This window comes from Zosterops lateralis (assembly GCF_965231275.1).
Source record: "Zosterops lateralis genome assembly, chromosome: 5".
NCBI classification, from domain to species: Eukaryota; Metazoa; Chordata; class Aves; order Passeriformes; family Zosteropidae; genus Zosterops; species Zosterops lateralis.
In genome coordinates, this window is record NC_139766.1 from 54,416,558 (window position 1) to 54,703,523 (window position 286,966).

The 286,966-nt window shown below is 42.7% G+C and overlaps 8 protein-coding genes and 1 pseudogene across 26 annotated transcripts; 5 read left to right on the top strand and 4 right to left on the bottom strand.

The window, feature by feature from the left end:
- The first annotated feature begins 21,178 nt into the window (after positions 1-21,178).
- FAM13A (family with sequence similarity 13 member A) lies at positions 21,179-138,159 on the top strand. Of its 9 annotated transcripts, none has more exons than XM_083861360.1 (23): positions 21,179-21,232; positions 23,821-24,010; positions 26,641-26,850; positions 35,137-35,317; positions 44,036-44,195; positions 66,246-66,418; positions 90,229-90,270; positions 99,873-99,917; positions 101,454-101,633; positions 104,492-104,678; positions 107,524-107,600; positions 108,334-108,376; positions 113,325-113,475; positions 121,166-121,379; positions 121,745-121,883; positions 122,979-123,060; positions 123,191-123,411; positions 124,779-124,862; positions 128,622-128,717; positions 130,290-130,373; positions 134,300-134,496; positions 135,163-135,264; positions 136,146-138,159. In XM_083861360.1, exons 1-23 carry the CDS (start codon positions 21,206-21,208, stop codon positions 136,270-136,272), a joined length of 3,012 nt encoding a protein of 1,003 aa, XP_083717486.1. In that variant the 5' UTR covers positions 21,179-21,205; the 3' UTR covers positions 136,273-138,159. The 9 variants fall into 9 exon arrangements, with proteins under 9 accessions (XP_083717486.1, XP_083717488.1, XP_083717485.1 ...); XM_083861359.1 differs by lacking the exon at positions 21,179-21,232 and adding an exon at positions 21,306-21,811; XM_083861361.1 differs by lacking the exon at positions 21,179-21,232 and adding an exon at positions 22,929-22,977.
- Positions 138,160-145,168: 7,009 nt separating this feature from the next.
- On the bottom strand, positions 145,169-151,037 carry LOC310909361 (pre-mRNA-processing factor 6-like; annotated as a pseudogene). Its single transcript has 2 exons — positions 151,000-151,037; positions 145,169-147,641 (listed from the first exon to the last, which is right to left on the bottom strand). The product of its transcript is annotated as a pre-mRNA-processing factor 6-like (transcript).
- Positions 150,833-196,446, bottom strand: HERC3 (HECT and RLD domain containing E3 ubiquitin protein ligase 3). Of its 6 annotated transcripts, XM_083861830.1 has the most exons (26): positions 196,395-196,422; positions 193,297-193,340; positions 191,537-191,794; positions 177,594-177,753; positions 176,514-176,590; positions 175,682-175,903; positions 173,610-173,701; positions 172,613-172,743; positions 170,962-171,122; positions 170,391-170,467; positions 169,498-169,622; positions 168,913-168,972; positions 167,143-167,254; positions 166,425-166,614; positions 165,142-165,305; positions 164,547-164,660; positions 163,262-163,285; positions 163,085-163,174; positions 161,138-161,308; positions 160,383-160,526; positions 158,926-159,092; positions 157,763-157,829; positions 156,540-156,622; positions 154,274-154,457; positions 153,457-153,559; positions 150,833-152,993 (listed from the first exon to the last, which is right to left on the bottom strand). In XM_083861830.1, the coding sequence occupies exons 3-26, from the start codon at positions 191,760-191,762 to the stop codon at positions 152,785-152,787; spliced, it is 3,153 nt and encodes a 1,050-aa protein (XP_083717956.1). In that variant the 5' UTR covers positions 191,763-191,794; positions 193,297-193,340; positions 196,395-196,422; the 3' UTR covers positions 150,833-152,784. The 6 variants fall into 6 exon arrangements, 4 of the variants coding, with proteins under 4 accessions (XP_083717956.1, XP_083717955.1, XP_083717957.1 ...); XM_083861829.1 differs by lacking the exon at positions 193,297-193,340 and having other exon boundaries at positions 196,395-196,446; XM_083861831.1 differs by lacking the exons at positions 150,833-152,993; positions 153,457-153,559; positions 154,274-154,457; ... (4 more) ...; positions 161,138-161,308; positions 193,297-193,340 and adding an exon at positions 164,029-164,177 and having other exon boundaries at positions 163,084-163,174; positions 196,395-196,446.
- A 2,443-nt stretch (positions 196,447-198,889) lies between these two features.
- LOC310909832 (putative E3 ubiquitin-protein ligase HERC3) lies at positions 198,890-218,571 on the bottom strand. Of its 4 annotated transcripts, none has more exons than XM_083862068.1 (23): positions 218,504-218,571; positions 217,474-217,606; positions 216,719-216,795; positions 215,982-216,203; positions 215,111-215,202; positions 214,390-214,520; positions 213,465-213,613; positions 213,075-213,151; positions 212,675-212,763; positions 211,570-211,629; positions 210,916-211,018; positions 210,600-210,783; positions 210,162-210,334; positions 208,963-209,058; positions 207,680-207,781; positions 207,485-207,604; positions 204,006-204,149; positions 203,748-203,920; positions 202,640-202,694; positions 202,377-202,456; positions 201,170-201,353; positions 200,761-200,860; positions 198,890-200,090 (listed from the first exon to the last, which is right to left on the bottom strand). In XM_083862068.1, exons 1-23 carry the CDS (start codon positions 218,547-218,549, stop codon positions 199,876-199,878), a joined length of 2,805 nt encoding a protein of 934 aa, XP_083718194.1. In that variant the 5' UTR covers positions 218,550-218,571; the 3' UTR covers positions 198,890-199,875. The 4 variants fall into 4 exon arrangements, with proteins under 4 accessions (XP_083718194.1, XP_083718195.1, XP_083718193.1 ...); XM_083862069.1 differs by lacking the exon at positions 198,890-200,090 and adding an exon at positions 200,312-200,574 and having other exon boundaries at positions 210,600-210,684; XM_083862067.1 differs by lacking the exon at positions 198,890-200,090 and adding an exon at positions 200,312-200,574 and having other exon boundaries at positions 207,485-207,580.
- PYURF (PIGY upstream open reading frame) lies at positions 204,828-205,481 on the top strand. 2 transcript variants are annotated; one of them, XM_083862072.1, is made up of 3 exons: positions 204,828-205,056; positions 205,171-205,304; positions 205,349-205,481. In XM_083862072.1, exons 1-3 carry the CDS (start codon positions 204,830-204,832, stop codon positions 205,354-205,356), a joined length of 369 nt encoding a protein of 122 aa, XP_083718198.1. In that variant the 5' UTR covers positions 204,828-204,829; the 3' UTR covers positions 205,357-205,481. The 2 variants fall into 2 exon arrangements, with proteins under 2 accessions (XP_083718198.1, XP_083718197.1); XM_083862071.1 differs by lacking the exon at positions 205,349-205,481 and having other exon boundaries at positions 205,171-205,330.
- Positions 205,388-205,949, top strand: PIGY (phosphatidylinositol glycan anchor biosynthesis class Y; the record flags this gene model as incomplete). Its single annotated transcript, XM_083862073.1, has 1 exon — positions 205,388-205,949. One exon carries the CDS (start codon positions 205,388-205,390, stop codon positions 205,616-205,618), a length of 231 nt encoding a protein of 76 aa, XP_083718199.1. The 3' UTR covers positions 205,619-205,949.
- Positions 218,572-221,750: 3,179 nt separating the features above from the next.
- IGFBP7 (insulin like growth factor binding protein 7) lies at positions 221,751-238,343 on the top strand (the record flags this gene model as incomplete). Its single annotated transcript, XM_083861089.1, has 5 exons — positions 221,751-222,354; positions 234,735-234,844; positions 236,091-236,207; positions 236,567-236,693; positions 238,108-238,343. 5 exons carry the CDS (start codon positions 221,751-221,753, stop codon positions 238,125-238,127), a joined length of 978 nt encoding a protein of 325 aa, XP_083717215.1. The 3' UTR covers positions 238,128-238,343.
- Positions 238,344-238,429: 86 nt separating this feature from the next.
- On the bottom strand, positions 238,430-255,102 carry POLR2B (RNA polymerase II subunit B). Its single transcript, XM_083861268.1, has 25 exons — positions 255,004-255,102; positions 254,727-254,799; positions 253,732-253,882; positions 252,120-252,232; positions 251,628-251,847; positions 250,547-250,705; positions 249,334-249,498; positions 248,633-248,829; positions 247,796-247,915; positions 247,257-247,443; positions 246,414-246,557; positions 246,029-246,168; positions 245,792-245,903; positions 245,176-245,330; positions 244,729-244,927; positions 244,444-244,612; positions 243,899-243,995; positions 242,752-242,846; positions 242,224-242,474; positions 242,048-242,137; positions 241,672-241,779; positions 241,082-241,195; positions 240,836-240,996; positions 239,430-239,625; positions 238,430-238,538 (listed from the first exon to the last, which is right to left on the bottom strand). The coding sequence occupies exons 1-25, from the start codon at positions 255,020-255,022 to the stop codon at positions 238,449-238,451; spliced, it is 3,525 nt and encodes a 1,174-aa protein (XP_083717394.1). The 5' UTR covers positions 255,023-255,102; the 3' UTR covers positions 238,430-238,448.
- A 114-nt stretch (positions 255,103-255,216) lies between these two features.
- Positions 255,217-263,218, top strand: NOA1 (nitric oxide associated 1; the record flags this gene model as incomplete). The annotated part of the gene is made up of 7 exons (XM_083861368.1): positions 255,217-256,144; positions 257,182-257,346; positions 258,044-258,240; positions 259,435-259,566; positions 261,057-261,173; positions 262,014-262,131; positions 262,715-263,218. 7 exons carry the CDS (start codon positions 255,217-255,219, stop codon positions 262,918-262,920), a joined length of 1,863 nt encoding a protein of 620 aa, XP_083717494.1. The 3' UTR covers positions 262,921-263,218.
- Positions 263,219-286,966: the final 23,748 nt, after the last annotated feature.

A 286,966-nucleotide genomic window follows, 5' to 3' on the forward strand; every position in this document is an offset into this window, starting at 1 on the left:
AGTAGCATCCTACAGAGACAGTCTTCAGGTGTCTGTCTTGCTGTGTTTGCAGGCTGAGCTGGTGAGCAGCAACACATCATCTGGGTAACACCTTCCTCCAGCAGCAGGCCAGCCTCAACAGCATTTGGGTCCCAGAGCAAAAAGCCATCCATGTGTCCCTGTGGTCCCTGAGGATCCCTCAGACAGCTCCACACCCAGCATGAAGCTCAGAGTGGTGCAACAGCCCTGGCTGACCAACAAGGGGTTATGCTGGTGACTGGGCATGTTGTGATGCTCTTGTCTTTAGATGTGTCAAGCACACATCACCTCTTTCTGCTGGGACAGTGTTGACTCAAGGAGGCTATCGGCTGTTCACTCCATCCATCTTCACTGCAATCTCCTAGACAGCAGCTGGCAGGCTCCCAGCAGATTTTCTCTCTTACTGTTAATTTCTTAGAACATATTTATAAACTATTAGGTATATAGATGCTACTTTGAGTGCATCGTTTCTGCCAAAGTGCATGTGTGTCTCCAGCTAAAAACCGTATGGCTAAGCCTACTGGGAACTAGGAACAATACTCATGGATTAGTTATGTGCCCCCTGTGCCTTCCCCAGCAGACACACCTGAATTAATCTTTTTCATCATTTAATTTCAAAGAATCCTTCAGATTACACTGGTGTCCTTCCTGTTTGGATAAAGCTTCTACAGAGCAGTGAAGGAAGCTGTGTTAAGGGGATATAAATAGACAGCTTTCTGAATGAGAATGTCCGTCATCTTTAAAGAAACAGCAGTGAGAAACAGTCCAGGTATATGTGTGGCAGATGTCCTGTCATAGATAGCACAGGAGCCACCAATCAGCACTGACTGTCCACTATTGTACCTGAAGTGCCTTCAAAACCAGACAAAACGTTTTACTGTGATAGAGGAACTCAGAGCAAAATTAAAAGTCTCTTATGATTTTAACTCAGTAGAGTTAAATAGTATAAATAGAGATTAGACCTTCTCTCATTATCACCAAATCAGACTCTTTACTCTTTCCTGATGGCTTAGGTTGTTTTACCATCAACATGATTTTCCTAAATCTTTCCACAAGTTTGTAGGTCTGGTCCAAGAAGGATTTTAAGACACATTTAGCTCTAATGCTAAGGTATGCAGGACTTAGAAGTCCTATTACTTCTATTTGAACTAGACCATATGTGTTAGCCACAGAATCTCTTACACAAACCAAGTAGACAGAAGTTGGTGGGTTTCTTAGTGGGAGAATGCAAATGCTACCAAACCAGTCAGTCCAGGAAAATGTTGAACAGCTAGCATGGGTAGCATTCTTTCTAGCCATGGGTAAATGAGTTACACAAACAAGATATCAAGAACCACTAACATTTTCTACAGGTGCAACCTAATGGTGCTTCAATATTCCCTCCAATCTTGGAAAAAAGAGCTATGCTCTTCCAGCAGCATTTTGAGGCAATATTTTAACTTCATTAAATACTGTCACTTTTTACATGCACATTCCAAGTGCTTTTATGCTGAGCTTCTTCCTACCTACTGTGACACAGAGACATTGGCTGCAGTGGGCTGAGAGTGTAAACACCTTAATTGCTGATTTTTAAACATTTGGCATTTAAAATTGTGAAGTGATTGATGCAAAAGTTCTCCAAGGTTATAGAGGTTCTGCTCACTCCCCACTTGTTCTCTTTTTGTTCACATGACATCAATATCTGAGAGCAGCTGTGGGAAGTCAGTGTCATCCACACCTGGTATTTTGGCCCTTGGTCTGGCTGTTGAAAGGGCAAATATTACTGTGATTTAATGTTTTATACATATGCTCTTGCAGGCAAAAGTGGTAATAAATCAGCATTGATAAAAAGAGATTAACTTCATGGTTCAGTGGAAAGTGTGTCCAATGGGTATATAAAGTAATAATCAGAGCTATTCCTCTTTCATTTTCCATCAAGTTTCTTTATCTCAGTACTACCTATCTGAAGTACTTGAAACATCACCAGAAATGCCATCATCTTCATGACAACACATATAAACTATTTTCCTCTGTTTTCTGATTTTTACGCCTCTAGGATATTTTGCAACTAGCTAAGTGATTCAGAAACTTCAAATTAGGATGAGGCAAAATACTGTATGTAACAGCAAAGTCACTTGAACACTTCAAATACTGTCAAATCATTATTTGTATTTGGTGAATGGGTGACATGTGGGCTCTGTAACGCTTCTCTAAATTCTCCTTCATTCACTGTAGGAAACTTCAGTCCTACTCTTCTTTCTATAGAAATGACCAGCTGAAAATTAGGTAAAAACTTTCAAAGACAAATCAACAAGGGGAAAAAAAAAAAAAAGCCACTGATGATATTTTTGTACTGATCAGAAGTTTTGTTGGTTTCCTATAGTGAACCTCAGTAGTGTTTTCATTTAGTATGTGGCAGGTTGCTCCTTTCAGACTGTTAACTCCTGACATGCAGAGTTAGAAAACAGGTTTTATGTTGCTGGACTGACTCCACAAACATCTACTACATCAAACTCAGTCTCTTTCTAACCCTGCTCAGCTGTGATTCAGCTTCTGCTCTGCATTGTCAGCAGAATCAGGCTACAATGCATTTGGTTAATGAGCATGTTTGTATGCCAGTTGCAAGAGTGGGGCTCAGCCTGGCCCTTCCTTTTCTTCTGGTTTGTTTCTATCACTGGGAACACAGAAAGGAAAAAAAAAAAAAAAAAAAAAAAAAAACCACAACACTAAACCTGGCAGAAATTTTTCCAAATTTTCACCTCCCTTTTGAACTAAGTGGAAAATGAGGACAGTGTTCACAACAATAAATACTTTCTAAAGTGAAAGGTAGCTTAAAACAGCAACTCAGATCTTGGCCTGTAAGCTCTAAGGCCTGAGAAAATGGAATTTACTGACTTGATCTCAACACTGCTTGAGGTTCCAAACAAGAAACCAGTGTTGCTGGTACCAGATGAAGTCTCCTCCTTGTAAAATGGTCATCTCCATAGGGTAGGAGTGAGGGCTGCTGTTTGCAGCATCTGGTTTCTGCAGTTATAGTACAGCAAAATCATGAGCAACTCTGCAACAAGTAGTGGTGGATGACTCCTGTGTCAGCTCCTTATGGGGAAATGAAACTGTTTATCTGGTTCCCTAGCGACTGGCTTCTCTTTACAGGTTACCAACACTTCTTGTTTACCCTTGGCCTGTAGAAGCTCCTGGGTTTGATTCTTGGAGAAGTAAATATTGATTGAGGTAATTTGTTGCTAATGCAGGGCTTGCCCAGATACTAGTTTGATGCTTCTGCTGCTGCAAACTTTAGCACTGACAGTAATAGCATATGTGTCACTTATTATAGTATAGATCACAGAGTCATTTAGGTTGAAAAAGACCCTTAAAATCATAGAATTCAACTGTAAACCTAGTATTTCCAAGTCCACCACTAAACCAGGAAGATTAACAGAATTAACATCTGTCTGAACTGAACTGGCCTGACTGGAATATGGCTGAAATGAGTTTGATGGTAGTCATTAAAGTCTGTCAAATACTAATACTCGGTTCTTTTCCACAGCAACCTTCCTTTTTTTCTTTCCTGCAATTTTGGGTTACTTGATCCTTTAAACACTTCCCCTGGATGGTGAGGGAGGTCAGCAAATCACCTCAGTCTGCAGAAGACTGACAAAGAGTCAGACCTGGATAACTCAGTCTTTGATTCACCAACAGAGTCAATATTTCTAAGACTGTCTCAGGCTTCCCAACATCTTGGTGGTAATATGACTTGGCCTGCACTAGAGGAACCAAAAGTGTTCCAGGAGTTTCAGTGGCATATGCTGCAAGTTTAAATAGCATTTGCGGCTTTTGTGACAAAAGAAGAAACTACAGAGCTACTAACCAAGAGCAGGCCTTACTTAGTGCAGTTGGCAACAGAAAGAACTTTTGCAGGAGAGCAGGTGTTTTTAAGTGTTCCTGTAACCTTGCAGGCAGAAGTTAAAAAGAGAAAGCGGATGTAACTCTATTTTGCTAGATTGTATCTTTTATTTAGACATTTTAGACTTGAAGCAATACTGTCCATTTAGATTCTAATGTAAGCACAGTAGCATTGGAAAAGACAGAGTAAAGACTAAAAGGTTAGCTCTGCAAAAACCACCACTTGTAGGATAATTGGCTGTTAGTGCCTTCAGATTGAGTATGTTGTAATGACCATTATTTCATGGTTGAGCTGAATAAGGCAGCTACACTGCTATACTGTAAAAGTTTTCTTTTACTCACCAGGAAAAGTAAGATGAAAAATCTAAATGTAAACCTGAATTTAGCATGGGATCTGAGGCAGCTGCTGGACTATCTGTTGACAACAACCCCCAAGCTCAGGGCAGGGTCAGTTAGAGCAGGCTTCTCAAGGCCATGTCCAGTTGGGTTGTGAGTACCAGCAATGATGGAGAAGTCACAACCTCTCTGAGGAATCTGTGCCAGTGTTTGACTACTCTCACAGGAAGGAAAAAAAAAAAAAAAAGTCTCATTTTATGGTTGAATGTGATTTTATGTACTTTCATTTGTGCCCATCAAGTCTTGTCCAGTCACTGGATAGCACTGAGAAGAGTTGGGCTCCATCTTCTCAATCCCTTCTCCCCATATCAGATATTTTTACAAACTGATAAGCTCATCCCTCAGCTGTCTCTTTTTGAGGTTGTACAGTCCTAGCTCACAGTTTCTCCTTATATGACAGACGGTCCATTCCCTTCATCATCTTCTGGCCTCTCCCCTGGTTTCACTCCAGTAAATCCATATGTTCCTTGTATGGGGAGCCCAGGGCTGGACCCAGCACTCCATATGTGTCTCACCAGTGCTAGAGGAAGGATCACACCCTGCCAGCAATGCTTCTCATAATTTCCTTTCCTTGAAGAATTTGGTGGGCTTCCTTGTTGCAAGGGCACATTAATAACTTAGGATCAGCTTGGTGTCCACCAGGATCCCCATGTCCTTTGCATTATGGCTGCTTTAGAAACACTTGGCCCCCACCAGGTACTGATGTGTAGGGCTGTTTCTCCCCAGATGCACTGGGGAGGAGTCTGCACTGTTCCTTGTTGAACTGCATGAGGTTTTGTTCAGCCCGTTTCTCCTGCCTGTTTAGGTCCCCCTGGATGGCAGCACAACCCTCCTGAGTATCAGCCACTCCTCTCAGTTTTGTGCCATCAGCAAACTTGGTGAGGATAGACTCCACCCTGTCATCAAAACTATTAATGAAAATGTTTAACAGTACTGACTTCAGCACCTTCTCCTTGGGTGCACCACAAGTAAATGGCCTCCAGCTGGGCTTCCTGCCACAACTGGATTTTGTGATCATGACTCTGAGCCTGGCAGTTCAGGCCAATTTCAATCAACTGCCTAACTTGTACCCCTTCAGCTTGTCTCTGAGAGTGTTGTGGGAAACAGTACTGAAAGCCTACTAGAGTCCTTGGAACAAATAAACAACATGGTCTGCTCTCCCCTCACGAGTCATCTCTTCATAATTAGGTTGGTTAGGCAGGTTTGTCCCGTCAGAAATCCTTGCTGACTACTCCATTATCTTGTCCTTCGTGTATTTAGAAATTTCTTCATCACTTTCCCAGGGGTCAAAGTGAGGGATTTAGTTTGAACTTCCCCAGATCCCCTTTCTTGCCCTTCTTGAAGATAGAAATGACATCATCTTTCTTCCCATCCTCAGGAACCTCCCCCAAGGAATGCAACCTTCTAAATATCACAAGAGTGGCCCCACTGTCATACTATCTGCTAGCACGTTCAGCACTTGTGGGTGCATCCCATCAGAGACCATGGAATTAATCAATGTCCTATTTGTTTAAATATCCCCAAACCTGATCCTATTTCACCACAGCTAAATCTTCCTTGCTCCAATTTTCCAGGTCTCAGGGTCTTGGATTATTTAAGTAAGGGTGGACTAACCTGTAAAGAGTGAGACAAAACACACTCTATTCCTCAGGGTTGTGCATTCTTTGTCACCAGGTCCTCTCTCCCTTCCTAAAATGTGTTGCCAAGTAATATTCCTCTTGTAGGTTTATTTTTTTAAGAAAACATGTAATCTCATTAATGTCACTTGAGCAATTTTTATTGTTATCCAGCTGTTGTGCAGCAGTACAGCAAAACACGTGAATTATCCCTTTGCTGAATAGCATTGCTCATATGCCCAAGGTTAAGCAAGTATTAAAAAGCTTTGGGAAATGGACTTTAATTTCCATCAATGTGGAAAGCTTCAAACACAGTCTGCTGCTATTCAAGTCTTCTCTGAGATATCTACAAATTAAAAAATCGTACATGTTCAAAAGATCAATGTAAAGAATTGCTGCTGACAAAGGAAAATTATAGAAAATACTGGAGATTTTAAGGTGGACCAGGAGCTGGACCAGACTGATGTTCTCATGCTTAGCATGTGTTTTGCAGAGCTGGATGTGTGTTTGGATGCATTTGTATACAGCCTGAAACATTGATTTTAAAACAGAGAAGATGTAAGATACGCAGAAAAACTTAAACTTGTCTTGGCTCTGAGCACCTCTTTTTCACAGATAAGGAGCTGTCTTTCCTATGAGCCCTGACACTTTCAGCTAAAGACATTTGACTCTTGGTCTTTTAAGGCCTCAGATGTTTTTTTCACAAAGCCTGGTAACACAAAGCATACTGCTGAGTGTCTTGCTGAGTCAGCCAGTTTATCCTTGGGAACACTTTGCTGTGTTTCTTGGCCCATTCCTTTGTTAGCATCTGATAGGATGCGTGGATTTTGACTGTTATGAAAACTTTGTACAAGGTGCAAAAAGAGTTTCGTTTGTTCCTAGAAATATGACTGATCTAGAGTCAGAAATCAGTGATGTGAGCTTTGTGATACTGCTGATGTAATTTAATTTCTCAGGGTGGAGCAGTTGCGTTTGTAAATTGTTTCCGGTAAAAGCTGTATCTTTGCACCATCTCTTCCCCCCTGGGAACCACGGCTTTGGCCTAAGCTGCTACTTTGAGACTAATAACAGCCAATTATTGTAATGGAACCAAGATCACAAGTCCCTATACTGAGAAGCAGCAGAGCAGCTATCATGTGCCAACAGGGTAATCAGTGCTGGCTTTTGAGAACAGCTCTTCCCAAGAGATAATGGAGATGACAACCTGACCTCAAGTTGTTAAGGGCTCTCTTGTAAAACTGAGATTAGTTTGATTTATATTAGCCCTGCCAGATTCCAGCCTCGCTTGTTTGCATCTTTCTCCCTGAAATTATCTTTCAGGCCTCAGTGGGACTTGGAGTAGCAAGGCTCTTTGCCACTTACCATCAGTCTGCTATCTTCTGTCTTCTCTCTGGAGCAGGGCCTGTGGGCTCACACTAGAGTGGCTGCACTGAGGTTGAACATGAGCTGACATGAAAATGCAGGTTTTAAATTCTTGAGATGATGAATATAAGGAAAACACAAGCATTTAGCACTGTTCTTTTAGAGATACTTTTACTTGATTAACATATGCATTAATAGTGCTATCAATAGCACCATCTACTGCTTTCGGGATAGCAGCACACAAGATCTGCATTATAATAGCAGAGGTAAGTAGTAAAATGAGAAAAGAGCAAGCACCTAAAGAGGTTTTTCACCTCATCTCCTGGCAGCAGTGATGCTAGAGAGGCACTGCAGCCCCCTGTGGTCTCTAGGCAGGCAATTTGCTGGGAGACTGCATGGCCAATCTCTCATCAGTGCTCTGTAGATCTGTCTCAAAGCTGTTGGGCCCTTTTTTCAGATTTGTGTCACCAAAGCATCCCATCTGATTTGGTAACAAATACCAGGAATATTCTTCCTTCTGGTGCTTTGCTGAGTCCTCTCCACCTAACTTTGTTAGACCTTAAGCCAATCTGGGGGCCAGTGTCACTTTTTCATGCTCCCTGCCAACACTGTGTCTGCCTCTCTGCAAAACCTTCACAACATTCCTTTTCTCCCATCCCCAAGGTACAAGCAGTGGATGCTCCTGGATACTAAGGCAGATAAGGAGACATAGATCTCTTTGAGCATTTGATCTCTTCATCAGCTAACCCAAACTATAATCATGAGCTGATACAAGCCCTTGTGCATTTTATTAACAATGCAATTTGCATGTTTAAATAGGAGACTAACAGTGCACAGTCTGAATAGCTGCCTGAACTTCGGGGCATGACAAGATCCCTGTCCTTTGCACAGGTCAAATTAAATGCAGTCTGCATATTATGCAATCTTTAATTTCTTTTCCCTCCCAGGATACCATGAGACTTTGGACCTCTTGGCTCTGCAGAGTCATAATCCCTTTTCTAGTCTACAAAAAGGGAGTTTTATCCCAAAGAGAGTGTTTTGCAGATCCCTGGAAGTTCCAGCCCCACCCCTGATTTTGGAAATGAACCACCTTATTATGCACTATAGCTTTACCCTCTTGCTAAAAAGAACAAACTTTTCTTGTTCTTCTGTTTGTTTGTTGTTGGTTTTGATTTTGTTTTTCTTTTTTTCCCCTGCTGTTCCAGGACAGGATGTCTCACTTAGAAATCTAATTTTTTTTTTTTTTACAAGGAATTCAATTTCTCACGCTGCTGCTAGTTGCTCTCCAGCATTCACAGAGCCACTGCTCTGCCCCAGGGAACTGAAAGATTAAAAAAAAATCATAGGCAAGAAAACAGAATAATTTTAAGTGGCCAGTATCAACATGGGAATGAGTACCAGGAAAAAAGCAGTTGTTTCCAGTACTGCATAGCCAAGGACACCTGGGGTATGGTCATGGATTTTAAGGGTGAGATACTGGTGTGAGCCTACAGGCATGTCAACCCTGCAGGAGGGCATGAAAATTACTTCTTTCCCTTCCTCAGCCAACAATCATAGGAACCTAATGTCTCTCAGGCTCCCTAGACTCTGGCAGAAACAAATGACTGGATTCAGCAGTGATTATGGTTAGGGCAAGGGTGAGGGTAGGGTGAACAGAGGGGTTGTTCCCTTTTGCTTCTCTCACTGAATATTCTACAAGAAATATGCCAGCCTGATTGTGCAGCACAAAGCTCAGGGTGAGACACTCAGCAGCAAAGATGAAAACACTCCTCATGTGGTAAATCGTCAAGGGGTTCTCCAAAGAAAAATACTGTGTAATTGTGTCATCAGGACTGTATAATGAATCATGCATCTGTATTTGGGGTCAAGTTAAAGCCATACAGACAGCCCTCGTTAAAGCTCCTCCTCAGCTCTGAGTGATGCAGATTAAACAGAATTTGGGGGTGTTGTATAAATTTATTCCACAAGAATGTCAGTAAATCAAAGCAGCTTGAAGATTTGCTAGGCATAAAAGTAGAAAAGAAAAGGCAAATCCAAGCAAAATCATCAAGCAGTTGAAGAATGTATCAGTTCTGTCTGGATTTCAAGATTAGACAGCCTAATATCTACTATGAAACAGGAGAAGAAAATTCTGGTGCTTACAAGACACTCGGGACTATGTCTGACTCTGAATTATGAAGCTGACTGAAAAACTGAGGTGTTTTTATTGGCTTAACTGTAGCAACAGTCTAATGCGGCAGCAGTGATGGTGTGAACAAACACCTTAGTTCTTGGGAAGGTCAGGGATCCTACTTGTACTCATCAATTAACTGGTTAACTTATGATTCAACATGTCTAAACCACTGACAAGTGCTTATGAAGTATTTCAGCACTGCTGAAGCACTTGGATGTTCACTGTAGGCAACAGGAGGAAATGTCATTGAGTACTCCTGGGCTTGGCAAGACCTCACTTTCCCTACTTCCCCATGGTGCACCTCCCTTTCCTCCCCACCAGCATGCACAGCTTATTTTTCAGCTCAGTACCTTTCTCCAGTCTCTCTGCTGTTGTCTTCTGAGGTCCTTAAACACAAATGCATTTAACTGGAATTATCCTGGGACCTGTTACCCTTCGCATCATTAATTTGGCTGCCCATGAATCAGGGTGGCTTGATAAAGAGGATTTCCTTCCTGTGGCCCTGAGCTGGCAGAGTCCTGGTGCTGCTCTCCTCAGGAGAGGGTTTGCTTTCAGTTTCTGATGGGTGCCTATTTCTGTCCATTGCCAACCCCTGTAAAAAGCAATTGACAGCAAAGATCAGCTTAGTTGCTCCAAGGCAAACTCCAAGTCTCTACTTTGTATTCCTGACAGGTGAAAATGTCTTCATATTGGCAGTGACCTGTAAATTTTCTCTGAGACCCCGTGCTGATAATGGGGAATGACCTTTTTTTTGCACACCACTTTGAACAGTAGGAAAGAAAGAAGTTGTTTGTAGGGAGAGAATAGAGTATGGATTGGTCAAACCCATGAAGCTGGATAGATCAGATGTGCCACAGTGTGCTGTGTTTGGTAATTAAAGCAATTATTAGCGAGTACTCACAGCAGGACAGAGCCATGAAAATCAAATTGTTGCTGCTTTGTTCACTTCTGAATCCTGACCCTACTCTAAGGGTATTCATGAAGACAGATCCCAAGAGTATGAATGTGCAGTGAAGTCCTGGCACAGGAGTGAGTAGGGCACACCAGCGCTGTGATCCTGGGCTGTTAGGAACCTCTGCATGCTGTGTTGGCTTTTTACTGTAGAGTTAGCATTCCCAGTGCCAGAACTGCAGTTTTATATGCATCTATAGAGTACTTGAATTCATACTTCTGGGAGCAAAAATTGCAAAAGACGTTTACAGAGGCCTTGACAGAAGGGCACTGCAGGATCTGTCTGTGCCTTCACTGGGAAATGGGGATTGTGCTCCATTCCTGTCATGGTCAATACAACTGCCCAAGCAAACTGGGCTTTATAATTGTTTCATTTACCCCAAACTATGTGGATTTTGTTGACCTTTTCTGGTGCCTGTATGACCCTTAATATCCCTATGTGCTGTGAAATGTAAACAAAATTATCTGTTAATGGAGACTATCCTGTTTCCACTCAGGACAAGCCCAGCAAGTGGCAGTGATTCCCACTGCTTTATGTCCCCTTTTATAGGCAAGGGTGCTGTGACTCCAAATCATTAGGCACTGTGTGGGAGCGATACAGTAAAAATGACCTTACAGCCTCTGAGCCAGCAAAAACACTAAATCAGTTGGTCAGCTGGTAGTTACAGCCAGAAAAAGAAGGCTGTGGGAAAAAACCCAAAACCATAAAACAAAACCCAAACAAACAAAAAACCTAAAACGCAACAAAACCCACAAGAGTAAATCGGAGAAATCAATCATGTCTGAGTGAGATTTGTGCATATTCTTTTTTTGTTTGGCCAGGCTGTGACAAGCAAGGACACACTGGGGGAGAGCTGCTGTCTGCACTGCTTTCCACAGAAACTCCCAGGCATGGAGAATCCTTCCTTTCTGCAGCAGCAAGAATACTGTGTATGTGTCTATGCATGAGGGCATGATTCTTTTATTTTTTTGGCTAGCTGACATTGCAAAGCAGCTGGGGTACAAACCAAAATTATGCACTGTACTCAGAACTCCTGAGCTCTGGGCAGTGTGAGATTATGAAATCAATGTGGGTGAGCACCCTGTGCACATCTTGTTGATAATCAAGCTATTAAAAAGCTTTGTGAAGGAGTTGAATTCTCTGCTAACGCAAGCTTGTTGAACAGCATTTCCCAAAAGACTTGTAGGTGGCAAAAATGTGGAAGAGTTGACAAAGGATTCGTCTTCTCCAGGAAGAAAATTTGTTATTCCACATGCATAAGATATAGAGTTCTGTGACTCACAGGATGAGAGAACAGGCAGGTAGGCCAGAAGGGTTCAGCTGCAGTGGATAATACTTGAATTCTTCTTAAATAGAACAATTTTGTAATGGAATCATTGAAACAAAGCCCAAGATTTTAAATCCTACTTTTTCTCTTCTTGGAATATAATTATTTTTTCAAATAATTGCATGATTTTCAGTATTTTCTCCCAAATTTGCCTTAAACCAGGACACCTGGATTCCTGAGATGCCTCCTGTTTCATTTGACACAACATTTGGCTAGTTTATTTAAAGCAATACTTCATTGTTATTTATTATTTTACTCTTTCATTCAGCTTAGTTTCCTTCAGAGCTTGTGCATTGCAAAGGCATGTTTGAGTTTTCCGTGGTCAGGTTCATTGTATAGTTTACATCTTTGCAGCATTCCCTGCTCCAACCCAGCTGCTGTCTGAGTGTATCAGGGTCACTCCCTGTCCTCTCCTGTCACAGCCGGCCCATGGAAAGGGGAGATGGGAGAAGCTGGATGGACTCTCTACTTCCCTTGCCTGGTCATTCTTTCTTTATCTATATTCCCAAGAGTGTTTAACACTGAAAAAACAAGGAGAGGAGGTCTTTGCCCAAGGGGTTTAAATCCAAGCAGATGTTAGTGCAGGGGCTACTTGAAATTTTCCAGATGAATGATTTCTCAGTGGGAAACATCTTCTTGACTAAATGAGCATGTTTGTGGAGTGTGTCTGCTTCCCATGAGTAAGTCTTCTTTTGCTGGAAAAGGGAAAGTCCCAAACTCAAAAAAAATTTTGATTTGGAAACTCAGTTCCTGTAAAACAGTGTGACCCAAATTTGCCATATCATGTGTCTTCCCTATCAGGCCTCCCCTTGAACCACAGACAGGAAAAAATCTACTGAGTCTCCAGAACTGCTTCCTACTGCATCAACATTCCCATCATATAATCCCCCTTCAGCCTAATTAGGTTTCTGGCCTTTATTCCTCCATACAAAAGGCTACTCCAGAACTTGGCTAAGTTTTTAATAGTTTTTTATTTCCACCCTAAAGTTATTCAAAAGCCACATAGGCCAGTTTGACTTTTTGCTAATGTTGTTCCATAAATTATAACTCTCTCTTCTCTCTGGAGTTTATGATACTGTAGCATAAACAATCATATTTGTTTCCAGTCTTCATTTTCCAATATCAAACTGAACTTTCTCCTCTCTGTTTGATCCTACTGGTTCTTTTCTGCATTTGTCTTCATTCAGATTAATCTTTCATAAAGCAGGACTGAACACAGTGAATTTATGGCCATACCTCAAACAGCACAACTGATATTTCTTTGATTCAGCTGGAAACACACCACATCATAGATCCTAGGATTTTCAACAGGGTTTACTATCATGCAGAAGCCATGCTGGAGTTTGAGCTAAAGAAAAGGTTAGGAGAAGGGATCATCTGGCTGGAATGTCCATGAGCTGTGGTGGGGCAATTTCAGACTTGAAATAATAGATTTTCAGACAAAATGGTGTGTGCTAACATGTTACTGGAAAATAAAAATTCTTATGATGAACTCTTTTTTTTTTTTTTTTCCTCTTGAGACTCTGCTGAGCTCTAGATCTCTCCTTAGCACTAGCTTTCCAGGCAGTGAAGTAGTCCTGTAAAACCTGGAAAAAATAAGATTCACAAAATGTGGAGTGACTGAATTTTTCTTGGCTCCAGGATGCACAGTTTCCAACCAGAACACATAATCACTGGTTTTGTTACAGGTTGCTTTCTGAAGGCCATTTGAGCTGGCTTCAACTGGAATGCTGACTTTTGCAGTAAATCAACTTGTAAAATGCCATCCACTGTCAAAGTGATTATTTTACACACTTGGTAAAGACCTGATAAATTAAAAATATAATTAAAACCAACTTGTAGCACAGTAACAGCTGACACAAGAACTTCCTTCTTATCCTCTGCAAGCAGCTGGGTGGCCACAACATGGCCTCAGAGCTTTACTGTGCAGGATGGCTTTTGCCCTCCTTGTGGAGAATGACAAATGCTTAATGGAGCAGAAATTCTTAAAGCAGGGTCAGATTTGCAAGTGTTTAATGTTTCTGCCATGGAGCCTAAGTGCAAATTCCCTCTTGAGTGGTTTGTCTCCAATGCCCAAATCCTGTCATGTAGTCTTCTCTGCTCATACAAATTAATGGGCAGGATCCTTTCCCAGCATCAAATATAGCTCCATCCAGTCTGGTACTCAGAGATTTTTTTTTTTTTTTTTTTTTTTTTTTTTTTTTAATTTACACAGTCTTGTATTGTCAAGGCAACCAAACACCAAATGTAGAGAAGTTTTATTTAGTTCCAGACTATTTCTCTCCTATTGATCATACTTCATTTTACCCTGCAATAAGGGACATGATTTCAGTTACCTCTCTGTTTTGGCTCTTCAGAGGCAACTTCTACTCATATTGCACCTTTTGCAATGTTCAAAGCAAATAAAAACAAAGTTTTCTGACAAAAGAATTAATGCTTATAGCCATGGTCCACTGTGAGTAGGATTTCACAACATTTTGAGTTGGGAGATGTGCAAGTACTTCTTCCTCCCAGTTACACTTAAAGGGGGTGAATGACTGACTGTAATTTGACAGCTGGTACTTCATCTTTGAGGCCACCAAGTTAACTTGTAACAATCATGGCAAAGGTTTATGTTTTGTGGATATATTTCCCTCATTGCAAAGATTGCTATTACATCTGTAGTGCAGAGAGGCACTGAGAAACAGAGAGTTACTGAAGAGCAAAATGACTGCTCTGAGCAGCTGGCCCCACTGCCTTGAGTTGCTTCTGCTGCCAGCCATGCCCTGGGCAGGCAGCAGTGGGCTCACAGCTGCCAGCTCTTCCTGAAACAGGCTGCAAGATGAAGCTCTTAACATAAAAAACTAAATTCTAGGAAAATAAAAGAAAACCTGGGCTGCCATGTGTAGCTGGTCACTGAAAGATGAAGCTTCTCTGATGTGTAATACTGAAGAGATTTCCTTTACCAAAATATGATAGCAAAAAAAAAAAAAAAACAAACAAACAAAAAAAAACAACCCACCACGTATTGTCCTCCTGTTTTTATTACTCTTACCTCATTTATCTCCCTGGGGAATGCTGGAAATTTTTCCCTGCTTTCTGACAGTTGCCTGGAGTGACTGGAACTCTACAAATAGCAGATCCCAAACACAGGGGGTGTGTTGCAACATTTTCACAAGGTCAAGCTCAGATTCAAGAGCTCAGATTCTCTTTTCAGTTGACTTAAGCCTAAATCTTCGCTTCTGGCTAAGGCTGCCTTATTGCCATCTGTTAGCTGAGCTTGCACAACATTGCCCCATACATAGCCAGATTCTAGTGGGGTCTCAATCCCTCAATCTCATCTAAATTAGGGTTCCTGAACTACACTAGGCACAGAGGTGTAGACAGACACAGAGGCTGGATTATGTTGGTTTTCTAGGCCAGGAAACAGAGACTGAAATTTTTGAGGTTTTTTGAACAGCGTAGCTATCCCATTAATACTCCAAGATGGGTGTCTGAACAGCAGCACAGGCTGCCACAGCTGTCTTGTGCCATGGAGATCCTACATATCTTTGAGCATGCTCCAGTCCTGCCAGTTGCTGCCTGGATCTTCCTGGTTTTAAAAATGTGTGCAGGTTTCACCATGCATAATTTTATGATAGTGTTGCTCACTGTGGGATAGAGTAGAAATGGTGTTCTCTCTTCTTTTAAAACTATTGTTCTTTAACAGTTTAATTGCTAAGGTTGACTCACAATGTGAGGTAGGGGCTGTGATGGGGAGAGAAAGAGAAAAAAAACATTCCTTATCTGCTTTTAGAGCTCGTCATTATTCTCACAGAGTTTCTAGTGAAGCCTTATTATTCTGCTGTAGGCTTGTTACAATTCCCAACACTCTGACCTTTCCATGCCTTGTTGGGTTGTTGTTGTTGCTGTTTTTTTGGATAGTGTTTTTTTGTTTGGTTGTTTTGTTTTGTTTTTGTTTGTTTTTGGTTGTTTGTTTTGTTTTGTTTTTCCCTTGGCTTTCACTTACAGACCTGACCCAAAATTTACCAGCAATCCATGAAATTAGTGGAATTAATTTCGGGTTTCCACTGCTAAAATGGGATTGAGAAGGGGATGCTGTTCCTAAAGTATGGCAAGCACATTTCTGGCTGGCACAGTGCTGGGATGGACACATTTTCTACACCAAGTGAAAGTCTTCGGAGTGCAGTTGTGCTGAGATTTTAGCAGCAAGTATTTTGGTGTGTGGGGCGGTGTTAGTTTGGGACGGGGGTTTTGAGACGTTTGTTAGCTGGTTTTGTTTGTTTTTTCTGTTGTTGTTTTGATTTTTGTAGCAAGCCAGGATTTTCTTTGAGTCTCTTCTATTGATGAGGCAGGGCTATTGATGAGGCGTGAGATTAGAAACGGCGTGGCAGCAATTACCGAGCCGAGGACATTCCCTGTGCATTCCCGGCTGTTTGGTTGGCTGTGAAACCGCGGGTCACCCTCGGCCACGGTGTGATTTTCCTTTTGTTCCTTGCGCCCATCCCATTCCGCCACAAGATGGGGATGCAAGCCCGAGTTTAGGCCATGTATAGTTAAGCAGTGTAGAACACGCTTCTTTCCTCGCAGGAATGAATCTCCATCATCCTTGCCCTCTCAGGGGCCTCCTTTTATTGCTATTATTTAGAGCCGACAAATTCGCAAGATATATTAATTCTTAAATAATTTTATATTACTTAAGGTGCTGGGATCTGGAAAAGCTTTTTCCTATCTTTGCTGAAATTAAAACACCTCTGTTATGCAGTTGGGCATAAACATTTTGAACTCCTTGCAAATCCGTGTCAAATTTTAAATCATTGCAGCAACAGTAAGAGGCAAACCTCTCCCTAAAAATACCGGTGTGTCACTAAGTAGAGATTAGTGAGCTAATGATTAGTCAGATAATAGCTGGCTATTGATTTAGTCAGTTAAATCGATTCTATAAGCTGCTTTATTTTATGTTTTCAACTTCAAGAGTCATCAAATATCTACAAATGTTCTGTCCCAAGTGGCCAAGAAGAGAAATCCAGGCTAAAATGTGGCCAGGGAAGGCCCTGAAGGTCTGACATTTAGCTGGCAGTGGTGGCAGCTTGGCTGAAATAATTAACAGGCTTCATTTCATAACATAACAATGGGCAGTCCCTGAAAGGTTTTGGTAGAAAATATTATGTCAGATACGTATCTCTTTTCTGTATGTTGGTGTAATGAAGCCTCCTGTTCCTTCCAAGCTAAAGACAAGTGTTCAATGTACTCAGTCCTTCATTTAGCCAGCATTTACTCAGTCTTGCACACATAAAGGAAGGATAAAAGGGACCTGAGCCCACAAAATCCCATTTTTCATCATCCATGCTATGAAGTGATACATCCTTTCATCACCAACTTGAGACCACTGATATCTTTCTGAATAGCTCTAATCACTCCCCCCCCACCCCCAATACTATTTCAAGATGTAGGTACTGTACATTTTTATTGTTGACCTACAATAAAAAATGACTTATTTATAAATCATCTTTTCCTATTTATCACCACTGATTCCTTTTGCAGCACTGTTTGTGATGACCCATTATTCAGACTATATGACATTCAGAGAAGTCACTTGTAATGAGTGCCTCCAACAAATACTGCCTTTTCTAAAGAAAATTTTGAATAAATAAAGTGGGATGTCATAATAATGACATAAGATAATACTGAGCAGCAGGACAATGTTATGGCTTGATGAAATTGCACATTGTGTTTAAAGAACAACAATTTGTTTCCTTACTTTAGAATTATAACTGCCAAATCAGATTTCTCCTTCTACATCCTCCCCTGCCTAGAAGGGCAAAGGTGATATGAAGACACTAAAAATTCGACCTGCTATTTCTGTAGGGTTTCTACTGGAAGAGAGTCACACAATAAACCCCTGTCCCATCTTTCACTAAGAGAGCTCTCAAAAATGCTGAGTTTAATTTTCTGTCCTCCAAGTGCTGCCTAGTGGATTTTCGTGTTTTTTTTTTTTTTTTTTTTCATTTGGACAACACAATGAAGGGAAAATGAGATAGTTACTAATCTCTTTCATTTTCTGGTTTTCATCCAAAGTGCAAGATAACCATGTATTTGTTCACAAAAGCAACCCTACCACCCCCCCCCCCCTTACTGTTACTAGTTTTAGATATTTAAAATGTTTAATTTGTTTACAAGAACAACATCCTGGGGAAAATCATCCTTATTTTGACTCCAAAACCTTTGCACAGATGTCTTGATTGAAGTGAACTACATGCTTTTTATTGCATGCCCTTTTTCTTTTTTTCTCTAAGAAAAGGTGTCTTGTTATTGATTTTTGGATGACAAGTACTTATTTGCTCAGTGACAGACAAATCTCTCAGCCAGATGATAGAATGTCCTGGGTTGGAAGAGACATCAAGGATCACATAGTTTCAACACACCTACCATGGGCAGTGACACTTTCCACTGCCCAGATTGCTCAGAGCTCCATTCAACCTGGCCTCAAACACTTGCAGGAATAGAGCATCCACAAGTTCTCTGAGCAACCTGTTTCAGCATCTCAACACCCTCATGGTAAAGAGTTTTTCCTAATATCTAATAAGAACGTACTCTCTTTCACGTAAAAACGTACTCTCTTTGGTCTGGCAATTTCCAGCTGCTTTTGGATAATTGTTTTGCTTCTTGCTCTCACCTGTAGCTGCCAGGTCTTACTAGATTATGCCCCGTGTTTAGTTGGGCTGACCTTCCCATGAGTGCCCTGGAAGATCACAGCAAGTGTCCTGCAGCTGGCTACTTGGGCTAGCCAGGAGGGAACAGAGTAATGCTCAAGGATTCTAGAGCTGCCTTGTAATCATTTAATTCACAGCAGCCTGTTTTTATGTTGGCTCTTATGAAATGGGTGTTGAATTCTGCTGTCACTGTGGAAATGATGAATAATAATCAGGTTAAAGCAGTATATTGCATCATTCACAGAAGAGGTGCAAGGCAGCTGCTTTGAACTTCTAACACTACCCTAGCTGTTCTTCCCCTCTAGGAATGTTGTTTCAACATCTGAGGTTAAATGCCTTATTTGTAAACAAGTGGAAGGGAAGAATTTTTTTTTTTCTTTTTGATCCACTGCATGATTAGCCTGTTCTTTGCAACGCTTTTACATTAGCATTTAGCAGTTTTGTGGAAGTAGAGAGATGATGATGGAGGAGTGTATCTCAGCTAGTGAACTTATTCTGTTGGCTGCCCTGAAAAGACAGGAATGTTAAAAAGCCATCAGCTACTCTTACACAAATATAACAACATAGTTGAGAACTACAGGAAACAACTGTGTGACCCAAGGTAGGTGGGCATGATTATGACAAAAGCCAGTTATACAAAACTTGTGGGTCCCACTGACTTTTCACCAGTCTTTCACAATGCATTTGCTCTGATTAGAGCTCTCATGGCTCTAGACATATTCTGTGATAAGCTGCATAAATATTCTTGCAGTTGCTCTGTCCATGCAGTGTTATATTTTGTTTTCATTGTTGGTTTTGGGGAATTTTCTGCTTCTCTGCGATAGGCACGACTGCTGCTGATTTTTTGTTTTCTAAGGATTTTCTGAATTTTTTGCAGAAAAATAGTGAAGGTTTCCTGAGTAAAGTGCAACCTAGATTCAAATACCACAGCATCTTGGCTGATTTCTGTGGCACCAGAAGTACGTACTGCTGTTCCCCATTCATCACACCCTTTTTTTTGAACAGTCATCCTGAAGGTGGTGCCTCAGTGCAGGGAGGAGAAGAACTTCAGCATATATAGAAACGTGTCTCTGTGTGAAGGGTGGAAGGTACAGGAAGGAATCCATTTACTTCCAGGCTGAGGTTAAGGAAAGTTGAGGTAAACCTTTCTCTGCCCTGCACTGGGGTTCTTGACCCTGTGTAAAGTCAGGAGGGGACAAAGACAATTGTGGAAGTTTTAGTCTGGGTTTGATTCTTCTGACACACAGGAAACAAGTATGCTGGCCTTCAACTCTCCTGAGACTTCAAGCAGTACTGAAGTGTCTTTATCAACACAGAGAAAAGTTACCAGCCTGTCACAGCCTCAAGTGCTCCAGTGGCTTGGCAGAAAGTGGGACTTTCTAGGCTCTCATAAATAATTGATACAGCTCAATTTCTGGTCTTGCTTTTTATAGGATGAGTATGTACCTGCTACCTGTCAATATGTATTTATGAAAGCTTTAATGCTATAGCTGCTGTTCACTGCTGTGGGTTCATGTCTGTACTCTTCACCTCCCATTGCAGTCTCCAAGGAGTTGCAGATTCTCATCATTCCCTCTCTGGATTACAGTTTGAAGCACGTCACTGGTTTTCCCGCTGAAGCTGCAATTAGGATTTAGAAGAAAAGGGCTGTGTGTGATTCATGCGGAAAGAAAGTTAGAGGCTTACAGTAAAGCTGAGGATAGAGGAAGGAGGATGTTATATCAATTCACTTTGAGAGTCCTAAAGGGAAATTAAGATGTCAATGCTAAGTCAGTCTAACTTTCATAAACTTACCTATTGGGAAAGTTGTAATTTCGGGTTAGAGCGGCTTAGAGAAGAAAACAGAAACTGAACATGGAAGAGATCGCTCTTCTTCCTCTCCTTTTCTCTATTTGGCTAGATTTCCTTTTGTCCCAGTGCCAGAGTCAAGTATTCCTGAGAGGCACTTTCCAAAGACCTTCCCTCCTACCCTGACGCTCAGTCCTGCTGAGTGGTGCTTACATCTGAGCGGATGTAGAGAGAAACATGTGTGTGTTGTGCTTTTTCTATAACAAAAAAAGTCAAATGCCTAAACTCTCTAGCTCTGGTTTGAAGCGTAATTTGAATTTCTGGGACAAGCACTGCTCCTGGGCGGCAGTGACCGGGAGAAGGGCGCTGAGGGAAGCACATTCCTGCCTGCCCCTGCCATGCTGTGACACAGGCTGGCAGTCTCTACCTGTGCGGGGTGTCCTCCCCTCTGCTTTTCGCTTTAACCTTTCTGTATTTCACCAACATATCCCTCGATGGAAAACTGTAACTGGGGGCAACGCTTCCCAGACTCAGGCCAAGTGTTGCAGGGCACCGTGCTCTGCGGGGGCACAGGGGGGTTTGTTGGCCCGGCTGCCGCTCTCCAGGCCGCGCTGCGGGCCCCGTTCGCCCTTCGGCGGTTCCCCCGCACCCGCTAACGTTACTGGGCTCTTCAGCGGCCGTGCCCGAGCCCGGGCTGGCACAGGGGCTGAGCGGCTCCGCTCCCCGCCCGGCACCGAGCGGCAGGTCCCGGCCGGGGCCTCGGCGATGCCCGGGGGCCGCCCGGTGCGGCCGCGCAGCCCGAGCTCCGCCCGCCACGACCCGGGGAAGCTCCGGGAGGCAGACCCACCCCCGGCGAGCCCTCCCGGCCGCCCCGGGCTGGGGCGGGAGCCCGGCTCCGCTCCCCCCGCGGGCCGCGGGGCGGGCCGGGGCGGCGGGCGGCACCTCGGGGCCGGGGCTGCGGCCGAACGGGGCCCGGCGGGAGCGGCCGGGGCGGGCGGCATGGGGGCCGGGGCGCTGGCCGTACGCGTGAGTAGGGGACGGGACGGGACGGGAGCGGGGCGGCGCTGCCTGCCGAGCACGGCCCGGAGCGGGGGCGGCCGGATGGCGGCCGGGTCAGCCTCCTCAGCCTCCTCAGCCTCCTCCTTCTCCTCCTCCCGCCGCCCTCCCCGGGGTCCCTCACGGGGTCGGGGCAGGGGAGGCCGGGCCGGGCCCGCCGCCGGCTCCTCGTCCCGGGCGCTCTCCATCTGTGCTCTCTCTCCTTCTCTCTTCTTCCTTCTCTTTTTTTGTCTTTCTCCTTCTCCCCGCTCGGCAGCTGCCGCTCAAGGCGATTCCAGGGGGTTTCTTCTAGTCGTCCCCCCTCCTCCTTTTTTTTTTTTTTTTTTTTTTTTTTTAAACCCAGAGAGCAACAGCCCTGCCGCGTTTAAAGTTCTTGGATGAGCTGTAAAAGTGCGTCCTGGTGGAGTATAAATAGATTTTTTTTTTATTTTTTTTTCCGAGTGTCTGGGCGGCACTTTTTGGCGGCACCGTGCAGGGATGATTAAGTTGCTTTTCCCAGTGTTGGAAGTCAGCAGCAGTGGCATTAATACTTGGACACGTTTTCCCTGGGTAAAGTCAGATCTTCCAGCTATAAGGCAACATAACACTGAACTCTTTGTTTCAGAGCTGTTTTTTGAGGGGATGGCTTTATTTTGGTTTTGGTTAGATGTGTATTTTGGAAAACCACATAATTTTTTTGTTCCTAGTTAGAGCAGTCTCTTCAGATCCTGAAACAAGCTCAAAAATTTCCTCATGTTTCTGTGGACATGGCAAATGTCTCTCGGTTCTCCTGCAGATTTAGACAGTGAGTTTCCCCAAGTAAATCCAACTCAGTGACTCAGGTTTTCGAATGTTGAAACAGGCTGGAAACCTGTAACTGAGCACGATTGTGAGACTAATTGAAGGCCTTAATTGGAAAAGCTCCCTGAGCATCACAGCTGCTCAGAAACTGCTCAGAGGATTTTTGCTGTCTTATGATTTTAACCTAGTCTACATGATTTTTCCCTTGTCATGTCTCTGCCTGGAATAAACATTGTTTATTTTTCATTTAATCCTGAACGGGAACATGTCTTTTTAAAAGAGATGTGGTATTTTAATGTTAGTTAAATTTTAGTTCAAACACTGGTGCATCTACTGTTCATTGTAAATATTTATTTACAAAAAGATTGTCACAATAATGCAATGTTGCCATTCTCTTTCACAAATAATAAAACATACTTGTGATGTTTATATAAGCAGCATTTTTGTAAATATCACACAAGTGTTGTGTAGGACCTGGGACTGTAGAGCACACATATGTTTCAAATAACTGTTTAATGGGAAAAGCACAGTCAAGTGAATGAACTGCCAGATCATTTTATATCTGAAAGGACAGTCATGCTTAATAGCAACATAGCAGATGTTCATGTTGCTTGCAGACGATAGTAAAAATATTGTGTCTCAAGTGAAGAGATTTTAAAGGCTTGTTTAAAATAAAATAAAATAAAATAAAATATGTATGCCATGATAAAATCTGTCTTAACACAGTGAAATGTCAAGACTTAGGCAAGAGTCTGAGCACTTTTTTGTATTACTATACAGTATTCTCCATATGTACAGTTTCTACTACCAGTTTGTTAATGAGGCACAGTAGGAATAGGTTTATTTTTAAGCACCGTGCCAGTGGTGGGGTTATTAAACAGGCTGAACTCCATGGTAGTAGTGGCTCGCAGTTCTGCAGTGTGATGGCAACTGTGGTGAGTGATGCTGCTGCTCTGCCTTGAGCTGTCTTCCCAAATGTGCAATCCTGTAGGCTGATTAAGATTTCTGCATATTATCAGTCCTATAAATCAATCAGGTATTGTTTTATTGCCCTGGGTTTTATTAACTAATCCTCCCATGATTTCTCTGTCACTGCAACTCAAAACTTATGAGAATATTGTGCCTCCAGAAGAGCCTATGGGATTAAGGGTTTATTGTGCAAGGGGTTTTTCCACCCCCCTTGTTATATGTGATTAGATTACATAGTCCCTTTCTAACTTTAAAACCTCAGTAATTAAATTTCAGACTTAGCAGATACTAACCATAACAGAAAATCTTTCATAAGAATCTTTCACCTGACAGTGGCCAAAATGAAGCCATAAGAAACAGTATTTGGAAAAAGAGTGCAGTGAACTTTCTCCAGAGTACTGCCCTGACAGGCATCCTGGAGACAAGCTGAGCAACTGGTAGTGTATTGGGATTGCTTGTGTTTGTCCAGTTGCTTTTGTAACCCATGAGATTTTCATGAGTTAACAACAGCAGTCTCCCGCTTACTTACTCCCAGTTACTTGTTATTCTTGTAACAAGCTTGTCTGCAAAAGTTTTTCTCCCTTTCCTACAGACTACCTACATTCTTGTTCCTCTTCTAGTGTTTTCTTTGTTCATTTTTACTTTCCTACTTTACAGAGGTGTTTTCCTTTGCAGTAAAACTAAGTGGGGCCAAATGCTTATGCTGGAGCATAAAAGCCAATTTTGATGGATGTGCTTGTTTTGTGACCACACAACCTTCTGCAGCAAATGTGACTAATGCACGGTTTCTTTCCCTCTTACCCTTTAAGCAAAGCAAGTCGGCTGTCAGATTGAAGGAGGACATGAAAAAGATAGGTGTGCTTTCACCGAACAAGCAGAGAGACGCGACTGGTCCGAAGGTGTTTGGTGTGAGTCTTCTGGAGCTCCAGCAGCAGGGACTGAGCAAAGATGGCATCCCCATAGTTGTGTGGAATATAGTGGAGTACCTCACCAAGCATGGTAAGCTTAGTGAAGTCACTTCTTGTAGCACTCTTTATGTAAGACTCTTCAAAGGGAAGAATGTGGGGTTTTTTTGGCATGAACCACAGGCGAAGAATGTTACTGTATGTGGTTTGATTCTTGGGTTTTTTTCTGCCTTGATGCTGAACTTACTTTTTAGTATGTTTATAAGGTGAACTACAGTGTTAGGTAGGAGCACACTCATAAACAAGCTGTTCAGTTCATAAATGGAATATATTCCATGTGTAAAGGTTTGTGTCGTATTCCAGTTGCAAAACATTTGTCTTTAACACTTTTTTTATATAGAGATAGTCGCAGGCACACACACACACACATACACACACATCCCATCAGAGAACATTACTGGAAGGGAATACAAATTTTTATAAGTTTTCAGATATATTCCAGTTACTATTAATCCTCTCAAGGATGTAAGTTCAATTCTTAGCTTTTCTTTGCATTCATTTAATGGGACTTTATTTCCCATTGTTGAAATACATTTCCTTGCAGAAACACCAGTGCACAGATGTCTTGTATGGCATTTGGTCAACAGCATAGAAGGTTTGTGGTGGTAATTTCATCTTCTAAGGAGCTGCATCTGGTTTACCCTAAGGTTTTCTCTCAGCTACTCAGTAATGATAATCCAATTGTAGAGGCTTAGATTCTATGACTGTGTCTTGATAGATCCTCAGAACCTCATAGATGCAAACATGGCTTGAAAATTAGCTTGGATTAACGTACAGTGCAAATTTTAAACATGCTCCTACCTTTACACAGCAGCATCTTGCTTGATCTACCTCAACCTGCCTGAAAAGTGGCCTGCTAAGACACTGGAGAAGAAAGAATGGAGAAAGTTTTCCATCATTTAGGGTTTAATCAAAACCAGAAACTAACAGACACTCTTAACTGTGGGCTGTGTTCTGTGTTCCGTAAAAAGATTGGAATCCCACACGACTGTGTCTCAAATGTGGACTCAACAAGCCAAGTTTTCTACTGTGCAGCAAGATTAGTTGGGCTTCTGAATGCCACGTTGATTATCTGGCCCTGATAAAGGCCATTCTTTTTCTCAAAAATGCAAGCAAGATCTCAAAGATGCCCTCTTATATTGAAAGTTGTTGAAATGGGTGTCCTGTATCCGTGTAAGGTTTGTTTTGTGAATTAATGGTGAAGTTAACTGTGGAGGCATTTTTAACCAAGGCCCAGACACCCAAGCTGAGCTGACTGTTGGGGATCTTCATCTTTAAACTAAGTTTGCATTAAGCTGCCTATTTCCAAATTTATAGATGAAGCCAAAGTTCCTTGTTTGGTGTTTAGTAGTTTCTAATTACTGTTTTTGGGATGTTCTAGCCTCTCTTTATTTCCATAAATGAGTGAGAGAGAGAAGGAAGTTTGATCTGTGTGTGGGCTGTGGCATTTGCTCACCGAGTGCTGCAAAAACAAAAATCTTTATTGAGATGAGGTGTTTTCTGCCCTCGAGATGGCAGCACAGCATGTCACAATGCATTTTGTTGTGAATGCAGGAATAGAAACTCTGCCAACAGTATCTCATAGTAGTCAAGTAAAATGTTTGGGTGCTTGTCTATTTTTTCCCCTTAGTAGAACAATTTGTCTTTTGGTGCAATAAAAGAGATTATTTTTCTCTACAAACTCTGCTGCCCCAGAATTGCTTTCCTGGACTGGAAGCATTCTGTCAGATTGCAGTTCCTTGATGTCTAGTCTGAACTGATGAAAACAATACATATTTCGATCCTCTTAGTGTTATGCTTCTGCAGAAGAACAAGCAGGTCTATAGACACAGTATTAGAAAGGCATATTCTTTGTGAAAATGTTCTAGAGAAAAAAATAATTTATAGAGGTCAGTTTTAGGGTCTTCAGAGAAGGTTTTAATTCTCAACAAATGCCTATGCTGTTCAATTTGGTATGGTCAGTCTGGCTTCCTCTGTTGAAGCCTCCCTTTTTTGTACATCTCCTTCACCTGGTGTGGGGTGTCTGGCCTGTCGTGATTGATACCATTTCTTTTTCATTGTGAAATACTTTGGGCTTTGTGCTGTCCAAGATACATTATTTGCTCGTTGCGATTTCCTACTATCATAAAGTTGCAGAACTCACTGTAAAGTTACTGCTGTACTCAGCACATATTCAGATGTTTTTGCCTCACGATGGTCATGGGTAAGGACTTGTTACCCTGGAAGCTGAATCTGGAAGTAATCACATGGGTGAGTATGGCAGTCCTGCTCAAGGTAATAGGCTACTTCCAGAAATGAAACAGCAGAAGTGTTTTGTGGAGTCCTTTGTAGGGTTCTTTTCTGTTGAAATATACCAATGGAAAATGTCTTATCTCAGTTGGTTTCTCATTGTGTGAGACAGCTCAGTGGCACTGAAGTATTGTGGATTCTCAAAATAGTATCCCAGGCCTCAAGATCTTGTCATTAGTATTTGTTATTTATCATAATCTAACTACCTGACTAGAGGGAGTTTCTGTGGAAAAGGGGGGTTTTTTATATATTGTAGTGTATTAATTGCCCTTGTTTGTATTACTACATGTGTGTTATTAAAACTAGAATATCTGTTTTGTCACGTCACTGGGATATAGTGGTTCAGCTCAATCTTGAATCAATATATAATTACAGGTATGACACAGGAGGGCCTCTTCAGGGTGAACGGCAGCATGAAAATGGTGGAGCAGCTGCGTCTGCAGTATGAGCGTGGGGAAGAAGTGGAACTTGTTAGAGATGGTGATGTGTACTCAGCAGCTAGTCTGCTGAAACTGTTTCTGAGAGAGTTGCCAGATGGAATTATCACGTCTGCCTTACATCCCAGGTTCATTCAGCTTTACCAGGGTAAGTGAGAGGTAGAGTCTTCATTCTTCAATGCACTTTCTTTCTGGGTAACTGGTTTCTTAGTTTACTTTGTTTCTCATTGCCTTTGGCTTCAGCTCTTACCTGCTCCCAGATGTGCAGTTCTGTTGCAAGCGGCAGAAAAATGTTTCTCATGTGTTTGGTGAAGTCTGGACTGCTTATGATTTTCTAATCCAGTTATATCTGCTGAATAAAAAGTGAAATGATCAGCTAGTTTCTTTGGGGCTTGTAGAAAATAATTGGACAGATTAATAGATAGATTTATTATTCTGTTTGGTAGGGTGGTTTCTGACAGTTTCATTGTAATGGACTCTTGATAAATGAGAACTTCATCTGCTTGTCAGATTGGGCCAAAAGCATGCACTGCCAAAGTTTCTGCTTCACACTAAGTAATGTGATTGTCATAAAAACAAGCCAAACAAACAAACAGTTTGCAAGTAATAGCAGACTTTATGTTTTATTCCCTGTCATAGCACACAAGCTGGAAGTTTGGGGTTTTTTTTCTTTTATTTACGCCCCCTCATCCACTTTCAAGTGGTGGTTCAGCCATAGGAAGGAATACCACTTCTGCTGTGGAAAGTTGAGAAATCATTTTCAAGAGAGTTAAGCAAGTTTCAGTCTAATTCATCTGTATCTGACAATCTCTGGTGCTGGTAGGTGGAATGAGTGGTGGTTGGCCCTGTTCCTTGACCATATGGGTCACTGACAGTTCATCTCTCTTGCTGCAGGCAGTCAACACTTCTTCTTTATGTTTTCTTAAGAAGTTGCAAGGTGAGTGGGTAAAGTTGCTGGAGAATGCAGAGGAGGTTCTCACATTCTTGTCTTGAGGTCTCCCTTCCACTTTTCTTGCCTTCAGTGGGAGAGGAGGTTTAGCCATTTCCAAGAGGAGTGAAAATAGTGCCATGCGTTTCCTTTAGTTTTTTTCGGCTGGAGAGAGTGTTGATGGTGCACTGGAGAAGACCTTTGTGCTTTATCTTGAGTGCAGACATTTCAGCTATAGATTGTATGTGGACTGTGTAAAATACCTTCCCTATTTACTAAAGTTGTCTAGGGCACAAGGATAGCGTTCAGGAAGTGTTGTGTAGGAAGGTGCTGTGGTTTTAGAAAGTCACCTTTTTCTGGTCATTGCTGTGCTTTCTTTGGGGACTTTTGAATTTCACCAGGTCTGACTCATGAGCTGTATTTAATTATGTTCTTTCTCAGAAATCACAGCTTAAGTGTAAATTAGTAATAAATAAATAAGTCACACCTTTGCTGTTCCGTATCTTCTCCCACAAAGGTCATATTGGTGTATTGTACCAGCAACTACTGATGTCCTTTGTGAAAAGTGCTGTTTGTGGAAAGGTTAATTTGTTCTGTCTCCCACAGGAAAGAAAAAATCTCCCCAGTACTTTCTAGGGAAATGAGATGGATATTGTTACTTAGCAGATTTACTCACCAAACTTTCTTGTTTCCAAATAAAGTTACGGATGTAACCTATGAACCCAGTTCAGCAAAAATCCATCCAACTGTGACGTGACTTCATAGCTGAGTTTGCCTCTATTTCACAATAAGATCAAGCTTAGTGCCATTATAATTTTGATTAGGGAAAAAATAGTCTTATTTGAAAAATGCAAATTGGCTGTTGTGGCAAGTGGAAGGCTTTTGTAAAGGTTGAAGAAAACTTCGAGGGTTTTTTACCCCCTAGAAAATACAGCATAAATGAGTAGTTATGAAAGGCACTGATGATTTTCATCGTGTTCAGATTAGCTTAAGTGGTAGGTGGGCATTTGCTTGCAGTTAAATGATCAACCAACTGTGCAGGATTGCAGGAGTTATCTGTTCACTTATCAAAGTATGTGCAAGGGTATTGGTTGCAAAATGGTACCAGGAGAGTGCGTGCCTGGGTGTTCGTTTTGTAAACTGTGAAGAGAGTAGGTCAAACTGTTTCTGAGTCAACAGGTTATTAAAAAATAACTCTGGATCTGGAGCCACTTTGTGACATGTCTACAGTGAAGGCAAATACAAGCTCTGTCACAATCTCTGTATTCCCTCCTCTTGAAGCTTTGCATGGGAAATGTTTTTTTAGGATTATGTTAGATTTCTTTTGGTGTATTTTTAGGGGTTGTTATCAGCATTTTTTAAGCCAGCTGAGATCTTGGCCTGAGAAGAACATAGTTACTTTACTTACTATAAAAATGGTTAGAGAGTGATTCTTCTAGTTAAGAATAGCTGGACTGAAAATTACAAATTTTACCTGTAGCTGTAACCTTTTTCAATTCCAGCTATCAAATTTGTTACCAAATCAAAGAGAAATAATCTGCTCTGTTATGAAAGAGAGAAGCTGTCCTGTTGGTGTTGAAGAAGTCCACACAGCTTCTTGGCATTGCTGGTTTGGCATTGCTGTCTGCAGCCTGTGCAGTGTTGTGTGAAACAGAGCTCTACATGCTGCCCTGAAATCCTAAAGTACTTTTGTTTATATAAATATTTAGCGTAATGCCAAGACTATGCAGTTCCATAAAACATCATGTAGTGTATTGTGGTGTGTCCTGGCATTCTCTCTGTGCCCTTGGAGAAGGACAGTGGCAGTGGGAGATGGGAAGGGCCTCCCTCTGTAAATGATGTTGATCAGAAATGTGTGTTGCAAGTGCAGGCCAGGGACACACTGATAGTGACCTTGGTGTTGGCCGGTCGTCTCACAGTGCCTGACAAATAAAGGCTGCTCCTTATGGGAAATTCTGGGGTAAAAAATGTCCATCACAATCTCTTTTGTGGCTGAGGCTTCACTGCAGAGCAGAGCTGTGCCCACTGGTACGAAATAGGCTGTACTTTGAGAAACCTCAGCCAGAAATTAGCAGCTCTCATACAGCAACCCCTGCCTGAGCTTGTTTCTCCCCTCTGGCTTTTCATTCCTTATCTTCTGTATTGTGATCACTGACTCTTAAGACATCTGTGTGTACTAGGAACTGCACGCTCTTACCCCTTTCACAGGTCACTTGCTTTCATTAAGACAAAGTCCTACTGTACTGTAAATATCTTTTTTGTTGTTGTTTCATTCCTTCCTCTAGCGGAGATGCAGTGAAATACAGACTGTCTTCCTTTCTTACTCAGTCTAATTGAGTTTAATGCTATTTTGTCGCTCTGGCTTCTTGACATTGCTCATCCTATAGAATTTATATTTTTTCAGTGGACAGCAGCAAGATGTGAGCTCTGTTTCACATACCTCCTTCTGCTTACAGCCTGTGATGGCTGGCATGGTTTTGTCTGGTGCCTGTGAACAGCCTTGCCTTTTTCAGGGAGAGGGATAGTAGGCAGTGGAAGGGAAGGAGCAGCTCCCTTCCTGATCAACATGTCGGTTTACAGAACACTTACTAGCCAGCAGCTGTTTGAGTTACATGAACAAGCAGAACCAAAAATACAGCTTATGTTGGGGGATTTTAGAGGTCAGATTTCAATCTGAGCAATGACTGTGAAAATGAATAGATGAGAGCTGACCTTTTAAATGTTGTAACTGCAGCAGTGCACCAAATCTGATTCATTAGATATCTGTGATTCTCCAGGCTCCTGTAACATGATGTTAACCTTTTCCTTTGGGTTTTATTGTCATTTTAGTGTTATCAGAGCTATTTCCAAGCTAGAGAAATAACTTCTGTTTTCCATATGATGATGACGACGTTCGTTATGCAGTAAAAACTCTTGGCATTGGATTTTTTATGCAGATGACACTCACCAGAGTTGCAAAAGAAGTGTGCTCTTCCTCCAGTATGTTGGAATGAAGGATAAATACAGCACTGCAAAGTGCCATAATGATAGAGTGAGGTGTCTTAAGCTGGATTGTGATGACAGCCCTCTTATGAGGAGGGCTTACAACATTTCTGCTCCTGATGGCAACAAGGCATAATTTTTTTTCCCTCTGGGGCAGGATCATGTTCTGAAGGATGGTGTCTGAAGCAGTTTGTTTCTTGGAAGGGAGAGACTGGAGTCCCACTTCCCACAGATTGTGAAGGTGGAATGGAAGGCTTTAATTCCTCTCACAGCCCAGTGGATGCCGTGGCACTGCGGTGCACAACCTGCTGCCTCTGTGCCAAAGATCAGCTTCCCCGGGCACATTGAGAGCTGCTGACAGATGCAAGCTTTTCTGTCTGCCCTCCAGCCCGGTAGCATGCAAGGCAGCTGGAAGCTGTGCAGTGGTAGCATGACACTGAGCAGTAGCCTTTCTTCCTCAGATAATTGGGCTAAGGCACTGTGGTAATGTGGCTTCAGTGCTCCCAGACTGGAGTTGTTTGGGGTCAGACCATTTGAGACTTGAGCAAAACAATTACGCACACCTGTTTGCAGGAATTCTGAATCTTTCGTGAAGTTCAGGCAGCATGAAGGAGTAACATGAACAAAGATGAATTGGGGAATTGGATTGTGTCTCTAGTGTGTCAGAGACACTCAATATGTTCAGAAATAGCATGAACTATTGGAAAATATGTCCCTCTTGTTGTGAGCTGTGGGCGTACGCTGAAATTAAATGAGACTGAAAACACCCTCACAAATGTGTCTGTACCTCCTACACTGTTGAATCTCCTGTTTCTAGTTAATTAACATTTTTGGAGAGACTGCCTGTCCTTTTCACTTGTATCCTTGACTCGTTTCTCACTGATGAGTCCCTAGTTCAGCTTTAACTTGCCAGCTGCCCTTCCTGGCTTCCTTGGTCCTCCGTTTTGTGTCTTCTGGCTGCTGAGCCTAGACATGGCCTGAAGCTTCTGGTTTTATTCCTTTCCTCAGCCCAATCCCCTCTATTTCATTCTTGGTTTCAAGCCATTCCTGACTGCGCATCTAGCTAGGCGTCACTTTCAGGCCTTGGCTGAGATGCTGTCTATTGCACATGGCTTTTGTAAGGCTCCCAAAATAAAAAAAGTTGAATGTCTTTGTCTGCCTTAAGAGCACCTTCCTCAGCCTTCACTCTTTACTTTCCTCCCTTCCCCTAGGCAAAATTTTCAAAAGAACTGGATATGCTGTGCTTGAAAATCATGAATAGCATATACCACTCTGGTGCTCTGATGTTTTTCTGATAGTCACTACCAGCTCGGTAAACCTTAATGACTGACTTTGAAACAAACTGAAAAGAAGGAGAAATGCTCCAAAGAATGGGTTGTTGTTATGACTCAAGTCTGTTTTTGCTTTCTAGTAAGTTGAAAAGCTGTTACATTTGAAGAAAGCAGTCATAGGATAGCAGTAGTAGACTTGTCCTGAAAACTGTACAAAGTGCAGGGAATACTGTGTATGCATGTCACTGTCAATATCCACCACAAATTATAAAAGGAATGTTTTGTAAATAAAGCCGAAATCAATGAAGTGTCATCAACAGAAGAATCAACAAACTGCTTTTGGTTTTTGGATTCTTTTGGAAGAAAAACTTGAGTTCCTTGTGCCTGAAAGACAAGGTCTTCAGGACTGGAGAAGGAGGAGAACGAGCAAAGCCCGATTTTCTTTCTTAGATTATACAAGGAGAAAGAATTTGATGGCTCAGTAGATGGGGTAACCTCATGTTACTCAGTGTCTCTACGTCCTTCAGTTAGGGTAATTTCTCATGATCCTGTGATGTGGTATCTGTCCCTGTTCTTGAAAGTACAGAAATGAACAAAGGTTTGGCTGTGCTCAGCAATAATATTTTTGATGTTGATTCACACCCCATAAAACATCACGGTTAATGAACAGGGACATCCTACCCAGAAAATACTAAGGCCCAATAGCTTTGTTTATTGTGTTTGAAATGTTTTGTGGTGGTTATAAGCATCTTTCTAGTTTGGAAGAGATGCAAATTCCTCCAGTAAATGAAAAAGTACCCATCAGTCTAAAGTCCCAGTGGGAGACTCAGAGAGGCAATTAGCCATCAAGGGCATTCCCTAATTAGATGACAGGGTGATGCTGATAGAAGAGGTACATTTTTTCTCAGAGATGGCTTTGGCTTTCCTTATCGTAACTGCAAGCAATTTGTAGTAGAAAACGCTGTGCTAGTTGCTTTGTTATCTGAAGAAAAGTGTGTTAGGAGGTGAATTTTAATGTTTTGGCTACATGGAAATTAGTTGTGTTTTGTTTTCTTTTGAGTGTCATAAAAAGATAATTAGTAATCAAGTCAGAGACTGTACAGTCCACTTTGATCAGTGCAAATACAAATGGACTGAAATTCCTTATTGTTATTCCATTTAATACAGCCGTCAGAAGCCTCCTGAAATTTTGCTGCAATAATGGATCAGATTTCTTGCTGTTGCCAAGCTGATTGCTAGTAGCAAATCCATGATTGTTTTTTCCTCTCTGTATCTGTAAAAAAGGTTGTGATAAGCAAGCAAATAAGATTTTTTTGTCTCATCTGCTTCATGCATATTTGATATTTGACTTTTCTGAAGGAGCTAATTTATTATCTGTAGAAGAAAAGGATATAATTAATCAGTTGGTTAAAATGTTTGGTCCTGTAATTTGACTGACATTTTAAACTTTGGTCTGCTGTGATGAAAGAATTAATACTAAGTCTGTGGCACCAAAACAGACACAAAAAAGTGAATTCAGCATGCATATAAAAAGGCTTTCTTGCCATGTACAGTATTAGGCATGTCAGGTAGAATAGGAATCATAAGCCTGGAAGAAAATGAAGTCCGTCAAGTTTCAGCTGTATGAAGTGGCAAGTAAGTAGACAAAAAACTTCATTTGTTTGCCAAACTATTTGCAGGATAAATCCTGTTTATTAACCACAAAAAAAAAAAAAAAATCTGATTGTAAAACAGAAGTAATATTGCAACCCAGTGGCTGAGTTCTCAGGAGTCACTTTCATATATTTTTATACAGACTGCTAATTTTCACAGCTAACCACTTTTCAAAGTACTCTACTCCTGAAACACTGTTCAGCCCAGCCCTGGAATATTTCTGGGAAGTGAAAGGTAAAAACAAAGACAAGACTTCTGAAGCGCTTATACATACATTAAGTGGTGTTCAAAGATTTTTGTTTTCCCTTCCTTTTTTTTTCTCTCTTAAAAAATGTGGAGCAAATGTAAAATGTTTTTTTCTTGCAACAAAAGCTGTGGGATGTTTTCTTGCCAGTCTTCTCTGTGTGCTGGTAGCCGGGCATACAGCAGAGCAGCACCAGCAAGCCACAAGGCTGATAAATAAAGTACTAGAAATGCACAGATGGCCTCATGCTAATGGACACTGCTTATAATTAGATCAGTGCGGAAAACCTTCAGGCCATGAGGTCTTCTCTCTGGAAAGGATGTTGCAGGGTCCTTGGGGTTTTCATGCATATGTGAAAGTTTCAGTAACATTTCACTTTTGTGGAGAGTAGAAATTAATATTTGCAAGGACTAATGCATCCTGTTTTGGTATAAACAGAAAGCAATACTGACTTCTTTTCAGGACTTTGCTTTTATTGATATGTGAACCCAAGATTTTTGTGGGTACAAATCACTTTTTGGAAGGTATTTTTGTGATGGAGGAGAGGAGCAAAAAATTTTGCATCTGAATTCAATTCCAGCAGCAGGACATGATTAAGCAGAAGCTGTGTGTAAGGCCAAGCTTGCGTTCACCACCTGTGAAGCATCTGTGAAGTTCATGCAATTTTTACTTGAATATTTGGATGTGACTCAGTTCAATATGGAAAACTTTTATCCATACCTAAATTCTAGAAGATTGTGCAGTATAACAAAGATACTCTCTAACATGAGAGTATTTTGACTTGTTTTGAAGTGTGGCAGTGCCCGGAACAGTCTGTTCCCTATAAGGAAGACTCCCTCCTGAATGTAGCATAGTTGTCACCCACACAAGGTATTGTGGTGCTGTTGTAACACTGTGCATTTCAGAAGACTCTTTGTTTTGCCACTCTTGCTTTCTTATTTTTGAAGGTTTTCATGGGAAGGGAAAATAATAGTAAGAGAAGGGTTTGGGAAGTAGGGATGACAGAAGGAGCATGGAATCTGAGGATCTGGTAGAGAGGGAGTTAAAGCAGATTTAGCTGTGCCAGGTGGGGATAAACATGCTCTAAAGCTCTTAGCTGACTGTTAGTAACTGCCCAATCTGCTCAGGAAAAAGGCTACATCATAAAGGTAAGAATGAAATGGTGCCCTTGCTGGCCAGAGTGAGCCTCATGAGAAACATCTGCGTTCCCTGAGGAAGACTGGGGAGTTGTGTGTCTCTGAGCAGAAGCAGGAGTGAATTTTAGCTCCCACTGCTTGCTCACCCATGTAATTAAGTTGGCAGCAATGAAGAAAACTATATACATACGGGTTTTTTTCTTCTCTTTTTTTTTTCTAGACTCTAGAAATGACATGCAGAAGGAAAGTTACTTGAAAGAACTCCTTAAAGAGCTGCCTGATGCTCATTACTGCCTGCTGAAGTACCTATGCCAGTTCCTGATAAAGGTTGCTGAACATCACGTAGAGAACAGGATGAATCTTTGCAATCTTGCCACTGTATTTGGACCAAACTGCTTTCAGTAAGTCGGGCTTTTTGCTTTTCCCTGTTTGTTGGCAGGTGGCCAGAAGTGTAGATGTCGGAAGTCTACTTTGTCAGGGTGATCAGATGGAGGCAGTGACTGGGGCTCTGTGTTAAACTTCAGTGCTGAAGCTATTTTTGAGCCAATTGGAAGTGGAGTTGCTAGTGCACTCCACTAGTGGAGTGGACATCTAGCCTGCTTTCTTTTTAAGGAGCATATTTTTTTCCATTAAATAGCAAGAGAATGTACAGGAACGAGACACTTAAACTAAAGCTTGTCCTAGTAACTACACAGCTGCCTTATCTTAAGATGTTGCTAGTGGATGATGAAGGTGAATTTCAGGATTAAAGCATTTGCTGTGTTAGTACAAAAAGACAAAGTATATTTTAAAAATAATTGTTTTCCTCTCCCAGACAAAAAACGCTCAAAAGACAGTAGTATGCATGGGAATGCATGAATAAGAGAATTACTGGAAGCACAATACTGCAAATTTCTGACAAGGAAAAACAAAACTATTTTTTAAGCTTGCATCCGTATGAGTAGTTTGGGAATTCCTGTCTAAATGTATTAGCAGAGTTCAGAACAAACAAAGTAATTAGAAGAATTTGAATTCAATGGCTAAGTCTCTATGACTCAAGCTCCCAAGTGGCTATTAGAATAATTTTTAGTTTACTCATCACTTTTTTCAGGAGAGTTTAAAAATTAGCTGTGTGTATTTTTTGGTGTAGAATGCAGAGAATTTGGGTTCAGAATTGCGATTGGTGTTCCTAATATTATACCAGAGTGTATGTGTTAAAAGCTCTATAGTTGTTGCCACAACTGATCTCTGCTCCTAAGACAGCATGGAAAAGATAAGAGTTTTTGTAAGATTTGCAGAGATGGAAACACCTGATTCCATGGCAGAACATTGAGGAAGGCAGAGTTCATTGGAGGTGGAAAACCAAAGGTTTATGAGTCTGTATGTGAGTGTAACCAGCTCAGCAAATGTGATACATTGAAATAAATGCTCATGTGGCAAAAGAGGCGTTGAAAGCAAGGCTTGACATTTACCAAATGGCTATTGTATTTTTTAAAGACCTAAATAGGTTAGAATTAGGGATGTAGATTTTTATTTGAACTAAGTTTCACCATCTGGTAATTCAGCTATATGTTTCATCAGATCTTGATCTTTTCAAGGCAGTTCAGTCTTGTGGTCCAGACACAAAGATTGTGAATAACAGTTCAATTAATACCCTTTTCTCCTGTGTTAATGGATGCAGTCTTATATTGTTGGAACTGTGACCATCTGTGCCAACAAAGATTTGAGAGGGGGAGGAAAGAACTTGCAGCACTGTTTTTAGGTATTGGGCTTAACCAGTTGGTTGGCCAAGCATCCAGAAGGAGATCCTCAGAACACATTTCAGAGCTACAAAGTAAGGCTGCCTGAAGCCTGCTTGGCAAGGGCTGTCTCTCTACTGGCTGCAGGCAGCCTGTGGAGAAGCTGCAGAAATTAGATATTGGCAGGAGGCTGAAGCGAATGCTCCTCTCGCTTTGCATTGTTTGTTCAGAGCAGTGCATGGGGGGTTTCTCCACAACAAGGAAAGAAGGCTCAGCATCCAACTTGTCAGCAATTACACTGCCAAAGCAGGGAGAACTGAGATTTTTCTGTCAGAAATTCACACTCATGTCTAAAATTAATGTCAGAGTCTGTGTAGTTAATGCACAGTGTCAGAGAAGATAAAGCCCATCTGCTGATAGTGAAGGACTTCTTTTGGCAAGGTATTTTTAGTGACAATTTAGCTGCTTAAGCATAGTATCTCCTACTCCATAACTGAAGTTGTTTAACAGTTGAATAAATCATGCTGCTTGGCCACTTTCCACATATTTAGGCTTCATTTTAATGCTCTTAATCTCATTCTGTTTTTCTACATCATATCCTCTGTAATGTATCCATCTCCTAAACCTTCAACTCTTACTGTTTTTATCTTATCCAGTACTTCCCCTGCTTCCTTACTTGCCATTTGATAAACTGCATTGGTGCTTTTCTAAGAAAGATTATCTTGTGTTTTCTGTATTTTTAATGAATAGAAGGGAAAAAATGTCTATTTGCATTCCTTGTAATGAAGTGTGATGTAAGATATAAGAACATGTAAAGGGCAAGGTCAAACAGCTCAAAAAAAGATTTGAGATTTGATTCACTGTTTTCTCCCAATTTGGATTGTTCAGATTTATCGTGATGGATGGCAAAGGTCAAGTATATTGAGAAATACAGCCCTGGAGGAACAATGAGCATGAAGGAACAAGAATAGTTGTCTTTTCTGTCACTGGGCTAATCTGTGTAGAATATTAACATTTGCAGTGTGGTTACTCTTGGAGGAAGTTATTGTCCATTGCCCTGAATTTCAGCTCCTGGAGGGACATACCCTTAGGTAAGGCCTGCTGTGTGGGCTCTGCTTGGCTCTAACGGCTTGTGCTGAAAAGATGAGGACCAGGTGGGTTTTTTCTCCTCCTCTCTGTTCTCCAGGAGCTGGGTATCAGAGGAGCTGCTGCCCTGATCCTGTCCTTTGGTTAGCATGGTAAGACATGAGGTCTAACAGCGTAGTCAGAGGATCCATTTGCACCCAATTTTTTGCAGCTCTCTCTGAAACAATGATCTCTGTGTGTGGCCTCCAATTTGGTTATGTTTCATTCCAACAGAGATTAAGTGTGTTATGAGGTATTGCTCCATCCCCCCAAAAGTGGCAGGCAAATGCAGGTGTCCAGTTAAAATGCTGGAGTTAGATACAGTTGTTTATGTATGATGACTACATAACAGAAATTACACTAAGGGTAACACGGAAAGTATATTATCTTTGGATATGGAGAAAATGCTAGATTGTAGAGTAGCTGTTTGTATTTCGGAGATGCTGAACTTGAAAGAATTAAAATCTGATCTGAAGTTATGCACGAATGTCTTACCTTGGTTTCTAGCAGCCTTGGAGCTTGCACTGGTTCGGTATATGAAACTGAAGTGAAAGCAGAGGGGCTGAATTAATACACCTCAGTGAGTAATGTTGGCCTTTGAAACATTATGTGGATGGGCTTTGTTTTCAGCAGTGCAGCCCCAATCCTGCATCAGTCTTCAAAACAAATGTGCATCCAGGATCAGGGGTAAACTGAACACTGAATATTGTTGTTTAAACATTAATTAAATACTGCATTTTCCAGCACTGTAAAGGAATTTTTCATAAATATTCAGTATGCTGAAGCCTATAATGACAGTTTAAAACATCAAGCATAATATAGCAAGGCTATAAATGTTCTCATCCATAATCATATTAAATACTCATGAATATTTGAGTTCAGCAATACAGCTCAAATACAATCACAAGGAGTGTTTTTGAAGAGCCTCGGCTTTGAAATATTTGGAGATGAGAGCAATATACTTTGTAAGGGAATGCTAGGCTATGAACTGCCCTTTGTCCCCCTTTATGTAGGTTTCACACTCTAAGATAGCTACTGTCACTGTAATTTTGTGATGAAAAATGGAGCTTTTGCTGAAGCAAAAGATTTTGCATATAAATGAAGCCAGTTGGTAAAGCCTTTGTGGCAGCATCAATCTAACTGCCTCGTGTTACCTGTGTTGCCTGCATTTTACATTTTATTATTAATTATTATCATTCATTATCTGCTATTGTTTTATTATTTATTAGTGTTTTTATTTTTATTAATTATTTATTATTTTGCAAGCAATGCTGATAGAGCTGAATTACTGAGTTGACTTAGGCTAATAAATCTGATACTAGAGAAAATAATCTCTAGGAACAGATTTTAACAGGCAGGCAGGTACATGCCCCAGAGTTGACTCTCCAGGATTCTCCAGTATCACAGGAGCTAAAACACTTCTGCAAAATCTCAGTAGTTGTATCTGTCATTGCATTTCACCCAGACTGGTGATACGTAAGCCTGCAAGTGATGCAGAGCACCTGAATGAGTGACACAGACTGAGATGAACATCTGTCTCAAGTGAGTGTTGCTGAATCTTTAGCTACTTACTAGACTGTGATCTTGCAGCAGTCTGCAGACATGAATATGTGCCCATTTTCAGCTGCCCCAGTTTGTGGACTGGTGTGTTAGGACAAATCTTTCACCAGCTGAAGTGGACAAGTTATGGCCGTGAGGTCGCATCTGTTACAGACACAGGAAAGCCCACCTTGAGGCACAAGACTGCCTCAAGTTGTAACCTCTGTAAATTACTGCACTCGACTCTCAAAATCTCCAGCTGTGCTTGTTGAGCGACTCATGGGCATCTGAGGTACTAATGAAAATGTTTTGCCAGGGCTGGAGAAACCAAAAATCAATGCAGTGTTTCCTGTCCTTTGAGTCCCTTCATTTCTGGCAGGATTCCCTGGGAGAATGGTAAGGTGACTTTGTGGTTCTTCTCTACAAAAGATACTGTACAAGCAGCAAAAGTAGTTTTTAGAGGATGTAGCCCTCTGATTGTAAATTAGGATTACAGTGCTGTCATTCCATGCAAGCTGCTTCTGCAAAGCCACTTGGGGAAATGGAACATGCATCCTTCATCTCAGACAGGGTGGAGTCAAACACTCTTGGGAATTCGTAATGAGTTGACCCTTTCACATGGAAATCTCTGGTTCTCAGTTGTGACAGGGAACTGTCAGCAGTTGCTGCCAGGGGAAATCAGTTCAGTGATCTCAGCTCAGCTCATTATTGACAGATGACTACTTCCCAGATCCTCCTGGCTGCTTGAAGCAAGTTTCCCAGGTGTGGTGGATGATGACAAAGCCTTGTAGTGATGCCTGTCCTGTGCCACATGCAGTCGAGTTTGTGTGTGTCACTGCCCTGCTCTCAGCAGAATCTGGAGGTTCACTATCTGGAAAGCCCACTCTGCATTCAGCCTGTTACAGCTTGTTTACAGAGAGCCTGAGGTAAATTCATTTAACTAAATGCCTGAGATGTAAGGAATTCTTTCACAGTGAGTTAATCTGACCTCAGGTCACTTTACTTCTGAGTAAAAGCTGTGACACAGAGCCTTGCTGTGGTTTAACCCTTTGAGACGAGCTTTCCTGAGCATCCCTGTGGAAGGAGACATGGACTCAGTCTGGAAAAGCCAAAGAACATGTGGGTGTGGTGTTTGCATGGACAGGAGCTGCATGGAGCTGCACTGGGTGAGCCAGCCATGCTTGTAGGACATTGTGCACAAGTGTGAAATAATGCTGGGTATCAGATTTTGAAATGAAGATCTGACAGCCTGATCCGATTACCAAGTAATGTTTTAACTTTGAGAGCTACTGCTTTTTCTGCTTTAAAATGACTTCACCGATAATTTCAATTTTTAATATCCTGCAAAACATGTGGTACTGGTGCACTTTTGCCCTTGACCCTTCTTAACTGCGTCAGATATTGTTAGTGCTGGTGCCGCATTTAGACGAGGCACATTTTTTGCAAATAGTTAATGTGGACATGCTCTGCTTTGCACACAGATCATTCAGAGCATCTCTGGGAAGGGCAGGTGTCCAAGGAATCTAAGGGAGGGGACACTAGAGAATTTGCTCCCGCTCTGCCTATGCTGTGTATCCGTTGATGACTTTGCAAGCCACTGTGATAACTTCAGTGGGAGTTTTCCAGCTAAGATAGATCTGTACTTATCGACACTTTTTCTTCTAGAAATAACCATAGAAATTGCAGGTTTATGCCACCCTTCTGGTGTTTGTGGTAGAGAAACTGATACTTCTGCTGCTGCTACTGAAGTAATTTGTACATATGTGGCTGTAAGGGGATGAAGTCCTTCTGTTGAGGATTTTGTTACTGGAGTAAATTATGTGTCTAACTCTCAAAGCAACGCAGTTGTAATACCTAATTAACATGAAAATAGACATAAGGGAACCAAGACTATGAACAGTTTTATACTGTGATGTTTTAACAAGACCTTTACAAATGATCATGAAAAATTTCCAAGGAGTAGGGTGTGCATCAGCAAAGTGGAAGTGTGAGAGAATATTTTCTCACAGATCTGGGTGTTTCTAGTCAGTTGAAGTGACATTTGTAGATGTCGTGACTTTTCAGAATGAGAAGAGCTGAAGTAAAATGCTTTTTTTTTTTTTACACACATTTTCAGAAAAGTCTGGTCAAATTGGTAGATCATGCAGTGTGGCAGCAGATGGGGTTTACTTTGTATAAGTAGGCAGGGTAGTGTGTGCTCATAATATAAACTTATCTTCAGCTCAGCATATATTTGTTGAAAGGAAAATGTCACCATGGAGAGCTCAAAGAGTATAATAGTCCTTATTGTGACTGAGGTCTAATAATAGCAATTATAGGAGAAATATATTAGAAACTTTGTTAGAAATGCCTGTTTAAGTGGCAGAGAGGTGGCAATGAATAAAATATGTTAAATTTCCATTAAAATAAATCAATTCATTGTGCTTTGCTTGGTTACACTCAGAGAGAGGTGTTAAAAAAGACTGAAACCATGAGCTTTAGCCTTGTGTTTGGCATATGCATCTCACCCTACTCATACAGAATTGTTCAGAATAGGATGTTGGATTTTTCACATGTTTGATTTAATAAAATTTAACTGGCAAGGTATTGTGGGGAAGGGAGGGCAAGAAAGCCATGGAATTGAGCAGAAATAAATACTGTTTTTGTGCTTTGTGGAAACTTTATAGACTGGACTGTTTTCAGCCAGGTAGAGTTTTTTGGTATTAGCTGTTGCCAGTAGGCAACCATTGGCTGTAGTTCTAAGCTGATGTGGTTTAAGTGAAAATTCTGCTATCTGGAGTCTTTATTTTGACTTGCACATGCTCTATTACATTTTCAGTCCTTGTCCTGGGGATGAGATTCGTAGGGGTGCCATTATTTAAGCTGTACTCTGTTTTGGAGAAACAAATCAGGAAGGTAATAGTCAGGATTTGCCTGAACTAGCCAGCAAGCAGGCTTTGCAGCACACCAACACTGGAGCACGTCATTGAGCATGGCAAGAGGGGTTTCTTTCAGTCAAGGTAATTGCATGGACCTACTGCATACATACACTTCCTTCAGGCCAGTTACTACGTTTTGGTGAATATGTGACATTCTTCAAAGTGAATTGGCCTGAGTGTACATGCACATCCATCAATAGAAGTGGTCCCATTTGTTCCTTATTTAGTCTAAGGCCAGCTTCCATGCTAATGAAATCAATCAGCTGAGACTGACACATTTTTACAGCTGCCAATATTCTACAGCATAAAATAATTCAATCCTTTAAAATTCAGGTTCTGCTACTGTAGCGTGTACTAAATGTTGAAATTATAGCAATAAAGACTCTTTTCTGGAGTTTACAAATATGTATTCTGCTGCAGTGGGTTACTCTCCCTGTTGACAGAATGTCAGCTCTCCCTGTTACATCCCTCTAGATGTATTGCAGAGAATAAAGCACTGAGAAGGATCAGTAGTCCCTACAAAAAGGCACTTTTTAATGACAAATTTCTGGGCGCATCAGCTTTCAGAGCCTTCTTGTAGAAATGCAGATCTGGCCCCAGTAAACTACAGTTACAGTTTTAGGGTATGTAGTTATTTGTAAATTTTTATTTACTCTTTGCAGTAAGCAATGATTTACTTTCAAGTTACATCCCTGTAAAATAGCTCAAGGGGAATTTGTTTTGCTTTTGGGGGTTTGGGTTGTGTTTTCTTCTCACATTACCACTTGTCTTCAGCCAAAAGGTAATTGAAATTTTGTTTTGATTTTGACTTCAGTAGGAAACACTGAATGATTGCAGGAGATTCTTCAGAGATTGAACTTTTGCATTAAAATGGAATTTAAGTCAGTTTGGGGCCTATAAAATTGTCTAGTATAAAGTGTGCAGAAAGCTTATATTCCAGCAGATAATCACTAGATGCTTCAATGAATTATGAGCTCTGTTGCTAGTGACATGCATTTTTTGCTGCATGAGAGACTTGTGTGAAATACATAATGAGACGTGCAGATACATACAGTATCTTCCCTTTTCTGTGTGCCTTTAGGGTCTGTGGTAAGCTGCAAAGGGGCCTGTTTCAAGAGAGAAAGAAGCTGCTTCTTCAGCCGCCAAGTATTTGGTTATTCTCCCAGAAAATGGAGCTTAGGAACCACTTTTTGTATTAATCTTTTAGGCTCTTCTGCAAAACGCAGCATCCATCTCCATATTTTAGAAAGCCCTTTAAGTTATGACCCTACTTTCAAAAGAAATGGCAACTGAAAAGTTAGATTAAAAAATATAGTGTGCAGCATTGGGTTGTCTGAAGGCAAAGACCTTGTTTAACTTTCAGTGTTTTGCTTAGCGTGTGGGATTTCTTAATTTTTTCACTTATCCTTCTTGTGTACTTTGAGGTTATCACAAACCAGGTTTTGGAGGAATCTGACTCTTGAATTAACAATTCAGAGCATCTAAATGCCTGAGCTGTCTGTGCTGTTCGTTGTGAAACCCAACTTGGAGCAGAGTTGGTGGCACCTCATTTGGTGGCTGTCTCAATTCTATCCCTAGCTGGATTCTGTGGACAGGGTAGTTTGGCCAACAGGTCTGGCATTTAATATTGATAAGAAAAGCTGCAAAAAAACTGTGTTAGTTGTCACCAGCATTGGCACAATCCTCCTTTCCAAGACAAGGTTTCCTGTGCCCGCTGTGCAGCCTGTATCTAGAAATGAAATATTACAGAGACCCTCTGCAGGACCTTTTGTATGTTGAGCCCTTGTAACACTCTCCTTTGCCATCTCTCCAATTCTAGTGTGCCCTCTGGATTTGAAGGGATAAAGGAACAGGAGATCTGCAACAAGATAATGACAAAAATGCTGGAAAATTACAATACCTTATTTGAATTAGAAGGCTTGAAGAAAGATGAAGAAGAAACTAGATGTGAAGATCTAGCAAGAATAATTTTGGTAAAAGTGAGTATCTCTGATATTTCATTTTCTCACAGCAAATCAATAATTCAGGCTTATTTCAGGCTTCAATTCAGAAATCTTTTAGATAAGTGGAAGGCAGACACTTGTAATGTTCTGTATTATTGATTGGTATGCAGTTTACACATTGGTTCTGCTGATAGACTAATTTTGATTACTAGTCTTGAAGTTCATTCTATTAAACATCTATTCTTTGTTGGCTACACATTTACTTATGCAGGAAATATATTCTCTAAAATTTAAATGTTTTTGAACGAGGGAGAATAATTTTAAGAAGTGTTCAGGGTTTCTGACATGGTTGTCATTTATGGTGTACTTTAGTGCTGATGAACTTTGGTACTCTAGGACAGTGTGAGGTTATTAGCCTTAGCCTTTGTGTACAGTCTGCCTGTCTCAAACATGTACCTGAGTTTAAAAGTCAGGTATTCTGACTCAGTCATTTCTGAATGCACTTGAAGAGAACCATTAAATAAGTTATTCTTTGAAGAAAGCACATTGGAGCTCTTAAAGAAAGTTATATAGTTAGAGTATTACGCCTTTGGTGGGAAAAGGGCTTGTGTGTAACATCAAAGGATTCTAAAATTCGAAAACTAACAAGTAGGGTGGCCAAAAGTGCCTTGTTCTGGCTTGTCTTGTCTCTACCACAGGAAGCAACCTCAAGTCTGTGCGGGAAATGGTCATGAGGGTGGTTTGCAGTTGCCTCATTTCTTATTGTGTGCTAACTGTGCAGATAATTACTCTCTTACAGGGTGTGAATTCTTGAGTTGGGAGGGTTGAACTTCATGCCTATCCTTGGTAGCATTTTACCCACTGATAAAATCACTTTAGCCTTCACTGTCTGGAATAGAAGTTGTCAGAAAATAAGTTATAAAAATACGATGTCTTTGACCTTGACAGAACAGGAAGTTGAGTGTGAGCCCAGGTTCTGCCGTTCAGGTGAAATCAGCTGATAACGTTTCTGCCTTTGTGGTGTATCACAGGAGGGTCTGCTGAATCGCTATGAGTTGGGCTCAGCTGCCTTGAGAAGAGTTACTCGTTTTCTTACAATTGTGAATCAGTGAGGAAGTATTTATCTGTATTTAGTTATCTTTTAGCTGTTACTAGCACTCAGCTGAAATGCTTCTGTGGAAGGAGGTAGAATCACTGATAGCCTTCCAGCGTCACAGTAACTTCTGGGTAGTGGAAATGATCTGGCCAATGACAGTGATGTTTAGCCACTGATGGTCACTTCAACAACAGAACTAGGGAAAGAACATATTTCTAAAAAAAAGGGCCCACGAGAAAAGTTTCAGATGTACTTCCTTCTCCTTCAAGCCTCAGCCAGTTCCAAAAGTCAAGATAGTCTTTCAGTTCTAAGGATTTAGTAGTAATTGGGATAGCAGGAAGGTGGAGAGCTGGGAAATTTCCCACAGCTGTTGAGAGATACAAGCTATCAAATTACATGGTGACAAGCAGAATTACTCCAACAAAATAACTAAAAGATATAATTACTCAAGTGAGATGGGATGTGTTGCCTGTTGCATTGCTTCAGGAGACAGATGAGTGCCTGAGAGAACCATGCCTAAATACAAAGGCTCACACTGTGCTTGCATCTTTGTTGATATTTTCCAAATTCTGCTGGCAGCCAGCTGCAAAAATTTGATCTTGTTCATTGTCCGTCTAATTTGGGTGGGAAGTTTTAGTTTAATCAAGGCTCATACTCAAACACAAGAAGTACAATCATCTTAACTTCATGTAGCAAAGGTACTAAGGGGTTTTTTTAAATTTGTCAGGTACAAATTTTCCAAGTAATCTTGTTGTAAGCAGTGAAGAATGTAGGATGCTCAGGACAATGCTTTCATAAATTGAGGCCCCGTTGATTTTAAGAGTGTTGCATTCAAGCATCAACCGTGGTGGGATGGAGGAGTGGAAAGTGAACAAACTGTGGACTTGCCTTTTACCAAACTCATCTGCATTTATTTAAGTGACTTTTTTGGCTTCTGTTTTGGGAACAGCAAGAGGGCAAGGAGAGATTTAGATGACCTCACTCACTTCTTTGTTGGATATTCTGTCATCCTTTCCCCACATCCCTCACTGTATTGCCAGCACTTCACCCTGGGTCACTGTTTAGTCACTGAATCACAAGTGTAGTCACTGCTGCCTTTCCCATGATTGCCTTCACTCTGACTCCTTCCTCACTTTTCCATGTTTACATTTTTCTCTGAATTCCCACTGCCCTGTCCCACTATTCTTGTCAAATGAAAACAAGAATATGTGGATCATTAGATAAAGTGATGGAAGCATCAAGCTTCTCTTGGAGCAGTATATTGGAAAGGAAAAACAGCTCCAGTGGAGCAAGTTGCATCTTGTTTACTGTGTTGTTCATAGCTAGGGGAAATCCACAATGCTACAGGCTTCCAGACGGAGCAGGAGTGTTTGAATCAGGCATAGACTGTGGGAGCTTAAAAAAAAATACATTTTAAGGAGGCTGATAATTAACTAGCGTTGGAGATGGGAAAAAGAGACATGATTCTGTAGGGCTGTTGATAGTTGAACTACCATTCTTGTTGTGTATGTGCACTGAGGAGGCACAGTAACACCTTTATCCCAGTTATATTTCTTCTTTCAAAGGTTCTTTCAAAGTCATTGGGAAAGACAAGTTGTGCCAGGTAAAATGGATTTCTTAGCTTGCTTTCTCAGTGGATCATAATTCAGAAAGTAAGGCAGCTGGAAATCTCCACAAGTTGTATTCCAGTCCTGCTTTGTTCTCAGGGCTGTAAAGCCTCCTCTTGCTCATTGCTCAGGCATGTTGTAAATTATAATTAGAAATTATGGGAAGTGTTTTTTTTGAAACGTCTGCATTTTTTAAAAAGTACAATTATAACAAAAAAGAAAATTTGTCTTAGAATAGGTTCTACTTCAGTGGGAAATTGAACTGTCTGGTTCATGACACCTTGCCTGGAAGGATTTTGTTCCACCTATTAGAATGATACCCAGATTATCATCCAGTTTGGTGGCCAGCAGGTGGAAGTATAACATGTGATTTCTTCAGAAATATATCTGTATTTGAAAATGCCTTATAATAAAAGGATTATTTTTGAAATTTTGAAATAAACTGGAGTTTGTTGGAGTTTACAGGTCTCATTTGCAGCCAGCTATTACTGCAATCCTTAATCTAAACTTTGCTTTGATTTCCTTAATCAGTAAGAGTCTCGGTCTGTTGATCAATAGACTCGGCTATTAGACAGAAATGGGTGGAGTGGGTTGAATGTTCTGATTAGGTGTTTGCTCCATGGTCACGTTGTCAGGATCATAAATTCCTGGTTTTTATTAGACAGTGTTGGGTGTAAACAGTTCTCTGATAGTACATCTGCACTATTGTGCATTTTCACATTATAAGCCTCAGGGTTTCCTAAAACAACATTGCTTATGTTTTGCTTTGGAACAGAACTCCTAGTGTGAATCCATATGATCCTGATAAATTTTTGTGTTACTAAACTGAGTAAAAACTCATGTAATGAATGATTACTCAGTCTTGAGTTGCAGCACTGCCAATTTCGTAATCTTCTGGAAAAAATACGTTTACAAAGCCTATGGTAACAACGGAAATAATCATTCTGAACAAGGACCTTTAGTATACAAAGGTCTTGAATTGCTGTTTGAACTGCAGCTGCATGTAGTCCCATATTGTAGTGTTAGTCAGTGGTGTATCGCTACAGCTGGAATGTATTGGGACCTTGGAATAACAGTCATTAGGCTTCTCTAATGATCAAAGATAGGCAGTGAAGGTTTTTATTTAGTTCAAGTGGCAAGGGAAATGTGGCCAGGTAAACTATTATGAGACTCGATCTTGGGAGATTTCTAGTATTACTCCTTCCACTGGCTTGAGGTGAAAGGTCACCTTTAATAGCATGGTTTATAGCTCAGTATTGTCTTCAGATAAAACATATAATCTACTACCTAGTCATGTAGGGTTACAAGATCTCTTTTTTTCCTGTTGTATTTTCACCGTTTCCCTCCAATGCCTTCTTGTTGGATCACTTCTAGTTTCAAGAACCAGTCAGCTCAGAGCACACAAATATTTGCACTGGCACACAAGCACTGACATTATGAGGATGTAATGCTGTTCCTGGTTTGATCACATGTTTGGGACAGGAATGCCAAAGGCTTTTCCCATTCCTCCTCTGCTGGGTGGTAGAATATATTCCCTGTTCACTTGATGCAGAAAAAAAAGCAAGTACATTTGGAAAATTATTATAACATTAAAATAATGTTAACATAATACAACATTTAAATTTAATTGAAAGTCAATCTTCCAAAGTCAAGTAAATACCTGTGCAATTTTATCATTGTGAGTATATTGTAGGTGCATTCTGGTGACCTCTGAACAGGCAGGTTTAAATCCCTGAAGAGCTGCAGAAATTGGTCTCCTGCTGATTTTTGCAAAAACAAATAGTTTCAAAGGGACTCTTATTTTAGATGCAGTTACCTTCCTGCATCTTTATCCTGTTTGTTTCCAGTCCTCTATCCAGAACTGCCACTTCAGTGGGAGGATGAGTTCGCAGAGTAGTTTATTGCACTTTAAATGGCAGCACAAGTGTATGCACAGTGCAGGCCTGCTTTGAGATTTCTGACATGCAGCCCCCTTGCCCTGCTGCAGGTGTGGCTGCACCTCTTGGTGCTTGTTGTCTGTAAAACATGCAAACATGCAGTGCCCATCCCAGCCAGGCAAGACCCCTAAGTGCCTTTTTTTTTTTTTTTTTGTCAAGGAGTGTGCTCCAGCTAATTTAGCCTTAAGTGGAATGCTTGCTCCTTCATATTGAGCACTGAGCAGATCATTCATCCTGAAGTAAGATTTGAGCCTTTTATCCCTGAGAAGAGGTAGGAAAGGTAAGATTGTCACAAAGTTCTCCATCTTGGCTTGACTGGTCCCTCTGCAGCTAGGTTTAAAGCTCCACTTTCACTGAAACCCACAATGTTTCAGCTGATTTCCCTCCATGGACAAAGCTGGATCTTCACCTAAAAATGCTTCTTTCCCTTCCTCAGCTATAGCATGACAAGATCTGGGAGAAATTTCCGAGAACCCACCAACTCCACAAGTAATGGGCTTCCTCTAAATAAGTCCCTTTCCCTGTCACCTCGGGGATCCACACTCAGCAGACACAGGAACAGCCCCTCATTTACGTCAGGAAAAAAGGCATCCGTTTCTAATCCATGTTATGCTGCCCTGGCTAAGCCTGCAGGGTCGAGATAGTTTCCTTTATTCTTCTTACATGTCTGGGACCATTTTAGCATCATGTTAATGGTCAGCTTTCAGTACTGGATTAATTCTTTCCCATCAGGAGACAGCAGGAGCAGATTGTTGGAAATCCTTTCCTAAGATCTGAACAAACATTGCCAATTTGTGTAGTGTCCCCTTATTTGGAAAAGTCATGCCAGTTTGCTCCTGTATGGACTAAGGAGCGCCCAAGAGTAGGAGTGGGTTCACATAGGAGATGTACAGATGGGTGGAAAGTGCATGGGGAGAAGGAGCACCTGTGGAAATCTGTCTCTGTTTTGTTGTTTAATGTTTCTCCAGCTAGAATTCACTTTGCAGTTGTCCACCAGTGAGCAGATGGGCATGTTTATAGTAAGGGTGTATAATGATTCAGCCAGAATGACATTTTAAGATGTGAGCTGATGGGAAATGAGCAATATGAGATTTGTAGGGGAAAGTTTATAAGCCTGCAAACCCTTCACCTATAGGAAATTCAGTCTGGAGTGAGGAGGATGGTTATGTTTAGGCTGTGATTCAGAAAGGCAAATTAAAAAAAAAAAACAACCTGAACAATTCCTTGTGTAATTCTGAAATGGCTTTCCAGTGCTTCTAGCTCTGCTGGCTTTGACAACCCTGTGTATGTATTATTAAACCAGAATGTTTCTGCTCTTGAAATTCACTGAAGCATTTACAGGATTAAATAAATCTGTCACTTGTGGTGTTACTAAATGCAGTCCTGAATATTTACACAAATACGCTAATTCTAAACTCTGTAATAAATTATTATCTGATACTTCTTTCATTAGAATTTCATCATCCATATTTTAATTTTAACACATTATGAGAAGAAATTTGCCAAGATTCAGGACATATAAAGGGAAGACATGTGCATAACAAATGTATCTTTCTCTCCTGCTGTCTGTACTTGTAGTGTACTGTAAATTGTTTGAATACAGCTGACAAATTTTGTAATTGAGGTGCTTAGGAATTTTGCTTTTGCTCTCACAGTTTTTTCTTGAAACAAATACTCATTGGTACTATCATTGTCCCATGGTAGTTCTACGTAGCTAAAATGTAGGGAAAATAAGATCCATATGTGTGTCCTGGTCTGTACTTGCACTTGTTTTATTTGAAATGTTTTTTGTTCATTGTCTGTTACTGATTTGGGTTTGTTGTTGTTTTATGTTTGTTTTGTTGTGTGGGTTTTGGTGATTTGGTTTTTTTTGAGTGGTATGACATTGTGATTTAGTACTTAGGAGCAGTCCATCTCAGGCAGTACATCATTATCTTTCAAAAGGCATCAAAGTCAGCACCAAGAAACAGGGTACCATAAAATAAGCATGTGAGCTTCTGCAGTAGCCAGCTGTTGCTGAGCATCCTTCCTTACCCATGGGGGAAAAAAGAGATTACTAAGAAAGTGAAAAAATTTCAGCTAAGACAAATCTCTCATTTCCTCCTGTTTAGATTTGTCAGTGTTTTTTCTGCTTCTCCTTAATTAGTCATTCAGTTAATCAGGTTACACAAAATGATCAGCATTATCCTGTATCTCTGTATAAATCAGCAGTCAGTGTTGTCATTGTGACAAGGACACAGTGCTGGCTGTCAGAACTAATCCAAAATAAAGAAGTGTAAGAGACTTTTCTGTCTATGGCATTTAATTCTTGCTGGCCTCTGCCATTAGCTTCATCTGGAAAACTCTGAAGGTGGGAGCTTCAGGAGGAGTCAGCACAAAAAAAAAAAAAATTAATTCCTTTTCCCATATTAAGAGCAGTGAATGCTCATTGACTTCAGTATAAATTCAATGAGTTTTTTTAAACCCTTCCTGTGAGTACTGTGGAGGAACAGTTTGTCCAGAAGGTGATTGGTACATCCTGCTCTGCCTGGAGCACTTTCAGTGCCCCAAAGCTCATTGTCATAAACTGGGCTCAGGGCAGTCTGAGAGCAACAGGAGCATGTGATGCATGGGACACAGGGGGCCAGATGCTCCTAAAGTCTGGTGTACGCTCATGAAAATCTGATGTATCCAGCAGATCCCAGCAGCATTTGACCTTAACTGCCAGCAGTGAGCATCTCAGTTTCAGTATTAAGAAAGGAGTTTGTTCTTTGTGCACTGAGAACCTTACACGAGTAACTGGAACAATATAGAGACACTTAAGACTCCTTAATTTACTGCAGATCAGGTATTTCTTTTGAAAGTAACATTGCATGAACTCCATGTGTGAAAAACTTTTTTCCTTGTGATTATTTTGAATTTTAGATCTGAAAATACAATTTTGCTTTTTCAAGACTGAGTTAAGCAACTGTAATGTGAGATGCAGAGAGCCTGGATTTTCCCCATATCTAGGTCATAGCTCTCTTTTAGATCATTCTTTTTCCATATATGAATAATATTACAGTAAATAAGTAAATCAGATTCCAGTTTTCAAAACTGAAAGGCAGAATAAAATGTTCCCCTGAACTGATCTGAGCTCTGTTGTTGCTGAACACATCTGCACACATACACACAGAGTTAGGTAAACCCAGCAAGAGAGAAGTCTTCTTTTGCTACTTTGTAAATGTTTAATTTGGGTTTTTTTCATCTTAAGTTCTGCTACGGGCTTCTTATGGGGTGTGGTCATTGACACCTTAATCCCCTGCCAGTTTATATATGATGGTGTGCTGATTTAGGCTGGGGCAGAGTTAATTTTCTTCATAGTAGCTGGCATAGGGCTGTATTTTGGATTTGTGCTGGAAACAGTGTTGATAACACAGGGATGTTTTGGTTGCAGATTGTGGGGATGGGGATGGAGGATGAATATTTTCCCTCAATGAAGTCTTTGTAACCTTTTGTAAATTCTGGACTTACGTTTTATCGTGGCACTACCAGTTTTAAGTTTTTGTAGCATGTAGTCCTTCTGCATGGCTGGAGACACATTTTACTCTTCCTCCTGGAAATTACCATGATATTCCACAGATGGAGTTGGTAGCATTGAGGTGCATCATGGGATTGTTACTATGTTTGTCATTTCCTTTCACATATTGCAGTCCTCTCTAAAAATAATGGGTTTCCACATCTCTCTCTTGCTTACGTATCACAACTCATGACCTTTGTACGTGTTTTATGGCAGCAAGTGCAGTAGGTTAAGGTTGTCCTGATGTGAAACAGTAGCTTTTAGCTGTTTATTAAGAGGTACGGTCTCAGGTAAAAGGTCATATATAGAAAGAGTCTTGGGAGAACAAAAGGAAATGAAAGTTGAACTGAAAAGGGTATTAGTTTTATATTGAAAACCAGTGATGTGTTTCTTTTGCAAACACTGATATTCTCCTTTTTATCACTTTTATCTGAAACAACTTGGCTGAACCGTGGTTATTAAAGTATAGTGTAAATGATGGCAAGGCAGAACAGCAGACAGGAAGAAACTGACCCAGTTTAGCATTCATATGCTAATAGCAGCCAAGGCAAAAAACTCATTTATAAATACTAGATGTTTCAATGTTTGTTACCAGTTTTGTTTAGTATGATTTACTTACATTGTTCCACCTTCTAACAATGATGTTTTCATCACTTTCTGGATACAAAATAGAAAGGATGCCTAATATATTGTGAAGATCTTTTTTTTCAGTTACTGTTCACTTTAAATAATTTTCTGTATTTTTCCTGAAGGTATCTGTGCCACTGAATGACAACTCTGTGAACTGATAACTGAATAAAAATCAGTTATTCCATCCAGTTAACATTCATGAAAGTACCTCTGACCATGTGAGTTAGAAAATGCCTTTGAAGATCTCCATACCATTGGCCGCACAATTTTAGTCTTAGAAATACAGATTATTTGATACTTTGGGTGTCTTTTGGAGCCTTAATCGGCCATTTGCAGCTTTTTTGCATGATCACTGAGGGGAAGACATTCCATATTTTCTTCATTTTGTGAGTAAGAAGTGCAGTGCTGCAACTACTTTGGCACCCTTGACAGCACTGCTGCATGTCACACCTGCCCTGCTGTGCCCCAGGGAACTTAGTACAGGGAGTGGTGTATTTGCCACTCCAACATCAAATAAAGGGAGATCCAGGAACTCTTAAATCTACTGTTCCGTTTGCACTGCTCCATGCACAGCAGTGTTGTAGCCCTGGAAAGATTCACAGGTGTGACCCTGGTGACACCTACCTGAGGCAAAGGCTGCACTGCAGCGTTACGTGGAGGGAGCAGAATATTCTCTCCTCTATGCTGTACAGCTGCTGACCCAGTAAAGAATCAGCTGTTGCAGTCTGTCCTCATGCAATCAGCTAATGCATCATTCCTGTAGTCATTTGCAGCATGAAATTCACTGAAAAATCCTCTTAATGTCTGCTCATCATACATAAGAATGGCTGTGCTGGCTCACACTGGAGATCCATCTAACCCAGTGTGCTGCTTCCAGCACTACCCATAAGCAGATGTCAAAGGAGGAGAAGTATAGGGCAGCAAGGTGTTTTCTCCATTTTTTCTACCAGTTCATTACTATTCTCGGAAGTTTTCCTGCTCTTGATAGGGTTTTTGTATTTAGTGATGTCCAGAGTAATTGTCTTATGTCTCTCTTACATGTGTGTAAGCTTTTTGCTTCCAACATCTCATCTGTAGAAGTGTGCCACAAATGCTGCCTCTCAGGTGAAGAACTGACTCCTTTTGTTTGTTACACATGTGGCTTTCACTAGTGTCATTTGAAGGACACATGTTTTGTTTGGGGTTTCTTTTGGTTTTTTGTTTGTTTGTTTGTTTGTTTGGGTTTTCTTGTTGTTGTTTTTTTCCCTAACTGGAGGACATAATGAACCATCCAACAGAACATCTCCACCACCCATGACCTCTACAAGTTACCATGGTGGTTGTGAGTTTTCTTCCTGATGAAGAATTACCGCTAGTATTTGTAACCCTAATCACTGTGCTGACAACAATTATTTTTTCTGTCAAAGCCTCTGCACAGAGTCAGTGAACAATCCCATATAATAGCTTTTCTCTTTTGGGGCACAAGGCCAAACACTTTAAAGTAAATTGGATGACATTTTGTTGAAGTCAGAATGGCACATTCTTTATTGCAGAAGGGACTCCGACTCCTTGTTTCTGTAAAAAAAATACCTAATTTGTGCTTTAATTAAGAAAAAGTTTCACACTGATAAAAGTTCAAGTTTATTTTACTTAGAGTGATCTTCTATGTATTAACAGCTAAAAATAGATCTGGTGCTTTCTGGAACCATTTAAAACTTGAACTGAGAAACCCACAGGCCAGTTTCCTCTGATTATGCAGTGTCTGAGACCAGAAACAGATTAATTACTGAATCAAGCAGAAAAGAGAGGATGAGCACAGCATTAATAATGAGATTGTTCTAGAGATAACTGGGAGTATTATGTATTATCAACAAACAAGTTTTTTGTTGTCATTAAAATACAGCACAATGTATAACCATTGTTTTAGTACCTATTTTTTTCCTAATTCCTTCCTTAAGCAGTCATAATCAGTTGCATTTAAAGTCTTATGTTAGTGTGGTAGCATGCTACAGATACAAAAGACTTTAAATAGACTGCACAGGTCAGTATCTCTGTGAGTACAGTTGACTGAGGCTGAAACAACAATTTTTATGCCCATTCGACATTTTGTTGAGAAGGATTAAAGTGAAGGTAGTATTCTGTTCTGTTCTGAACTTGACATCCAAGATAGGTAACAGTGTAAGATGCAAGTATGCTGTATGAATCCCTCTTACTTATTAATGGCAATGGATAAAGGAACCAGTACAGTTTATTTTTATAGTGTAAGGTTAGGAGGACCTGCAGGTCTCTAAGTGTACCACATTTGCAGATGTAGGAAATTACTAAAAGCTTTACTTTGTGCTGATAGACGTCTGACTGTACAGTTTGCCAATAAACATTGTCTGTCATAGTTATGACATGGAATATTCTCTGGCTTTCCCTGTGATCTCGTCAATTCTTGCACAAAAATCATTACAGAAACTTAGTTCACAACCTGGATTTGACAGTGTCCTGTATAGATGCTGATTATTTACTTTGGTCCAAGTACTCTTGATAGAAATTTTATCTTATTAACTGTGGTGGGACTTGATGCCATCATGAGCAGATACTCTAGTTTGAGTGGGTTTTGAGGAGTATGAGATGGAGAGATGATTGCTGGCAGCTGTTGACAGTAAGCAGGGCTTGGGTAACTTTCCAGGTGTAAACAGTTAATGCTGATTGTTGAGTACACACAGTTGAACAAAACAAAGTTTGTTTTGTATCCAGTCTGCTGCACCGCATGTTTTTTCTTCACTTGAGAATGGAAAGTATGCAATTGATAATACTCCATACTTCTTAGAGCATTCTCTGGAGATTTGTAATGTTCTAGAAAAGTGATGCTCAGGTAGTACGTCTCCATGCTAGTCACTTTGTGGCTCCAAGTTCATTTATCCCAGTTGTACAGCAGCCATGTCATGGATTTTAAGGGAAATCAGGCTCTAAAGCACAACGGATTCCATCCCACTGTTTCATGAATTTCACAAGCAGTGCTAAAAATGAATAAATAGAAATCTCAAAGAGTTCTCAGGCTTCAGTAATTCAAAGATGCATTGAGATGCATATAGGTAGTTATGTAATCGTTATTTTTTTAATGCAAGTACAAAGGTTGGTGTAATTGCTTACTTCTTTAACAGAAATGCAGACAGACAAGCGTTAAGTCCTTGCAAGTGTGACCTGACTAAATGTTGTTGATTTTACTACTGTGTGGAATGCAAGTGCCTGACTTTAAATACTTGCATTTTAAAATTGCAATTTAGATTTATTGAATGCCAGTACCAAAGAGTGTTCTGAGAGAGTCAGGTTTCTGAACATGTACAGTTATTTAATCTATGCTGGTAGAGTTAGGAATCAGTTTAATTGTGGTCAAACATATCTTAATTGACTTGACTTTTTGATCTGTAGGTTCACAGGGTATTCAGCAAAACAAAATATATGCCAAAATATGCTTAGTTACCAAAGTATGACATGTTACTGGAAATGAAAATGTTCTTTCCACTCTCTAGATTTTAGAGGGTAAAATCAAACATACTGCCAGCCCTTCACAAGCTAATATGCAAGAACAAAACACTTGACAGCAGTGGGTTCTCAGCTTAAACTCTGTTTAAGATTCTGGGTTTTTTTGTTTGTAAATTTTCCAAGTAGCCTAGGAACTTGGGCAGCCTGAAAATATGACTGTTAGGCCTGCCTGATATTCCTAGGTTTTGACTTTCAACTTGCGTATTTCATGTTAATGGTGGTGAGCTTTTCCCCTTGTCCTAATTAACATAAAGATGTTCTGTACTGTTAGAAAAAAAAAAGCCAGTTTGTAGGAGGAGTGATATAATCTCATAGTAATGTTTGCCTTGTGAAAAACAGCATGAATTTCAGGACAGTAGGAAAGGGGCAGTACATTTGCAAATGTAAATGTTGGAACAAACTGTAAATAAGATCTTTTCTTAGAGAATCAGAAGAATATATTTGTGTGCATTCTGCCCAGTGCAATTAAAACTTCTTGCCAGAGCCTGCATTTAGCAGACTTTTGGAGGTTAATGTTTAATAAGCTACTAGCTAGTGCTTTTTGCTGTGTTCCCAGTATATGGATCTCCAGCTCCCTTGGAAGTACTATTTTGTGCAAATTAAACGCATTTCTATACTGAAACACATGAATCTACGTGTGCTGTTACGGAATCCACGATGGAGCAGTTAGTAGTGCGCTATCAGAGGTTTTTCTGCTTTTACTTCATGCACTTCTGTTTTCATTTTTCATCTCTGTTCAACATAATAAAAGCAATTATTGTACTGCATGATTCCTGAAATCTGACTATTGCATACTCACTTTTTAGTATTCAGTCAGTGGCAAGGCTGGTCCTACATTAACTGCAGGAACGTTGGTTTGTAACTTTTACTCTCAAATGACAGAAGAATCTGATCTAACACATGTGATTCACCTGAGTAATTTATCTGTGATGACTTGTACTTGTAACTGGAGGTGTAGTTGTAATGAAGATACAATGCCAGAAAGATACAAAACATCTATGAGATCACCTTGAAGGTTCTGTTAGAGTACAGAATGTATTTTTAACTCCTTTTCTAGTTCAGAGGTGAATGATCTGAGAACAGGATCATTCCTGTCCGTTTGTTGATGGATTGTTATGTGGTCTAGTGGAATTTCTAGTGGAGTCTCAGCTTATCTCTATTACCCAGTGTTGATTCAGAGGGCCATAAAAATGAGCTTGAGCATGTTTAGTGCCAGTTTATTGGTATTAGAGTGCTGCTCCACCTCTGTGCAAAATTCCTAAGACCTGAACCTGCTTTTATTACAGAGTTTGTAAATAGTATTCCTTATTGCTAAGAAGGAAAAAGGATTGAAGAGTAAAAGCTGGAGTTAGCCTTTACAGTCATCTTTTCAGTTGTTTAGGTTCTCTGGTTAATGAGTTGGCCATATGGTAATGCAGGGTGGGAGAAATACAGAGATAAAACTAATCTGTTTTTCCTTGAAGGATCTGCCTGCACTTTATGGGATGTAGCACAGTTCAGACCAGTGCCAACAGTGTCTTTTAGGCAGAAAATTATTTCATTACTGTGTAATTCATTGTCATGCTGGGGACAGGAGAAGCACCATACATGGAGAAAGACAGGTTTCTTAACAGCTTGTTTTAAACTTTCCAACCTACTTGCATGGACTTCAGTGGAACAGCTCTGAATTTTGGCACAGCTTCACATTTTTCTAATGAAGAAATCCTTTGGCAAACACTTACTTGTTTACACCTCAAACAGTTGGCCAGCAAGAAGGATGAAGGAATGTAATGGGCACTGTACTGACTTACCTTTGTTCTCTGGCTTTTGATGGACTCATTAACATTTGCCCTTTAACAGCACAGCAGGGAGTTACAGAGCATTTGCTTTAGGATTCCTTCACTGGAGGTGACATTTATTTTAGGAATATACTGAAATACCAAATAATCCCCATTGTAACTACAGTAATTTACCATAATTTTTCTTGCTCTCACTATTGTTCTGAATGAGCAGGTGAATACAGACATGAGCAGAAAGTCTGCCCTGTGGGAAGCTGAGAGCAGGAATTGTCACCATAGTCAGCTTTCTAAATTCATTCCTGCATTTCTCCTGTGATTCTGATCATCTGGCCATATTTGTGCTTCTTACTATCAAAGCATCATCTATTCAAGCTAAGAGAGTCCAAAGTTGATAAAAGGCAGAAGTTACTCTAAGAGGAGCAGTGTCCCTGCAGTGTAGTCAGAACTCTAGGATTTGGATGCGAATGACTTCCAGTATCCTTGTGGGATACATTCAGGGTTGTGACCAAGGCTGGATATTTATGTTTTTCAAGAGGCCAGAAGGTTTGTTGCTGCACAGAAATGATAGGACCACGGCCTGTCATATCTCTTCAGTGTGAAGTCATGCATGCTTGTTTTGCTTTTAAGGGCTTTTTTCTATTTCATCTGCCAGCAAGTCCTCAACTCGCCTTTTGCTGAGATTCCTGGGACAAAAGGAATGTCCATGCCACTATTTCCTCTCCACCTGGATAAAGCTTTCTTCACTTCAGTTCAGAACATTCCCTATGCTGCGTTTCCTTTGGCAAACAGATGCCAGGCAGCAATTGGCAATCGCTGGGAGGTGGTTGTGTCTTCTGGCTTGAGGCCCTTACATCTTGTTGCTTTTTGGCCTACATCCCATGCAGGCTGCACACTTGCAGCATTTTGACAGAGCTGCCTGGAGAGCTGCACAGGGCAGGAGACTGAAGGATTCCCTTAGGCAAATGTTCCTGACCTCCTGCAGAAAAAGGGCGTTAAGGTGTTGCTGGTTCACTTCAACAACCTCCTGTTGTGTGTGTGCTATGGAGAGTCACAGGTTAAGACTATCTTACTACTGGGTTGATTTCTTAATTTTGAATGTTTTTAGGACAAGATAGCTTTGGGTTCAGATTACATCTTTCTGGAGTGTACCGTTTTAATGTTTAGCCTTCGTGGAAAATTTAGAGTTTGTTCACTGAATCTGCTTTCGTTTATAAGAGACGTGATTTTGACTTCGAGAGTTTGCTGAAAAAAAATTACAAGATTCACAACCAGTGACAAGTAAACTACCTCTGGAGCTAGAAATGCCATATCTACATAGCTGTGCTTGAATTTCATAGGCTTCTGAGAACATTTGCAAGCTCCTTACCTCTGGAATCAAGAAGTGTTAGCAAAGTGTGTGTTTACTTCCAAGCATTTAAGCAGTTCTGCTGTTCACTGTGGATTTGGTCAAATATGGAGGCTGTGGTGTTGTTTCCTGTAATCTCTCAGGTTTGGTGCCGTGAACACTGCTCTGAGGAGCCTGTTCCAGTGCCCAGCCACTGTATGGGTGATGAACCTTTTCCTGATATCCAACCTAAACCTCCCCTGAAGCAACTTCAGGCCATTCCCTTGAGTCCTGTCACTGCTACCACAGAGAAGAGACCAGTGCCTGCTCTTCCTCTTCCCCTCGTGAGGAGTTGTAGATTTCAGTGAGGTCTTCGCTCAGTCTCCTCTTATCCAGGCTGAACAGACCAAGTGACCTCATTCCCTCCTCATATGGCTTCCCCTTAAGACCCTTCACCATCTTCATTGCCCTCTTCGGACACTGGTAGTTTAATGCCTTTCTTAAATTGTGGCACTCAGAGCTGCCCCCAGCACTTGAGGTGAGGCCACCCCAGTGCAGATTAGAGCAGAAAAATCCCCTCCCTTGTCCAGCTGGTGATACTGTCCCTGATGTCCCCCAGGACATAGGTGGCCCTCCTGGCTGCCAGGGCACTGCTGACCCATGTTCAATTTGCCATGGACCAGAACCCCCAGGTCTCTTTCCACAGTGCTGCCTTCCAGCATCTCATTCCCCAGTCTGTGCTACATCCAGGGTTGTCCCATCTCAGGTGCAGAATCTGGCACTTTCCCTGGTTGAACTTTGTGTGGTTGGTGATTTCCCAGTCCTCTGATTTGTTGAGGTCTCTCTGCACGGCCTCTGCAGAGGAATTCAACAGCTCCTCCCAATTTAGTGTCTTCTGCAAACTTACTTAGTAAGTTAAGGGATAAAGTCCTGCATACAAGTCATTCATGAAGACGTTGAAGAGCACAGAGCTGAAGAATGGGCCCTGTGAAACCCCACTGGTGAGAGGTCACCAGTCTGATGTCACGCCAGTCACTATAACCCTTGATGCCCAACCCATGAGCCAGTTACTCACCCATCCCATGATGTGTTTATCCAGCTGTGTGCTCGACATTTTGTCCAGGATACTGTGAGAGACAGTTTTGAAAGCTTTACTGAAATCCAAAGGATTCCCTTGACCAACTAGATGGGTTACCTTGTCACAAAAGGAAATAAAGCAGGACTGGGATGTGGTTTAAAGGAAGATAATACTCAGCTCTTTGATTCCAAAGAGTCTTGTTCTCATTAAGACATCTGAATTTGCATAAAACAACAGAATTTTGTTGAAGTTTAAAGCTTCATACACTTCAGAGTTGCATCAAATTTATAACTTCAGTATCTAAGAAGAGCAGAGTGCAAAGGAGGTGTTTTAGTCATCCAATGCCTAAAAATACGAGTAAGAGAAATCCAAATTTGGCAGTGACAGCTGCATGTATTGTAAAGATGACCACATTTATCGTGACTTTATAGTTTCAGTATGGCAGTTAATCAAGAAAGGATTTCAGGCTTGGTTTTGAGTGTGGAAGAGAGTTGGTAACTGAATTATTTTTCAAGTATGTGCTGACTCTGCTAAACTTGGAACAATTACAAAGCTATTGATCTTTGTCTCCCAGTGTCAGTAATTTGGGATGATGGGGCATCTCTAATTTGAGAACAACTTCACAACTGTAATATGTCTGTGTGGGTTTTTTATTATAGGTGGTAGGTGAAGTGATGAATCAAGGTGGGTTTTAGTGACATTTTTACATTCCATTACTTTCTGAATATATGTTTTGGGGAAGTATTTGGGCACAAGCCCGTTTTAAGTAAGACAGCAGCCCTACTAAAGACAGCTGTACTGTGGGACAACACTTGTCACTAGTCTCAACTGGGACATTGAGCCCTTGACCACTCCTCTCTGGGTGCAGCCATCCAGCCAATCCTCACCCACTGAAAAGTGCATCCATCAAATATTTGTCTCTGCAATTTAGAGAGAAGGATGTGGTGGGAGCTGTGTCAAAGGCCTTGTAAAGTGCAGTAGATAACATCTGCGGTTCCTCCCTTGCCTTTAGCTCTACTGTTATGGGAAAAAAAATGGCAGAATAATTCAGGTTTGTTCGAATTATGTTGTTCCACAGCCTCTCTGACTTCTTTGTCCCTACTGGTGTAGTCCACATAGCATTCAAACCATGACTTTGGCACTTGCTTCCTCACACACAGAAATTCTGTGCCATGGCCAGTGACATAATCACACCCTCAGTAGGAGCATAGGAATAGAAAGTGAGAGAATAATGTAAAAAGTGTGAGATGAATGTAACTGGAAGGTCTCACTGTGGGTTTACCCCTGCCTTTGAAAGCCCTTTGGGCCTGAAAAATATCTGGTACTCACAGCTACAGGAGATTTATCCTGTCCAGATTCGTCCCAGAAGTCCTTTACTGCAATAAAATGGTGGTGGAGCTGGTGTTGTGTGAGAACTGGCTGCAGTATGAAGTTTTGGAGAACAAATACAGCATAAATACTTGGTCTGTTCACTGAATGACTTGAAGGGATTTGTTGCCTCAGCAGGAATTTCCACCAGATTCTCTAGGGCAATTCAGGATGACCTAAACCCTCTGGCAAAATCTGTGTCTCCAAACAAGGCCGGGTGTAATTGTCACTGTCATTACCATTAACTTTGGCAAAGAGCTGTAAGCTCTGTGTATGACTGGAGTGAGTGGAATGTATTTGTTCAAGAGGTTTCAGTGGCCAAATATCAAGTGTGGGTGACTTTGGCAGGTGGCTCGTTCCCTGGTCATTTGACTGGGTCGAATCAGGTTGATGAGCTGTCAGGCATGAGTTACAGCTGGTTAATGTTCTCCCTTTCTCAGTCCTTCATGAAGCAGAGGTAATGTTGATGAGTGGATAGATAGACCTTAAAACTTTTTGTGGATAGCTAGCCAAATTGAGACTAGAGTGAAAAAAGAAACCAGCATTCCAGATTTCCATGCATTGCTTGCCCCTGCCTGTGTTTTTCCAAAGAAATGTACCTTTTTTCTATTCCATGGGATATTTATATTGATATAGACAACTTGTAAGTTGAAAAAGCACTGGAGTGACAAAGTGTGAAGCCTTTCAAGAAGTAATATGGACCCCTTTGCTTTGGTGGGCAACTGTAAGAATTGCATTTGTGTACTAAACAAATTTTTGAGGGAAGTTCCTCTTCTCTGGAAGAGTACTGTGTTCATACACCTTTAAAGAAAAGAATGTACTATGTATGTTTTAAATACCTGGTGGGTTTTTTGAGGATACTTTATAGAAATATCTTTATTATCCTTTCAATGATGACATTTAAATATAAACTCACAGCTAGTTTTTTCTAAAAGATCTGCATTTAGTTTTCATAATTACTTAAATGAGTATGAATTGTCCAGTTATTTGGAAATGTTCATACATAGCTTGAGATATTGGAAGTTTTTAATTTTTCTACTTGAGAACATGAGTGAGGTACTCAGAAAAACAGGATGACATGTGCTAAGGATCTGTCTTTAAACCATGTTGATTCATATGCACCGAGCTCTCCAGACTCACCTGGAACAGCTCCTGTTCTTCAAGAACAGAGAAAGATTAGTCACCATACCACGTCAGATCTTTAAAATATGTCGTATTCATTTTAGATATTTGAACCCAGAAGCTTCTGACACCTCACAGGGAGATGAAACATCCCTATGATGCAGCCAGTCAGTTATGAGGAATCTTGATGATGGTATTGTGTAGGATGATGTCAGCTTGTCTGGTCAGCTTGTGCCTCCAGGTGAAAGGTTTTCTTGCACTTTCTTCAACACCCATCATGATGCATGTTTATAGTGGTCATAAAACTGACTAGTTTCTATTACAACTGCAGACACGCTTCCTTGCATCTGAACTTTGAAACAAAAAAACTTGACAGGCAAATGCAGGATGTATGGTGTAATAGTTTTCTGTTCTTTGGTGTTTTTCCTTTTCTTTGGATAATTCTTTTCTTGTCCCTTTGATTGTCAATAGCACCTGATGTTATTTTGCTTGTATTTGGCTGAGAATGAAGGTGTAGTTTAAATTATAGAGCTGCAGACTTCAGCAGAGTCCATGCTTTCAGTGGCCACAGACTGTAGCTATGCTGTAACAGCCCACAACATACCTGCTTCAGGCTGAGTGTGATCTTCGTCAAATGAAATTTGAGGTTAAGCTTCACCAGAGAAAAAACTTTCAGGAAACAAAAATCAAATTATTTTTTCTTCAGCTAAAGCCTACTCTCTAGGCTTGTCCTTGCATTTATTGATGTTGTCTTTCAAAGTGAAGCTTTGTATGCATTTATAAAGGTTTATAGATGTGTGTTTGTTTAGTAGTTAGATTTTGCTGGGGACAAAATGCTTCTTTGACAGACACCACACCACATCAGGCATCTCAGTATGCAGCAGAACGTATTATTCTTGAGCTGGGCTTATTTAGCCTGGAGAAAAAGAGGTTGAGGGGTGACATTATTGCTCTCTACATGTACTTGAAAGGAGGTTGTAGCCAGTTGGGCTCTGGTCTCTTCTTCAGTGCCTCCAGACCCCAGACCCTGCTGCCTCCTGTTGTGATTCTCTCCTGTAACATTGCCATTGTGTAGCTCTATGTCTCCCCTCTTCCCCATAGACCTTTGAAATCACAGCACTGCTGCTGTTTTGTACCTGCTGGGAGGCACTGGCTGGTGTCCATGTGCTGTGTGCCAGTTCCCATGGTGCCAACAGCCAGAGACAGCTGCAGGTGATGGGCTAACAGAGTGCTACTGGAACCAGCAGTGGTCCAAAGGTCAGATTCTGACTCCAGGTAAAGTGCCCATTGACGTCAGCAAAGTCAGGATCTTACTCAGAGCAAGCAGTCCAGAGGCTGAAACTGGGAAGCTGTCTCAATAACTCTCTCTGATTTCCCTTTGCACTGATACATATTTTATTTGTCATTTTATTCTCTACAAAGCTCAGTAAGAAGCAGCCTTCTGTCCCATGAAACTTTCAACATGAACAAAGCATTTGAGAGCAACTGTGGGTGGAACAAAATACTAGAAACAGAAGTAAAATAAATTTTACCAAAACACGTTAGGGTAAGCCAGGTGTGAAAAGGAGTTCAGAAATTCTGATTTACTGTCCAGCAGATTTATAACAAGTACAGCAGGCAGCAGAACTGAGAAACCAATGGATAATTAAAGTTTTTAGGAGGCACCAGCATTATTTCTTCAGAGAAAAAATTGTTACAGAAGAGCCTGTGAAGATGTGCATAGGTACAGTCAGTATAGTGTGCTTGAATTTTCAAAAGGTTTTAATGGAATTGTCAATGGTCTCTAAAGAAGCAAAGATATCTTGTGATCAGAAGGAAAGGATTTATGGATTAATAACTAGAAAGAAGTAAAAAGATATGATCAGTTTATTGGTGGAGAAAGGTTTTCTGAGAACCCCCTTAAGGATCTTTGTTGGAATCTGTGCTACTTAACTGCTTTCATAATGACCTAGAAAATACTCAATGCACTGCTAATAGAAAAAGTATTTAAGATAGGAAAAACTAAAAGCTGGCTACAAGGACTTTCAGAAGGCTTCTAATTTATTCTTTGTTAGGTGAAAAACTGATTAGTTGAGTTTCCTTCACTATGTGCTAACTATGTCCACAAACCCCTATAGATTAAATAAATATGTACACTGATGAGCTCCAAATTAAGCAATCATGAAAACAAATAAAAAATTGGATTTTCATGAGAAGCCACCACTAAATCTGCCTTCATATATAATGCCACATGCAGTTCTGACTACATTTTAGAAAGGACTTCATAGTAGGTGAAAAAGTGTAGAGAAAAGCAGCAAAAAAGATCAAACACATGAGTATGACTTCTGTAAAATGAGAGACTATATGAGCTTGTATTTTTCTGTCTGATTAGAGACCACTATTGCAGTAGTATAAAGATTGGTATGGGGAAGATGGTTAAGGAATAGTTACTGGCAAGTTCTCATAGTTCAAAACTAAGGGAAAAGATTATGTCACCTAACCTAAAATAGAAGTACTTTTTAATCAATTTTAATCAATGTGTAACAGTGTTGTGAAACTCACAGCCCCCGGGCCTTGCAAAGGCTAAAATCAGAAGTGAGCACAAGAGAAAACTGAACTTAATCACAAAGGTTAGGTTCAATGTTTGCTGTTAAAATGAGGGGCAGACCTCTGAACTTGCTTTTCTCCCCTAAGCATTCTTAGGGTACATGTTGATATCAATTGTCATTAAAAAGGATGGGAAGGGTATTGAGAAGAGCTATAATAATTGCTGTTAGTGTCTGTGTCTCTGGTAGTGTCAAGAAGCAAATTCAGTGCAAACTTTTTTAGTCTGCCTGCTGTGGTACAGAAAATAAGTATTTATTTCACTTACCTTTCTTTTCTTAATTTTTTTCTTGGCCCTGCTCTTTCAATAGACACACCTTTATTTTTCTTTAAATAGTCTTTATCAAGCTGAGTGTTTGGTTTATGTGTATTTTGTAATACTGTTTTGCAGCTTGTCACCTTTGCTGTTTGTACACCGGTACAGAATGTCTTTCAGTTACAGATTATCTGAAAGGGCTGTTCTGGCTTTTCTTCCTTTCACATTTCGATTTTCTCTCTCCTCACTTCTACAGATGACCAAACCCCCAGTGGAACAATCCAGCCAAATGGACCTATTTCCCCAACCAGGCCACTCAGATGGAATACCTCAAGTCAACCTCCAATTAACGGACAGTGGTTCACGTGGGAAGGAGGTGGACTTAGCAGATGAAATCTCCTTCTTTAACAATGACGTGTTTTTCTCCAGGTTAGTGTTCTTTTTTTGTCTTTGTGTTTGTGTCTTTGTTTGTTTTGTACCTGCACCTCTGTCTCTGGGCATTTTGAACATTTAAACAGGATACTGGGGTGTGAGATAAATTAGTGTGTCTTTTCCTGTTGAATCCAAAGCCAGCTGTGTGCTTTGGTTCAAGCATACAAAGGTAGCCTGCTTGGTGAAGGAGTCCAGGTGGACAGGTCTAATCTACAGTCAGGTAATAGAAATTACACCAAGCACAAGATGCAACCAAAATGTGTCTCTTTTGAATAATCAGATGTATTTGATCTGCCCAGCTTAAGTCTTAATAGATGGCTGACTTCATTCTCACTCTTAAATCCAAAAAGGAAGGGGCTTTTGAAGGGTTTTCTCTTTCTGGCAAGAATGGTGCTACTGATAGTACTACTCCGTTCACACAAGAGTGGAAGAGTATGTGTGGAGTATCTGTACAAATATCTTTCTGAATTTATCTATGAGAGTCTATCAGTTTAAAGCAACTATAAAAATATTTATCTAAAAGAGTATTTTGAGTTTTGATGACCGGCAGATTGTCTGTTAGGTGAACAGGTAATGGGTGTTTTGCTCTCTTGTGAAGTCCTTCCCTGCACATCAGGCTGAACCAGGATCTTTTCATTATTCTCGAGATATTGAACTGAGTCTGCTGTTCTCTCTCCGTTGTGTCTAGTGCAGCACATGAAGGATTTAGATTACTGTGGGAAATTGCAGTGTGCTACCAAAATATAGAATTGGCCTGATGTGAGAAATAGTGCTATTCTCATGTCATGAAACAGAACACTGCAGTGTCCCAGCATACCAACCAGGAACACAAAGCAGAGGCAGTTCTGCCAGACACGTAACAGTGAGTGACTTCACTGTGTAAGCAGGAGATGTGTGCTATTCTCAGCACCAGTGCAGACAGACAGCACTCAGTTTACAGGACAAGTTAGCAAATTATGCACTAACACCAGATTTTGATTAATAGTAATGGTGATGAAGCAGAGATGTTGAATTTGGTTTCTAGCCCTTGGCAGGCACACATGCTCTTTAACTCTTAGCTATGTTAGCTGTGTGTTTCACTCTCCCCAAGCTTCCCAAAAAAATCCTGCAGCCAGAACACATCAAGTTTGTTTACATGGCTTCATCAGTCCAGCTGCTTTTGACTGAGATGAGTTAGAAATCAATGATCAGAGCAGGTCATCTGGCAAATTGGAGAAGGCAATACAATTCTAGCAGCTAGACAGGGCCAGACAGGTGGGGCTGTGGCAGAAGTTCCAACCTCTCGTGTTGATATGCTGGAGCCTGGCAGAGAGTGTGCCTGTACTCTGCTATGTGTTCCAAGGTGTAAAGGGAAATGAAGTGCCCAAGGGTTGAAATAAAGAACTGCCAGGTGTCATGTCTGGGAGGGTGTGTGTGACTGATGTACTTCATGAGGTACCCCAACAAACTGCCTTTCTTTTAGGAGAACAGTCCCCAAACAATGTAATTATTTGCTGTAGGGAATCCTGCTTGCCTGTCAATATGTAATTGCATACTGTTGAAGTATGGGACACTTGGGCCAGTGCTGGCACAGGACATTAAGCACCAAATGAAATGTGTTTTTAACTAGGCAGAAGCCTGATTTCCATGCTCAGGCCTTGGATTGAAAGATGTCTGCATCTCTGATTTTATCTGGGAAATTAATTAACTGCAGAAATAAATTCTCTTGTAATCCCATTTTGTTCAAGAATGCCTTAGTTTTCTATCCTGTCACATTTCTGTACATATTTACCTAATTGTGTTGAATATCTATGCTGCTGTTTGCTTTTGGTGCTTTTTTGTCGGTGATCTACTGCTGCTGCTGGAGGAGGAGTGGGTAGTATTTGTTATTTTCTTCCCAGCTTCAGGCTGGCAGGTTGTTGGCAGGATGGGATGGAGAGAAGGCCCTGGAGTAGTGAAAGAGCAGAGAGAGGTATCTAGCAGACCTAATATGCTTGGGGGACAGCTGTCTGTGCAACGGGCACAAACCTTGATTCCCTGGCATCGGTGTAGTGCTCTGATGTATCAGGAGTGGTTTTAAACATGCTTTTGGCATCCTTGTGCCACTCCCATGTAATTTAAGCCCACAGTGAAGTATTACCTGGTGTTATTTCAGCGCAAGGCTATTATTAGGAGTTTTCACCCTTTTCAGCAGAAGGACTCTGGCATCTGACCTAGATTTACAATGTGCAAACACACTGCTATTCTTGTTGGGATGGGGGGGGGTTTGTCACAAGGTACCAACAGTTCCAAAATAAATGTTATCATTAATTATATGTAATTACCAGATAAGTTTTCAGTGGAACTACTGTATCTGCTCAGCTATGATACAATCTTTGTTAGAAGAGAATAAAGGTTGTTCTTGGCAGTGATAATCATTTGCTGTTTCATGAAAACGCCTGTGGTTTGTTCCCCTTCCACGCTCAGATACCATGATATGGGTGGATTAGAAGAGGATGAAGGTCTGTGTAGAACAGTAGATGCAGAATTCCACCTTTAGCAGCTTCACAAGCATAACAGTGAAGAAGTAACCACACACACTAAGCCCCTAAGGCTCATTCTAGCAAAGGTTACAATCTTCTATAAATTTTCATTTACACTAGAGCCTTCGGGGAGAAACTAAGAGACTTCTGGTTGATTAGTGATTTTTAATACTGTTTAAAATGCCTCTTAATATGTGTCTTCATACAATTGTTCTTAAAATGAAGATCCACATATTAAGTAGCAACTACAGTTGTGACGATGTCTTCTGTAATGACTTACAATTTTTAAAAATACTGAAAGTCATGTTATGCCTCCTTACAGGTATGATAATCCTCATTGCAGGAATTTTTTGAAGGTGCTGCTGTCATCTGAAATATGCCATGTATCAGCTGCAGTCAAAACATTGCAGAGCCTAAAATCTGTATCACCTTCTGTTTGCAAGAGTTATCTTAACAAAATGTTATAAGTTGTGTTCTTTTCTGAACAAAATAGGTGGATTAACCCTATGTACCTACGGTCCCCACTAGCACATAATATATGTGTCGTTTTGAAAATTGCCTCATTCTTATAGCTGTATGCCAAGGGCAAACTGCTAATTATGCAGTAGCAGAAAAGCTACTGTAATGCAGCTCTTGAGGAAATCCAAAAACAGTGGAGAGAGAAAGGAAGAAAGCAGGGAAGGGGCAGGAGAGACTGGTCCTGTGAAAAAGGATTGAAGTCTTCAGGCAGTATGCAGCCTGTTTGTTACTTCTGTGACTCTCATCTCATTTTTGCAAGAGTTCCTGTGCAGAACTTAAAGTTAGCCAAACCTCCAGAGCCTGGGAACGACACATATCCTTTGTCTTTACCTGGATGAGAGCCACAAGACACACACTGCAGACTCAGGAGCTGGGGGAGGCAACAACTTTTGGACTGGAGAGTGCACTGGAGGGAATGGGCCACCCTGGGGCCTGACCAGACCTTCAGGAGTGGGCTTGCAGCTCTGTGAAGCTGAGAGTCCCTGTTTGGATCCTTCTTTCTTTCTCTGTCTAGAAGGAAAAAGTCTGCTCAAAGCTCTGGCTCACAAATGACTGCAGTAGGCATTGGCATGATTTTGAATATGTTTAGAGGTACTAAAACTTCAAATAACTGCTTCAAATAATAGATTCAAATGGCTTTTATGTCAGGGTTAGATATATTAAGATTTATGTAGATACAAAGGTAGAAGGGCCTCTTGCAAGCAATTCTCTCAAAGTTTAGCTTTTCGTGCTAAACTTTGTATGCAAGCAAAGAGAAGAGAGAGCCTCCAGGAAGGTGGAGAAATATCTTCCTGCAGTCAAAATGTGAAGCAGGGGATTGAGGATGGTGAGCATAAATGTCCATCCTGATACTGTCTCAGAGGTGCATTCTATCTGCAGACTGTAGTTGACACTATGCTGGATCTTTTGTCCAGGAAAGGGTGCTGAAATACGCTTTGCTGTTGTACATGTCTATTCTAGCATTTACTAGAGCTGCATCTCTTTGCACTCCTGAGACTATTTTGAAGAGGGATCCCTCAGTGGGAGAGCATCCTGCGGTTTGTGGTGCTGTTAGGCTCTGTGCCTGGAAATATCAAAGGAGTGCACCTGAGTACCTGTCCTTGCCTCGTAGTGGTTGTGTGTTGGGGAGTGGGTGCCGTGTATGTCAGGCATACTTCATGAAAAATGTGAGCAGCTCCTCAGAGCCACAGCTTAGAGCAACCACAGCAGTTGTTCAGTAAGCCAGCCTTCTGTATTTTGTAGCCACATCTTTGTGTGCCAGAGATCACAAATTCCTGTTTGTGACTGTCATCACAGCTGCAATGAGATTTGCCAGCACAGATACGCTGTGCTAGCTTTCTAACACGTGCATGCTCTCAAAGAGAAGGTTTGTTTACATCAACCTTTTGTTCACAAAAGTCCTTATATCTGACCTGTGTCCTGAAAATAAAGGGACCACGTGCCTATTAATATGGTAGCATCCCTAAAATAAAGGGTTGGTTAATGTACCCTGCCGTGCCTTCTTCATAAGGACACTGTGTGTTTTCACTGCTAGTTCTTGAGGTATGAAAACATACATATATTTGTACACTGAGAAGTTTGTGCTTACTATAAACACTTTCCCTATTTGTTGGCTTTCCTTTTAGCAGCTGTGGTTTAAAACCAAGGCAAGCCAAAACTTATTGTTCTCTGGCATGTGATAAGAATTGGCCTGTTCTTGCCAGAACAAATCAAACAGGGGGGCTAGTGTTGTTTGCTTAGCCGACTATTTTTGTTTAGGTTTGGGTTTTTTTTGTTTTTGAAATCTGTCATGCCAGTACATTCAGTCCTCATCAAAAGTAATAATTTGCCTTACCACTGAGGAGCCTTGCTGCCAGGTTTACATAAGGGATTGCAGCCAAGCAGCAGGCAGGGCTGCCCTCCAACAGCCATGGATTCTTCAAGAAAACGATTCAGGAAAGGGGTAAAGGTCTGGAACGTTGGTAGGGAGGTGGTAAACACAGTTGCCTTCCGCATCATTCAGTATGCAGCAGCCTCTGGCAGGCCCTGTTCTGAGCCCTCAAAGAGAGCATTTTATGTAAAGTGTTGTTGCTGTTTGCCACTTTCTCTCTTTAGGTTGTGTTGAGTTAGTTTTTCCAAGCTGACTCATTTAACTTTGCAAGTACATTTGTCTCCACCCTCCTATGCAATCAATTCCCTTCTTTCTTGCATTGTGGGATGCTGGCAGCAAGAATTGCCTTACATAATGAGTTGTTAAGAAAAGCATTTAGTTTTCTAAAAACACAGCCACAAAGACATGTGATTTCTGTATCTCTCCAAGACAGGTGACTGTGAATGGCAAATCAGGGTGTGGTCTGATCTTTTCCTGGGTTCTTCTCCCCCTCTAGCCCAGATGTAATAACAGTTACAGGCACATGTAATTATGTAGATTTTTTCCATGCAAGTCACCTGGGTGGATATCAGTGTATTTTTCCAAGCATTTGACCTTTCTCTTCCACCCTGCACAGGTTACTCCTTTAAATTAGGCTTTGTCCATCACACTATGCTAACTTTCCTTTATAATTCTAGCCATTTCATCTTTGTCTCTCTTCATAAGATTTACATGGTGACAAATTATGGCTTGTGGGATGGAGAATGTTTTGAATCTGATGCCCTGACCTGTGCCACAGAAGTGGAGGTTCATCTTGTAAGCAAGAAGAATCATATATGAAACAAAAATCTGGTGACTGTTCAAGGTAGAAGGCACCTATGCACTTCTATTGTCATAATGTGCATGTGGAAACAAAAGTTATTCTTTTGGTCCACGACCCAAGTATATTAACTTTTCCTGTTTTCTGGGACAGCATCCAACACCCTTAGAAATCAGAGTGAGACTAGAGTAAATTCAGAGTATTTGAATAACAAAGCTGGAAAAAAAATTACTCCCTTTCTGTACCTCAGGCATTGCTCTCTCAGCTAGGATTCTTTATTTTGTTATCTCCTTTTGCAGTGAGGAGGAAGTCCCTACATCTCATGAGGCTGATGGCTTTCTGATACCAGCTGGGTCACATAATAGATTTGCTGAGGAAATAAAGGACAAACATCTGTATGATTTTTAAGTAATATTTAAACAAATGGATACATGACCTCTTATTGGAGAACGCACAGTGAATAATAAGGAGTTTAAGCTAACCTTGGAAATCTTTGTACTTTTAATATTCATGTGTATATAAACAAAGACACCCATTACTAGCCCGTGTTTCAAACAAGTAGGGAAGAAGCAAAGCCTCTGCACTGTGACTTGGCTTATTTTTACTTGAATAAGTAAGTAGTTCCCTCTCCCGTAACTTCTTTAGGCTGTCTGCTGAAGTGCCCGGGGAGGTTCAGCACAGAGTTCTTTGTTTTCGTTAGCTTTGCAGAGCCAGCAGTTTTCTAATCACCTGAGGCTGTGAGGTATTCCTTCCCCTGTGGCTTTCCAGAGGGGACCTGGGCATGTGTCCTGCAGGCAGTCCCCACAGGAAGATCATCAGGCAGAGGTCACCGGATTCTCAGTCAGATTTGTTTGCTGCTGCAATTTCCCAGTTCAGCTGGGGGAGCCGTGCATTGGGACGTTGTGTTCAGCACGTTGCAGGTGGGCTGCTGGGTTCAGCTGGGACTTCCTATGACACACATGTATATTTTTATTCAAAGTGGTCAGCTGGCTGTCTAACCAGAAGAGGCTGAGCGTGGCACAGCAGAGTTGTCACTCTCTGCTCCTGTCACTTTGCTTGCATTGGTTTGGCTCTGAGCTGTTTCAGTGTTGTAAAATCCTTCTCTTTCATGGTCAGTGGCCATGAGAGATTTCCTCTCATTTTTTCTATTGTGAGGAGTGTGATCCCAAGCTGACAGCTTATCTACAAATTACACTTCTGACATTGGCTCAGTGCCTTCCTCCTGGCTGGAGAGGGTTGCAGTTAGGAAATATGAAGATAGTTCTGTTACTGTATCAAAGCTTTTCTTTTCATTATGCACCTGCTGAAATAGTGTGTGCTAGGGATGCCTGCAAAGAGAGGCCACTAGGTAATTGCAAAGAAAACCTCCTTGGTTGTTAATGACTTAGAGTTGTTAAGGCTTTGACAGGACTTCTGGAAACAAAAGATTCCACCACCAGTTCTTCAGGTCCTTCAGTCTCAAGCTCTGTGCATTCAGAAAGTTTGAGTCACATAGGGAGGGATTAATATCTAATAAAATGACAGTTTTATTGTTCTGCGTTATGGTTAGAAACTGTCTAGCCACTATAAAATGTTTGGAGCACTACTAACACTACACCATATTTTATGAAATTTATAAATGTTTCCTTTAGAAAAACTCACCCTGAAACTTCAGAAAGTGTCAAAGTGAAAAAAAAATAAATTCAAGTGACCACTGTTCTAACAGAGCTGTTGAGCATCAAACAAAAAAAGTTTCCTCTAAAATTGTGTTAACTTTTGCTGAGTGTATGCTCCTTGAGTAGAAAAGTACGGTTTTTTCCCCAAGACTCTGAAAGGTGGTTGGGAAGTTGAAAACTTACAGATCTTACCCATGTTGGTCTGAATGTTCTTGATAATGAACTTGTATGCCAAACTTGTTTTCCTGCAGTATCCACTTGTGCCGCTCCTGACAGGAATGTCCTGCAGTGGGACAGAACTGTGTTTGCACAGCCTGGACATGTCCAGAGCAGCTGGGCTCAAAGCTGATGCTGCAAATGAGGGGCACAGCCGTGAGCTGTGCTGATTAAGCCCAGTATCTCTGTATCTGGCTGTGCATAAACAACCATTTGTTGTTTCTTGCTGTACACACAGCTGGGCACAGGAAGAAGCCCCAAGGCTGACCTGAGAGGGCTGTGTTCCGCTTAAATGCATTCAGATTTTAATGGATCTGGTAAGAGTTGCCTTTTAGCAGGATTGCCCCTTACTTCTGTGGCAGATGCATCTTGCAGCTCTAGGCAGAGAGCTGGAGTTATTCTCACCCAGCTCACTCTTGTTTTAGTACCTCCCAGTCAGAGTCGATCTTTCCTGCCGAGTCATCTTTTTCCCACCAGCTCTCCGGGGAGCCAGGCCGGCCACTGGGGCACTGGTGCAAAGGGAGAACTCCTTTCAGTCACTTCATCAGCTAGAGAAGAGGAGCTATTCCTGGAGGGCTTTTTCTGGAGGGTGGCTCTGCCAGACTGCCTCCCTTGCCAACACAGACAGCAGTTTATCTTTCAGTGGAGTAAAAAGCCACACGCAGCAAACGTGAATGGTGTGGCCTGTTCCTCTGCTTTCCTCAGCCCCTTCCCGTATCTTTGTTTTTCATGTGAACTGTAAGCATGTCACTTGAAGGTGCTTTAGGAAGCAGGGAACATGAAGGGTGCAGAGGTATGGACTTCAAAGGATAGTAATTTTGTAATGATTGGAAGGATGTTTTTGGAAGATGGGAAAGTAAAAACAGTGACATTTTTGGTAGGTAATGCAAATCACGGAGAGAGCACCAGAGACTAATTTAATTTTTTTAAAAAAAACCTTTTTGCTAACAAATGAATGCTTGTTCTTCATTGTTTTCAGTGACATTTTCATTGGTCTGAAACAGCTGGATTTTTAAAAAGCTTTTGTGCAGACAGTTTTATAGAAATAACAATTTAGTGTTTTAAAGAAATAACAATTTAGAGGAGTGGGAGAAATTTCATTGGACACTAAAATTTAGGAATTTCATTAGATTAGAGCTCTGCAGAAAGCCTGCTTTGAAAATAACTTGTTCCAGACTGGACTCCTGCTTATTTGCTTACTCTCCCATGCTCTGGCACTTGAACTAACTGGTGCAAATGAAGAACCTAGTGACCTTGTCACTCAGCATGCTTTACCCTGTTCCCACAGCAGATTAGCAGACACAACCATTCATTACTTGTTGCTTTCCCAGGAAACTCTTTAGGAACCTTCTCCCAATCTTCGCATTTCTCCAGGATGGAGGCCAAGAAACAGTTTCTGGGCTATCCCATGGGGTGAGAGTTCTTTGGAACAAGTTAAAGCAGCAGACAAGCGGGTGTGGCAGTGCTTGCAAAGGACACTGCTGTTTAATGAAGGGAAGCCACAGCAGCAAAACCAGGTCTCCGGGGAGCATGTGGTGTCCCTTGCAATGGCAAATGAACTTCGGTGCTTATCTGTTGGATGAGATCAGGAGTGCTGAGAACCTGAAGTTCTGAGAAGCTTTCAGTTTGGTCCATACTTTTTCCTTGTCTCTGCAAGTTTAAAGAACAGTTCTGGAGTATGTTTTCTCCTTAATGGATTTTAACTAGTTTGAAAGGTAATTTGGCCTATAAGTTGCAGGAAGGAACAGAAAAGCCACTGTTCAAAAACCAGTATATTCTCCACAGATATGCCAACAGGGTTGTATTTCTAATGCAAAAAAATAAAAGAGGTAAAATGAAGTCAGCTGAGAGCAACCTGCTTCTTTTTTGGACAAGAAGAAAATCAGTTATGAAAATAAGTAAAAAAATTCTGCAAATTCCATCTAGACAATTTACATAAGGCTTGGTGTTCCTAAACAGAGGCAACTGTAATTTGTAAGAACATTAAAAATTCACTGTAATTATTGATTAATTACATCACTAGTTAATTTTTCTCACCACTTTAAAATGTCTTAATTTCTAGGCATAATTTGCCTATCTTTGACTTCCAGCCATTGAGTCTTGGTTAGTTTGTGAGTACTAGGTCAAGTATTAATGTTCTCTTCATGCATTGAGGATTTTCTTTGAAAAGCACTAAATGTGTGGGTTTAGATTTTGTGTGCCCTTCATGGGTTGTCTCTTAGGACTCTTCAGTTTTTCATGACTTGCTTTGGAATGGGAATTCCTGAACTGATCAAAGTATTTTGTAGCAACCAATCCAGTAGGAAATACGGACATAACATACACCTTTTCAATGTACTACCCATGTTGATGTCTCTGAGGATAATGTTAATTTTTTCAGCCTCACAGTCACTCTGGACTTGTAACCACGATGTTGTGCCCCAATTTTGCACATAGTTCCTAGATTTTGCTCTTATGTGGTCAAAAGTTTTAGTGCTGAGTTGCACACAACATACAAAAATAACCACCAGTATAATTTTACATTTACTTACAAATCATTGAAACATCATTAAGTGAAACAGGGCTGAGTACCATCTTTGCAAAGTCACCCTTACTACTTTTAGACCTTTCTGAGGATTCCCCTTTCACTAAATTATGTTTTTAACATAGTAGTTGATAGTTCTTCCTGTTTGTCCCCTTTTGGAGGGGGTCTTTTAAATTTTCTGTCTGCTTTGTTTGGACTTGAAGGGCCACAGTTTCCAAGTAGAGTTTGTATTTACTTGTGACTTGCTTATTTCATACTTGCACACAAGTTTCTGGCCTGTGGGAGATTTTCCAGGCTATTTGTCATGTATAATGGCAGATGCTCATATGCCTAGATACTTTAAGGAGGAAAATGTGTGTATTAATATGTGTACATAAAAAATGGAATTCTTTATTTTCTATTGGTAGTATTTTGAAAAGTACATTCTGTAATTTTCAGTCTGGCAATATCTTTCTTTTGCATTTCATGTTTCTGCCAGAGGGAAAATATTGCATAATTTAATAAACGTTGTGGGAATAAATTGATGGTATTGAGTAGCATTCTAAAAGCCCTCAGATTTGGTCAGACCAGGCAAGATTGCCTTTTTAAATATTTTTTTAAAAAATTTTTGAATACTATCTGATTTGTGTATGACTCTCCAGTGAAGCAAAGGATAACTGCCTTTCCGGAGGCAGACACAACCACATCCTCATAAAATCCATTATTTAGATCACATATCTTGTATCCTCTGGTGCTGCTCACAGATCCTCTTCTCTTGTTGCTTTATGTGCTGAGAAAATTACTTGGTGTGCAGCTAAGTATGAAAAGGAAAGAAAGAGGAGAAAGCACTTCTGTAATGATGATTGACAGGAGACTTCCTTTCCAAATGTGCAGTTGTTCTTTAAACTTTGATGGAGAAAAGTGATTATTCATATTTAGTTCCAGCCAGTGGTTTTTTCCCTTTGTTGAAACTCAGTAAGAAATTTACAAATCAAATAGTTTGAACACAGGTGTTGCCTTGGTGTAGGTGCTGAAGTGTGGCGGTATGTGTTGGTATTTCAAGGGACTTTATAATTTTTATTGTTATTTGCTGTCTAATTTCCTGAAGTGTTTACAATACACTAGGAGCATACAGTCAATAGAGAGGATGCTGTGCCTGTCCTGAGAGAGAGTTTTTCCTCATCAGTTTCTACAGTTGGTGGTACCATAAAGGGCCTTTGTGGTATATTGTTGCTACCAACAGATGAGTTTGGCCTTTCTGAGTAATAGAAATGCAAAAGCTATATAAAACTTGCAGAAGTAGTTTTGTCTTCTTTGTTTAACATGGGAGAACAAATTCAACAAGTGCAAGCAAATCCAAAACAAAATGTCATATAATCCCAGGTTTTATGTGTGATAGCCTAGTTTGAGTTATGAAGTTAAAAAAAGGCAAAAGAGGGCAAGGGGAGGGTAGGAATTCCTGCCTCTGACAAATAGCAAGTTGGTTTTAGCGTCAACATCTGTGTGAAGGAAGTGGAATTGTTTGGAGATAAGACTGCAGCTTTCTGGCAGCTTTTGTCTGCCTGCTTTGTGCCACAAATAAATCACTTGTAGTCACTACCCATGAACAGGGGAGGTGAAGAATTAAGATTTGTGCTCTTGTTTAGCAGCTGAGAAATTTTAAAGGCCCCATTTAGACAGTGTGAACTGAACTGAGGTGACATGCATCCTGTACTACTGCTCTTACCAATGGTTAGCCACAGTCCTTGAAAGAAGTTTTAAAAATTTCACTCTGACATTTTTCCATGTTAAAATCTTTAGTTGCAGTGTCTGCAGCTGCTCCTGAAATAGTTAAAACTTTGGGGAACCAGCAGTGCTAGCAACCAGCTAGCATATTTTCAACTTCGGTCACCTTTCTTTCAACAGTTGCTGAAGCTGTGTGCCAGTGGGTGCAGGGAAACATAAGCTCCTGTGCCTCTTCTTAGTGTGACGGTTTTGGCAATGTTAAAAGAGACATATGAGGATGCAAAGGAGAAAACTGATACCCGTTGAGGGGACTGCAAAAGAAGAGAACAGAAACAAAAGGTGGATCTGAAGGTGTTGAGGGCACGGGGAGCCCTGTAACTTTACTGTTGGCATCTGGTTCATTTTAGCATGATGCCACAAGCTAACCTTCTTCACTGATGCTAATCCATAAATTAATCTTTCTGGTTATTACAGCATCTCTTTTTGTTAGTGAATTCTTTGTCAAGGAGCTTAGTACTTTTAAGCTTATTTATACAAGCAAGTCCCATGGAAGTTATGACAGAACAGCTAGTGTATAAATTCATAGTACAGCAGCTATTTGAGTTATTCCACTTCTGTTTATTCAGCAAGCTGCTCTGGAGAACCCTGACTTCTTGCCCATGTAGATGGGTCCTTAGTTAAATGTGGAAAATTAATTTTTTTTAATAGCATCCCAATGGTAACACTCAGTTTATGGAAGTGTAATCAACTATGAATAATGGTGTGTGTATAAAAAAAGACTGGCCAGGAAAAGTCAATTTGATTTATTGTCAAACTGTGAAACAGTACAAGGTGATTTTGTTTTATACTGAATAGTTTTATGTATCAGACTAAAATCTTTCATAGTTTTAGTTGCTTATGAGCACATATGGTGCATTTAATTTAACAGGGAGTCATCAAGATACTCATTTAATTGCCATGGATAAGAGCAGCCCAGATCCATGGTGGCAGAGTGCTTTATCAGCATTGCTGACTTTCCTAAAAAGGGGCCCTGTGCTGTGCCTGGCGTAACTGTCGCAGCAGAACAGGCTTGTGCTGAGGCAATGGGCAGAAGCATTACTAATGCACTTCTTCCAGTCAGCCAGCTGACAGGAGCAGATATTAAACAGCTCAGGGTACTGAAGCAAAGCCACGTCTCAACTGAGCCCCGTGTCTACTCCATGCCATTGCTTTCTGAGGCTGCAGCTACCCACTGCTCTTGATTTCGACAGAAAATGCCCATGCCTCCTGCTGGCAAAGGTTAGGATCTGTTGGGGATCCCTCTGAAATGTCTGATACCCTCTGCGAACCTGGGAGTGTTGGCTGCTTCTCCAGAAAGCTGATGGGCTCATGTTTAGTTTGCAAGATCTACATCTCTATGAAGTGTTAAGCATATAGGTACTAAGCTCCTGCACAGCTTTCTCCCAAGCCAGCACTAATCCTCACCAGGGTTGAACGGGGTGGTACTTCCAATATTGACTTGAGTTTTTGCAGATTGACATGTGCCATTATGTTTGTATCACCTAAAGTGTTGAAAAGACACTCCTAGGCCCCTTTATCAGATTAGTATTGTCCCCTTTCCCATCGCACTAAGCATGCAGTGGGATAACATTGTTCATAAGCAGGGCAGCAACTGAAGTGTTTCTGTCCCGTGTTCGGGGAAATGGAAAGCATTTCCTCAGCCTTCTGGGCAAAGGAGCTGCAAAGGTGAAAAGTAAAACTCTGCGTTGGCTCCTTCAGTAGCCATTAAACGTTTTGGTGCAAGGCCTTAGTGATTTTGTCCTGTTCATTTTCCAAGGCTGCTATGTCCTGGTAAGTGACACACTCCTTGTGTTCGGCTCTTTTGCTACCGCTCTTCCCAGCCCCAAACTTCTACCCAACACTACGGTGTGATTTGCTGCTTCAGAGCAATAGTTGGTCAGCAGCCACAGATATAGAGGCAGGAGTGCTGGAGAGTAGCCCACTGGGAACATGAGTTCGGCTCTGCAGTTGTCTCTTCAGTTCAATTATGAAGGGAAGAAGAGCTCTCCTTGCAGTGGGTCAGAAGCGAGTGGCCAACCTACGGCACAAACCTTTCAAACCGCGGTAGTGTCTACTACAACACGAAGGGATCAAGTTCAAAAGTTGTGCCAGCCCTACTAGACACCGATCCATGGTTAAGGTGTGTGAGGGCAGAGCCAGAGCAGCCCCGCGAGGGTGTGGTGGAGCTTTGGGGGTCTGCCCAGCTTTGTGAGCACCGCGCCCGCCCTTCCCGGAGCGGAGCCGGCGCCGCTGCGGCCGTGGGGAGGCGGCTCAGGAAAGACTGCACTGCACCCTGGGCGGGTTTAGGAACAAGGGCGGTGGGTTATAGTTACTGAAAGGGATACAGAAGACCTTGTGGGGTCTTGCTGTTGAAAGGAGCCATTAGCCCTCGGCTTGTGGCATCTTTTGCAGGCCCAGAAGCAGCCGGCCGTCAGAAGCCGCTTTTGGTAACCCTGTGCCGGGCGGGCCCGGTGGGACGAGCAGGGACGGGCCCGTGGCAGGTGTCGCAGCTGGGGGGCCGGGCCGAGGCTGTCGGTGCTTGGGCGGGCCGTCGGCAGCCGCCAACCCGGGCCCGGCGGCCCCTCGCCCCTCCCCGGGGCCGGGCGCTCCCCGGCGAGGCGCTGGCGGCGCTGCGGGCACGGCCAGAGGCGCGGCGGACGGCCGGGCGGGCGGGCAGCGGCTCCATGGCCAGCATGGCGTGCGAGGTGATGCCCCTGCAGAGGTACGTGCCCACCGGGGCAAGCCCGGGACCCAGCGCGGGGCTTTTGCCGGGCTGTCCGGCACGGGGGAGCCGGGATCGGGCCCCGCCTGGGAGCGGGGATGCCCGCTCGGGAGCGGGATCCCGGCGCCGGGGCGCTGCAACAAGTGGGGCTGTTAGCGGGTCTCCGGGGGCGGGGGATCTCTGGCGTCCTCGGGCGGAGAGGGAGATTCGATGCAGCGCCCCGAAATCCGCACAGCGCTCTCTGTGCGGGGCGGGAGCGGCTCGCAGGTGTAGAGGGACCCCGGGCAGCGCTGGGGCTCCGCCGGCTCCGGGCACAGCCCAGCCCTCCGGGGCTGCCCGCGGCGGGGCCGTACTGCGGTGCGGGAGCTCGGCCGGGCTGCCCTGCGCACAGCCCACACTCCCAGCCTGCCGCAGCACGGGCCAGAGGTTTAGTTTTCGGAGGAAAAAGGCTGGGTGTTTCCAGGATGCCGACGCACACCTCTCTTCAGCACCGGCTGTGAGAAAGTACCTGTGCTGGCATGTGCTCGCGCCGCGCTATGGCAGGGACAGATGCAGTGAAGCTTCTGAAATGGCAAGGCACACACAGACCCACTGCGGGGAGGAGTGTACGCAGCCCTTTCACTGGCTCATCACATTCTTATTTTTATTTTTACTACTCATTCAGTTCTCAAAATTCAGCAGCCCATGTCTTCCCTAGTAGTATTTGAATGGCCTGAATATCAATCTTTCTGTAATCTATGAAACCATAAATAAAAAATTTACCGTGCCATTTCAGCACTGTGGTGGTGCTGTTTCAGCAGAAGCTGCAGAGTTGCTGCTTACTTGAACACAATAAAATAGTAGCTGAAATTGCTGCCCAAACTGTTACTGTCTTGATAAAGTGCAGGGTCCTCTGCAGGTAGATGTGGAGAAAATTTGACACTATTGCAGTCGTGGGGTTCCATGCTGATGACTGCAGAGAAACAGAAATATGGTTTGAATGTCTTAAAGAAGTAGTCACGGTGCATCATTTCTATTTGAAGGACCAGTCTCACATAATATTTTTAACCTTTCTGTTCCCAAGGATCTGACTGTCCTAGCAGTGGTCGGAACAAGTGGTTGTTATTATGCTCTTGACTCTTCACCCCAGGGGAAGATAGCTTTCACAGGCTGGCTCTAATTAGACTCTTTGTTGTTGCAAGGACTGAGTCTCGATCAGTTAGAGATGCAGTCAGCACTTCAAAAATAAGGCATTTTCTTCAAACTCTGTTAAGCTGTAAGCATGGTACAGAATTATTTTAAGTTTTTCAGTTAAAATAATTAATGAAATTTCCATTTCCTTGATCTATTTTTAGTCTGTATATACTGTACTTTTTAGCACATTGTTTTTTTTGGCACAGATCGCCAGATCCCTTTACAGTGGCATTCTCCAGGTTGCACCTTTATTTCCCTGTTCTTCCCTCCCTGAGGGCAGAGTTTTGCTGGCTTTGAGCATTTTTTGTCAGCTTCAGGAAAGCTGATACCTCTAGTATTGGTTTGTACCAGCACGGATAGCACGATGTTTCTGGTTGCTGTGGGGTGGATAGACTGATGTTGCTGTTCCAGCTGAGGCATGGACAAATTGCAGTGCATAAGTTCCTGTCATGGGTTTAATCAGAGTAGTGGCACCCTTCGGGTTCTGTGATTTAGGACACTTGCCAAGCTGAAAGAATCTCTCTTTCCCTCTCAAGAAAGGGAATTAGCTGCCTGCAGTGATCACACTTGGTTCCTTTCCTGAGTGAATGAACTTGCTCCTGCCCATCTCCTGCAGGTGCCCTGCTCCATGCTCTCCTTGGGGCCACAAAGCTGGCCATGCTGTGCCTGCCATGGAAACTCTTCTGTGCTGAAGCAATACAAATGTGTAGCTGGTGTGTAAAACGTGGGAGAGGGAGAAGGGCTCTGTGTCTACCAAGATATGTGTAAGCTGTGAATCTGTCTTCCAAAAAATATGAAGTGCTTACATAGAGCCATATGGATTATATGGTATCATCCTATATATAGATATCTGTGGAATGGCATGTGGTGGGGTATGGTGTCCTGCTATGAAGGAGTGACAATGGGGATGTCAGGGTTATGTTTCGTTGCATGGGAAGAGGTGGAAGGCCAAATGTGTTGAATCCTCACTGCAATAGGTACTATATTGCCCAAGCACTGTAGAAGGCACTGGTGAATGTCACATGGATTGCATTACTGATTTTCCAGCACCTTATCCACCAGTAGTTGTCTCTTCTATTGCTGTTAAGCTACCCTCTTTTCAGAATAGCATTAGCTTGCTTTGGTATCCCAGCTTCCTAGTTAGAGTGTTACTAATGCTGTTAATGCATGCTTTAATTCATGTATTCTAGCTCAGTCTATTGTGGATTTAACAACAGCTGTGCAAAGCTGAAGCCTGTGGCTGCCTTTGCCAGTCATATCTACCAGTGTCTGTAGGAGATAAGAGAGGCAGGTACACACTTGGGCCTTGTTTGTGATCGGTGGCCTCTGTTGCTTAACAAGTCAAGGTAATGTAAGAGTGAAGCCATCACAGATATTTTTAGCAAGTGCATCTGAAATCAGTAGGGAATGTGACTGATTGACTGATCTGTTTCTAACCTGTACAACAGCAGTTGTCTGCATGGGCAGTCTCACTTGCAGTTACCAAGATTGTTTGATTTACCTTGCTGGTTGGCTAGTTGGTTTGCTTGAGATCTTTCACAAATACCCAGCAGTTTAGTTTAGCCCAAGAACACTGCTGTATTCCACCTTTTTTTTTTTTTTTTTTTTTTTTTTTTTTTTTTTTTTTTTAATTTTTTTTTTTGGAAGGGGGTGGCTGCTGTTTTCTCTTTAGCACATTTGTGAACATTTTTGTGTGTAAAGTTGTACTGTAAGTAAGTCTGATCCTTTGGACTTTGCTATTGCTTTCTATCCAATGTACTGGGAGTGCTTGACAAGCCCTAATGAAGTATATTCTGGAATATAGATGTGAATTATGCTCACTGAGGGTGGAGAGAACTTGAATATAGGGGGGGGGTTTGTTGTTTGCTTTGGATTTGGGGGAGTTTTTTTCTGGTGGAAGAATGAAGAAAAATTCAAACCTGGAATCTTATCTTATCTTCCTCAAGTCATAGCTTGTTCAAAAATGCTGTGTGAATTTTTCATCTTCCAAGCTCATATTTGACCCACAGCTGGGTACCCTGTCTTGTCACAGCTGTGATATGGTGGGTGTAGGAGCCTGTGGAAGCTCTTCCTCAGTACCACTGGAGATGGAAGGCTCTGACTAAAAGAGGAAATTGGTGTGGAAATTTTCTTTGGTGTTTGTCTCTGGGTGTCCACCTGATTAAGCAAGAAAATAGTAATATTTGCCTAAAAACTGGCCTCTTTGATACCTTTATTTGAAGTGTGCAAGCTTTTAACAAACAATCCTGAAACTGAAATCACTGGTTACCTAGTAACAGTTCTTCTCCATTATAATGCAACAGGTATGTGTGTGTTATGCAACTTCACTGTTTAATTCTGAGAAGAGGTGAGACTTTGGCTGGTGCGTTCATTCCACCTCTTTCTTAGCCATTTTCTGCTTTTATCCTAGTGAGGACTATTGCCAAACCATGAGTAAAAAAAAAGACACTGCCCCATCTTTCGTAATAAGACCCAACTAGATTAAGAAGTAAAACAACAGAAGTGAGCTGTTTAACATTGACGTCATTTTACAAAAGATAAACATATTTGCAATCTAGGAGGATACTAAGCAGAAAATAATTACACAAAATTATGCTGTCAAGGGCTCCGGGATATTCAGGTATGTTAATATAAATGGAAAATCTGCCTCTTGCTCACAGTGGCACTTAATCAGCAAGAAGTTCTGCTCACTTCAGCTTGCCGTGGGATAGCCTATACTTCCTTGATCTCTGATATTGCTTTGAAGTAGCAGGAGGTGTGCAAAAAGCCTTCAGTATACTTTTTCCCCTGTTCAGGTAATATGCTTCAATCTCAGTGCCCCCTCACACAGCCTGCACAGTTATGCCTATGGATAGATTTCTGTGCCACGTAATTTAGTTAAGAGATCTTTAGGAAAACCACTTTGAAGCAAGCTTTGAGGGAGATGGTGGGATCCTTTGGAGTTTAATATTTAAACCAATTCAGCTGCACCCAAGTAATTGGAGATACTTTGATAGTATGATATTTTTGCAGAATACGTGGTGTCAGAGTAAAGAAGCTGGGTTGTCAGCCTTGGATTTTGACATGTGGCTCATTTGCTGACTAGCTTACTAAAGTTTCAGTGGTATGCATGGCTAGGTATAAGCACAACTATTGTGAAGACTGGAGATAAATATCTAAAACAGCATGTTATGGTTTTGACTTATTAAAGTTACTCTTCAGGGAAAATGGAAATGCTGGCATGGAAATAACTCTCAGAGGAAAATAGCTGTTAAGTAAGTGTTTGTTTTTCAAGCAGTGCATATATGACATTCCCTCCTCCTCTTCTAAGGATATAGAGCAAGGGTGGCATTGCTCAAGGATTGAGGGTAGGTCCTGACTCTAATGATGACCGTTGTATCACTGCAGTGTTACAATGTTAGATTAAATTTATCGTTAATCTTGCATCAAGGCTGGTATTATTCTTTCTTCTTTGGCATAATGAACCTCAATATTTATTTGAAGGAAGTTTATTTTGAAGGATTTATTTGAAGGCAAAAGCTTGTGTTGCCTGCTATTTCTCATTTGCAAAAACATTACCTTTTACCCACTGCTGTGAAGCACAAGCTATGAGTAAATAGCTCTACTGAGAAAATAAGCATGCAATAAATTTTCATGAGCTGTTTCCATCTTGCATTTTTTGCAACATTGAAATAACTTCTATGGGGAAATGACTTGGATGGATGAAGAAGTGCTGAAAAATTTGTGAATAAGATGAGACCTTCAGCAAAGAGCAAAAATCAATGTTTCCTTGAAGCTATTTTTAGTGTTGCTGATGTTGAATGTCATAATAAGTAAATAAGTAATATTGTTAAAATCCTCAGTAGCTGCAAAAATTTTATGTCTTTTAATCCAAGGAAACATAAGTATTCTAAATGATGAGAAGAAAACAAAAGGGAGATAAGTTTGAAGCTTTAAGAAGTCACCCAAACTTAGCCTTCCTTCTCCTCCCTCCAAAACCTGCATTAACTTTTGATAGCATTACTAATTTGATGTCACTGAATTTTTCATTGCCTTTTTGTTTGATTGTAATAAAAATAGCTATTGTTTTGCATTTAAAAAGTATTTTCACTAAAAAACAACTATATTTCTTTTGAAGCCAAGAATTTCTGTGGTAGAATAGAAGGTGAGCCATTCCCATATCCAACATTTGAGGTTAGAACAAACAGAGCCTCTGGCAAGGCATTAGGAAAACATGACCTTGGCTCAGCAGCAGGACCCTGCCAGTGTCTAGGCCGTTCATCTCTGGTGCAGAATGTTGACCCATGAGTCAAAGTACATTTTCATAATTGTAAAAAAAAAGGAAAAATCCAACAAAACAAAACAAAAAAAAACCAAACAAACAAAAAACAAACAAACAAACAAACAAAAAAACACCCAAAGCCAAAATCCAGAGTATTTTTTTTAAATTTCATCAACTAAATGTCCCATTTAAGTTTCGAAAAGAGATGTGGACTAGGAAAGCAGCAGTAGCTTTGTAGTGGAGGTTCCAGTGTAAGGAGCTAAGACAGAAGAACTGCTGCTGATTAAGTGCAAATAAAACAAGGAGGAAGGACCCTGAGCCACTCTCTAACTTGCAGTGGGAGCTCAGGCCAGTGAGGAGAGGGCTGAGACAGGGGTGTTCCTTATGCATGTAAATAAATGGGGAACTTTACATCTAAATTGGTACTCTACAACAGGCTCAGCAGCTCCCTTATTCTGCCTGAAGAGTGAGATGGTTTAAAGGTTGGACTTAATCTGAGAGGTCTAATTCACCCTGAAGATTCTATGGTTCTAAGAGATGTCAGAAGAAAAAAAAAGAACCAGGTTTGCCTGTTTAAGAATGTGAGGAGTGAAGGTAACATTGCCTGTAACATTTCCGTTGCAAAAGAGGGAGGCAAAAAAGGGTAACACTCCTTCTGTAGTGGAAATTCATCATTTAGCAGTTAGACTTCACCTAGGCTTTCCTATTTACTTCTTCAGGGGCAGAAAGGATGTGCCTGAAAATCCCAAGATGTGCTAAACTAACTGGTGGGCTAAACTGGTGTTCCTTCCAGACTGACAGACTTTTTATTAGCTGAATGGTGGTCACAAACATATATAATATTACTTCTTTACCTGTGAAATAGACAGAACAAGTTTGGTTTGCTGTGGATTTTTATGTTTGTTTTGGCTTTTTTTGTTTGTTTGTTTGTTTGTTTGTTTGTTTGGCTGGTATTTGTTTTGGTTTTTAGCAAGAAGGAAGTTGTCAGATTATCTCTCTTCTTCATGGAAGCGATTAATTTCTGTTTAATCCCTGGATTTAGGGGAGCTATTTATATGCTTGAGAAAAAAGAGACTGCTGTATTTGCACTCACCTGCTTGGCCAAGTAATCAGTGATAGTTGAATAAATAACTGGAGTTTTTTAAAGTTATTTCATGCCTTCTGGACATAAAGCATACATACATCTGGACAAAACTTTGAGTATAAAAAAAATCCCAACCAAACAAAAAACCCCCCAAATTTAATTTGCTGCCAAGCCTGTTTGTCCTAATGGATAAGTTATTTCCTGGGCAAGGTAGAAATTTAGAAGATCTTTATGATTTTCTCAAAACTCTGGATTTCATATGAGTTAGCTTGGAGGTCTTCATCCCAGATTCAGCTACTGGTCATTTGCTGCACATGCGAGACTATGAACCACTATTGAGTAAGAGAGGTTTTTCATAGCTACAATTATTACCAACCATGTGAAGTCTTGAAACTTGATGATCTAAATAAAACTGATTCCTAGTTTCTGACTTCTGTAAGAGCTTCTTTCTCTGCTGTTCTCAGCTAATCTGCTTAAAATACTCGTTTCCCCTCAGTTCCTTTGTATGGGTGGATAAATTTTTGCACAGTTAGAAAACTTGCTTGAACTTAAGAGTCATCCAGTTGCACTTGCTCTGGAAGAAAGGGAAGGAAATGTGAGAGGACTCAGAGTCCCAGCTGAATACTGCTTTTCCATCTGCTCTGTCAAAACAAATATTGGGAGCATAAATGCAAAAGATTATTTGGACTTTTTCAGTATGATTATGCTGCTTTGATTTAGAAGGTAATTACAAACCTTGAAATTAGGAGAGGTGTTTATGATGGAGAAGAAAGCGTGTTTGGTGTGGCTTTAGCAACTGCCAGTTGTACATAAAGCATCATTTGGTGTTAGCAGTAGAAATTACATTAATGCACAGAAATCTTGATGGCACTGTGAACTTTCATTTATGTGAGAAAAGATTCTTCGTGTTTTCTGTCCACTGCTTGGACTTGTTTGCACTGAGATTACAAGTACAGCTATTAATGCAGTGGACTGAACATAGCAAAAAGCTTCACCAGCAGCTTTGTGAGTTTAAAGTACTTTCTTTACATTTTAAAAGATATTCTGTAAGTGCCAAATAAAGCGATAGCATGCATGCAGGCTGGGTGACTGCATTGCCATCAGGGGAGGGAGCCTTACCTGGCAGAGGTTCCTACCCATGTCTTTGTTGCAGATTTTCTTCAGGGAAGGCAGTAATGGGTGTTTCTGTGTTTCCACCAACTTTTTCTAGGCAGGCTCAAAGCTATAGCAGTTTCTCACACAGACTCTTCAGGTGCTGTTAGCCTCAGTTCACAGGCAGGCACTCTCCACCCACTGTGCACTGCTCTGTATCCTGCCTGGCTCTGGGAACAGCAGCAGCTCTGGGCACTGCAGCTTGTTCAGGCTACAAAGATGGGCTTGTTGAAGTGGCAGCAAGGTTTCCAGTAGCAGCTGTGCTCCCAGTCTTCTTGGAGAGCTGCTGAAAGCTCTCCAGTCCCTGTTTCCTTACAGAGGTGATGAAGTTTTGTCAGACCACACCAATTTCAGTGGCACTTTCTGTTCCTTCCAGTCTGTGGGTTTGGTGTTACCCACAAATCAGTATTTTGGGTTTCCCACATCACCTGCTTTAAGGTCTTTTCTGTAATGTCTATTTGTGAATCTTTCCATATTCTAGTTGGGGGGTTGAATCCCTGTGATTATTTTTCTGGAACTCTGGCTTGCTTATCTGTCAGTCTGCCTTTTTAAATCCCTTATATCTTGCCTCCTCCCTTATGCTCTGCTCCCCTCAGTGAATTTGGTGTTCATATTTGTGGATCTGTTGTAACATTGGCTGGGTTGGAAATAAGCTGTGGTTAAATCTGCCTCTGGCTCTGTACAGTGAGAGGGTGGGGTGCTTACCTGGCTGCAGGCCAGTTTCAGCTCATCGTGCTGGAGGAGCTTCATGCTGGCTCCAATGGAAGCTGCAGAAACTACTTGATTTCCTAGTTGCAAATCCTACAGAGATGTTTCTTTCCTCTTTATCAAGTGCTCAGAGCAGCTTTTACAAGCCAATGAATAAAATCTTTAAAAATTCAAGAGATAATGTGTGATTCTGTGTCCCAGCTCGTTACCCTTGTGCCAGCACAGACACAATGAGCTGGATCAGGGCTGGTAAGTCACTTGCCAAGTAGTTATGTTTGGGCCAGGCCAGTTGACAACTAAAATACAACTAAACATTTTGTCAGGGGACCTCTGTGCCAGCCAGTGGCAGTCCCTGGTCTCAAGCTGACAGAAATTTCATTTAAATAAACTTTCCACAGAAGTGGTAAAACTGGGGAATAGGTAGCCTCATGCATACACCCATGGCCGTGGCTGTTTCTTTGGTTACTCAAGATGTCATTTGGTTTTTTTCCCAACCTTGGCTTTAGTAGTCAGATTGTTTAATTCTGGAGCAGCAGGCAGCAAAGGACTCTCTTGGTTTTCCTAGCAAAATGCTTTATTGTTGCTATGGGAATAGCCCTAGCACTGTTGCAGAGTCAGAATGACTCCTGGCTGTCTAGCAGGAGATCTGTTATGCCACATTTGTGGACATTGAGAAATTAGCTGGATTGCCAGGATTTAAAGAAAGTAACTTAAAGCTTTCTTCCATGCAGCAACCAGAGGACAAAATAGACCTAAGTGTTACCTCTGTAATGGGTGCAATTTCACTTTTGTTCTCTCTGCTTCTAAAGAGTGAGTATCTTAAGCTGCAAATACAAGACATGAGCTGCATACTAACTTACAAAATGTATTTTGTTTCTAGCTCCCAAGAAGATGAGCGGCCTATGTCACCCTTCTATGTGAGGTATGTACTCAGTTGTTTTCATTTATTTTTCTGTGTGGGATTGACTCATTATTGGAATTAAATGTGGGGAAGGGTTCAGAAGTGCTGAACAGACTGTAATCAAAATGAGCATTAATTTTACATTTGTAATTATTGCTCAGTTAGTGGGATAAGTCATTGTAGATACCATCTCTTTTGCATTTCTTTTGTATTTCAAGAGAAGGCCCAGGGTTTAAGGTCTTTTTTACAAGATGGACATGGTTTTCCTCTTTTCTTTGGTTTGTTACGTAGCTTAGATGCCTGAGTAGCTTATCTGCAAGCACAGGAAAGATTTTGGTACAGGATTTGAGGAACTGGCAGCATGTGCTGCTCAGAAGGAAACCAGGAACCAGATGGTGAGTCAGCAGCCCATCCAGCTCCCTGCTGCAGCCTAGAAAAGCAGGAGAGTGCCTGGGTACCCAGCAAGCCTCACTGAAGGGAATGGTGCTCATGCTGCATTTCAACAAATTGTTTCTTGTTTTGCCAACTGGAGGGCAAAGTCACTGCTTGTAAAAGGGGTCTAATTCTGTTGACATCTGTGAAAGTTTGCTCTGCTTGCTTCGGTAGCAGGCTCAGTTCCAGTGCTTTCATTTATACTTAGTGGAAGAACAGAAGCCAGAGCAATTAACAATGAAGGGCTGCAGAGGAGGAAGGGCCAGATATTATAATTGGGTTCTTTGATCTCTGCAGAGTTTAAACAAATAAAAAGAAATCCCAGTGGTGCTTTTTGTGAGAACAGTGATAATTGGAATTCTTACCGTGATGTCTGAAATTTGTTAATCTCTGACGTATATTCCTCTTTATCTTTGTAGCTTGGGTATTTTCTTAAAGAATTTTTCTAACATGAAGCGTAGAAAGAGTGTGGTTAATGCATACTGTGCAGAAATGTGTGTCAGGGAAATGTTCATGGACTAGCCTCCTTGCATGATCCTGTCTGCCTTCCTGTTGATGCACCATCGTTCTCTGTAATCTATTTGTGCAGATGTTGCCAAGCTGTGCCTCAAAAGCTCCAAATTGTCAAAGGAGATTCTGCCTTTACCTTCAGGAGATGATTTTGTAGCTGCATACATACATTCCCATCTCAAATTTTCCCTAGTTTAAATCTTCATCCTGTCTTTCCATTGAAAATTGTCCAAACCTTTGTTTTTCTTTCTGGCTAAATGTGACCTTCAAATTATTTTAGGGTTTCATTACATTTCCATCTGTCTTACTGCTCAAAACTGTCCTTCCAAACCCTTTCCTGGATTATAAAAAAATGATCCATGAAGGAGATTGTCTTTGGCTGACCTTGTCAAGATCACCAAGGAGAGATGGGGAGCAGGGAGTGGACCTGAGAAAACTGATATCAAAGCAGGACATTTCTGAGAGGAAGGGAGCAAATTTTAACATCTTAAGTAGAGATATAGGCTTATGAGAGGGGAGAACAAAGAATGAGCATCTCCACAGAGAAGAAGGGATGGGTTTCCATGGGGATCTGCCTTGCAAATAGTCAGGTATAAACACATAGCTGGGAAGTGAAGAAATTACTGGTGGGAGTACAGAGGGAGCACACCTTGACATACAGGCTTCCTGCCAAGCCCGTGTCTTTTGTAACATTGCTGGGATACAGTTACTTGTAAATAAAGGGAACAGCTTGTAAGTCTTGCTTCTGTTTGTAACACATTAGAAATGTGTCCTGAGGTCTGTTGCCGAGTGCAATTAGTTTGGCAGGAGAGCTGGCGCTGTCTGGGCAATTCCTGGTGCTTCAACAACTGAGAACTTGAGTGGGTGGCCAGCTTTTTCTGTATAACTTTGAATGTTCTAATTGTTGCCCCAGAGGCTGTGCATGACATATGTAGGAATTGCATTTCACACCATGGGCAAGGAAGGGGAGGGAGACTGCTTTAGCTGTCTGATGGTCAAATCTATTTCTATTGCTACCAGCCACACTTACATAGTTTGAAATACTGCTCAAGTAATCCTTCAAGTGAATCATGAATGTTTGGGTACAGAGCGGTCACTGCTGTGTTTATGCAGTAGTTCCATATAGATAATTATACAACAAGTTAAGTAAGTGGGAACAAGAGCTCTTTAGCTTCCAAACACTGCATAATACTTGGCTCTTGCCAGACGGAAGGAACATTGTGTCCCTCTGTCGTGATTTAACCCCAGCCAGCAACCAGCTGCTTCACTCACTCCCCTACCAGCAGGATTTGGTAGAGAACTGGAATGGTAAGAGCTGGAAAACTCATGGCTTGAGATAAAGACAAGTTAATAGAAAAGAGCCATACACACAAGCAAAGCAGAACAAGGAATTAATTCAGAGTTTCCCATGGGCAGGCAGGTGTTCAGCTGTCTCCAGAGAGCAGGGCCTTGTCACATGTAATGGTTTCTTGGGAAGACAGTGCCATCACTCCAAATGTCCCCCCCCTTCCTCCCTCTTCCCCCCACTCTAAATACTGAGCATGATGTCTTGTCGTCTGGAATATCCCTTTGGTCAGTTTGCATCACCTGGCCTGGCTGTGTCTCCTCGCAGCCTCCCATGCACCCCTAGATTCCCTGCCAGTACAAAAACCAGAAAAGACCTTGGCTGTGTATAAGCCCTGCTCAGCAATGACACAAACATCTCTGTATTATCAACCCCGTGTTCAGCACAAATCCAAAACACAGCTCCATACCAGCCAGGGAAGAAAGTTAACCTCAGCCAAAACCAGCACACTCTCTCCATAAATCAGTTTTAATAGGATCAAATCAGAGACTTGATTATTCTGTACCATGTCAGCTAACAATGGAGATGTTTCCCTGGTTGCTGTTTTTAACTTTTAAGTCAGAACCGTCAGAATGCAGATGTTGCACCAATAAATATCCTATTTCTTAAAATGACACTGATTGGTTGGGGGCGGGGGGGGGGGGGTGTTTTGTTTTGATATTGGAAAAGTCAAGACTGCATCACCACTGCCACTTTGTAAGGGAATAAGCAGTCTGTAACAGTATGAGAGTAAGTGGTAAATGAGACAAAATGTAACATGGGTTTGTAAAGAGTGGTACTAATAGTACAACCTAGTACAACCACATTGTTTTTTAAAAGACTTTCCAGAGAGAGGAAGAAAAGGAGTACACTTAATCTGTCTGATGTCAGCAAAATGTTTTATATCATGCCATCTATATTGAAAAAGTGGGCATGAGTACTAGAACTTAAAGATGGGTAGGGAGGAGGTGAGACCTGTAGATATTACTGGTAGAAGGAGAAGGGAATTGCTGCTGGAGATCCTTAAATGCTATGGACTTCTTTTCCTTAATAGCCATTAGCAGAATAAAGTCAAATCATGTTCATTAATTGAGCTTATAGCAGAAATTTAGGAGGATGAGGGAGCTGGCAGTGTCCTCTGGGAGAAAATACGTGATAGTGAGATACTATATAGAGTGAGATATAGAGATATATTTATAAAATATCTCACTGTTATATATATATATATATATACGTATTTTTATATATTTATAAAGGTAAGCATCAAATTAAAGATATATACTATAAAATAATAACATAAGTAATAAAGTCATATATCTGAGGTCTAATATTGAAAATCTTTGCCATGAAAGGGGAGTTCCTCACATTTGGAAATGGCAGGGGAAAAAAAGATGTGAACTTATTTGTTCAGGGAGGGATGAAAGAGATTCACGGGATGAAAATACTCAAGTTGAATCAGTCATTTGACAGTGGATATATAAAGGAAGTAATTTCAGTACACTTAGAAGTATGGATACCCCTGTACAATAGACAGGTGAAGCCTTACACAGTTTCAAGTCACTCGTGTTCCAATGGCTTTAGGTTTGTGAATATGATTAAAGAAATGGGAAGATTGTTACAAGATGGAGAAAAGAGAATGGATGTCCTAGCTACTGTAAGAAATGAACCAGAGCACACATATTCCCCCTGAGTTTTTGACAGAGAGGGGAGGATGTTTATGTTAAATAACAATACTGATGCAAGAGAGAATGTGTACATATAGTTTATTAATATATTTGGGCAGAAAATTATTAATTTCCTAGCTGGAGCCCTCTGTCATTAGGGATAATAAGGATGATGTCAGCTTGACCAGTTTGGGAGACCTGGGGTTTGAATCCATTCATGTACTGCTGACTAGAGTTATCCTCTCCCTCTCTGTAGTCCTTAATTAGATAATTTGTTGCCTCAGCTGTGCTCATTACCAGGCAAGAAGATTTCTATACAGTTAAAAGAAGAGTAAAACCTTGCTAGATGAGTGATTGTTCCAGGGAGTCATGCCTGAAGGGCATTTACGTTCCAAAACCTTTTGTAACAAAACCTTGTGGTAAAGGGAGTTGAGATTGTTAAAAAGTTCTCCTTGTACTGCTCCTTGTATTATTCTTTAGTGAGACTGTGAATACCAGTTACATTGAGTAATCAGTACCGAGAAACATTTGGCAGTTTCAGGTAATGAAGCAGCATCTGGCAGTGGCAAGTTTCTGTAAGCACAATTCCACTCCACATGTGCAATGAGTTTTCAGAAGACAGGGAATCTTCAGGCATGCTTTGTGCTGGCGTGTGTGCCTTAGATGTGACGTTAGTCATGTAGATGCTTTCAGAGGAGCATGATACCTGATGGATATGTCCTGAGATAAGCCAGAGAGATATTACAGGGGAGAAAAACGAAAGCTCTGTAGTGTGGAGCTTCCTCGTTAACATGCAGAGCATTAAACTGAAATTGCGATGAGACCTGACATCACAAGCAGTGCCAAAGATTGTATTAAATACACAGGAGTGCAGGGCAAGGCATTAGACAGTTTTGCTTGATTCTTTTACTAGAATTACTTCTGTGAGCATTATTCAGTACAACTGACTCTTTCTCCTTTCAATAGTTTTTATTTGAGACAACTCTCTCAATAATGCAGGTCAGGTATTCTTACCCTGAAATTCATTGGGTGAGATGTTTTATGCTGTTTGTTCTCAGGTCATTTTCCTGAAGAAACTAGAAAACTTTGCTCTGGATTTCACACCTGCTCAGAAATTTGCTTGGCCACCTTCACACTGGATACTTCTCCCTCAATGGGACGTGTCCTAAGTGCACAGAAGTGCTGGGCTCCATCACAAATCACGGGTACATTACGTGATGCAGGTTCAAGTCCATCACACCTGCACTGGCTGAAAGTAAACACCAGGCCACCAGGTGCTCCTGCTCTGGATGCCTGACTGCCATGCAGGTCTGAGGCTCCTTGAGGATTATTTCCCTGCTCAGCAGGGGAGCCTGCACAAACACAATCATGCAAATTCACCAAGCTGAATCATGTGGTCTCTATGAATCCCCTACAGGGTTGTCTCTGCTTCAAGCAGTAGGTGTCAGTGTGCATCTGTCATAAAGGAGGTGCAAGTGAAAAACATTAGGAATCCCGAGTAAAGTTGCTTTTAGTGGGATTAGTTTTCTGTGTAGTAACAAAGTAGTGTAAAAGATAATTTACCACGTTTAAAGGAATCGTAATTTGATCTGAGCTTGTGAAAGTGTGAAGGTGCTGAGAAAATAATGACAGCATGTCGTCTGTGTGATGGGACATCCCAGTAACTAAGAGCACACCCTTTTTGTTTTTAAACTCATTATTTTCACATTTTGTATGCCATCACAACACTTCTCTTTGAAAGTGTGTCAGATAAAGCAGTTGTCTTAAAATGGATCCATGTGAGTTTGCAGTATTGCATGTCACAGTGTGGAGAGTGGATAGCATTTAGACCATATAAATACCTCTGAATATGAACTTCCTAGATCAGGGATTGAAATACTGTGTTCAGGAGGACTTCAGGAATTTCCCATCTGTTGTGTCAAAGCCATTTAAACATCTTCAACTTTGACGGAGTAGCAAAATGATAAAAAGTTTGTGCATCGATTGAGGCTTTTTTACTGTTGTGTTCAGCTTTTTTAAAAGCAAAGACAAGAACAAAAGCCATCTTTGTTTCCTGAATCAAGCAAATGAACTGTAAATACATTTCAGCAACAAGTGACTTTAGTTCTGGACTGCAAGTATAGCCTATGAATTAGGCCATTAGGTATTGTTAAGAATTAATTAAATTACTTCATAAATGAAAACCCAATCTGGGAAAGCACTATGCCAGTATGTCAGTATTGTAGTTTGCTCTGTTTGATGCTTTTTCTTTGCTCTTTTTGTCTAGATGCTAAGATATTTTCCTCAACAGTGGCTTGAGTGAAAGAAATCAGGAGGAGGGGCATTGATGTCCAACTCATTGATATCCAACATCTGCTATCACAAGATGCCCAACACAGACCAGACAAGGTGCAGGCATTGCATGAGATAATTCTCACTCCAGTGCACATCTTTTAAACTTAGGGAGTGCTAGTTAGGGGGCACAGGTGAGATTAAATGGTGATGGAAAATACCACCTTCTCGTCCTTGAGGCTGAAACAGAAGAAAGGAGGCCATGCAGTAAGAGTTTGCCTTACCTGTGAAGTAAGACATTATCCAGAGCTGATAGAGCACCTCAGAAAGTGAGCAAAAGACTTGAGTAAACAAGTTAGACAAAACTGGGAAGTGCTAGAGGTTGGACTTCCCAAAAGGAAAAGCATGATGGTCGTAAGAAACCAGTTCAAAAGTTCATAGCACTTAAAACAGTTGTGTACTTTTATGCAGGTTTTCTGGCTGGCTTTCTGAAAGTAAAAGTCCCCCAGCACTGGGAAACTGTCCTGCTGCCTTCAGTCACCTGAGAAGAACCTGTAATTTCTTGAAAAGTCAGTATTTCTCAGCGTGCTGTGCATCAGCAGCTGCATAATTTAATAAAGATAATCTAGCTGTGGAGATAATTGACTGTACATATCAGTGAAATGGAGCAGATGTGAGGAGAAAATAATTAACTGAAGCAGAACATGAGTTCCCATTGTCTGGATGATTTACTGAGGAAGGCAGCTGCCTGCACAGGCGGGCATGACAAGAGAGCTCTTCTAGGCATGGCTCGCCCTGCCTGCTCTGTGTAAATCCAACAGCAGGGCCACTTCTGCCACCCAAGAAGTTTGGAAAAGCCCGCAGGATACACCCTGCCTGCCTGGTTGCTTGTCTGGGCTCTGAAATCCTTACAGGTTGGTATCTTTGCCTGAGTTTGCCAACGTGCTCTTGTACTGCCTGTTCTGTCCTGCAGCAGGCTTGAATCCTAAAACCACTGTGTAACTTTCTCCCCTCCACCATTTGTTTTGGATGTGAAGTTCTTTGGTGTAAGAAAGGTTGGTGGAGAGTAAGTAAAGCAATTTAGCAACACATTTAAATTAAGCTTCAAAATGAAATAGCCAGAAAAGTTACCAACTGTGGAATTAAAAGGAAATTAGTGTATCTAGAAAAACTGTTTTAAAATCTCTGTCTTATTGAGAAGGAGCTAATAAAAGAGCATTAAGTTGTCACAGAGCTGAGGATAAACTTGGATTCAGTACAATAAAATCAGAATGTCAGTGCTTCATTTTGTAGTCATCCACTCAGTTGGCATGTAATGGATACGTACTTCTTTGTTATTTGTCAGTAATTTGAAAATCACTGTGTTACTGTATTTCTTATAGAATCTGTATTGCCTGAATAGGGCTTTTCTAGATACAGTAAATTAATTGTTACGCATCATTAAAAATTAGTCAGGTTAATGTACTTTAAACTGAATTGGTGTTAGTAAAGCACACAGTTAACTGTGAATTAGACAACTACAGAATCTACTGGGGTGTTAGAAAATTTTTTATTGGTAGAAAAGCCTGTGTCCTAGGGATGTTTTAAAAAAGCTAAAATCCATACAATCCTTTTTTTTCTCTCCACTACCTCTTTCCTGGCATGAAAACAGAGAAAAGTGTGATACAAAAGACACCCTCACTCAGTTTGGTTTGCATGTAGATATTATAAAAAGGTGATACAGCATTAATCTACTCCCATGGGTGTGGGAGCTGTAGCAAGCACATGAGCTGTATCTTAAAACGTGAGTTAGCCTACCACACTAGCACCTTACTTGCTGATATGTCTCCATGGGAGACCAGGTCTTAAACAATAGTTTTGGGCTAAGAAGAGGCCACATGGTTCCTGTACGCAAACAGGAAAGCAAGTGGGCTGCTTGAAGTGTGCACTTCAAATTCCAACACCATCCTGTAGTTGATAGTTAAGATGTTGGATGTGGGAAGTGTGATCTTGGAAATTTTGTTTCCTGTATGCAGATATTTTATCTGTAATTATAGGTGCAGTAATAGTTGTTTGTATGTCTTCATGAAATTATCTGAATGACACAACTGCTCAGGTCCTGCGCAGGTATGTGGGACATTGGCAAGTCCAGGACTGCTTTCCTGGTGTGCCACCACTCTGGTGACCTGTGCTGGGACTGGAGAGTAGCTCTGAGTGAAGCTGGGACTGGAAAGGCTGTGTGTGTGGTTAGACCCTAGGTGAATACCCCGGCTCAGCCTGGAGCACAGTGTAATTTATAGCTGGGTTTTTGTGGGGAGGAGTCACACTGGTTTGTTGGTTTTGTTAAATTAGCTGTAGTGACCCCTCATTTATCCTTCTCTTCCTCTGTTGCCTGACTTCTGCCAAATGACAGTCAAACCCAGTAAAGCCACAGACTGGTTATCTGAGAGTACTGCAGCTTCTTAGCTAGCTCTAGCCCCATATAGTGGAGTGCAAAGTATTCAAGGGAAGCAGAGAGGAAACCTTTGGGTAGCAAAGGCAAATCAGCTGTTGATGGTTCTGCAATGAAATTATTTGAGAGAAACTGGTGAAAATTGAATGGCTGTTTTGGCAGGAAGAACATTTTGAATCCAGCCTGGTGCTTGTACCCTGAGCACATTTTACTGGGATTTATCAGCCAGTTGTACTCTGCCAATATGGGGGTGATTCAAAATTAAACTGCTAGGCCTGTAGTTTATTTGACTTAAGGGAGGTCGCAGGAGGGATGAATAGGCAGTGTAACCTTATCTGCAAGGCTGAGTCAGCTGAGTTAGTAGGTGAAAAAGGGGCAGGATGGGGCTCAGCTTGGCAGAGGGAAGAAAGCAGGGAAGGGCAGGTGAGCTTGTTCAGAAGGGCTCTGAACAGCAAGTGATAACATCTACATTTGTGTCAGCTCTTCCTGAGCTTGATAACAGATCGAGGTAAAAAGGAGAGAAGAGTGCATAGATTTTATTTTTTAAAATGTGAAGGAAAGAATATGAATATATTCTTTGAGCATGTTCAAATAGAGAATAATTAAACAGAGAGCAGTTAAATATTAAGTGTATACATTTTCAAGTCAGCTTCAAAAGGCAAAGACTTCTGTGATGAGGCTAAAACATCAGCAGCAGGAAGCCCACAAGAAAACAAAAAATCTGTAACATGTTGAGGTTGAAATACTTGCTGTTAGACCTTTGCTTATTGCATGGGAATGACAGGGAAATTAATTGAGGATATTGACTTGTCAAAATGTGCCACCTCACAGTGGGAGTGAAAATTCCTTGAGGGGAAAACCTGTGACATGTGTACACAATTGTTGTTGAGACAGGTCAGACCTTTAAATCTTAGCACTGCAAAGAGCGAGAGGTTTTAAGACCTTACTTTGATTATGAGATCTAACTTTCTTCTCTTTTTTTCTTTTACAGTGCCCACGTATCACAAGTCAGTAGCAATGTTCCTGCTACTGGAGAGTAAGTGTCTTTTACAATTTTGTAGCTATCTTTCTTGGAGCTTTTTAAAGTATTGCTGGTTATTCTTTGATTTCTCTTTAAGAGTTGTTCTTACATAAACAAAAAGCAGGCAGGGTAAAGGATTGTTTCCCAAAGCAATTAATCTGCAATGATAATAAATCACTTCCTTCTGAAAACTTCCCAGGCCCTTGGTTCTTTGCTCACTGTGCCTGTGATGTTTTGCTTAGGCAGAACTTGCATATTTCAAGAAGCTGTTTGCACTGTGTCATCCTCTTGCTCTTGTTTGTTCCCTGTTGCATCCCAGCAGAGGACGTGACTTGACCCTACTGCCGTAACTGGGAGGAGCAGAGCTAAAATGAGTCGGCTCCTTTGCCAGAGCTGGGAATTCCCAGTGCCTGATGGGTTTGCAGAACTGATCTTTGTCAATAGTGAAATACAGACATACTTGCCTAGTTAAACCATCTAGGCTTTTGCAGTTGCTAAGGTCTTCTGACTTTTCCAGGAACTGCAGTCCCAGCAGGCTTTCAAGTATGGCAACTTAGCACAGCTTTTGTAAAGGAGAAATCAGCCCAAGCACAGATTCCTGTACTGCAGCTACTCAGTTGAAAATTAACCAGCAAATCCTGAAATAACACTTTAATTATAGAAAAAACAGTAGAAGCCATACATGGACTTTGTACATGCATGTTTGAAAAACTCATTCTTCATTGACTGCTTAAAACCTTGCAGAAACAGAGATGGTATGGGCATGTATACAAAAATGTGTTTCTATATGATCTCTTTGAAAAAAATATTATTTTTTCCCATAAAAGCTTCCTCTGATGAAGGAAGGAAGGAAGGAAATACTACAAGAAAATGACAGTACCAAAATGAAAATTCAGTTGTGTTGAAATTTCAAGTAGTCCCGCATCTTTATCCAATGCAACTGCAAGGTGCTCTCACACTGGTGTCAGGGTGGCTGTGGATACGCAAGAATGTGGCCCAAGAATGTGTGAAAACAGCATGAACTCAGAACAAAACCCATGCTTAGTCACAATGTGTGTGAAGAGTTTGTAGTGAGCTACTTTTTGCTTATTGTCATCCCTCTGTGAGACAGCAGTGAATCATCTTCTTGCAGGTGATCCATTGCTTTACTGAGCTGGTATTGCACAACAGGCTTGACCACTGTCAGCATGGCTGGGTATCAAATGCAATTTTGTCACAGCAGGGGCTTTTAAGTGGAGGATGGAAGTTAGGCACCAATGTCTGTAGTTGCAGTAAGTAAAACTAGTTGTTTTACTGAAATTTCAGACATCCCTAGAAATAAAAAGAGCAATATTAATTGGGAAGGCTCAGCTATTCTGAGGGACTTGAACCATGGGGTATCTGAAGATTTTGGCTTTGCTCTTTGCATATGGCATGGCACTGGAACATTTTGTGCTGCTTTGCCATCCTAAGAAAACATAACCCGCAGATACCCTTGTTTTATTTATTGTTGCAGAGAGGGAGCTCCACAAAGTCTTTGAGCTCAATTGACCTTATTTTTCGGCTTGACAGGTATTTAGAGAAGACAATCCGCTCAGCCGTGGAGCAGCATCTCTTTGATGTTCATGGCTCAAGTGGCCAGAGTTCAGAGGACTCTGAATCCGGGACATCTTCAGCCTCTTCTAATGTGTCTGCCAGGCAGAGGAGGCGACACCACAAAGAGCAGGAGGAAGCCCGGAGAAACAGAGACATGTATGAGCCTGATTTCTTTGTTTTGGAAAGTATATTTAAGTCTATCCCAGTCACATCTTCTTATCAGGCAATGCTATGTTCTGTTATGAAAGGCACTGACCTTTGCCCTGAGTTGAAAGTGCCAAGAAGACTTCAGTGCCTTTGCAGAGCTCCATTGCATCAGTTAGGGATGGGAAATTGAGAGTTTACTAGATCATGGAGTGGGGCAAAGTATGATAAGTATCTAGGGGGCTTATGCAGTCAAGTTTTTAATTACAGTATTTGGAATTGGTTACTTACAGTATTTGCTGCATTAATGGAAATTCCCAAGCAGTTGGCTCTGCTGCCTGTAACTTTTTTTAGATAAAAACACTAGGCTCAGCTGCTTTTCTGAATTCAGGATGTCTTCAAAAATAAGATTAAGTTCCTCTTTTGTGTGTGGAGGCACAGCTTGTGTTGGGGTTTAGTGAGGAGACTTGGGAGTTTGTCTGAAATTAGAAAAATCTTCCTTATGATTAATAGGAATCTAAGTTGTTTTTTTTTTTATCCACCCTATTACACAAAGTTTAAACATGACTTAGGAGTAAATTTCATTATATGTCTGTCAAAGAGTAAAGATAATACCTGTTTTTTCATTCATACGCCTCTAGTTGTGACATATATTGTGTGGTACAAATGTATTACCACCACAGCTTTAACAATCTTGTTACACAAGGCATAGCTGTATTTGAGAAACTGTAGCATAGACTTCACAAGGCCACATTCTAATCAGTGCTTAACTTGTGTGTTTATCTGTCACACAGCACTAGTACTTCTAAAGAATGTTGTATGCCTCACTGCAGTATTGGATTGCTAGGATTTGAAGTCAATTCCAAAATAAACATCTAGTTTCCTGTCATTGTTTCCTGGGTGCTGAATCCCTCAAATTCTATTGGATCTATTGGATCTATACCTTCTTACATGCTACTTTTATACAGGTGCATAGCTGTCAATACCTCATGTTAATATTGCATCCGTGGTATTTCTCAAAATGTGTCAGTGCTGCTGTTGTACAGAAATCTGTAGTTACAAAAAAAAAAAAGGGCACCATTTTCATAGTGAATCAAAATACACTGTAAAGGTGGCCTGGGAAATTGGCACTTGTAAGTCACCAGAGCATCTGGCAGCAACTCTAAAGTAGTTTTTCTTGTTAAGTAGCCCTGCTGACAGGCTTCTCAGGTAAGTAGGTCAGAGACTGGCTAGTGTACGTGTTTGGACGCATATAGTACTGCAGGGTTTCTCTTCAACCCTGCGTTACAGAGCTGCCTCTAGATGTGATTGACACAGTTATTCAGGCTCGGTCCAGAAAGCCAGAGCCAAGGATTTAAAGCACGTTGGAAATTTTGAATGCTGGCTGTGGTCCAAATTGTTTTCCCTGGTTCCCTTAGGTCAGATTGCTGGGATTTCTCTGGGTAAATTACCAGAATCAAGTACTCCTTTCAAAACGTCTTTCTGTTGTTTTTTTGATTGTCAGTGACTTCATCTCCTTGCCTTGTGATGGATCACAAGAGGATTTGTAATGTCACAAAATGGGACTACAGGCAGGAAGAGTGTTTATCACAAAATCACATAGGTGAACTCCCAGGCTTTGAAGATTACATGATCTACAGGCTCTGAATGTGTAATTGGTCTGCTGAAGGGTTTGTGAAAACTTCCACAAAGGCAAATTGTTATCTTAGAAGTTTAGTCAGAGATTTATCATACCTCTTTGTATCTCTTTTCCACCAACAAAACCTAGAGACCTATGATCTAGAAAGTCACTGGAACCTTTTAGTTTTGTTTTTGTTCTGAATACTTGCCATGCTGGCGCTGTCCAGATACTGCAGAATAACTGGTTTCTTATCACACCAGTCAAGTCTAGATGAATTCTCCTGCTGTTCATGAAAGCAGGCTTTGGAGTTGCACAGCACTGTGTAAGACAGCCACACAGAGAGTTAGCAAATATTCCAGTTTCAGTATTAAGTGTAAGCAAGCTGCCTTTTAGACTCTGGCAGGGTAATGAGACACCTTGTGTTTCTCCTGTTCCCATGGTGTGGTGATGTGTATGTGGATCTTCACTGCTGGGCAAAGTAGAGGGAAGACTACTTAACAAGTGGTAAATGGAAAGCTGCCTGCTGAAGGATCCAACAGAGCAAAATAATTCATATGCCAGGCTTCTGGTAAACATGCACAAACCCTGCAAGCCCAGAGAGTCCCAGCAAGTGCATCATGTGATGACTTAGGGCTGGCTGTCCCATTCTCTTCCCAACATAGCAAAACAGTCCTCTGTCCTAGCAGTTGTGTTACCATTGCAGAGGTACATTCCCTTTTATGTTTTGTGTATTTCCCAAATAGAAATCAAGTATTTTGCTAAAGCACCACAGTCCTGCTCTTGCATTTGAGAGTTATGAGTAAGAGGGCCAATTATGCAGTGTCATGCAACAAAGGAGGTCCCTGGACTGCAGCTGTGAATCACTTTTCTAAATTAAAGCACGTGTCTCAAAGGAAAATATGCTTCATACTCTATAAAAATTCCACAGGCAGCCAGGGGCTGGTCAAGCTTCCGTGTGAAAGCTTCTGTGCGTTGAGTTTAGTGGCAAGTGAATCAAATCCCAAACATGGATCCTCACAGCTTTCTCATGTGAGGTGCATACACTTGGCTTTCACTCCTCAGTGGGATTTAGCATTACACAGCGTGTGTTTTTGGCTGCATTGGGAAGAACCAGAGATGGTTTCATGGGGAATGGAGGATGTTGCCGGAACTACACCAGTCAGTATGATGTAGTGCTCTATTGCTACCATAAATGTAGCAAGAGAGTGTTTTAAACAATCTCTTGCTGCAATGTCCCTTTTCTTTTTAGGGAAGTTGTCAATAAGGAAAACATTCCCTCTGGATTCAGCAGTCTTGAAGATTGTATTCTAGCTGCTCAAGATGTAGAAAAATTACAAGACACCGGCTCCGGATACCTTAGTGAAAGGAATAAATCAAAACGGCAGAAATCCAGCACCAAGCTCTCAGAGCTTAATGACAACCAGGACAGTCCTGTGGTAAGCCAGCATGCTGCACTATTTGATGTCTGTTACTAGGATGGGAAAAATTCTTTTTTTTATTTCAGTGCACATCTGGTTCCTTTAGGTAGCCATTTTTCCTGCAGTACAGGCCTCAGTGCCTATTTTGGACTATGGGAAACACTGGATCCCACACTTTTAACCGTTGTGATGAGGCATCTGAGAAGCCATATTTCTGCTATGATACTCCATGTGTAGTCATTTTCTCTTTCTACAACCTTTTGCTTTTTTTTGAATTTGGTGAAGCATTTGGGAAAGCGTAAAAGGATATAGGTCTTTTTCCCAGTCTTTCAAAAGCCTTGCAAGGAGTTTGGAACCTTAGATGTAGGTTCTCACGTTGAGGTCAAATTTATTTTCATATTCCTGCTAAGTTCTGAAACTAGATTTCAAGCAACTACTAGATAATGAGATAGCAAAGGTGTTTTATGCCTTTTCCCTAAAGCCTGTGCTTGACTTTGGTGCTTGCAATTTGGAAAGCACTTTGAAGTGTGTTGGTGCAAAAGGTGATCCCTCTATCCACCCTTTACTGAAGACATCAATGACTTTGTTATAATGTTGTAAAAATCTGGAATACTGTAGAACTTTTCCAGCAAATTCTCATGTGACCTTCACAGTAGAGGACAGTTTGCTTACTTCTACAAGCTGTAGAATAAAACTTGTTCACCCTCCTTCCCTCTCAGCCAGAGCAAACACTGACTGGAGTGTCAGCAGCTGAGAAACTGCACTGTTCTTCAGCACAGGGTCTGAGTGCAGTGGCAGAAGTGCTGTGCCTGCACCAAGCATGCATTACACAGTTAACAGGAACAGCAAGAGCTGTGTCAAAACACTGTCCTGAGCTATAGCCGACTTCCTTCAGTGGTGCTTGATTAAGTTTTAGAGCCTGCTTAAAGCAAGTTCTTTATATGACCTTGTGTTTGGATTAATTTTGTTTAGATCACAAAATTGCAATGGTCTGATGTTCTTACCCTGTGCAGAGATTCTAGAGAGAGGTGGATTTGCTTTTCTTTATGATCAAAAGAAGGCAGGATGCCAAAAATTGTATGCTGTGCTCAATTTAGTAACTTAAATTTAGTGCTCAGTATCCACAATCTTCTCATGTGATACTTCATGAAAGCAGAGTGAGATAGACACATTCACACTTCTGTTTTTGCTTGTAGCAATGCACTTTAAGATAGGCAAAGGTCTAGTGCTTATGATCTTTTCAGCACCTTTTCTCTGTGTCTGTGGAGTGTAAAGCAGTTTTGATGTAAATGAGGATTTTTCTCAGGATTTAGGAAAGGAAGTACTGACAATAGTGTCCACTTTTGCTGTGGACCTGAAAAACATTCATGAAGTCTTCAAATGTGCCCAGAAGAAATGTCCTCAAACTTAGCTGTGTCCACTGGACTTCACCCTGCCCCTCATTTTTTGATCTCTTGAAGGGCAAAGGCTGAAAGGAATGTAAAATGAACTAATCTAGTATTAAAAGCACTTTGACCAAGACGACTAGCAGTGTGGTTCTTGCTTGCCCTGCTATAGGAAATGTCATGATGGGATGATCAACTGCAAGTATCATTATGAAACATCTTGCAGAGAGCATGTTGCTATTGTTTTGGAAGAGCACAGGGTGCTTTTTAAGTTTTAATGAGTATGTTTATTACATACTTGCATTTCAGAGACTGCCAGAGGGATGTGTGTTGGTTTAGCTTTCTTTTGGCTACACCTTTACACATCAAATAATAACCCCAATTAGACTACCTACATGGACTATAACATAACGTGCACTTAGCATTTACTAGTAGGCCTTTGTCATGTAAACAAGTTTGTGATGTTGTCTCTCCTTAAGCACCCTTTTCTGAGCATTCCTTTTTTTTCCTGGAAGCCTGGAAGAGTATGTAGGACAGTGTGTGGAAGCTTTCCTCTTAGCTGTCTGATTGCATCTGGCTCAAAAGCACAAGTCAGCAGTGGAGAAACTGTCAGTTCCACTTAGACTCCCAAGCAAACCAACCACAAAGCATTAAAAGCTTGTAACCACATTTTAGGGACGTGGTAGCCAGGTACCAGTAGGACTTGAAGAATCAAATTAGGCAAGGCTGGAATGACTGACCTGTGTCACCATATAGGGCTGGAGGTGTAGCAGGTGAGAGAGGGCTGGGACTGCCCCCGAGAAGCCTGTGCACGTAGTTTCCAGGGCAGCAACCCACTTCCTCCTGTTTAACAGGGGCTTACCCAAAACTCCTGGACATGTGCTTGAAGTGGCCACATGGCTTGTTCTCACAGTACTCAACAGTGTTAATGTTCTTAATGATAGACAAATCTCAGAGCAAGAGGTCATAACCAGTTGGATTGTTTTCCCTGCATTCATATTATTCCAGCATTACGTCTGTGCAGTCTCATTGAATTCTTATGCCTGTTTAAGAAGAAACTAAGGAGAGTTTGGCTGAGAAGTGGAGAGTTTTCTAACATTAAAATAAAGAGTTCTGCTGAGAGGTTGCTGTGGATTTTGCTACCTGCTCTTACAGGAGTTGCACAGACCAAAGGATTGCTCCCAAGCCTAGGCTGTCTGTCTGTAAAATGGGAGCTGGCAGGGTACCATGCAGCATTATTCTGTTCTGATGTTTTGAGGTTATCTGATGAAAGAGATGAAGGGGTGAGCAGTTGGATTTTCTTGCAGTTTATGGACAATAAAGTGTGGGGTTTGTTGGGCAGCAGGCAGTAGTGTGTGTGTTACCTTTTTCCTAGAAATCCTGTTGGATATTTCTGTATTTGATCTGTTTAATGGCCTGCTGCTTGAACCTGTTTCTCATATATATATCTTACTACTTTAATATTTACTGTATTGCAGAGTATGGAAAGCTTTAGCTCATCCAAGCCTATAGACAGAGCAGGACCTGATGACATGGAAATTCTATCTGAAGAAAGGTGATTTTAATTTTATTTTATGTATATATACATATATATGTTTTCCTTTCCCTGTGGTTGTAGCCTGACAGATCTCCCACCCAGGTTGTGAGGGTGACATGTATGCCACAGAACAGATTGTTAACATGGTTAACCCACCATGTTAACTTCCTAGCAGCACTTCATGGCGGCACTGTGAGTGTTGTGTGGGATTTGCCCTGCAGCACATGCCACCAAGGCTCTTTTCCCAGACTGATAGGAATGTCACTGAAGGTGCTGATGGTGCAGACTTGAAAAGAAATCAGCTGTGGAGCACCTGACCCAGCATGCTCCACATGGGAAGGCAGGACCTGTCTTACCTGGCTTCTGGGTTGGCAATTCAGCCCTTTCCCTTGTGCTACACTCTTCTGTGAGAGTTGTATAGGCTTGTTTTGCTCACCTGAGATGACAATTTCTCTCAAGAGTTACATTTGTTGGGATAGTTGTATTGGTTTGAATTAAGGGCACTGGAATTAAATGACATTATTGTTCTCAAATAGCTCCTGAGAGGAAGCAAAAAATGCATAGTTTAGCAGCTTGAAGTGCTGCAGGCCAGAGAGTCCCTTCATTTACTGTGTGAATTAGTGAGTGTGCAGGAGTACCAAGAATGTAAAAACCTTTGTGTGCAGAAGTCCTGCTTGTTTTTGTTACAAGACAAGTCTGGTTTTGTGTTTGTAATATGTTGGTTTGTTTTTGTTTTGTTTTTTTTTTATAGCAAAGAAAGTGAAAACGATGAGGTTTTTTTCAGGCATTCTCAGGTTGGTATTTTTTTTTTTGTTGCTGTTTTTTGTGTTTCAGTTTTATGGTCTCTAAATGAACGTTCTATTGAGCAGAAACAAGTAGTTATGCATATAGTTTTGTTTTTCACAAGAGAAATGGAGTTAGCATGTACTTTTTCTGTCCCTTACCTCTGCTTTTTATTTACATGGTTTAGGGAGCCTCTCAACCATTGGGGAGTCTTGTAACATCTGCATCAGTCCCTTTGATCCCTCCTTGCCAAAAGGGGAAGGATCACTGAAGTCAGCACTGTGGTTTAAGTGACATGAAGTTCCCTTATTAATTATGACAAACAGGACATCTGACTGCTTATCTGCTAGGGCAGTAAGATTAGCATGTCTCTCTTGATTTCTCTAAAATAATTTTGCCTTTTATTTATCATTTCCTAATGTAGCCTATTGCTTTGGGTGTCTGTAATCCATTTGTCTCAGAAAACTGGATCACCTCCTGCTGCTTTCTGAGAGTTGATGGCTAGGATGGATGTCAGGAGGGGAGATGTGCTGTTGATGGCAACAGTTTTTCCCCCAACTTTCCATTTCTCATGCACACACACACACACAGACACACGCACACACACTTCTTGCACTGGCTTTATGGTGTTTTCCAAGATTGGGGTTGGGTTAGATTGAACCCCTTTGCAGTCACTGGTTCATTTGGGTTTGCTTAAAAAACCTCTAGACAGCCAAGTGTTTAAAATACTGCAGAGACTTATCTGAGGCACCTCGCCCTCAGTTGTGCATCCATTTTAAATGGGCACAGTAAAGCAGCTGTAGCCACTGTCTGGTTTCTCTGCTGTCTGAAAGGCTGGTAATATTTTAAAATTAGACTTTTTTTCTGGTAGGAATTATTTCCACCTAGCAGGAAAGGTAGGATGTTGCTAACAGCTGATCAGCTGTGTGGTAGCTGGTGAAGTTTGTGGGACTCTGAAATATGTAGCCCCTGCAAAGGGTGTTCAGAGCTGCCTTTGATCACTGCTCTCACTGGGCTTGCATGGATCTCCTACTTTGCTTCCAGAGGGTCAGTAATCACTTGCAGTTGCTTGTGAGCTGTTGTATTTTCCAGAGCCTAGATTTTGCAATACCTTGTTCCTCACGTACCCACTTGGACGTGGAAAAGCTGCTGTTGCTGTCATGCCACACAATACTCCTATTAAGCTTGTAAATTAGCCTGGTGGAGATACATTTAAATATGAAATCATAACCTTAAAATAAACTACGCTTTAGAAAAAGCTTTGAAGTGTAAAATTTTAACTGCAGGAGAGGATCTTAACCACCCAGAGATTGTGTATTATATAGGAATTATAAGGTCAAGAAAATGTTACATTCCTGCAGAGTTGTTTTACATTCCTTGCCCCTTATAAGCCTTTTGCTTAGGGCAGGTTAAAGACATATGTTTCATAACAAACAACTCTTTCAGGTTGAGGAAAGGACAGGGTTCTTCTTATTCTTTTCTCTTTCTCACCCTGCCTCCAGTCTAAAGCTGTTAGGAAAAGAATTTGGAATTTGCCATAGTTGTGCTGACTTGGGTCTCCGTGAGACTGTAAAAATACCTTGAAACACAAGCCTCAAATGAATTTTCAATGGTTTTGTAACTTTCATAATCTGTCCTTGGAAGCAGCTATGCTCCAGGATGAAAACCAAATGTTTCTAGTACCCAGGTTTTGATAAGGGAAAAGTGTTTAAGATTCATACCAATATGACAACAAGTGTAGAGGGTGTTGGCATGGCTCAGGTAGGAGGAAGGCAGCAAAATGACTGTTCTTGCATGAGGTTGTATTCCTAAAATGTGCTTCCTGCTTGTGGCTGTAATGGAAGATCAATGTAGGGGAAGTAAGCCCTTTATATGGAGCTGCTTGGAATCCATATGTAATTGAACAGAATACAACCTCCTGATCAGAATTTAAAAGCCTTTCTGTTGCCATTTATTTCTTGCTGTTTGAGCTACTCTTTATGCTCAATCTCCATTGGAGCAGGGAGAATGAATGCAGCTGACTTATCCCCAGGCTACTTAGATCTGCAGTTACTGGTGCCTGCAAAGCATGGCTGCAGAAGCAGCTTCTAAAAAACAGAATTCAAGTACCTGCTTTGAAGATTTTTTTGTAGTCACTTATGTAATATCTGCAGTGAACTGTGACTGCCAACTGTTACCAATATAATCAACTTGTTGCCCCTTTGATTTGTAAGAAATGGGGCAACAGAAGAAAGTGGCGCATCCATACCTAAAGCAAAGTAGTTCTCCCTTACTTGATTCTTTTCCTAGAGATTGGCAGCTGGTGATGTCAGGAAATCAAAAACGAAAATAAGTGATGGGAATACTGAATTATCTACCACTCTATGGATTTGGAGCATTAATGCAAAGGAAGTTAAACATCTGCTTTCTTGAGTCTCTTGGGTTTGTACCACCATTGTTCTTCAGAACACCTAATGATTTATTCATTGTATTAGAGCCTACATCAGTGAGCAAAGAAAAGAGAGTAACTGGCTGCAGGCAGGGCACAGGCCTGTTTTTATATTTTTTTAAGTATTTCCAATGACTGAAATTACTTCAGGAGGAAGAAGACATCAATATGATCTTTCTAATATATGTGTATTGGAAATGTTTACCTATCTGGGAAGTGCCTTTTTATCTGCTGCAGGTATCTTTTAAGAGTCTTAATAAGTCAGGAGATTGTACACTCTTCATAGAAAGAAGTTTGTCTCTAATTAGTATCAGTAGTGGTGATGAGATGCTATTCTCAGGTTGCTCCCTTTGAAATTGTCAAAATCGAGGTACCTTCCTCTCCTTCACACTTCTTTGTTATTAAAAATAGCACCAGTTTTGAAACTCGGTGCTTTATTTCTTTCCTTGCCTTAAAATACCACCTTTAAACACTGGGCCAGCAATTTAAAGCAGTTTATCAATTGGTACAGTTGGCCACTGACCAGTCTTTGTTTGTGAGGTACACAGACTATTTAAATCCTGGCAGGAAATTTGTCAATGGACCTTAGAGAAATATTTAAGTCCTCCCAACCTGGAAGCAGCTTAAAAGATATTGAATGGTGAATTAGCATTTTTCCGCGTACAGCTCTCACAATAAACACATTTGTAATCAGATTTAGCGTCAAGCTGCATGAGTTATTAGTGCTTGGCAAACTGTCATCTAGTGTTTCATTTTGTTATAATGTTTCAAAAAGGCCATTTATTGAAATGAACAGGAAATACACACCTTACACAAATACAATAGAGAACACTCTTTACAAATACCAGGGTATTTATTGACCAGATTTTTAGAACAGTAGAACAGCCCAGGTTGAAAGAGACCTCAGAAGATCACCTGATCCTTTTGTGGAAAAGGAAGCCTAGATGGAATTATTTAGCACCGTATTCAGCTGCAGGGATTGATGGAGCTGAATCCGGAAAAAAACATTTATTCATATGATTTGTCTACTGGGCAACTTTTTTCCCTCCTCATGAAATTTACTTGTTTTTCTCTGCTCAAAAGGGAAAAGATGAACCAATCATTAGCTTTCTGCAGATGAAAAAAAGTAAATGTGCCTTAGTGGCATGTACTAAGGATATTGAAGCATTTGGCTATGCTTATGGATTCACACGGAAAATAGGTCCAAAAATACTGGTTATTTTCTGTTGGCCCATTTTCTTCCCGTATCAGAATACGCAGATTGTTTACTAAATTTTCAAAATACCTGCAGAGGGAAAATCTGCTTGCTGGCTGCCCACTAGACTATATTTGAGAGAATTATGCCTAAGCCATTCTTAACAAATCCAAATAGTTTATGTAGTAACATAATCCTATCTATTCATCTAGCTTGGTGTTTGTTGGTGGGTTTATACATATCACAGTACATGTTTATGTACATGCATTACACTTCCTTTTCTCTCCTGCCCTCTGTGAGGCATTACTGCTAGTTTATTTTGGAGTGACAGAAGTGCTCTCATCAGGGGCTGTCACAGACACGCGCACTGTGTCTCTGGATTGTGGGAATGGCAGGGATTTCTGCACAAATGCACACGGACGTGTGGTATGTGCAGGGAAGAACAGTGCTGAGACAAACAGCGCTCGCTTCTAGGTAGTACTGGCTGATGAATCGTGTACTTGACAGAATTCTGCTTTTTTTTTTGTTTTTTTATTCCTTTTACCGGATGCTTGTGTGAATTTTTGGCGTTTTCCCAGAGTCCACACTGCTTGCAGCTGAGATGCCAAACCCTACTGCCGTTTGGATTTGCGCAAGACCGCTTTAATACCCAGAGCTCCTCCATAAATAGTTCTGCTCTCCACGCCCAGCTAGAAAACAACCACAGGAAATCGGGGAATGTGCAGCCAGCACAGCTTAGCTGGCACTAATTGATCTGAGCCAGCACAGCCTGCATGAGAGCATTCATGTACGTAGCCTGCGCTGCTGGCTGGCTGCGGCTGCTGCCTCAGGAGCTCTGTGCCTGCTTTTTAGAAGGCACCATATTGCTACAGCCTCACATCAGCAGCAACATTTTCATTTGTTGTTTGAAGGAGTTGCGCTTCTGTAGGAAGTGTACGCAGCCACCCCCCTCCCTCTCCCCTCTCCTCATCCCTGCCTCCCTGCTTCCCTCCCTCCCATTTCATCCCAATCCACTACTGGAGGCTTTCTCAGCTGCATGCAGTTGTCAGGGCAGGCAGTCTTGGGAACTTGCAGTAGCTTTCTAAAGAAGGAAAAGTTCAAGGAAGGCAGATGGACGGATGTTTTTACTAGTGTAAGTGAGCAATTAGTGCACAGGGGTCACCAAGCAAGGAATTTGAATTTGGAGCTGGAAGCATCAGGGTCTATTTGGATCTTTTTAGCTGAAGGCATGAGCTTACTGCTGCTGTGACTTGCAGGGGTTTTTTCCCCGCTCTGCATCCTGAAACGTTTTTTTTCCCCCTTTCTCTCTCATTTCCTTGGGTGTATGGAAACATAGCTGACTTCAACTATGAAGATTCAAGAACATCCAAGCATGCCTGAAAACAAGTTGCAAAGAAATCAAGATGCTGATGATCAGGAAAACAGCTTTGTGTCTGAAGTGCCTCGGCTGGATTTAACATCACTGTGTGATGACAACAACTGGGAAGGTAGGATTGTGTGATGGCTGATTGTGTGAGTGAAATGAGAGAGGAGGAAAACTGAGTGGGCTGGGTGTATCTTTATGTGACCATATTCTCTTGCTAAAAACTATAGAAAAGAAACTTTGTCCTGAATATAGAACTGAAAGTTTGGCGAAATTGGAAGCAAATACTGTATGGTACTAAACCTAACCTGTCACTTACAGGTGGAAAATGAAATGTTTAATTCTTGAAGTTACTTTCATGTCCTGTTGAGTACTGTTAAGTCCCTGAGGATTTCAAGATACCTTATTTCTTAGTGGCTGATCAATGGATAATTAAGCTAGACTGCCCTACACTTCAAAGCCATTGGATATTTCACAGTCTAAAAAGAACTTTTCTTCAATCACTGTTTGGAAATAATGATTCACACCTGAAAAGCACAGCTGGTAAAAAGTGCTGTCTGTCTGCTACTCGGTCTTAAAAACAACTTATTTTTGTGTATGCTGTGAAGGAATTTTGATCACCAGCTTAAATGGCAATGTTAAATTGATTGTATGTCATATAAATTGCTTTAATACTGTTTCTTGGCTCTCCTCTCCAGAGTACATGCTTGATTGGCTATACACTTACTCATGTATGAGTGGGAATCTGGGCAAACTCTGTGGGTACCATGACCTTAATTTCATTTGAAATTAAGATGAAATGAAGGTATCCAGCAGTTTTGGGATCAAACCCTTTTCTAGTACAGTGTATGTGTGTGTGTACAAGCCAGAGTTCTTCTGTTAGTTTAGGAGTGCTTTAGGAGTGAAAGATGGGGTTTGACAGAGAAGAAGCAGGAAAACACAAGTGTGGTGTTTTAATAAAGCAAGAGAGGGAAAATGTGCAACTAATTCATTGCTCTAAAATAACAGTCTCTGAGGAACACTGGGAAGGGAAGGAAGTTCTCTGCTCCTGCCTCCACAGCGTACGTGACCTAGTATGTTTTGCCTTTCCCTCTGGGAGGAGAGCAGCTATGAGGCTTCAGGTGCGAGTAAAGAAAACCCGCAGCCATGGCTGCCTTTGATTCAGCCAGGCAAGCAGTCACCCTGCACAGGAGGGAATTTTTCTATTTGCTTGCTAGGTGGGGATTCCCTGGGTGGAATCACCACACATGCAGCAGGGCTGATCAAAGTGCCCGGGAAGGGCTCCCAGGCGGCCCTGGCTGCTGGATGTTTACTGAGGGGCCAATTAGCAGAAGCCCTGCAGGGTCTCAAGCCAGGGTGAGCATGTCTCTGTTCTCAGAGGTGATGTGTGGCTTCAGCTGTCCTGTGAACCTTTGAAAAAATAATGACTTTTTTTTCCTTCCTGCATTACTAATAGGAATCGTATGAATGCATGCAGGGGAGAACACAGCTCCTTTCTGTCTGCCAGAGGCTTTCCCATTGTATGAAATAAGTTGCTTCTTTGGTACAACTCCCTCTTAGTAGGCATGCTCTTATGTTTGGACTCTAGCTTTCTTGCCCTGCAAATGAGAGACAGGATTATGGGCACATGTGACTGTGCTTCTCTCTGATTACTCCTTCCTCCCTTCTGTTCACGTGTATTTCGCAGGAGGAGGAGGTGGGCAGTTGCAAAAGAATCAGCTGTGTGGGGTGAGAGAGACATCATCTTCTGAAATGTGTGCCTTCCAGAATCACCATTTTGTTGGTGTGGGTGAACAGCAGCAAAATGGTGCCTTCTGTGTCTCAGCAAGGAGAGACTGAGTCTTTCCTCCCTGTGGATGTGGAATCAAGCTTGCAGCAGCCAGGAAGAGCAGTATCTTAACATCAACTCTGAGACTGTTTGTGTAGCTAACAGCAGAGCCTGTTGTTGAGACTGGCTTTGCAGGGCAGGGTTGTACCACCCATCCACACCTATAGCAACCAGGACATCCTCCTTTTTCCTACCAGCCAACCTGTGTCACTCAAACCTTCACACATCTCTGCAGGATCCACACCACAACTCTGGTTGCATCTCCAACAAAAAAGAGAAAGAACTGTGCCTTCAAATGCCCTAACACTGAGCTGTTTATTGCTTTGCTCTAGCAAATTTGGTAGGTCCATCTCTTGGGAAATTACCCATTCTTTCAGGACAGAGTTGAGGTAATGTTTGGGGTCATGGTCCTCTAGATCATACTCTAGAAAATACCAACTGTCCATTGACCAGGGCAAATGCTGGGACTTTCACAAGTGACATATGAGAACAATTACAGGTTGAGGACTTGGCCTTCAGCTGTAGCTGTCATTGTGTCCAGTCAAATGTTGGGAAAGGGCCTTCAACAATGGGCACAAAATTACACAAGACAACCTTGTCCATTGACTAGCTTTTATTTGTCACTCAGGCAGGCTCTCCATCATTTAAAGTGCAGAGATGCCTTAAAAGCCCTCATTCAGGGGCACAGAACTATGGTAACTGCTGCCAGGTGAGCTGGCAGGGCACTGTGCCCTTCATGTTGCACTAGAAGTAATTTCTACCAGATTTTTTTCTCCCATAATTTTCACCTCATAGTCAAATCTGTACACAAGGAGAGATTTGCTGTACTTCTCCAGGCTGTGTTCCCTTTACCTAAAGCTGAGCATGGTGAGGACAGAGACATTTTCTCCCTGCTCCCTGCAATGCATAGCCTCACACTTTGTCATGTGCCCGCCTTCTGCATCCCCCTCACCTGCTAAGTATAGAGGCTTGTGTAGGAATCATCAGGCTATTGACGCAGCACTCAGGGCATGAGCAGTGCCCCAGCAAAATTCAAATGCTGAGCTCTTTGCCTCAGTGCATGTCCCCTGGTCCAGGAGTATTTTCCCGGTGTGCACTTGGCATGTGTGAATCAGGGAGTTCTATTGCCCTGGATGTGGAGCAAGCTGTCCCCATGAACTGGGATGTCATGTCTAACTGCTGGGTTTGCCTGCTAAGCTGGTCAGTGAGTGCCAGCTGAGATGGCTTTAGGAGCAAGCATGTTCAGAGCTGCTTTCAGGTTTCTAATTGTTGTGGATTATGTTTGGATCGGGTGCAGTAAGTGAGGAGAACAGAGTGTTCTCTCACAGGCCAGCACTATTGTGCAGATTTCTCACCAAATGTTTCTAATTCAAGCCCAGAACTTGCTATCCTGTCCTCAGGAAAAATCTGGAAGTATGTTGCTCTCCATAGCAGCGGCTGGCCTTGTCAGCAGATTGGGCTGAGCAGGCAGCTCAGTAAATCAATATGATGTGTGATTGCTGCTGATGTCACCCGATTACTGACACTTTTTGAAAGTTCTGTAGCTGAGATTTCAAGCAGAGTTTACAGTAACAAACACTTATGGAACAATCAGCAGGCATTTTTCTTCAAGCTTCAAAAAAAAAACCGAAAAAAAAGCAGAGGTCAAAACCAATTTGAGTTCAAGTATTGCAACCCCCACTTAAGACCCTGAGGGTGAAGCTGATCTACAAATAGTTTTGACACTGACTTAATTGATACTTTCCCATGGAAAAAACCCAAAGTAATGCAGAAAAATCTGTATAGTATAGCAGAAAGGAAACTGAATTTAGTTTTTTTCAACACTTAACTTAGATTGATCAGTGTATTTGTGTGTAACACTCTTTAGATAAGAAATCAAAAGGTGATGAGGCACATTCTATTTTTATTACTAAGTATTGAGAAAAATTGCATTGTTTACTGAATAGCATCAAAATATTATAATTGTATTTTTGATTGTTATGACACGCTGTAAACAAAATACAAAGTTTGCTTGCTGGCTGAGAGATGTGTCATCTCACTAAGTGAAAAGGTGTGGTAGTGCTATATTTGGGCTATTCTTTTGATCTATGTAGGAAGAATGCCTGCTGATGTATTCAAACAAGGATATTTTCATAGTTATTTGTAAGATGAAGAAAATAGGTTGTTACTGAGCTAGTGAATGCTTTGGATGGGGTTTTAAATTACTCTATTCATTTTATTATGAGAGGTCTTCCTGGAGTCTTTCAAGTGGCATTTGATACTAGCACCTCAGGTGTTGTAATGAGTTTAGACTTTTTAATCTCTCTGGACCTACTTCAATTTACAGTAGCTAAGATTTGGCCTCGTTTGTTTGACAGATGGGTGGGTTGTGTAAAAGCAGTGTTAGCAGCATGTATGAGCAGTGTGGCTGCAGAGGGGTAAACAGGAGATGCCTGTGGCGTTTTGCTGACTGCCTCAAGTGGTTTTTGTGCGTAGACACCCCTCTGTTGGCCCTGCAGCCCCCAGTAACCCTGTGGCAAATACACAATGCAGCAACAAAAAGACCTCAGGTTTTGTCAGCAAGATGGCTTGGAGCTCACCAGTAATACACCAGTTTGATACAATAAATCTGTCTTCTCCTGTGAAGCACTTAATGGTTCAGGTTTATTAAAATCTCTAGCACTCTATGCAGCAGGTTGGCAGAGAGGTTGTACTGCCATAGGCTCTGTGTGCCTACGGAGCTCTGCAAAGCCACACCTGGCAGATGTCGGACAGCTTTATTGAAAGATGAGCTGGTTGTGGGTTTTTGAGAGGGAGAGCAACACTTCTGAAGGACTGCAGGCTCACTACCAGCACACAGTTCACTGCTTCTGTGCCACCTTAGAAAAGGCATGCCTGAAAGAAATGCCTAGAGAGTCTGACCAAGGCATTACATTTTTTTTTCACACTTTCTCTGCACTAGTACAACCATGGTGGCTAAATATTCCCCTCTTTTTAATTTTTTTTTCCCATGAAAAGTTGTCATTCTGAAAAATGGGGGGAAAAAATAGTACGTGGAAAGAATGTGGACATGAGTAGAAAACCGAGTTTTCTTTGAGCAGGAGAGACGTGTTCAGGCCAGAAGAGGAGTAAGTGTAACTGTGCTGTCAAGTCAGTGGCAAAGAAAAGGTGAAATGTTTACAATTTCTATTGAGATTTTGTTCTTCAGTTAGCAGAAAGGGCTGACAGCATAAATCATGGTAGTGGATGGTTTAAAACTGGATTTCATAGCAGATACTTCAAAAAACCATTCAGTCAAGGAGTTCAGCATCCTTCAGAAAAAGCTCAATGCTTTAATAGCTATCTTGGCTAAATGAGTAACAAAAGATATTATGTATCCTGTTAAAGAGGAATTAATTGTGCGTGGTCAGAAGAAGCAGCAGCTTACCCTTAGTGGGTTCCTGTGTGTTTGTGTGATCCAGCAATTCCAGTGGTTCCAGCTGAAGGGGCTGGCACCGGGCCGGCAGGAGAGAGAGAAGGCAGTTGGACTGCAGCTCTGGTCTATTTAGTGATCTGATGTAGATAAAATCTGTAACTGTACATATCTAAATATGTTCCTTGATGAATTGCTGCATTGCTCTCAGGGGCCTAGCCACTTTGTGTCTAGTTGAGGTTTTGTCTTCTAAATGTATATGGTCAGCAAGGGAAACAAAATTACCCATAGAGTCAGGCCTTCCAGGAGCAAGGGTTAAGGAAAGCTGGTTTTCTATAGCAGCCATTTCTTCTGTCAAGTCTCAAATTTGATTTTTCCTTTTAGGACCTTTTTTTTTTCTTCTCCCTTTTATCACTTTCTTCTTTGGAATGGGAGTTTCTGTTTTGGGGAAGTATTTCAAAATTAACAAAATATAAAGCAGACGTACCTCAGTTTCAATTAGGTTACACAAAGTGCTTTGCTGTCTTTTGGGGTTTGATCAGAGGCTCTTTGAGTCATTGCAATTCCCTGAATGTCGCGTGCTATCTGGTTTTAAATCCACCTTGGACAAAGTCACATACATCATACATGATTAATAATGGCTTTGTTAGCTGGTGTGGTGGGAGCTTAATTTAGTTACTGCTAAATATGCCTGATTTTTTTCTAAGTTTATTCCATCTATGTAAATCCCAGGGAGGTGTTATTTAACGATTTCCAAGAGGAAATTCGGTTTGCGTGTGAGAGATATTCAAAGAATTAGAATTGAGAGATGTCTAGAAGAGTTTCATGCATCATTTAAGTCTCGTTCCTGCTGGTCAAGTATATTAATTTTTTTTCCTTTTGTATTACCCGGTATTTTGCTACAAAAAAGATCTTGTGAGATTCTTACTAAAATTATGAGAGATTCAGGGACATGGATGCAAAATATTTCAGATATTAGAAACTGCTAAAGCTGAACAGAGCTTAGAAAAATTATTTTTTTCAGAAATGACCTGAAGGAAGTTCAGGCTGTGTAAGCTTTCCAAACCATGGCAAAACAGCCTTCATATACCTGGGGCTTGCACACCCCATGGAAGTAGCCCCTGTGAGCCAGGCTTGTATGTGCTTCTCTTACCACAACACCTTTGAGGGGCTCTTATGCAAAAAGCTTGTGCAAAAATCTCCTGTCACTCCTTTCAGGGTAGCACATCAGTGTGCATACAGCACCAGCCTCTAAGCAGAGGCATGCCTTTTGTATCCATGTTCTAAGGAAGAAGGCAAAAGGGGGAGAGCATCACTTGAAGATGTGTGCAAGCCAAACATCCCTGAGCCCACCACTGCTGCATCGGCAATGATCTCGCACTGCCCAAGTTGTACAGAGGGGGAATGTTAAACAGCACACAGGTTCTGCAGGGGAATCCTCCTGCCATCCAGTCTGACCTGTGAAAAGATTAACCTCATTCAGCAAAAGGAAACACTGCTTTTTATTTATAAACTGATAACTTCAAAAGCCCCCTCTCTTTGTGAATGAAGAATAGACACACTAGGCACAGGAAACAATTAGTTCGTAGTTCTGTGACTGGTCTGGGAACTTTCTATAAGGTTTTTGTTTTGTTACTTGACTCTAGAGCTATTTGTTAGATTTATAAGTTCAAAGCCTGGCTCTTAGCACCACAGGATTAGACAGTTTAAGTAGGAGCATGCAAATCAGCTTAGTAAACTATCTGAACACAAAATGTTAGACTCCTTATGGCATCTGGAGGGAGCGATCACAAGATTGAGGCGATTGCTTTCCATGGGCTCTATTATGCTAATCAGCAGTGCTAAATTGGGTTTCCCTTTCTCTCCCACTCCACCACCTCCCTGTACAAAATTGCTTTTACTTTTTGCTGGTTAGGTTGTCCAGGGGGCTGAAGATTTCCTCACATTCCTACCATGCTGTAAGCAGCACATGAAAGGGAAAAGGGGAAACTCAGACCATATTACTATAATTGTTAATATGTGGGCTAAGCACTCTGTGGAACAGGTGGTAATGTGAGGCACCTTTTGCTTGCAGATTAGAAGAACCTATGTGTACTCCCAGGCTTTGAATTCCCAGTAGCAGGCAATAGGGTCGCATTGGAGTGCTGGGACCAGTAGAAGAACCATTAATACACTATTCATTTACAGCATTTGTACATCCTGAAACTGAAAAATTTCCTCTGGAACCCAGTTGCCTCTTCTATATACCATGTGCCAGTAATGCTCTCTGTCCAGCATAACTTTTTCCTCAAAGGTGCTAGCTGGTGATTGTCTCATTTGGTGTCAGTCCATGGTAATTCCTGGTCAGCTCTTGGGTAGTTTTCTGTTGCACCTAAGAGATTACTTGTATTTCTGTAGGTTACCTGCTGTGGCCAGGCTTTGTAATGCTTTGCACACAGGGCAGATGGGAGTAGTGACCAGAGAATGCCTGGTGACAAGAGTCACAGTGCAGGACACAGGTTCAGAGCAGGTCAAGGTTCATTAGAACGTTACCTGGAGTCTGTTTTACATATAAAACAAACCTGATAAAACCAGCCTTTGTCTTACTGTTCCCAGAGCCCATCCCTGCTCTCTCCTCATGGCAGCGAGACGGCTTAGACTCAGATGAGGCTCGCCTTTCCCCGCAGGCCGGGCGCTTGATTCGCCAGCTTCTGGATGAGGACAGTGATCCCATGCTGTCCCCTCGCTTCTATGCCTATGGACAGAGCCAACAGTACCTGGATGATACAGAAGTGCCTCCTTCTCCTCCCAACTCTCATTCCTTCATGAGGTGGGTTATGATTTGCCAGTGCTGACTTTCTCATGCAGCTGCAAAGGGTTTGCACAGTTGCATCAAGCTCTTTGGATCGGCTGTGCTGCATTGGGTTTCTGTCCCTACTCACAGGGAACTGGTATTTTTAATAAACTTCTTTCTAGTTATTAATTTCTGGGCTTGTGCATTAATATCTAGAGACTTGCTGTTGCTGAAAGTGGTTGTTAGAGCATCTTTTGCTATCTGTCATTGCAGAGTAGCAACATAACATTCTCACTTTTGTGGGCCTTGCCTTTATTTACACAATGTTGAAGTGGCCATCTGCATCAAGATGTACTGTGGCTGTTTGGATAAGCTTTTCCTGCAATCTCTGCTCTTGGCAGGAGACGGAGTTCGTCTTTAGGATCTTATGAAGATGACAGAGAAGACCTTACCCCTGCTCAACTCACCCGGAGGATTCAGGGGCTGAAGAAAAAGATCAGGAGATTTGAGGACAAATTTGAAGAGGAGAGGAAATACAGAGTGAGTCTCTAGGAGTTAAGGATTTATATGGAGATGTATGCATTAGCAGCAAAGAGAAGGGACACCAGGGAAGTGGGTCAAGCATGCAGAGGAATACCAGGGAAATATGCCAAACATACAGAGGGCTTGAAAGCTTTTATAACAAGGAAAGGAAAAAAAAAGGTAGAAGACCTGCTGCCCCCCAGAAATATGTATGCACACCGAGCAGATTACCTTTTCAGGTGTTATGCAATATCCATGCAGCACAAGAGAGGAAAGCTAATGAAATGACAGGACTTTGACCACTGCTTAAGACAGTGTATAGGAATAGCTATGTTCAATTTCTGATTGTTTATTTATTTAACATCAGCATGTGGGAAGCACCGTTGTTGATCTCATTTGCATGATGGTAATCCCAGGACACCTGTGCATTGCAGAGGAGAGGGAGCAGTTGCCTTCACTCCTGAGCAAGGAACCACAGTTAAGTGCTGCTGAGCAGCAGCAGGATACTGGACTCTTAATTTTTCTGACATGCCCTTCTGATGCACAGAAAGCTTTGTAAGGAACTGTAAAGTTTTGCATGTGTACATCTTTGGCTATCTAAGTGGCAAAGGATTTTTCCTGCAGTAGGAAAGGCTGAAAGAAATGCTCAGAGCTTGCTGTAGCCTAGAATTTGGGTTATTTGATGTCTTTGGATGTAAGGCAGCCTTCAGTGCAGGTACATGTGTCATAACACTTTCCCAGCTGTTCATGCTAGGTTTCCTCTATTTTAGAGGTACCCTCTTGTTGGGAAGCAATAGACAAAAGGATTCCAATGTGCATCCAGCCCTCTGAGTCACTCCTACAACTTAATCGTTGGCATCAGATGTTGTGTGTTTCCTAAGAAGAAAATTCATTTCATGATGCCCCTAAGACAGGGTGTTGTGACAGGCAGGAGCAGTTAAAGCAAGGTGTGAAATGGGCTGGTCAGGCGTGTGCAGCTGCCAGTCAGAAGCCAGTGCCTGTGCACTGTGCTGGGCCCAAATTCCATTGTACCACTTTGTGCCACACACTTGTTTCATTGAATCTCTCCTGGTAGTTTAACACAGATTCAGCATGGCTTTTCTTTCCTTCCAGCCTTCCCACAGTGACAAAGCAGCCAACCCTGAAGTGCTCAAATGGACAAATGATTTGGCCAAATTCCGAAAGCAACTTAAAGGTGAGCAGCTGCCAGTGGTGCACCTTTTGTAGGGTAGCTCAACTCTGCCTCATTTAGACTTGATGTGAGGCAGTGATCCTGACACTATTACACTTTAAAAATGAAGAATTACTCATCTTACCCTATTCAGAGACAAAACTGAAGATATCGGAGGAAGACCTTGCCCCTGTTGTGCGTCAGCGCAGCAACACACTCCCCAAGAGCTTTGGCTCTCAGCTGGAGAAGGAGGATGACAAGAAGCAAGACCAGTCAGATAAATCTGCCAAACCTGCCGTGGAAGTGACCCTTGACTCCATCCAGAAGAAGCTTCAAGAGAAGCGAGCAGAGACAAATCGACCTGAAGACATTAAGGTACAATTAGACAGGTCAGATTTAGGCCTTTAAGTGCAAGTAGGTTACTTGTGGCTGCACAGTCACTTGTGAAAGCCTTGTGGTCTTCTACATTTTGTTAAGAAGTCTGCAGCCTTTAGTCTGGGCTCACTTGCTTTAGTTCCTTTCCCTCTGCCTTTAGTATCTTGATTTTTTTCCCCAGAGCTCAGTTTCTATTGTATGCCATCTTGTGTTCTTTGTCTGACCCTTGTATATTCCTAGTAATGTTTCTGAATTATTACAATTTTTTCCTGCCCTGTATTTGGCTATTTTTGTTGTTACATCCAGAGGTTTCTGGCAAATTCTGAGTCTTGCAGTGCTTCTGGAGATTGTGTCGTCTGCTTGTTTCTTGTTCACTCCAAAACTGAATGTTGTTCTCTCAGGGTGTGTTACTGCTAACCTTCAGAGTTTCATATTGAGCTCTGTTAGCTGCCCTAATCTCTGAGAGTTGTCAGAAGAGAGGTCTGTCTTCATGTCTGATGTTGTGAGCGCCTGAGATTTGGGCAGCCTTGTAATGAAGTCCTTGAGTCTGCTGACATGTAAATTGTGCAGTGCTGTATAAGAGTGAAGCAGACAGCATTATCTTTGTTTGCTAGATCTGCAGAAGAAAAATATACAGTGTGTGTTTTGACTATTTTCTGACTGTAGCAAGAATCTGCAGCCTGGCTTACTGTAGGACTGTGATAGTATTTGGTGCTGTGATAGGGAGAAAAGGCTTTGTGTCAGGCAAATTCAATGGGGGGAATTTTGGCCAACTTAGTTAGAGAAGTCTTCTCTAACTTTTTTCCTAAATTTTTTTTTTTTTTGGCTTTGTCCCCTTTTGTCTGCTACAGCTTTTCACTCTGTAGCAGAATTGACAGAAAGAGGCAATCTGACTGCACTTCAGTTCTTGGTAAAGTGTGTTTGTGACAGTTAAAGCAAAGGTGTCAAGCTTTACAAGAGGTACTGGAATTTGTCTCAGGTTTGGAAAAAAAGAAAGGACACGTGTTCTGTTGTAGAATTTGCATTTCAAATCTTTACTGAAAAAGAGCCACTATCATTAAAAGCTGCATAGTGTTGTTTTTCCAAAGCACACTTATAATCTGTAAATCCACTTTAGGTACATAAAATACCTTCATATGCAAAGTTTGTGTGTTTAATCTGCCTGCATTGAGCACAAGCTTCTACTCACATTAACAATCTTTTTGGCAATGTAGCTAGGAAAAGACAACTGGAAGGTAGAGATGAATCGTTAAAACGTAATGATGGTATGACATGGTTTGGTTATGGCACAGATCGGTATTTTTTGAGTCCAGGAATCTGACGTTTTTTCTTCCTCCCTTTCCCTCTCTCTGTGCCACTTTTCGTAGGACATGACACGAGATCAGATAGCAGCTGAAAAAGTGGCTCTTCAAAAAGCTTTGCTGTATTATGAAGGCATTCATGGCAGACCGGTATGTACTGCAGCTTTTTTTTTTTTTTTTTTTTTCTCTGTCAAAGTACATCTTTCTATGTCTTTGTCTGTAGTCAATGATGCCCCTAATATGCTATTTTGATGTCAGGTCACTAGAACTTCTTGCTCTACAAACCACACCTTCACCATCTAATCCACCTCCCTGATCCTTCACTTCCGCAGCTGCTGAGGAGTCAGTTCCAGGCAGGGTGATGTCCTCACACAGCACTGGGCTGGACAGACACCTGTAGGACAGAGCTTACAGGCTGAGTGGGTATTATTTTGGCATTGTGCTCATCAGGTTCCACAGACATTCAATTTGTGGCCCAGTGGACAGTCTGCATGGGAATAGCTCTGCATGGTTCCCCATCCAGCCAGAAAGTTTGCAGTTTTCTGGTATCAATGGTATAAGGTTTCTTGTACATTTGATCTTAACAACTTATTTGCGAAGACAGAGAATTAAGTTTTGTCCCCTGTTGATCCCTGCTGTGACAGAAACACAGTGGCTTCCAGGCCATGAAATTGGGTTTTTATGAGTCCCTCCTTCTCTTTCACTGATGACATTATAGTCTTTGTGACTAGCTGTATAGGTAAAGTAACTTAATTTCAGAGTGCTGCTAATCCCCTGAGCAGTGGCTTGGGAGTAGCAAATTACTGCTTATGAGGAGTGCTTGATTGGTGCAGCTCACAAATCTGTCATTCTGCTGCTGCACGAGATTCCTGATCTTTTCCTTCCGAATTATATCTTTCTTTACCCATTGTTTTAAAAAGTCTCATTAATTTATTTAAATGCCTTCATGGAAATGCTAATATTGTACAGGCACAACTATATTAGCAATTGAAAATGGCATAGTTACATGAAAGGACAGGCAGATTTATTCTTGAGTAAAATAGAAAAAGAGCAGCACAAGGGAATTCACTTAACCTTCCCTGTGTTCTCTGTAAGACCAAGTCTTTTTTTGCTGCTTTTACAATTATATATAAATCAACAGTTGGCATCTTACTGAAGTAAACTCACTTCAATCTGTTCAAAAAGATAACAAGCCCAGAGCCTATCTTGTCAGCATACTTTTATTTCCACGTATCTTTTCCAATGCTTTATTTATACAACTGCTTTTTAATTTGTTTTGGTTTAAAGTAAGCTGTCTATACCTAGCAACACTGAACTGCATGGTAAGGAAGACTGATCAGCTTTTGCTGCTCCCAGCTCCTGGCAGTGCAGCAGTGGAAAAGTACTGAGAGCTTGAGGAGAATGGGGATAGTTCAGCCAAGTTTTTTTTTTCCTTAAAGATATTTAACTAAACAAGGAAAAACAATGGAGCTCAGATTCATTGTGCAACTGGGTCTTTCTGCACCAGTGATAGATGAACCTGCAAAGGTGGAACTGAACTGTTTTAGTTAAGCCAAAAGTCTGTCTCTGCAGAAATTCTTGAGCTGCTCTAACAATGCAGGCAATGGTCTGTTCTCAGCTGCTGCTGTTTTGCCATGTGGAGTGTGCCCCAGAATTGTGTCAAAGGCTCCATTATTCAAACAGTCTCTTTGCATTTTTATGTTCTCCCAAAATATACTCAGGTTTTACTGGTCTTACTTACTTATGTTTAACTTATGAGACAGTGTGCCCATGTACTAAACATTTACTTTCAGAATATCCTTTCTGTAAAGTTTGCTGGTGTAAATGAGCTGCAGGACAGGCTCAGACTCCATACACTTAAGTTCCAATGCCTATATTCATTCTCTGTGTTGCTCTTCCACACTGATATTCAGACACTGAAGGATGTTGTTTAACTTTTCCATCCCTCAACATACCTAAGGACTTTGTGCCCATTTCAAGGCTTGTGTTAATTTTTCTGTACAGAACAGTGCTGTTAATCAACTTTGAGATGCTGTTAATTGAAGGTTAGATTCTCAGCCTCAACATAGTCTTATCATAGTCTTGGTTTTTTTTAAGTAACAGACTGTCTGAGCCAACAGTAGTGCTGTACCTCCTGTTCCACAAACTGCTAATCTTGTAAAGCTAGGAATAATATTTTGTTTATATACATATACATATATATATATATTTAGGTTACTCAGTTTCTCTAGTTGTATTCCTGATGGGTTACAGAGAAATGTCCAAAGCTGGAGGCAACTTGCTAACCAGTGCAATTGAGTGCAGGCACATCAGCACAAAACTCAACACAAAGAGGACTGAGTGAATTGTTCGATGACACTCACATCCCTCTAATCCATGTGAGCTGCTTACTCAATGAACAGGCAGCTTGAGGCTGTCAGGAATTGGAGCCCTGCAATGCTTTGGGGATGTGGGACATTCAGCCCCCAGAGCTCAGACTGCCTATCTATATGCCCCTTATCAGGCCTGGGGATATTTGCATTGAACCAGAAAAGGAATAAAGATCTTCCTCCTTTTCCTCCCTGTTCATCTGCTCCCAACATAGGAAACATAGGTTTGGTTATCAGGAGGAAGATGGATGCTACCTCCAGATTCTTAGAGTTCATCCCTGCCATCCCACTCCTGGCAATACTTACAGCCTTTCTGCCCCTCACAAGCTAAAACCATCTCTTTCTCTGGAGGGAGGATGTAAAAGCTTTAAAAAGATTATGCCAGTGAAAGTCAACTGTAGACAAAATAAAAGGCAGTTTAAAATTGCCTCCCTGTCTCAGGCTGTATTTCCTTTTCTCCTGTTTCTCCTGTTTCTGTTGTAGAAAGAGACTGCACAAAGCTCCTTAGGGGTTATGCTGTTGATGCTGATTTTTATATGGCACTTGTTCAGGTGTTCTAGTGATTAGCAGCAAGTAGAAAGGCATGACATCAGTTAAAGCTTCCTCATAAGAGCTTTATAATCTAAAGTTAGACAAAAGATCTAATGGAAGGACACTTACAGGATGTGGGTCAGAGAGTGCTGAACGATGATCAGGTTTTGCTGAGGTTTTTGTTTGTTTTCTAATGTGCTGTAAGAAAACACTGAAGAAATAAAACCCACCTTGAATCTGAAAGAAAACCAGAAATGAACACACTCAGTTTGTAATGCTCTCAAACCTGGAAGGGAGCACAGCAAGCAGTAAGGAGGAGTGGAGTTAAGGACAGAGCAATATAGGAGCATCTGAGGTGGACATCACAGCACTATTGTCTCTTCTCTATGCCACACAGCCCTGGCACCTTTGTCCCTTCTGAACATTGCAGTGAATCCTTCCCAGCAAAGTGGCTGCGAGGAGGGATGATGGGCAAGGTTAGGGGGCTAAAAAGAGGAAAAAATGATGGTTTGTACAGGAAATTAGGAGGAATAGCAAAGCCAGAAAGTCAGCTTTTATGAAATCTGTAGTTTACTGTACTCAAGGGAAATCTCCTCACATTGCAACATCCAGTCAGTGCAGCTGCTTTCTTTTCATGGGTCTTGAACATGGCTATTGAGGGCTGGCCACAAAAACAAGGATGGGAAAGCTCATCTTGTGCTTAAGGTGGAAGACGTGACTGCAAGCACACAGTGCTGCCTCTGCAGGTAGTTCTGTGCTGTGGACATGTGATCCCTAATTGGTCATTTAAACCACCTCTCTCTTACCCCTTTACAGGACACCCCACACACAGCTTCAGCTGGCATCAGGCACAGGTGATGCTGTGATGGACAGGAGTTTCAGGGCTAATGCTGCTCTCCTGTCATCCCTGTACAAGTCTCTTCAGACTGAGAGTGATCACAGGCATATGAGTTCTAGAGTGGAGTATTTGTTGGAGGCTTCATGGATGTCTTCTCTTTTTCCTTTTCAGGTTACCAAAAATGAACGGCAGGTGATGAAGCCATTGTATGACAGGTATCGCTTGGTCAAGCAGATCCTCTCCAGAGCCAACACCATTCCTATTATTGTGAGTAGAGCATTCTTTTTTGGGCTATTTCTTTGGTTTCAAGCTGAGGAAGAAGGAATCACCACACTTTTGTGTACAACACAATCACTAAGGCTAAGTCCCAACCTCCCTTACCACTCAAAGATCAAGCAAATGACAGAATCAATGACACATTTCATACTGAAGTTGAGCAAAGCTGGTCAAGGGACATTAATGCCCACATGTGAGCCATGAGGCACATCTCACCTTGTATTGTTTCTTCTCTTTCCATTGGGCTGCTGCTGTTATTTCATCCATCCTCTGTTTGGCTACAGCCTCACTTCTTTTTCCGTACCAACCCATGCTGAGCTGTAGGTCTTCCATGCTGCTTCGTTCCACAGGGTTGTATGTACAGGATTCCTGTACATGGGAACACAGACTTGAGTAGACCCCACAGGAGATGCCAGGTGTGTCCTTGGCTGAAAGAAAGGACCCTCAGTCTTCTAACACTTAATTTGCATTAAAGAGATCCTCTAAGTCGTGGATATTCCCTCTTTCAAGGTAGTGCTTTGCCACCAGCAAGAAACCCAATACACTCTACTAGGAAGAAAATTCATTTCTCTTGAATTTTAGACAACTTGTGTAGTCCAGTTTTTTAAAATTAATTAATCTAAAAAACCCACACAGAATACTTCAAGCCTGTCTATGGAAAGAGAGTACTTTTATCAAAGTTCCTGTTCATTCTGTCTGTCATGTATGAACCTTTTTTTGCTTTTCCTGAGCAGTGCTTATGTCCTGCCCACTTTCCCTAGATGGCCCATGAAGTGAACAGGCTGGCACAGCATTACCCAGTGCAGTGTCACTGAGGAGTGGGGCTTTTTTCTTCAAATACTGTAAGGTGTTCCTGGTCCTGCATTTAAAACAAAGTAAAAAGCTGTTCCTCCTGAAATATGCTAAGTAGTCTGCAAAGTGTGTGCCTTGAAGACAGTGCTGGAAATCGAGGAGGAAACTGTGTAGGTGTGCATGGGCAGTTTAATGCAAAGCTGTCAAAGAGAGCCCAGGTCTTCTTTAGACACAAAACTGAAAATCCACAGAGGCTAGCAAAGGAGAGATGAGACTGTTTTTTTTCCCAGTCTTCTGAGTGAGAACAATGAGAGATTCATAGAGAGACAGGATACCTTTGAAAATCTATCTTTACCTCAGTAGGTACTTCAGTGGGAAATCAGGCTTCTGGAAAGCAAATCTGGAGAGCCTGGCTGAGCTTACCCTGTAGCTCTGGAGAGCCAGCCACAATGCTCTATGTATGTATGGGCCTCAGGCTGGGGATTATTTTCTTGCAGCCTTTGCCTTGTAGTCACTACCCAGCTAATAATTATCCAAGTTTCTTTTTAAAAGCAGATTGCCACTGGTATCCTTTGCTAAACAAAATCCTGAGAGAAAACAGCCCGACATTCAGGGGGTTTGCCAGGCCTATTTTTCTTCTTTGAGAAAGATATTTCTCCTGGTGGTCCAGTGATGAGCTGAGAGTGAATGTGTGGGTGAGAATGAGCTGAGAGCAGGTGGTGGAGGAGAAAGGGGTTCACAATGTAACATACTTGTTAACACCTGTCACAGGGTTCCCCCTCCAGCAAGCGGAGAAGCCCTTTGCTGCAGCCAATTATCGAGGGCGAAACAGCTTCCTTCTTCAAGGAGATAAAGGTGAAGACCTCCAGCTGCTAACTAATTGCTCCGTTTGCATCAACTTTCCCCTTATACCAATGAAACAGAATGGTTGATTGATTTTTTTTTTTATCAGTGTTGATTTTTTGCAGTGTCCTGAAAAATCAGTAGCTGCTTTAAGCCTCGCCAATTCTGATCAAATTCTTCCCTTGTAGATAAGACTACAGTGTTTCCTTGGCTTTGCATTCTTTCCTGTCCTCCTTTCCCCTCCATCTGCACATAATGTATTTTATTTTGCTTAAAAAAAAATTAAAAATCACAGATACCCCTGTACCTTGCTTTTTTTCTTGCTTTCCTCCTTTCTTTTAAAAAACACTAACTTGTTTTGCAGTAGTTTCTCTCACTCCCAAGCTCTGTGGCTTGCACACAGCACCATGGCAGAAATGGGCTCTCACAAAACTAACCCTCACACGTGGAGCAAGCCAGGGCACTTACAGGATCCTTACCTGCTCCCCTCCACTTATTTTATCCAGGCTCTTTTTCACCACCTTGTGCAGGGTGTTTTTAACTTAATGAGGATGGAAGTAAGAACAGCTTAGTTCTACTAGTTGATACTTGGTCAGATTTGGATGGCAAGATTGTTGTGTTTCTTCCTGTGCTGCTGTGGAGTAGTAATTCAGGGTGGGGAACATTGCTACAACACTATTCCCCTGAGGAATAAAGTCCAACAGCAGACCAGGACACGCAGCGTGGAATTGAGCCCTGGCTTGCTTTCTGTATGTACCCTTGCAGTAATAAGGGAGAGCAGTGCTTCAGCACATTTGGGTCATATTTCTGTTATCCAGCCAGAGCTTGGTTAAATGTAAATACTGCAGACCTAGAGATCTGAGGTGATTTGAGTCCAGTAGATTGTATATTAATGGACTGTTGGAGGCACATATTCTTTAATACCAGATTGCAGACTGAAGATGTTAAGCTGCTGTTTGGAAGCTGGTTAATGATCATTGAGCTTCTTAGTATTTTCTAGATAACCACTGGATCAAATCTGCAGTGCTGGTCTGGTGGGGAGTGTGTTTGTTTGCTTCTGTTTTTTTTTTTTTTTTAGTGTGTCCTTTTTTTCTCCACCTCTGCTTGCACTCAGTGTGAGAATTTAGAGCTGTCAATTATGGTGGTCTCTGATGGCCAGCACAGTCTGGTGCTGTGCCGGGGCAGCACCAAACCAGTTCAGCAGTGTCCTGCAGGGAATTCAAACCTGGAGGGGTTTCTGGCAGAAGATCAGGATGACAGCCTTAAGCCTGTTAACATGATGTGCCTATTAACACTTAAATGGGGCTCTGTCAAGCTGCATTTGGCAGCTTCGTACTGAACTACACTCAGAAATAAAGAGTGGAAATCGGCAAAAGGCCCCAAAACTTGACTTCAACATAGGTCCACTCTGGGCAGGGAAATATTTGACAGGCCCCTGACAATGTGAGTATTTTTGTGTTTCTAGTGAATTTTTCTTGAAGCATTTGGGAGAGTTGACTAAAAACTTGAAAGGTGTTCTGAGGTGACCTTACCAAATATTTTGGTGCAAGATCTTGAATGTTGTGTTGAAAAAATCGTTAGGATTCTTGCTTTGTGGGAGTGCCGATGATAGGATACTCTGGGGGTTTGCCATTTATAATTCTGGAATGCCTCATGATTGCCTAAAAATCCAAGCCAGGTATCTGCTAAATGAATTTCGTTGACAAAGATCATGCTGGTTCAAGGTGCAAATGTTGCTGCAGGTTTAAAGTGAGGTTCCTGTGTGAGACTTTTTAAAGGGAAGGCCTTAGAGGGCCTTTTCTGTTGGAGTTCTGGCTAAGAATCCTTTTCATTCGCTCCTTTGTATTTAAGAGCAAAATTATTTCAAAGGTCTCATGATAACCAGATGTAGTGTCTTGGCTCTGAGGTCTAAATGAATTCTCTGCACTTTCCTTTCCTCCTGTGGCATTGTGTGGCAGGAGGCTGGCTCCTGAGCTGTTTGCTGGCTCAGGCAGTGGCTGGTGTCTGCAACGAGGCAAGACAGGCTCATGGGTGTCTCTGAGGAAAACTCCTTGCATCTGTCCTCAGGGGCAGCTTTGTCACACTGCTTATGGAAATTGTCCCTTGGCTTTCTTTCCAGGAGCTCTCCCAGAAAAGGGCATGGGAGCTCCTCCGATGTTGCCAGAGAGATTCCTCTAAAGCAAAGTGTGCTGCTTTTATTGTTTAGACTGACTTAGCAAATCCTCCTCCACAGCACAGCAGGATCCATGTTCTCCTGCTGCAGCCTTTCCCAGTCTAGGCAGAGGGCATGCCTGGGGACAGGGAAACGGCAGTGAAGGATGGTGTCCCTTCCCCAGTTCAGCCTGGAGTTGTTGGTAGGGTTTAAGGACAGTACATGCTGCTGGTTTGTGCTTTCTATTTAAACGGTGCAATTGATGTCTGGAGAAATGGGTCTTGTCTAACCATGTGCTAAATATTGCTTCAACTTCCACAAGTTCCCTGCAGATTTTCCTAAGATGCATTCAGACTTCTCCATTTCTTTTGTTATTATTGCTACTCGAAACTTCTTCCCAGAATATTTCTTTCACCCTCCAGCCTCAGTCTTGGTTGTAATTCTCAGCCTGTGGCTTTGCAATGCATCATCATGGCCTAGAGCTTTAACTTAAAAAGAAAACTCTGGGCAAACTATAATTTAATTGAAATGTATGCATTTATAAATCACTAACTTTGAGAGTTTAATGGGACTTACCCAGGTCCTGGTGTTACCTTCTCCCTTTTTTGCTTAAAATATGGGAGCAGTCTCTTAGGAATAATTGAATTATTCACAAGGAATTACATGAAAAAAGGAATCAAGAAAATGTCTGCTTTTGATCTCGGTGCTACAGTGTATTTTTGTCTTGAAGACCAGTGATATTAGCCCCCAAAAGCTTTTAAAGATATCCATGTACTTAGATCCTTCCTGGCTAGAGTTACGTGGCTGTAAAATTAATTTATCTACACACATGCATACATATTTGAGAGATTTACTGTCCATGCTGGCATTTGCCACTTTTAAGTGGCCTCATTCTTTATATGAAGGTTTAAAACTGCCTTCTAGAAATGTCTCCGTACATAAGAGACTGGGCCTCGTTCCCTGATAATTGAAATTATTTCTGGGCAGTGTCATAGGACAAGCCCTACTTTCAAGAGCACAGTGAATTGGTGAATACCAAGTGCAGCAGGGACTTTCAAATCTCATGCCTATAAATTTTGTAAAAAAAATCGGAACACAACCAATTTATCAGTGTTCATTGAGGAAATGGGAAATTGGACTGTGCAGAGTTTCCAGTCCAGTTTTTAGTATATTCCAGCAAAATGGTCAGAGCTGATGTTTGAACATGTTAGCAGCAGCAGTCCTTTTGCAGTCAATCATATCTCACATTTGGGTAATTGTAAGACTCATCTCAGCTCACTGGTATCACTGTATGAGCATTTGAGGTCTCAAATTCAGCCATTAGAGAGAGCTGTTGAGCTGCATCTTTCAAGAGAAAATTCCATATTTTAACCTGGCAGTCTCTATGCTGGGAAATGTTTGCAGGGAAATGCAGAGGATGGCTGGTGTGCTTTGGACAATATGCATAACAGCTGTAAATGGGTTCATTTACATCTGAATACATAAACTAAACAAAGCAACAGGTTGTTCTGAATCCCAGGTATTTTTTTTTTTTTTCTTTCAGTTGTGTCGCTGTAGGTCTCCTTAACCAATCTGAGTTTGTGGTGGCAATTTCTCTGTCATGCTTTGGTTCTAGGGTGTCTTACTGATGGTCTTCTCGTGTCCTGTGTATTGCTTGGCAATTGACGTGTTTGCTCTGCCTTTCCACTTCTTGTTCCCAAGTGCATGTGGTGAGAGGAGGAGCCTGTTCCTGAGAAGGGAAGCAATAACCTGTCTGGTTTTGGGGATGCTCTGTCCCTGTGTGTAGGAAGAAGAGGAGGGGTCTGAGGAGGACAGCAGTGTGAAGCCGGATCTCACAATTACCATAAAAACAGATTTCAGTGTGCGCAGCTTCTTGGATCAACTAGAAGATGATGCCGACGGCTTTGTTTCCCCAGTGGATGATAAGATGCCATCTAGGAGCAGTCAGGATATGGGGCTTTCAAATCTCCATGAAGCATCCATGTATGTTGAATTCACAGGCAACTGCAAAAAGTTATTTCTTGCTAAGATAGCATTTTATTTCTCAGAAAAGTGTCTAGATTTTTGGGGTTTTTTTTAATTTATGATCTGAGCCAGAAGTTTTCATGTTGCATTTTTAAATGCAATAGACCCTCATAGGAAAGGGTTTGGGAAGAAATTGCCCTGTCCTGATACTTGGCTTATGCACATTTGGATTCCATCACTAAATAGTAACTCCAGCAGTGGCAAGCCTTTATCATGAAAACCCTGCACTCCAGAAGGTTTTTCATGTTTTGGAGAGGTCAAGTGGAGCTACCTTTGCTAGTTTCAAGTCTGGTGGGTGGTAGCCCTAAGTTGTGACCATTGAATTTGATCCTATAAAAGTCACCAAACACAGACCCATCTGCAGGAGAAAAGTTTTATAGACGTTGGTGGTAACTGTGAAGTGCACACTTGACCTCCTTAAAGGCTGCAGCTTAAGACTATGATCGTTATGCTGAACTAAATTCAGAGAGCTTTTTGTTTCAAGTAATGTGAGGCTACAGAGCTACTTGCAGGAGCAGCTCCATTGCTTGGCATATGTACAACTAAATATCTCTAGGTTTACTGTATATTTCCTGTTTTTGTTGCATACGTATGGATAATCTCACTTATCTTTAAACCCAACAGCCCTGAACTGTTAGAGCAGCTCCAAGAAGTCAGGGAAGAGAAAAAGCGAATCAGAAAAAAATTGAGAGACTTTGAAGATAACTTTTTCCGACAAAATGGAAGGTAACAATTTTTCAGCTCTCTCTGTTCTTCAGCTACTTTTAATCTGTTTTGCATCTACAAAGATCTCCAAATATGCAGAGTTACCTGAATTCAGTATTACGTATTTCCTCTTCACAATCGTTATCATTGCTTTACCCACATTCAGAATGATGGAAGAGCTATTCAGTGTTAAAATAACTTTTTTTCCCTAGTGATTTCTGTCCTATTCTTGCTTGTCTGTGAGGTATTCAGACACTAGTTTTATCAAGTATTTCTGCTTTAGTGTAACTGGTTTTATTTTAAGAAAATCTCCCTCACTGACGAGCTGATAGAGTATTTTCATATATTTATACTCTTAAATTATCTTGTGTGTTTCTTTCCACCAGCCATCATCCTTAGGGGCTTTTGTAAAATCACTGAAAATTAAAATTTTCCTGTAAGCCAAGAGCAATCTGATCAAATACCATCTTTCTTTTTGCGAGTATGCCTGTTCATATAAACTGCTGTGGTGCCAAGCCAGGGGAGGCTGTATTTTATTTTGCCAGGATCACAGGCTGACACTCAGATGGCTCCTGAAATGTTTTCCAGCCGTTTTACAGAGCTGGTGATTTCAGAGAAGCAGGGCATTTTTCAAGCAGGATTTTGCATTGGGAACTGTGGGGTTGTGCTCAGCCTCAACCCACAAGCATCCCACACTTCTTGGAACAGCTTGTTTGCCCCTTGTTTTGTATTGTGTTGTTTTTTTTCTTTTCTCAAAGGAGAAATGTTTTGGTCTTGTTCCCTGATCAGGAGTGGAGGGAGGAGAGGAGCTGCTTTGTAGGTTTTGTTGGTGGACAGAGGGAGGGTGCTGAGGGAGGCTTCCTGTTACAGAAATCTTCATGGTCTGCTTTCACTTCCACTAGGAATGTGCAGAAAGAAGACCGCACTCCCATGGCTGAAGAGTACAACGAATACAAGCAGGTTAAGGCCAAGCTGAGGCTGCTGGAAGTCCTGATCAGTAAGAGAGATATTAGCTCCAAGATCATGTAAAGGAGGAGATTGTTTTTGCCAATAAACAAAGAGGAGAGAGCACCAAACGGACAAATGTATGAAGTGGATGCAGCGGGAGACTGACTGGGAGAGCTGAGGAGCTCCCTGGGAACTGAAGGGGCATTCCCAGAGGTGGGAGAGGGAGGAAAGGTGGATTTCTGTCACTCTCTACATTTGCTGTTACCCACTTTTTCTCCAGGCCTGATGCCCAGAATGGAGTTTGCCAATGTAGGAGACACAACACTGCGCTCAGTGACTGCACTGAAGGGATCCTTCTGTATTGATTTGCTTACAGATCCTGTAATATTTAAAATATCAAAGCCAGCCATTCTGTTCTTTTTTTTTTTTTTCCAGGATATTATAGCAAGAGGCAAAATAGGATTAATAGTAATGAAATCATCACATAGCTTCTTCTTGAGTTGAACAGAAAAGTGCCCTGACCAATCTCATGTTAAGGCACAGGTCAGGCAGCACCAAGACTGTTCTCTTGTAGCTACAGTAAAGATTTGCTCAGACTTTTGACCTGTTTGGAGTCCAGCATCTTCTGTTGCTCTAGAGAAACGCTGTAATAATCTCCTGGTCATCAGCCAGAGCTGGTATGAGTTGCAGTTTTGCCCAGGCTTGAGTTGGGTTTTCTTCCCATGTTTTTGATGGCAAATTCAACCGAAGGAGAAGGAAGTACCTGCATGTTTGGGATAGTAAAGAAAATGAGCCATGCAGCCAGGTTCTTAACAGCTTGTTCTGCTTGGAGGGTGATACTGAGATCACCTGACCACATCTGGACAAATGGGAAGGGAAGAGGTTTTAAAAGCTTTAAGTCAGAATCCCTTGGGTTTTTGGTGGTTGGTTAAATAACTGGTGTCAAATATGTGGTAGATATCTGGAAGACCCACCCCATTAGTACATGTGCTTCATTGTGATACAGACACCTGAGCCCAGGCTGAACAGTCCATGTGGGTGTCCCACAAACTCACCTAAATTTTCTTCTTTTGGGCATATCACCCCTGTGTGGGCTGCAGCAGCAACACGGATGGTGGCAGCAGAGGATAGGCTTTTCTTCCCAGTGTAGGAGGTATAGCAGTACAGAGGATACAGGGAATTGAGAGCTGTGCTCTGCCTGTGGAAAGGGCACCTGCCTCAAGTGTAAGCTTTCAGAATTTACTGTTTCCAAATTTGTTTATGACTTTCATAAAGCAAAGTCCTGGGACACCTGATTCAGATGCTCATGTCAAACAGGTGCTGCCTGAAGGAGAGAAAGGCCCCGAGTTCAGGGACACCGAGTCACTGAGGGCTCACAGTTCTGCCACCCTGGGACACCTGGGCTCACTCTCTCATTCCAGAGGCTTATGTGCACCCCTCAGCCTGCCCTGAGCCAGGCTCCACCTCCACAAGGGGGGCACTTCTATAATGCTTTCTTCAGCTCCCCAGGGGATCATTGACAATGTACAGAAGCTAAACAGCCAAGATGAAAGGCAATGTTGGTTGTAGCCAGGTCTCATGCATGTCACACCAGAGGAGCCAAGAGGACTCCCAGAACAACTTCTCCCCCTTCCTTCTTTATTAAGGGCAAGTGGGCTCACAAATAGTTGTATTTGGGTTGTGGTACTTAGATTTATCTCCTTTCACTTGCCATGTGTGCTGCGTGTGTTCTTGCCAAAATTGCTGCTGTTTTGGTCTCTTCAGGATCCCTTGAACTCATCCAAAAGTGGAATGCCCTTCACTAGTCAGGGTGGGTGTCCTGGTATAAGGCAAATTCCCCCAGCTGGTTTGGGAAAAGATTTTCTTGGAGAAAAGTAGAAAAAAACTGTTTATTTAACAAACAAAGCACCCACAAACATAAAAAATGAACAATATCAAACAATAAAACCTCTTGTTGTTCTGAAGAGATGGTGAATTCAGAAAGTCCTTTTCGTGGTGTGTAGCTCAGCTGGCTGTGTCTTAAAGGTGTAGACCTTACTATCCAGCATAAACAGAACAGACAGTTAGGGATACAAGCATCATAAAGTCACTCTAGGACATTGGGTAAGGCAGAAATGTGTATTAGTGAAAGCACTTGGGATGGGGACTCACAGCTTGGTTTGGTTTTTTTATTGATTGTGGAATTGCCTGTTCTATATAAAACCAGCAAAGATTGAATTTTTTATTTCCAAACAGTCTGGAGGACTTGTGTGCTGACCTAGAGCTTGGCTTTTCAGAGATGCTAAGAAGGGATCTCTGATCCTTGCAGTGTGTTAACTGGACTGACAGATTGGCTCAAAAATGCCTTGAAGGGAAGCCCTGTCCCAACACAAGGCAGCTCTGGAAGCCAGAGCTGTGCCTTTGTCTGCTCCTGCAGGCTCTTCTTCCTCTCATTGTCAGCTCTCCCTAGTTATTTTATGGAAAGCAGCTGAGCCAAGCTGGCTGCAGTGTTACTCTGCTGCTGGAAGTGTGGGATGAGTAAGAATGCTGGGTTACCAAAAGGTCCTTGGCACTGGCTCATTTTTATATTGTTCAGGCCCAGTGCAGGAAAGCAAAAGCCTGGGTGGTGAGTATGTGCCTAAAGCTGACCTGCCTTTGGGATGTTGCTAAATTAAAATGGAGTAAAGCCCTGTGTGCTTTGCTGAATCTGGGCCTGGACACCTTTAAATGGATGAGAGAAGCAATTTCTGCTCTTTTTCATAATCATGGATTTTTTTTCAGTGGGCCAAGGCTTCCCAGAAGTATGTTTTTTCTGCTTATTTTTAAAAGCCTGTTTGCACTGTGTACTGATAAATTATTTGTTTTGCTGGTGTTGGGGGTTAGGTTTCTTTCCTTTTGCTCCTTTATACATACAGATTTTTTTTCCCATAACCTGCTAGGAAATGCTAACAACTGGGTACTTCAGAAAAGCAAAACAAGTGGGCAAGCTCAGGGGAGGAAGCATCTCACTTCTCTTGTCTGGGAGTTTCTCTCTGAGGGACAGAGATACCACAAGAATCAGGCAGGTAAAGGACAGGGCTTGGACAGAAAGTAAGAAAATTCTGTTGGAATTTTGGCTTGGACAAAATTCTGTAAAGGAGAATTGGGCTGGGGCAGCTGCTAGTACTCTCTCGGCTTTGGAGGAGGAAGGTCAGAGCTGCTGCTTGGGGAAGGGAATTAGCTCCCGCTGCCACCGTCACTTTCCCGGCTGCCTCTCCAGGCTCTGCTCCAGTGCCGCTTTGGTCTCACCTCGCCCCCGCTGCCATCATGAACAACAAGAAGAGGAAGCCATTCCTGGCCGTGCCCCGACCCTTGGGCTGCGTGCTGGGGCTGGGCCGTGGGGCCACGGGTTTCACCACCTGCTCTGATCCCAGCCCTGCCCACAACGCCAGTGACCGGCATGGCGTGCTCTGCCGGAGGGCCAGATGAAGAAGAAACACACAACAGATGATGGTGATGAGGATTTGAATGACACAAACTATGATGAGTTGAATTTTATTTTTTTAAAAACAAACAAACAAGCTGTATTTCATACATATTCTCCAACAAGTAATAAGGGAGTTTCTCCTCCAACTAAATACATGGGATAATGCACATCCACAGACCTGGATATGGCTGTTACAGCTGCAGGTGTAAGACAGTACAGCTTCTCATTCTATGATTATTGTAATAAGTCAGCCGAGACTCCATTTTCTTCATGCGGGAAAAGCCAATTCTTTATTCACATCACTTACTTTATACAGTTTTCACAGATCTCATGTGCAACACCTATTGACTGGTAGCTTTCTTACTACTTCATTTTTTGGTCAGAAGGCGATTTGTGTGTATGTGCTAAGATTCAGGTTGTTTACATTTTTCCTTTATGGGTTCTCATGGAAAAGATCTTACTGTTTACACAGATGCACTTACTTTTCAACCCAAGAATAGGTGGTTGTGTTGGGGAACCTTTCATACTGAGATTGTTTTTGCATGGGAACTTGCAAATTGCTTAACTACACTTAGAAGAGATGACAGGCTAGCTGTTAATTTAATAGAGCAGGTTTTGATTTTACAAGGCCTTTCTTTTACAATTCTTCTACCTGTTGCAACATCCCCCCTTTTTTATTAATTTTAAAAAGCTCATATGTTCTCATGTTAAAACAATTTGCATCTTATTAAGGCTATTAAATACAGGACAAGATGCATAAAAACCTGATTACAGTCAACAAAGTTTATTAAATCCAATCATGTCACTGACCCAGGGTCTTGCAGCATGAGAAAAATAAAAATAATGTCCAGTGTCTCTGGGGGGAATTGAGATAAATGACCATTGTTTTAAAGTCCAAATAGCTGAGACTCAGGAGAAAGTCCATTAGCTGGAAATGTTGATCTTTGACATCACTGAATGTCATTTTGGGAGCCTGGAACAGGGAATAGCTGAAGAAGGTCAGTAAGAACACTGTACCATGATGATGACAAAAGGGTTTTGTTGACAAGTTTCCTCTCTAAGTCTCCAGACACAGCCCTGCTCTGGCACTCCTGCTTTTGCTCTTTCCTGATTAGAAAGGCTGGGTGGTGGTGAAGTCACTTCTCTTCTCACTGGGCCTCATTTTCTCAGAGGCAGCTGCTGTCTGACCAAATGAACAGATGACTACTTTTAACCTGTGGATGATAAAAACACATGACTATCTTCTCTTTAAGTTAATGAATCAATTTGGCTTTGCTGCTGTACACTCACCTGGGATTTAGTTTTAATGATATTTTTTTCCAAAATTTTAATGTAAATATTGCATTATTCAAAATGATTTGTTGTCTTAATCTGTAATGTACATACTGCATTATTTGAATGTTCTTAAGGTGTTAAATTCCCTCTTTTTAAAATGAGATGCATGTTTTTTATTATGAGTATGAAGGGAACATCAGAAGAATATATGTAGTGAAACCAGAAACTTAGAGCAATCAGGAATAAGTCATACAACAATCAGGAATGTGTCAGATAATAGACATAATTAATAGCACATGTGAACTAAGGTAATTTGCAATCTCTGAAAACTAGAATAAAACATTGTCTAAATAATGTTGAAACTTAGCAGACATCAAATTTACAAGATTAACTGAACAGAACTTAGCCTTGCTCAACTTGACAGAAGGTAACAGAGTATTGGATCTTAAGTAAACATAACTGCAAATTAGTGCCTTTAAAAGTTACAGATACCACAAGATGTAGCTTATTCTACTGTTACTAACAGAAAAAGAAAATGAAAAAGTGAACAATAGATAAGAGAAATAACAGCATGATGGTCTACTGGAGGGATAAAGTCGCAACAAGCATATGAAACTTATAAGTAATTTAGTTATGAGAAAAACCCATGGTGACTGCAAAAATTTCACAGAAACAAATTTAGTAAGACGTAGTGTGCAGGATTACTAAAAAAATATAATAACGTGTAATTTAGAAGACTGCTGAACAGCTGAGTTCACAATTTTATTTTGTGTAATTCCATCTGGCAATTTTGTTAAGATTCTTGTTAAAGAAATCAGACCCTGCTGAAATCTTTGACAGGTGATCAGGCAGTGCATTTACTGCTTTCTATCTCTGTAAAAAATTAGAATTTAGTCAGAAAACAAAATTAACTTAAAACCCCTATATCAGCACGTTTTCAGGCACACAAGCACAAGGCCTTGTAAAGCGTCACTAACCAGAGGCGTCAGACCCCACTCCCTCTGCTGCCCCAGGGGAACAGGAGAGGGGGAAAGGGAGAAACCGCCGGGGCCAGGAGATAGCAAAGGGGCCGTGCTGTGTGTGTGTGCGCCCGGGATCTGCAGGGATGGATCCCCAACCCCGGGATGCCCCCAACACCCGCGGGGGAAAAGCGGAGGGGGAAGCAACACAAAACCCCTCTGCATAAAGGCTGCCTGTGGCAAAGGGGGGAAACCCCGAGGCCAAACACAGGAAAGGTTTAAAAGGCACAAAAGCGCTTGTGGCTCCAGAGCCGCCGGGGCTGCGGGAAACCCCGGCTGAGCCCGGCGGGAATGGGGGAATGGGGGAATGAGGGAAGGGCCCCGGAGCGCTGGGCTGTGGGAGGAGCCGTGGGCGGGGCTGGGCCGGGCCTGCAGAGCCCGGGGTTCCCTGCGGGGCCGCGGCCGAGTGGGCCGGGGGTTCCGGGAGATCGAACCCACCCGGGGAGCGGCGCGGGGTCCGGCCGGACACATTTCGCGGGGGCGCCGCGCGGGGGTTCCGGCTCCGGGCGGGCTCGGCCCGCGGGGGTCAAACCTCCTGCGCTTCACACCGCGGCCCCCGGGCACTGCGGGGAGCGTAAACCCGGACTGCGCTGCGCCGCGCCTGTTCGCCATACCACGCGGTGCGTATTTAATGTCCTCATACTACGCGGCACGTAATTTCCATACTACGCGGCGCGGCGCGTGGTTTCACACTGCGGCACTGGGCCGTCCCGCCGTGTCCCCCTGCCCGTCCCGTCCCGTCCCGAGGGCCCCGGGGCAGGTTCGGGTCCCGCTCCCTCCCCCCGGGCGGCGCTTCCCGGAGCTCTCCTGGTTTCCCTGTGTGTTTCCCTGTTCCGGGCCCTGTCCCGCCCCGCCCATACACTTTTCACAGATCTCGTGTGCAACCCCTATTGACTGGTATCTTTCTTACCACTTCATTGTTTGGTCAGGAAGTGATTTGTGTGTGTGTGTAAACAATCTGCTGAGACTCAGGTTGTTTACATTTCTCCTGGAATAGATTTTATTGTTTACACAGATGCACTTACTTTGCAACTCAAGAATAGGTGGTTGTGTTGGGGAACCTTTCATACCGAGATTGTTTTTGCTTAATTACACTTAGAGGAGATGACAAGTTGGCTGTTCATTTAACAGAGCAGGACTGATTTTATGAGGTCGTTTATAACTCTATCTGTCACAACAGGCACAGGCTTGCTCATTTTTAAGCCATCATTGCAGCATCACTTTCAGTCAGAGCCTGTAACTTTGCAAGTTTTCATTTATTTTAGTTTCATTTTGACAAATAGGTAGAACCACTTGTACACTGGATCTGAAACATTTCAGCTACTCATTTGTTTTGTATTAATGCTCTTTTTGGATGTGCCGCAGTTCATTTATTCCCCTTTGTCACCTTTAATTGCTCTGAACTGCTCCAGGGCTAGCCCAGTGTCTGCCTTAACTCTCCCTTCCCTCTGCCTTTTAAGACAACTTTTCTGACAAATCTTGTGGCTTGCAAATACTTGTAAAGAATAAAATTCAATTTGTTTCAAAACTCACCTGGTTGTGCTGATGGTTGGGCTGGGATGTTTGGGTTTAGGATGTATTTTGAACAGGTTGGCTGCAAAAAGTAAAAGCTTCACTTCCAAGTCTGTGCTGGCTGGACTGGCCCAGGACAGAGAAGGTGAGGAATAACACGGGAGAGAGGGGAGGTTGTCAGGTAATTAAACCCCATTGTGAATATCATTTAATTAGTCAAAGAATCTGCTGGAGAACTTGACCATGTGTGTATCAAACTTCTTCATCTCTTCTCTCCCCCTTTGCTGTTTAAATGGCCCCTACACTATCAAGGAGAGTTTATTTAAACCCAGCATTTTTCCAGATCCCAAGCTGGCCCTGCTTGCCTAAAAGACGTGAATATTTTTTATTCCAGGCCTTTCATTTTCCTAGGGGCTGATTTTAGTGGCAGATAAACAGAGATTCTCAATAGACCAATGGGAAACCTCAAGCACGAGCTGATCTTTGAAGAGGTGTTGGAACACAGGTGCTCCCTGCACTGAATTCCAGGCAGGACTGTTCATGAAGGTGCTTGTGGAATAATCAGGTTTTGCTGTTTTTCTTGAGCCCTGGAGATTTGTAGGAGGATCCTCTGTGTTATCAGTGAGGGATGGAGGAAATGGGGGTCCCCCTGCTTTTAGTGACCAGCTTGGCCAAATAATCTCCAATTCAACCCATCCATTTCTACTTACTAATAGTTAAGCTGGCTTTGAAATTATTGATTTAACAGTGTACAGCAGCTGTAGCTCTCTATACTGTGTAGTAAATAATTCTGATTAAAATATTTTCAGGCTAATCATTGCCAGCATCAATTTAAATAAATAATTCCTTGCTGTTTCTATGCATGATTTGGGTTGTCATCCTTCATCCTGGGGGACAGAGTTGTGCAAAGGTTCCCTGACACCTGAACAATCCTTTAGACATAAACCAGGGATTAAAGCTGGGAGCAGGAATGGATCCAGGCACACCCATCCCCTCTCAGGGCTGGCAAACAGCTGCAAATTGAAGCTCAGCACTCCCTGAGATCTCCCTGCTAAACTTTGTCCAAGGTATCCATATGGTCCATGCCAAGATCATAAATTTCAAGCTTTTGTCATTAAAATCCTCTCTCCAAGGGGAGTTGGACCCTGACAGCAATTTTGGGTAAAAGTGTCCATATTTTACCACCTGCACAGTCATTGCCCTAAAGCTGCACTTGGGTGAAATCCTGAAAGGACTCTCTACAGCCCTGAACTTTGTCACTCTCTCTCCCAAGACTGCAGTAGGTCTCAGTTCAGTGGCTGCTCTCACAAGCAGAGGCTCACCCTATGGCAGAAGAAACAGCTCCAGGATGGCCTCTGGCAGCAGCAGCAGTGAATTCCCCAAGCAGCAGCTCTGACTGTCCCCCTCCAAAGCTAAAAGAGAGAGAGCAAGCTAGCAGCTGCCCCAGCTCCATCCTTTACCTGCCCAATGCTTGTGGTAACTCTGCCCCTCAGAGAGAAAATCCCAGATAAGAGAAATGCAACCAGATGCCCTTCTCCCCTGAGCTTGGTCATTTGTTTCATTTTTCTTAAGTATCCAGTTTTTCTTAAGTATCCAGTGGTTTCCTAGCAGGTTATGTGAAAAAAAAAAATCTGTAAATAAAAAAGAACAAAAGGGAAGAAACTTAACCCCCCACACTGTCCTTTGAAATCTGTGTCACTGAAAGGGCAAATGCACCACGAGGAGGTCAAGTCCTATGGGAAACCTCTGAGGCAGCTGAGGCCCTCACACTCCAGAAGGTATTTCTCAGCTTGGCTGCCACAAGCACAAGAATCCTATCTTTTTCTGCCAATTCTCTATGTCCCTGGAGACATCATACCAGAGCCGTCTGTGGCAAGGTTCAGCATTCTCACAGTGCTTTCTCACCTCTTCTTGTTGTGTCCCTGTGCTGTGCTGGAGCTTAGATTTGTTAAAGAAGGCACAAGCATCTCCCAGGTCAGAATCCATCTTTACCGTGCAGTGGAACCCCTCTCTGGCCCTGGTTATTTTACGCTCGCTCCAGAATAGCTTGGACATAGTCAGCAGGACATGTGGGTCATATTCACACTTCTTGAGAGCATCCACACTCTTGGTCTTTCGTTGTGGTCACACTTCAAGGAAAATTCCTTCTGACCATAGAATTCCTGAATTGTGGCATTCTTGCAGTGCCTTGGCCACCAGAGTGTTAGCAATGTTCTTCAGCCCAGCTCGGTACCCCAAGCACACACACTCCAACCAGAGATCTGGATTCTTTGGATTCCTCAGGTGAGACTTTTCCAAGATGGCTCTTACTCTAGTCAGCTGCCCAAATTTCTCCTCCAGCCTGGACAGCAAAAGCCACAGGGATATGGAATGGGGGCACCTCTTCAACCCTTGATTGTAAGTCTCCCATGTTTCTGCTAACAGCTTTTTTTGTTCTTCGATTTGTCCTTTCATCACCCACAGTTTGGGGAAGTCCCCATAATGCTTCAGGGCTTCCTCACAGAGCTCCTGGGCTGCATCAGTGTTCCCAAGTATCCATTCCAACCTCACAGACTTCATGAAAGCCATTGCTGTGGGGGCACTGCTGCAAGCCTTTGCTAGCAGCCTCCTCACTCTTTCATACTCATTTTTCTCTGACTCAAGCTTCATAGCAGCCAGACACATCCCCTTGCTGTTGGGGTTGTCCTGGAAAGCCAGGGCTAAGATGCTTCTGGCTGCTGGCACAGCATCCTGCCAGCCACTTGGATTTGGCTCCCACAAGCCACAGCACCTCTGCTTTGGGACAGTGAGCAACAGCTCTCTGCAGAAGATCCTCCAAGGATTCCCTGGTTCCATGGTTCTTTTCAAAGCAGGCTGCTCACAACCTCATTCTTTTTGCTCGGGAGACATGCAAGTCATAGGCATAAATGGCTTGGGCACACTCCAGGGCATTATGAGCAACACAACTGTCTGCATCTTCCATCCAGGTGTGTTTCTGATCTTCTTCCTCAATCCCAATCACAGCTCTCATGATTGCCTGGCATGTGGCCACACTTCCAGCTTTATCACATTTCTCAGCATCCTGTATCCACTGCTCCCTGTTGATTTCCACTCTAAGAGATGTGATGGCTCTGTCAATGATTTTCTCCACCATGCGGGCATTTCCATTAGCTTCCTCCAGTTTGGCAGCAGTAATCCAGATGTGACAATCTATTGGGATATTCTCCCACGCTTTGTTCAGGACTTTACAAGTGTTCTCATATGTCTCCAGCCTTACCAGCACCAGCCACAGTTCAACACTGGTTGGACAGCACTCCACAGCCCAGCTCAGCATGATCCTGGCATCCTCAGGTTCCTCCAGCTCTATGACTGCTTTCTACAAACGCACCAAGTTTGGAACAGGCTCAAGGGCTTTCCCAAGGACACGTTTCTTGGCACAGATGTCCGTCTCCAGCTCTGCTGCTGCTATAGATCTGAACAGACTGTGGCAGGTGCCACACAGCCTGGGCCATAACAGCCTTGGCTGTATCTCCAGGCTGAAGCTGAGCAGCTTCTGACCAAACATCTTTACTCTTAGGGCACATCTCTGTTCCTTTGATGATAAGATTTTGAGCCACCTGGAGTTTGCCAGTTACCTCCCATTGGGCTGGTGCTATCCAGGCTGGTGGATCATGAGGATTGGTCTCTTGGACAGATTTCAAGAGCAAATGGGGTTTTTTTTATACCATTGAGATCTCCTCTGTGTGTGGGAATCATGGAATTCAAGTCTGTCCGATATCCTTTTGGGTGCACTACAGTCTGGCCACTCACAGAGTCTGACACCTGGCTTAGTCTCATATCCATCAAGGTGTTCCTGGCTTGGCCAATCTTCCTCATATCCAGTTCACCTGTCCCAGGTGTTATCAGACCTGCTGTCATCCCTCCTGGGTATGGAGTATTCAAAGCCCCTGGTACGAAGTATTCAGTCCACCCAATTCTGTCTGGCATGGGTCCACAGAAGTGTGATTCTCCCCTGACTGCAAATGCTTTGCAGAGAAGCTGTTGGGAACAGGAGTCATAGCAGCTTCTCATAACGAGGATTCCTCTGCCACTTGTTCCTGGCATCACCAACCTCAGGAATACTCAGCCACTCCACAGTAATCTCTGCTAATTTCTGTTTCAAGTCTGATAACTGCTGTTCAGTTTTGGGTTGTCCTTTACTTGCCCAGTTCTTGTGGTATCTGACCCTCGGAGAGAAACTCCCAGGTAAAAAGTACACCAGATGCCTCTTTCCCTGAGTTTGGCCACTTGTTTTGTTTTTCTTAAGCACCCTGTTTTACTTAAGTACCCAGTAGTTTGTGTTTCCTAGCAGATTATGGGAAAAAAAATCTGTAAGGAAAAAGGAACAAAAGGAAAGAAACCTAACCCCCTGTGATAGTTTGAAAGCAAACCAGTGGGAGATGCCACATCAGAACTACAATTTACTAGGAAAATTAAAATAAAATGCAGTAGTACAAAAGAAACACTGACAGAGTCAGAATACAACCTGATAGACACCCTGTTGGTCAAGGTGTTGGTAGCAGTCCAATTAAATGGTGGCTGCAGTCCTTCTGGAGTGACAGATGTGGTTCTGTTGAAGCAATGACCCTGTAGAAAGGTGTCATTCCCTCCTGGAAGTCCAGTGGTGGTGAAGATGGGTCTGGTCTTCTTCTGGGAATCCAGTGGAAAAAGGCTGCTTGTGGTGTTCCAAATCTCAGATTATATCCAGGTAGGAACGCTTGGCTCCTCCCTCTGGGTGGAGCATCTCCCAATGGGATGATGTAATTTTGTCAGTCATGCAGTGAGACTCAATGGCCCATTAACAGAAGATACCTCCCAGGAGGGAGGATGGGTTGTTGAAGAGATAAAGAAACACTGTCCCACCTGGTCTTAACAGCTGGTAATAGAATACATACTTGTGGTTACATCTTGTATTGCAGCCTAAGACACCCCCAACAGCTGAGTTTTTCCCTTGACAAATCTTGATAAATGATATGTAGGGAACAGTCAATTTTCTTTTTAAACTGATGAGATTGTAGCATTTTCTGATGCTTAGTTACTGCTGTTTACATGGTATATTGCTAGAATTTCAGATAGTTTCTATAAAATATAAGTACAGTTATGCACTTTCTAGAGTTTATGTTTTTGAACTTTGAAAATGAAAAGTAACAAAACCTATTGATGGAGATTGTACATTAAAAAAAATAAAAACAAACAAACAAACAAAAAACCCGAAAAACCCACACCTAGCCATCTCTCTTTTTGAACTGTTCACGTTCTTCCCTGTGGCAAAAATAAAGCAAAACTTCAACTGCCTCCTTGTGAACAGAACTGCTAGAAAAGATTATCAGAGAGAAGTGAATTTTAAAATTCTGGTCCTGGAAAGACTTGTACCAGTGCTGAACTTTGTCCTGGGTTTGCAGATGCTGTGACTCCCCTCTCCCAATCCTGTGCAGGAGGAGGACTCCTGAGCACTAAAATGTTGTCTTTATCTCCCTCAGATGATTCAACTTCTCACTGACCACAACTAGTCAGAAATTATGTTTGCCCCACCACACCAAGTCAATCCAAGCAACAGCTGTGCGTTTTGTTTGATTTGTCTGTGCCAACATCAATGGTTATTGACTGGAGAACATTAAATACAAGAGTGTGCCTTTTAAAAGGTGTGAAGTACTCCAAAGTACCATTGTACTTTATGTGATATAAATAAGCTGTTCAGTGTAAGACAACCTCTTTCCATGTCACTAGAATAAAGCTGTCTGCTGTAGGACGCAGGAGGGTCTGTTGGGCTTCCCATTCATGGCAACCACCTCGGACATGTGTCTGTGTTACCACATTGTGGTATAATAAATCATTAAAATGTAAATGCTGGCCATGAATGAGTTGTGCACAAAATAAGGTTGCAGGAGTGAAAGATAGAGGGAAAATTTGTCATTCTAACAAGTTGCATTTGGTTTTATTCTGTTTACTCCTGAGTAAACAGTTGAAAAATTGATGTTTCTGTTAATGGCAGTCAAATTAAAGCATTTTTCTTTTAATCATTCTGCTGCTACATCAGTTATTTTTGGTGTGTGCAAGTTTTAGAGAATAAGTGCTGCCAGCCATCCTCCAGCCTAAGGAGCTGTCTTTGGAGCTGTTTGCAAGTCAGTGATTGACTGCTGCTGCTGCTGAGGTGAGAGCTGGGGAACCAGACCAAAATTGTTACAGGTTGAGTCAAAAAATAGGTCGCTAGGGACTCCAATACCTGGAGAAGTACAAAGTAGCCCTACTTCTACCACAAAGTAGGTGATAGAAGGGGACTAAATGGGGCAGAGTGGGCCTGGTGTAGCATAATTAATTGTGCTGATGGCCAAGCAGGATTTCCTGGGCTCTTCCAGTTTCTCCCTCATGTGTCCACTGAGTTTTTGGTGCCTTTGACTGCCACAGCAGGTGGTGTCAGAGCCCCTTTGCGAGGTGGGGGAAGCACAGGAATTGGCTCTGAGAGTCCAAACTGGACAGCCCACCCCCACACCTCCACTGGATGTCTTGGTGCCCTACATTTAGAACATTCACGGAAAAAGCTCTTGCCTTTGGAGACTGGAGTGGACTGACATCTCCAGCTCTTGGAGAGGGCAGTCAAGTTCTACCAACCTGCATGGTCACTCACAGCATGGAGAGTGGAACACTTGCTACACCTTGTATGGTCAACAGGTCTATGATCCTTGTGCTTCCCTCTGGACACCTTGCATGCAGGCAACTGGCTCCTAGAATAATGGATATGTACACACATCAAGCAATACATAGTTTTGTGAATAACTTGGTGTATAGCAAATATTTGGGTTGGCTGAGTGCAGAAGCCAGTACCACGGTGGGTGTGGGTGCCTGTCTGAAAAAAAAATAATAAATAATCCCTTTTCTTCAGACTACATTTGGTGTACAAAAGCAACTTGGGAATGTATTCCCCATCTAATGACACCTCAGTGACTTGGCTTGGGTCTCTGTTTATGATTTATGTAAACAATTCCAAACTGAATTGCTGGTGTCCTTTTAAGCATAAATGGATTGAAAAACATTATGTGTACGCTTTGTATTTTGTATAAAACAAGACAATACAGCTATTTTGACTGAAGGTGTTTGGTGACAACTTCTGTTCCATGTGGGATGCTGCCAAAGATGGCTCAGCTCAATAAAGTGGCTCATTAAGTCCTCAACAGCCCTGGCCCCTCCTGTCTCCTCCTCCTCCTCTTCAGCTGAACAGGGCTGACACTTGCTACTGGAAAAGAGATGTGTGATGTATAAATATAAATACACACACATTTTGCACTTATATAAAACATAAACACACTTACCTCTGTAGTGTAATACATGTTATCTACAAAAATGCAACACACTATATACAAAAGATAGATTATATACACTAGATACAACAGTAGCTAGACCTTACACAATAATAAAGGTCACACAGTAATGTGCACACATTACATTGCATGTAAGAGGATTTGTGCATATTCTTGTGTCTACATATGATCCATCCACCTAAACATAAATAAATATGTGCAATATGTATGTCTAACCACATACGTGTTTATGGGATGACTGAAGGCTGGTCTCAAGTCCATCTCGCCAGTCCAACTCCTCCTCTTCTGTGAAGGACTTAGCTTTGTGTGAGACAGGACAGGGGGAGAGGCAGTGCTGCTGCCTGGAGCAGCCTCTCTTTTGCTTCCCAACACGGACAGGCAGCCACTCCATCAGAATTAAACATTTATTGCATAATACTGTACTATGTACACACACATCGAAAATAAACATTTGATATAATTGTATATTTGTCTTCAATGCTGCATTAGAAAGAGGCTGGGAGGCTCTCAATGTAGCCCACAGCTTGTCTTAAAAAAAACCAAAAAAAAACCAAAACAAACAAAAACCCAGAAGCCTAAAACCTTTTCTTACGAGGTGCAAAGTTCAATACTGTAAATTGAACATGGTGCATAAATACTATGTCTTAATAACAAGTCAATGTCAAAACCACCCTAGGCTTAAAATGAGATTTACATCAAGATCTGAAAAATGGCAGGGGAGAAGGGAGAAAAATCATTCAAACTTCACTTAATGGGGCAGTGAGACTGAGGAAAAGAGGGCAAAAACTCTCCAATCATACAGGATAGATTTAGGTAGTGATTTTTTCTGTATTTTCAGTCTAGTTCATACAGATTGTCCTTCAGGCCCCCCGGCAAAACAGCTGCCAAGTGAGAGGACTGTTCTCAAACAGCAAAGTCAAGTAAGCCTAACTGCAAAGATCAAACCAATCTCCAGAAAGGGGGCTATCACTCAAATATGGATTTTCTAGTCCTTTCTTTGACCTGACCTGATGAGACTGGAGAGATTGTACACACCTCCCACACTCACACACCCCTGCACTCGCACATCCACACACACAGCTCCTCTGGACAAAGGTGGCAGACAAAGCAGCCACCTCACCTTGTGATGGAGTAACAGGGCTGTTGGGATGGAAAAAGAGGGCTGCCCACCCCCCCAGACTGCAGACTTGCCAGGACAGAAACACAACACAGGGGAGGCATTTAGAGAAACCTGCTATTATAGGTAGGGTTTGTCCTTCCACAAGCCTGAACACAAACCCCACTCCAGAGGGATTCTGAGGCTTTGAGAAGCTTGATAATAAAGTTCAAGACAGGTGAGGAAAAACAAACCAACCTCTGTAAACTACCATATTTTCCATGAGACATCCTGGTGCAAAAAGACAGAACATCACTAATGCACCACTCTGGGGTCAGAAATGACATCCCAGCCCAGTACCATCCACCAAGGACTGAAGGGCAGAGGAGATACTTCCAATCAAAGCAAGCAAGAACCAGCTTGCATTTAAAAAGGGAGGAAAAAAGGGTGGGGGGAAATCACAGCTTTTCAAAGAGGAGATTGCTATTTCATCCTCAGTTTCCACTATACCCTAAATGCAAGGGACATAAAAATATTTCAACTGAATTAAAAGGAGAGATAAGAGTGTGTGTGTATGGGGGCAATAAAAACAAACTACAAGGAATTGCCAGGAGGGCAGTGATGTCAAGTTGGAGGGGAAACAACAGAAATGCCCACTGAACTGGTTTTGTTCAGTAGATGAGAAAATTCAAAGCAAGAGTCTCTCCCTGCTGAAGCCCCACAAAATACTGGCAGCATCAGGCTGAGACTGCATCATCTCTATGATCATTATTATTATTAATAATATTTACCCCCTCCCCCAAAAAAAAAAAAAAAAAAAAAAAAAGTTCAGATCTATTCCCTTACAAAAATAAAGCCCAAGCCCATGGTTCTCTTGCTCAGCACCCAAGAGTCAGTGTCGGTCCCGTGGGGTCAGGCCAGGCTGAAGCCCTCGTAGTGGTCGATGGCCTGCACGAGGCGGGCACTGAGGATCTCCTTGCTGCTGTACTTGGGCAGGTCCAGCAGGTTGTAGCAGGTGTGAGCCACGGGCAGGTACTGCTCCCCACTGGGCGTCGACTGGATGATGATGCGCAGGCTGGACATGCCGTAGATGGGAATGCGGTCGCTGCCCGTCAGGAACACTGCAAGAGGCACAAGGAAAGCTGGGCAAGTGGGACAGGTGAGGGACCTCCCACCAGGGCTGCACCCATGGGCAAAGTTCAGCCCCACCTGCCTGGAGGGGCTGAAACCTTGACTAGACTCCATGGAGGGCCTGGCTGGCTCCCAGGGGAGCTGCAGCACAGCAAGGCCAGTGCCTGGCACGAACACTGGCCTTTATCTTTCGAGCAGTCACAGGATCTGAGTGGCTGAGGTTGAAGGGACCTCTGGAGGTCCTTGGGGCCAAGCCCCTGCTCTAGCAGGGCCACCTAGAGGCAGCTAGTCAGGACAGAAGGAAGCAAACCACAATAGAGAGAAACCCCAGCTCTGGCTAGCAGATATTGTTACTCATGCTGGATCACCCCACTTAATGCAATGAAGCTCTGCAGCCACTCCCACCCAAATCTTTCAGTTCCAGGAGATTCTGCACCACTGCAAGATACTTACAGAGAAACTTCTTCTTCTTTTCCAAGGGAAATGCATGGAAGGTCTCCCAGAACATTCTCACAGTTGGATGTGTGGCAGTGTAGTCTCCCTTATAGACAGCACTCTATTAAAACCAAAACACCACATTTTCAGTTGGCACTAGAAAACAAAGACTAAGCAGAACCCAGACCTGACCTTTTCTATATCTGACATCAGATCAGTGCCTGACAGCTTTGAAAGGGAACACAGGATGGGTGATAGTCAACAGCATGGCTCAAAGACCCAGCAAGGGCTCTCCTGGCAATGTGAGGATAGTAGACATTAGCCTTCTGCTTTTCAGCTAATTACAAGTGTGGAGAGCAATTCTGGAGTGCCTGTTTAAAGCCTGAACTCCTGAACAGGATCACACACTCTGCACTGTGAGTGACTTGCTGGTCTACAGATTTTGAGAGGATACAACCCTTTCTGGGTATCCAGACTCCCCTTTGAACCCTTGTGTAGTTTTTGCCCTTGTGCAATGGAGTTTAACTATAGGTGAAGACCCTTTGTCTCCTCCATTCAGTGATAGATTTCATCCCTAAAAAAAGTGGATGGAAGTCCTTCTCCCTGTCCTTCCTCATCCTGAATTTCCACCCTGAGCTTTATCTGTAGCAGGCCAGCACAGTGAGAAACTTTTCATGTGAGTGACAGCAAGGTGTACAAGGAGCACAAAAAAAAAAAAAATGCATAGTGGCTTATCCCATCTCCTGACATAGACTAATGCCCAACTCATTCAACTGCACAATCCTGGCGCTTGTGCCAAAAAAAAAAAAAAAAAAGTAAAAGAGGGAAGCTTTACCTCCTCCAGTTCCTCCCAGTTGTAGTTACTGTTTCCAACTATCATGGCCCTGAGCTCTGTGGGCTGGAAAAGTTCCAGGACCTTCCCACCACACACTTTCAGGAAGCCAGTAGAAAAGGCCGTGTACCACTCCTGGATGGAGACGTTGAAGATGTAATTTACGTAGGCTTCAACAAATTCTTTCCTAATGCATTGAGAGAAAGCAGGCAAAGGAAAGCACTTTTAATCATATGTCTAAGCAGCAGCACTGCCAAGTTCTCCTGTTTCTGCCTGTAAAGTGTTTTGCAACCACAAGTCTTCAGCAGGCTCAACTCACTGCCCTCCTCTCACCAAGTCACTGCAATGTGGACAGGGTGTTCAGCAGCAAGTGCCACCATGTGTCTTCTTATTCCCTGGCAGTGGTGGCATGGAAGGTCCTCCAGGTTCTCTACCACCAGTAAAGCTGAGGACGTTACAACTCAAAGAAATATTATGGCCTTTTGGTAGAGGAGTTCTCACAACATACACTATGCAAAAGCAGTGAGGGAAAGGTGAGAAAGTAAACAGGAAATAAGACTAACAAAAATGAAAACCTGGAGTAAGAAATCATATACCAAAGCAGGAGTTATTTTTCAGTGCATTGGTTTTATTGTCATTTTCCCCAGTCACCTGAGCATTAGGGAAATTCAAGCTGATTAAGCACTTAACTGTTGCTTAATTCCTGTCCAGCTGTTATGGTCACGAACCCAGCATCAAGAGCATTTCATAAACTTCAAAGAAGAAAGGGAAAATGCAGGCATTTCCTACTTTGCATTTGTCAGTTACAGTAATCCTGTGCATTCCCCAGTTCCCAATGAACTCTCACTCACATGGGAAGGGCAGTGCTACAGACATGCACACAGCAAACTGTTCAGGCCATAGGGTGGCAAATTGGACCCTGGCGTTTAAATGCAGAGGTGGAGGAAGTCATTAAGCACTGTAAGGTAAATTGACAGCCATGTCTAGACTTGGATTTAGAGGTTAGTTTGAGTTCAAAACTCCAGTTAGGATAAAGCAATTGAATTCTGGAATGTTAAGCTGCTGGAACTACACACTAGCCTTTCTCCTGAAGGATTTTCTTCCCTTGTTTCCTATCCTGACTTAACAGTTCCAGTAGTTAACCCTGGTGCTCTTCCCAAATGTTCTCAGCTAAAATCTTTGTTCCTTTGTACTGAATGGCATACAGTAAAAAAAAAAAAAAAAAAAAAAGACCTAAAAACCTAAAGGGTTCTATCACTGGTATTTTTATCCTTCCTTCACTGTTGCAGGGGTAGGTTAAGCACTTCCCTCTTTTACCTGAAGTCCATCTTCTCTTTGCAGGGAGACAGAATTACCCTGCTCCACCTCCATGTGGGTTTTGTATGGAGACAGCTCTTTAGCTGTGTAATTGCACCATTTTGGGCAGTAGTAAAGTAGGTAAGAAGTAACACAGACAAAGCTTTTGCTACAGCAATGGCTTCAGACACATTCAAAACCCTTTTAAATAATCAGATTAATAGGAAATTACTTCATCTCCAGCCTTGCCAGGAAGGTCTTCAGCAATCCTAGCACAAGACCATAACCATGCTGCTGAGTAGTCACTGGATCACAATGTTTTGCCAGCAGAGAAAGAATGTGAACACTGCTTCAAGTAATAAAGGCATTTATAGAAATCCAATTACAAGATTATGGGAAGAAAATAGTTCAGCACCTGAACAAAAAAAAAAAAAAAAAAAAAAAAGGTGGGGGGGAATGGTAGCTGTGCTAGTAATAACTGTGTGGTGTTCAGTCAAATGGAAAGGGATCCAAGTACAGCAGGTCCCTCTGGCTGTGATCAGGGACGGGAGTCAGGCCATGCTCAAAGGAAAGTTTCCGGCTCCAGAACTACGAGTACAAACAAGTCTGCCAGGCTCAGTTTTGTTAGTCACATACAGTTCCTCCCTGAGTCATCAGGGGTATTAACCTGGGCCAAAAATCATGCCTCCAATGTCTACTTAAAATAAGAAAACTACCAAGGGTCTATACAGAGACCTTTTATAGGGAAGATGTCAATCCAAGTGCATGGTACATTTTCCAAACATTGGCGTAAAGATGATGAAAACTTGATTTTTGTTCAAGTGCCACTAATGCCCAGAAACTTTTGAGCAACTGGTCTTAAAATTTGTTTGCAGTGACGGCTAATTACCCCCCAGGTTCCCTTCAGCCAGGGTTTCTGTGGCACATGACTTCACCACAAGCACGCGTCCATCCTCATCGGTGCCCCACTTGCCTGTTGTCCTTCTGCACCAGGATTTTATCTCCGTCTTCAACCAGGTTCTTCTGCTCTGTCACACCATAGCTTTCCCTGCAGATCTGTACAAAACCAGGAAATTAATTTTACCAGAAGTATTTTCCAGAGTCTATGCCTACAGGAAAGACAGAGTCCTCTTAGACTCAGACAACTGAGACGTGGCATGTAAAGGGTGGGCCACGGAAAATGGCATGTGCAGAAATTTCTGTTCTCTGCTCCAAGTACCCTCTGTGCTTCACCACCCTCCATCACCTACATTTGCTGTAGGACTCCTATTAAGTTGAAATGCAAACTCAGAAAGGAATAAAAATTTTAGGTAAATTTCCTGGGAAAAAACTCAAGAGATTGATAACTAAAAACCTGTTTTTAACTAAGTCCACGAGTTTTGGCAACAAAAAGGACTCCCCTTTTTAAAAGAAACTCAGTGGGTTAATGCATCCTCTCTCACTGGAACCATAAATGACACAGACATTTTCCTGCTTTTGCCAGCCTAGGATGGCAGCCAGTACAAACCTATACTCTGTACACTAACTGGCTACCTGAAAAAAATGCAAAAGGGTCAATTTTCAAGTTGCCATAGACAAAAGAGGCCCTTATGCATAAAAAGTAATTTGGAGAAAAGTATCTTTTGTTACTTTAAAGGTATCCTTTTTTTACACAGAATGCACTACTGTCACTATAGCTTCATTGCCTCATCCCAAATTACAGCTGTGTCCTGCAGGATACACAGTCAGCTGCAGGTCTGACTCACTCCAGAGGTAAATGTGATCTCAGAGTGTTTATGTGCTCTCATTCATGTAACAAGGAAATGGGCAGCACTCTCCTTGCTCAGCAAGGTTCTTCACATTGTGGAGCAGTTTTATGGTACGTTGTTTTTACCTCCGGCCAGGCCTTGGACAGAGGGTCAAAAAATGATCCAGATCAAGATGAACCCATCAGTCACAACCTGTTAGAGCATCAGGTCTTTGAACAGTGAGAACAAGACTATTTTGAAAACCACTCAGCTTAATCTACTTACTAGCTCAGTGTTTAGGACCACATACATACAAAAGAAGAAAAGAGTCGACAGTAAAAAACATTTTAACATTAGCATGGGCTATGTGCTATAGGTATTTGGAATAAGCCAGAATACATGTGAAAATATAGATGAGCTTCAACTGAACCATAGTAATCAGAGAGTTGATATGTCAAATGTGTCTTACTGTAAAATTCAAACAGAATGTCTCCTCCACATCTTCCCCAGGGTAATCCAGAAGTTGCTGAAGACTCCTAAATAACAAGTAGGGAAAGAAATGAAAAAAAGAATAATCAGAGATTTTAAAAGCCATGCCTCCAACAGGGAAAACAAACTCTGCAGAAGTAAACAGCATCATACACCTGGGTAGTAAGATTGCAAGAGAGAGAATCTGAGTCACCTGAAGCAGTAAGAAAGAAATATACCTCAAATAAAGAGATGCTTTGTTAGAAGTAGGATAAATCCCAGTCCACAGAAACTATCAATACAGTCTATGCCTACCTAGTTCATAGATCATCTTTAATGATTCTGACTTTGGAACTGAATTGCATTTCTAGTTCTAAAGCTCTAATTCTATGTCATCACCACACAAAGGTCTGAGGGAGTGGAGGAAGAGACAGAGGTGGACTGTACCTGTATGCCCATCATAGAGAAAATACTCTAGTACACCCCCAAAATCCTGCTGCTGTCTTCCTGGCATTTTACCTCATTATTGATAAATACAGCTGTCACTTTGTGCAGATAAATCAGATGGCTACTCAGAAAGAGAAATAAAACAAGCAGTCAGACAGTGGTATCTTAACTTCCCAGTGGCAGGGGGAACCAGTATATCTATGCAATTAGGTAGAAAAGATTCAATATACCACTTGGAAAAAGTAATTTTTTCACTCCACTTAACTTCTTCCTGTCATGGGAGCAGGTCAGTGCTGCTCTGGTTCATGGATGGGATGATTCACAGTGCTACACATGGTTCCCTGTTTGCTAGTGTGAGCCTGGCTTGAGGAGAAAGGCTGAGGCTGGGATCTGGGATCATACAACCACACAGGGCAGGGACAGGCTTCCACTCCTGTTCTCAAAGGAAGGTGTGGGAGGTGTCTTTTGGCTGTGTTCCTAGGGGTCAGGAGGGTGGGAGCCTAAGCAGATGGATCCAATAGTCCGTGGGAGAGAGGTATTACACAAAATTCACCACCAGCTCATATGCTTTGCTAGAACCACAGTCACCCAAATTAATCAGTCACTCAAAAGGATCAGGAGGTGTTTTATTCATCAGCTTTTACCTAGTTTGGAACTTCCTGTTCTTAGCTGGATGGTCTACCTTCCCAGAAAAGCTGCAAATTTTGATTTCCATACCTTCCTTCCGTAGGGGACAGCTCCTTCAAATCCTCTAGGCAGGGCTTCACATTCAAGAGTTTTTTGTACAGAGCCAAGGGGAAGTGAAGGTCTACCACTGTGAAATTGTAGATTGCAAGACCACATATGATGCCAATCAAGTGAAACCAGTTGTGCTCTACAAAACACTGCAAAATCACACAGAGAAATCCTGATGAGACACACTGTCACTGGTGCAATGCACAGTACCCTTTCCTCCATGAACTAAGAAACCAGACCCTGTTTTTCCAACTGGGACAAAGTCAGAGAGTTCCCATCAGGTGCCACTTTGGTTATAAATTTCTTGCAGGTGTGTGGCACAGAAATGAAGCTTCAAAAACCATGCTCTGTTACTTTTGTAAACCATGACTGCTATGGAAACAGCAGCTTTGCACCTTACCTGCCTTCTAATTCCTTTTTAAATTCCTCTGCGTTTAGACACTAACAGTGTTTCAGTGTTTACTGTAATGCAAGAAAATGTGTTAACAATCCTCTCTCTGTTACCCATTCTATTTTCTATTAAAAGCTTTTTCATCAGCACAGCTCCACCCAAGCAGATACACCAGCAGTGGTGCTAGCACAGGCCACCTTTTCTTCACATACTGACTCTCACACTGCTGTGTCAGCCACAGACTGGCTGCCCACGTTTGTTAAATGCTCCAAATACACGATTCATTTTCAGTGCTTACACTGTCATCACTTCTGGTGCCAAAAGACTTGTTTTATAGCACTGACATTAGAAATGAGTGCTCTGTAATACCCTTTACAAGTTACAAAAGGTACCAGGCCACTTCCTTCCTTGTAACTCCCCAAGCAGGATAGCCACACCTTAAGGGAAGACTGGCAATGTCATTTCCCACCTTGCTACCTATGCAGGTGAAGAAAAGGACATAAACCACCATCTCCAGCCATCTGACAGGTACTGATCTTGCACTCCACACTCTTCCAAAATCAACAACCTTCCACTACAAGCCACTTTTCTTGCTGTTTAAGAGCTTCCTCGCATAAAGCATTAACAACTTCAGATCCTGAAGGCGATAGCGATGCATGACTAAGTGGATTGGCTGCAATTATGTGAACGGCAAGGGAGGCACAGAACTCTAATGTCATTACCACCTAAACCTCTCATTCTGTAAAACAGCACATGACCATCACATTCATGATAATAAGAGTTCTATTACCTGTCACCTGACTCTTGATACAAGTTCTATTATGAGATAAGAATAAAGAGAGAGAGCCAACCATTTAACAGGCACAACCACCACCATTCTACCAAGGTTAACAGACCTATTTACACTAACTGGAAATAGAGTTCACATTGCATCACGAGTAGAAAATGAGAGGAAGAACATTTCTTTCCCACAGTCTGCCACTAACTTCCTTGTCATTTAAATGCAGCACATTATTCCAGCCTGCATGTACAGAGGGCAAGGGCTTACCGTGTCTGAAAACCACAGCAGGTTTGACTCTGGGTAGTAAGTGAACATGCCATAGATAGGGTTGAGTAGTTCTTTTAATAACAGAAGAAAAAATTCCTTTGTCACTCCTCCAGCATCAACGGCTTCCTCACCATCAAAGATGACCTGTAGAAAAAGCAGGTCAGTGACAGGGATGCAGAGCTGAGACTGAGTGAACCAGATCTCTCTCTAATTGAGAGCCATGCAAAGCAATTTGTCCAACGTGCCCAAACCCACAGCAACCCACAGCTCGTTTCAGTGCTCTGCCTGCAGGGACAGAAAGAGAACAGGGGTGGCAAATTAGGTATTCTGAGAACATTTAAATTCTTATGCAAATCATGAATAACCACCTCTCATCCCAACAATCAAAGCAGCAGCATGACAGCAGCTACTGCAGATTGTGTCACTCTCTCAGAGACAAAACACATCCTATTGTAAACAGTCTGCTCCTGCAGAAGGGCAAAACAGAGAGTGCATAACATCACAAAATGCTTCCTCCCCTGGCCCTTGTACACTCAACACACCAGCAGAAGTGAGTAAACCCCGTGATCACCTTCTTGTAAACTATCCAATACCAAAGCACTGGAGGAGTCAGAAAAAAGACTCAGTCCTTGCACTGACTAGACCACATGTTCCTGTGTTGCACACAGGAGAAGTTACTGCACACTGGTGAAGTGGTAATGTCAATGGCTGAAAGGCTGCAGAAATGTTTGCTAAATGATGAGGGAAAAACTTACTTTGAGAGGTTTTTTCAAATCAATGTCTGAATGGATGCTCAACTCCCTTAAGGCATCACCAACTAAGTTACTCCTGCGAACATGAAGTACCAGGAAAGGGCTTCTGGCCAGCAGAGGCTCCAAGGTGAGAAGCATGAAGACATTCTGCAAATTTGCACCATTTATTGCAACCTGTAAATAAAAGAAAAGTGAAAAGCAGCCATAGCTCTGCTTCTTTCTTCCTATCAAAGGAAAACAGTTAACAGCTACATGCCTGATGTTCCCTTCTGCCTTTTTGGTTTCTCCAGGGTTCAAGAACCCATGAGAATCCCATGCTCCCTCTGTATTGTGTGTGGCTGTATGCCCTGTTCCCCCATTTTGCACACCAATGCTTTTAGTCCACTGATCAATTCACCACATTTAAGCAACAGAGATTAAATTCCTGAACTTTTGGTTTTGTTTTTTTTTTGTTTTTTTTTCCATTAGGCAGGTGGGTGGGGAGAAGAGGCTTTAGTCATGCTCTTACTGAGTCAAGAAACTCAGTGTGAACACACTCAGGTAAGTGTGAGTCCAGAAGGGAAAACAAATGCTACAAATATACCAAGCAAGAAGCCAGCTGACAAATGCATTTGGGAAGGCACCACAGATCCCATCAGATACAATTCAAAGCCCTCATCCACAGAGATTTTCTGGAGTTGGACAAGGCATAAAGCCCAGTCTAAACTCTGGCTGCACTTAGGTTATTTCTTCTCATGTGTTGTCCACAGCAAATGGCAAATTCACATTTAAAAATTCAATTTAAAAGTCAGTTAAATCTGAGACAGAAATCCATCAGATTTAGGCTTCCTCTGTTCCAACACTCAGAGAACTACTGGTTTGTCTGACAACCTAAGTTGTTGTCTTGCTAAAGATCCTGTCTCTCAGGACAACAAAACCTGTACCAGTCTGCTGTTCTGCCAAGGTAAGGTCACTATCTCCTCTGAGCAGTGCACTGCTGACAAACTGAGCAGCTGAAAACATGCAAGAGGCTGACAAAATGGGAGCAGGAGCAGGTGACTGCACCATCTGAGCATAGGCCAAGCCTCTTCTGCCTTGCTTGCAGGCTGTGTGCTCAAGCAGCCACAGAAAAGCCAAGAGATGGGTATTACATGGAACTAGCACCATGGCCACAAGTGACTGTGATGACAGTTTTCCACCCTGAAGGAACCAAGGACCTCAGTAAATTTATTTCACGGAGGATAGGAATAGTCCCAGATCCAGCTGCACTGGATGAGGGGTCAGTGCCCAACACTTTGCCTGTCTCAGGAGGCACCTGTGTGAGCAGTGCCTGGCACTGGGACATTTACACTGGCATAGAGGCCAGTTGCCTTTGTCACAGCCTGGCTGTGAGCTGGCTTGGCTGCCACCTACAGGGTGCTGGAGCTGGACACGTGCTGTCAGCACACTCCTGGAGGGCCCCAGGGCTGTGCCCCTCACTGCAGCTGGTGCCTGGGCTGCCAGTAACAGCTCCTGCCTGCAACCACAGACAGCATCAGGAGCTGGTCTACACTCACCTCATTATGAGAAGAAACAACCACTCCTGCAGCAGGCAGAAATTTCAAAACAAGTGTCCACTTACCTGAACATTCGTCTACTTATCCAGTCTTACAGCTTCTCACCTTACTCCATATGCTTGGATTATCATAAATACATAACTACTCCTTCCCTATACAGTTAAAATTTCCACCACATGCACATCTGGCAGTTCGGATGTTGCCAGACAAACATTTTGAGGGGAAAGACACCAAGCACTGCCTCTGCAATATCCAGGGCAAAGAAGTTCTCCAGCTACACTGCTCTCCTGTATCCTGGAAAGAATAAAGCGTTGCACACACCAGCCCTCAGTTAACACCCTTTCCATGCAGGCACCATTGCAAAAGGCAGAGAAAATAAAAGTGTGTCAGGAAAATTGGCAGAGAGAATGATTACCTGCATCTGTAATTCTGCATCTGTCTGTAACATCTTGGTCTTAGCTTGAGCATCGAAGATGAAAGGGTAAGAACAGAGAGTCACAGCATCCTGCAAGAAAGGCAGGCAAGATTTGTTCCTATCCACAGCTTCCAGAGCACTTCTTTAAATAAGAGTCTTGAGAAACAATTTTCTTACCTGCATGATGGATGGCCTTACTTTCTGTGAAAGAAAAAGAGAAGTATGAAAATCTTTTACTCTTTCAATTTGTTGTATTGTGGTTTTTTTGCATGGATTAGTCCAAAGGTAACTCAAAGTAAATTTTCCTCCTTTGGGACCAACAACCCATTTTTCTTTCTCTTAAAGAAAAGCATGGGAACTTCCTTCTCAAGAAACTGCACAAGTCTAATTTAAATATGAACATCAAACATTACTAAGAGGACTAACAGGCACAGAATCCTGTGTTAGTCTGCCATGGGTGAAACTTGCTCTTATGAAGAGTAACAAAGGCAAAAACCATATGAAACAACAGGAGAGACCATCAGGCCACTACATGATGATACAAGAACACCCCCTGCAATGCAAATTACTTGTAATTAGCCATATTGACACATTTTTAATTATCCCTTACATAAATTTAAGTCAGTACTTTATTGTTCTGCTCACTAAAGGTAAGCACACAGCAGCACTATTTAAGTGATGGAAAGTAGAGGATGGGGACACAGCACACACAACACTTACAAAGCCCATGAAAGCACACACGGAAGTTATTGCTACAGTCAGGTTTTACTCTTGCAGCATCCCTTGGCAGATGTCTTTTGGTGTTTTTTTACATTTGGGATTCCTTTCCTTGCTATAATTAAATAATCTCACTGGGTTCCCACACAGCATATTCCAGCCCTCAGTTAGTTATCTCCTTTCTTACAGATGGGAAAGTGAGACATAAAAGAGGTGAAGGGTCTTACCCAAGATCACCCAGCAGGTTACTGGAAGAGCCAGGAATAGAACCCACATCTCTTGAGGCTTGGTTCAGTCCCCTAGCCAGAACGCCACACTGCCTCCTCTTACAGAGCAACATTTTAACATCACTGGCTACATTATTCACAATACCTGCCTAAACAGCAGAAGTAAAGGGCAAAAATTATAATTTTAGAATATAGGACTTGGCTCCTGAGGTGTTGATTACATTAAAAGGATCCAGTGACCGAATTAATACCCTTGTGCAAAGACTGAACGAAATTCACATAGATAATCGCAGAGACTGTTGCAAGCTTTGGTTAAATATTGTTGGCTCCAACTCTTTCGACAGTCTTTTAAAGTCAATTTTGTAAAGCCACCGAGTACTCAGATCTGAGATATTTAACATATAGAAGCTCCTATGCTGAATACATTATGCTCTCATTAAGGATATTGGAAATACAGATCTACAGCCAGAGACACAAACATGGACAGCTATTTAATGACTATACATAAAACCTCTTACCATTCCAGCCTGGTGCAAAAACCACATGAGATAATCCTCCTGAATGTCCACCAAGTTCGAAATCTCAGGGATATAAAACTTATCATATTCCACGTGTTTAACCTTCTGATTCACCTAGTGAAGAGAACAGATGGAAATATTCAACATATTTTAACATATTTTCAGCATTTTTCAGATTTGCTTTCATAAATTCAGTTATAGCAGTTTGCGACAAAAGGACCCGGAAAGTTTTGCAAACGATACACAATCTCTTATATTTTGGTACAAACCAAGAAGAATCAAATAAACCTATTTCTAACTTATTTTAGTTCCCTCTCTTCCTCACCCCGACCACCCAGCAACAACACAGTGAGAGCAGAGACTGTCAAGGGACAGGTGTTTGTGATGCCACCGTGCATGGCCCAGCAGCAGCCTTCTTTAGGGTAACTATTTCTAGTCTTTGACACAGGACTAAACAATCTTCAGGAACCCTGGACTTGGGAAAGCCACTAACACCTTTCCCACGTTGTGACTTGATGGACACAGCTCACGGCTGGCAAAGGGCAGACAAGACTGAATCATCTTGACCCAACACATGCCCACGCTTTCCTCTCACCTTGTGGAGTTTCTCCAGAAGCCTGAGAGCAGCTGTAATGTAGCTGCTGAACAGGACTGGGATCAGCAGCGTCTTCCTTCCACTGAGGAGGTAAACCACTGCACCTTTATAGAGGTCCACAAGCCTGAGGAAGTATCTTGGGCACACCTGAGACCACCAATTATCTGAAAAGCAGAGGACATCAATATAAACCTTAACCAAAGGTCAGAATATCCCCTAAATAAGGGTTTACAACTGAAAAAAGGGGAATACACCTGAAGACTCTTAAAAAAAACTTCCCTATTCCTGCCCTAGCTGTAGCAATAGGAAAGTGAGGCAGAGTCATCTAAATACCAGAAACTGAAAAGCTCCTCACTTTCCACTCTCATCCAGCCACACCAGTCATTACCCAGCCCAAAACCTGATCAGGGTCAGAGCTTGAATTTGAAGTTTTCCAGTCTTCAATTCAGGACACTGTTTCAAGTATCTGGCATGCAGGATACTGTGACCTTGTGGGCAAACATCTGTCTTTCAGGAGTGACAAGGAAAGAGTTGCCTGGGCAATTCTCTGTAGCACCACATACTTTTCCAGCAGGTGTCAGAGCGTGTCTCCTGACACATCTGCACTAAAGGATTAACTTTAGAGAGGCTGTTATCTTTCTTGCCCAGGACAGGTAACCCTTACTTTCCCCTGAAGGGACCTTGACTATTAGCTTCTTTGCTAGAACTAATCACCTGCAAAGCAAAAGCTGGAGGATTCTTTTGGAGGTCTGAATGCATCACATAGCATTTTATATGATAGTAAATCAGGTTTACTACAAAACAGACTTAAGAAACAGAGTAAGATAACAAGAACAGTAGTAGCTTAACAAATGCGAATAACAGTCATTAAGCAGCATATGTTCTGTTCAGTTTAAAATAAGCTAAGAGGAAAATATATTAGAAATTAAAAAACTCAGAAGTCAGAGAAGAGTTTAAGTGTTTAGCTTAGTCAAAGACCAACAGGTTTGTCTGCATCTTCTAGAGGAGAAAATAATTTAACACTATATTTAGTATTATTTTTTTACCTTATACAGAAAAGATACTCTAAAGTGATCAATAGCTGATCAAATTTCAGAGAATAGGATCATTTAATCTTCATGATTTACAAAAATCAGTTTCTGTAGAGGAATGCACATTTATCTGGAACTGAGTCTCTGAATGTGGGTAAACTAGATAAGGTAAATTAGATTAACCTCCCTAGTAAGTGTTCTTTGAAATTGTATTTTACTTCTAAATTAAAACAATTCTTAAATGACACTTGCCAAGCACTTTGCTGGGGTTGGTATCCAGGCGCAAAATAGCCATTGCTAGAGGAAGTGTCAGAGAGATGTAATACTTGGAGTCTTGGAATGGTGGGAATTCTGGGAGAATTAGATAGATCCTCATTGCCTCAACATCTGGCGGAGAGCTGGACAGCTGAGGAATCAAAAAGCTTTCAAAGCTCTTCAGTATCTAGAGAGAAAACAAAACAAAAAGGACAATTTAGCCTGGGTGATAGAACACCTACAATGTAGATGATGTTTAAGGGCAAAACCTTGTTTTAAAAGTCAGACTCAGAGCAAAAAAACCCAAAGCTATAAATATCATAGCTAAAAGTGGCAAGGGGAACATGTATGCTTTTATCCCACAGCTCTGCCCTTGTGAAAGAAATTGTCTGAGTCAGAATAAATTATACAACCATGAAGTACTCAAGTCCTGACAAACATATAATAATTACAAATATAATATACACAGAGTTCATTTCAGCAGACATTCAAGTATTAGATACCATGAGATAAAACTTGTTTTTAAATAAAAACCTTGGAGACACATTCTGAGGAGGTCAAAATCAGCCGAGGTCAAAGGAGAAGTACCAGTAAGTGTCTGGCTTTTGGATATGCAATACAACATTTGCCCAACAATGCTGATGGTACTTGCACATTAGAAAGGGACATCGACCTAATTTTCCCTCTGAATATCCAAATCTCAGAAGTGCAATACCTGCTCTAGGAGAATGGAGTGCTGAGAGTTCATCAGCTTCTCAAACAGCACTCTTGTGGAGTTCAGATCAATCCCTGGGATCTTTGGACTGGTTTTAAAATGTTCATCAATTCTTTAAAAGAGAAATCACAGACAGGCATAAGTTTAAGGAAGAGACCCCATTACCTGTGTATTGGCATGGCTTGAGAGCCAGCAATAGAGAAATGACCACTGGGAATTCATAAGACTAGAAACAAAGACTCTCCCTTCCGAATTCCTCCAGGCCTTGGATAGGGCTGGGATTCTTGCAGAGAAACACTTCATCAAAATCTCTGGTGTCCCCAGGACTCCTTCACTGACTAAAGAGCACTGTATTATTAGATGCTCTGAAGGGGAAGGCAGCTATTAAAGACAGGATGCATTTGTCAGTTTGATGGTGGGACTGTAACAACACGAGGAGCTAAACAGGCCTGCTGTAGTGGAGTGGCTGTTTCCATAACAGCAAAAGCTCCAGGCTGGAAACAGCTGCTCAGAGACACAACATGGTACAGAGCATATCAGGCTGTGCTCTGCAAAGGTAGTACTGGGTGTGCTCAGGCACACAGCCATGGAAAAGCTGCTCCCCCACCTAAGCCTGTAAAGCAAACAGGCATACAGGGCCTTAAGATAGGGGAGGGATGCACTGGGGTGTTTCTATCAAGTGCACCTTGACATTGGACTTCACGTATAAAGGGACATAGTTACACACAGCCTCATTTAAGGCTTCAGAATTTATCATTTATTTGGTCAAATATTGTCTGTAGAAGTTAAGTCCTGCACTAGCGAAGACACCACTGGAGTGGAAGAACAACTGTATCTGGCTGATGAAGACAAAAATTCCACTCATTTCCAAATTCAAAGGAGACGTGAGACCATTTAAAGTGACTCAATATCTTAGATATCTCAACAAGGGTTTTAAATCAACATGACACAACTCTCCTGATGCAATAACATTTCACAACACTAGAGAAGAAACCACTGGACATGCATAAAAACACCTGCATAATTAGCAAACTATCTTCTTTTTCAAGTTGCTCTTGGAATATATTACGCAAAGATTACTCAGTGTAAGTTTTTCTTTTTCTTCACCTAGTTACAGGTCATTTACTCATCACATCACCAGAAAAATTTCTCCTCTTCCTCATCTTATGCTGTTACCTCCTCAACATTTACAGACACAGCCAACACAAGCCTTCCCAACTCACAGCCTTTGACTCAGCTATGTGTCTTACAACCTTGTCACCACCTATTGTGGATTACACCTGTTTGAAATACCTCCTTTTGTAAGCAGGAGCACAAAACTTTCCATGTGTTGCTGTCACCTAGAAGGAAAAAATACATCAGGGGCAACTTCCATGTTGCCTCTGACATATTTTGAAGAGCAGCCTGTGTGGAAGTATACTTTCACATACATCAGCTAGCTCAGCTGGGTAAGAGACTATTCAGATACCTGGCATCCCTAATTTCCCTTAATGCCCTATTCCTATCCCTCTCTTTAAAGATATTGGCGTTTCTTTTATTGTGGCAACTCCAAGAAATCTGTGCCACTTACAGTACGCTCACCATGCAATAGTCTCTTAGACTATTTGCCTTCCCTACCCAGGTCTGACCACCACACCCCTTTAGGGGACATCCTCTGCCCTCATCTCTCGGCTGATGAAAAAAATCAAATCCCACAGCAGGAGTGAGTGAAGCAAAGGGATTCCAGTCTGCATCAAGGGAAAGCCATACAACTGGCAATTTGGTACTTACTTCTTTTCCAAGAAGCTTCCATTCCAGCAGGCAGCTGAGGACAGTATCTGAACAACATTACTGTTTGCAGCAGGAAGACAAAAGAAAACAGAGATACAGGTTATTAATGGATGCCTCAGTAAATCTCTTCATCTCTCTTCCCTTCCTTTTATGGGAAATAATGTCAGGATAACCCCTTTAGAGGCACAGAGGGCAAGACTTCATTCAGTATCATGTAAGGTCCCTCTTTGGAAGGAGGAATTAGTGCCTCCTTTACACCTGTTCAGCCCTTCTCATGGCAGGCACACTGGGGTAAGAACTTCATCAGTCTGTTCACAATTTCCTGCTACTTTTTATGAACTTTAAGCACAAAATGCAGGACAACTTTAAAATCAAGTTCCCACCCACCATCTGCAATGCTGGGCAGCCTCAAATTGCTCTGGTTTTACTCAGAAGCTCTCACCTGGCAACTCCTCCCCTTGGAAACCACCAAGAACCACACTTGAAAAGGTTGCTAAATTTCAAGTGAAAGCATGGCACGGAAGCCAACAAAATTATGTAAACAGAACTTTCAAAAAAAGGCTTGTCCAGTGCCACAATACCTACTTGACAGAATTAGAACTGTTCTTTTCTAAAAGCTTTTGCCTCCAGACATCTATAGTTTCATCATTTATTAAACAGGTGTAACGTGTTTCATTTATGGTCCGGAAATCATCAGCAGGCAAGGAATTCTGTGAGAAGATACAGATTTCAGCAAAGACAAGGCTTGTAAAACAATTCCTTCCTATCTATAATCTCTGTTTTAATAAATAACTGATAGCTTCCTTAGTGTGGTCTCTGAAAAGGTTTGGTTAGAAGTTTTGTGGCATTACTAAGAAGTCCAAAAGGGAGGATATGAAAAAGTTTGAGAAAAAAAAATCCTCAAATACATTTTAAAAAAAGAAAAATAAATAAAAATTAAAGTATCATTTCCTAGATGTACCAAAGCCCTGTTAAATACTGCCATATATAACTACAGGCTTAGTACAGTTATTTTAGACCTATTTCCATGCCTCAAAAGTTTATCCCAAACACTTCTTGAAAGAAAAAGGACAGAAGTGAGAAAACCAATTCAGCATTCAGCCCTCCATCCAGCACTGCTTGACAAAATCCCATTGTATGTGGCTGATGGCCCTATGACACATGAACCATGCAGAAGCCAATGCCACAAGTGGAAAGCAGCCCCCTGCTTCCAATCTGCAAAGACTGGATTCCCCTCCCTGCTCATCCAACTGCAATCAGCATCTTCCCAATGGCTTTGACGTGCCTCTAAAGAAAGGCAACTTTCAGCCACTGAAGTTGTAAAACCCTGTAACAACTGTCAGAGCTGGTAAGGTTTGTAAGGCAGAATGGAGGCCAAAGCAATACTTCCATTTCAGGAGATTTTAGCAAAAACAAAAGCTGTGTTGTGAATGCTGAAACAGGGGGGAAGACTTGAAAAGATACTTCATTTGGTTTACCTCGTATTTGGAGCAAAGCACAAATGTTTGGTCTCCTCCAGAGAAGATATGTTTAACAATGTGGTATTTACAGGCATCTGTTCAAGAAAGACACAGTTGTGTTAGAGGCTGATGAATGCAATACCCTGCTTGTACTTTCTCCCTTCCCATCTGCACTGCCAGTGCAACTACAAGGAGCACCTGAGTCCTTTGAAAGCCCTGATGAAATCAGCTGGAACTCAAGCACCTTCATGAGAGGTATACAGGAAGGGAAGGTTGTAATTTTTAAACTGCAATAGGGGCTTTAAAGAGAGAACAAAGCCTTTGGAACATAGTATTAGTACAATTTCATGAAGTCTCAAGATTGCCAAATGCTGAGCTATGCCACAAAAAGAGAAAGGGAGATGGCACACATTAACAGAGAGAGCGAAAGGTCACCCAGAAATTACCACAGTGCATTTGGGACAATAGGACAGGTTTCTTTTGCTATTTCCAAAAGAAATTTCACAGAAAAATGTTAAGATGTCTTTAGAAAACCATGGGTGAAATTACTTATGTCCATTTGCCATTTCGAATCGAGCACAGTACATACCAGGTTTCCCTGAGAGTTGCCCATTATGAGCTGCCCAGTGACCCTTGACAGGAGAGGGACACTTTACATTGCAAGTGTGCCCTGTTCCCAGCTGGCCTCTTGTTCCACAGCCAAATGCATAGATCATTCCTGAAGAAGGCACAAAGGCTAAAGTGTGATGTCTGTAAGAGATGGGTACAGAGTTTGGGCCTTGTTTAGCAATAAAATAATAAAAAAAATACCAAAACCAACAAAAAACCCCCAAAAAATCCCAAAACAAAAACAAAAAACAACCAAAAAACAAAACAAAACAAAACAAAACAAAAAAAAAAAACAAAAACAAAAAAAAAAAAAAAAAAAAAAAAAAAAAAAAAAAAAAAACACAAAAAACACAAAAAAACCAAAACTAAATGCAGCCTAGAACTTATTCTCATTTCTCCTAGATGTCTTTGGTTGCAATGCAAGATGTAACAAGATGTAACCAAAAGTATATATTCTATTACCAGCTGTTAAAACCAGGTGGGGCAGTGTTCTTTATCTCTTCCACAACCCATCCTCCCTCCAGGGAGGTATCTTCTGTTAATGGGCCATTGAGTCTCACTGCATGACTGATAAAATTACATCATCCCATTGGGAGATGCTCCACCCAGAGGGAGGAGCCAAGATTCCTACCTGGTATCTATCTGATCTAATCCTATCTGAGATTTGGAATACCACAAACAGCCTTTTTCCACTGGATTCCCAGAAGAAGACAGACCCTTCTACATCACCACTGGACTTTCAGGGGAAAATGACACCTTTCTACAGGGTCATTGCTTCAACAGAACCACATCTGTCACTCCAGGAGGACTGCAGCCACCATTTAATTGGACTGCTGCCAACACCTTGACCAACAGGGTGTCTGTCAGGTTGTATTCTGACTCTCAGTGTTTTTATACTGCTGCATTTATTTTCATTTTCCTATTAAGTTGTAGGGTTTTTAAATTATTATTATTTATACATACTAGTAAAGAGCTGTTATTCCTACTCTCATATCTTTGACTGAAAGCCTCTAAATTTCAAAATTATAATAATTCGGTGGGAGAGGGTCTACATTTTCCATTCCAAGGGAGGCTCCTGCCTTCCTTAGCAGACACCTGCCTTTCAAACCAAGACACTAGGCCAGAAACTGGTGCCAAGCCTCACCTTTACATGGGCACCAATATGCTCAGGTTTTGCCACCTGATGGCACCAGTTTATGGGATGGAGCCCTTTAGGTGGAAGTGACAAAAAAGCAGCTGGTGCCAACACGCAGCTGGTATCAGGCCCACAGTATCAGCTCAGTCATTTGCTAAGCCTGTACATTCTGAAAGGCAACAACACAGCACCTGGGCTGTTAACTCACTTTTCATTAAAGAGGGTGGAAACTTATGACCAAAGGGGCTTCTGCTCTAAAGTCTTGCTGAATTATTAAGTTGGAAAGGTATCTTTTACAGGTCAGAGTGCAGGGTACAACCCCAATTAAAAAAACATCTTGTTTAGATGGCCTTAAAATTCTCATGGAAAGTAAGATTTAAATTTATTTAGTTTTGACACAGACTGCAGAAGCAGGACTATTTCCCCCTGTTTGCATGATTCAGTATGAACATTAACCTCCACCAAAGAAAAGTTTCTGACTGCACACAAGACTCACCTTCCACAAGCAATCTGGGATACTTCACTGCCCATGAGCTCAAGAACTCTTCGGGGGTTCACCTCATCATTCATGGAGTCATGGCCCAGTTGCCCACAGGAACCTGCACCGAAGGTGAACACCCCTCCACTCTGTTAGCAAATCAAACAGCAGAGTCTCCATTTAGGGACCCATAACCCAGCAGGATCTCTCTGACTCCAGTTGCAGTATGAGCCCAAAGCTTAGGCAGAGACTGATGGGCATTTTCAAAAGATTCAGAAAACAAACTTGGGTTCTGCTAACGCATCTTTCAAATAAGCTACCTTGCCACCCATCAGAAACTGACAGAATTATCTTCAGGTATCTCTGCATTAGACAAGCTCCTACAGAACTAGTTTTCTACAATGTATTTTTCCCACAGGAATCCCAAATTCAGTTGTTTAATTCATTTTACAGTGCAAAACACTGAGGCTTCAAAACAGGAAGCAACACCTATAAAGTGGCAGAGCCAAGGCAAGAACTGAACCACTCTCTTTCAAACCCTAGCCCTGTCCTCTGGCCACTAAATTATACACCACTTGGAAACAGCAGGTTTGGAACTGAAAACCTCTTGCAAACATTGTGACTACTAATCTTTAATTTAAACACTCATTCATTTTAGCACCTTATTCTGATGCACAGTATTACTCTATTTTCCAACAAAATGCTATTTTCACCCATTTGGATGTGCGTTCATTGATTTTTTTTCCTCCCAAAGCTAATCTTTTAAAGTGATTTACCTGAGCTTTGTTATTCATTGCCATGGATTATTAACACCTTCATCTTCAATACCAGCAAAGGGGATCACATTGGCAATGAATCTCAGAATAAATAATTAGGCTATACCTTCCACTTAGTTTCTTTTACTGGGGTCAGAAGGAATACAGTAAGTCAATCTGTGTTCCATTACACAGAAAACTACTGTGAAACCATCAGGCAGGTGAGACAGTGGCCAGGGTTCCCAGGTCAGCATCTTTACCTTTGTCAGGACTGCTGTGTGCTCCTCTCCACAGCTGATGTAAACAACCTTCTGAGACCGCAACAGCTTCACGTGACAAGGGGACTCTCGGTCTGCAATGAAGTCAAAGGAAACAAAGCAGCTGTTTCAAAAACACAAACCTGCATGTCCAAGAAGAGCACTATCAGTCTGATTTTCAGACACTGTCTCTGAGCACAAGGGAAACTTTAACAACTGTGGTGAAAAAGGCTCCACATGTCCTTGAGCACTTCACTGCCACTTTTCCCCTTGAATTCTTAAAAGACTTGACTGACTCAAACAAAATCATCCAGAGCAAGAATGCACATTCTGATTATCTTGTACAAATTCAACAAGCACTTGTTGTTTGGGAGATGCAGTGGGTGCAGCCTAGATACACCCACCTTCATCTTCATGCTCCATTTCAGACTCCTCAGGAATGACTGCAAATACTTGTTTCCAAAACCTTACTTAGACCTTTTCCATATAGAACAACCCTGACACGTGGGAGACACTTGTGTAAGACACATGGTAAGCTGAATCCCAATGTGCATTTAAATACTCAGCTTTCCTTCTGTTATCATCCTTTAAGCAGAAGATCCTCCTACTTGCAAAGGCTAATCACTACCAACCATTAAATGATGCTTTTCTCCTTCACTCTGCCACCCCTAATCATTTAAAGTCTGTCTCCCAGGAATGAATACAGTAAAAATAAAAGCTAAGCACTTCAAAGGGCAGTAGGCACCCCAAAACAATTAGATATTAAGGGGAGCAGCTGCTTATTTCATACCAACAAAAGGTCAGGTGCCTACCTAGAGAGGTTGCCCATTTCTTAAGATTCTCACCTAAGGTGGAAAGGTGAGAATTTGTAAGGTGCTTTTTTACTGGATAGTGGAAGAAAAACAGTCACATTTCCATGAATTTAGAATTGACAGTATATTTTTGATTTTTCTTTATTTTAGCACTCTGATCTTTCTTTTAACAGGAATGACACTTCTCTCTGCAGCATAATTGTTAATAATAGTGCTGCAGAATACCCATGTTTGCAGACCTTGCTGTTCATGTTTGACAAGTATAATTCACACTATCTTACCATGATTCACTTACCATAAATACTCCATATTTACTACAATGCCAGGCACTGAGGGGGAAGCAGAATATGATCCCTGGCCAGCACCAACCCACAAGCTGATGCCTATTCTGTTCATTTAAGATTAGACTCTCTTGGTAAGCCTCTCATATGTAAACCACAGCTTTGTTTTAATTAGAAGCATTTATCTGCCAATCTACATGGAGAGGACACTGCTGCTCTTCTATTAGATCAGCCCTTGTTTATAAATAGAACAAGGTATCTAGGAGCATGGTAGGTACTATATCTACACTCAGTAACTTGCCTAGATACTTAAATCTGCTCAGGAATTATGCAGAAACCAATAAAGAGGTTGATTTGAAGCTCCAAAGAAAATCTTCCATTCACTTGTTTTATTCCAAAAAGTTAAGAGTGTGTGAACAACAAGCAGAAAAGATCTGGGTTTTTCAGACTAGCAGCTGAGGAAACTACCATTGGCCCCATGTGTCTGGTAAACTGTGCAACAAATAAACCAAACAACATTTTACAATACTGAAGTATTCAGTGTTACCATCATATTGTAGCATATAGATGCTCACCAATCAAAATCATGTTGGGAAATGAGGAGATGTGTTCAGCCTGCTATTCTGCAGGGAAAGCCTCTGCTCTAACCAACTTCAAACAAAATATGGGCAAAATATTTTTGAGAAGAGAGAGAAAGAATAATACCACTTTCTTGGATATTTGCATGTTGACACTCACATTTGAAAAACCTCTTGTTTTAACTCTCCTCACTTAAATTAACACCTAGAAGGGGAAAAAACACGTTTCTCTTTCTACTAAGTAAGAAAAGCCTGTAGAGACAGAGACTTTCTCTGCCATCTCATCCCAGGAGGAACTGCTGAGTGTTATAGACCCACTCAGAAAAAATACACTGTCAGTGCAACAAGAGACACTAGGCCAAAGGACTCTATCCTTCTTTTACCTAGGAACATAACTTTCATACCTCGTTCATCACTTAGTCCCAGCTGTCCTGAGCTGTTTTTCCCCCAGCCAAACACAGCTCCTGAGAGAGAAAGGGCAAAGCTGTGGGCTCCACCTGCAGCAACCTGAGCCAAAGGGATCCCATCGAGAGACTTGACACGCTGTGGACTGGCTTGGGAGGGACATTCTTTGCCCAAGCCCAGCTGACCATAGCTGTTCTGCCCCCATGTGAAGAACTGGCCATCTGAAACAAGGAAAGAAAGAGAATGGTGGGTGAATGTTAGCCAAGAGAAAAGCAAGTTTGTCAGAATTAAAAAGAAACAGTTCTGGAGGCTTTGGTCCCACCCAAGCCTCATTATGAAAACAAAAAAAGTAAAATCAAGAGAGACATTCTTTGCCAAAAAAAAAAAAAAAAAAAAAATGGCCTGAAGCCAACAGGCAAATAAACACACAAGCAACTAAGTGCAAAATACAAAATACAACTGCTGTAACAAACAGTGCAACAAAAACCAGTTCACATTTCACACAAAAGAGTAACAGCCAAGGAAAATTTCAACACAAAGAAATTAATTACACACATTTTCTAAAGCAAGATGGAAAGTTTTCAAGCGCTCCTGCCATCATTCACCAGTGAAACAGTGGGTGGCCTGTGTGTAATGCTTTCTTTCTTCACATTATTGGCAAAGCTCTTCCTCAATATTCATGGTACCTGATCCATTTTATAGCACCCCATTTGGCCCAAAAGCAGACAGGACATGGGATATTTTTGATTTATTATGCAGAAATATGCAGTTTTGGACACTGTGTAAAATAACAACACAAATTTTGGTAATTAACAATGGATGTTACAGTACCTGCTGCCAGAGCCAGGCAATGCCAATTTCCACAGGAAACCTGCAGTATCGTCTGTTGGTTCAATTTCTTTATCAACCTAAAGATGACGACACTATTTTAGAATAAGTGTCCACAAATACTGTATCACCTTAGATAAAAATTACCATTTCCACTCAGATATTTGTTGTACATACACACAAAACCTGTGGTTTTGAGAGTGAGGAACAGCGTCTTGAAGGCAATACAGATCCATACAGAATAGATGCAAATCTGTGGAGACCTCTAGATACTTGACTAGTAACTCAACATTTCTTGCTTTAACACTGAATCCAACCAGCTGGAAATGGTGAAAATACCTGCTTGGTGTCTCTTTCATTATTCTTTTTCAGGCACTGACAATTTTCATGCTGTTATGGGCCTAGCAGTTCTATAGAGTTACAGCACCAAACCCTCTTCAGTGCTCTGTACAGAGCATGTCAAAGGTTCAAGTTATTCCATAAAAATGTTATTTTTAAAATGGTACTATCACATTGCTGTGCCAGCCTCTCTGTCTCTGTTTTATCAGAACTACATGCAAGTTAAGGATGGTCTTCCCACGGAGCCCTTCAGCTCAAACAATAATCTTTTGTAATTGAAACTCTTCCTTTAAATACTGTTTTGACAATGACAGCCATCCTAGAGAGACATCCCAAACTTCTGCTCTGCACTGGATCTGCAGTGGCAGACCAAATGAGAGACTGCATCTGTTGTTAACACAGCATGATAAAACACCACAAAGTACAAACAGCATTTCTGGTTTTAAGTACTTGTTTATGCACCTCCTTTTTCTGTACAAAACGTTGTGGCATTTTTCACGGAGGAAGCTAAACATGCTCCATTTTTCTTTTCCATACCTCAAGTGTCCATGGGCAGAAGGTCTGTTCTGCCCAAACCTCCTGAGGACTTGCAGTGAAAAGGAGAAGGAATCACCTTCATCCCAACATGAGAGGGGCCCTATTCCTGCCACACTGAGAGAAAGTAACCCTCCCAAGGTGAGCAACCCTTGATGCATCACCCCCAAGGAGCTTCCTTGAGGAAAGCTGAGCCTGTTAAATGCTTACCTTGGTACTGTCACTGCATCTTCTATAGTGGTGAGCCCCAGCTGCCCGTCGCTGCCGGCGCCCCAGGAGAAGAGCTGGCCCTGGTCGCTGAGGGCCACGCTGTGGGACTCCCCACAGGCCACGTGCACGATGTGCTGCCCGGCCAGCGCCCCAATTTGCTCTGAGGGAAACAGAGGGAAAACGTCTCTGGTCACAGCACTCATCTCACAGCGACATACGGACACCAGGTCTGGGCAAATCTGCACGCAAAGCCATTCAGGTGAGTGCGCTAAACCCCAGTTTAGTTTTAAAACACATCCTACAGGAGAAAAAGCACCAGGTTTACTGAAAACATGTATAAAACTGAGCTCTTCTGAAAGCCTGGTCTGAAGATCACAGAAGTCAGGCAGGTATACATGCCTCAAGCACAATGGCAGCCAGCCTCAGAGACACAGGAAAACCTTATTCAGGAATAGATATCCCAGGCTGGAGGCTTCCCCACTCAGTTTTGATTCTGGGATCATCCAACACCGAGAAGATAGGAGACCCTGTAAAACATATTTGACCTTCCAAAGCTCTCACGTCCAATGGAGATGAGTCATCTACAAAGCTGGATGTCATCCACAATCCACCCACCACACCTTGATTTATTGCTTGATGTGTATGTCTTACAAAACCCTCCATGCTAATCTTGGAACAAGTTTGAACCTATCAACCTATTACTATCACTGTCAAACACTCACAAAAAAAAAAGTAGCATATAAAGGAAGCAAAATGAGATGAAGGAATATTTAAAAAAAAAAAAATCATAACTCAAGTCCTCTGGAAGACAACCCACAACTGACTTTTCATCATTACATCATGTTAGGTAACTGAAGCAGGTTCGACAACTACTCTAAAATCACCTATAACCAAATCTTACTCATTACACCGTTTTTACAAGTGGGCATGAAGAAAGTCTTGTTTTTCAATAAAACACTAGAAATACCACACAACTGATGGCAAAGCTTCCTGCATGTCAGACAGAAGCAGAGTTGCTTTTTTCTTCCCTGAGCGAATACTAGTGCTCCAGGTGGATGACGAAAGATTTCCCCCTGTAAGCTACAAGACAGTGATCAGTATTACTGAAATCCCACTTGCTTGGGACATGAGAAGAAAGGGTCATTACAGGCCATTCCATGAAAATGACACTCCACATCACAGGCATCCAGAAATCATTAACACACTTAGCATCAAAACCTGCTCACCAATTAACCTACCTTAATGCCTTAAATGAGTTTAGAAAAGGTACCCCTAGGAGGGCTTGCCTTCTATGTCTGGGAATGAGAAAATGAGGAGAAAAATCCCTAATGGATGCTATTGAAAAATAAAAAGGTGACAGCTATTTAAATATGTCTTCTAGCCGAGGAAAATGCCACCTGAACATGAGCTTCATTACACTCAAAATATTTAATGGCAACAGAGGTGCAGTTTACCAGTAACAAGCACACAAACATCTTAGGAGGGCTTGAGACCTGCCATCCAAATAACATCCTTGGTCCTGCAGCTCTTTCCAGAAGCACTAATTTCACCCAGTCCCACTGCCAGTGCAGAGACACAGCCAGGTTTGAGGGTGGTAACTCAATTTAAACACACAGCTTCCCACCTGGGCCCACAAACACCCAACTATAGCACTGCTTGGCAGTCTGGTTTATGTTCATTTACATATATATATATATAAATGAGGGAACCTATTTTTATCTGAGAGCTCTAAACAACCAGCAGCTGTAAGGGCTGATCAAGGTCAATGACAAATAGGAGACAAGGTATCTCAGCAGCACACGTGACCCTGGTCTCTTCCTCTCAGGCATCCAGCGAGACAAACATTACCTGCACTGTAGGACACACCACCTAAGTTCAGATAGGTGTGTTTCTGTACTGAGACCTGAAGGTCCAGAACTAAAGCAGCTGCTGAGGAGGATCATGCCATCAAAAGGAGAGCAGGATGAAGCCATCTACTTCTCCAAAGAAAACCCTTTGATTTATGAGCCTATCACTTCACCCTTGCTGGAAGGGTGCACTGAGACTTGGCTGTTACCCAGAGCACCTGAGCTCCTAAAGGTGGTCACAAAGCCACCAGCCAGCCCTGCTTCCAAAGCTGCTCCCTGCACACTGCCAAACACTCCAGGGGACATCATGAGTCTGACAAAACAGCAAACATGGACAATATGGGATGCTGGGGCACCCATAGCAGAGACTGTTTTGCTACCTGCCAACATGTAAAACACTTCCCTGGGAAAGCAGTATTTGCTACAGTAAATCTTATTTCCTGCAGGAGCTGACTGAATCACTGAAGCACCTTGGAGAGGTGACAGAAGATTCCAGTGACCAAAGATTAGCATCAGGAGCTGGAAGAGGCAGGACTCTGACCAAAGTAGTACTGCAAATAGAGAAAGAGTGCCTTCAGGTATGCAGCTGTGGCAAGAACTTCACACACTGGGACACTGAGAGGACATCCAATAGGTTTAGAAATCCAAGGTTGTTTCAGTCCCCACTGGCTCCATCTGAAGTTTCATTTGGCAGCACAAATGTGACCTTGCTCTACGTGCCATCCCAAGAGACAAATAAACACCAACTCGTTTTTGAAAGGCTGTCCGGTGTTACTGAAAGCCTTCAGTGACTCTGCACTGCTCACCAATGGATCAGAGTACAGTTTCACCTGGACTCGCTGCATAACCACAGACAGAAAAAAAAAAAAAAAAAAAAAAAAAAAAAAAAAAAAAAAAAAAAAAAAGACTGTCTTGGAGATGAGGCTCTTTGCCTTTAGAAAGGTGCATGTATGGCCCGTCTTTCCACAACACATTCCTAAGACCCTGTCAATAGCAGTTTACCTGAAAAGTCACAAAGAAATGCAAATGCCAAATAGTTTTAAGTTTTATACACTCACACGTTTCTTTCCAGAGATGGAAAAAAGCCAGCCTTCTCCTGGGATCACACGCTGCCCAGGCAGTCCAACAAGGGTCTCAGTTCACTGTCAGTTGCCAAGTCACTGAATGTACCATCTCTCAGCTTACATGGGTTATCAAAAACATCTACCTAACACTTACTTCTTTCTTGACCTCCCATCCCTTCCTCATATCAAAATATTAGATGTTTTAGTGGTTGGCATACATTTAAGTTCCAAAGCATCACAACACTATTATTCATTCCTTAGAGAAGATATATCACTGCACTGAGATGAAGAGTACAAAAGGTGAAGTTTATTCTTAGTATTGTGTCTTGTGTAATTGATGAATAAAACTAGTCCAGTGAGGCTTAACAGGCGAAATTATCTACAAAGCTAAGCAGAACAAAACCCTGAAAGGAACAGGGAAGGGCTGAAGCAGTTATGCAATACAGTGTTTCAACACCTCATAAAACTTTCAAAAAACAAACAAAAACTCATAAGTTCCAAGAATTAGACACTGACAATCTTTTCTTCCTGAAGCTGTCAGGTGTCTCAAAACAGCACCAATGCTTAGAAGTCATTTATCAGTTCTTCGTATCTGGTGGAGTTCCAGCTTTGAGTTCTCTCTTCTGTCACTTTAACCTGTGGATCTCAACACAAATAGGTATATCAAGGTTTGACTTTTTCTGGTTTTAACCCTGTTAAATCTTTTCATAAAATGCACTGGATTAAAGAATGAGGCAAAATGTCATCAGGACAGCCTGTCTGTGAATGGTAACAGGCCTGCTTCCCAGGACTGGTTTTGTTTTTTCTTGGTTTGCAAGGACACTCCAGCAAAATTTGAGGATAAGTGGTGTATGTTTCCACAGCTCAAGTTTCTAACTTTCTCACAATCAGTGCATTTAGCTTGAGGGTTTGGGAATTGCAGTAAAGTGGGACAAGAATGAAAACCCCTGACGAGCCCACCATCAGTCCATAGCTTCCCTATTTATAAAACAGGGCCCATGCCTTGCCCCTATATCTTTGGAAAGCTATACAGGATCTTCAGTGTCTGCAACTGCTAGGAGCACAAAGCACTCACTTATACTGCTCTAACCAGAATGCACAGGCAATGAATGATTAATTAGCTTTCCTACTCCTAGTAATTTTATCAGAGACTTGGTACACCCTGTCTATGTATAGCTTCCAGCTGCTCACAAGACAAGCTTTTGCTAGAGGACAGGGCAAAATCCTTCAGCCATATGTGTACCAGGATGTACAGGAACAGCACCAGATGGCTTCTACTGCCTGGAAACTACAGAGAAACCATCAGCCCTGAGGTTACACCTTCAGTGGCAAAATTTGCATTTATGGTCAGAAGAAGTTGTGTCTTGGAAGAGTTTCAAGTAATTTCAGTCTGCTTGGACATCTGGCCAAAACTCTTCACTGCCTCCCCAGCTCGACAATAAGCAACTCAGAGCATCTGCTCATCTTGGTTCTTGATGTCTGCAAGGAAAGAGCTCACAGATTCTCAAAAAATAGGTGTCTTACTAGCTTGCCCACAAAAGAGATGGTGGTAGAAACAAAGGGAAGAGAGAAACAGGTAAGCTAAGGTAAGAAATACCTCTGGGTTAAATGCTAGCAGCTTGCAAGTCTGGGGACAGATGAGCCAATTAGTTTGCATTGCCATGCTCGTTAACATAGTCCACACCCATACTGAGGATGCAGGAGCATCACGCAACCCAGATCTAAAAATCAGAGGTGTGAGATACAACACTTTAACACACTGAATGCAGCTGAATATTAATCAGACACCAACAGTGACCTAAATTTCACCTGTATAATCTTTCTATTCTCTGAGTACTGAAAAGCCTTAATTCTTAAAGGAAAAGAGCAGAGTTCTCTCCTTTTGGAGATGAATTGCACCAACACGTTGAACCATCTAACAGGGTGACACTAACAGCACTAGCACTTAGGAAAGTCTGATTCAACAGCCAAAAACTCCATAAAAATCTGCTGCCACCTTCAACAAGCACCACAAGAAAGTCAGAAAAACATCAAACTTATCAGTCACCACCATTTTATTAAGCCACTGCACAAAACACAAGTAAGCAACAATGGATTTACCAAACACCCTGACGAGATCTTTATACATTAATTAGTAAACTTCAGCTGACTCCCCAGTCTCTAATGGCACATCCCAAAGACATTTCTGCATATGGATATCCTGGCTCTACTTCTAGGCTGTGATGAGCTTCATGATTTCAGTTCTGTTGAAGTCAGCTGAATACTAAAAGATGTCTAAGTGTTTTAAAGAAACTGGAAAAAGAGAAAACCAAAGTGCAACATTGAAATGCAACTGAAAGTAATTGACACTTTTAACTTTGCAACTGAAAGTGCACTAAGATATATCCCTTCCCTTATGAAAATTTCTCCTTTTTTGGTCAGCATAACTTCCATGTCCTAGCCATTCACTGTTTTTATCAGTATTAGCAGTAAAATACCAGCTATTTAACTGGTAGTAGCACAAGTACACTCACCAGCTTTTCCAGAAAACATCATCCCCAGTGGAAGTGTGATTCTGTCACTTGGAAACTGGTAATTGCGGAGGGGGAAATTGTGGTGTTGGCCAAGACCTTTTTGCCCCTTCCTGTCTCCCTTAAAGTTCCCAAGAAGGACCCTCTGATTTCCCTCTGCCCACTTTCAACTCTGACCACCTAGGCATCCCACACTCCTAGCTGTCATGGGAAACATCTGGAGTCCTGGACCAGGATAAAGAAATCAGACTCTACAAACCACTTAAACTAAACACAGACTTTGCAAAGCTGTCATGTGCTTTTTGAAAATATAATCTAACCCAGTCAGCTAAAACTGCTCCTGTGGCTTCACTCACACCAGTTCTGCAGGCTGTGGTTTGTCAGCAGTAAAATCTGAGGAAGGTGCACAAGGAGGAGGCCAGGGTTGCTGGACAGTTTCAAGAACACACCTTGGTGACTCTACAGTCTCTGGCACGGCCAGGCAGATGAGACACACAACACGTAGACAGCTGGAACCGCCCTGCCTGACACCAGCTCCGCAATTTCATGCTGCTGCTCTTTGCAGAGCGTCTCTCAGAAGGTATTACATGCTTGTTGCATCTTGTGTTCATATTACCTGACACTATTGCACACAAGGGTGTGAGAAACACTGTGCTCTGCACCTGCACAGCACCAGACTACAGGAACAAAGCCCATGGGGAGACCACATCCCCACCATAAGACAGCTATCCTCGCTGTCTGCCTGCTGCTCTCACCTGCATATGGCTGCACACCTTATGCTCAAACCTCTCTTAGCATGGAGCAAAAGCTCTGACACATGAAACAAGCAATGTTTACATCAAAATGCAACGTCTTCTGACTTTCAACACCTTAAGTTTACTATATCCATCAAGAAGGCTGGGTTTTACAAGTCCAGTTTGCAAATCTCGAGGTCTTCTTTTCCTGAACTTCATGAATGGTGCTATGCTTGCAGCAGAAAGCAGAGCAGTATGAAGAAAAGCCTGATCAGAATGACAGACAACAGCAGTGCTGAAGTTGATAAGACTCCAATAATTTGGTTACAAGGGAGGAAATGTAAACAGTGAGTAGACTCACTGAACAAAAAATAAGTGTGGGGGGAAGACAGCAAAGGACAGAGGACAGACCAAAGCAGATGACACTCCCCCAGAACACTGCTGATCACAGCAGTGGCAAACACGGTCCATAGATAAAGACTGAGAAGTTCCAAATAACTAAAGTTCCTGCAGCCCCCTTTCATCCAGAAACACTAGTGATTCTTATCGAGATGATGATTTACCTGCACAACCCGTGCTACTGCTCATTCATCTACTTAGCATGGCTACTTACAGTCTTGAATGAGAGAGGCTAGCTCAGTTATTAACACTGCCTTCACTTTATAAAGCTGTTTCTGGTCAAGTTAAGGCAGGAATGCAAGAGCAAGAAGTGAGAGGCCACCATGACATCACAGGGTGTCACTTCATATACACTTTGCCAGCTACTCCCCCTCACAGCTGTGAGCAGACACTTACTCTGAGAAAGCAAAGTCCTTCCTCAGGCACAGACAGAAAGCCCTCCCCACTTTGCTGCCTTTTCTCTAGAGGACACAGCCTCTCTGAGGAGCTAGAGATGCAGACTGGCATGGGCACAGACAGCTGGAGCAGGCTCTTGGAAAGGGCTGCTCAGGCACAGAGAGCTTCAGTTTGACAAGCATCAGCTGGCAGAGGGAAGAATCCACCTTCAGACCCTGGAGGTAAACTAGTAAGGATAGTTCTTTCAAAGAAATAAAACACCACAAATTGCTAAAGAAACACAGGGAAAACATATGTTCAGAAAACCCAGAGAGAGAACGTTTTTCTCCTCAGGCTATAGCAAAGAGCTGTAAAGGTGGCTTGCTGGCCACTGGCAGGGAGCACAGAAGTTGTGGCTGGTCCATGACTACTGAGAAACCCCCAAGGCCCACCACGTACACCTCAGCAAATCCCACAGCTCCAAGGCAGTGAGTCCAAGGTGGGCAGGATGCACTAAATCTTGGCACAACACTGAGGATGGATACCAGAGGTATAAGGGGGAATTAGGGAAATGGGTGCACAGATGCTGGATTTGATGGGATGGTACTACACCCTGCAAAGCTGTGACACTTGAGAGTCTCACTTGTGGCAGGCCCAGGCTTTAATTAAGTAATACAATTTTCAAAAGTGCTTGATTTGCTCCTCACTCTGCTGCCATTTATTTCAATCCTACAGTGGTTTGCACAGGAGCAAGACAAAGCCACGTTTCTGAAAAGCCACACCTGCACAGTGCACACTCAGTAGAGCACCTCTGCCCTTGCGTTCGAGAGCATTCCCATCAGCTTCACAAATACTGCTTGAAAATATGTTACTGCAAACAAGCATGGTGACTGGAAAAAGAGAAGCAAAGAATGCAGTCCTATTAAACATTTTTTTTTAAAAAATGTTAATTTTATCTACTGGGCATCCTGAGAAAAGAAGATATGAGCATGCGTAGATTTTGGTGAGTTTTTATAGGAAGGCAGCTGTTTAAAAGGCAGGTCAGGAGTTGAAGAGAGTGAGCATGTCTTACCAGCTCTTTCCGGCTACCAAAAATACTTGATTTCCAATAAGAAGTTTCACACAGATCTTTGACATAGAATCTTATTTCTAATACAGCTTAAGGAAGAGTATTGGGCTGTCTGAAGGTAACTAACTGAGTCAAAATCAAGAGCCACCGAACTACCCAAATCTCTCCTAGAAGCTGCGACTCTCAGCCATACTTACTCAGCTTAATGAAGTCATCACTTTTGTCCAGCACAAACAACTATTACTGACTACAAAAAGGCTGGAGCATTCAGAAAACTTGCATCTATCACCCCCCAGCTTCCTCCCTGCCCTCTCCTTTAACTCACCACACACAGATACGCACCCATTTTATCCTGAACACATCTTCCAGCTTCAGCATGGTTGCAGGAAAGGGGCCAGTCATTAGTGCCACATGATGTGCCAAAGTTTCATGCTCCTTCCAAGCCAGGAAGGCAGACAGCCTTTATTACATTTGCAGGCTTTTATTTCAGCTGCACCTTCAGAAAGCCTCTGAAGAGTATGCATGATACAGGAGTGACAAGAAACAAATATGACAGAGGCAAGTACAAGTTTAGGTTGTACTACAAACCCCCAGTCAGAAGGCAAAAAGCTGGTCATTCTTACAGCAGCTCTGCCCTTTGAAGTAAAGAAGCATTAAAACTGTCCCTTATGTCCTCTGTAACAACAGATCATACTGATTGTAAAAAAACCTAGTATCTTGCATCCCTTGTTTTTACCTCTTAACAAAAGGAAATCAAGAGAGGTTCTAATGCACAAGTGTTTAGAGACAGAACTTCAGAGCTGCATCTGAGAACACCTTAGAGCCATTTTAAGTGCTGACTAGATTTCTTTACTGTCAATAAATCAGATTCTTACTTATTTAGGCCCTCCTAAAGAGCCTTCTCTCTCCTCAGTGAAGTTTCTCCTAGTCCTACAGCACAAGTCAGTTCACATGATCAAGACCACACAAATTTTAAAACAACTCCCACTATAAATATCTGGCATACTCAAATCTCTCAGCCAGCCAATTCAACACAGTGCAGGCATATTTAAGATATCTCAGGGAAAGCATTACCTTTACTTCTCATTCTACCAAATAGCAATTGTTTCTAAATTAAGTTAATTTTAAATTACAACATCTAATTTTTAAATTGTTCTGAAGCTCAAATGGCATCAATTCAGCTGAAATTGACACTCCATAAAGCAAATCCACTGCAGCCACTAGTGAAGGCACAGCAACCTGAAATAGCTTGGTCAAGTCCTGTGATCGATCAAAGGAGCAAGAGGGATGAGTACAAATGAACATACCTGACTTCTGCAAGGGGTAACCACTTTAATTTTTTTTATTATTATTTTTTTTTTAACAAATAACATTTACAATGGGTGCTGAAACATAATCATACACAGCTATGTGTCTGCAACCTGCTCACAACAAACACAAGCCCTGCCACCTCTCCTCCTGAACAATCAGGACCTCATGGCTGACTTCTCACCCACAGGGAGGAGGCTAAAACAGGAAGATCCACACAGACTGTCCTTCCAAGCAGGTGGCATGTCTGAATTCTCAGCTGTTCTGGGGTTTATGATTAACAAGCACACTGCCCTGAACATGGAGCTCCCTGCAGCTGTAATCCTGTGCTGAGGCTCAGGACAAAGGGACTTACATTTGAAAAGAAAGGCCACTCAGTTCAGAGAAATCCAGAAGATCTGGATCACTTAGGTTTGTTTGTTTGTTTTGGTGTCATTTTTTCTTGCTTTTTGAAAGAGAATGAACATTATCATGATATTTCTATCAGCAGCTATGAGCATATAGATTCTACAATGCACAAAAAGGCAGTGCTCCCCCGCAAATTTGCATCCAGACAGGGAATTTTATAAAAAAATCACAGGGTTGTCTGCAGTATCTTGCCAAACAAAAGATTTGAGGCAAATTTGGCTTGACACATTGTTCTGTAACTCTCTTGGGACACGAATTACCAAAGCCCAGGTTTTTCAGTAGCAGAAGTCAAATGAAGTCCAAATGACTTGAACAGAACAAATCTCTAGAGCCAAAAACAAGTTCCACATCTCAGACTTGAGCAAGTTTTTACAGCTTTACAAACTACAAACAACCAGTTTCACACTCCTCTACAATTCTCCCAGATCCCAAAAGAGCCTTTACCTTAGGTACCTTACTTAGCCTGTCTTTTGTTATCCAACATGCACACTCAAATAAAACACAAATCTAAGAATCGTCACAGGGAGCCAAAACATCACAGAAGACCTGAAGAAAATCAATCCAAGTGAAATTATAGGACTGAAAAAGGCAAAATTTAGATATACTTATTAAGAATAATTTTTTTTCCCTAAAACTACTGCAGTACAAAATTATTGTTTCCCATTAGAGACATAATGTACGTTTTCATCTGATAAATTTCAGGAAATCAATGGAAACTCAGCCTAATTTTGCAAAACAGCAGGTTCAATACTTCACTACCAAACTGCCAAGCTGCTTCTCCTAAGACACGGTCAGAGACTGGAGACTTCAAGCACGTAACAACCCAAGTGAAAATTAGCACAGGTCAGACAGAAGCTTTATTAACTAACCATGGTCATGGTGAGAGAACACTGGAACAGCATTCCTACCCCTCTGCATCCCTGCCAAGTGACTGCAGAGACACAAACTACAGAATGTTTTGGGGAGGAAAAGGAAAAAGAAGAGGTGAGGAAAAATGATTGTGTAAATATTAACAAAGCCAGATAACCAGTGGTAAGAGGGGTGGACTCTTCAAGTACCTCGCTAATCACCACAATTTGAAGGAAAAATGAATTGGTAAACAGTGTGACAATGTGGGAAAATGGCTTGTAGTAGAGCCACGGAAGTGCCACACCTGGTATCACCCTAGTGTTATCAAAAGGAGGGAATTTGAAACACTTAGAAGCAGTTAGCTTTTAGTCAAAAGAAATGTTATTTCAGTTAGGCTAAACTTCTTAAGCATCTTAAATATTATTTTAGCACCTCAATGTAAAATCCAGAGGAAAGGGCATTTCCAGAAAATAGACCTCTACTCACTTATGCTCTTTCAGTGGCAGGCACTCCCACAGTAATTTCTGTTCCCTGTAGACGGGAGGCATAAGAATCACTTTGCCAGCTGCTATCCCCTCTCCACATTACATCCACAAGGTCAGCAGATGTGACCATAAATGCAGCTTTTAATTAACATGTTTTCTTTCATTTCAAAAGGTGCCCTCTAAAGGGCTCCTCCAAGAGGAATTGCTGAAACAATCCTGTGCCACTGTTTGATATTTTCACGAGCAGCATGAATGAGAAGCAAAATTGAATAGTGAGAAATAAAAGGGAGTTTCCTCTTAGGGAAGACCCAGGCAGCAGGAAGGGGATTGCTCCACCCCTAAGAAGTCAATACAGCCTTCACAAGGTTCAAAACCCCCTGCACACTTTCATGTCTCTGTGTAACTCTCAAACACAACCAAGACACCCTGTAAAGCATTTTTGAAGCCCAGAGGAGGCTCCCCAGGGAGCCTGAAAGGGACAATCAGTATTATGCCACAGCCTCCTACAGCAGGAGATAGGGTTCATTTCCAGAGCTGTGCAGAGGTCACCCACTTCTAGCTGCCCTCATGGTCTTGGCAGGATCAAGCCACAAGGCAGGAAAACCAAGGACCTCAGCCCACACTGCCCTATCCTGCTGACGCTGGAGAGATGCAGCTCCAGGACTCCCAGTTCCTGGCATTTCTCCCATTCTCTACTGTAGACTCCTACTGACAGCCTTTTCTATCATTTCCAACAGCTCAGGACCCTGTGTCCCACACATGCATCCTCATCACCCATGGCTTCATTCACAGGCCCACAACAATAGAAAACAGAAAAGATAACCTTTGACAGGCCTTTCTACACAGAAAGTGTAAGGCTGTCTCTATCCCATACGGAGGAAGTGGGGATGAAAGAGGAAGGCTTGATTCTTACTGTTCCCATTTGCAAATGAAAATTAAGAAATACACCCAGTGCTGCAAGACAAAGCACAGAGGAGTGTGTGATGGGGCTCTCCCCCAGTTTACTGTTACCATAAAGGCTGCTGTGACGGTTCATGGTAAGCTAAAAAGAGCAGCTGTTCCTTGCTTTACAGCACATCCCTCCCACCTGTCCCAGCCAGCAGAAATCCCATTGCAGCCACAGCCAGTAATGGTGTGTTGAAACACCATTTCTCTGGGATGGCCACAGGCTCCTCAGAGAGCAGCACTGCAGAACCTTCTTCAGAAAAAAAATAAACCTGTAGGATAACTGGGACTTGGTTTCCCGTCTTGGTGACAGACCCTAATTTACAGAGTAGAAGAAGGGCACTTGGGATCAAACACAAAGAACCTTTCATATCTATTTCAAAATCTCAGACTGGTGCTCTTCTACAGGTCTAGCTGAAAGCAGGATTACCTAGCTGAGAGAGGTCTACACTTCAGCATTCAGGATTCATGAAGTCCATTTCCAGATCTGATCTACTTGCTGTGAATCCTCCATTTTCATCGGCAGCTTATGCCTGCTAAATTTTATGGATAAAACAGCAGCACAGCCCAAAGATGTTTCTCAAGAGTATCTTTGCAACACTCAAAACAGTACTGAGTTTCTGGGCCTCCACACTAGTCTTGATGTAGCTGGGTGATTTGCAGGATGAGGTATCCTCAGCAGTTTGAGCTGAATATTCACTAGGCTTGGCTTCCTTCTACCAAGCATCTAATTTATTCCAGGGCCTAAATTTACAAGTCCTCAGAAGATGTGCACAGAGAGGACTTAAGCACTCCTGCTATTTCCAGTCTTTCAGTAATTGTCTAGAAACTATTTGTAGAAAAAGCAAGAGAGGGCAGATTGAAGGTCAACTCCTCTAATCCAGCACCCTGGTCATCCAGCATCCAACACCTGCCAGCTCATTTTGAGAGAAAAAGACAAAAGACACTGACAGAGGAAAGGAGCATTAGGGTCAGTCAGGCCAGATTTGCACATACTGCATGAGGAGCTTCTGCATACACCTTCTCTCTCTATCATGCAATAATAGGTTACACTAGGGAAGACCCAGGCCCTACAGAGGATAGGCTGCAGTTTAAGGAGTTTTTGCTCTAATTATCCACAGCACAAAACTTTTATATTATGGAAACAAAAATACCAGAAACAGAACCACATGTGTCTTTACCACATGCCAAAACTGAGAAATTAATGGAAGGCAATCTGGAAGGCCAACATTCAAAAGAGTCCAGAAGAAAGGCTTCAGGGTTTCTTCCAGGAACAAATTAAAATTAAACCACTCCTTCACCCTAGGAAGGGGAGACAGTAGCTGTCTGTGGTTCAGCACTCATGAGTTCTGTCCATCAGAACACAATGAAGAAGATGCAATCTGAGCCTGGGAAACACAACACTAAAGTGACCCTCTTTCAGATTAAGAAAGCATAAAGGAGTGAAGGCACAAGTTGACAAGGGATTCTGAAAGGGAGAAACAAAATTTACAAACCCTCCTGGCCAACAAGTTTGTTCTCTGCAACTCTACTCAATTGGGATTCACTTGCACTCTCTGGTATGAGAAAATTCCCAGCATCAGCTGAATAAGAGTGGGCATAACAATGCAGTGTAATTGCAAAGACAAAGCAGAAGACACTCATGAGTCATGGGCCTCTCCCTCCTTTTTATAAAGAGACAACATAATGCCAGATAACAAAATCTGCCCTGAGACCATCTGGGCTCGCCTCTGTTTTGATGCATTTCCCAGTCAAAGTGTGCAGACCTGTCTCCTCACCCGTGTTGCTCAGCTTTAGCCCTCCAGAGCCAGCTAGTGTTATTCAGCATCACTACCGTGTTATGTGACATGATAATCCAGCTCTACAGCAACCAGCACAAAGCAGCTTTCATAATATTCTCAGCCCATCAGCCTCAAGACAGTTTGAAGTGCATATAAAAAGCAGACTTACCTGGCTTGCTTCCTTCACAGTCATGCCCCAGTTGACCTTTGGTGTTCAAGCCACAGGTATACACCTCCCCATCTTCCAACAGGAACACAGAGTGGTTTCCTCCACAGGCCACCTCCTTGACATTTCTATCATGGATGAACCCATACACCTGTGGTTCAGGAATGATGACCTGGAGGTTGCTACCTATCCCAGGTTGTCCATAAGACGAGTAGCCCCAGCATAGCATTTTCTCTCTTTTCAGCAAGTCATGTATCCTTCCTGGGCAAGAGAGACAGAGGAATGAGTGTGAATGAAGCAAGTACACCATAAATGATCCTACAGAGATCCAGCTGTTCCAGCAGGAGGTGGAAACAACCAGAAAAGGCATTTCCTGCATGACTGTCAGGTTTGTGAACTGTCACTAAACCATTACACAGACAAAGAGTAATCAAGACAGCTCAGCTGTGGTACTGAATCAGCACCTTCATGTCTCAGCCATCTCCATCTGCGAGCCAGTAGAAATGTTCTGAAACCCAAGAGACCAAGCTTTTATACTGAAAAATTATTCTGCTTCAAAACCCAAACATCAAACAATGCTCCAAACTAACTGTAATACTTTTCAGACTAACAGGTCCAAATCTGAACTTTAAGAGTGTCATATTTGAGACCACTTCTAAGTAAATCTTTAAAAATTACCTCCAAGGTGGTTCGACTAGCCCTGAACAGAATGACACAGGTATTTATGGTGTACTGGCCAATGCAGAAATGTGTTATTTCTGATAAACACAGATAAAGGAGTAATTTGCTCAACTGAACACAGTCTTACAACCCAAATTTGTGCATGCCCACACACACACTGAACTTGAGCCACACACTGAACACACACACACCCCTGAAGTGCAGCAAGAATTACACAAGAAGCAGCAGTTCACGTGGAGCAGCACATTGACAGCTTGACCCTGACAGCAATGGACAGGTCACGTTGATGCAACTTGCCAGCAGTCAGGTGTTATGCTCTGTGCTGTGCTCAGTGAAAGTCAGGGATTTCAGAGTGGGCTAACACAGGAAGGGAAAAAATACAGCAATATAAAAGGTCCAAGGAATTACTTGGCTTGAACTTGATAAAGACAACAGGATGCTAATGCGTAAAAGCTGGGGGAAGAAAACAGCATTCTGTAAAAAGCACATGAAAGATTTTAGTAATACTCTTTTGTCACTCCTAATCTCAATAAGTTTGGGTTATTTGTTAAACATGCTATACTAATGAGACATTGAGAACTCCTCTGACTGAACTAGAAACAAGCTACATCTTTTTTTTTCTTTTGGTTTTTGTTTTGTTTTGGTTTGGTTTTTTTTGTTTGTTTTGGTTTGATTTTTTGTTGTTGGTTTTTTTCTTTTCTTTCTTTTTTTTTTTGTTTTTGGTTGTTTTTTTTTTTTTTTTTTGTTTTTGTTTTTGTTTTTGTTTTTGTTTTTGGTTTTTTTTGCAAAGGGAAGGAGAAAGAAGTTTGAAAAATGAAAGATCTGAGACATCAAGTCTTAGGACACACCATGCCAAGTTGTAAGCTAAGGCAATTTGCAGCAGCAGCATTTACTAACATAGCACGAGACAGAAAAGCAAAAGGTAACCCCTGAAGCCCCAAAGATTCCTTCTCCCATTCTGAGAAGACAGGAAACACATGCATTCGGTTTGTTTCCAAAACCTGGTGCTAATTCAAGCTCTAGGTATTAACAATAAAGCCTTTCCTATTCTAAGCCCTAAGCAATGGGTGTTCATATCTTACCCTCTGCCTGTCAGCTGTGGTCACTTCCACTGAGGCAGACTGAGCTGGAAGGGGAAGGGAGAGGATTGGATTCTCCAGTTAGTACTTCATCAGTGGTGCAATTTCCTACCACAAACTGTTTACTAGGATCTCTTATTAGGTGTTTTAAAGTAATGCAGGACCCATTTATCTCTAGCAGCCCTTCTTCCTCCATAGCATAATTCAACTCATCCACACCCACGTGTGCTTATCACTGGCCAGCTCCAAAGCACACAGGGGAAAAATCAGGAGGTTACAAGGCTCTGCCTGGTTAAATCAGTCATGGTGTGCACTCTGTATTTGGCTGCCCTAAGCACAAAAGCCCGATGGAAGATACCCTCTATTGCTGGCTACACTAAGAATAGGAATGCCGTGGGACACAAGAAAATTGAAGCGTGTGCCTGTGCTTTAAATGCGCTTTAAACAGCTACATTTAGAACGAACTTCATGTTCTATCACACTACCAAAAAAACCCAAACTAAAAATCCACGAGCAACACTCTGAAGGTGGCGGGGAATCATTTTGAAACTGGCACTGGAATGGCAGAAATCTGGGACTGCCATTTCTCTCAGCCTGGGGAACTGAGCATTACAAAGACATAAGCAGCAGTTCTGAAGATCCAAGGATCACATTCCCTGCTAGGATAAATAGATATTGCCTCTAAACTGAAAAGATTTCACCAGTATACGATTTGAACTACAATGACATTGTAGCACATGAGCTAAATATTAATTTGGGATACCTTCTAAAAGGGTACCTCAGCAGTCTGCTCCCTATAGACTACAGTCATCTTCCCTAGTGCTAGTTTCTTTTAAAAATGCTAAAAATACATTAATTACTTTCCATGTGTTCATATTCCACACAAGAATTTGCTGCTAATGGGCAAGGGGATATGATGTGATTGGTAAGGGATGGGTCTTTCCTCCAGCTAAGACACTACTTGAAAGAGCAGGAGCTTAACTCCCAGTAATCCATATAAACACTTGGGTGGTATTGCAGAGTTCCACACTCAGTCATGTTAGAGGCCATATTTTCTGAAGCTCCTCATATTTAACAATCCCTATACCAGGCATAGAAAATCTGTTTTTCAACTATTTTTTTTTTAAATCAACTCTATCGACTGCCACCCCCATCTTCCAAACATTTTTTGCCAATAAACCTCTGTGCAGCTCAGTTTCACAGAAACAGAGAACACTTTCCAGTGGAGAGCAGAGCAAAAAACCACAACCACTCACAATTTGAGTGTACAGGCACAGCTAAATATTTCAAATGGCCTGGTGAATTTACTTATGTTAAGTAAAATTGAAGACATTTTTAAAACCATGACTTTAAGACTTTTTTTTTTTCTCCTCCTGAAAAAAAACACTGGAGGTTTTAATACATTATATGTTCAAGTAGGAGCTGTGTCCTGAAACACAAGGACACTTTAAATGACAATTTCACACGCTGTTTCCAATCTGGTTAAGGCAGTTATTCTTCTTTGACAGTAGCAGAGGAAGTCAAATTGCATGTGCCACTGCAAACTACCTCTACAAACTGCACACCTTTCTCATACTAAAACAATTATATAAAAAGTTTCTAGTGTAGGCAAGCACTAACAGACATGTGCCTGCACATACATACGTATATATTAAATATACGTTTTATATTCACTTATCTGAAATTTTATATGTGATGGATATTCCTGGTGCCCAGCTCAATATACCTTAAAAAGGCTGAATTTTTATCTTCAGAGGGCAAACCCTTAGGGGAGAGGTTTTTCTTAAATGCATCAGCTAGGGATAAAAGTTCAGAGTTCCTTTTAAAAATTGGATTGCAAAAAGCACAAGAACTGCAGTACTCAACCACATTACCTATTCCCGTTCTTCAAAAACCCCAACACAGCCAGCTTGGTATTCATGTTTCAGAGATAAGAACAGATGCAATGCAGTAAAGCCAGTCATTTGCAGAGATTCCCCACATATAAAAAAGAGGGGGTGAAGATATAACACCACATCCTCAGACCCTGACATTCCAGGAATAATTCATCATCAAAACAGCGAAGGACATACATAGCACAGCTAGAGCTAGGAAAACCTCACACTGTGAAGAATATTTTGAGGAAATCTATTGTGGGTGGAAGACCCACCCTCTGCTATAAGGTTCTGCTGACATACTAAGTATATATCCTTCGGTGAAAAAACAGCTCCGGTGGTTTGGTAAAACAATAATGCTGCATGTATAATCATGACAGGATGTATTTTGCCCTTTTTTCTTTTCCTCTGCCTATTTAAAAGCTCTGATGCCATGCACAGTCTCTCCCCAAAATCACACAAACATATTCTACAGCCCTTTCTGGGAAAGTCACCTAAGTAAATACCACGATTACAATAAACAACACTCAACGCTCTCTAAACAAAGAGATCTGCCAACTGGCAGGGCATGAATAAACAAGTTTTTCCTTCCCTCTTGTTTGTGAGATTTCAGATAACAAACGTGTTTCTTCTACCGGCGTTGCTCAACAATGACGGAATTCACTGCTCTTTCTGCCACCAACCCTCCAACTCCACTTTCTTCTTCTTTCTCCCTCCGGTTCAGTCCAACCCAAGCTCCAACGCAAACCAGGTTACCGAGCGAGAGAACGCAAGGTGTACCAGCAGACGAGTTAAAGCAGGAGCAGAGTATTTCCACCGCACATGGTGGTGAGATGAGATGCCCCCACAGAAAACATATAAAAATAGACACCAAAAACCAAATATGACACCTCCCCCCCCCCGCGCCATCACCTCCATTTTGCAATCCCAGTACAAACACGGCTCCCTCCCTGCCCTCACCCCGGACCCCCCGAGCTGCTTGCGGCTGTTTCTCACGGCCAGGCCGGCGTTTCCCGGCGGGCACACCCGGCTCCGGGCTCACCCCGGCCCCGGTCACCGAGAGCAGCCCCACAGCCGGGTGATGCCGCAGCGGCTCCTGCCGCAGCCCCGGCCCGGGGACGCGCCTCCTGTGCCGGGGGCTCCGCCACGCCCGAGCCCCGCTCCCCCACGCCGCTGGGAGCGGCAGCAGCCCCGCCGCAGAACCTAGCCGTCCCTGCCCGCACTCACCGCCGCCAGCCCCGCCGCTGTCCCCGCGGCCACCAGGAAGGCCCGGCCCCGCCGCCGCCGCCGCCGGGAGTGACGCGCGGCGCGGCCAATGCGCAGGGCGGGCCCGGCCCCCCGCGGGCACGGGGAGGGAGGGAGGGCTCAGAATCTCCTTTCCCCGGGGCCAGGACACGGCTCGGGGTGCCTGGCGGGGGCCTGGCCTTGCCACCGGTGCTGGAATGCCGCGGGCGGAGCGCTGGGACGGCCGGGCCCGCCCGCCGGGCCGCGGGGCTTAGGCCGTGCAGAGCCGCTCTGAACACCGGAGACACCGACGCGGGGAGTTAAGCGCATTCCAGAATTTAAGCTGTTCTAAATGAAGGTCTCAAGGGAAAGACGGCTTTCCAGTGTTTGAAGATGCGTTAAGCACGAAATGTCACTTGCTAATAATAACAATAGTCAGTTTCTTCGCCCTGGCTCGTTTCTTCTTGGTTTTATGCGGCCCCTGGTCGCCTGGCAGGCTTATTTGTGTGGGAACGCAAATTTTATACAAAGTTTCCACCTCGAAAAAAGGTTGTCAAAGACTCCGGCCGGGGGGGTGAGGATGGAAGAGGCCAATGAGCAGCAGTTATGTAACTCCCAATACTGATTTTCTGGTTTTAGTGCCCTCTATTAGGAAAAGATTGCTCCATCCACAAGAGCAATGCACAAGCTGGATCCCGTTCAGACCACCAAAATGATAGTCAGTATTCGGAGCAAACCTCAGACAGATGTTGTTTGCAAGGGCTCAGGATGGGGGGAAGAAGTCCCTAAGGTAAGTCCAGTGCCCACAAGTATTCGTGGCCCTTACGCTACATCTCTGGCAGCTTGCAGTGTTTGTGCATTTAGCAGAAAATGTAAAAAATCACCTGTATTTGCATGGATCATGCGTGTTTAGAGTAAAGAGCTACTCCAGTGTAAAATTACACCTGTGATGTAACATCTTTGGCTTAATCAGTGTTTCAAACAGCTTCTAGAATAACTGAAAGCATAGATAGAGGAAAAACAAACTTTTCAGTGTTTGTTTTTGTTTCTGTTTTGTTTATTTCATCGTCTGGAGACCTTTGCAAAATAGAACGTTTCCCTTTACGCTCGGTTTTCTCTGTTGCTGATTGCGCAGTCAAGGAGCGGAAGGTACACACACACCCCCCCCAAAAAAAAAAAAAAAGAAAAAAAAGAAAAAAATTTGGTAAAAAAAGCTTTGTGTGAGGGAGCCAGGAGTCTCTTGTTGAAAGCAATTTTTAACTGGTCATATTTCAGCTTCAGGGAGAACTTTCAAGGCTGCTCTTGCATATGTCTACAGGTGATGCTGAGTTCAGATGAGTGGCCTAAAAAAAATCCTGCTGCAGGTTCAATATGCTTTTGCTGCCTGTGTGAAGCCTTTTGAACTCACAATGAATGTGATACTCACTCATGTTATATTCTCCTGCATGTTTTATAACAGGCACTGCTTGAGAAAATGTAGACACAACCCGGTGTCAAAATTAATTTCAGAAAACCAGAGTGCACTACTCTGAAAGTCTTTATATTATATATATATATATATATATATATATAGACATACATACACATACATATATATATAAAACCAGGGATTATTTGAGGACAAATTAAAAATAGCCTTGAAATTGACTCTGGGCTTTAATCTCCCATGTGATGTTACATCATACATGATGAGAAGGAAATACCTCCAGGCTGTAAATAAACCTATTATCATTTAATCTCTAATGGGTTATTTTGAATTCCAAAGAGAATACATCTTTTGTGCACTTGCACAGCACAGAAGATCACTCTGGATTTCCAAGTGCTACCAGAGGCTTAGAAAACCATAAAAAGGGAAACAACAGCCAGGAGCAGGCTGATGAAGAACAACAGGCTAAGCTGCCAAAACAGAAATCTGTGGTGGTGTGGCAGCATCAGCCGGATGTGAGATGTGGGCAACAACTTGGTTTTCTGCCAGTTCCCTCTTTCCACAAAAACACACCAGAGTGGTGCCTTTCTCAGAGGATGTAAGCATCCCCGTGATGCCCTGTTTGTTCTGGGGGAGTGAGGGGGACAGGGGAGAGGTCTGAGCAGGCCACGTCCCCTTGCTCCCCTCTGCTGGGAGCTGCCATCCTCTAAAGTCCTATTTCCCTTCTTCCCATCAACACTCCCACACCATCTGCTTTCCTGTACTGCCGTGGTGCTTATGGTGAGTGCTTGATTTTTTTTTTTTACTAATTATGATACTGTAACTTAAAAGGAACCTTTCCTTTTATTATTTTGTTTTTAAGTAGGTAACAATGCCATTCTGCATCACACAGGAAAGACTGACTTGTTCAGCATATACAATGCATCTCTTTGAAACATGTTTACATCAGCCTTTGACTTCACTTGTGAATAGCCCCCCCATTTCCAAGGAGGACAGAGAACACAGACACACTGCCTGCTATGCTTATCTACATAGGCAGATGCATAAGGAAGGAAGAACACAGCTACAGGAGTGAAAATTTAATCCATCACCATTTTATTTAAGACAGCGAAAGTCTTCTTTACATATGGATGTCCCCTGACACGTTTAATGCACCAAAGAGAAGACTGCAGTAAAATGATGACTGTTGTCTCCCTCCCTCACTCCACATAGCAAAATACACAGAAAACACACATCCTCCCTGACATGGTTAATATCCTGCCAGTGCTCTGCACTGTTTTGACAATGAGATTCCAGAAACCCTGCCAGCCTCCTGTCCACAGGGCTCTGTAGACAGTGCTTCTGCAAGCCTACAATTTTATGATTTAATTGTCAAACATCTCCTTAAAAGATATAAAGAAACATGACAAATATCACCATTATCACACTAAATAACAAAAAATTATATTATTATAATTCATTAATGCAGCTTTTGAAAAAGTCTAGGAATGATCAAATCCTCCTAAGAATTTCTCTCAGATAAATAATAGACCATATCCAGGTGAGCACAGACTGCTCCTTCAATTCACAGTCTCATTAAATGTGTTAGTTGCTCCCCAAGAGAACCCTTAAATAACACAGATGAAAACCTTCCCGCAGCTTTGCCTTGCAAGGGTGACTGCTTAGCACATCCTGGTTGTGTGCTTGCTAATGCATAAATGTACAAATCACAGAATCCCTGCTGGTGGGAGCTCAGTGCCCTTACACAACCAGAACAGTGCAGACCCTGCCTGCCTGCACATACATGTAAATATGCTTGGTTATCAGCTTGCTTCTCTGAAGTGTGCCAAACAGCATTCCTCTCTCCTAACTTTGCAATCTAACTATGAGGTATCTGGTCAAAGCTCAATTTTATAAGCAATGTAAAATATCAGCAAATACACACACTCAGGTGTTTATAAAATGAGTAAAAATAAGGCAGGGTAGAAACTAGTAAGTTGGAGTTATTAAGAGAAAATATGAGAAGTGAACAAAGATTCGTTTTCTTTTCTTTTGCTTTAAAGTCCTCCTATCGCAGAGTTAGGCACAGCCAAAACCTTCATTATGCTCTATGGCAAAAAGCAACTTCTTTTTGAGTATTTTTTTACTGCTGTATCTGGGGAGGAACAAAATACGGAGGCACGTACTGGCATAGGGAGAGGATTCATCTGGATTTTCTATTTGAGGATCTTCAATGCGAAATCTAAAACATTCCAGTCCATAGCCAGTGATTCGATCAGATCCTGACAAAAAAGCTGAAAGAATGAAAAAAAGAAAAACAAGAACAAGTTAGCAAATTAAAAAAACAAAAGAAAATAATGTTAGCTGCAAATCATTAAAATAATTAATGTTAATGAAAATCATGAAGGAAAATTAGTGTAAACATATGGTTATTTTCCTAAGCTAAGTATTATGCTTTGTTGAATTTGCACCTGAATACAGATTAAAGTCTCTTACCAATTCATAGTAATTACAAGCCCTCTTCTACTTTATATTATAGACTCTGTGGATGAGAATGGCAGGCTAGGTCTGACCTTCTACCTTTAAAAAGGATAACCTGGTTTCTGCAACCCTTTGAGAAAGGTAAACTGCTTACATCAACACAGTGTACTCCCACAAACCATGGCCTCTGACCAACAACACAACCACAAAAGTAAGGGATAAAGTAACTGCAAGCTTCAGGGTAGTCCAATGCACTCAGGCAAACCTCAAGGGATGTGAAGAGGGTCTGAGCTGTCCCTGTGCAACTCCTTGTGTTACTTTTTTGTGGTTTTCCCCAGAAAATGTGTCAGCAGCTGGGGCAAACACGTTGAAAGGCCACGATTTGGAACTATACTATAGTAGTTTTTCTGTGCAACCATCTAGAATGTGTTTTGTGGAGGATAGAAAAGAGCTATGCAAAGTTTAAAATGCCTGATACATTACCAAGAAACATCCTCTTTTTTTCTTCTGGTAGCTTGTGAAACACAGACCAAAAATTCCTGATGGTTTGATCTAACTTTTCATACTGTGAGTACTCCACGTTCTGTTAAAGAGACAAAAATAAAACAGGCAAGTTAATCCTCAAAATTTCCATTTATATTTAAAGCAACATTTTATCTGATAAATTTTATAATCCTGTTCATAGATATTCAAATCCCCTTAACCTCTGGAATCTGCTTGTTCATTTGTTTTTCAAAGATTCATATGACAATCCCTGAGTTACGGCTTGATACTTATTCCCCTTTATTCTTATAGCTGACGTAGATTAGAAACAGAACATCGACACAAATCAAGAAAGGGAAAGTTCTTTGAGCTTCTGTCCATCTGTTATGCATGTTCTTGTATACAATACCTTTTCCAGCAGATGCCAGTCAAATGTTGTGTATCCCTGGAGAAGAACCTGCAGCTCTTCAGGGAGAAACATCTTCCAACTTCTAGCAGGACAGCCTCTTAAGAACCCTTGCATAAAGTCCTCAAATGGCTTCTGTACTGATTTATTGAACACAAAACTCACACACAAATCAACATATTCTTTCCTGCAACAGATACCAAACAAGCATTGGTGGTGGTTTTCTAAAAGGAGAATTATGGAGAACTTTATAATTTATTCCTTTATTCCATATGATCTGCTGTGCTGTACAGACTCAGTATTCACTGAGACCAGTTGTCACTGGCAATTACTTATTCATTGAATAAACTGAGAGCATCTTCACAAATAAAAGGGAAGGCTGGCTAGAATGGATTCACTTTGGTAACACTCCTTGTACTTCATGTGAATGCTCCAATGAAATCCTACCAGACACCTGATTATTACAAAAGATGGAACCTAGCAGACCTAACTCCCATTGCATGCCCAAGAATTTCCCTGAAATCAGAACAAGTATTTGCACAGCCTCTATTTAATAGTTTCGCTCTTCTGTCTACTTCAGATGGAGATTTGTGTAGTGACATTGTACTTGTACAATCAACTCCATGTAAATGGTGTTGATTGTACAAGTACAGTGTACTCCAAGCTTCTTAAATAGCCTTTTCTTGGATCCCTATGGGTCCTCAGGTCATCTGTATAATTCAGACACAAAATTTCTCTCTGTCCACTGTGCCAAGATTAATATTGACACAAAGCCTTATTAATAGATTGTTCTTTCTCCTTTATGTACAAGATATGTAACTAAGCAGGAAACATTTTGCTCTAAAAAAACCCTTACAGAGGTGTACCTATGGCTGGGTTTCCCAGACAAATCACCTGTATTTGTCAGAAAATACTGTTCAAGGTTATTTTTTACATTTGTTAGGAATTTTCCTGCTAATACCAGGGATCTGTGTATGCAGATACCAGGATGTCCAAGGATCCCCATGTCATCCACTGCTTGCACAAACTGCCAGTGTTTGGCACGTGTGCAGCAAGTACAGTAGGAACTGAAAGTGTACAACCTATTGTATTAAGACCAATGGCACAATACAGAATATTTTATAACAGTATATGGGGATGGGTACAGATATGTTATTTCATACATTTGTAACAAGACAACAGGATTAAGAAATAGAAAAATGAAAAGGACCTGTTATCCTTAGTGACAGGAATGTTGGCACCATTTTCTTTAAGTTCAACAGCATCCGTGGAATCGTCCTCTTCCCTTATCTATGCAAATAAATTAAAACATTGGCTGCTAAACCTATATATGACAGATATATATCTCTGCTACATCTCTTATTCTTCCTGAAGGGCCTGACATGGCACTCTCACTAGTTTGAGTTTACAGACAAGTTGTGTCATTTGCACTGGGACACAGTCTTGCCCGAGTACCTACGTGGGATGTCTTACCGTAAAGTCCATGTCCAAGCCATCAATTTCTTCATTCAAAATTCTCCAAAGACTCCTGTCCAAACACAAAAGGGATTAAAGAGAGAAGAAACGTGACCATTCAGTGCACTTCCAAATTCTGCTAAAAAACATCCTTTGACAGGCAGTATTTAAATGCATACATACACAACACCTATGCTCACACAGAACCATGATATTTAGCCCTGAAATATCACCATGCTGCTGACATAAGCTGAGCACAAACACCTCCAGTAAAAAAAGTTTCTAGGCAAGTCCATTCCCGTGCCCTATGTAGACAACTTTACACAAAGTTCAATGACAAGTGGGCTTGGGACCAGAGCCTTGCCTCCAGACATTATTTAGTGAGGAATTAAGTGTGGAACAGTGGGATGATCTGGGAGAATTCTTCTGGGGGGCAGCACCTCTCCAAGTACTGCAGGCAACCTTGTGTTCCAATTCACTGAGGAGCCTCAGTGAATTTAGCAGCTCAGGAATTTAGCACCTCAACACAGTCACTGGCTCATGGGATGGGGTGCTCATCTTGGTTGTTTATATCATTTGCCTAGAAGAGTGGGCTTCAGGGACCTAGAAGCATTATGTTGGTGGCAGCAGCACCTCTTCCTCTATGTCTGCCTGATATCTCCGCTCCCAGTGCATGGAAACTCTGCACAAGGGTTCTCAGAATTGGCACAACTACAGCATTTGGTAATGCTGTACTTGAGCAAGGCAATATTGTGGAGACTAATAATTAGTAAATCAGAAAAAAAAAAACCCAACATTAATAATTGGGTCATTAGCTCTTTCGAGTCCAAACTACAGCCTGAAGTGTTTTAAACTACATATTCACAGTGTGGACTTGAACTCTTGTGGAGCAGAGATCTGACACCTTCTAAGCCATGAGGCTTAGCTTTTTGTTTTGGCAATGCCAGCCTCTGAGAGCAACATCCATGCCGTGGACAAGGACCTCCTTGGAAATCTGTGGCTTGTAGCAGCTTCACAACGGCAAATGTAGATGCCATGGGTGCTCTGAATTCAGCCTCTGGGATCTCCCCTGTGCACGGTCAAAGCAAGGCACCCAGCCAAAGCTTGGGCCATGCTTGGCTCATACCGGCCCCTGGTTGGCAGCAGATCCTCCAGGTCCTCCAGGGTGGGGGCCAGGTCCAGTAGCTTTTTGTAGAGAGCCCTGGGGAAGGGGAAGGGCACCACGCACTTGTTAAACAGGGCCATTCCACACAGCGTCCCGATCAAGAGGAAGGTGTCTTCATCCTCACAGCTCGAGGCCTGGTTAGGAACAAGCACACCAGAAAGCCGTGACTGCCTGTTCCCATGGGTGGGGCCCCCATCCACCCCCGCAGGGCTGCCTCACCTGTGTGGGGAACCACAGGAGGCCGGATTCGCTGAAGTGGCAGAAGGGGCTGGTGCTGGGCTGGCAGAGGGTCCTGGCTGCAATGCTGAAGAGCTCCTGGGACACCCCTCCTTGGTCCACCCCAAACTCACCCACAAAAGCCACCTGCAAGGCCCAAGACACCCATAGATAGAGACACCCATGTTGCCTACAAAATCAGATTCCTTACCTGGTGTGCAACAAGCCAATAATTACACAGCTGAGAGAAGGGATGCTGATTATTTATTTCACAGTTGTGCCAACCTGGGTACTTGGTGGTATTCCACAAGTCAAGCACACCCCACCAGACTTTTTGAGCCCTTATTTATACACAATTTCAGAGTTAGTAACTGTCCAAGTCTGTTATGCTTGCTTAGTAATTTCCAAACAAGGTGCATAACCCCAGCCGCCTTCCGCACTCCCTCAGGGTCTGGGGCATCACCTGGGCAGGGGTCTCTTTGCCCTGTGGGTGTGATTTGTACTATTATAATGAACACAGCTGAGCTACAGGATACGCGGACACTGAATATTTTGCCAAGTTCGCAATGTACGCACAGACATACATCAACATCTTGATTTACTACAGCCTTAAGGCTTTTCCTTTCCCGGATGTCCAGGGAATGCTGGCTGCTGCCTGTTCCACTGACTAGGTCTCCTTTCTTCCTGATTAAGCGCACAAAGACCTTACACGGAAAACCCTCTCCAGTTAAGATAACCTTGATCTATCCTACGTTGGGAGAGCCGCACAGGCCGAGGCGCGGGGCGGGGCGGGCAGGGGGCGGGCCGAGGGCGGCGGAGCGGCGGCCATGCTGCACCGCCCGGCCCTGCTGCTGCCGCCGCTGCTGCGCCGGGCTGGGCCCGCGCCCCGCCGCCACTGCCACGGGCAGCAGGGCTCGGGATCACACCCGGGATCGGGATCGGACTCGGGATCGGGATCGGGATCGGGCTCGGGATCAGGCTCAGCGCGGTCGCAGCCACCGGAGCCGTCGCTGCTGCGCTTCCTGGTGTGCCCGCTCTCCAAGAGGCCGCTGAGGTGAGCAGGGGGCGGGGGAGCCGCGCCCGAGCCCTGGGCAGACCCAGGTTAGTCACTGCTCCTCATTGTTTTTTGCTTGGATGTTTCTCCCCCCTCTCCGACTTGGGTGGCCAGATACGAAGAAAGTACGAACGAGCTCGTTAACGAGGAGCTGGGCATCGCGTACCCCATCATCGACGGCATCCCCAACATGGTTCCGGAGGCCGCCCGGAGGACGCGCAGGGAGCCGCCGGCCGAGGGCCCGGGGCAGCCCTGAGGAGCCGCCGGCCGAGGGCCCGGGGCGGCCCTGAGGAGCCCTGAGGAGCCGCCGGGCACGGCAGTAACGGGCCCGATGGCCGGGGCGGGGCTGCTGCCCTCCCTGCCCACGCTGACCGTGCTCCTTCCCCTCCTGTCCCTGGCAGGCCTGTTCTACTCGGCCAGCGTGGACGAAACCTTCCCCCAGGGCTGCACCAGCACAAGCAGCCTGTGTTTCTACAGCCTCCTCCTTCCTGTTACAGTGCCGGTTTATGTGTTCTTTCACCTGTGGACCTGGATGGGGATTAAGCTTTTTAGGCACAACTAGTGTGATGCCTTCGCTAACCCCCTGGTCTTCCCTAAATCAACGTAATTTGTTTAATCTCATCAAGTATTGCAGTTCCTTTGAGAGAGTTTCCTTCTGGCACTACTGACTGGCATCATTTTACGGGTAGGATCTGGAACTGTATGAAGCAGCAGCCCTTTGTTAACTAGTGCTAATGCAGATGAAGAATAGGAGTAATAAGCACTAATTCCCTCTGTTTTATCCCTTCAAGAGTGCTGTGTAGTGGCACTCATTGAAACCTTAGTTTTCATGAGGAAGAACTGTACCCTGACTGAAGAAACTAAAATAAAATTAAAACATTAAATTATGTGAATCTGTCTTTGAGAGCTTTGGGGTTTTTTACCCAGATGTGTGCACTGAAATATGTTTGTCTCACTGTCAGAAGAGCAAAAACTAAAATCAGGCTGGTGTTTAGTAACAAAACTTGAGATGAATCAGAAGTTTCTTTCTTGCATGATACCCATGCCTGTATGTCTGGATCTTTTCTTTCTAGGGCCACAATGAGACTGCCACGTGCCAAGTTCTCAGTATTGTCTGAAAAACTTTCTAACAGGACACAGCTGTGAAGGGGGCAGGTCAATGCTACAAAAAATGAAGGTTTCTTTTTTATGTTTTGCTTTTGGGTAGTTTGTATCTGCAACACAAAACACATTCATGTCCTTTACCTCCTAAAAAAATGCAGAAATTAAGTCCCAAGTTGAAAATGCTGCACCAGGCTGTGGGATACTAGCCATGCAATTGTATCTTTCAGGCTGCTGCTGGGTAAATAATATTGTGATGCACAGTGTGAAAGGCAGTGGTCACAAGAGGTGTGCCCAAAGGCTGACTTCAGCTAAGGGCAGCTGTTTGTCAGAGCTTGTACAGTTGGTGAAATCTTGAGGACAGTACAGAGCACACCCTCACTGCCTCTGTAAATAAATTTAATATATATATTTAATATATATATTTAATATATGTAAATAAATGCCTCTCTCAGCTGGTGTAGTGAAGGAGCAGGAAGGAAAGGTAGCTCTGGGAGCCATTGTGATTCTTCTCCTAAGCAAAGAAAAGCTTTTTTCCTAAGTAAAGAAAAGCTTTGACAGCCCTGGTTTGCAGGAAGGCTCACTTGGAAAGCACTAGAACTGAGTAATAGGGTATCAAGGTCTGTGATTCTTCTGGCACAGTCTTTGGTGCCAGACTCTGTGTTAGTGACAGGTCCCTGAGCTGAACTCTGCTCTGGGAGGTGTCCTGTTCCCACGTCAGCCAGCTAATGGCTTTTGCAGGGCAGGGCCAGCATCATGATTCCTGTGGGAAATGCAACTGCCACAACCTTTGGATCAGTGTGGAAGCCACAGATTAAAGGCATGTGAAAACAGCAGCATTGTAATCAGATGCTCATCTCTCTGGCCAGCAGTATCCTTCCTTTCCCTTCAGACAGCATCTCCTAGAGGGAAATGTCATTTTGTGGCTGTTTTGCTTGCTGAGCCCTCAGGCTGGTTCCCCAGACTCTGGGGTTTTAATGTACTAGTATAAAGTCTCAAAAGTCAGTCTAGCAGCAACAGTACTGGACTTTGACAACTCAGCAATTCTATTCCATTACCCCAAAGCAATCTCACAGTAAATAGCACTGCCACTTGCATTTAACTTAGGCCAACAAGGATGGAATGGAATAAGAATGTAAAATACTGCCCTCCAGATTTACTGTACACCATCTATGGAACATGTTTTGTAATAATTTGATGAGCAGTTCTTTTGTTGTATGCTCAGAGGATACTGAAACTCTTCTCCCAATATTCAGTAACACTGAAAATCAAGGAGCACTGCAGCAAATGACTTGGAGCTAACAAGTAATACAATTTAGTACCTTACCTTTAACTTCTTCCTGAAATCTTGCTTTGAGGCGGATTTTAAGTTTTTCCACATGTCTTGCAGAAGGCATTGTCTTCTGACGTAAAAATTCCATTCCTCAGTGATCCATACAAGGGGCATCTGAGGATCAAAGTAAATAGTTTGTTAGCAGTGTGTTTATCTCTTCTAATTGGTAACAAAATTGGCTGCACTTACTGTAAAGATCCTGGACAGAATCTTGCATTCTGTACGATGAACATCAGTCTTGTTTATCCTGTCAAAGATGCATGGGTACTTGCTCAGCTTACATAGGAGTGTCTGAAAGGACAAGGAAGAAAGGAAAAGACATGCTGATTTTCCCTTGTGAAAACCACATGTGTGCAGACTGAACTGCCAGTCTGTACCCTGGCAAACTCTCGTGTCTCTGAAATGAGCCCCTGAGTGCACGAGCACTGCGCTAACGAAGGTTCATGTCCTAAAAACAGCTTCTGCACACTCCTGTGACTAAGAAGCAGAGAGGCATCTAACCTCTCTGTGCAGACAGACACTTGTTTACAGTAGTGCCTCACAAATAAAACAGAGTGATTTTAACAGCATCTTCCATAATTCAGCTAATTAAGCTAAATTGTTTTAAAAAACTGCTGGGTTTATTATATGTAATACCAAAAATAGATACTGGTCTAAAAATAATCTAAAGTGTTACACGTCCAGTGTGATAAGGCAGCAACTTCAGGTAATGAAACCAACTTCTTAATTGGCTTTTGATTCTATGCTGTTTCTCAAACCACCTCCTCCACTCTGGTTAATTGGTACAAAACTGGTACAATAGCAAACAAAAGCTTATGAAGGAATTAGGCAGTTGCCCTACAAATTCCAGCCAAGTTGTCAGAAAGCTTACTTTTTTTTTGCCAAAGGAAACCCCTTACTTATGCACATTTCCATTTCATACTGCTTCCTCTGACACTGACTGCATTTGGTAGCTTATTTTCACTCTGTGACATCAAGAAATGCCACAGATTATTTTTTATTACCACGGCTTTGTTTTAAGATGTAAGTACATTGAAAGGCTCAATAGCGTTTCTGAATAAAATTTCAAAGACACCTCAAAATATTTCTCTTAATTAAACATAATAAAATCCAGAGTAACACAAAATATAGCAACTGTCCCTCATGCTGCTATTTCACAGAGATAACTAGTTCAAACAGAGCTGCTTAAGATGCTGAAGGGCAGCTCCAACTCTCAGAACCAGGGATCATCTCAGGAAAGGCTCTATTGTTGCTGCTGGAACACTGGGATGGTAAAGGGCTTGCATAATTTAGAGCACTGGAGGACTAGGGAAAATGAAATGTCTTTGAGATGTGCTGGGTTAGTCTCTAGAGTGGACTTCCATATATATATATGGAAATCAACTTGGAACTTGATTTTTATGTATATATATGAACTATTTAAATGAAAGAAAAAAAAAGTGTTTCCCACTGCTGGTAAGATTTATACTTACTACTATATTGGACGAGCAACAGAAGTTGATAATCCCGCTTACTTCAGGTACATGGAAGTTGCTTTCATGTACTCTGAAACCAGTTCTGGAGTTCACCTGCATTGAAACATGCAATATATCAGCAGCAGAGCTAGTGAGCTGTGTCTGTCTGGCAGGACAGGACTGACAGGGCTTTCTTCAGAAAGAGCTATAAGACCCTGCACAGAAGTTAAGGGATAAAAGTGCTCCAAGTAGCACAGTGCTCCACAATGAGAATTCTTAGAAAGCCATGTATAAACTAGCAGGAAAGCAATTTTCATTTACAGTTAAGATCCCTTTACAGGACTCCATGAGAAAAAGTATATTTCCCTTGGAGTGTCTTTTATGTTTCTGCGGTTTCCTATTCATGTTCCTACTTGTTACCTGGAAAAGATACTTGCAGGCAGACAGTGAACATTTAAAGCTCCAAATCATGTAATCATTTACACAGGACTAGGCCTGCTGCATTTTTGAGTTTATTTATCTGCATAAATACAGATTTGAGAGTCTAAACTTTAAGGCCCAGCTCTGCATCCTCAGCCAAATTCAAGTCTGAAGAATATTTAACAAGTCTCTCTGATTTATAGTGTGTGCTTGAGCTCTTGACTTTCATAAACTTTGAACATCTCCACAGGAGAAAGTATGGTTGTCCAGAAGAGCACAATTGTTCCTTCCTTTGTTTCACTTGTTCATGTGCAGCTAAAGAGGTTCTAATGTTGTTGTCCCAGAGAATTTGTCAGGTTAACAGGCTCTTAAAGCATCACAGAGCATTACTGTGCCAGCCACAATGTGTCAAGCAGATAGGCTGTATTTAAATGCATGAAACTTAGGAAACTCCTTCAGTTACTGGAGTGAGGGATCTCACCAGCAGAAAGGGGAATGGCCATGTTACATAGAGGATACCACATCCATAGCTGTGTAGGCATCAATGAATGCACTCCTGACACCACTGAAAGCACTCTTCCCTCTGCCAGGGGCTGTAACATGCTTTATCTCTTCATTTCTACAGAGGGTCAGTTTGACACAACTCAAGCAGGAGTCCTTCGAAACTCTGCTGGCGTAGAGCCAAAGAGATTCCTGAAGCAATGTCAAACCCAAATTACTCAACTAGTGGGAAGTATTAAAATACTCTAAGCTACATTGAGACACCCTGACTAAACAGGATCCAAGCACTTTCTCACCTGGTAAAGCATCTGTAGTATTTGCAGAGGCCTAGTTTCAGCTGGATCCAGGCAGCTTGGCCCCATGGCCACGAAGTTCGGAACAAATTCAAACACAATATGCCGGGAAACCCTCTGATACAGATTAACCAGCTTCTCGAAAAAGGATGTTTCTAGATTTGACCATAGGCATTCTGTAAAGGAAACAGCTAGTGAGGTCACAGCTAACATACAAATCACTGCAATTTGTGGATGAAGCTACGCTTTTTATCAGATGAATTATACAAAAAAAAGTTCAAGCTTGCACTACAAAAACTATTAAATCTCAGACAGAATTTTTAAAATTCTTTTGCCTTGCTGTATAAGTCCCCATGTTTCTATGTCTATCAGAAGCAATGTTCTGCAGCAGAAAATGACCAAGCATTTAAATCATTCAGTTCCACCATGACAAAACCCTACCAAGAGTTTGCAGGCCCTCTGGCTGGAGCTTCATGATGGCTTGAGCCAGAAGAGTCAGAGAAAGGAAAGACTCTCCATCCTTCTTCTGCAGAAGGAAAGGCAAGATCAAGTATACTCTGAAATTTTCAGGTGAGATGGGAGAGGAAGACAACGACGGCAGTAAGTTCCTAATCTCCTTTTGGATCTTGAGAGGGGGAAAAAAAAAAGAGACAAGGGTTAAAATGTGATGAGGTTGGCATGAAATTCCTAAGTTTCATGCACAAATCCAAAGCTCCTCAGTATGTGTAGTGAGAGTGTCCTTATATAAAATCCTTACCTCCTGGTAGACTATTTGGTTTTTACTGATCTTCTTATAAAAACGTTTCACTTCTGACATGTCTATGCCTGAGACTTCTTTGGAAGTTTTGAAATGTTTGTCTCTATCAAAAAATAAAAAAAGAACACTTAATAATTTTTCTACTGAATAATGAAGCATTGTAATATCAGAAAATACTTGGAAAGTTCAGCCCCAGCTCCCACGGGTATAATTTCATGTGTTCTAGGAAGACAGACAACATGAGCCACTGTTTTGTGACATGATTAACATGATTAACATCCTGTCCTTTCTGTCTTGTGTGGCTGTGAACTATTAATGGTAGACTCCTGTATTTCACCCCAAAGTGACTTCTACTTGAGTGGAAGGAGCTATTAAGGATCCTCTGAGAACTGTAATATTGCCTAGATGGATTATCATCATCTGCCAAATATCACTAAAGGATAGTCTTCTAAAACGTGAGCTTCTCTAGCACATTTCAGTAGGACCAGGGCTATAAAAATCTTAATATTAGCTTGACCTTCACAAAATAAAGACTTGTTTCTTGCAAATTCAGATAAAACCAATGTTTTCTACATACGCAACCTAAAATAACACTTTCTGGTCAGTTTACATGCAGCCAATATATTCTGTTATGTCTAAGTCAGCGCATCCTACCTTTTGTCCAGGAAGCTTCCATTGATGCAAGCCTCAGATGAAAAGATCAGTCTGATATTCCTGATAGTAAAAAACCAAAAAGTCAGTCCTTTCTACTTCAGGTTTTTAACTCTGAAAGAACAAAAAACATGTACAAGGGTGTCTGCACCTGACCACATAAAACTTTTCTTAGCACCACTTCTCTGTCAGTGTTGCAGAAGACTTTTACTCGAGGAGTTACTGATCTTTGGCAAGCCACCTCTGCTCTCCTAGGCCTTGTAAGGGAGCCTGCTCAAGCACCCCATGCCAGCCAGTTCTCCATTCTGGTGAGTGTTATCATGGAGATTCTTCTCCTGACAGGACAGAACACTAGCTGCTTTTGTTTGTTATGCAAAATAAAAGGCACTGCACCATGAGAGGGAGGAGAACCCCCTCCATGACAGGATCTTTGTAGCACGTGGAGGGAAAATCCATCAGGCTATCAATTTACTGCTGCACAAAAGCTGGATTCCCAGAACCTGAAGGGACATCAGACTTACTCACTCTCAGTATTCCTGGTTCTGTTCTTATTGAAGCAGCTATTTATCAAGCAATTTGCTGTCAGGCCCTTCCTACTGAGATCTGGAAAGATCTCTCTTTCACCCTCTCAACCACCACTTTTCACATGATCCAAACCATTCTAAAAGTGGTCAGGGAAACATTTAGTTCCAAGTTAGCCAAGCTTTCAAAATGCTCAAAATCAGCAGCTGGAGCTAGACTTTCCCAGAGAAAATAACCTCCCATATAAAACCTGAGAAAGACTGTAAGTGTAAGGCATCCCACAGTGCTTTTCAAAATGTGTTATTAAAGAAGTGACCACTAATTTTTAAATGCTGGCACAACATTCCAGTTTGGGTACTCTGGATTAGGCTTTTTGCACAAGGCCTTTCTCTGCTGGCAGGGTCTTTCACTGATTTAATTTGTCAGCTCTTCCTCAACTTTATGCTAAGGTACAAGATTGTGTCTTGGTTAAATTCTTGAACAACAGTTCCTACAATAGCCTCTAAAGAATAATAATTTTTAGAGAAAATCATGTATCAGGAAAAAAAAAACACCAACAAACCCAAAGAGCAAGTTTCTGATTTACTTTTTTATAATCTCACGACGTTTAGAATTAGAAATCCATGCATCCACTTCTTTATCCTCCAGAGTGGCAATTCCATTCAAATACGAATTCTGTGTGAAATACATTAAAACATTGACAAAATTAAAATTGTAGCAGATGGGATTCTTTTTTTTTCAATCCAATCACTGCCAGATTTCAGACTAAGTGTGAACAAATTAATGGTCATCCAGCATGATGCAGATGCATTAACCACAGAACACATATAACTGCCATATAAGTTAGTCTGTAGGTGAAGCACAGAAAAAACTGCAATAGACATATATAAAATTGAAGTTCTACAAGCATGGTGGAAAATCCAAATGTTTCCATTAGTAATGTGGACAGTGGTAAAATCAGAAGCTATGATCAAATGTGCACATACCTTGTTCTCCTCGAGACGGGCAAAACTTTTGTGTACTTCTGCAGTAATTTTGATCTCTTTTTTTGGTGCACCCTTTTCTGTGAAAGAACAAAAAGATTGTCATAGGAACATTTGAAGAGACAGTAATTTTCTTCAGAGAGTTGAGTACACAAAAGTGGAACAGTAAAAAACCCCTTCAGATAGTAGTTATCTGTTGAAAATTTGATTCTATGAGGCTACGACCCATGATAATCAAGCAGCAAATGGAATAACTCCTGGTAGGATTTGTTGGGATGGCCAAGCAAGCATGAGACATAATGTTTGCCTTTCAGTGTAAACATGAAATCAAGAAAGCAAACATCTCCATGGAAGAAACAAATACAGATTGTATACATCTGCAGTGGTCATTACTCTGGCAGGATTCTCCAGTATTCACTGGTGAATTGATAGGAAGTGGTATCAACTGATTTGGCTTCCTCTCATCTTCCAGTTGTCCTTCATCACCAGAACCAAAGAAATAGAATTTGTCCAAGGAAGGGATATAGACCAGAGTGTGTTGTCTGTTCAAGGGGAAAAAAAAAAAAGTCATGATAAGAGAAAACTACAGGGCAAAACAGAATAAAATTTACAAATACATTTTCAGAGTGTAGACCTCAAGCTTGTCTTTAAAAGCCCTGACAGTCCAGTTAAGAATCCCTTTAACCAAAGTGTTAGAACTCCTCATTGCATAAGCATTCAGCAATAAAGACACATATGGACTCAGATTTCCTATACTATCCTCTAATGTTTGCGATTTCCCTCGGTTCCACGTACAAAAATAGTGTTATGCCATGCTTGCTCCACACCCTTCTGTTTTCAAACATGCAACTTCTTTGCTGCTTAGCCTGATACCAAGCTCAGGTGAGTTGTCAGGAGACTTTTTTTGGCCTAGTTCCAGAAGGGCAAAGTGAAACTGGGTAATTATCATTGCTGTTCAGTTCTTATTAAGAACCTAAGTTTGTCAATCTAGATGGGAATTCAATGACTTTCCTGATGCAGGCTTTTGACAGTTCTTTGGCCTTTGGAACCCAGTACTTTGTTTATTAAAGGAGAAAAAGACCAAGGACTTCTGGTGGTTTTTGCAGCTCTCTCCCACTGCTCACTGGGGACAGAGGATTCTGCTCTCACTGGGGCTCTGGTAGGAGGGTGACTTACACTTGAGCAGTGGATGTACTCTGACAGTGCCGACCTATTGCGATACAGGGATTTGAACATCTTGGTGACTCCCTTCCCTACTGCTCTTCAGTGATTCCCCTAAGGCATTGACCTTAGAAGACAAATGATTGGCACTTCCCACCTGCCACAGACAATGTGTGAAACCCTTGCTCCCCACAGCTCAGCTACCACACGAGGCAGGAGTTCATTCCGGGTGGAGTTGTGACCCAGCTGGCCAGACCCTCCTGCTCCAAAGGTGCACACCAGCCCCTCCTTGAAACGAAGAAACAAACAACAAGATCACTGCATTATTAACAACAATCAAATGGTCACAACCAAGAATGACATCCAGCAAGACACGTTATATGGGACTTGATTCACAACATGATCCCTGATTCAAACATGAGGAGGGTTCACTTTGCATCAAGCCAGATCACACACTGTAAGGTCCAAATCATTTAGCTCCCAAGAAAAGCAATTTAACTCCTGAGAATAACTCCCTGTTCCTTAAGAATTTTATTTGCATGAGTAAACCCTAGTGAATTAGATATCATTTACATCTTCTGAAGTCCCCAATGTACTATAAAAAATATTTTCAAAAAGTACTGGGAGTTGAACTGCACCTCTTTGCCTCAGGATTCCCATTTACCATATCCCTGCAGAAGGCTATGTGCAGGTGACAGGAATGTGAGAAAAGATCAGTTTTGCCAATAGCTTAGATGACATCCCTTGGGGATCTCCTTCAGGCTTAGGTGGAGGCAGGCATTACCATCCCAATTTCTCCATGCTGACTTTTAGCAGTGTATCTTTTCTCACAAGGTGAGAAAAACCTTTCCATTTCCCTCTTTCCATTTCAGACTCACCTTGGAGAGAACTGCAGTATGATCTGCCCCACATGAGATAAATACAGTCTTCCAGTGCTCTAAAGCTCCAACATAGGTTGGGCAGTCTCTGTCTGGAAAGAAGATAATATTGCTAAATTTAAGGAAAGTGTACTGGAGGATCTCATATACCAAAAAAAATAAACACAACAACAACAACAACAACAACAACAACAACAACAACAACAACAACAACACATTAAGGAGGATTAAGTGGTTTTCAGCCCTCTCTTACAGCAATTAATATAATTAAAGCTTGGGTTTGGGTTATTTCCCCTCCAGTATAACATTTTTTTTTCTCCTAATGTTCTTTTTCATATTACTTTATTTTCATTTACTTTGGTCTGAAAAAAAAAATGCAGTAGTTTCTTATCTGCTTGCCAGACGGCACTTGGCTTGAAAATATCTAAATCTCAAGAGTGTGGACACACTCAGATTAGATGTTCGTCTGTCTAGGGCAACTCTTCTCTAGCATTCTATGTTTGAAGACAAGAGGTGATTAAAATTATTTTTTCACTTTGTGTTTACAGAGAATTAAAGAAGATTAAAAAATATAAAATAATTTATTTCATGCAAGACTTCCTGGAGACCTGTAAGACTTCAGAGATTTTAAGAGCCCATACTATCCAATTAGAAACACAGAATGATTGCAAGTTCTCTATAGAAAAACAACCCCTAAATACACTGTTCCTGCATGCCTTTCCTGGTCAGGAAACAAAGAACATATCCAGATATACTTTCTTCAAAAGACTTTACTATCCACCACTGCACTACAGGAGCTTGACAATGTTGAGGAGCAATTTGGTGAGCTCACTGACCAGCAAAACACTCTCCTGGTGCTCTCCTTCCTTACCTTTTGTGTCTCCAAGTCCTAGCTGTCCAAAACTGTTCTTTCCCCAGGAATGCACAGCTCCAGAGAGTGACACAGTGGTGCTGTGAGCTCCTCCAGCAGCAATTTGAGCAAGTGGGACGCCCTTTAGTCTTTCCACCAGCTGTGGTTTGGGAATAAGCGTGGTTTGGCTTCCCACTCCAAGCTGTCCATGGGTGTTCTCACCCCAGGTGAAGAGCTCTCCTCCTTCACACACAGAACAAAAGAAAACAGATGAGCCTCACTGCTTCCCTTCAGTATTTGCACTTTGGGAGTCATAGCAAAATTCAGACCTAGCTCCAAGGCGAGAACATCATGTATGGCCAAATTAGTTTTCTTCTGACCTCTTTAGGACAGTCCCATGTTGCCATGTGACTCAGCACAGCAAGAATAAAGGCCCCTAAAGTCATACTTGCAAGAAGTTCCCAAAGAGAAAGGTGTTGCAACTTAAGAACGCACAGGTCTGGTGACTGCAGAGTGGGGCAGCCAAGTCTCAACACACACCTTTGTGGAGGGGCAGTGGTCAGGAACTGAAGAGAGACAGAGAGGTGCAAGTCCCTGAGTGCTGGGAGGAAGGAGCAGCACTGACAGCCAGGGCACTTTGTGTCCCTACTGCTCATTACTCTAGAATGGTGTCACCAACTACTGCAAGTAGTACAAACTGCCTTCTCAGAGCAAGCGTGACTCCTGCTTGGAAGAAAAGTGTTCTTAAAAGAGGCTACCTCTGGATAGTGCCATGGCGTGCTGGTCCCCACATGCTATTTGGATGATATTTCGGTTTCCCATTTCTTGCACCAGCCTACAAAAATAAGAAAAAAAAAAATCAAAATAAATAGATGCTGTGCTGTGAGACAAAGTAAAGGACAAAGATCCTCTGCTCACCAAGCCCTAACACTTTTAGCAGGAAATATGTGGAAAAATATAGATCACCTGTAGACTGATTCACCCTTCTCTGATGCTGACCTGCTGTAGCACGGCTGATTTCATTGTGGTTTGCTCCACAAGAAGCTAGAAAAGAACCATGCTCAGCCTGATTCTGTTATCTTGCTCTGGGCAACAAGGTCACACAGCAAACTGCTGGGCCATTTGTAGATGATGGTTACCCTCACAGCTTCATCAGAAGATAGTAAGGTTCAGATATGCTTGTGTCTTTCACCTGCAGTTTTCCCAAGACATGGGTGATTTGCAAGCCATCTGCGTTGCCCTGGTATGTTCTACTGATTCTTACTAAGTTTGAGAGAAACCTGTCTCATGTGCATCCCAAGGAGCTCAGATCTTGGTTATCATCCTCAAAATCTGTGCATTTCTGGCTGAGTTAAAAACAAAGATAAAGTTTTGAGTACTAGGAAGGTATGTGTTCCAGTTCCCTCTCTACAAGAAGAATGTGTCTCCGACTCTTGGATGCTACCTTGGGGAAAAACAGACCGCATTTTCTGACCATTGCCATCCATACCTCCACCCTTTGAAATCTTCTTACCTTGTCTTGGGGCAGTTTGCTGAAGCTTTAGCCCAGTGTTCAGAAAGCTTCCCGTTAGGGAAGAGAATGAGCTTGTGTGTTCCATCGTGGTTTGAGCACCGCGCCTTCTCATTCCTCTGTGACTGTGCGCACTCTACAGGACACACACAGACAGACACAATGGTCATGCCACGGCGGCTGGCACCTTGACCACCTCGGCCGGCTTCCCAAGATGTCAGTCAGTGTGCCACTGCTTTCAGCAGGAGTTACTGCTTCTCAGGAGAAAGTGAGACAAGTGTGTGTGACTTATTTATTCAGGCCCCTTAGGGTTTCAGTGTCCTGCCTACCCACTGGTTTGTTTCATGCTGGATGACTCTACGCTAAAGGACCTCTCTCCATCTCTTAGGCTGCTGTGCCACCAGCTCCCAAGACAACCAGTGAAACACCAGCAGAAGCATAGTTTGTTCCTCTTGTACACCTGTAGGGAGTATCTGATAGAGACAAAGCACTTCCTGAGGCATCTGGCCATCCCAGGCTTGTCACAGCCTTGGGGACAGGATGCCTTCAAGCCAAGCACTTTACAAGGTGCTGGAGAGGCAATGATGGAAAATTCACTCACTGCCTCTTTACAGCAGAAGGAACTACCTCCTTGTTTACAACTGAGGGGCTGCAGATGCTCTCCCGACCTAGAGGCACCAGGGACTCAGGCACCTGCATGTAGCTCTGCTCCAGCACAAGTGTCTGAGACCTAGGATGCCAAAGAGTGAAAGGTGGTCACTAGCAAAGCTTGCCCTAATTTACCTAACACCTCTGGAGAATTGCTGTCCACTCTTCTCCTACGTCAGACATGGAACTAGAGAGGAAAATCCCTGTCTGTTCCCTATTCTTCCTTCTTCTAGTCCCCCCCGCTCCGAGTGCTGCGCCTCATTTCAGCCCCTCATGCCCCGTCCCGAGGGGCTGCACGGCAGATTATTGCAGTTTCAGCGGTTCCACCTGCACGGACCCGCCCCCGGGGGTCTCCCCTTCTGCCCCCGCCCCCGCCGCTCGGTACCTCCCGTGGCGCTCCCCCGGCCCCGCTGCCGCCGTCCCTCGGCCATCTCTCGCCCGCCGACAGCTCGGGAGTGCCCGGGCAGCGCCGGGAACGTCTCGCCGGGGAAATGGAAACCGAAACTCATCACGGGCTGCGGCAGCGGGAGGAGGAGCGGGAGGGATTCCCGACGCCTGGGAGCCCGGAGCTGGGAAACTCTGACTCCTGCGGTGCAAAGGGTGAGCTGCTGGGCTTCGGTGTGTCCCCGGCTCTCCGCGCCCTGCGGAGCTGCCGCTGCCCGGTGGGAGGTGAGGGCAAAGCAGAAGGCGGGTGGAGGGATGCCGGGGTCTTCCATGTGGCAGTCTACTCGGCTGCTCAGCTGTCTCCCAGCTAAGAGCCCAGGCAATCCCAGATGACTCGGAGAAGTCAAACCGCAAGTGAAACGCTCGGTCTCAAAACGCATCAACATCTAAAAGCCATCTGCTTCCATTCTCGCATAGTCTCTGCTAAATCTTCCCCACCTTGGAAGCCCCTGTGAGCTCCCTCCGTCCCAGAAAGAGCACTCTGCCTGCCCCACCTCTCACTGTCTCACTGGAGTGCTGCATGCAGGACAGTCTTGGTGATGAAATAAGGGATACCCGTGTGAATGATGAAACAGATCAAAACACATACGATCACTTTTGTTGTATTCCTAATAGCTGTCGCTGATGAATTAAATTCAACCTGTTTATGAGAATTTTATGTTGATGAATACTAAGCAGAGATTTTGTTGGGGTGCTCTACAAAAGTCCCAAGCACAACCTGAACCTACAGATTTACACTGCTGTTCACTGAAATTCAGTGGAAAATTCATTACTGAGAAGGCGGGCACATCTAATGTAATGTATTTAAAATGGAGCAGCCTGTGGTGCACAAAGAGGCCCCTGGAGGTCCCTGAGATGAAGAAAAAAGGATGTGGAGGAGCCATGGAAGCAAAGCAAGGTGAGGCCGGAGCATACAGTAATTGACTTTTGCCCAGGGAGGAGCAACCCAGCCTTATCTCTCCCAGCCATTCCCTACACGCACGTTGTGGACCCTATCTCCTTCCACAGTATGTAGGAAAGTATCGAGATCAAGAAATAGCAAGCTAGAGCAGTGATGCCAAAGCATCAGCCGGGAGGGGACACTAGAGGTCCTTCTGCACCAAAGCATGAACTAAAGACTCCTCCCAGCGAGGAAAAACTGCTCCAAGCACTGCCTCCTGCCTGGCATGGAAAGAGATTCGAGGGAAGAAAGGAAAGGAAAAGTGTTGATGTCCTCCTTTCAGAGCTACATTTTCCCTCCCACCAAGTGGACTGCTGACAGTGATTTCATGTCAGAAAGGCTCGCTCTGGTAAGTTACTTCAGGTTCATTAAACTCCCTGTGGTTCTCTGCCCAAGAGTATCTGGGCTTCTGATACTCTGATGAACAGGAACTAAGGGCCTATGAGGGAGATGTGTGGCAGCTAGCAGGAGACAGTGAAAAGAGGTGAACTGTGCAAAATGTTTTTTATAGCTAGAACTGATAGATGTGTCCATTTGTACATTTCACTCCTTTCCATCACTCCTCTAGTGAATTGCCCATAAAACCCAAACCAAAGCAAAATACAGCACAGCAACAACCAAAATGTGTAAAACTCCTTGAGTCTGGGGTATTGCTTGCTTATGAGGGCAGCCCTTCTCCCAGGAGAACAGCACAGAGCACTTTCAGAAGTGAGAGGAATGGGGAAATCCAAGGACACGTATGCAGACACCATGGTCCCAGGAGAAGTGGAGGAATGTCTCATGCTGAGCCACAGGGAGCCAGGGAAGTATGTGGTGGGAGCCTGTTCCCACAGTGTCAGCAGCTGAACAGGCATGAGGGGGTCAATGCCTCCAGAGCAGATTTGGGAGCATGGGGAACTTGCAGCCCCTCTCAGCTGGCCTGAGTCGCAGCTCCAGCTGCTCTCTCCGTGGGAATTGACACAGTGAACTGGGGGCTACCTAGCAGGGCTCAGCCACTGGAAACCCAAACCAGACAGTGCCAAACCCCTCGGTACCACAGCATGGGACACCAACTACCTCTGTCCTTCTCCTCCCTGGAGTGCCAAAGCAGCATCAAGGCTCAACATCATCTCGGCCTGGACTGCCCAGTGGGAGATGGCAGCTCCCACAGGCACAGGCAAGCATGAGGGCAGGGAATGTTTTGCCCTGCTGCCCCTGCCTGAGGTGTTTATCAGCACTGTCGTGCTGTAGGTTTGGTACTTTCAGGACACTGTTTTGATATCAACATTTACCAGTGATAGCCTGAGGAATATTCCCAGTTTCTGCTCATGGCAACAGCCCCTCACTCTATGAGACTGTTCAGGAGCCATTCCAGGACAGGAGCCACAAGCTAAGGTAAAAGAAGGCGGCAGAAAACAGTGTTGTCCCAAGTATGGACAACAGAAACCAGACAGCTCTCATTTTCTTCATTGCCTCCACTCCTGAAGGAACCTGACAGGCTCACCAGCACCTCTGCAGCCCCCCACGGCCAGTGGCTGTGAGCTGAGCATGGATGGGTGGCAAGAATCATAGAATCAAGGTTGGAAGAGACCTTTAAGATCATCAAGCTCAACCATCCACCCAGTGCTACCACTGTAGCCCCATAACCACTAACTCATCACCCAGCAGCAGATCCAGATGCCTTTTAAACACCTCCAGGGATGGTGAGTCCACCACCACCCCAGGGCAACATCCAGTTCCAGTGCCTGACCACCCTGACAGTGAAAAATGTCTCAAATATCTAGTCTGGATTTCCTATGCTGCAGCTTAAAGCCTTTTCCTCTCATTCTCTCACTGCAGGCACGGCAGAAGAGACAGATCCCTCACCTCACTACAGCCTCCTTTCAGGGAGTTGTAGAGAGTGATGAGGTGCCCTCTGAACCTTCTAAACAAACCCAGTTCCCTCAGCCCCTCCTCATAAGACATGGTCACGATAGACCTTTCACGAGCCTTGTTGCCCTTCTCTGGACACGCTCCAGCACCTCTATGTCCTTCTTGTAGTGAGGGGCCCAGAACTGAGCACAGCACTCCGGGTGCCGAGTACAGGGGGACAATCTGTGCCCTGCTCCTGCTGGCCACACTGACTGCCCCAGGCCGGGATGCCCTTGGCTTTCCCGGCCCCCGGAGCAGGGCTGGCTCTCGCTCAGCCGGCTGTCAGCCTGCTGTCACAGACCCTTTTCTGCTGGGAGCAGCAGCAGAGGGAGCGGGCGATGCCGGCGCTGGGCGCGGGATGGCGGCGGTGTCCCGCTGCCGGGACCGTGCCCGTGGCCGTGACCGGGGCGGCGCCGCCGGGGAGGGGTTTTCCCCGGGCGGCTTAAGCGCTGCGGCGGGCGGGCGGTGCCGCGCTGCCCTGCCGCCCTCCGCGATGCCGCTGCTGCTGCCGCTGCTGCTGCTGCTGCTGGCGGCGCTGGCCACGCCCGCCCCGGGCACGGCGGTGGCGGTGCCGGGGGGCTGCGGGCCCTGCGATCCGGCGCGGTGCCCGGCGCTGCCGGCGCGGGGCTGCCCGCTGGGCCGGGTGCGGGACGGCTGCGGCTGCTGCTGGCAGTGCGGGCGCGGCGAGGGCGAGCCGTGCGGCGGCGGCGGCGGCGCGGGGGGACGCTGCGCCCCCGGCCTCGAGTGCGTCAAGAGCCGCCAGCGCCGCAAGGCCAAGGGCGGCCCGCAGCCCCCCGCCGCCGGCCCGCCCGGCGTCTGCCTCTGCAAGAGCCGCTACCCGGTGTGCGGCAGCGACGGGCTCACCTACGGCAGCGGCTGCCAGCTCCGCGCCGCCAGCCTGCGCGCACAGAGCCGCGGAGAGCCCGCCATCAGCCAGCGCAGCAAGGGAGCCTGCGAGCAAGGTGCGGGGCGGGGAGCGGGGCGGGTGCGGGACGGGACGGGGGATGTCTGCTCTGCCCCTCGGGGATGCCCGCTCTGCCCCCCGGGGATGCCCGCTCTGCCGCCCGGGGGATGTCTGCTCTGCCCCCCGGGGATGCCCGCTCTGCTGCCCGGGGGATGCCCGCTCTGCTGCCCGGGGATGCCCGCTCTGCCGCCCGGGGATGCCCGCTCTGCTGCCCGGGGATGCCCGCTCTGCTGCCCGGGGATGCCCGCTCTGCTGCCCGGGGGATGCCCGCTCTGCTGCCCGGGGATGCCCGCTCTGCCGCCCGGGGATGCCCGCTCTGCTGCCCGGGGATGCCCGCTCTGCCGCCCGGGGATGCCCGCTCTGCCGCCCGGGGATGCCCGCTCTGCTGCCCGGGGATGCCCGCTCTGCTGCCCGGGGGATGCCCGCTCTGCCGCCCGGGGATGCCCGCTCTGCTGCCCGGGGGATGCCCGCTCTGCCGCCGGGGGTGCCCGCTCTGCTGCCCGGGGGATGCCCGCTCTGCCGCCGGGGGATGCCCGCTCTGCCCCCCGGGGATGCCCGCTCTGCCGCCCCGGGGGATGCCCGTTCTGCTGCCCGGGGGATGCCCGCTCTGCCGCCCGGGGGATGCCCGCTCTGCCGCCCCGGGGGTGTCCGCTCTGCCGCCCGGCTTCGCGGGGAAACGCCGCGCCTCCCGAGGGCTCCTCCTGCCGGGGTGCTTCTGTGTAAAACCGACTTGATTTCAGAGCCACCTTAAATGGACTGGAGAGTCCCAGGCGGATGGCGCTGCCTGAAGTTGAAGTAACATTTCGGAGCAGCCCCAGAAACGCAGAGGAACTTGGGCACTCACTGTTGGCTTCCAGCGGTGCTGGAACTACACGCCCTCACTTTCCGTACTTTGCCTGAAGCTTGCAATGGGGGCTGCTGTGAGATGGAACAAAAGAGGCGAGCTATCCAGGGGAGTGTTCTGCCCAGGATGGTTGCAAGCAGAGAGGAAAGGAAATGATTAAATGGATGTGAAAGCCACAGAAATTCAGAGCCAAAGTTCACTGGCTTGCTTTGGTTCAAAATGAAAACAATCAGTGAGTTGTTCAAACCTGTGAGCTGCACGTAGCGGTTTGCACTTGCAGTGTTTCCAACCAGGAGCTTGAGTCATCCCAAACTTTTTCTTAGGGATAGTGCCCAGGGAAGAAATTGTTCTGCTGCGGAGCATCTCCTAGAAATTCTGGCCTCTGAGAGTGGTTTTTGCTGGGTGGGAGGGAGGGGTAAGACATAGCATGCAAACCATATACCAGACATCTCAAGGACAAGATTGCAGCGTCAGTGCTGTTTTGGTAGAGGAGTGTTCTCATAAACACAGTATGTGCAGGTCACAACCTCCACCTCCTCCTTCTCATTGCTTCTCATAACTGAGGCCAAGTATGTTAGCAAAAAAATGTTTCTGAAACTCCCAAGGCAGGCATGGAAGACTGGGTGAGAACTGGGTTATGTGCTTTGATGTTGCCTGTAAAATGCCCAGTCTGGCTTTTCACAAACCGTGTCCAAAACATTAGGCTTACATATTAGCCAGAAACAGTGTGGTACAGTATTAACTCTTGGAGAGAAGGAATTTCAGCCTTCAGGGTAAAGTGGAATGAGATGAGAATTGCCTCAGTCCCTGCCTCTGTCTAGTATTTGGGAGGAGCCTTTCCTGCCCAGTGGCCTCAGGAGTCTTAAAATGCAGGCTGCTTCTTGGCTCTGCCAGCCCAGGCAAGGGAGCAGATGGGTTTGAAAGGTGTCATGCTTCAGGTGCCTACTTGAGAAGGCAGCTGTGTTCTCACTTGTCTTGCCCAAAATAATGGGGAAATTCATTGCAAAACTGGTATTGATGCTTGTAAGATATTGTCCCAACCCTTGGCTGTACTTCCTAGTGTCTGTCCCAGACTGGATGCTGATTTGACCTGGTGGGGCTTTGATCCAGACTATGGAGACAGAGTTTGATGAGGTCAATGCAAACATGAGCCACTGGCAGGGGACATGGAAGGTTACTGACCTGCCAGCCTCCAACAGGTCCCACAGGACCATTTCTGTCCTCTGATCCTCACAGCAGCAGCTTTGCTGAAGAAGGGTCTCAGAGTGGAATGGCCATTCCATGCACAAACTGCATCCCTTCCTTGGAGAAGGTCTCTTCAGGTGTGCAGATCTGTAGCAAGACACTTTAGCAGGCTGTTTACTTGTTTAAGGATTTCACTGGAGCATGTGGCACAGAGTACCTGGCAAAATGTTCTGCCCTCCATCATTCAGGGGACCTATTCTTCTTTTGGCACCTGCTACTGGGAGAGCTCTGACCCAGCATCTCAGGGAAGGGGGCAGGATGGATGGGGGCTGCTCAGCAGTGGTGTCACAACTGACCCTTCAGAGATTTCCTTCAGCTACATGATCCTTCCTTGTGCCGTGGGCTTTCTGGTGATATGCACTGCTCTGTGGCTTGCAGCAGAGGCAGGGACTCATCCCACAACCATGCTAGACATCTGGAAGTATTTCTGTATCCCTCAGGGCCTCCAGGCAGTTAGGAGCATTGGGTGGGAAGGGTGGGGAGCTGTAATCTTCACATGGATTTTGAAACACTGACAGGAAAGAACATGCATCCCATCAGCCTGACAGGAGACTTTTCCAGCATCTTTCCAGATAGGAGACAGCAGTTTTCTAGGTTTCTAGAAGGACCTAAATAGTCTGGTAGTCAAATAGTAGAAGTTCTGTTTTTTGCCATTTCCCACCCAATCTGCGATCTCCTTAAGGCACTATCTAGGGTGGGATCCAACACAGGGAGACCACAAACAGGCAGGATCAGTCATTTTTGTGACAGTTTTTGCACAGAAAGAAGTCCTTGGGTGACAGGGTACTTGGTCTTCCTGCTTGTGGTAGATGGGCTTTGAGGGGTCTGCATGCCCTTGCACGTCCTTTCAGTCCAAGAGAGAGCAGCCTTTCAAGATAGTATCTAAGAAGAGATCCAGAAACATATGTTTCCAGCAGTGGGTCCTAACTGTTTGATTGCTCTTGGGATTTGTAAATTTTTTTTTGTTCAAGTGGAGCTGGAGAAGGAAGACTTGTTTCGCACATCCTGTTGGATCATTCTTTGATATTAAATAGCAAAAGGAAGGAGCACGTTCTCAGCCCTGAAGAATTCGCCTTGACCCTGTCCTTGGTTGTTTCCCAGACCTCTCTGATGTGATGTCTGTGTTTTGCACAAAAGTCATGAAGCCATGCAGAAAAATTTATTTCTGCAGCAGCCAAAACTTCTGCTGGAGGGCAAAGGAAGACACAGTTGAGAAGAGTTTGAAAAGACAGAAAGAACCCTTGCTCTACCTGCACTTGGCAGATGGAAGGATCCAGCTTGTCCTTTCTGGAGTGGGTTTTATGTGGGCAAGACTGTTGGAGATGTCTGGAAAAAGGCATCCTACTTGCCTGCCAGTTCCTTGAATTTGCCTGGCTGATCTTTGTGCTGTGCCAGCAGAAAAAGCTGTCTCTCTTTTTGCTCTGGAGGAGCAGGCAGTGATGCCATGGTGCACCCTGCTGCCTGGGCTCCTAGTTTGACCTCACACTTGCACTCAGAGCTGGCCCTGGGTTTGCCCTGCTCCCTGACAGGGCACCACTACCCACATCCCATCTCTACCTGTGTGTCCCAGCAGCCTCTTTGTAGCTAATGACAGTGCTGAGGATACAGGACACAGATGCTGTGAAATTTTCCATCTGCTTTCCAACACTGACTTTAAATGGATTGTCTGTTTGCTCTCTGCCTATGAAACTGCAGCTCAGGTCTGCTGCCAGGTCTTGCAGGCAGGGCAGGTCCAGACACACCAGCAGAAGCCTGCTGATGGGGCAGATACAGGCAGTCTGAGGTGCCTCCTCTGGTGGCCCCCTTTGCAGGAGGGGAGGCTGCTCTGACAGCTGGGGAGCTGCCCTCTGTCACTGCTGTCACACAGCTGTGCACAGATGTTCAGAAGTGCCTCTTAAGGAGATGGTGGCTTCAGGAATGTCGGCTGAAATTCAATTTGCAGTGCACACACTGAGGCTGTTTGCAGCCAGTTAGGACCTGGGGCAGGAGGACTGTGGTACCCACTGCCATGCAAAGCCAGCTGGCATAAAGAATTAGGGTTGAATGGCTCAGCTCAAGCCACGCAGAAAAACAACCTCAAAGCACCAACCTCAATTAAAAAAAAAACTATCAGGATTCCTGATGATGATCTCTGAGCTGAAAAATACCAGGCACTGACATGTTGCCTAACCAATGCAGGAAGGGACAAATACCCGAGTCTTTCTTATCATTAGCTACCACCAAATACCTGCTTTGAGAGATGTGTTGTGACTGCTGGAAATACTGCCAAAGTTGCCTCATTATATGGTTTGAAGTCCTTAATGCTTGTTCCAACAGGGTTGGGAGTCTCCAGGTTGTTTTCCTGTTGTCAGTCAAGGCTTTTTCTTTGGCTTCCACCAAGACAGAAGGGAGCATAACACAAACTCTTGTTCTTCCTCAAATGTAGTGTACCACAAAGCAGCTCTCAGCAGACTTCAGAGGACAGTGTTTCACTCTCAGGGGAACTGGTGCTGCTTTGTACTTACCTACAAAGGCCTCCCGGGGGTAGAAACTCAGGGCCTCTCTGTGTGAAGGGTAAATTTGCTGGCTTGCCAAGCAGTTTGCTTTATTTCTGTTCATCTGAATGGGGTTTAAAACTCTGTGGCTCCATGAAAGTGTTTTCCCAGCATTAGGAAGATGCAGGGCTTTTCCTTATGATGATGAGGGCTCACAGGATCCCTCCCACAGGATACAGATGAACAGCAAAACTGGGAGAGATTTTTTTACAACTGACTGTAGCCAGCATTAAATTTGTCTAAATCTAACCAGCAAGGAGATCCCAGTCACTGAAGCTGTGCTGTCCCCTTAGAGAAGTATCATTCTGGCTTCCCAGACGCCCAGACAGCATCCCTCATAGCAGGTTTTTTTTTTGCTAAGGTGCCACACACCAGCTCTAGGGCTCAGAAGAAGGTGGATTCAAGGCTTCTTCGCTATCCATAGGGTTTAAAAAAACAGGCTGATGGACGTAGGATTGTGACTGTCAGGCTCGTGTGGAGACTGGCAGCCCCAGGGGCAAAAATACCCCATCAGTGGTTTTGCTTTGCTGATGCTTCACTGTTCCATAAAGGTTTATCTGTGCTGGAAATGAATTGCCAGGTTCCCACAGGTCAACTTCAAAGCAAGAAACATGAATCACATCTGTTGGCTCATTCCATCCAAATTCAGCTGTTGAGGCTTTGCCAGAAATATTTTGAGGGTGGTTTGTTTTATTTTTTTAATCCACTACCAGAGTAGAACAAAAACAGGAATCTGGGAAAAAAAAAACTTGTGGGAAATGGCGGACTGCTGTTATCACTGAGATTAGCTCATCTTCTCCTGATACAGCTGCCTTAAATAAAAAGGTTCACAACTCTAGACACCACAAAATATAGTTCATAACCAGGCACATTTTGCAAGAAATTCTTCTAGATTTGCTAATAAGAGGCTCAGATTACTTTAGTTTTTTCCTCCTTTTGTTCCTTTTCTGGATTTTAAGGGACTTATAATCGAATATACACATTTCATGAGTGGTTTTGTATTTGCTGGGGAAAGATTTAGAAAAGTTTTTGCTAAGTCATCTGTGGTTGAAAATGAACTGAGTTCCCTAATTCTCCTGGGAATCTGCTTTGAGTTTCTTCATCAGGTGGGAATGAGGGTCCTGCAGCCATGGCCTGCTACCTGCTGTCTTCCACTATAAAGGAAAGCGTTGTTTTCGTAGGTGGATCTTTCCAGCATTTCTGTGCTGCATCTCGAGAGTCTGTGGCTGAGCACTCTGGGGTGGATCCAGTCAGGGCCCACAGACTCCTGAGTGTCTAATTGGCACAGCAGGTCACTAATTGTTGCAGCAGCCCTCTTGTTAGAGAGTGGAAGTGAGCCAAGACACAGACTTCTTGTTTATCATTGTGTAAAAAGGGTCCTGGTTTATTCCTCTTTACAGCTCAGCCATCCTGACTCCAACTGTTCACTGACTCTGGCTGCAGCAAGCTCCTACTGTAGGTTTGCCTTGTAACCTCTGACTGCTGGTTATTTCCTGCTAAACTATGACCGCCTGTATTGGTTTGCAGACTCTGACTGCAGACTTTTACCTCACTAGACTATGACTGCAGGTTCTAACACCAGGCTCTTAAGTACAGACCCAGACTGACCTGACAGCAGTGATTCTCTCTCCCCAGGATTCTTCTTCTTCATGATGCTCTCATTGCCTCTTCCTCAAGGTTCCTCCTGCTTCATGATTCCCCCTCACCAGCAAACCCACTCCCTTTTATCACACCTATCTTTATTGGCTATAGCTGTGACTTGTCAGGGTTGAGGTCACCTGTATTCCCTTCTACAAGTCATCATTTCCTCATGGATTGTGGGGGTTTTGCTTATCTCCCCATCACCAACTTCCACCTCTGGGAGATGGGTATCCTGAGGACAACTGGCCCTGATATTTAAGACAAAGAAGGCATTAAGTGCATCTGCCTTTTTCTCATCCCCTGTCACTACATTACCCTCTGCATTCAACCAATGATGGAGACACTCCTTGACCCTCCTTTTGCTGCCAGTATATTTATAGAAACTTTTTTGTCTTTAACTGTAGTGGCCAAATCAAATTCTAGTTGGGCTTTCGCCCTTCTTATTTTCCTCCTACATGACCTCACAGCATCCTTAGAGTTGTCCCATGTTACCTGACCCTTCTTCCAGAGAAGATAGATTCTCCTTTTTTTTTTCCTAAATTCCAGCCTAAGTTCTCTGTTTAATGAGGCTGGTGTTTTTCCCTGATCTTTCTACACTTGGGGACAGTCTGCTTTTGAATATTCAACAATTCTTTTTTTTAAACACATCCAGCCTTCCTGGACTCTGTTGTGTTTCATGACTGACGCCTGAACACTGCTGTTCATTGCTCTCAATGTTCAAAAATACTGGTGATTTAAAATTCATCTGTAACTTTAGGGACTCCCACTGTTGTAGCACAGGTCATAAATTCCTCCTTAAAAGGTGTTCCACTATTCAAAAAAGTTTTGGTTCATTGGAGCTTGAGTTTTTATGGTTACTGTGCTAAAAGCTGCTATGGAAGTTGTTTAATGTATTACTTGTCAGAGTCCTAGAGAGCAACAGTATGTCAGGGACTATGCAAAGGCTTCACTGCTCAGGAGGATCCTGTATTTCACCTGTGTATTCATTCTCAATCATCACAGCATACCCAAATTCACTAGGAAGGAATGATTACTGATCAGCAAATTCCACCCTATGTTTGTTTTTTCTGTAGCTGGAAAGGCATGCTGTGTTTAAAAAAAAAAAAGTGTTAAATCCTTTGTTGGGCTGAGGTTGACTGAGGTTAGAACTAAATAGGAGATTACTGCGTAACAAGTCTAATCAGGTCGGATTTCTGAAAGCTCTGCTTGCTTTTCCATGCATAAATGCTGCCATGCTTTTTTTCTGTCTCCCACTGTAAGCTTTTCACATTCTTTCCAGGCTTTAGCTCATGGAAGTAGATGTTCTTTAAGGCCCCTTTCAACCCACACCATTCTATGATTCTATGATATGAAGGTCATGAAGGTCTCTGAAGGCAGCGTTCCCAAACCATGGTCCAACAGCAGGGCTGGGATTTCCAGTGGCAGTGGTGTGCACCACGCTGACCCCAGTGGTGTGGAAAGCAGGAGTTGTACCATGGCAGAATGATGATGGCCCAGGGCCCTTCCTCATGCTGACTCAGTCTCCAGGGCTTGGGGCAAAGCTGTGTTTGCGTTTGCAGCCTTTCCAGAGCCTGCTGAAATGTGAGGGGGAGCGCCCAAACAGACATAGCATCCAACACTCCCTTCCTTCTGTAACTCCTTAGTCTCTTCAAAGGCAGATTACAGGAGGATGAGCAGCTTTGGGAGTGGGGAAGGCCAGGAGCTGCTTGCAATTCCCGTCTGCTGCTGCCTCTCACAGGGCACTGACCTGGGAGGGAGCAGCTAAGGCTATGCCAGCTAAAATGACTACATGATGCTTATGGAAGGTTTCCCTTTTTCCATATAAAGTAATTTTGAAGGGAAAGTACCAGCAACTTAGGAGACTAGGGAGGGTTTATTTTCAGAGTTTCCAATAGCTTGTGAGAGTGAACAATGTTCAGCTTTTGCTTGGGTTTGTCCTCTTGGGAAGTGTTCCTAGCCTGTGTGCAACCTGGGGCTGTGGCAGGGCAGTGCAGTGTGCAGGAAGGCTGGGAGCCAAGCTGACACCCATGTGAGCTTCAGCATGTGGTACATGGCTTCGTGTCTTCATGGTCTTCCACACACTCCCAAGCACCAGGACATAGCCCACAGTTCTTAATGTCCAGCTGATTTTTGCCTTAAGTCACATACCTTGATGCCCCTTGATTTTAGCAAAAAGGTTACTGCTTTGCTTGCTGTGTGATTTTTATTTGATTCTGTGTGTGAACACCCAAGGGAGACTGGTGAGGACCTGCTAACCCTCAGTTGTGAGGGACAAGTGGGTAGGCTGGGACACGCTGGGTCTCTGCCAGCTGAGGCTGGGCACAGAAGGGGTGCCTGGTGTAGGAGGGGTGTCAGGAACAGATGCCAAATAATGCCTCATTGAGGACGTCAGGGGTTCTGCTGTGTACATTGCTGGGGCAGAAAAGCAACTACATAAAACAATGGGAACTCCTTTCCAGCTGCTATTTTTGACATAACACAGGCTGTCAAGCTGCAGAAAAAGTGTTTTCAGGCTCTGTCCCAGGGTGAATGAGCTCTGGGGCTCTGTAAAAAGCGCCTTCCTGGGCCAGGGAGAGCTGTTTGTTTTACAAACAATGGGCAGAGCATGGAGGAAATGCCTGAAGTGCCTGTGGAGAGCAGCTGATCTCTATCAACAGCCTGGGCTGTCATCTTGGTCAGGGAGCTCTTGTGCAGTCAGGGAGCATCTGTCCATCCACAGTGTCCCTGGAAGGACAGTGGAGACCACTCAGCCACCTTGATGGTGGTGACCATTTTTACGGGCAGGTGCAGCCCTCAGCCTGAAGGAGGCTGAGGGAGAAACCATCACCCTGTGGGCAGTGCTGCCAGTAGAGCAGCAAGGTCTCTGAGGTGCTGGAGGTAGGATGATGGTGGAGCCGGGGGGGGGTGCTCCTTGCTGGTAAGATTCAAGACATCTGCTCTGTACAAGGTGGGCTTGTTTTCAGTCCCAGCTTCGCTCCCTTCACGAGAACTCCTGAAGCAAGAGGGGCACTTGGAGGAGGGAGTGTCCTCACATCTTCTGAAGTGCATGCAAGGCTCCGCTATCCCCTGCCTCTCCTGTTGTGTCAAGTTGCCCCATCATCTGTCCATCTCTGTCCACTTTGGGGGACTGTGGGAGTGAGCATGAGTGGGACCAGCACAGGCAGTAGGCAGGGTGACTGTCATGCACCTGGGTGTCAGCTCACTGTGGTGAGAGTTTAGCCACTGCTGTGGCCAGTTGTGATTTGACTTCAAATCTGATGACTTCTTGGCCTTTCTCATTTATTTTTAGTTATAAAAATAAATGAGAAGAAGTCCAGTTCTAGAGTTTTGGCTATATGGATTTAAGTCAAATGCCCAGAGAGAGCACAGTGACTTTTCCCATGACACTTGCTGCATCTCTCAGGATGTGTATTCCCTCCTGGCCTCAGAGCTATGTCAGATACAGGCAGAGGCCTGTGGATGCTTCCAGCTCATTTTGCAGCCAAATGTAGAACGTCATGTTCTGCCTGGTTGGATCAGGATGTACATCCTGAGCTCAGGACTAGCTTGTAACAGCCAAGCTCTCACTGTTCTGTGACTGCTGTGCCAAGCCAGACAGGGCTTTGCTGTGAGGCTGTGCAGGCAATGTCCAAGAAGATAAACAATTTCTCCTCACCCAGGAGGTAGATAGAAACTCCTTGTCTCTTCTCCCCTGACAGCAGCTGCTGCTGAAAAATCATGGTGTGACTTGTTCCTGCTGGCAGGGTGAATAAACACCTCTGGGCAAGTGGGTGTCTGAACTCTTGGCAAAGGGGCAAACTCAGCAGTAACCAAGACTGTAACACCTCAGGGAGTGGATTTAGTGGTGTGCCAAATGCTGCCAGTTCCCAACCAGGGGAGAATTGAGCCAGATCCTGGATGAGGATAACAATGCCTTAAATTCCACCTGGCTTTTAATGTAAGAGTCAGGATTTCTCATCTTCTCTGGTGAGAGATGATGACCATTGGGGGACACTTGTGTTTTTCCTGCCTTATGGAAGAACCCCAGTGACAGGGTGTCATACAGCGGCAGACATAGCCCTGTCAGCTGGGGACAAGTCCCAGGCTCTGCTTTAGGAAAGACAAGTTGCATGTGGAGGGCTGGACAACAAAATAAAGGCAGGAGCAGTAGGCTTTGCTGGGTGAATATCAGCTGGAGGTCCCACACAGAGTATGGATCCGGCCCAGCTGCCTGGGCACATTATGGCCCATCAGAGCTTCCAAGCACCTTATTATCCCTATTGTTTAAGGGACAACAGAAAAAGAACAGCTGGGCTGTGCAGGAAATGCTGCACTAGGTAAGGGGAACAGAGTGCATGACCTGAGGTGGCCCCATCCTGGGAATGGCAATGCCCTGGGCTGGCCACTGTGGGGTACTCAGGGCAGAAAACTTTCAGCAGGATGTTGAAATGCTGTTTAAGTCCTCTTCTCAGCTGAGAGACTCATCTCTGTGCAGATGAGGAGCACCTGGGTTGTGATGTCTGCCAGGAAACCAGCCCATGCTGACTATTAGGTGTGGTTTCAACCATCGCCCAGGGCTACACATAAAACTTTTCTGCTTCTCCACAGCTGCCTCCTGTTAAAAATAAGAACTGGGATAGTTCTGTAACAGAGAATGTTGAGTGCAGCTACCCCTGGTCTCTTAGCAGCTTCCTACCAGCAGGCTGTGTACAATCATTCCTGGAAAGAGAAGTCTGGAAAGAGAAGAGCAAACACTTCTCTGGGTTTGCACCAGCTGCTCAGGAGCAAGGAACCACCTCAGCATCTCTTGGACTAAAACAGAAGCATGGCTGATACCCTTTGGCTGGTGATACCAGTGTGGATCTGCTCCCAGATCATGAGGAGGAAGATACCAGCTTTCTGCTGGAAGATGGTGCAGTGGGATGCACTTGAAACCTGCACGCCACTGTCTGCAACATGGCTGCAGGGTAGAATGATGAAGGGCTGAAATCAGTGCACATTCAGGACCCATAAGGAGCATTGGGCCCCATTTCTGCCCCACTTTTATGGGGCTGGGAATGAGCTGTGTGTGGTCTGTGAGCCAGTATACCCAGGAGCTTCTGTCAGGCTGGCTCTGGAGTATCTGTCTGCCTAGGAAATGCCTTCTCCTGATGGAGTGTAATGGGAGCTTTAGTTTCCTGTTACTGCGTGCATCTTCAAAACAGAAGGGGGAAAGCTGTCTGTGGAGTTCTTAAAGCTATCAATAACTGGAAATAAACACTCTGTGCTCCTTTGGTCTGCAATTCCTACTGTGGGGAATTAATAGCTGCATTTTACAAAACAGCCTCACTAAAGAGGGATTGAACAGAAAAGGCCTTTCTTCCCTTCCTGGGATAGGGGTTATGTCTCCAGCATTTCCCAGCCTGAGGGATAAACATCTCCAGCCAGATCTGCAAAACAACCCTGCTCTGATCTGCTTTAGAAATGACACCCTATTTAACCAGGAATTGGAGTGCTCTGGAGAAAAATGGAGCTCTGCATTCACCTACTCCCTTCTCAGATCTCGCCCATGGAGAGCTTTACCACCACCCAGCTGGCCTTCTTTGGCTGAGCATTGCACACAGGTAAAACAGGAAGAGCGTAACATTGAATTCTGCTAGCCCACAGCCATGGGATTGAAATCAGGCTGGGAAAAAGGATGCTGCAAAGTTGGGCAACCTCTTCGTGGCATGATAGAGTGAGTGGGATGCACCCTGTCTCCTGGGGGTCCTTTCCTCCAGGCCAGCTGACTTGGGAGACTGCATGGCAAGCAGAGCCAGCAGTTGGTACTGCTGGTCTCTGAGATAACAGAATACAAACTGTATTTTACTTCTTATCTCAACCTTGCAAGGAGGAGGACTCATCACTTTAACTGTTCAACACTTGAGTTTTCATCTGGGGCGAGTGCCCATCGGTCTGGATAGCTCAAGGCTGGGTGTGTGTGTCACTTTGGAGAGAGAGGTGCTGTGATATAGGATCAGTCCAGTGAACTTTGCTCCTAGCAGGGACCACCTTCACCTCATCCTCAAAATTGTGACTGGCTACCACTTAAAAGGTTTAGCGTGGAGGGAGGCTTGCGGTCACCTGGGACTTAAAAGCTTTTCTCCCTTTTTGCAGGACCCTCCATTGTGACTCCTCCTAAGGACATCTGGAATGTGACAGGAGCACAAATCTACCTGAGCTGTGAAGTCATTGGCATCCCAACCCCCGTCCTCATCTGGAATAAGGTAAGGGCCCTGCTAAGAGCTCTAACAGCACAGCAAACCTGAGGTGGCTCAAAGTGCCTCATAAGCACAAAGACCATAGCAGATCTCTCTGTAGAAACACACCTCTTTGATGAGTTCTCTCATCCCTGCTGTACTGTCCACCCCCAAACATCTGGTTTTGCTTAATTTTTAGACATTATTTAGAAAATAAACTCTCGTTGATCCCGAGCCAAGACAGGACTTGTGTCTCGTGGTAGCACCTGGTATTCTGAGCATGTAGGGAATGTCCCTTGACCTGCCTTCACCTCCACCCTACTGGCAGCAGGGACTCTGAGGTGGCTAGACATCGCCCACGTCGGGAACAGGAACCACATGGGCAGTCATTTAGCTCCAGTAGCCAGCAGCATGTTGATTTTGGCAGCACTGGTAACATCTGGCTTAGGACAGGAGCCAGTGTTGAATGGAGAGGATCCTGGCCGTAGGGCTGAGAGTCACTGCATTGGTGCCTGCAGTGCCTGCAGCCTCCTCAAGTGCCACAGGTTTGTGCACACTTGTGAAGGGTCTTAAAATTAAGCTGAAACATTAATACTTAAAGATACTATGGAGAAAAAGCCTAGATTGGCCCAAAATTTGCTGTGACTCAGCAAGGGTAGGGGTTCAAGAGCAGACTGTCAGGTGAGCATACAGTGTGGGCTTGTTGACTCAAGGCAGTGTGTTCTGTTTGTTTATGAATAGATGCTGAGTTTACACTGATTGTCAATGCTGTTCTGCTTTTCATGCCTCTTCCTCATGGCTGAGAGACTGCTTGACCTGGTGGTAACAAGGGCTGAGTACCACTTATCCTGTGCTGTGCTCTGGGCTCAGATACTGGGGAAAGACTGCAGAGCTGCTTTCCCATTGATGTAGTGCCTACCAGAGGGACTGCCTGGTTTGCTGCAGAGAAAGAGGCAGGGCTGAACACACCCCTGGGAACACACACACGAGTTCTATGAGGCCAGATCAGCACAGGGCACGTTGGCCCACCCCACTGCCCAGCACCATCCGTACCAGAAAACTGGGCCACTGTTGCTGCTGAGGTGAGGCAGCAGGGTGGTGTGGCTGCACTACATGGAGGAGAAGGTGAAACTCTGACACTAGAGATACACTGCTGCTGCACAAAACACATTCCTGTATATTTAATGTTAATCTATGTGCAGGTATGGTTCAGCATGCAGTTCCAGCATAAGTAAGCCCCAAAATTCTTACCCATTCCTGCCCCTCTGTTTAGATAATTCGAGGACAGTATGGTGTCCAGAGGATGGAGCTTCTGCCTGGGGACCGGGAGAACTTGGCTATTCAGACCCGGGGGGGCCCTGAGAAACACGAAGTGACTGGCTGGGTGCTGGTAAGTACTCTGTGTATGCACAGGGCTGCACAGACAGCAGAGTGCAGTTTGCAAATTGCTCATGAACAAAGAACAGCACGGGAGACAAATGGCAACAGACAGGGAATTTAGAGGAAAGCAACCTGTGTGAGTTAGAGATGAAGGATAAGGGTAGCTGCTGTTTCCAGTCTTACCTGGTGCATGCACCCTTCCTCTGTCTAGCCTGCAGAAGTGTGCATACCACTTGCAAAATCAGAGAGGGAATAGAGGAGAGGACAGAGTTTGACATAAAGAATTTACGTAAGATACCTGAAAATATAATCACCTCTACCAGTGCACAAGATGCTCACTGAGGGAGTGGGGTATGTTTCTTCCCTTAGATATCTCCTCTGAGCAAAGAGGACGCTGGGGAATATGAGTGCCACGCATCAAATGCCAAAGGAGAGGCAACAGCTTCTGCAAAAATCCATGTTGTGGAAACTCTGCATGAAATAGCTCTGACCAAAGGTTGGTAAGTGTGGCTGAACACTCAGCAGCTCCCTCCCCTAACACTTTAGTGTTATTGATACAAAAGGACCTCTGTTTAATGCTTTAAAAAAAAAAAACAAAAAAAACAAAAAAAACCCCACAACCCAACAAACCCTCTAGCTGCCACCCCCCGCAAAGAAATACCAGTTTAACATGCAGTTTTTTGCACAAAACATTCCAGCAAATCTTAGCTGCTAGAGTTCTCAAGAGATGGTTAAATAACCCTCCACATGCTGTAAAGTACTGGAAATACCAAAGTAAAATTAAAAAACACCTTCTGGGTTTTCTATAGAGCAACTTCCAGTGGGTTTCCAGCCCTACAATTGTATCATCCTTTCAGTGTTGTCTGGATGCTTTCTAACCTGCTCCTCTCTCCTGGGAGCAGTGTTGGCACAACAGACACTCCAGTTCCTGCCATGTTCTCTGCATGTTGGGATGTGAAACCTCAGAGATTTGCCACAGCACGTCCTTTTTGCTAGGCTGTGTGCAAAGCTGGTGGCAAACCAACCCCCTCATCCCAGCTGCAGAAGATGGCTCAGTCCCACAGCCACATGATATGCTTAGGAATAAATCTGGAGAGCCAAAACGGTAACTTGTAACCCTGCTAGAGGCAGAGGGACAGGGAATAAAGCACCTGGCTTGGGGATACTGTGCTGCCCAAATCCCCTACTGGATATAATCCTTAGTTTTAATCCCCACTAGTTTTATCCAAACAATATAGTCTTGAGTTTTTGTGTCCTTATGTCTGTGCAGAGCTAAAATACTTCCCTTAGAAGAACATTAGCAGCACCTGGCACTGAAATGAGAGCTTACAATGAATCCAAATATCATGCACATGAACTTTGCTAATGGTTTTAAGGTAGTCTCTAATCCCCTTTCAAACACCTTATTTATGGATGTGAATGAAATTGAGTTTTACTGAGTTGTGCCATGAACAGCACACTTATACCCCAGAACAGAGAATGTTCACTCCCTCTCCCTCAGTAACTACTGCGAGGTTGCAGTACTGTGCAGTGCCTCAGTTTGTTCCTTACACACACCCAGCACATGCTACAGCTGGTTCTTTTCAGCTGTAGGAAAGCTTTAGGGCATCTGGAACTAAGTGATAACTAAATGTAGACTGCCACCATAAAGGAAATCGATAAAGTTAATGGAACAAACTGTCAGACATCATAGCTACGCTGTGAGAGTCTGTGTGCCATGTCCAGGTGATCTCAGCACAGAAAAACGCGTCTATTATCACCCCCCTGCAGCAGAGAGGGAAGGAAAGAAGGCAGGCAGGAAGGACGGGTCAGGTCACACTCTCAGCCAAGAGATCCCAAAGCTATTGCCAAAGTTGTGATATTCCCCCTTGGAACAGGACAGAGTGTAACATGTTTTTGTTTTTCCACAGATGATGGTGCAGAGCTGTGATGTGAGGACTTTCACTTAAGCACAGTTTTAAATTAGTATTTTGGAAAGCTGCAAGCTCTGGCTTTTTCTAGCTGACTAATCAGTCCCTCTTAACTCCCTTTTTCTTTGAGTTCCAATTTGCTTGCACACTTCTTTCACAGATACACAAATAGTTTCACAAGTTCAATCACAAATTTTAATTCTATTTACAGGAAATAAACATACTTTTGAACAGCACACAGCAGGTGAGTAAAATTGTAATTTTGAATGCAACGTATACAAAATGAAAAAAAAACCTGAGCACTTGAGTCTCATAATTAAAAGAAAAAAGCCCTTTTAAGGCTAAACACTCATCATACGAGGTGCAATACTCATAGACATCAGTTCTTGGAACAGGAGTTTGCAAGCGTAGGGCATTCGAACCAAAGATATCTGGAAAGAGATTTCAAAAGTCTTGTGATAAACACTCATAAAGCATCAACTTCCACCATCCTCTACACAAACAACTTGTTGAAATTTTGGCTTAAAAGCAAATCTGGAGTTATGCATGAAAGCATTTAGCAAGACTTGCTCAGAGACAGTACCAAAGCAAGAAGGAAGCTGAGACTGTCTGTAGGGACTACACAACAGCTCTGCAGAACACATTTTTAATGTAAAAATGCAGCCAAGGGCTCTGATCCTAAACAAGAGCCATTTGACACAGAACGTGTGCATAGCAGAATGTGCCTGAGGTGCATAAATGCAGGTAAGGTTTCCAGCACACGACTCTGTAGCCCCAGTGCCATTGTTAAGAGTTGCAGCAGTCAGTCCCTAGCACAAAAACAAGCCTGTTCAAGGCAACTATTTTTATCTCTGTTACCACTCACCCTTGACATACTTCTGTAACCAAGCATGCACTGCAGAGGTTTTATTAAATTAAAAAAACCCACCAAAGTGAAACACAAAAGGCCTCCCGTGGGGACCCAGCTCTGCAAGCATAAATATCTTCATGGGACAGTCACAGGGCCAATGCCTCTAAATTCCCGTGATTCTGAGTTTTACTTCTAAAAATAAGCTCTCAAGGATTTAAAGTCTCAGAAAACTCTGCACTGTACAACACTTGAACAGCATTTCCTGCCAAGGGACATCCCAACACTATAAAATTAATAAAGGAAGCATCCAAATTGACTACAACGCTATAAACACTTAAAACAGTTATGAAACTAAAATAGCAATTGTTCTGGTGCTTCTTTAAATATTTACTTCCCTATCCTCCTGCTTCACTCAAGTGGCATTTCCTCCTGCCCACAAGGAGAAACAATGGCTGATGAAAACCACACGTACCTGAGTTTTATTACGGCATCCACGGCATTCGTAAGTGTGAGTCCTCGTGTTTGCAATTGCCATGATTCCACAGAGGTTACATACATGGACCTGGTATGGGTCTGAAGCTTCAAACAACCTTTCTCTCAAGAACTGGGCTGCTCCATGAGCGATCTGGCAATCTCGCTCCATTTCGCCAAAGCGAAGGCCACCATCACTAAAAGGAAGAGAAAAACCCCTCAACTTTTGAATTCACTGGCAAAATAATCAGTTCTTGTTGGTGGAACAAGTATCTGTATTGCGAGGCAGGAGGAAAGCTGTGCATTAATTTTCCTCTAACACCACAGAATAAAACTGTGAAAACAGTTATTAGTTAACTGCTGATGAGCATTTCTACAGCTGGTGTCTGACAGCCACAGCACAACCATAATGCAAAATGAAGTGTACTATTAAGTCATCCTCCACTTATCTGTGGTGGGTTTAACCTTGGCTGTCTGCCAGATGTCCCCCAAACAGCTCTCTGGTCCCCACCATGTCAACAGGACATGGGGAGAAAGTAACATGGAAAAGCTCATGAGTGGAGATATAACCAAGGAAATTACTTATCAATTACTATCACAGACAAAACAGACTCAGCATGGGGAAAATGAGTTTATAACCCATTAAAATGGAGTAGGATGATGAGAAAAAAAGACAAAACTAAAAAGTTCACCTCCCCAACTTTCTTCCCAAGCTTACTTCACTATTTTCATTCCCAACTGCTTCCTCGCCTCCCCCCACCCCCGTGATGACTGGGAGAATGAGGATTGCAGTCAGTGCATCACAGCTCTTCTTGACTGCTCCTTTCTCCTCATCCTTTTTTCCTGCTCCAGCATGTGGCCCCTTCCATGGGATGGTCCTTCACAAAATGTTCCAGCATGGGCCCTTCCCACGGGGCACAATCCTTCAGGAACAGATTGCAGCAGCAGGGGTCCCCCACAGATCATCCCTCCTACCAAGAGCCTGCTCCAGCGTGGGCTTTCCACAGCCTGCAGGGCAATTCCTGTTGCATTTACTCACTCCTTTCTCACAGTTGTTGCACAGTATTTTTTATCCTTTCTTAAATATATTCTCACAGAGGTGCCAGCAGCACCACTGTTGGGCTCAGCTCTGGCCAGCACTGGGGCTGCCAGGGCCAGCTCTAAGTGGCTGTGTCCAGCATGGGACAAGCCCTGGTCCTTTCTCAGAGAGGCCACTCCAGCAGTACCTCCTGCTACCAAAACCTTAGCACTTGTACCCAACACAACATCTTCAGCCAAACACATGAAAAAATGGGTGGCTATCTGGGGTGAGCTAATTAAGCTGCAAAGCTGAAGCAACTACTTGTTCAGGGCTAAAAACTGAAAAGAAAAACAAAACACCATACAGAAACCAGCAGGGATCCTTACCGAGATCTGCCTTCCATGGGCTGTCTGTTAAGGATCTGGATTGGCCCTCGTGCACGGGAATGGATTTTGTCGTCCACCATGTGCTTCAAGCGCTGGTAATAGGTAGGACCAATGAAGATCTGAGATGTGATTTTTCGACCAGTGAAGCCATTGTAGAGGACCTGAAGAAGTCAATGCAATCATAAGCCTCATGACCCCTCAAATGTGTATTAAAAAAATGACAGTGAATTGATACTTTGATTATACCTCATTGCCTCTGAGATGATAGCCATAATCTGATAAAAGGTTGGAAATCTTCTGCACATTGACAGCATCGTTAAAAGGTGTAGCATCACCAATTTCTCCCTTGTTTGCAGACACCTACAGAGAAGAGATTTGGAAAAGTTTGTCAGGTTTCTGAAGGACTGGTTAGACCATATTTAGCTGTATCAGTTGCAACTCTTAATACTGCAATTTGAGATTCCATGCCAATGGTAGTACCCTATCTCTCTGTGTTTGTCTGCTACATATTTTAAAAAATACACACTATAAACAATTTTGCTACTCCTTTTTCTAGGTCAGGAGAAAATGTCTGGAACAAAAGCAACAGATGAGAGAGCACACTGTAGGTAGGGCCTGATCTTCTGGATAAAATTTACAGGACTGTACATCTTCACTAAAAAACCTTCTTTTGCTATCAAGTAACTGGAGAACAGTAATTTTAGAGTGAATTAACACCCACTAGACAGTGTATCTTTACCAAAAAAAAAAAAAAAAAAAAGCTCAAAGCAAACAACAGTCCTCACCAAATTTTAATTCATATTGCTCAGACATGCAGTATAGAAGACTGTTCTTACCTTGCCCTGAAGACACTCAATCAAGTGACCAATGGTCATACGGGAAGGGATGGCGTGCGGGTTGATAATGATATCAGGTGTTATGCCTTCACATGTGAAGGGCATATCCTAGAGCAGGGAAACACACAGTCAATTCCTCCCAGAACATCATTTTTAGGAAAAATATGTGCCTGGATCCAAATTAAGGCTTTTAAAGAATTTAAAAGGCATTGAAATATGTAAGAAGCAGCTGTGTCCCCTTCTAAAAATATTTTAGCTACATTTAAATCAACATTGCACTTGAGTAGATATTCCCGTAGACAATTCACTTAAGACAGTTCCAATACTAAGATCATCACAGGTAAAATCTTCAGAAGAAAAAGGAATAAATGACTACCTCTTGCCTGTACTGGATACCACAGGTTCCTTTCTGACCGTGTCTGCTAGCGAATTTATCTCCAATTTGTGGAATTCTTACAGAACGTACCTGTAAGCCACAGGAAAACATGCAATTGGTAACTTAAATACAGACCAAAGATTATCAAAGCAGAAAGCACAAACGTCAGTGCTCACCCTAATCTTGCAGAATTTGTATCCTTCCTGGTTCAGGGTTACCATGACCTGATCTACAATCCCAGTCTCACTGGTCCGCAGGAAGGTGCTGCAGTCTCTCTTGGTGAAGCGTCTGTTGGTGCTTTCCAGCTCATCCTCATTTTCTGGCAGTGTGACTGTCTTGCCAATGATGACATCATCTCCAGACACACGTACCCCCGGGGCTATCAAACCATCATCATCAAGTTTGTCATAGATTGCGTGTCTCATACCTTGAGGGGAAAAAAAAAGGACAAAAAAAGTAGACCTAAATTTTTCAACATACTGACTCTTGATGTTCTGCAGTAATTCAACAAGTCTGCTTGCAACTTCAGACAACTGCTAAAATATCTAATGCAAATATCTCAACTGATACGGTAATTTCTGTAAAATACAGAAATGTCTGTATTAATATATCCCAAAATGAAGACTGAATCAGTTCAACATTAACTACCTTGCCCACAATACCTTAATTTAAAAATGGAGTCTTGGTACACTTCTTTATCTTACCTTGGCAAGTTTCACGTGTAGGCTTTTCAAAAACTTCCTCCTGGTCATACCCTTTCTTAGACTCCTGCTCTTTGTATGAGCGATAGAACACAGACCTGAAATGAAGTTATGAAGTCTTCTCCAGTTAAACTAGCATCATTTTCCCCCACCTGTATATTTCATTTTCCCATATTATGGCTACTGTTACTAATAACAACCAAATCCAAATAATCAGCACATGCTGCACAACCTTTCCTCTGATCGCCTGTTAATCTGACCTTCACTGAGGAGGGGAAAACAAAACCAAAAAAACATCCTATCAAACAAAAGTTTCAGAGGGCATTTTGATGGTCACTTTGCAGATACTGCCAAAGTACCTAAGATAACATGCTAATTTTTGATGAACTTCAAAGACATTTGTATCTGCTTGACACCTTAGAAGTAGTTATTATTCCCAATGATTATTCACATCTTCAGCCTATCATTCTCCTACTACTTTCCTCCTTATGCACACAAATTTGCAAACTTTTCTAGGCTTCTACTGCTAACTTGCAGTGCCACACTCAGTACAACAGAGCTTCAGTGAAAAACTTTCAATTTATATAAGGTTCTTTCTGGTTCTTTAAGGGTTTTTGTTTGCTGCCTCAGTTGCCAGCACACCAAAGTGCTTTTGGATACTATAATGCACAAAGTCACATCAGCCACCAGCTGTGCCAACAGCAGTTCCTTCTAAGGAGAGGAACATTCCAATCCTAACTGGTAGCAACTGTTTCAATAATAAAGACAAGACTATGCTAGAATGCTGCAACATTGTTCTGGTAACTGGCAAGACTTACATGAAAACACACCAGGGAAGAGTCCAAATGTTTTTTCATTAAACTGTGATACAAAGGACCCTTACAGAATAAAGATCAAAATGTAAGATCCAGAAGACAAAGTGGGCAGTCAAGTTTCATGGTCTTTTGCTAAGATACATGTTCACTATTTTCATTGTGTTGCTCCCTTCCTCCCCATAAAAAAAAAAAAAAATAAATTAAAGCTTCTCAAGTTGGAAAGATTTGGAGAACAGCATCTTCCAGCATAAAATGAATTTTTCTTGAGCCTCTGGACAACTCAGTATAGCTTTTTTTTTCCATTCCAAGCAGTAAAAAAATTTGCAAAGTCTTACCTAAAAAAACCTCTGTCAACAGCAGAACGGTTCATAATGACAGAGTCTTCCTGGTTATAGCCTGTGTATGATGCAATGGCTACAATCGAGTTGATACCTACAATATGCAGAGAAAATATTTTGAAAGATTGCACACATGCCCAGACAGACACTATTTTAACTCAATGCACTCTCTACCATTTCTCAGATAAAATCTCTATGCTCCACACATGAGAACATGTAGTATCAGCAAATGCAACTCTGGATAGAAAAGAGAGTCAAGAGTGACCCTTTGTGAAAAACCTATCAAACATCAATACAGAAAATGCATTTTTTCAGTTAGATTTTAGCAGGGTTTTTTTGGGTAAAGTAGTTTCAGCTGCAACACTACCAACAAATCTTTTGCAGTCTAGCTGTCCAGCGACAAACTTAACACTTAACCTATTCTTAATAAATTGCACACATTTGTGAAGTGTTCAGGTACTCTACACACACCATTTGTGACATGTTTGAAACAAAACAATAAAGTAGTATTTTTGTTCCATGAACATGAACTGACAACGCACCTGCTGGTAGCTCTCTGAACCTCAAGTACTCCATGGAGCGTGTTGTTACCAGGGGCTTCTGGGGATAATACAGCACATGTGCCAGCGTATCCATACGGACGTGGAAGTTGGTGATGTAGACTCCCATGGCCTGCTTACCCATAGCAGACTGGTATGTGTTCCTGGGAGACTAGACAGACAAAGAGAAGACCAACAATTATGTACACAAAGATCTTTAGACACACAAACACATCTGTGGGTTTTCTATCAGCTTTAAAAGCAGGATGTCAGCAGAGGTGCACTGACCTGGTTGTGATCAGGGAAAGGGATAATAGATGCACACACTCCCAGGATCATGGATGGATGAATCTCACAGTGTGTGTATGTTGAACAATAAGCCACACCTTTCTCTTGCAAGTCATCTGGAGTCATTGCCAGCATCACAGTCTCTTCTTCCAGGGTATCAATGTACTCTACTACACCACTGGCCACGAGATCCTGCCAACTGAACAACCAATAACTCACTTAACACCTAAAATGGGTCTCTTAAGCAGTGATAATACCAAGGACTTCCCTGGCTTATTATTACTACCACTGCCTCAGTGTGATTAAAAAGCTGATTAAACTACCAGGCAGAGAAAGCATCTTTGTGCTGCACGAAGCTTTAAACATTCCTCTCTCCAAGCTGAGGGAACATGCAGCTTCCAAGATGGAAAATGACACCTTCAGTTGAATTTCAGGAATGCATCTCACCTGTAATTGTTATACTCTCGTTCCTTCAGCTGGTCAATGTGCCTTTTCTTTAGCAGCAACTTCTGTTTCTCCACAATTAAAAGAGGCCGACAAATTCTGCCTGCATCAGTGTAGATGCGGATTTCTCGCTCACGAATATCTCTAATCATCGAGACCTGGGCAAGACAGCAGCACCCCATGAGCACAAAGTTGCAGCTTGGAATCAGAGCCACAGAAAACAAAATTTTCAGACTTTCTAGACTATCAAAACCTTCCAGGCACTATCAGAAGCACAGAACAAGGAGTAACACTCCTACAAACAGAAGCATCTCAGAAGATTATTTTTAACTGTTTTGTCTTTCAACTGGATCCTCTTTAAAAACGTCCCCCCACAAAAAAACCAACCACACAACCAAGCAACAAATCGTACATATATCAAGCATATAATAATAATAATAATAAAATAAATCAAATGCATCAAATACTAAAACCTCCCCAAATAAAACACAAAGCAAACCCAACATGAAGTATATTCAGAAAGAGACTTGCAAATAATGCTACTTGAAACTTGTAAAGTCAAGGCATTTTCTTCTCTTGTCTAAACTAACACCCAAACTCTAGATGTAAAGATTTATACCTCTGACACAATGATGTCCATCTGACGACGAAGCTTCCTTAGGGTATTCATCAGCTGCTCTGGATCTTTGTGTATTCCTACCCAGCAGCCATTAACAAATATCTTGGTAGCACTAGAAAGGGGAAACAAACAAATAGTAAATAAAAATATCCCACCCCACCAAATAACCCCAAACCCTTGTACTGTTGAGCAGGATAAAAAGCTTAAGTCTTTTTAAAGAGTTTTATTTGCACGTACTCAGCTATTGCTGCTGGAGATATTTCTTCTAGGTTTTCCATACTCCACTCTTCCAAGAATTCCAGAATTGGGGATGGCTGAGACCCCACAGAAATGTAAGCCATTAGGGCTAAGTTCTTCACAAGTCCTACTGCATGACCCTAGCAGAAACACAAAGTTAACTTGCATTTTCATATCAAGAGGTTCCTCCAAAAAGATTCAAGAATTTCAGCTTAACTCCTCAAAGAACAGGACACAAAACATGCTTTCAACCACCGAGTTAGCTATAAAGCTAAATATTTGCATCGGCATTTTTAAAGAAAGTGCAAAGGATCATCACAAGTGCCACGGCTACAAAATGACCATGAGGGAAAGGCAGTTAGTGCACAAATCCTGCTTTCAATACCTCAGGGGTCTCAGCAGGGCAAACCATTCCCCACAGGGTGTTGTGCAGCTGCCGGGGCTTGGCCAGTTTTCCATCTCTCCCAATCGGAGAATTCAGGCGTCTCAGGTGGGAAAGTGTGGATGCAAAAGTCAGGCGGTTCAACACCTGCACGTAGGAAGGAGTTCAGTCAGTCAAAGCTTTAGTGTGCTGCTGACAGGCGTCATGACACACTAGCACAAAAATCAATGCCCTCTAGAAATGGTATGCTTAAAAATAACTAAAACTGCTCTGATTTTTGTTAGCTACACTTTTTAGTTCACCTTTACCCATCTCACACTACTCCTAGAATCTCAAGCTCCTAACTAGTGTTGTAATGGCAGAAGTTTCCAGAATGTGCTTATACCACAGCAAGACCCTGGTCTTATAAAGTCAGTGCCATTCATCATTTGCTGTGGATTATGTAACTTTTATATTGTAAGGTGTCACTCAAGTTTTCCTAACTGCCTGTGAAGCACGGGAAGTAACTAAAGGAAAGAAATCCATCCTCCTGGACGATTCCCTGGGACTAGGAATTTACACAAAAGTGCATGATCTAACAAAAAAATCTTTACCAGGCTTGCATCAACTGTTCAGCAGTGAATGCAACAGCCAAAGCAAACAAACCATGACAAACAAAACCCTAAACCACACACCTATGAAGATCCAACTATTTGGATCTTCATCTGTGTCACCTAAGGAAATCTACTTTTTTAGAATATTTCTGTTTAACATATAACATGCATGGCTGCTAAGGAGTGTTAAACTCTTCCATAAGAACAGTTTTTTACCATAAGAACTGTAAACCTGACAAAGCCCTTACCGTACCTGAGATACTCCTGCTCTGGCCTGATGAGCTTTCTTCTGGTCACCCCAGTTTCCAGTTGCCAACGAATATTTCAAACCGTCTGAAATAATTCTTGTTTTAATTGCCAACTCCAAGTTGAAATCTTTCCCTCTGTCAATGAACTTTTGTGCATATATTCTCACTTCCTTCAGCAAATTCTTGAACATTCTTTAGAAGAAAGACATCAAGAAATCTGATTAAACAGTGCAATTCAGCCTACTCAGGGGTATTTGAAAAAAAAAGTCACTGGCCTCCTGAAAAGAAGCAATTTGTAACCAGGGTGAGGGGACAGAGGGGAATAAAGCAAATAAAACTGTTTGTAAATGTGCACAAAATATGCTTCAAAACAAGTCAATACTGGCCATCTACTGTTATAGGAAACTCAACCACTCCATGAAAAAGTCATAATCAGATAGAAGCTATGTTGCCCAAGACTGGCTGACACAACAGAATTAGTCTGATTTAGAAGCGGAGTTGGCAATGCCTCTACCATGAAAGAAAATGTGTATGTGATAGTTACCCTCTGAACAGGAAAGCCAAGAGTGGCCCAGCAAGATCCAGTCTTTTGTTGCCATAATGATCTCTGTCATCCAGCTCTCTTCTTCCCAGTGCTGCTAGCAACAGTCTGTGAACCATATACCTAAGCAAATAAGACAGGTAATGTTTTAAATTGATAGCAGACATTCACAAGAAAGATTACATGTTTTCAGAGATAAGTCAGTGAACTCTTTCCTGAAGGCTGTCCATTCTAGATCTTTAGGATACCACTGTCCAAAAATAAACCTCTTCAGAGGTCACATCCTTAGATGTGGGTGATCAAGGGAAAGTTCAGGTTAAGGACAGAGAGAAGAAATATTTACATCATGATGGTCATACCTCTTCTGCTAAATATCTGCCCTGTACTGTAATACAGGCTCTGTTTAAGCACATGCAATCGGGTACAAAATCACAAGTCTCCTGATGCTACAGTTCATCTCCATACCAATAAGCAGTGATCAAGACAATGTGCTACTAGTTTTAAAGAGTGGTTTATATTAGTCAGCTTATCAGTACTTATCTACATCTTAGTTATCAATTTCTAGATCTTATCCATGCAACTGGATATCAAAAAGTCATTTAACACTATCATATTTAACTTAAGATCCAAAATGTGAGGCTCATTTTGTTCTCTTTTATTTTTCCTAGTCTATCAAAATTTACATTTTCTCAGCCTCCAAAATATATCAGTGCCCCAAGGATTATCACAGAGTATCCAGAAGAATGAGGTTAAAACAAACTTCCATTCAAGGTGTTATTCCAATCAGACACATGAGTAAAAACCATCCATTTGCAGCTGTGAGACAAAGTTCTGACATACCCTAGAAAATAGGCTTTTTTGGTTTCACAGAAGTCACTGACACCAACATGTGGGAGCATTTCTTTCTGCAAGACTTCCTTGGCATACTTGATTCTCTTTTCTTTGGTGACACCTGGCTTGGCACCTCTTGAGCCAATGAAGTTTAGGGCAACATTTTGCTCCTGAATGACAAATGCTTCATCCAGAGAAGGCTTGACCTAAGGCACAAAAATACAGCAAAATCCTGTGGCAACCAGTGCCTGTTGGGGCTGAAGGAAACTACACAGTAATTTATTAATGATTCTTTTCAGGATCTGCTAATTATCAATTCAGGTCTTTCTGGCAGTAGAAAACAGCAATGAAGCATGCAAGAAGAACACAAAAATAGTTTAAACTTCAGAAAATAGTTCTCTTTCAAGTTCATTCTAGGTCTGATGCTGTTTCAGGTATAATGAAGATTTTACAATTAAAGTCAACAACAGCGGGAGAAGACCCTAACTCTCCAAATACATATTAACTCTTAAAAAAATTTCCACTGTGCTCTGTCCCCTTAATGTACTCATTAGAGTAGATTCAGGCAGAGAATTTTCAACATTTCTAATACAGAACCCACAATAATAATAAATAATTACAACTGGAAAATGAACAATGCTTCAAGTGATGACTAGCTTCACCGACACACCACCAAACATGAGAATAGGAAATAATTTAATATATATTACCATTTCCATCATTTCTGGGTCTTCGAAATCATATATGATGTGCTCTAGAATGTCCCTGTCAGACACAAAGCCGAGTGCACGGAAGACAATGATGATGGGAACCTCTTGTTTGATATATGGCAGAGTTGCTACAATGCGCTGACCAATGGCACTCTTCTTGGCACCCTGCAAGGTGGGGGAAAGCACAGGTTAGGCTTAAATCATCCTGCCTTTCAATAAAAAAGTCTCTAAAACCATTTTTCCTTTAAGTAAAAGTCTCTGGATTTGGATGATACAACACAAGCATATTTATTCAAGCACCACAGGAAAACATGGGTTCTCAGCAGGCCAACTAAGGAGCTACTCTCCAATGTACTCCAGCAATGACTTTTTATTTTAAAAACATTTAAAGCTTTAGAAGTCTGTGAAAACTTGCAACGCTTTTGCTGATACAAAGGAATAGAAATACTACTCATTCACCCATATTCATCATTTCTCTCCCTTAGTTGCAAGAGCAATCCTATCCACCTTCAGCATTCCTCCTGTCAGGACTAAAGTCAGCTTTTCTAACACACTGTGCAAATGATTATTCAAGTAGCTGCTCCCCTTCTCCAGAAGGAAATGCTGTGGGATACAGAGGAAATCAAGAGTGCTCCAGAGATCAGGAGTGAGAATACTGTAAAGCTCCTATTTAAGTTGCTCTTGCGAATTTTCAAAACATCAGTTCAATATTAAATGAGTACTGACACCTCTTGCTTTAAAGGTTACAAGTAGCACTTGTTTCCCCTCACAGATGGCAGAATTAGATGTTAAATATGAATTAATACGTGGTCTACAAAATATATCTCAACACTAGGTTGGCCATCAGCAAAGAGAGAGTCTCTGCTTCTCAATTTATTCTTTGTGAAAAAAACAGGACACAACTGGTCTGAATTTTCTAAAAACTCATGCACAGTAACTTAAAAATTATTTTTAGCTTTGCCCTAAAACCTGCCACAAATTGAGTCTTCATTTCAATCCTCAAATTATTTATCACAGAGACAGGCATAATGTATGACAAAAAAATCTTCATGTACCTTTATCTTCTCTACAAGTTAGCATCAGAAGAAATTTCTCCCCAAAAACCCAAAAGCAAAAAGAGAGGAAATTTCTCCCCAAAAACCCAAAAACAAAAAGAGAGGACAGTAACAAAACTCCTAAATCAATCTCTGGGGTTATTACTGCCAAGCCATACCTGTCCACCTCTGGCCAGCATGCTGACCCATATGGTACTTGTTGGTCGGGAGGAATTTTCCAGGCAAGATCTACACTCTCCTGTGTAGGCGTATTTTGAATCTTTCTTTGCAAACACATACACTGTGTTTGTAGCCATTTTCTCCTGAGCAATCAGAACCTGTGTTGGAAACAAGAACACCAGTAAGTAACTGACAAAAGAGACTACTGAAAGCAATACTCACTGTTTCTACTATTCCTTCAGGTGCCTTAACTTTTAGAACACTGCACACAGCATGAAGTCAATTGGCCAAACTCTGTATTTTAAAAATACAGATTTAAACAAAACATACAGCTAGTTAAGATGGAATAGTCAAAACAAGAGACTCAGGGAACATTACTGTCTGTTATTATTTACCACACACCTGCTGGCTGTGCCAACACATTTCACACACTGATAAAGAAAGCATTTCACTGTCTATTTCTCCAAGGCCAATGTACTACACAGGCAAATTTAAGTGCCAGCTCAACAATCAAAGCCAGATTTTTTTTCTCCCCAAGAAGAAATATAAAATTCTAATTATTTTACTGTGTTCTCCTGGGTTATCAGTTAGAAAATACTGTCAGTTTCACAGGTGAGGCACTAACAGGGTGTAGATATGATTTTCTGAAGTTTCTTCCACAGCAATGGAGGCAATAACCTCTTCTTAAAACAAAATGCATCTATATTGCCGTGAACAAGCCTGGAGGATATTCCAAGTGAGGAAGTGCCTCATTTGAGAGTGTATGCTGCTCTGCAATGCTGGGAAAGGAAATAAAAACATCCAGAGCACTTATGGACAAACAGCTCACAAAATACAAAGCAGTTCACAAAACTGAAGAAGAGAAGGACTGAAGATGGGAAATGTGCCTCAAAGAAGAAAAGGTGGCTTGAGAAAGCCCTAACAGATGACTAAAAGCCCATCTTTCTGCAAGATCAGGAGCTCCCCCAGTATTTCTGGTACACTGAAATAAGAGTGTTTATGTTCCTGGCAAAACATATGGAAACAAGTAACAGAACTTCCAGTGTCTGTAAAGATGGCTGTACAAGGTATATCCCTTACCTTTTCTGATCCATTAATGATGAAGTAGCCACCAGGATCAAGTGGGCACTCATTCAGCTCACAAAGATCACGGTCAGTTAAGCCATTCAGCAAACAGTACGTGGAACGCAACATGATAGGAATTTTTCCTATAAATGTTTTCTGATGCTGCGTCTGCAATTGGTCCTCCCCTTCTTTAATAACTGTTTTAGTTATGTCCACATACAAGGGGGCAGAATACCTACGGAATAAAAACACCACTGTGTTATCTGTCAGTTACTACCTTTCTGTACAACCCTGAGTAATGAAGGCAGCTATTCAAGCACTCACTGGTGTATTAAGCATTATTACCAAATCATCAATCACTGTCTGCATTTAACAACTAGACTAGGAAGTTTAAACAAAGCAGTAATCATTACATTGTCAAGACACTGTAATATTGTAAAAGGCTATGAATTAATAAGGCAGAGACAGTTCTGCCTTGTGTTTATCCACCATAGAGTTGGGTCTTACGTAAGGTTTCTCAGTCTGGCTTCATTTGGCATCATAGGTGAGGGTGCTCCATCTCTTTCCCAATGTGTAGGTTTGGAGAGATAGATTTGTTCAAACTTCAACAGATACCGGGGCTGGAAAACAATAATATATTTACTTGTAATGGAAGAAACATCTCTCCTATTAGCAACCAGAACTGTTACTGCAGAAGAACAGCCAGAATAAATGAAAACACAGCAAGCTGGCTAACGGCAGTTCCAAGGAGGATTCTACAGGACAAGTAAATGAATAAGACTTGAGTTTTTGGAAAACAATCTGATTTTTAAAATGCACAAAAGCTTCCTACAACAGGAGGTGGCAGACCCTTGATGGCAAATGTTTTGTAGGTCAAAAAATATCTCAATCATTACATGAAGAAACACTTTTTCCTGGATTTTCCTGCAGCAACAGCCACATATAGCACCGTATCCCAAGTTCTCATGAAAGCAATCTTAAGGAGAATATATTTACCATCACTGTTATTCTGAGTGTGGTTGCTAAACCCTCTCATGTGCTCTAAACTGCCTTCAAATTTTAAGACTGAGAAGCAGAGGGAGACAGAAACAAAAAAATCAAGTTTTTCCCAATATGCACAATTTCCTTAAATTAGTAAAGCATCTTCAGATGTGGTGAAAGATTGCCTGCAACTGACTCTGAATTAAAAAAGCAAGTTTTCATTTTCTCATCTCTAAACCTATTCCTAAAAACTTGCATTTAATAAATGAGAATAAGACACTAACCTCTGTGATTTAAGAAAGTAAAATACTAGGTTTTGGGCAAAAAGAAGCCCGGCACAAACCATGTTTGTGATCTGAACTGTGACCAGGCACAGCACAAACATCAGCTGCAGAATTGCACAAGTAGAGAATTCTGCCATAATATGCCAGAATAACAGGATACAATTAAGAATTAGTGAGCTAAATGTTTATGGGCTGTTTGCCTAGCAAAGAAATCAAGACATCTCAGTTATTCTCTGCAGGATAGTTGTTTGCTTGCAAAAAAACTGCAAGCCAACAAGAAAACAGTGTAACAAATTCACTGCTCTGGTGTCCTAAAGTTCCTTTAAGTCTCTAGAGGGAAACATCAAGGTAGTGACTGACAGCAAGGCAATGGCCCATCACCATTTGCACTTTTGGAACAGGGATCAGACTACACAAAGGACACAGGTGAAAAAAGCACCAGAGCTACTGCAGAAGGTGCACACTCATTGTGGAGGAGCCATCACAGGATGCTGATTCAGGACAATCTGTCCTCTTGGAACATGGTGCCAACGAAATAAGATGAACCTGGACCTAACTTGAGCCTAACCTGAGTCAAAGCTAAGAGAGAAGTTTTCAGCCATAAACCTATCTTACCACGGTAAAACTGCTGAAGAATCAAAATCTCACCAAAACACAGGTTGCTCTTGGCTACCTGACCTGCTCTACTAAATCTCTGTCCATGCAGTTTTGCAAAGGAACTGACATGAGCTGCAGCAACCACTTGTTCTTGGACACTTCCCAACTCAAACAGCAGGACAGGAGTTGAATAAAACTGATGTAAAATGACTTTGAATTGTAAAAACACATCATCTCTGCCAAGGTTCTCCACTTACTGGCTCTTCCACTTCTCCTGAGGCATGCTGGGCTTCAGCTTGTAAATCAATTGGTGGAGCATCTTCAACAATCCTCTGCACAGACATCTGAATAAACTCATCAAAGGAATCCAACTGTTGCCTGACTAAACCCTTTTCATCAAAATAGGAGCTAAAAAAAAAAAGAGGTTAATAAGAAATCTTAATTTAATTCATGTAGTTCACGCATCAATAAACTTAGGATATATTTATTATCAAAACTCCAAAAGCCATGAAATATATTGAGAATCAAACACATTCACTTAACCCAAGACATGACTTTCAAACACAGATGCTCCTCACAAATGTTTAACAACTCCCTCCCTGCTTGAAGACACAGACACTTTGGAGTGACAGACTTGCTGCCACCTCTCGGCTAAACTACGACTACATGCACGGTCAGTGCCTTAAATTTCCCTTAAGTTGGAAGAGAAACGTGATGACAAAGCTCACTGAAAGCAGCTTCAGCTCAATTTTTCAGTAACAGCTGTAAATTACTTTGCTTTTACTAGTTTTCCAAGCTGCAGTAAACTAGGAGCATCCTCCCAAGTCCAAGTAATAGTACTCAGAACTTTTAGCTTGGATCCCCTCTGCTCCAGCCACACAGGTCCTGGACATGCATATATTGCTAAAAAACCCACCACCACCAAAATGGTGAAAATGACCAAGTACTGATTTCCTAATGCCAGCCTGAGCTGTGAGATCAGTGGGCAAAATCATGTGCTTGATTTGGAACCAAAACCACCTCTTTCACCACTAATAAAAGTGTGTCCTGGGGGTCAGCAGAGCTTCTTAATCCCTGCCAACAACTCTTCCTTTCTACTAAAAGCCCTCCTGCTCTGAACATGCTGCAACACACAGTTCAGCATAATCGAGCCTGCATTCCCAGACTGTTCCCGGGAGCAAGCTGGATGTCACCTGCAAAACCCAGAGCAGATGTGTGGAGGGCATAAGGACAGCGAGTTTTAGCAGGTCACCTAATAACAATCCAGCAGGCTTCTTGCCACAGGTCGGGGGTGATTTCATCATCGTCTTCATCATATTGCATATCTGTGGGGAAGCACAGTGTGTAAGTTGGGCTCCGGGCACCGCGGTGTCCCCCTGGCCTGGCTCAGGGCCCTCCCGGGGGAGATCCCACCGCATCCCCCATCTCCCGGCTGCCGCGGGCCCCGGCGCGCCCAGCGCCATCCCTGGCCTCCTGGCCGGGTCGGGCGGGGGAAAAAGGCGAGGAGAAAGAAAGGGAAAACCCCTCACCTTCGTCCGCGTCGTACATGGTGGCGGCGGGAGGTGCCGCGGGCGGCGGCCGGGCGAGGGGCGAGAGGAGTGAGAGGCGAGAGGAGAGACGAGCGCGGCGGAGCGCGGGCGGCGAGACTGCGCCTGCGCCTGCGCGACCCGTGACCTCACCTTTGCGTCTCCCGCGAGGCGCCCGCGCGCTCCCTGACGTCACGCGGCGCGTGCGGCCCCGCCATGCTCCGCCTGGGCGCCTGGGCGCTCCTGGCCCGCCGGGCCCGGGCCCGCACCCCGCTGCGGCACCGCGGGGCCACCCCGGCGGGCGGCGGCGAGGAGCAGGAGCGCTTCGTCTTCCTCGAGTACGAGCCGGACCCGGCTGAGAGGGCGGCGGCGGCGGCTCTGCGCCGGCAGCGGGAGGCGAAGCCGCGGCGGGAGCGGCGGGCGGCGGCGGCGGTGCCGAGCCTGTCCGACCCGTCGGTGCCGCCGAGCGGCGTGAGCTGCTCGGGCTGCGGGGCCGAGATGCAGTGCGGGGACAGCGGCGCGCCGGGCTTCGTGCCGGCCGACAAGTACCGCAGCCTGCTGTCGGCGGGCCCCGCGGGGCTGCGCGGCGCCGTGTGCCAGCGGTGCTGGGCGCTGGCGCACCACGGGAGCGCCCTGCGGCTGCGGCTGCCGCCCGCCGAGCACCGCCGCGTCCTCAGCGCCGCCCTGCGCCGCCCGCCCCGCCACGGCCGCGGCCCGCTGCTGCTCTACGTGCTCGACCTGACGGAGCTGCCCGACCCCGTGCTGCCGCAGCTGCCCGCGCTGCTGGGCCCCGGCGTGCCCGCCTCGGGCGTGCTGGTGGTGGGCAACAAGGTGGACCTGCTCCCCGCGGACTGCCGCGGGCACCTGGGGCGGCTGCGGCAGCGGGTGGCGGCGGCCTGCGCCCTGGCCGGGCTGCGGGGGGACGCGCTGGTGGACATCCGCCTGGTGAGCGCCAAGACCGGCTACGGCATCGAGGGGCTGATCAGCCGCCTGCAGCGCTCCTGGAAGTGCGCCGGAGATGTCTACCTGCTGGGCGCCACCAACTCCGGCAAGTCCACGCTCTTCAACACCCTGCTGCGCTCCGACTACTGCAAGTCCCGCGCCCCCGACATCATCGACAGGGCCACCGTGTCCCCGTGGCCAGGTCAGGGCCCTTTGTAGCACGGGTAACGGGGGATGTGGGGTGTGCAGGAAACAGTGAGCTGTGGGCCTCTGGGCTGCTCTCGGCCACCCCTGCAGCAGGAGAACCTGTCACCAAAGGGGTACCTGCCACCCTGAGCACCTGTGTGGTGGGCAGCAAGCTCCAGAGGTGTGCCGTGCTTCAAATTGTCACCTGTGATGAATAGCTGAAGCGTTTAACCCGGAGAAAAGGGGATTTGAGGGACCTTATCACTCTCTGCATGTACCTAAAAGAAGTTGTAGCCAGATGGGAGTCAGTCTCTTCTCCGAGGAAGCCAGTGACAGGAGAAGGGGACATAGCCTTAAGATGCACCAGGGCAGCTCTAGGTTGGACATTAGCAGGAATGTCTTCACCAAAAGGGTGGCTAGACATTGGAGTGGACTGCTTAGGGAGATGATGGAGTCCCTGTGCCTGAATGTGGCACTCAGTGCTATGGTCTAGTCAACATGGTGATGATCTTAGAGGTCTTTTCCAACTTAATTGATTCTGTGATTCCTTGAGGCAGCAGGAGTGGGATGCATGTGCTGAGGGTGCTGTGCATCCTGTAGCACTGGAGCTTGGTAAACTGGAGCAGGTCTGTGTGCATCCCTGCCAGTGAGGATGGCACCTGATGCACATGCTTTCCCCAGTCTCTGTCCATTAGAGATGCTCTCCAGCCTGGAGAGGTTGGGAGTGGAGTGGTGAGCACCTGTAGGCCAAACCAAGCTGACTGGAGTTGAGACTTGTCTGGGGTGTACTAAGTCAGCCTTGGCACCACTCAGCTTTGAGACCCTTTTAGTCAAACTACAGATGAGAACAGATCTTAAGCAGGTTGATTGTTTTTCCTTTCCCAGGTTGGGAGGCTAGTACTTTATGAGAGCAGCTGTAGTTCCGCCTCTGACTTTGTGTTACTTGGTTTCACCAAAAAGTTAGAGAAGCAGTTTTTTTGTAATCTTGTCCCTCAGAGCTGAAATTTATCATGTAGTCAGAGATCCAAAAGTGCTTTCTGTTTGTTTTTCCAGGAACAACACTGAACCTGTTGAAATTTCCAATTATTAACCCTACGTGTGACAGGATATTCCGAAGGCAGGAGAGGCTAAAAGAAGAGGCAACAAAAACGGAAGATGAGCTAAGCAGTGAAGAAAAAAAGTACCTTAATCAACTTAAAAAGCAAGGTTACCTAGTGGGTGAGTAAAGGTGTTACCTTTTTGCCCCTAATGAAAATGCTGCATTACACAAAGGTTAAGTTATTTTCACCAGTGTTTACTCCTAGATTAATGAGGGCAAGACCTCTATCTCCTCCATAAGCAGCATCATTAGTATTTTTGAATACCTGTCAGCTGCTGTAGGAGCAAAGGGTTCCTCTGTGCAATGCATCTCCTGTCTAAATGAGGCTGGCAAATTTTGATAACTTAGTAGTTTGCAAGGATATCACAGTATGAGCCATCTCATATTCCCAAATAAATAAATAAAAAAGTTTAATTAATCACATTTGGGCTGCAGGCTACAGGGGTTGTACATCATTTTAGTATATATTCAAAAGAGGGAGTTGCCAGAAGATAGTTCTGGTTTTCAGATAATTCTGTGTTTGGCAGTCCGAGGCACTGAAAAAAGAAGGCAGCCTGCTTTACCATAAAGTGGAAACAACAAAATGATCTGGTTCCTGCTGAGATTTTGGGGCATGAGGAGTCCTAAGCAAGAATTATAGAAGGGATTTTTTTTATCATTTTGGCTTTTGAACACACATATTTCTAGCCCCATGGTGTCTTTATCACCTTTATATTAGTGATGGGCATCTCTTAAGCTGTGAAAGGGTAAGATGTTTGATTGAAGAAAAGCAAGTTAATAAGTAAATTACTAGGAAAACCTTCCATTTTAATCCAGGAAGAGTTGGAAGAACATTTCAACCGCAGAAGTCTAATGCTGAGATTGACTTCGACCCTGACATGCTCTCCTACAGCATGGATGAAGATCCTAGAGATACCCCTAAGAAGCGTGAGGAAAGGGAGGAGTTCACTCACAACGAAGTGAAGGATGCTCGGTGGTGTTTTGACACTCCAGGAATTGTAAAGGAAGACTGTGTAGGTACTATGTGGTGCTGTGCTTTGGGGTGACAGGGTTTGGGAGGACTCTTCCACCTTATCTGTGCCTGTGAGAGAGTGTTTCTGCAGTAGTCCTGGCATTAGGATTCTCTTAGTTTGGGAATTGTATTAAGATAAGGTTTGAGTTTACTTGAGAGGGGTTCACGTGATAATGCTGTTGCATTTCTGAGTAGTGCAATACTGCCAGCTTTGCAAAGGAGCTGCAGGACTGCATCACCAAGATTCTACAACCTCTGAATGAAGGGAAGTAAGCAAGAGTGCTCTTAGCAAGTTCACACCAGCATTAGTCACCCAGTGAAGCTGGCACTTCTTTTGCTCTTCCAGGCTACAGAAAAAGGTGGAGCTTAGGAGGATAACCAGAGTTATATAACCAAACCACATCTTAGAGAAAGAATTCTCCTGAAGCTAGGAGGGTTTACAGTGTTGCTACTACTGGCTCCAAAAGATCAGGCCTTTGTCAGTAGAGCAATGCCCTCCTGAAGCCAGTGCTGACAAAGTGCACATGTCCAAAACAGGCATGTTTTGATTTTTGGTCTTTTTAATACCCATGCAGAGCTTCAGGTCATCTTTTCGGGAAGATTAAATAGTGCAGGGAGACACGAGGGTTCTGAGGAGAATGAAGTGCAAGGACGCTGCTCAGACTTTACAGCTGAAGTGCAGGTGCTGCTTTCATGAACACGAGAAGACTCCTGGTTTTCTGGTGGTGTATTCATCAGACCATAACCTGCTTTACTAACCTGCACTTAAGTCTCTGACAGCCAACGTAAAGACTGGCATCAGTTTAGAGTCTTGGTTTGGTAACTTGGGACTCTGTGTTCTTCCCTTCTTCTGGAGTTGAATACATATGGAAAATACTTCCTGCATCCAGAAATAGTTTCTGCTGTTTCTGATTATCCTCATGCTGTCCTTAGGAGAGCTCCACGCCAAGTTTCAGATCAAGTTTTGTTCCTGCAGTCAATGTTCAATTTGAGTGGAGGACAAGCATTGTCTGGCAGATTTTGGCAGGGGAGATTTTTCCTGTTTCTTGCTTACTGTGTGGACCGGAATTGAACTGTTGTTGTCAGATGTTCTTGACATTACTTTACTTGGTGTTTTTCCTCTGTCAATATAATGCCAGAACTTCATTGTTCTCATTGAAACATCTGGAATGAGTTATGACAATTTATTTTACAGGTTTTGAATCTCTTAACAGAGAAGGAAGTAAAGCTTGTTTTGCCATCACATGCCATTGTTCCACGGACCTTCATTCTCAAGCCAGGAATGGTCTTGTTTTTAGCAGCCTTGGGACGTATAGACTACTTAGAGGTAAGGGAAGAAAGGATTTTGGGAGCAGCTGCTTCATCTCTTACTGTAGTACCAGCCATAAAGGCTTTCTGGATTGCTTTCCCAGACCCTTTCCTTGCTGGAGATGATGAATTAGTTACTGAATCACTGCATGAAGCCAGAATGCCTTGGGATGAGTAGTTGAAAAGTTTGTTACTTGTTACCAGCATGCATTACATAGTATATAGTGGGAACTGCTTTTGAATGGTGACGAACATCTTCAGTTTAATGTGTTTCCCATGACATACAAAGAGGCACAAAGGAAGGAGGAGCATGTCAGAATTAACTGGGAAAATAGGTGGTTTTCCTCATTTCTGTATTTTGTGAAAGCTGCCTGCTAAGAGAGAAAATCATAGGTGCTTTTCTTTTCTGGCAGGCCTCTGAAGAATGTGCCTGAGGAAGCAATTAATTTCACATGTATTTTAGGTTCTGTAAAAAATATTCTTCAAATGTGCTGTGTGTGCCCTCTGCCAATAATTTCTTCCATTTATTAAAAATCCAATGCCATATATCTTTATTGAACTGTGTGGAGTTGACCTCCCATGATGCTTCCTCTGTGAGAAGCAGTTTCTTTCATAAGAACATTAGACATTATCATAAGTCTTAGATCATTTTCTCAGTAGCTTGCCCTGTTTTACAGTTATGTAAGGCAATTCCTTTGTTTCAGTCTGCTTTCTGAGATCACCACAGAAATGTTGAATTGGTACTTTGCTAAGGATACTCTTGACCTGCTGGAAGAAAACCAGAGAGGTGGAGGGGGCAGGATTCTGTAAAGTAAAAAATGTACTGTTATGGCAGGAGCACACATTGATGTATCAGTCTTGTATATCTATATCCTCCTGATATCTTGGAAGGCACTTGTGGTCAGATCATGACATAAGCTCCTACCTCAGCTTAAACCTTTGAACTTGAAGGAATTCCTGCTCTTATTTCTGGCTGTTAGCAGTGTTTGCAGAGGTCTATCCCCTCTCTGACCTTGTTTGCTCTTCCTGCAAATGTGATGAGTGCCTGCTGAAATTGCTCCACTGGCATTGCATAGCTTGAGAGCAGCTGGAACCAAGTACTGTTGAATGAGCATTGTGTGTGAGAAATGTAGAGTGATAGGAGAAGAAGCACCAAACCAGATTTCCATCACCTCTTGCACTGAATAACCCCACTGAGCTTGTTCTTGGGAATTAAATGGGAGCAAAGACCTCTCTTGGATGATTTACCTGAGCTGGGCTGGCAGTAAATGTGGCATTGGCAGTGCTTTGAGACAGGATGGTGATGCTGTGGGTCTTCTCTTCTGGAAACTCAAATTCCAATTTTATATAAACACTGGCTGCTGTCATTAGCAGATGCAAGGACCTCTCATACTTGGAGGGGGCATCAAGCAGGCAGGTTTTCATCAACATGCAGGAAAGAAATTAAACAAGAGAGAGCAATTCAAAATATGCTTTTCTGTTAGCATATTCTTCTGGTATTTATTTCAGGGAGAAAAGTCTGCCTGGTTTTCTGTCTTGGCTTCTAACCTGTTGCCAGTCCACGTTACTACACTGAGTAATGCAGACACCATCTATGAGAAGCACGTAACCCAGGAGCTCCTAAAGGTAAGAGGAAGTGCTGGGGGGAGCTTGTGGCTGCAGGGAGGAAGGACCCCTGTCTGGGGCACAACTGACAGGGAACATCCACAGGTGTCAGGAGTCTGGGACTTGTGCAGTGAGTGAGTGGAGATGAGCAGTGTGGAGCAGTCTTGCACAGACTGCATGGCTGAGGTGTGTTAGGAGAGAGCACTCAAGATGATGCATTTTCAGCAGAGTTTCTGTTTCTAGCCTTCAGGCTGATAAGATTTGCAGTGCTCTGCTTACTCATACTTGGCTCTCCTTGAACAGCCTTAAAGTGCAGGCAGCAATGGGGATATTTTCCATGGCAAACCTGCTAACTGGGGTTTCAGAACAGACTGCAGCTGAAAAATTTTCTTATTTTCTTACTCCTTTCCTGCTGCATCTTCTGCATATATCTTGAGCTCTTGGTGGTCTGACTTTTTCCTTGGTATGGCAATATTCTGTGTAGCACTTGCTGATTGATGGGAGATGGGGTGAGCCGTCCCTATCCTAGTATTTCCATTCCTGTGCACATGGAGAACAAGTGCTGTCACTCACATCAAAGCAACTGGCCTCATTCACCAGCTGCATCCTGCAGTGGGCACTCCATCTTTGCTCACTTCCTACAGGGTTCCTCTGGATGTGATCCTGACTCTTGCAAACCTGAAACTCCTGTTCTGGCAAACCTGAAATAACTCCTGGAGTTTATCCAATCCAATCCAGCCCTTCATTGGCTCACAAATGTTTAATGTCTTTATTCTCCCTTGTGCCTTGCTTGCCAGTTTGAGGTAGGAGTGCGGAAGAATCTCTTGACTGTTAAATCATTTCCCTGTGTTTTAATCTTAGGTTCCCATGGGTGGGGAAGAGAGAATGAAAGAGTTCCCCCCACTTGTCCCTCAGGACATTACATTGAAAGGAATTGGTACCACTGAGGCAGTTGCAGATATCAAGCTTTCCTCTGCAGGTAATTTAGTATTTCTTCACTAGTTTGCTTTGCAGGGTCTGCATCCTAAGAGCATTGATGGGAAGAGGCCTCTGAAGGGGTGAAGCTCTCTTTCCTGCTCAGAGCAGGACTGTCAACAACACAAAATCATAGCAGCCATGACTTTGCCCACCTGAAGTGTGGCAGCCTTCAAGAATGGAGATTGACAGCCATGCTTGTCCAGGATGGCAACATTGGGATACTTTATGCTCTGGCTGCCATACAGGTTCTACAGCATCAGGAATGGCTGTGACACTGTCAGCTGTCCAGGTGAGAGGGAAAGGGCCATTGATTAGAAAGCTTCATTCTCATGTATTTGGTAGTTCCCACCATCCCTCCTAAGTTTACCAGGAAAGAGCTATGTCGGAGAAGAGTAACATGGTTTTAGGTGCTGCCTTCTGTTGGGAAAGGGCTGGATATGACCTTTGAGCTTCATTTCTCAAGCAACCACCTGTGGGTAGCTCAGATTTTTAGCCACTCTGGGAGGCAGTAGTTTGTGTCAGAACCTTGTTTTGATCCTAGGGACTTGTCTTCCTCACTGTCCATGTTCTCTCTGGCTGTGCAGGCTGGGTGGCGGTGACGGCTCACGCAGAAGAGGAATTGCTGCTCCGAGCCTACACTCCCAAGGGCACTGCGTTGGTGGTGCGGGAGCCTCCCCTTTTGCCTTACATCAGTACCATCAGAGGGGCCCGGATCCCAGGCACTCCTGTCTACAGGACCAAAAAGCCTCCTTCCTTTGTGGAAAACCTAAGAACCACGGGAAGTGGATAGTGCTTCTCATCATCCGAGCAAGGCAGAAGACAGAACAGCCCCTGTAAAACCCTGTGGCTTATTGGAGTTCAGAAAACGTTGGACTTATTTTGAAAGGCAAGCAGGCACATTGTGGAAAGCAGGCCTGGGGGGAAGCTCCACAAGTCCACATTTGATCCAGCTGCTGAACTGCGGCCATTGGAAATGAACTGAGGGGCTGGGACCTTGCTGTGGGAGGGGAAACAGCTTCTCCCTCGGATTTGCATCAACTGGCAGATCCCTTTACCTGTCCCCTCTTGAAATACAGAGTGGAAACTCACCTGCCTGACCTGGTCTGACTTTGCTGCTCATAGAGTAGGTGGTTTTTTGCAGGCACGCTTCCTCTCATTGGAAATCATCACCTTGTTCTTAAGGCATTTCCATAGTTAAGGGGGTGGTGGGAGTTGGAAGGAGCAGGGAGTGCTCCAGTGTAGGTATGACCCTCCTAGTGGCTGATACTGATTCAATAACATCGACCAGAAGTCGTGCCCTTTCTCTCCTTCAGCATCCTGAGCAGAGCAGGGTGTACAGTATCCTGCTTTTGGACACAGGAAAAATGAATTAATGAAAAGCAGGTCTGCTCATGTGCCTGAAGAGGAAAGTTATGCAATTCACTGCTTTGGTTTGGTTTCTGTAGCTTGGGTACAGGTTTTTGAAACCAAACTTTTCAAAGATGCTCTTTTGTTGACCTAGTTGACAAAGCACTCTTTGTGTGGGCATAAGCATCTTGCTAAACACATGAAAGCTCCAGTGCAATAATAAACATGCTCAATCTGCCAAAGACAGGCAGACTGTGAGAGACACATGGCCAGCCAGTCTGCTGAAAAAGAGGCAAAGAAGAGTATTTTCTAATCTCCTTACCATTTCACTCATGTTTTCCTCAGTCAGTCCATTGGTCTCCAGAGGCAGCTCTGCTGTCCTTGGGTCCTTGGCTGTTGTCCTGAAGAAGTCTGGGTGATCAGCAGAAATCATTGGCTCATTCAACATCCTCTTCTCCCCATTGTTGGCTGTGGGATTTTTTGGCGTTCTGTTAGGGAAACCTGTCCCTTTGCCCTGCCCTTTGTTTCTCCCCCAGACCTGCCATTTTCAGTCCAGACCCACCATGTGGGTCTGACAGCAGCCCCTGCTCAGAGACGCTCTCATCCCCTGTGTGAGGCTGCTAGGGCCTCCCATGGAGCCACTTTCCATGTCTGCCACTTCCTTCACCTCTTCCTTGCCCTGCACTGCCTCCCACACTGGGGTCTGGTGAGATGGGGTGGGGCAAGCAGGGTCACGGTGGGTTTGAGAAATGCTGGGTGCTGTGGGGTTTGGCACTGCCTTGAAGGAGTTCCCTGTCCTTGCTAGCAGCTGCCCAGCTCACCCCATGTAGAAAATCAGTTGTTCTTTGCGAAGGTCAATCTGCTGCCGGTGAACACAGGGAATGTGGTTCACATGTGTTCAGTCTGTGTCTAGACTAGAGTTCCTTCTGTACATTAGACAAAATACATGCACCCTCACCTTGACTTGTCAGGAAGTCTTTTCTAGTCCTTTCTAGAAGAAAAAAACAACTATGGCAGCATGTTGCTCACTGCTCAGGCTGTGACTCACACAGCTCTCCCGTTTTCCTTCTGTTTCTCTGGTATGAAAGCCAGCACATGTGTGGCCACTCCTAGGCTGTGCTTGGCAAGCATCAGAGCACAGGCAGCGAGCTCCAGAATGTGTTTTTTCCAGCATGGATATATAGGACTGTAGCTGTCTTCCTGGCTGGATTTCTTTGTGCTGTTGGCAGGCCTCACATTTGGCTGCCAAAATTACTGAAGGAGTTGCCAGCAGGACTGGTGTGAGGATTATCTGTTTTAGCTGTGCTAATCTTCACAATGCTGTGATTTTCAATTTCCCCTTCACAAAAGGAAAAAGCACCATCTTTGTAATGTTTAAGAACAAGATTCTACAAGCTTTTTTTTTTTAGAGATTCTTTTTAAAATTACTTTTGTGGTGATGGAAGAGAAAGTGCCATATTTATCTCAACTGTTGTAGCACACACAGCAACCAACCTCTGTACAAATTCTCCCCATGTTTTTTGAGCAAGCCATGGATTTATCAACTACTTTGCTTGACTTGCTCATAGCTAAATGGAAGAGCTATGTTGCTTTGTGTATTTCTTCAAGACTCAGTATCTTGAACACTTTTAAGCTGGCAAGAGGCTAAACAATCTCTTCATGTGTCTAGAAACAGCATGAACAAGTCATGTTCAGTTTATGTCTTAAACAAGAATACTGAGAAGAATACAGAAGAATACTAAGACAGGGGCCTCTGCATCTTGAACAAATGCACCAATCCAAACTTCTTTGTGGATGAATTGCATGCATCAGATAGTGGTGAGAGAGAAAGTATCAAGATCTGCCAGAACTGCCAGCTTAATATCACAACCCAAAAGCAGGTGAAGGTATTGAAAGTTACCAAAATGACACCTATTCCTTTTCATCCTTGGCTGTTTGACAGGTATGTGGATGGTGTACATCACAAAAAGGGACTGGTAGACAGCACTTCTCATTCCTCATACACGTCAAAGGTCTTAAAGGCACTGTAGCTTTTTGAGGCAAAAGCCACTATAATGTTCTTGTGGGGATGATGCAATTCTGCACTGCCTGAATTGCAGAGCTGTGCTTACAGGCCACAAGAGAATACATCACTCCTGACTGTCTAGCTTCCAGCTTAAAGGTATCTTTGTACTGATTTCCATAAAAACATCCAGTGCTGAGCATAATAGTCATGGGCTGCAGAGGTGAATACCCCTGGCTCTGCCTTTTTGCTTTGTAAAGTTCTCACACATTTGGTGGCTTTAGTTCTTCCTGGAGCACTGCCTGGAGTGGTGTCACTCCATTACCAACGTGAAAGACTAATTTGCACAGACTGTTCCTCAAACTTTCATAGAAGAATACAAGTTTGGATATGTTTCCATCAGTGAAGTGTCTGGAAAAAGAAAGGTAAAAAGATTAAGAACTTCAAACATTCAAAAAGTGAAGAGGGGAAAAGCTGGAGCAAATAGAAGGAAAAAAAGCAAGTAGCAGAAATTGCTGAAGAGAGGACTGCATTTAAAGACAACATAGTTTAAACTTTGTGGTCTTATGTGCAAATCTCGCCACAGGAACATTTCAAAACTAAGGCCTGGACTTTAAACCCCACAGACCTTCCAACAGTTCTAGAATGGGGTACAATTGACAAGCATTATGGAAACGGAGGGAAATGTAAATAGCTACTGTTTTTCTTCACAAAACTGTCAGAAATCTGTCTACAGAGCTCAAATATCATGTCTCTGATCTGTGTGCTCCACAACCACAAAGGAAAATACACTGCATTTGTTTTAAGGGTTCACCTGAAATCACCAAGCAGTTTTTGAGATCAGAAACAATACCTTTGCACATTTACACATTTGCTAATTGAAAATAAAAGTGTAACTACAAAATTAGTCCTGATTTTTCCCTGTGCATGGCAGATTGTACTGCATTTAGTCTGAAATTAATAAACATGTATATAGTCACATGAATCTTAAAAATTCAAAATAAGCTATGTACGGTCATAAAAGAGAAAGGTTTTGTTCTACACCTCTAGAACATTTGGTGTGGCTTTGGTTTGTCTATAAGACAAGAAAACCACTTACACAGTACATTCTGTGTTTGCAAAACAAACATTTAATTTGAGAAAAACACTCACAGTGAAGTGAGGGAAGCTTGACATCTTTTTTTTAAAGTCAAGGCAGGCAAGGTTAGAGGTTAGAAGCAGGTCCTTAAGCTTCTAAATGTCAGATTTGCCAAGACCTTGATAAAATCCTGCAAATACAAAATATATTGTAAACATTACCAACAGGACAAGAAAATAATATGTCAAATCGACATGAAAAAAGTTCTAAGAATTTGCTGAACCTCTTGCAGCTATGACAAGCAGAGGAAATATGGGAAAAGAGAGAAAAGAATAAAAAAAGTGTAAAAACATGGCATCCAACAGAGGGAGGTTAACCTCACTGACATGCTGTTCACACTTTGTTACTCTTAGAGGTGAGGGGACCCACAGGCAGAGCTTTGAGCATATTATTCCTTTTTGTCCAAAGATTAAGAGAAATTTAGAGAAATAAAGGAAATTCCTCCCAATATGTAAAGCACATCAGACAGCATGCATGCATCTAAGTCTTTCAAATCAGTGCCTTAGAGGACATCTTTTTCCTGATGTGAATTATTTGGGAAATGCAGTAAATATCTTTGACTAGAACCTACCAGGCAATGAACTCACACAGGGATTCACTGGGCAAAATTTAAGATTTATCTGTACTGTCAAAAAATAACACACATTTTAAGACTAGAGATTTTTTGCCTAAAATTGTAGTGGACAGGCAGATGCTTTCTATTTGGGTGTCTAATCTTTATGAACTCAGCAAGCATTTTGGAAACAATCATTTGACATCCATGTTACAACACACCCACTTGTTGCTGGGCTTTGTGCACTCTGGGCTCCCTCCATCCCAGACCTACGACTTGTGATTACATTTGTGTAGTAACAACCAGGAATTCTTTTGTGATAATACATAATTCAACCTTTTTAAAAGAGCCTGTGGCACTTTGAAATGGTGTGGTAGTCAGTACTGCTGAGTATGGAAGTCATAAAATGAAATGAGTGTTTCAGGATTGCTGGCATCTGTATGGACAAGCACCTTTGGATGAGTGAGGGAAATGGCAGACTGCCACTTGGTTTATTGTTGGCAGTCCTCTTTGAGAAGCAGGAGTTAAGAAGTGGCCAATTAAGCCAGTTTATATTAAATTTCTTCAGGCTGCTCAATTTATTTAAATGGGGTACTGGTGAGATACATCCTGAGGATGACCAACAGGGATGTCAGAACTTCACAGCAGGGAAAGCTGTGGCAAAGAAGGGAATGAACTGTATGCTGTTTATGAAAAAACTATGCAATTAATTATCTTACAGTAAACCAACACTAATAGGAGCTCTTGTGGGATGAAACCCTCAGCAAATTAACAATGTGTAATGACCTTGACAAATGAAAACCCTGAGAGCTGGGCTAAGAATCCCAAGTCGTTGAGTAAGCAATGGGGATACTAATAAAGGGCATTTATTAGCCTAACTCCATAAGGACTGAAATTCTATTCTCCCCATTCCTAAACCTACAAAAAAAAAAAAAAAAAAAAAAAAAAAAAAAAAAAAAAAAAAAAAAGGAAAGCTAAAGACTAAAGGGGTCAAGAGGAGGCTGAGGGCTGTCAGTGCCCTCTGAAAGAGGGACGTGCTTAAGAAAGACACCAAACCTACAGTAAGCCTAGAAATAAAACAACCAGAAATAAAATTGCTGATGTTTCCCAGCAATGCAGACCAAAACAGTCCTGTTTGAACCATTCCAAGACTTAGGTTAGGGTTATGATACTTGATTCTGAAAAGGCAGCCTTCCAGTCAAGTTTTTATTGAGGGGACTCTATGGAATCAGTGCAGAGTGCCCTGCACTTGGCCAGCTAATGGAGCATGAGAGAGGTGAAGCTGATGGTGGTCAAAGGAGCAACACACTACAAATTAAAGGAACTGGCTCAAGAGGAAATGAACACCACTGGGAGTGAGCACAGAACTGTTGTACTCAAAGTTATCCATGTGTACAGATCATTTCACTGTCAAAAGATCATTAAACTTATCTTTTACATAAATAAATTGAAGTTAAAGCTGTCATTTCTGCTAAGCAAAGAGAAATTCTAGCGAAACAAACAAAACCCAAGCAAGCCCTTCAGCATATTTTGGGCAGCCTCACTGAAAGTCAAGGTCAACCAACACAACAGGATGAAACTAACCACATGTTTAAATCCTTAGAATGCTACTTTTAAGGGAAAGTATGCATTATATTCAGCTAGTTAAGAAAAAAAACATTTTGCTGCATGTGACTAATTTTTGAAAATTACATTATTTTCAGTGTTAACATGTTTATCTTGAACTACATTATGAACATACATTGGTAAACAGATGTTTGCACCAATCTATTTCCAGTCTTGGGTTAGGACTAATGTACATGACAAAATCTAAGTGTAAGGAAAGTGACGTCGTTCCATTTTCTGCCAACAGGTCAGCTTTTGAAAAAGCATAAGGAATAATACATATGCTTCTGATAGTCAACAATCTGTCAAAAGAGTTTTATGTTTTGAGTTCTCCTGAAATTGCATCACATTTACACCAAACCTTAAAAACATTTATCATGCTGGTAAGAATATGAAAACCTAGATGGAAATGGATATAGGTTTAAAAGGAAGGAAAACGTTCTCTTTTATTGCTTTTAATTTTCTAACTTCAATTAAAATGATTTCTAAGAAAGATGCCAGAGGCTGCCTGAAGGAAATACCTTTTCTTTTGGTAACAGTAGTGACTGTATTTTATTTTTATTTGTGATAGAAGGGATACTGGTTTGACTAGAGCCTATTTACTTGGGTGCTTATAAAACCTTAAATGATAGAATAATAATCTAATCTTTCTCTGTGTTTACACAATGAGTAAACGTAATAGCATTCCTGCTGATACTACCACTGATTTTTATTTATTTTCCAGAGTATGATGCATAGTGGGATCTTAGAACACACAGTTTGTTTGAGCTTTGCTTTACTTCTGCTTTTAGCTAAACCCACTTTGACTTGAAAGCATCTAAGCACTGCATAATTACTGAGCAACATGGCCCAAGGAATCTGTGGATTTGTGATTGTGTAACCTGCCACTAAACATTGCATCTTTACATCCCTGAGTTGTGGATCAGATAGGATACATCTTCCTTAAGCACCCAGACATTTTCTCTTTCTAGAATCTTACAAATAAGCTGGAACTATCTTGGTTGGATCTCTTTACTTCCTGGAGCTTTACCACAGTCAAAAAAGAAGGACCTGCAGAATAATTTATACCTAAACAATACTGAATTCCATGGGGGTTTTCTACATCTTTTTGCAAATGGAATAGTGAATTACCAGGAACACAGATACGATTAACTGGTTCTCCAGGCAGTCAGACTACCAGGGAAAACAGAGACAGACAAAGGTAAATCAGACTGGGAAAAATATAAAAAAAAAAAAAAAAAAAAAAAAAAAAAAAAAAAACAAACCCACAAAAAAAACCCCAACAAAACCTGGGAAAGTTTCAAAAAGGGTAAACAAAAGGCCATTCACTAAGCATACTGTGAAAACTGAAATACTTGAGAACAACCTCAGACTGATCATATCACAGGCTTTTCATTAAAACTTTATGTGGTCAATATATGAGTAACAATGTTCTGGATTCCCACCCATAAGTGCTCCTGAGTATTTATTTCTAACTCTGATTTCTGAAGTGATATATACCTTTCTTTACATTTGCTCTTGGGTCCCTGAATCTCTCTTCTGCTAAATGTTGATGCAACTTAATTTTCCGAACATAAAACGGCCTGCTGAACTTTCCAACTTGTTGGGAAAATTAATATTTTAACAGCACACACAAATAACTGCAGGCCAAGTATTTTAAATGCTTTGCCTCCCAAACAGCCATAAAAATAGCCAATTGCAGAAATGACCATAGACCTCCAAAATTTTTCCATTTCAGTGTTTTCACCTTCCTCTGAGTGGCTCATGATAGAGATGAAAACAGCAGCAGAAAAAAAAAAAAAAAGGTAGAGAGGAAGAACTGACCGTAATTCAAAAGAAGTCACTAATTATGGGTATAGGAGTGGGGCATGCTGAAATGAGACCAAGAGCTGACATTTATGGTTCCTTGGTTCTCTCTATGAAACATTAATGTTCTCTGGATCAGTGGATAAATGAATGAAGAGGGAAGACAAAAGAATGAAGCATGGAAACAAGAACCATGCAGGCCAAGGTGATTACCAGTAAAATTGCTCCTCCTTTTGTACTTGCTCTTTCAGTGATTAGCTATTGCCATTAATTTAATCCAAGATGACACAGTGCTACACATCAGCCTAGGTATCAGTCTGATCAAATGGCAGAATCCAAGGAGCATGAACCATAACTAGCCCTCAGGTGCTCTAGGAATGCAAACAGTCCAGTTACAGCTCATGGATAAGACATGGGCTACAGGAAAGGGATGTTCTACAGACCTTTCAGCCTTAATTAAGCTACTGTGATGACAGTGAACACATTCTACAACACATTTTAAAAATCTGTGGTGACTGCAAAAACGAATATAATTCTAACATTTTCTTTTCAAATATTTCATGCAAGTGAAGAACAATTCTATAATACTCACAGCAATGCCTTCTTATTAAATTCATTGAGTGTGGATATATTTTAGATCTGTAGGTAGTTGCATAATGAGCATACTTGATAAATAATTACTAAGTTACAGTTAATTGTCGAATTAATTATGAGAAAATCAATTTGAAAAGTTGAAATTGAGGAATCTTAAAGTTGTAGTAAGAAGACATGAAGAGCAAATGAAAGGAAAAGGTAAATTCAATTAAAATGCCATCTAAGTCAACTTCATAATTTTTAAGACAGTGAAGCAGGGTGGGCAGCTCCCATCCTGCTGCTGTGGTGAGTAACTTCTCTGCCATTGAGATTTCTAACACCATTAGCTCTGCTCCTCCAAACCTTTGCACAGTAGCTCTATCTATTCCAGAGAGACCATTAGTCTCACTGAACTCGGCCTGCTTTCCCTGAGGGAGGTTTGCACAAATAAACAGAGATGCTTGAAAGCTTCTCTGTTTAATAATACATTATTGCTTTCTATGAATTGGAGCATTTTCATTCATTTTTGCAGGCTAAACACAGGGCTTATAGCAAACACAGCTAGATCATGAGAACATATGTGATGGTGCCTCTAAGCACTGCCCTCAGCTTTGATGGCCCTTATTTGACATAGATCTGTCAGCAGCAAAATTCTACCAAAAGCAAGAGCCCAGGCCAGTCTGTACAGGACTGAGTAGCACATTAGCCACACTGTGGGGAACAGAAAACCTGTTTAAGGTTTGCAATAGAAGAGCTGAAGAACAGAGGACAAATTACTTTTTCCATGAACCAGCATTGCAGTCACTTGAGCATGCCAAGACAGGAGAGGGAAGGCCTCACCTTGGAAGAGTTTGGGAAAGTCTGAGATCCACTTTCCTCAATCACTTAAAGCACAACTACTACTTTTTACATGCTGCTTTCCAAGTCTCCCATATCTTAGTCACGTCTCCCTGCACGAGTAGATTTACTTTTCCGACAGCACTTGAGGTGAGGAGAGACTATCTCCAGTTTTAATGACTAGCATTTTCAGATGTGGATATGTTTTTAGTGAGCAGAGTGCTCCTTTCCTTGCTTTCCCAGGTAATTTGGTATACATCTTCTAATAAATCACCCTTCTGTCTTTGCTACTGTCTTCTAAGGAACTTTCTCTGTCACTCACACTTCCTTGGTACCTTAGGAGGTCTGCCAGTGTGCAATATGTTTTATTTAAAGCAAAGAGAATAGACCTGGCTATTTCACCATGCCAGTGTGACAGATAGTCTTCAATGGGTAAATGAGGGCTTCCTTTATACTCCTGTGACTTTTTTTGCCAGGGAAGGTGGGCTGTGGGTAAGAACAGAAATACAGATAAATATCCCAGCTCAGCTGACCATGGATTGTTGCAGCAGCCCTCTTGTTAGAGGGTAGAAATGAGCCAAGACACAGACTTCCTGTTTATCACAGCATGGAAAGGGTCCTGCTTTATTCCTCTTTACAGCTCAGCCATCCTGACTCCAACTATTCACTGACTCTACCTGCAGCAGCTCCTACTGTAAGTTTCCCTTACAGCCTCTCACTGCTGGTTATTTCCTGCTGAACTCTGACTGAAGGTATTAGTTTGCAGACTCTGAATGCAGGCTTTTACCCAGCTAGACTGTGACTGCAGGTTCTAACACCAGGCTCTAAGCATTGATCCAGACTGACCTGACAGCAGTAATCCCTAGAATCCACCTTCTTCATAATCCTCTTCTTACCTCTTCTCCAAGTTTTCTCCTCCTTCATGATTCCCCCTCACCAGCAAACCCACTCCCTTTTATCACACCTATCTTTATTGGATATAGCTGTGACTCATCAGGGACAAGGCTGTATTGGGTAATTAACAGAGCTGTTACTTACCAGGGATGAGGTCACCTGTATTCCCTTCTCCTACACATGGATAACTGTAGTGAGTGTAAGTCTTCCCAATCAGTGTAAAAAAGGAAATCTGGATGTGTCCTAGAGCTTTTCACAGTGACAACAAGCTGATTTGTAAAGGTTTGGTTTGTTTGCTTTTAGGAAATTACCAACTGTCATCCTGATTCAAACATCTCTGTGTTGCTAATCACAAGTTACTGATGCTCCCAAATCAATCTTCCAATTACTGCTCATACTGTTCTTTTTTCTTGGTGTTTTCCTATTGTGTTATTTCAGACGTCTACTTCACCACTTACAGAGTTGCACTGTAACACACATTTTTTCACTGAAGGAAGCAGGCAGTGTTAAGATGTGATTGACATCAGGTGATACTGGGGGAAAAATGCATAGAGTAATACTTGATGCTCAGTTCCACTAGAATGGAAACTGCAATGGTAATTCATAAATGAAAGATATATATGAGGTAAAAGCAAAGCTAAGCTAGTCTGAAAATTACAAGATCTGCTTTAAGATGCTCTTGGTCTTACCACCCACCACACTTAGAAAACCACACCACCCACCAAGAAAACGGTGGGCTTGTACTGTGTATCTGTATGCCCAGAGACAAATCACCTAATACCCTATTTGTAAAGGTATTTAGGGACAGCTAATTTCTAATGATTTTACTGAGTTACTGGTGCTATTGTAAGCTATTTTCTTGTATGTGCTCAAATTACCTAGATGTAAAACAAACCCCCAAAACAAAATAGTAAAACATTTTTTTCAGAGTTATATGGCATTCAGGTTTGAGATGCTGAAGTTTGGTAATGGAAGGGGTATGGGATGCTCAGAAATCACCAAAAATGTTTCTTTATGTATCGGAATTAATCCCTAATCCTTGACGCCAATCAGACAAACTGAGCCAAACTCATCAGCCCCAGCATGGCCGAAAGCAGTGAAAGGACGAGGATGGAGAATCTCCTGGTGTCACTACATTGGTGCACAGGTCCTTCACCAGCCAGGCACTACCAGCAGGTCCCAGATGGCAGTGACAGTTTCCCTTCTGGGCTCCACTGAGCTGCACTGAAATCAGCATCATCTGTCTGAACAAGCTGCTCACCAGTATTTCAGAAGGGTCATTCAAGGGCTGCTTTGTCCTGTGATGTAGGACATACACCTCACTGGGTGGTAATTAGGGCCTTTGGCAGAGTTAAAAAATGTCAGGTTTTATGCAAGTCTGTTACAAGAACCTCAGAGGCTTTTGAATTCATAGACTTTTACTCCTGTAGCCACGTGCCCAGCAACCCCAGCCATGCAGCTCTTTCCCATCCATTCCCATCTATTTTATGGTGGCATGTGACTATTTGTCCCTGGTTATTTACGGATAAAAAGGTGGCATTTCAGGGGACACTGAAAGGTGGAGGATCAGTTCTTTGCCGAGTTCTTTCTCTCTGTACCACTTGATGGCACACTTGCATAGCACACTGCAGGCTGAAGGCAAGAGAAATCCACATGCAAGTCCTGTCCAAAGTTGTTCCACTTAATTTGTTCTGCATCATGAATGTACCTGTTTAATTGATTAAAGAAATCTAACACTGTAGTATTGAGTAGGAATAAGCAGGGCATACAAAATAATTACATCAAGAAAGCCCTGTATTTTGCAGTTTTAATCCCAGAAGGTTGCCTGGATAATTCATTATTTTTTCATTATTTCAATAAGTTTGGTAAGAAATTTGCCTTTGTCCTACTGAGCCCTTTCTTGCAAGGGGGAAAATTTTCCTTGCCCAATATTTTATTCTTCCTCCTAGAAAGTTTGTTGCAGGTTTGCTCATTGCATGTGTTCATGGATGGTTGAGGGTTTTCTTTTGTCCTTTCAGTTCAAAAGAAACAATGAATTGCTATTGAAACGAAACAATGATAACTTCTGTTTGGCTAAACTGTAGGTGGAAGTTAGTTTATGTACTTCGAATATTAAAATTATTATTCAACTTCATGTCAAAGTAACATTCTCCAGTGGTCTATTTGAGTTTAGTAATGAGTATTAAATGTTGTCACATATGCCACTTCTCTCTGGATGATTATATATACATCAGTGAATGTTGCAGATGGTTACAGACCACAGGTAGAAACAACTTGCTGGTCTGTTGGATTTTATGATTTCATGAAGAAAGCATTGAAACATTTAGCAGCTCTTTATGAGCAGAACCTAAATGGGAAAATGTAAATGACCAGGGCCTGAAGTTAAACAATTTTAGGGACTGGGGTGAAGTGTGTAAAGAGTGGCTGACTGTCATAGGAGCACCTTCTGTTCAAGGGCTGGGATCCAGGTTCTGAAGGAGAACCTCAAGGGGGGAACTGGAAGCACCTCAGTACAAATTACTGAGTGCTAAGTGACCCTTGTATTTGCCAAAGCCTAAATCCCACCATCATGTCTTACAAAAATTTTATCTGGTCCATAATGCGGTTGCTAAAAGTCTTTCCTGGCCCTGACTTTAACTGTCTGTTACTTTGACACTTCATCAGCTCCTCAAGGGCTAAATTAACAAGGGCAGACTCCTTGCCTTTGTTCTCTTAATTATCCTTGTTTAACTTCGTGAATTTCTTCCCCTCCTCCCCCAGCACTCCTTCCCTACGGGTAAAAGATGAGCTGGATGTTTAAACCGGGGAGAGCTCGTGCTTTTTATTTTTTTCTGACAAAACGAAGAGCAGAGTGGGAGCCTCATAAATAAGTGTCATGGGTAGGTAGCACCTGAGAGGTTGTGAAGCGTGTACTGTCCTGACTTCCTCCATTACCCACTGAATTGCATTGGCACTGATAATTGCAGCTTCAGGAAAAATAACTGCTAAACAATGATAGCAGTAAAGCCCTACAGCCTTTCTCAATTAAATTAAGTGGAAATTTAGTCCTTGAGTACTACTTCTGAAACGGGCTGAGCAGAATAAGAGCAAGCACCTGGTGGGTTGCAGGGTAGTGCAGGGTAGGAGAAACACTGCTGGCTTTGCTCTGTGACCAGTGTCCCCGTGCTCCACCTGAAAAGTCAGTGTCCACTTCTGCCCTAGAGCTAATGTTGGCATGAGAATAAAAACAACAGATTGCAGGCTAAATCTGCTCTAACAGAGGCCATATAAGCTGGTGAATTTAGGGGAAGGCCATTGCCACCTCTGTAACCATCATTTCTCTTCTGGTTTTGCATCAGCAGCTTGTGCTCCCACTATTATTCATTTGTCTCAGCTGCAACCTCTTGATCTTTGAAGGCTATTTTGGTATTGTTAGAATGTCCTTTCTACCTCATTTATTGCTATCCTTTCTGCTTATCCTGGCACTTTTGCTTTCTATCAACACCATCTGCAAACATCTCACATTTGCTAGTGGGTCTTACAAACTTTAGTCTTAAAAATTAGGACTTTTTGTCTCTATACATTCCTATAAGGTGGTACTGGAGTAGTTTTTGGTAACAAAGGAAATATCTTTACACTCATTTGATGTAAGTTACCCAAAATGAAAGAATGAAGCAAATGAGTAAGAAGTTTTGTCATAATACTCAGTGAATCCAGATTTACTTCAAATAATATCTAAGAGAGCATCTACCTCAGCCTTCATAAAGGAAGGAGAACTTTACCTTAATGAACATTATTTGAGCTAAAGATAAGATAGGAAGGACAGGTTTTTATGAAAGAGAACCACGTGCAAATTGATAAAGCCTTTTAACCTCTTTTTACAGTGCTTAGAAACAATGACCCAAATAGAAATGTTTTTAGAGAACCTTTACATATTGCTGTCTAAGAGATTGTGAGCACAGATTTCTGTGTCCAAATTATTCACAGTGCTTAGAAAAACCATCTAAAACTTTGGGAAGCAGGTAGACAGAGCACATGGCTGTATCCTAAGAAATCTCTGTGAACTCATCTTTATCTATCATCCAAAGCTTGTCCACTGACTTTAATTTAAACTGTTCTCCCAGTAAAGTGACCAAGCCCTTCACAGTGCTCGGGTCTAGACTGAAGTTCCTTTTCTCCCTTTCATCATTTCTTGTGCCAGTTCCCCATTGCTTTTGGTGTATTTTGAGCAGCACTTAACCCCAGCACTCAGTGACACGCACTTTATCGCTCAACAAAATGTCTCTGGTCTTGTGCAAAACAGAAGTAGTCATCTGTCTGGAAGTTGCCAAGGCTTACTACAGGTTGTCATGTAGAGTCAGAGGCTGAGAAAAGAGAACTTGTCAGCTTTACCTTGATAAGCCCATGAGTGTGAAAGACATGTCACATGCAATTTCCATTACAGATATCATCAGGAATCCATGAGAAGCATGAATGAGTGGAATTCAAAATTTATTTGAACTGGAGTCCTTGGACAGTTCCAGGTGTGGCTGCTTTCTATAGGAATCAAGGGGATTCTCAAAATTGTTTTACAAGATCAAAGGAAGATCATGCATTTCCAAGTGCATCAAATAGCAACACAACATTTTCAGATTAACCTTCCTATATCCCCCCCCTGCCCCCTCAAGCAAATAATAAATTCTCTCACAGTAGGAGAGCAGGTTTAGTATAATCCAAAAATGTTTTAGTGCTTTTTCTACCTATTTGGGACCATCTTCTTGGTAAATTTAAGGGCAGTGTACCACACCCTCCTCACCTTTCCCTGTTAATCCACAGGTACAAGCATCCTCTCCCTTTGTGGTGTAGGAGTGATATGGACTGCTGGTGCAGTCAGCATTCAGAGGATGAGAACCAGCTCTCCTGTCAGTGAGAGATCAAATACATGCACTGTGGTACCACTGACAAGCAGTAGATGTCACATCCTTGAATTTGGGGCTTTTGTCAGATGAGCAGTCATAATTTGAAGCATTTTGTACCTACCTTTGTACAGCAGTTTAATTCATGCTTGAACCAGCCTGCAGTGTAAGAGGTCATGGAAAGAGCAGGCCAGGCAGTGGGCTAAAGCAGGTATTGTCCCCCCAAGACACCCCCACACAGTGCACATGTCCCACTACTGATCAAGGGCCATCATGAAGCTCAGCATCCTTCCTGCACCAGACATGAGACCAGCTAGGGGATTAAGGCTCATCTTCCTGAAGATAAGTGTTTGGTATCAGCTGGGACAGATGCAAGGGCCATGAAACTCAAATATGTGACAGTGCTTGGTTTCCAGGCACTAACTTTGTTCTAAAAGCTGATTGTAGTTCAGGGAGGAAAAATGTTTTTGTTACTTGCATTCACACTCTCACACAAAAAGTTCTGCATGTGGAAGCTGGTAGCAGCACAGCATACTTGCACAGGTTAAAAATACTGTTTCACTTAGGAAAAATAATGTCCTTTTCAAACCCGCACTTGGTTGAACAAGAGAGGTAAGATGTATATAAGACCTTTCAGACCAATGCTACCCATAGACAAAGTGTTTGTTCATCAATACAGTGCTAAAATAGCATCACTGCAGAAGGTCAGCAGCCCAGTTTCAAGAACTAAAGTCAGATAACGGGTAATTTTGTAAGACAAGTAGAAGCAAAGTCAGCTTGTGTCAATCAGTATGAAAATGTAATTTGATTCAGTGCAACAGAAATCAATTTTTTTCTCCCAGGATCTAAGATAACTAAATATCACACAGTCAGCTTAATTAGTTTCTGATATTTGTACAACTTCACCTTTAAACTCTGGGAAAAAACCCACAGTTCATGTGTTTATTCTTTGTAATTCCTTTCTGTTCTGCTTTACTGCTTAGAAGAAGGAGACTTACAAAGCTTTACTGTGGCAATAAAATCTTATTCCAATTCAGACTTCCAGTTGGCAACCAGGAGATGGAATCAATGCTCCATCAGATCCATCAGGCCATCTCTTTAGTATCACTAAAGCAAGCTTAACAAAAGAACACAGTGAAATATATTTTCTGTAAAAGAAATCATCCTTCCTAGGGGGGAATCTTTCCTTTGTTTTCCATCATTTAAACCATTTTAATTCTGCTGCTGACAAAAAATAAGTACCATTATGGCTACAGGATTATTTTTCTCTCCCTATAATCCAACGTGAACAGCCCAAAGTCACGCAGGTAGTATAGGATGAAGCACTGATTTCAGCCCCATATAATTAATGTCATGTACTCTACACCACAATAAGCACTATTAAAATGCCATGCTCACCAAAGGGGGCTCCACAGCATAGTGTGGTCCAGGTCTATCCAGAACTGTCTTGGAGACTGTTGGCTGGAGAGAGAGGGGATGCTTGCTTTAGCTAAAGGAGCTTAAAGGAGCTAAGTGCTTCTTCAACTGCAAAGTCATGGTAAAGTGAAAGATGGAAATGTGCATGGCTCTGCATCGTGCAGTGATAAAGATGATTATAACCTCCAGTTCTCTTTAAACTTACCAAGGGCAATGGGGTGAGAGCTTAGTTAATCAATCCTGAGGAATCTTTTCCTGCTATCTTTTCCATCAGCAAAAGAATGAAATCAGAAATGATGAAGATGATTCATACCCAGCAAACAAAGGCATAGGAAGCTCAAAGTGCAGTTGATTCAACACAGCTTAATTAAAGCAGGCATTGCAGGAGACATTTCATAATGCCCTCTTGCATTTCTTCTTTTTGAAGTGGCTGCATCAAAGTTAGATAGGGTCTTGAGGTAAAACTGCTCTAAAATTGAAGGCAAACAGCTTGTCACTATCCTAACACTTAGATACACTAAGAAGATGTCAGCACTAGTATTTGGGTTCACTGTGGTTTTGCATAACCAAGAGGTTAATCCAAGAGGTGATTTTTCCAGGAAGTCTTGAAAATCTCAAAACTTACAAGATTTGTGCTTAATATCTCTGCAGATCTGATTTACACAACAGGATAAATTTGGAGAAAAATAGTCTGTGCCATAATGGGACTTGTTTTTGTCAGCAGTGGAATTAAAACAGTTTAAGTGATGGAAAACAAAGGAAAGATCCCCTCCTAGGAATAAAGACTTCTCTAACAGAAAATAGAGTTCATTTTTCATATATTTCATTAGTTTAAAAGTTGTCTAGTTTCAAACTGCAGCTTTGGAAGTCCAGGATAATTTGCAGTGCACTAGCTTGTCAGAACTTCTGATATGACCTTGATTCTCAACTCAGGTCCAGTTTTCTCTTTTTAGTCTTACTTGCCACTTTCTCTTCCTATAACTTGCTGGGTAAAGTGCTCAGATTTCAACTTTTTCCTGTATTGACTTCTCTCTTATCTTCTTATATCATTAATCTTTCATGTATACTGAAATTTGACTGGACTCTGCTACATACAGCTTACTTTATGTTACTCTAAGGGCCCGAATTAAAATTACAACTTCTATGTGGATTTTCCTTGGATTAGAAAGGTGTCCCAAGGCTCTAGGATTGTGTAACAGCTGGAGGAAAATGGTGTTTATGTGGGAATGGGAGATGTTCCTGTCAAGAGTTAATAACAGTGTTAATTTCTGGGTCACTGTGGCTGTGCCCACATTTGGCTTGGATCAGGGCCAAACATTTAGTGGCTGAGAGCAGAATTGACCTGTGAGATCATTGATGAGACAAATATTAGCACTCATTACAATATTGCTAGCATCTAATAATGAAAGAAAAAATATGCAGCCCATATGGAAGGAAGAGCATATCTGTCTGGAGCCTGCTGGTTTCCTGCACTGGTACTGTCTGTTAAGATCCTGTGTGTGTGGTGCAGCTTAGAGCAACCCCAGAGCAGCTTTAAATAATGTGACCAGTTCTGCTCTCAAGAATGAATGTGGTTGGAAACAGCTCTCTCATAGTCTGCAGTTTCTAATATGTTAATCAGTCTGCTTCAAGAATTTGAGAGCATTCAGCCTCATGTAACTGAAGGTAAAGAACAGGATTTTCTAAAGCAGTTGTGATTAATTTTGGCTATTTAGTAAGACATAGCAAGGAATTGTCTAATTAGCAAATCCAAATACCTGATTCCCTAACTGCTCTTTGGTGAGCGTGAAGGGCTGCTTTTTTGCTAGTGTTATTTCCAGTGTGTCTTAGAAGACAGTTTTTATTTTGTTGGCCTGCACTCAGGTAATTCTCAGCTCACCATGCTGTTGTTGCTCTGTGGGATAGATGTATATACCTTATGGGATGCAAAAGGTGTTCCATTTTAGTGTGGAAAGGCAAGAAGCAACTACGGTCATCTCTCCAGAAGCTGGCAGTCATGCCACTGTCCTTTATGTTGCTATTCTGAGAGAATGGGTAGGATGTAATTCCCTTCATCTCACACAGAAATTACTTGGCCGTGTTGACATTTGTGGCCCTCTGGGATAGCCCCAGCTACTGACCTGTTTGCTAAACGCTAGTTCAGCTGTATCAGTTCTGTCGAAAACTATTTCCTAGCATTTGTGTTCAGCTCACACTATTTTGCAATACCCCAGTCATGATTGTTTTCTTTCTTGAGGAAAATAATCACTCTACTTAGGCAATTGAAAAGCTGGGTGTTAAATGCCTTTCATGTCTTTTATCAGCACCGTGAGCCTGCCTTCTGTGTTGTGAGGAACCATTGCTGTTCATAATACGCCCATTTGTCATGCTTCACATCCACAGCCTGTTAGTGAGGTGGTTTCTGAGGAGCTGCGTGACACAAAATGACCTCTGAACACTCTGGACTGAGCGACTGCATTTATGCTTAGAAGAAGAACTCAGAAGCACAGTCCCCGGAGCAGCAGAAACAGCAACATCTGCCTTGGGCTGTGAGGAAAGCTGAGTCCTCAGAGACACAGAAGCCTGAAGCTATTTCCTTCTGTCAGCTATTCAACTGAAGTCACTGGGAAATTACTGAGGACAATATATCCAATTAGAGAGATCAGTTCTGCACCTCATGACAGCACTATGCAGCAGGCACAGTTCCTTCAGTAGCAAGCAGTAAAATTACTCCCAGGCAGGCCTGCAATTCTTTGAATAACATGTGCTGCAAGCAGCATAGCCAAGGACTAGTTTTCAGTTTACACAGCAGCTCTAGCATTACTAGATAATAATTCAGAATATAAAGGAACTTTAGCTTTGTTCCTTCACTTTTGCATTGTAGACATCTGTAAGCATCACAGGTGTCCCCTACATCTCTCCTGGTAAGCAGGTTTGAATAGGTTATGCCATGGCATTTCAGAAGTAGCTAATCCCAAACACTTAAATTGTGCGTGCTCCAAGGAGATTTGTTTGGGGCTTATGTTTTACTGAGTGAGATAAATGGACCTGAGAGTCTGTGACTCAAAAAGACAGACAAAAGCATTGGAGTGGGGAAAACCTACAAAATTATACATGGAAGTGAGATGAGTTTTGTTAAATTGTATTTTCCCAATGATTTTTATTAGAAGCATCCACACATACCCAGCATGGAAAGAAAATACTGAAGGAGATAGAGTCTACTATCTGGATAGCAGACCAGAATTACACATTGGCTTGCAACCTGCTTGGAAAAAGCCAGTGGCAATGTGGGTTGCCTTTACACAAGAACCCTGCTGCACTCATTTCTTGAACGTTGTGCTGAGTCTGGGCATTGTGTTATCAGTAGGGAGAGGTCAGAGCTGAAAGAGAAAAAATTGATGAGCAGATCGTTGACTTGGAATGAACAACTTGTACAGTATGAGAATGATTAAAAGTACTGAAGTGATTTATGCCAGCTGAGGATCTGATCTGGCGAGTTTAGTTTTGGCCACTAGCCAACCTAAAGGGTGAGAACAGGGCCCAGCGGTCTGCAAATAACTGAAGGCTATTAAATACCAAGGAGGAAATTAAATGATTTAATGAAGCACACAAAGGTGTAACTAGAAGTAGTTTGACTTAATTAAGGAAGGGAAAATTGTAAATGAGTATCCAGAAAGCTTCTTGCTAATGAAATATAATAGTCTGAAAATCACCTTTGCCTGAGACTTAAAACTGGGTGTGACAGAATACAAATGTCTTGAAGCTTGAGAAATTTATAGTGTGGTTAATTTATAGTTGCTTGCAGCCTTGGGTTCAAATATGTGCATCTTACCTTTTGCATGCCATCATGTATGTCTGAGGGTCATACGCACGAACACATTGCAATTTTTTGCTACCTTTAATGTGTAGCTGCTCCTCTTTCTCTTGAAAAAGAAAAACCCATGACCCAACCCAGCAAACAACTCTAACCCAAAATCTCATACTTAAGGTATGGTTAATAGAGAACTGATTTTATGGCTAAATGGAGAAAAGCGATGGTAACTGTGTGGAAGAGTAGCCAGGATAATCCTTGCCAAAATTCTCAGATTAAGATGTTTTCTAAGATGTCTCAAAACTCTTAGAAAATGTCCTCCCTGCAGTGAGGGTGGTGCAAAGAGACTGTGCAATTCCAGGTAGGAGAAAAACTTGCCTGGAGTATTCAGGTACCTCTGTGTTGTAAAGAAGAGACACAGAATTGTTGCTGCTCCCCTTACATTAAAACCAGTAGCAACAAGCTATGGGAGTGACATTTCCATTTCTGAACAAACTGTGAATCAGTAGCTCAGATATTTGAGAGACAGAGATTATTCTGAATTTGCTAAAATAGCCACATCTGAATTTATTTCACAGCTCATTAGGGAGCTGTGTATAATAAATTAAGCAGCATGTTATGTTCAGCTAACCTGCCAGCTCCCTGGTTTGTTTTATGCTCTGGGTTGCTGAGTGTGAATAAGCAAATAGTGCCTATTCGACCATTGTCTCATTGTGCAAATGACAGAGAAAGTGACTTGACAGAGGGGTTTTTTTTTTCTTTCCATCAAACCTAAAGTGGTTTCTTGCAAACCCAGAGGTGATTTTTCTGTGCTCTACATCCATGAGGGCTGTTTCCAGTTGATAAGAAAGGACACGTTAGCAGGAGGACAGAGCTACCTAAAGGCAGCAGGATTTATTTTTCTTTCCTAATTGTTGCTTACAGGGATGGTTCCTCTCTGCCCAATACTTTCCACTGCCGAGTAGGCAGGATTTCCAGAGAGGCTGGAGATGTCTTGTAGACCTCAAGGACTTGCTGAACAGAGGCTCAGTCTCGCCATTTTGCTATTCATGTTGGGCTGTGGTTTCATCTGTGTGCTGCACTGGGCAGAGGCAAAAGGCTTCGCTTCACTTTCCATATGTAATAGCTGCATGTTTTTGATATTTTTACTTGACTATGCAGTCCCAGTTTGTTTTGTGATCCCTGTGAGAAGGCACAGTTGCTGATGTGAGGGATAGCAGCAAAGCAGGTAGAATTTATTTTCCTTTTTTAAACCAGTTCAGCTATTCAAAGGAGAGGGACTTCTTTCTTTATTTTTCTTTGTTGTTGTTGTTGTTTTCTCCTCAGAATTTGAACCCTGTTCTTATTTTTGCTTAATTTTTTTTTCCTTTTGTATTTCACAGTTATTATCCCACATAGGTCTCTGTAGAGTGAGAAAATGTTTCATTGACTTCTTTAGTGCTTCCTAGGAAAGAATAACTCATTAATGGGACTAGTAAATGCCCCCCATATATATATATGTATATATATATATGTGTTTGTATGTCTAATGGTATTTATACTTTCTCATAGCAAAAGCTTTTCATGATGAACAGGAAGCTATGGGGAGATGTGTCACTGTGGTGTGTTTCTCTTTTCTGTCAGTACCATCCAGGATAAATTTTTTTCACAGGCTAGCTCTTCCAGGTCATAATGACAGCTGTGGGAGATTGTGTGGGGACAGCTTCTGTTTTCTGTTGTGGCATGTTTGCATTAAATTTGGTCTAAACACAAAAACTGTACTGATGGTCTACACAAATTTCCCAGCTGGTTTCATTAAATCAACTACATCCATGAATTTGATATGTATTTTAGATTGGAGAGGGCTTTATTCAGTGTTCCAGGAGTTGTTAAAAGGAAAAAAAAACCCCAAAAACCACCCAACAATTATTGGATAGTCTTATCTCATATAAGGAGTGTCCTGTGAAGAAAATCAAGTTTCAAACAGATACAGGATTGGTGCTCAGATGGACTCAGATTCTTCCATGAAGTAAGTCACAGTGTAGACTTTAATTTCCAGTCTGGTGTTAAGGGATCAGTGCCTTTCACAGGTACATGAAAGCAATACACAGGTCTTAAGGCAACTGAAATCAGTTGCTGCATTTTTAAAACCAGCCACTTCCAGCTGCTGGGATGAGGCTGGGCTTTTGTTTGCTGGTGTGGTTATGTGGCAGACCAGCTTGTGCACTGATCCAGCATTTGGGAACTGTGAGTATAACTGGAGGCACACTCTGACATGCCTCTGTTTCACCAGCTGTGGCCAGAGGAAAAAATTGCACTCAACTTCTTTATATGTGTGTTGATGACAAGTGCTCTGTTGGAGCCAGACACTGGAGCAAAGAAACCTGTCTTTATTCCTCTAAGCAATTGGTAGCACTTCTAAACAACCATCCCCTCCACACATGTACACCCAAATAGCTTTGCAAACTCCTTATGTTTTCTGACACTGACCTAAGTAAAAGGTAGAAACAATCTGCTCTGTGCAACAGAGTAGAGGGATTTCCATTTTCTTGAAACTGTACATTCCACCTTAATTGCTTTCCTGTAATAATATAGAGATATGGTGTTGGTTTTGTATGAATAATTCAGGGCAGTAAAATGATAAACTTATCAACAGAAGATGGCTTACAGTGATTATTTAATGCATTTCATAGATATTTCAAAGACAAAAAGATATATCTGCAGTTTGAATGTGACATGCTACACTGAGAATGTGTACAAATGTATTAATGCTATTACTGGGGTAGAGGAAAAATAAGAGTCAGCTGAAGATAGTGAATAAAACATTTTTATATTCTCTGAATGTATGCTATCGTCTTCTAGTAAATAATGAACAAAAGATCTTTGCGAAATTCAGATAATCTTTTGTGCAATTGGTACACTATATTTTATGAAAAGGAATGGGAAGAGTGGAAGAAGACACAGGGTTCTTTTCTGGTGAGGTGGTTAATAAATGTGGCAGTATGTGTGCAGCAGCAATTTATAAGGGGGTGGATTATACAGGTGGGCTGCACGTATCAGAGAGTGCTGGGGCTTTGCATTAGAAAACATACCCTATGTGCAAAAGCTCTTCTTTCTTTGTTCCACTTACTGCCCCCAGTCCCCCTGCTCTGCATGGTGTGGGAGCAGTGACCCAAAGGATCAGCTGGAAGCAGCTTAAAAACAAAACATGAAATGTTACAGCCCTGAGCTTCCAGGATGCAGTTGTGTTTTGTGCTGCCTCTCGAGCCCAAGCTCGTGCTGGAATTGGAGGACGTGGGGAAAACAACTTGTTGGAGCAAAACTCAGTGGCTACTAAAATCTCCTGACAGCTTCAGCTGTGCTAACAAATGTGAGCTGGGGACGAAGGGCAGCCCACATTTCCAGAGGTCCCCAGTCCCCGTGGTGGAGCAGACTTGTGCATTTTGCCCACTCAGGAGGCACTGTGGGCACCATGGCACAGCCAGCCTGCTCAAGAACCTTGAGAACTACTTGGCAGACCAGCTGCTGTGGAGAACAAAGAGTGAAAGGATGAAGGCTTTCAATTTTTAGGGATGAGTCTCAAGCCATTCTTAAGTTTGGACCACCATTTGCTTTATGTAAATGGATACAGTAGATTCTGTTTACCCTTGGGAAGCACCTTGCAAGCACCACTAGAGATGTGCCCCTGAAACAAGCTTGAAGATTTCTCCTGTATTAAATTACTGTTAAATATGTCTCCTTCTCTCTCCTTTTCACATTCCTCCCCTTTTAAAGTGAGCCAAAGGGGAATCTTCACTCTACAGTGTTAAAGAAAAAGAAAAAAGTCTTAACTTAATTCTCTGGTCTCTTTTTTCTCCCCATTCTATTACTCTTTACACTATTCATTTACCTGTTTACTATTAAAATAACTATCTGATGGTGGCATTACTTGGTGAAGTGATACAGTTATGCTAAGTGGAGTGTGACAGATGAATTCCATAATTTGAAAACCTGCTAGCTATGAGGCAGCAAGCAGTGTCTTT

Bases quoted from the DNA above. Each gene is read 5' to 3' on its own strand.
- FAM13A (XM_083861359.1), top strand. From the start codon at position 21,740: ATGATTAAGTTGCTTTTCCCAGTGTTGGAAGTCAGCAGCAGTGGCATT. The intron at 113,476-121,165 runs GTAGGATTGTGT...TACTGTTCCCAG, and splicing joins TGATGACAACAACTGGGAAG to AGCCCATCCCTGCTCTCTCC. The intron at 123,061-123,190 runs GTGAGCAGCTGC...TACCCTATTCAG, and splicing joins ATTCCGAAAGCAACTTAAAG to AGACAAAACTGAAGATATCG.
- POLR2B (XM_083861268.1), bottom strand. The intron at 244,613-244,728 runs GTCAGTGCACCT...TTGTCTGTCTAG, and splicing joins CTTTCCCTGATCACAACCAG to TCTCCCAGGAACACATACCA. The intron at 242,475-242,751 runs GTAAGATAAAGA...TTTCCCCTCAAG, and splicing joins TACACGTGAAACTTGCCAAG to GTATGAGACACGCAATCTAT.
- PYURF (XM_083862072.1), top strand. From the start codon at position 204,830: ATGCTGCACCGCCCGGCCCTGCTGCTGCCGCCGCTGCTGCGCCGGGCT. The intron at 205,057-205,170 runs GTGAGCAGGGGG...TTGGGTGGCCAG, and splicing joins CTCTCCAAGAGGCCGCTGAG to ATACGAAGAAAGTACGAACG.
- HERC3 (XM_083861829.1), bottom strand. From the start codon at position 191,762: ATGCTATGCTGGGGCTACTCGTCTTATGGACAACCTGGGATAGGTAGC. The intron at 167,255-168,912 runs GTAAGTACCAAA...TCTCTTTTAAAG, and splicing joins GGAAGCTTCTTGGAAAAGAA to AATTGATGAACATTTTAAAA. The intron at 153,560-154,273 runs GTAAAGCTTCCC...TGGTTTTAATAG, and splicing joins ACTGGGAGGAACTGGAGGAG to AGTGCTGTCTATAAGGGAGA.
- LOC310909832 (XM_083862066.1), bottom strand. From the start codon at position 218,549: ATGGCCGAGGGACGGCGGCAGCGGGGCCGGGGGAGCGCCACGGGAG. The intron at 213,614-214,389 runs GTGGGAAGTGCC...CCCCTTGAACAG, and splicing joins TCACACATTGTCTGTGGCAG to ACAACACACTCTGGTCTATA. The intron at 204,150-207,484 runs GTAAGGTACTAA...TGGGCCTTGCAG, and splicing joins ATTTCAGGAAGAAGTTAAAG to GTGGCTTTTGTGGGTGAGTT.